At 34.9% G+C, this 288,358-nt stretch overlaps 9 protein-coding genes across 13 annotated transcripts; 5 read left to right on the top strand and 4 right to left on the bottom strand.

Moving 5' to 3' along the window:
• Positions 1-64,731: 64,731 nt before the first annotated feature.
• Positions 64,732-67,279, bottom strand: LOC123542663 (cysteine-rich motor neuron 1 protein-like). The gene is made up of 3 exons (XM_045328607.2): positions 67,021-67,279; positions 65,991-66,128; positions 64,732-64,888 (listed from the first exon to the last, which is right to left on the bottom strand). The coding sequence occupies exons 1-3, from the start codon at positions 67,241-67,243 to the stop codon at positions 64,776-64,778; spliced, it is 474 nt and encodes a 157-aa protein (XP_045184542.2). The 5' UTR covers positions 67,244-67,279; the 3' UTR covers positions 64,732-64,775.
• An 8,939-nt stretch (positions 67,280-76,218) lies between these two features.
• LOC123543098 (uncharacterized) lies at positions 76,219-83,402 on the top strand. Its single transcript, XM_045329162.2, has 2 exons — positions 76,219-76,752; positions 80,587-83,402. Exons 1-2 carry the CDS (start codon positions 76,295-76,297, stop codon positions 81,494-81,496), a joined length of 1,368 nt encoding a protein of 455 aa, XP_045185097.2. The 5' UTR covers positions 76,219-76,294; the 3' UTR covers positions 81,497-83,402.
• A 27,921-nt stretch (positions 83,403-111,323) lies between these two features.
• On the bottom strand, positions 111,324-187,516 carry LOC123542929 (U4/U6 small nuclear ribonucleoprotein Prp3-like). Of its 3 annotated transcripts, XM_053531138.1 has the most exons (21): positions 187,502-187,516; positions 186,999-187,071; positions 147,523-147,682; positions 144,791-144,906; positions 143,490-143,597; positions 142,800-142,904; positions 134,862-135,019; positions 134,280-134,300; positions 133,613-133,706; positions 132,726-132,823; positions 132,097-132,184; positions 130,922-131,023; positions 129,761-129,822; positions 128,664-128,755; positions 128,316-128,459; positions 126,004-126,103; positions 125,171-125,284; positions 124,227-124,345; positions 123,562-123,699; positions 117,366-117,421; positions 111,324-114,201 (listed from the first exon to the last, which is right to left on the bottom strand). In XM_053531138.1, the coding sequence occupies exons 3-21, from the start codon at positions 147,665-147,667 to the stop codon at positions 114,046-114,048; spliced, it is 2,016 nt and encodes a 671-aa protein (XP_053387113.1). In that variant the 5' UTR covers positions 147,668-147,682; positions 186,999-187,071; positions 187,502-187,516; the 3' UTR covers positions 111,324-114,045. The 3 variants fall into 3 exon arrangements, with proteins under 3 accessions (XP_053387113.1, XP_053387112.1, XP_053387114.1); XM_053531137.1 differs by lacking the exons at positions 186,999-187,071; positions 187,502-187,516 and adding an exon at positions 186,192-186,329; XM_053531139.1 differs by lacking the exons at positions 186,999-187,071; positions 187,502-187,516 and adding an exon at positions 186,192-186,329 and having other exon boundaries at positions 123,562-123,645.
• LOC123542931 (uncharacterized) lies at positions 152,467-156,706 on the top strand. The gene is made up of 2 exons (XM_045328982.2): positions 152,467-152,595; positions 154,802-156,706. Exon 2 carries the CDS (start codon positions 154,809-154,811, stop codon positions 156,579-156,581), a length of 1,773 nt encoding a protein of 590 aa, XP_045184917.2. The 5' UTR covers positions 152,467-152,595; positions 154,802-154,808; the 3' UTR covers positions 156,582-156,706.
• LOC128551012 (transcription intermediary factor 1-alpha-like) lies at positions 170,277-173,759 on the top strand. The gene is made up of 2 exons (XM_053531257.1): positions 170,277-170,385; positions 172,964-173,759. The coding sequence occupies exon 2, from the start codon at positions 172,971-172,973 to the stop codon at positions 173,757-173,759; it is 789 nt and encodes a 262-aa protein (XP_053387232.1). The 5' UTR covers positions 170,277-170,385; positions 172,964-172,970.
• Positions 174,010-174,950, top strand: LOC123542930 (uncharacterized). The gene has a single exon (XM_045328981.2). It carries the CDS (start codon positions 174,012-174,014, stop codon positions 174,741-174,743), a length of 732 nt encoding a protein of 243 aa, XP_045184916.2. The 5' UTR covers positions 174,010-174,011; the 3' UTR covers positions 174,744-174,950.
• A 4,381-nt stretch (positions 187,517-191,897) lies between the features above and the next one.
• LOC123542644 (trichohyalin-like) lies at positions 191,898-259,363 on the top strand. Of its 3 annotated transcripts, none has more exons than XM_053531120.1 (33): positions 191,898-191,987; positions 198,590-199,033; positions 201,382-201,536; positions 201,933-203,191; positions 203,581-203,736; positions 208,434-208,573; positions 209,281-209,481; positions 210,184-210,331; positions 210,713-210,804; positions 211,467-211,660; positions 212,242-212,428; positions 213,443-213,568; positions 217,774-217,904; positions 218,617-218,745; positions 219,802-219,937; positions 220,624-221,928; positions 228,485-228,632; positions 229,304-229,429; positions 230,020-230,255; positions 232,394-232,615; positions 233,392-233,580; positions 233,846-233,926; positions 236,003-236,905; positions 239,577-239,684; positions 240,845-241,081; positions 243,294-243,392; positions 244,457-244,807; positions 245,387-245,599; positions 245,883-246,052; positions 246,589-246,793; positions 247,313-247,388; positions 247,754-247,904; positions 257,008-259,363. In XM_053531120.1, the coding sequence occupies exons 2-33, from the start codon at positions 198,917-198,919 to the stop codon at positions 258,458-258,460; spliced, it is 9,444 nt and encodes a 3,147-aa protein (XP_053387095.1). In that variant the 5' UTR covers positions 191,898-191,987; positions 198,590-198,916; the 3' UTR covers positions 258,461-259,363. The 3 variants fall into 3 exon arrangements, with proteins under 3 accessions (XP_053387095.1, XP_053387096.1, XP_045184514.2); XM_045328579.2 differs by lacking the exon at positions 191,898-191,987 and adding an exon at positions 192,150-192,272; XM_053531121.1 differs by lacking the exons at positions 191,898-191,987; positions 236,003-236,905 and adding an exon at positions 192,148-192,272.
• LOC123530938 (uncharacterized) lies at positions 194,096-196,213 on the bottom strand. Its single transcript, XM_045311716.2, has one exon. The coding sequence runs from the start codon at positions 196,211-196,213 to the stop codon at positions 194,096-194,098; it is 2,118 nt and encodes a 705-aa protein (XP_045167651.2).
• An 8,825-nt stretch (positions 259,364-268,188) lies between the features above and the next one.
• LOC123541776 (uncharacterized) lies at positions 268,189-285,464 on the bottom strand. Its single transcript, XM_045327369.2, has 3 exons — positions 285,424-285,464; positions 278,260-278,341; positions 268,189-276,242 (listed from the first exon to the last, which is right to left on the bottom strand). Exon 3 carries the CDS (start codon positions 275,674-275,676, stop codon positions 271,804-271,806), a length of 3,873 nt encoding a protein of 1,290 aa, XP_045183304.2. The 5' UTR covers positions 275,677-276,242; positions 278,260-278,341; positions 285,424-285,464; the 3' UTR covers positions 268,189-271,803.
• Between the last annotated feature and the right edge of the window lie 2,894 nt (positions 285,465-288,358).

Raw genomic sequence — 288,358 nt, 5'->3', positions numbered from 1 at the left:
TACCAACATGACTATATTAAAAAGATTAGATCAGTGAATAATAATTTCTGGATAAATGAGCCGCAACATGAGAAAACCAACATAGTGGGTTTGCGACCGACTGGATCCAGACCAGCCTGCGCCTCCCAACAAGTTAATCTTATACTTTCAAAATTTCGTAATGATAAATGATATGATATGACTGAAAAGGTATAGCTGTTGATATAGTTATTTTTATGAAAATAAGCAATGTAGGATTAGTATCAAATGTATCTATGCCTTTCCTTATTCTAAACATAAAACTGTTTATGTAATGACTTCATTTACTAGTGACTGCTTATCTATATAAATTGAAAATAATTCAAGCTTTAAAGTTATGTTGCTTAATTTTTTATTAAAATTGTATGGTTGTTTAAAGGCAATATTAGCTTATGCGCATATGTTAAAATCCGCATTTATAAATCAAATTCCTTTCAATATAAGATAGATAGAATAATCTAGTTGGTTCTAGCACTTATTACGTTTCCTTTCTGCAAATTTGTATTACTGGTACTATTTAACGAATATATTAGCAAAGAAAGGCATTTATTATTTCTATTAAGAGTAGTGTTCAAATGGGCCAAATCTGATGATTTTTTATGTGTTTTGTTTGCTGAAGTCATGCTGTTTTGTTAATGCATTGTTTAGATTGCATTACTTTGACGTTATTTTGCGTTCTTTAAAACTATATATTTGTTTGTATTCAGCAGAATGTGAAGAATTATTTATAAATTAAATGCAAATTCCTATCGCATGTAATGTGAAAATCAGGACTTTGATGAATATGTAACCCCTCATACAAATCATTTTAATTATTTGATCATACCATTGGCACTAAATACTATTTCTTTGTTTTACGACAACAAACCAATGAATGTTATATCTACCAGGTAGGTCTATATTTTAATACTTTGCAATAACGCAATTTATCGGTATAGACCTTGTATCCGATCAGTTAAAACAGGAAGGAATGATATCCCTGTAGACTATCAAGTCGCATACTTAAATGGGATGGTTGAAAGGCAGGTGCTGGAGAAAGAGTTTATAAAAATAGAGCTGAGGATACTGAAAGCCACCGAAAGCAAATTCAATGAGCTCAGTGCCATAGAAATTCTTAATTTGATAAGTGAACAATAAGAAATAAAATCTGTAAAAAGGTCCTTTGGAAGCAAAGATCGCATCCGAGAAGAATAATAGCAGACTCGGTTTGACTGTGTCTGTTCATGAGAGGTAATGACATGTGCAACAGCTCTCACGCCCCCTAGAACCGGTTTAAGCGGAATTCTATTACACATGTTGAATAGACTCAATGATTTCAAAGGACCAGAAAATATAACAACACTAAATCCAAATTCAGTTAATAAGTACATCACACTGTATGTATTATTTGATATATGATTTTCAGTTTGTTTGTTTTTTTTTTCCTATGTTTTATGCAAAATATTGATGTACAATTTAATTTCGAAAAGTGCTGCCATCTCTTTCTGCATCTGCTATGTGTTCATTTTTCAGGCCTATAGTTTCATCCTAGTTCCAGTCAGCAAGTTCAGGCTCACTCAACAATATTGATATGTTGAAGAGTACAACACAGGCACATACAACTCGACAAATGGTGTCAGTCTTATCTGAAAAGAGAGAAATTAAACATCTGTTTTAAATAAGAAGCAACACCCAATTATGCATACGCAGAACAAATATTGCAGAAAATAAGAACATGTATATATATTACTTGATAATTGCAAGTTGTGTATCCGTCTAGAATCAAATCTTCCTAATAATTGAAAAAAACGACATAACTTTTGATATGCTGTCCGCGTGATTCAATGTTTTAAATATCTCGGTTAAGACATGGAATATATATTTATCTGTACTTTGTTTCAATATAATTATGTTCGTCGTTAACTTTTACCCTGCTATATTTCCAAAATGGACTGGTCCATCGTTCAATTTGGGCAATACCATTTATTATTCAAAGGGGTGTTCACTGAAAATGTACTGACTGAACAGCGAACAGTGCAGACCATGATCAGCCTACACGGATGTGCAGGCTGATCTTGGTCTGCACTGGTCGCAAAGGCAGATAACTCGCCGCCAACAGGCTTAAGCTTAGATATAAATGAAACATTAGCAAAGACCTAAAAATGTTTCTACAAACGGTGGCAACACATAGTCTTGCATTGGTATGAAATTTAGTTACCAATACACACGTAAATGTTTAAATGTATATTTCAGAATGAAGGACATAAAATCAACGTTTCAACCGTCCAAATGCTCTTTCTATTAGTTTTACAAACACAAATAAATAAGAAACTGGGTCGGGCCACAAATTCCTACAACATCAGATGACGACCCTCCCCAAGGCTAAACGGATAAATGAAGCCCAGAATTTGTTTTTTAAAAATATTTTTATGACCATGTAAGAATGAAAAGAATGAAAACAATCAAGGTTTCCTTGTGGTTTGTCGTCGAATTTTCTACATGCTAAGACTTTTAACCAATCGGGCTAAAGCCCTCGGGGTTCAATTCCTACACATCTGAACTCTGAAGCGTGATAAAACTGGCGGCAAACCATTCGAAGAACTCAGTTATTTGTTAAATAATAGATAAGCTATTACAGAAAAAATTCAGTGTCGCTCGAGTTTTTTCAACTGTATAGATACATGTTATTTCAAGCATTTGGTTAAACATTATAAATGTATTTGTAAAATATGTACGTGAATGTACACGTATATATGTATATTTGCAATTACAAGTCCTCTTCCAGTAGATGCAGAGACAGATGCATTGTGCATGTCTGATATTGTAAGAGGATCGGCTTATCTTTTACCTCGGGAAAACTTAAGTTACATGTGCCTACCCACGTCATAATTTTATGACATTCTATGACGTCATATTTTACGACATTCTATGACGTCTTAGTTTATGAACGATGTTTACTTTACAATATCTTTTAAATTATGGAATAATATTAACAGTAGACAAGAAAAGTTATCTAATATGTCTGCCTGAGCAGGCAGTGTTTTCACAACCGTCGGGCCAGCGTGGATAAAAAAATATATCGATAGCGCTCGGATTTCCATTCCACGCTGTCCCTCAGGTTTGGATGAATGCGTTATATTTTGCTTTCATCTACATTGTTCATACGAACGTAATATTATATACTTACCGCTAAACAATTATCAGTTTTGAGCGGGCTTACAATCCAAACTCGGATGACCGCCTGTCTTAAAATGAGCCACACCATGAGAAAACCAACATAGTGCGTTTGCGACCATCATGGATCCAGACCAGCCTGCGCATCCGCGCAGTTTGCTCAGGATCCATGCTGTTCGCTTTCAAAGCCTATTGCAATTAGAGAAAACGTTAGCGAACAGCATGGATCCTGACCCGAGTGCGCGGATGCGCAGGCTGGTCTGGATCCATGCAGGTCGCAAATGCACTATGTTGGTTTTCTCATGGTGCGGCTCAAATAAAGATAAAATAGCAAGCCAGTGCCAAGTTAAAATGTATAAAAAAGACAGGTCAAAATGTACCCAACTGCCGATTGCTTATGTTTATTATTGCATTATGATGTAACACTCGTCAAATCTGTAGTCAGCAAAATATATTTAAGCTGACGAAATTTTGTGAATTGTATTTTTGTACTATTAACATAAGTAAATGTGTAGTTCTACTCAACCCAGGGCTGGGTGGCAAGGATGCTTTTTCACTAAGGTCTATGAATAGGCTCAGTCAAACAGAGTATGCAATATTTTCTTTTCTTTTTTTTTTTTTTTTTTTTTTTTTTTTGGTCGACCTATATTGGTTCTTTTCTTTACCTTTATTGCTAATGGTAATTAACATGTGTTACCAAATTCAATGCAACATTCATGAATGTTTTCAATTTTGAGCTTTGTGATTATGAAATAGCTTTAGTTTCTGAATAATATGAAAATTACAACCGATAAGTAGGTATCATTACAGGAAGTGTCTATCCACACAACGGTCGTGCCGACCATTTTTTCATATTCGCACGACGGGTGTCTCGGTAGCGTTTCCATTTTTGGCGTAAGGTATATAGTAGTTAAAGACAATTAGTATCTCCACAAGACTGTTGAGTATGGTGACTACGTTCATGACTACTCACAACTCTCTAGAGCCAATGACACGTAATGATCATTCTAGATTATCCAAGAAGAATTAAAGAACTTTTAAAATAACAGTTCATTCTCTTTTCTTAGACGTTACACGTTTCTCAAGGGGTAACACTATCGTGATATTAAAAATTATTGTTACCTGGCGAACGGTTCTACGTTGTACTTTCTCCTTTCTCCATTTTATCAATATTATACTCAGAGTGTAACAGGGACAGACAAAACAATACTGCAGTGTGTGTTTAATAAGAAGAGTATTCCAACTGGCATATCAAAAAACTCCGATATGAAAGTTGATCTTTTTCATTTTCCTGATGATGTTCCTATGTTTCAATATATATTTCTATGCTATAATCAATGACATGTTTGTTTTAGAAGATGTCATCAAAGATATCCAGGCTTAGGTATTGCACATGATGAACTGCAAGGAAATATTTCCTTACTTCTAGATGTAATTAAACCATTGCGCGTTTATCTCTTACTTTCTCACCTGCTTAGCTAAGTAAGGACAGCGTGATCGTGTGGTTATAAGTTGATCTCCGGGCGAGGCGTATGTTATCCGGGACATTTCGATGAAAGACATTATGTCCGAAATCATTTGTAGTCCACCTCTGACTGATATGCGAAAGATGGCAGTTATTTGTAGAAAACAGGTCAGCACTGATATAGATTCCAGAAAACTGGTAAGGTTAACGTACGCCCTGCCGTTATACAACTAAAAGACTGTTGAAAACAAAGAAAAAGGTTTTTCTCTTCCCATTCATTATATTACATTTTCAATCTGAATGAATACTTTCGTTCAAGTCTTACTGTTTGTGACAATATTTGTTGTCATTTCCATCATATCAATCACAGTTTTTATAGATTTCCATTAACAAACTAATGTTTCCGACGTGAACTTAGTCATGCCTATATCACTCCCGGGAGGGTTATGCAGATATACATGGTATGTTTTGAGAAGGGAGGAGTTAAACTCTATTATTATACCTCATGTAAAACAGTTAATGCAAAGTCCCTATCTCTCAAAATGTACTAATTTTATGCCGATTCGCTTTTTCGAATAATCCCCGGGTAATAATCTTAATAACACCTGCGCCGAGGTGTCCTTTGCGCAGGTGTTATTAAAATTTCAAGAACTGTTGCTATTAATAATTTTCTTGTTTTGGTTGCTTCGGAAGAATAAAATAAATAATACATGTCAGCGAGGGTGTTAATACATTTTTCGGGTTGACAATATCAATAACACTCTCACTGGCATGTGTTATCTATATATTGCCCACATAGAGGTACAGCTACTTGGTCCCACATTTACGGGTTCATTTTATAAATGTTTGGTCAATATACTCAAGTGAGCATGTGCATTATTGCCAGTTGGTATTGGTGGCTTCTTTTGTTTGTATTTTTCGTCACTTCGTTTCGAGGGTCAAATTGTTAGTCAACCAGTGGTCGGGACCGTATTAGAAGCCAGTATGTTGTCATTTAGCGGTTTTAACCTAGGTCAACAAATGATTTACCTTGGTCGTCACAAACCGCTTAAACAGAAATACTGTAACAGCCTTTTCTATTCACGCACGATGCCTCATCAGCTACATGTGCCCAAGTTCCGACATGCGTGCCGTCGATGCAGCCTATAACGTCCGGAAAATCTGCAAGCTGGTAAAAACCTGTAGAAATTTTTATCCTTTCATCTGGATAGGTCATTTTACAAAGTCTTTCCTGTGACCAATTAATGCATATGTGACAACATCAACAGCCGGACTAACGGTCCCTTTCTCATGATAGCCCATGTTATCGCCAATGACTTGGTACATGGCACGTCATTTAACAGCAAAATTCCCAAGATTCTCAATACCACCATTGATCATGGGAAACTAGTACCTCTCCAGCATTTCATTGTCGTTTTGGTTTTGTGCCTATATTCGCGTTGCTTTCTCACGTTGACAAACAGAGCGAAACCATCTTGGAAAGCTATGTTAAAATTTGTTGGAGCTCCTCGCGTTGATTAGTTTAACAGGAGAATCGTCTGTTAAAGCTATCGTTAAAATTGAGCAATAGAATTTAAAGACCCGGTATTAGATATAACGGACCGTTGAGTGTACAGGCCTTTCGAGCATATAGGCCCAGCTCTATAAATATGAGAAAGGTATCTTTACTTTTTTCAAGAGATGCAATGCTTATTTGTACGATACCGAACACATTAGAAACTAGACGGCAAGAGGGTACTGAAAGCAATATTATACAATTATCGACTTTTTCATAGGTTGATATCAGGATTTATCAACCCGAAAAGAGTTATATTCACCGAGCCGAAGGCTATGAAAAAGTCAATAATTGTTTTATTACATGAATAAATGTAAAGTCAGTCTTGTTATTGCAATTGAAACTTTATTAAAGGAATAAATTTAGACCAAATCAGGTTGATATTGGTTTTCCAAGCACCTGCTTCGATCTATTTTTATTTTCGTACTATTTATAACCCAAGATAAGTAGATATGATATGTACTCATTACTTTTAAACCGTTTTCATCCAGTCAGAGAAACAATAGAATACAGTCATGTAATAAAACGTTTTACTACATAAATTCTGTTAAAAATCGGCTTGTATTTCACAATTAAATATGAACAGACAGGCACAAACTCCGTATTGTACCTCTAAAATTCCGTATTGTACCTTCCGTATTGTATGCTGCCGGACAATTTTCATTAATATGCATGACCTGACACATTTCTATAAATAGCACACATAAAAATTTCACAAAGTTCAATTAAATGTCGATAAACATTGAAGATTTCGTTCAATAACAAAACAAGAATAAAAATGGTGAAGATATATAATAAAACTGTAGCTAGATCTGGGACTTTGTATTCGGCTCTCGTGGATTTTGCAAGGTCGAATCACACTCGGCGCTTGCGCGCCTCGTGAGATCCGATCTGGCAAAATCCACTCGAGCCGAATACTGCATCCCAGATCAAGCTACTGTTATAATAACCCTATTGTCCTTAATGGCATGTATATCAACATTCTCATCCAATTCAATCAATTCTACTGAAAATTATGACATTTATGTGGTAAGAACCACAATAGGAAGGAGCCAAAGTTACGTTAACGCTACTTAGTGTTAACGTGCCGCTTGTTTGACGACATCCACGTGTAGTCAGGGAGAACGTTCTTTAGATGATGACTTAGCTGTTCTGTCGAGAAAAGAAGAATGACCGGAAAGCTGATTATAATGTTTAGTACAACACAATATGTGCAATTGAAAAACAACCTTGTTAACAAATGGAAGAAAACTATAATGTAAATAAAAGATATAATTTATTTCTTCAGTGTTAATGCGAAACTAACGCCTGAATAAGATCGTTAAAATAGACATGAATCGCTGGATTTGCCGATCTTATTTTGTCGTTCATTTCGCATGAACACCGGAAACAAATATTATTTTTAGATATACAGTCCCTTCGTTCTTGCTTTTTATGTACACAGCCTAACAAGTAATTTCAAAATCTTCCAGCTGCAAAAAAATTAAATTGTTCGTCAAAAACACAGCGACTACTTTACTTTATTTATGTTTTTGTTGAAAGAATGTTTTTGTAAAACACACTTTTTATGCGTGGCAGGAGTGTTTGCTTAGTGCATGGGTTTATTTTCTAATGTTTTTATTTTAGATTCGTAGCAAATATTGCATTACTTAAAGAACGAAAACGCTCATGAAGGAATTGTCAATATTTACTTTCTTTTAAATTTCATTAAATTTCATTTTATATAGCATGGGACAATGGTCTGGAACATTCGAGTCATTATTCAGAGACAAGTGCTATTATAAGGTAAATATTTGATTTCGTAATTAGTCTGTTATAAGACCTGTTCAATTAAATTAGTATCGAAATTTATGTCAGACTTGTCAAAATGTTTCTTTCTGTTGTTACTATTAGCAGTAGGATTGCCAAACATTTTGAATCTTCGGTTTTAGACATGTCAACCAGTTTTAGTTCCTTCCAAGCAAACTTAAATGTTATAGAACACTGGCCTTTTTTTACAAGTTAGTTATGACGCCTAATGATTTTTTTCCGCAAAGATCTTAGATAAGTTTGTGTCTTTCTGCTATATCTAGAACGCTATAAACCAAGACCTTACCTTTTTAGAAAATTCTTATTGGCTTATATCTTTTTGCTGGAATACTTTCTATGAACAGTTCGGTTTTATCTGTCAAGAGATTTAAGTTTTAGAACTATATATTCAACACGCAGAAATATTTTATAAACGAACAACATCATACCAAAAAATCTACCTGACAAGTACATGTTCTGTCGTACTATCACGTACAATGGAAACGTAAAAATATTCTCAAAAAGTTGCCCCCCCCCCCCCCCCCCCACCCACCACCACTAACCTTTATAAAATCTGTAAAAAAATCCTTTGAAAAAAAATCCATTTGTAAAGAAATTAAACAAAACAAGTGCTGAAGCTATGTTCACCCTAGTTATGTGAAATTTAAGCACCGGGACATTATTGCAAATGCCTCGAAACGAAGATATGTAACATATCTTTGAAAATGGTGAGTTTTTAAAGGTGCCTAACTGTCCGAAAGTGTGGACTGTATATGCAGCCCTTTTCTGTAATTCAGCTTTACACTACGTTTCGGTAAATTGTCAGTTGTTGGATGGAGTAATATATATGTTTTATATGCTGTTAGATTTTCATGTGAAACAACATTTTCTTTCTATGTTTTGGTATTGTTGTTTGTTTGTTTGTTTGTTTCTTGTCCTCACAATGTAAGGCTTCGTCTTAAAACATCTTTGAAATATATAGGTTTATACATTTTTATTTTATCTAATAACAAGTTTTATACGCCAATATGAAAAATTAAAGATTTCCCCGTGCTTGAAATAAATGTTGTTATATGTACCAGTGATTAGGGGATCATGATGTCAACTCCGCTTAAGCCGGTGCTGAGGGGAAAATTGTTGCACATTTCGTTACCCTACATGAACCAAGTCTGCAATAACATTCGATTTTAAGGTAGCTCTGGACGTCTGAAAACGGGAATGATTGCGTAACCTCATTTATATTCCAGAAAACCAGAAAAAACCTTGAACGTCGGTGTCAGCAGTGAAGGATATTTTTATGTATAAATTGCAACAGGAGTAAATATATTACAAAGGCCCGGCTACTACCTGTACTTACGCTTGAAAATATGATATCAAATGTCTGATGTGTGAAATGAAACCACAATATGTCCTTGAATATGAGCCCGAAATAATAATCCTTTAAATTATGGGCAAATATTTCGGAACAAAGCACACGACATTAACAGCATTTCATCCTACCAATTTATAGGCAACTCTTTTTAACGGCTTAGAAAGACGTTTCTTGGAATCTACATCGCTAAAAAATTCATTCATGAAAATTGACAACATTGTGATTTTTCCCCATAGCTCCCAATGTGAAAACTTTCGTAGGTCCAATTCAGGCCTGAACGCAATACAGTAGTAAACTCCTATTAGAATAAAAAAAGAACATACGGACAGTAATTGAGTGCAAACCTCGAATTGTTCAAATTAATCCATCAAAAAATTGAGCACACGACCCTTATCTTTTTTTTTTTTAATTCCAGTTTTCTAGGAACAATTCTGAAATTTTGAATAATGAGGGTTTATTCAAATTCTACATTGTAGAAAAAAAAATATCCGAATGTGCAGAACTACCTTAAGCCAGTTCTACGAAGCATGGTGGTGCCGCACATTTCATTTCCTCACATGAATAGATTCAGTGAAACTCATGTCTGGTAACAGTTTGTTTGGCTGGGTCCTAGGATTTTTTATAGATTTTATTAAATGATAATTAGAATAGTACTTAATTCTTTCTCCTATACAAATGCGTCACTCCTGTTGGTTACCGAAAGTGCTTCACTTCTCAAGTGGTGAATTTCATTGACCAGTATTGGTTGCAACCGGTGGTTGTCGATTTTAAACGCACTTGTCGTATCGTGGAGACAAACAATAATATAACTGCTGACGACTAATCGGCCTTTAGGCAATATATTTCATGTTACTGGTTGTTATGTCGAATCGTATCTTTACTTAAATATCTGATCTTAAGATATTTACTTCAAATGTAGAAAATCGTCTTCATTTATTTTTGATACATAATATTATATGTATTATCTGAGTATTTTGAACTACATCCAAGTTAAATGTAATGTATTAATAGGCGTTTGGTAAAACACGTCCAAGTTTCTAGGGTGGTACGCTTTGTGTTCTATTTCAAACCTTATGCATAGTGCTGTTAAAGGCTGTTAATGCTTTTGGTTAAAATTTGGCTCCCACAATTTTCCTGTATGAGCACAAAACATTTTAATTTCTTGATAATACCTATGGTACATAATTGATGTCTCTAATATTTGTCAAAGGTTTAAATATTGATTAACATTGTAGAAAGTAAAAACTGTTGTATTGAATAAATTATTCATGATTATCTCTCCTTTAAACTGTGCAGTATTAAAACTAGCGCATTTCTCACCATGTAATTATGCATAATGATTCTCACCATGGAATTCTGCATAATCACTATTTGCAATCTACTTGATCTCTTACAAACATAAAAGTTTTAGCCTAATAGATCTTTAATAAACATAAGCATGTTTATGTTATATGTACATAAACTTATACGTAGATAAGTATGTTATTTTCATCAAACAGTTATGGCAATGGATAATCCCCTTAATCACTATCCTCTAACAAGTTAAGTAAAATGTGTTTGAACCAATATATAAATACAATACTGAAACATTAAATTAAAATAGACCTATATTCACGACAACGACCAATGTAGAACTTTCTATGTTCTATGGTCAAAATCTAGGGGGTTTTCCTCAAAACAAAAACGAAAAACATAACCGGAGATATGCGTTTTATTTTTCTAAGACAACCAAAGTCCAATGCTTTTGGCCTAATTATCAAGACATAACATATTTTTATAATTCGTGACAGTGTTATACTCTGCTGTGAATAATATTTTGTCTGTGTAAGGAAATCACAGACGAACGCGAATAACCTACATCTTACAAAATTACCAGGTTCAGTTTAAATAAAACGTCTTTTCCTTTAATGTTTACTTTTTGTCTGATTAGTTAGATACATGGGGTTTTTTAAGCATTTTAACCTCTCCCCCTGACCTTTTGACAACATTCTAAAAACTGACGCAATGCCGCAATTTAAAATCCACAGGTTTTTAAACCCAATTAAGAAAACCAACTATAAAAAAAAAAAAAAATAAATTTTAAACATATAAAATATAAAAAAGTTTACAAAAATAAGTATATATTGATTGAAAGAAAGAAAATTTACTGATATATAAACCCCCATTATATTATAACAAAAAAATGGGAGAAAAACGATAAAAGCAAAATGTAAATCTATGCGAAAAACGAAATCAAAATTCGTTAAAACAAAACAGGAGGTAAATTAGATATCCTTAAAGCAATGTTACCTTTGTTACCTAAAAAAGGTTTAACACTTCCAGATAAAACTAATGTGGACCAGGAAATCCTTTAGATAAAGACCTCCTGTCAACGAACTGGATGCAGTAATGTATGAAATCAAGATTATTGTTATGATAGTGTGTAAAAAAGGTACATGTGATAAGCAAATGCTTTTTCCATTTAAATAAAACTAAATCAAAAACATTTGGAGAAAAAGATTGCAAAACATTTAGTTGTAAAAAACCAGCCTTCAAAACGAAATACAAATTGGGTTGGACAGGAAACAACAGTTCCCTATGGGCTTAAACTCCCAGACCAAAAAACAAAAGTCAAAAAAACGGGAAAAGGGGATAGTAACCCCGAATCACATGGAGCGATGAATTAGCAGAAGAAATACCCAAAACCAATTAAAAGAAAATTTAGGCAACGAAGATGATTGTTAATGAAACGGGATGATACTTGGTCACTGATTTAGTTTACATGCAAAGCTTTTTCAAAATACATAAAGGAGTAAGTACTATTTTAACCGTTTTTGCTATAATTTAGTACCAAATAATGCATGGGTTTATTTCCATTAAAGAATAAAACTGTAGAATCTGTTACTGAAGCATTTGAAAAAAAATTTTGGAAGGACGATTACCAATAAATTTATGGGTAATGAAGTAAAGAATTTTATAATAAAAAGTTTGAAACAGTTTTTTGAATAAAAATAAGATTAATAATAATCATACATTTAATGAAGGAAAAGCTGTAATTAATAGAAAGAATTATAGAATTTTAAAAAGACAATGTGGAAATATTTACCAAATAATACCTTATACTTATTTGATAATTTACAGGATATGGTTGATAAATAATAACAAAAAAAACAAAACATTTCTAGTATAAAAAGCACCACCGAAGCTAGTAAAAACTTAAATAAAGGTACTTTTTTATCTTAATTTATATGGTGGATTTAAAGATAACCAAAGAGTAAAGCAAAATTTAAAATTGTAGATCCGATTCCGCTTAAGTAAACTTAAAAGAACATTTTGAAAAAGATATCCACCAAATGGACAGAGGAAATATTTAAAATTTATAAAATTTAATAATACAAATCCCAGAACATACACTATTAAAGATTTAAAATGATGAGAATAAGAGAATTCAAGGTTCATTTTATGAACAAGAACTTTTACTACTACACAAATGTTTTTAGAATAAAATAGTTATTAGAAGAGACTATAAAAAAAAACAAGCTTTAGGTTACAAATGAAATGTTACAAATGAAAAATTTAATAGCTGTTACCAATTTAGTGAATTGAAAGAAAATTTAATTTAGAAATAAAAGTTTAAATTATATAAATGAGTAATAAATATCTTATTTCTAATAATCATTGAATAAAACAATAGATCCAATTAATTATTCACTTAACTAAATCCGAGCAGCTGCTTACCAGAAAAAGTTATAAATATTGTGGAGAGTAAGTACTCTTTGGGGTTTAATATATTACAGCAGTAGTCTTTGGTTGCTCCAAGCTCATAAGCACTTGTTCCAGCTATTCCTGTATTTGTAGCAGTTGCTGGTGCTGTTCCATCAGTAAATTACCATATTTACTAACAGACTAAAACTTGACGGAACAAGAAATTTATTTTTAAAAACACATCATCACAAAATAAAACAACTTTCTAACAAAAGCACGGATTGGAAAAGTAAATAAAAAGAATCCAAATAAAGTTATTCAGGATAGTTACCAATACCTATTAGAAATGCAGAAGAAAAAAATTATCGAACACCTCTTGCAATGCACATGAAGGAATTTAAACTTAAACGGATATTAAAAGTAAAAAAGAAGAAGAGTTGTATTAACTGTTAATTAAAGATTTTTTCATAAGATTTATATAAATGAGAAAAATTATATCTTTGAAGGTAATATTGCATCAGAAAAAGTACGTTTTTAGATATTATAAAGAATATAATCCTAATTTATAATAAATTCCAGAACCAATTCACGAATGGCAAGATGTTAGAACTCTGATTATAATTCATATAACCTTATTGAAGCTTGCCTGCTCAATAACCTTCCAATTTTATTTTCCTTTTCAGTTAAACAAACTTTAAACGACAGATAAAAAGTTATCTTCCTGCTTAACATTTGATGGAGTTTCTGTCCCTGAACTTGTTATTTACCTAACATAACGTTTTTACGAAAACAACATCACGACAACGGTGGTATATACATGCCCCGAGTGGGCAGTATACAAAGCTTTTCTTAAACTCATCATATTATAAAACCATGCGGCAAAAATCCAATTGAGGATTTTGTTTATGTTAAAAACCGACCCATAAATATGTTTTAAAAAGACTTCAAAAAAGAAACAGAACGAAGAACACAAGATGGTTTAGATTATTTAGAAAAACGACCACATTACACGAAGAATGGTTACACAGAATGTTTCAAGAAGGTATTAAAATTTTAACATTGATAAAAATTTAGAAAAATGACTTATAAAATCTTATTCAAAAAGATATAGATAATATAAACAAATTTCTCAAATCAAATATATTTTCATTAGGTGCCGTTTGTATTTAAAGAATTTTTTTCTATCAGTATATTATATATAGATTGGTTAATAGAAAGGAAGCTAGAATGATTATGTCAAAATTATCATACACTTTAGAAAATAAGGAATCCAGAGCAAAAATTCATATAAGAAAGTTCTTAAAAGAAGAAATGTTATTAAAATCAAAACTTGATCAAATAGTTAGCGATGAATATAAAAATCATGTTATTGATAAATTACAAAAATGTTATAGATCCCTTCTATCTTCGTAAAAGAACTTTATTTGAATGGGACTGTGGATGTCTATTACTGAAGTAAGAAAATTATGAAGATTATGTGATTGTTCCCAGACTCAAATAATTACCGAAAACAATCCTAAAAGATGGTTATTAGTAACCGCATGTGATACTAAGGAAGAAAAAATAAATAGGAAGCTTTTTACAAAGCATCTAAAAGAACCGATAAAATGTGGAAATATCAAAACTAATGGAAAAAAGATATAAATTTAAATATTTTAATTCTTCTTAAAGATAAATTTAAAACTTTATTTTTTATTATTTTTTAATTATTTTTTTTACTTCTTCAGTAGACGTCTTTTGCCTGAGATTTTTTTCTAGAATATAAATATATATGATGGAAAACGAGAGATCTACAAACAAATATTATAAGAAATTTGAAATTAAAATTAAACATATAGAAAAATCCAAAGAATCAATTAAATTTAACTATAAACGACTCTTATGAAATACTTAAAACCTGAACTTAAAAAACTTTAAAAGGTATAAAAATAAACGTGTTTTAAAAAATAACTTTTGCAAAAATGGATAAAACTGATACAATATATAAATCACTTATTTTCACAACCAGAACGCTTTAGAAATAATTAATACAAATGAATAAAAAAAACATTACATCAACCTATTTGATGGAAATATAAATAATTGTATATAGGAATTTCTGAAGGAAGTGGCCTGGGAATAGATTCAGTTGAGGCCTCATTATATAAATAGATATAAGAATAGTCCATTTGGCGCTTCGAGTTATTTAGAATTACCGAAAACCATTACAACATACCAATGAAAGGAATAATAACTAATAAAGAATGATAAAAGATTGTTTTAGATGGTGTCATTTAGCTTACAAATTTCTCTGTTGAAAAAAAAAAATCCTCAAAAAAATTTCAAAATATAAACAAACATATGAACGATCCTTGATTATACTGGAATAAGATTATTCCTGTTACATTAAATCAAATACCCTAAAATAGAATTTTAAATGAAATATCATTTAATATATTGGATATGAAGAACCTATGGGAATTTACGCATTTGTACATATCCAAATATCAATACGAAGAACACTGTGACATGTTGCAAATTAACTTATGATAAAATAAATGAGTCAAAATAACTGATGATGAATGTAAGCCCATCAAGAACTTTAGGACGCAACATTATGTTTTGGATAAAAGACTTTAAATAAATTTAATGTTATACACAAAACCAAACAAAAAGAAAAAAAAATATTTCTGTAAAAGTTGCTTCCAACATTTACTCAAGAAAGAATATTAAATGAACACAGATACCCAAACTGAATAGCTAATAAATGTTACTCAAGGTGTAAAAATGCCAAAAGGAGGGAAAGTAAAGTACAATTTAAAAATTATCATAAAGGTTTTCGCAATACCTTTGTAATTTAGCTGATTTTGAATCAATAACTAAAAAAGTTTTAACTGCTTTAACCAACAACAGAATCATCATTTAGAGCTGAACCAAATCAAAATCATATAGATTTGTGGTTACGGCTATAAAGTTGTTTGTTGTTATGATAAGCAGTTATCTAAACCAACCCAGATTTAAGAGGTCCTAATGCAGTTTAAAATTAATAGAAAAAATGCTTGAAGGAAGAGGAATATTGTAAAGAAATATTTTAAAGAACATTTAACAAAGAACTAAGAATGTCCTAAAAAAAGATTAAAGTGAATTTAAAAAACAAAAGTTTTGTCATATCAGAGGAAAAAAGAATATATAGAAGGGGTGAAGAGCCAGTACGTGATCATTGTCATATAAAACAGGAAAATTCAGAGGAAGAGCTCACTCAGAATGTAATATTAATTTTAAACAACACATAAAATTCCTGTTTATTTTTCATAATTTAAGAGGTATATGAAACGTCATTTATTATGCAACAAATAGTGGGAAATTTAATAAAGAAATTCATGTTATTCCTAACAATGATGGAAAGAAATAATATGGCATTTATGATTTCTGAGTTCTGACTTGGTCTTTATTGATCATTCCAAATTTATGTCACTTAATCATTGGATAACTTAGTAAAAAAATATTCCAGAATTTAAATACCCATCAACAGAAATTTAATTGTGAAAAAATGTTGCGAGCGTGGAACCGTTTCGGATGCACTTGAATTATTAAAAGACAAAGGTGTTAACCATATGATTACATGGATTTCATTTAAAAAATACAAAAAACAGAATAACCGTTCTAAAGAAGAGTTTTATTCCAAATTTTAAATGACACACATATATCAGACAACGAATATGAACTGCTCAAAAATGTTTGGAATAATTTAAAATAAAACATGGGAGAATATCTGAACTAGATTTAAAAACTGACCGTATTACTTTTAGCTGATTTATCTTCGAAAATTTTAGAAACTCTGTTTGGAGTACTACAATTAGAGTCCTTGTCATTATTTTAGTAGTCCTGGGTTATAGCTTGGGATGCCAATGAAAAAATGACTGAATAAGTGTAGATTGTCATAACTGATATTGATATGTATCTTTTTATTGAAAAGGACTGTGGAGACGTGCGCTTTTTCATGGGAGGAATAAGTAAATATTTTCAAACAGATACAGTAAAGCCAAACAATAAATAATGAAGATTATAATCAAAAGAAGAAAGCAAATACATTATGTACCTCGACGCCAAATAACCTTTACGGTGGGCTATGTGTCCAACCTTTACCCTCCGGAAACTTTAATATTTAATATCCGAAAAACAATTTAAGAATTACATGCAAAAGGTAAAAGTAACTTTATAGTTGGAATGGTGATCTTGAATATCCAAAAAATTAGCAGTAAAACCCACAATGAGTTAGCCTTTACTCCTGAAAAAAATAAAATACCAGATCAATGGCTTTCTGAATTAATAAAAATATTAAAACAGCAATTGAAATAGGAAAAAGTATGTAAAAAAAATTAGTTCCAACCTTAATGAAAAAACAAAATTATGTAGTTTCATTTTAAAAATCATGAACTATAAACACAAAGATTTAGGGTTAAAAGTAACCAAAATACATAAAAATATTAACTTCTGACGAAAGTCCTTGGTTAAAAAAGTATATTGAATTTAATACTCAAAAAGAGATCTAAAGCAAAAAATCATTGAAACAGACTTTTTAAGTAATGAACAATTCTGTAATGTCGGTTAAGACGATGGAGAATTTACGCAAGAGGTTAAAAATAAATTAACTCATGATGAAAAAATTTTATTAAAATACATAGCCAAACCATCAATTGTTAGTTTACAACGATGTTTTAAAACTCTTAACCTTTTTGGTATTCCATAGAATAAAGAAAGTTTGTAATTAAACAGATACCATGGTATGTTTGGAATAGTGCATTCTAGATTTACAAGAATATTTAATGCATGATTTTCATTAAAAATTAACATTAAAGAAAATACGAGGGTAATTGTAAATTACTATTCACAGACATACTTTGGATTCATATGTTATGAAATAAAACCACAGATGAAAATGAGGAATTTATATAAGGACAAAAGATTATTTGATAAAAGAGATTACATAAAGTAATCAAAATTTTATTTTGGAGATAATTAATAAAAAGTAATTGGAAAATTTAAAAGATGAAGCTGCCGCAATTCCCATGTTGAATTTGGGTCGGATAAGAGTCAAATTTAATACTTATTTATTAGAAAAAAAACGAAAGTTAATTTAAAAAAATGTAAAGGAAAATTAAAAAACCTTGTTTGTAAGAAACACAATAGAACATAAAAATTATAAAGAAACTTTGTTTAATTCCCCCCAAGTAATCCACCTTTAAAGTTATTCGTTCTGAAAAACACAATCTTTTCCAGTTATGGTTCTAAATAGGGAAAACAACTTTTATCATGTTATGACGATAAAAGATAAATTCTTGATAATGTCTTGATACGGCTTAGCTTTACACTTAAAATAAAAAACTCTTAAATTATAGAAACCATAAATTGTTAACAGAATACTCGTAACGTTTAAAAATTAATATAAAAAGCATCAACCCATTTAAATTCAATTGCAATAAGAAATAGAATAAATTCATTATTTCAATATTTTTTACTGATAACTTTGAAAGCATTACACTTTTCTTTATTTTTTAATTTGAAATTTAGCTTCCCTTTATCTAATTTACAATTGCATCAACAAGAATAATTAAGATGCAATTTTTGTTTAATTGCCAACAATATTCCCACCTGAACCAAACCAGGACTAGCATTTACAGTTTGCCATTGAAATTAATCCACCATCGGTATCTTGGGTAAATACATGTTAAAAACAATAGGAGATTTTACTTATTAATTGTCTTTCTATATGTTTTTCTATTTTATATATACTATTTTCATTATAATTATTGAATATTCCCATTATAATAATTATTCCAGTTTAAATAAATGTCCTTTTTTTATTAAAATAATTTATAAAAGTTTTTTCATTTACTATTTGATTATGAATTTTTAGTAATTTTAAACGAAAAAAAAGTCATACAAACGGTACTTTATCTTGTAACATTTTTAATGAAAAATAACAATAAATAGCCGCAAAGCATACTGTTTTGTCTTGATATTGAACATTGTGTATTTTAAAATTTGGATAATACTTAATTCACTTCTTTTGGTGGAGGAAGTCCCAAACGGATCGAAATACACAAGGTAATACAGTACCAAACCCAATGTGTTCCAGGACCAATAGAGTCGGCCAAATTTATAATACCACAATCAACCTTTTCTTTAAATTTTTAGTAAATTATTTCTACTAAATACACCCCCTAAAGTTTTTAATTTTTAATTGGTTTTACCCATTTGTTTCAATTTCAAAGTTAGAAAATAGGTTTTTTTATAAAATTTTATTTTTTTTCTTTTACTAAAAGGAAGTCGTCTGTAAGGTACTCTCCCGTTGTGAATCAATCAGTATACCCCGACCCAAGTCCTTTTCCACTCAACAAAGATGTAAATCAGAATTATCCCTAGACATAGCAGCCACAACAAACCAAAAACCCACCGTTCTTGTTTTTGTTTTGTGTTAATTAATCACTCCAGATCCTACTAGTTGCTTTCTTTGATTAGGTGTAAGAAATGTTGATATCAAATTTCACTTATCATTACACTTGAACACATAAACCATTTTTCCAAGTATTTTACACTAACACCAGTACTCTTGGCAAGCCAGACAAAGCGCCAATGCCTAGAGGGTCAAATATTTTATAGGAGCTATATAAGCCTGCCATTGGAGAGAATTGTTTATAGCTAACAAACCATCTAAAGAGCTCCTAAAAATACCAACCACGCATTATGACCTTGACTGACATTTGTTTTTTTTTGAAATTGGTGATTTCCTAATCCCTAACGATATTTGCAAACAAACAGCTTGTTTTAATTTGATTAATTTGTGTTTTTGTTAAAAGTAAAGTAAAGTATACCATGTAAATGTTCAGTTATAAATCTAAAGTAATGTGGAATTTTATTATAATAAGCTTGAGCTAAATATATTCTTTATGTCCATCAGTAAGTTTATTTATATATTCAATATAAAATAGATGTGTGGTTGTTTACGAACACCCAGTGTTCTTTAATACTCTCATTATATATAAATTAATGCTTTAATTATTAATTAACAATAACAAGATACCTGTTCCAATAGTATTTTATTTCAACTGATTCTTCATACAATACAATTTGCGTAAATACGATATTTTTGCAGCGGGAAGTGTAGTTCACAAATTGTTAATGTAATCTGCTAGGATCTTCTGTTAGTAACTTCCTTTTAATATTCCAAGTTAAAATGAACAAATTCCATCAAACTATAACCGATTGCACTATTAGTTATCAGGTCAGGAGCTTTCCGAGTCGACATAATCATTTGTTTTATAATAAAAATTTACTTACATCAACAATAAATTCTTGATATCTTGTGTTATTCGGTTTCTGGAATAAAAAACACCATTACCAACTTCAAGAACGACAAGAACTCAAAGTACAAGCATCACCCTGCTGCATTAACTTTAAATGTAACTAATAATTGGGATTCATTTTCTTCTATTATTACTTTATCAGTTCGTAGCAAATAAACAAATACATGTTGTGGTTTTTGTTACAACCAGCCGTTATTCTAAAAGTTGTAATTAATCTGTTTTGTATCAGTTGATTGCTCATCATTTTTCCCTAAGGTGACCAGTCTTGATTTTGTAAACATTCAGAAAATAGGATTTAAAGTCAAATACATTAAAAAACCAAACCGTGGAACCCATAGAATTAAATTAGTTACAATTAACACTACCTGGATCAGCAGCATGGTAAGCTCTAAAAAATTAATTCATCATCTCTGTCAGCGGGCAGTGTTTATTTGAATTTGACTTGGAGGTAAAATATAGTTTCTAAAACCCTGAAAAAAATGAAAAAATATATAATGGAATTTTAGCATTTATCCCTCATTAATTTTCTTGATTAAATCCTTTCAAATAGCAAACCCCCGAATTATCAGTCACAGCAGCAGTAGCAGTAGTATCTAATAGATAAATTCATTTGATCCAGTAGATTTTGTTGCATAAACTCAGAAAGTTCAACTCAAAAACTCTTTACATAATTACTTTGTATAAATAATTACCATACATAAAGCAATTTCTTCCCTTTTGTATTAATCACTATCTGATCAATTAATGAAGCTGCAGTATTAATTAGAGCAATTTGAGCTCCATCATACCCAGCACCATCCGGCAAGTTTATTAACTTAAAACATACTACATATCAAAAAAACCCACACCCCATCAAAATATTAAACTACTAACATTACCTTAACAGTGACTATATCCTTTTTATGTTGTTTAACCTTAATTCCCAGGACCGATATTATAGCTGTAACTCAATGAAAAGTAGTTAATTCATAACTTTCAGCAATATAGTTTTTTGTTCTAAACAGTAAAATAATATATAAATTTATTATTTTATTCAATATTTTAATTTAGATTTATTATACATAAATCAGTAAATACTTTTTTTATGACTGAAGTTCCACCCGCGCTACAAGCTCCAGATCCTGATAATAATCTATTATATTCTCATAGACAATCCTCCCTCCTTACTATATTTTTACTATTATTCTTTCTGTAATCCTTGGCAATTAAATTACCGACTGCTGGAGCAGTTACTTATAAAGTTATTCAACAATTTTAGCTACAGCTAAATTTCCCAACTTCTGTTCCACAACCACTTTCGTTCCACTTCAAGTGCTGCTTTTTCCCTGCTGTTTCCAAAGCTTTATTTCCAGCTGTGCAAATTGAAGAAGCATCTTTGACACCGCTTGAAAACAATTTTCGTTAAAGTTTCCAAAGATACCTGTTTCCGTGTATGAATTTTCATTATCCCGTGTGAGCATCAACATAAATAATATTCCTTTATTTTTTGTCAACAACTTTTTTGTACATTATATAAAACTAAAATTTATAATTTCATAATTAATTTTAAATTCTTTCAAAATTATGTAAAAACTTGTTTCAACCTCACATAAAATTAATTATTCTACCAAATACATCTTAATAAATATTCTAATTGACTTATAAAATATTTATTAATTTTCAGAATATCCAACACTTTGTGGTTCTTTTGTACAAGGATAAGCTCTTGTTAAATCTGCAGTACTCAAAGCATAGATAATATCACTGAAAATACAAACAACAAGTAATTATCAATAGGACGCAATGAATGTAAATTGTAATTCACAAGTTTAGTAATATTAGGTGTTTTAGTTCCCCATTCCAGTATTTCTTTTAAGCATTCTTCTCAAACCAAGCATGTATGAAAATTGACATCTAAAATCCAACATAAAATTATCTGAATGAAATCAAAATCTTAAAATCTACTTAAATCAAATGCCAAACTTATTGAGCAATTTTGATTTATCAGATTTATAATCGGCCATACTTATTAATGTTTCCCTAATAAAATTATATATATCATGTGTAACTGTAAGAACCTTAGTAAATATAATATCTCTTTCCAAATCCTTAACCATTATTATAAGCGAATTCTTTTATTGTCATATTCATCACTAATATTATGCAAGAATAGGTCATAGTGTTAATATACTATCCAAAGCCAACAACATAAGTTTTGATTTTTATCTAAAAATACAGAACGACTAAATCTGATTGTAAAATCACTCGGAGTATTTTTATTAATCTTTAAACTTTTCAGAACTTAATACTATTTTTTGTTCCATTTATATAATTATCAACATATCTTTTTATAAAAGTGTAAATTCAAGAGAAAGAAATATTTTTTTTATATAAACATTTACATGTTTGTTCTGGTAAACGAGAATTCTTTTTAATATTCATCAATATTCTAATACCTTCATAATTTAGTTCTTCATTATTATTTCCATCATCAATATGAACCACAAATTAACACCCAAGTCATCAACCAATTCTATTTGGATTACATGGACAAACGTCATAACCTTGTCCCTAATTACTTTTTTAAATTTCATAGATCTTTTATTGATAGGTAATCCTGGATTTTAGCTGTTAATTCTTGAATATAATATTCTTGAATGAATTAATGTTTTTTAATTATGTTATATCTTTTATTAATCAAATCAAATAAAATCAACATCAACAATAGTGTTAATTACATCTTTTCCAGTTATTATCCTAGTCCTTAGCAAATCATTTTGTTTGACCATAAAGTTTATTTAAGTTTAATAAATAAGATTACCCTATAGTCCATTTGACGAAAACTTTATAGGATTAGATGTTTTATTCCTTTTTCAATATGTAGGAGCCATACCAAAAATATTATATAAGCCGGTCTTTGTACCTTATGAGTTCATCTCGATCATGTTTTTAATTCTTTTAACTTTTGCTTGATTATTTGGATCTTTTGAATTATGATATTCCAGATATTGAACATTTAAAATTTTCTAATATCTTCAGTAAACCTTAACTATTGTATAGCTTCAAGATCGCCTTTACTTTATATATATCTGGAATTAGATTCATCTTATATTAAAAAAATTTAAATAATTCAGACGTTTTGTATATCCATAATCTTCTAAAAACATCATTATCCAGAAAAGCATCTAATCAACTGTAGGATTTTCCTTTTCTTTCGGTCTTGTCTCAACAAATTCAGGTAAATTCTTCTATCTTCAGTATTCCCCTCATTTTCTCTTCCGTAATCTTCTATTCTTTTTAAGTTCATCATGTGAACCCATCCAGCGGTTCAACTCCCCAATCTATTGATGTATAAGAGTCGGTTTTAAAAGCTTGATTTGTTTTTTAGATTCATCTTGCTCATTCCTATTAAGTTAATTCATAATACCTTGTGTCAAATCTTCTGATACACTTTTTGGGAAGTAACTCGCTAATTGTTGTTTTATTCCAGGTACATGCTTTTTAACTAACATGATAATTGTTCTTTTTGACTTTCTATTTTTTGATTAAATTGGTTTTTAAAATTTCAAAGTAAACATATCCCATTGTAGCTTTCTTTATTTTTTCCCTCTCATTATTTCTTCTCAAAGATCTCTCATCTTTTGCCCGACTAAGTTTTCTTATTCTTATTCTTTTTCATTAATTTTGATTGCATTTAGATAATACATAAGATAATTTAAAATAATGTAAAATTAAGTAAAAATAATGAAGATATTTGTAAAATAATGTAGAAATAATGTAATATTATATAAATGGAAATTCCAAATTATGATACAAAAAGTGATAAATCCAATAACATTAAACAATTTTATCCTTTTATGGCCAGATTCAATGTTTTAGAATGTTAATACGTGGATCCTTCTGGATCCTGGAAAAAGCAAATACATTAAGGCATATACTTCGAAAACCTCTTATATATTATGATAAATTAAACTGTATGCTAAAAACTTAAGAACAATCTAAATATCAAGATTAAATTAACAACTAAAGTCAAATTGCAAAAAAAATTAAAGTAGATCCAAATGAAATTACTTGAATATTCAGCGATCCCAACCAAATTTGAACCTTGTGATAATCTTGAATCAGAAAAACAAAAAGTAGTAATATTTTATGATTTTGTATTGAGATAAAAAAAGTTCAAAATGAAAAAACAAAATACTTTATATTTCCAAGGACGACACAAAAACTGTTGAGTTATTTATTTAAGGTCAGTCTTACTATAAACACCAAAATATATTCGAATTCACTGTTCACATTATATATTTTTGAAAGACCAGGTAAAATGGAAAATATAGGATTTGTGATGGACAAAATATAGATCGTGATCTTTGTTGCTACAGCAACAAATCAAAAATATGATTTCTTAATATGACAAACCAAGGAAGTTTTTTAAGAAAAAACTTTAACAGGTAATATATAATGGAGTATTTAATGAAGTAAAACAAATAAGTGAACCTGAAAAGTATAAGTAAAATTAAATTTTGATATGATATAAAGTGATTATGCTACTAAAAACAATACAAAAAGCTTAGAAAGGATCATGGAATCATATCTTCCATAGGCAGAAATAAGGAACTTGAGACACAATGAACAGAGCATTAGATATGGGAGGTTAAAAAAATAATCAACCTAGAGAAATCCAGAAAAAATCCAAACCGATGAAGATATCCAAGACGATTATGGTTTTAAAAAAGTCAAAGTGTAATAGATGACTATAATCTTGAAGACACCAAATCAATAAACCAGACATTAGAAGAAGAAGTAAGAATATGAGATATCAAAAGATTTAAAAAGAAATTCATTTTAATTAATCAGTTACAAGGTAAAAAATGTGAAGAAGAAATGAAAAGCGATGGTTGATTCTATTAAATAACATGAAGAGAAATCTGATTTAACAGATGATAACATAAAAGAGTATTTCGAGTTAATTTAAAAACATTTTATCACTCAAATTCAAGAATTAAAAGATAGTAAGATAAACCATGAAGCACTAAAAGACAAGATTATTGAAGGCGCTGAGAAAAAGTTACCAAATATGTATCAGTTAGAAATCAGAACAGAATAAATAAACTAAAACTGAAACATGAAAAATAAGCATAAAGATTATAGAATAAATTTCAAATAAACTTGCAGAATATAAATCTGAATTGGAAAAGGCGCTTCACAAAGTGGTGATGATCATGATACAGCATTAGAGGATTTAAAAAAGAGCTCAATTCTAAAATAGATGACTTTAAAAAACAAATTCGAAATTGGATTAGTATAGTTGACAAACCGTCAAAAGTTAAAGTAAGCAGACAAAGTAATATAGAAAAAAAAATTACAAGATGATATTAATGAATTTAATGCTACAGTTGAAGAACAAAAAAATGAAACTGACCTTTGGTAGTTGAAACAAACATTAAACACGGAGAGTAATTAATGCTAATGACTGCAGCAATTAACATAATTAATAACCAAGCTAGAAAATTTTGAGAAAACAACTAGTAAACAACATGATTATAAAATGTTGCTGCAGTCACAATATACGTACGAAGAGTTAAGTAAATTTAGGGTAAAGGTTTATTACAAAAAGATATTAATGAATTTAAAGATACAATTAATGATAAGTTTGATGATAAAATAAAAAAAATAAAAACAGATATTGAACCTCTGTAGTATGAAATAATCAGCTATACATGGGAAAATTCAATCACCTGCTAAAACCCACTTAATTACTGCTCAAACTAGAAGCGCAAATAACTGCCTCAAGACCGCAGAAATTAACCACTAATGCTTAAGAAATTACAAAAGTAAAAAATGTATCCTTAAAACAAGAAACACATTAGCTATAACAAAGAAAAACTGTTGACAATCTATCTGCTTCTGAAGTTGCCAACACCAAAACTCCAGATGATTTAGCTGAAAAAAAATCTACAACTTAAAAAGAAAGACAGGAAAATAGAAAAAAATGGTTAGAAGGAAAGTGAGACATGAAGAGTTATCTCATTGAATAACTAAATATAAACATCCTTTAGAATACATACAAAAGAAAAAGTAATTATAGACCGACGTGGGTGCCTGGAATACATTCAACAAATTAAAATATGGCAGGTTTGAACTATTAACATTATATATTGAAATAAGACCTTGAATTATCGTAGAATAAAACAGAATAAATAACTCAAAGACCAAAAAAAAAAAATGATTGTCCTAGAAATGCATAAGCGTAGTGTGTTAAAGTTAGAAACACCGGAACTTAAATAAAAAGATAAAAAGAAAATAATAAAAGGGAGTGAGCATCATTAGGTGCACCTAAAAAACCGATTAAAAGACCAAAATCACATATTATAAATTATGTGGCGGAAAAATATACCGCTCACAGGCTGGAATATAAACCAAAGAGAAGCATCCAACTTAGGGCAACACATACTCCACACCCATCAGTCGCCCTGTCTGAGTACAAAGACCCCAATCACTGAACCACACACATACACCTCCCCCCCAACCCCAAACACAGACCCCCCTGTCCCCAGAAAAGTCACTACCTTACCAAGCAGGGGGGAGGCCGCAACCTGCACACCCTCCGTACCCCAAAATATGCTTATGAAGACAGTTACAACCGACAACACAACTCGATGAACCCCCCTTCCCGAGGCTAGCTCACAGTATACCAGTGGAACCTGACAACCACCCCCACCTAACACCCTACCACACACCACCAAATAGTGGTACTAAAAGAAAGGATTAGACAATTAAAAAATAACCAAATGGGTCAAAAACATAATGAATTATTGAAAATAACACAGAGAGTAAAACAATGACCACAAATAAATAATACATTCCAGAAGTATGCCAAATGCAAACCAAACGTTGATTGCTTTATCAAAACTAAAGAACTAAAGATATTCAATCCTTCAATACCAATAGCCTACTCCAACGGTTGAGGTGATTTACATTAGTTTATTGTAACTATAACTGCTTGTAATACTTGTAAAAAAGTTGTTAAAAAAAATGCCAAAGCCGTGTTACTGAACATTTATTTTAACCCCGACGGAGCCAGGATAGAAATTTATTACGTGCCACACCCGACGGCCGGGGTGAACCTTAGTCTTCTAAGAGACCTCATCCTGCAGGCTCACTCATACAGCTGGTTATATCCTAAATCAACAAAACCTGTCCGGTATTGCAAGCCAAATCACCTTCCATCAAACCCATTGTTCTTGCCTCCCAAAACCTTCTAAACTGAGAGAACAATAACGAAGTAAGGCAATCAGTTCTATTACAAAAAAAGACAATGACGAAGAATTCTTTATGTGCACAACCAGTCACTAGACATAACAGCAGCATGTAACCGTAAACAGACAAGGCGATCCAGTACACAAACCATACTAACTGCAAGCTACCTTTAAAAACAGACAAGGAAACGTCAGATTGACTTGCCGGAAACTAAGCTAACAGAACTCGGACACATGATATAAAACTTGAAACCCGGTATATATAGTGTATAATCTTTATTATAAAATTGTTTATGGTTTTTGAAATTATCCATAATTTTATTTTTATGTGTTATATTTATTCACATATTACTTTTTGTTTCTAAAAAAAAACGACTCCTAAAGTAATTTTTAATTCATTTCCACTATTAATTGAAAATAATTTGTAAAATTTCAATTATCTAAGGGAGAATAAAACTAAATTTTTATAAAAAGAGGGATAGATTTGTAAATAACCGACCTTATTAAAATTAGTTATATTTGCATTTGGTTTCCGTTCTGAGTTAATTTTAAGTTGTTTATTTAGCATTTGGTTTCCCGGTCTGTGTTATTTTTAGTTGAAATTTTCTTGTTTCATGGATAATTATTAATGTATTTATTGTATTGTGTACATTTGTGTCATTTCTAATGTCTTTAACAGTTTTTTATCTATTAGAAGGATTACAAAACAAGGAAGTAAAAGAGTTATTTAAACAGAAAATAAATGTGGTCTAAATTCAACCACATTATATTTTACTTCCTGTATGTTATATTAGGCCAAAGTTATTCTACATTTTGTCTCTCGGTGTAGTGTTTAAAGTTTTTAAGTGGAAACTATTTTTAAATAAAGACATATGTTTTCTTCATTTTAAATCATCTTTAATTAAATCATCTTTAGTTAAATCAGAGGTTTTTATTGGGTTTAAAACCTGTGGATTTTAAATTGTCCGGCATTGGTCAGTTTTTTAGAAGTGGTCAAAAGGTCAGGGGGAGAGGTTAAAATGCTAAAAACCCCATGTATCTAACTACTGTCTGCCATTTGATAAAATATTCTTTCAGATCTTGTTTTGTAAATTTACGGCATTTAATTTGTCAGTGTGACAACAATCAACCCAATCAGTAAAACAAATTTTGAACGGTTGATCTTTTTCATCTTAGCGGCCGAAAATACGTTCTTAATGTGCGTCCTGATATACATTAGCAATACACCAAGTTTGGTGACAATATGTCTCAATCAGAACTAAATTCATTTACCGGTAGCTGTTCTTTTTTTGTTTGTTTAGGTACAATAAATCCGACCTCAATTCAAATAGCCCGCAGCTATGCCTCTACATATAATAACCAAGTTTGGACAAATTAGGCCAATCAAATTAGTATAGTAATTCGGAGAACAATGTTTATCTTTTAGAAACAGAAACCTTGACCTAAGCAACCTGAAATGAATCTTAAGCTGGAGTTTTATAAGCATGTAATATCCAAAGTTTAACGCCAATCCTATGTCTCTATTTTAAGTATCAAATAAGTTTAAATTAGCAGCAGCTGCCAATATATAAGAGATAGACCCTAATATTTTCAATGATAGTAATACATTAAATAAAGTCTAGAAATTGATTTCCAAGTCCTTGAAATAACCAAAAATGATTTCACAAATGTGAAGTTTATGATAGTTTTGTTAATATCAATAACAGAAGTTTTAATTTTTAGTTTAAAGTTGTGATCCACAAAGAATGACAACTCTTGCCTTGGGCAAGTACGTATAAGCAGGGATATCTATTAGTTTACTCTCCTTGCAATTACACAATTGAGTGGAAAATGAAAACTGTTTTAGACACAATATCATCCTTTTTTGCACAACAAAAAACATTTAGGATTTATTTATAAGTGTTTGATTTACCCCTCAAAACATGGTTCCTATGATTCTGTCAACTTACATATGGTAAAAAATTAACTTTTAACAAGCCAGTAATAAAATGAAGTACCAGTAAGTAATTAATAGTGCAGATAATACAGTTTTGCTTGTATCAAAATGTCACAATAGAAGCACTTTAGTAATACAGAACACCTGGTAGGATTAGTAAAGGTGCAATTGACATTGGCATCTCAAAATGTATATAGGCAAATGAAAACAATACAATCAGTAAACTACATAATAATAAAGTATCTTTCCTCCTTCCCAAAGTATTTCGGTACTATTTCAACTTTCGTTTAAGTTAAACAGTAATCTCTGCAAATCGCGCTACATATATGTAAGTTATAAACTAAAATCATTTATGATTGGAACCAATTGCCCGTTTAACAGAAATACTGTCCATATTGTTACAAAAAGCAGACTTTTTTACAACTTAACTCCACCTCGGAAGTATCATCAGCTCTTTCTTCCACTCACCTCATTTGCCACCAAAAGCAGGTGGAGCCAGTGTTTACAGACCGTGTTACAGCTCATTTTGTTTCTTAGTATTTATTTTTCGTCCAACACACTGATCGATACACACTGATCACCAAAACATGAGACATCTGAATAAATGTTGTTTTTTTTTATTCTTCCGAACACCTAGACCCAAAACCCCTCACCCTACCCCAGTCTCCCATCCCCGATAGACTTCTACACCGATCCTCAGTTATTCATTGTGATTTCTATTCATATTCCTTTCTTTTTCAATTCTTGGTGTTTCATTTTTATTGTTTCAGTACAGCCTACCCTTTCCCACACAATAACAAATAGGTGAAAGATCTGTATTTTCTCTACCAGATTGATTTCTTTCTGTAGGCCTTTAAAATATGCTATTTAACTGGGCTAAACCTTTATCTTACTATGCGCTTTTATTTGTTACCATACCTATTCTTAATACAACAAGTTCCTAAAACATGCTTGAGAAAACCCCCTAGATTTGGACAGAGCACAGAGTATGTTTACATTTACATTTCCATGTCCGTGTCCGTGATAAAGGTCTAATAGGACGACGATACCATTTTAGTCAGTTCAACCCTAAGAATTGTTTCTACGTCCCAGAAAGATCCAGAAGTCATTATGTTTTGTCTTGATACCATGTCTTTAAATAAACTTCATTTTTTCGTTTATTTTGAGATGTAAAAAGATAATAAATTCGTATCATTTTGAAGGGTGCCTTTAAACTATTTATTTACTTTTTATGAATTATTGTAATTTCCTCCCTTTTATATAAAAGTATTGAAAACATTGTCTATTTCTTCTGATTTTAAAATAATGTTTAACTTTATATTTGCATTTGTTGAATATTTGGATGTTTCCACTGCCTTAAACATAAAAACAGCGTGTAGCTTTGAAATTTATCTATTCTCAGTCTATTTTGGTTGCGCAACCGATATAGATAAAAGGAGGTAATAATGATTTTAAATAATGAATTTATAAACTTGCATTTCTATTCCATGTTTGCAAAATAGGTACTTCTCAATGCAAATATTTGACAAATTGCAATACAATAGTGCTTATATTCTTACTGGTCCTTAAGCAAAATATGTTTAATCGATTCATATTTCTGCTAAAATAACGCTTTCTTGGTTGGGCAACTAGGATAAGAAAATAAAATTTTAGAAAGTGAAACTTTACTGATTACTCGTGAATACAAATACTGTAAATATCAGCGGGGTTAAAAGTTTAAAAATTCCATCATGACCAAAATCTTTTAAACCCTTTAACCTGATCTGATTAAAATTGAAACAAAATTTTTTTCACAAACGAAAAAACAAAAAATTCCTCTAGATATTCAAGCTTTTAAATTCAAATTTTTCCCGAAAACAAAATCTTATTTATACGAGGCTTTTAAAAAATAACAAGAATTTTTTCTCTAGCTTTTATTTTTTTTTAAAACTGAAGCAAACAAAAATATATCATATGATTGCAATTTTTCCCCTCAAATTCACTGCAAATTTGACTGATTGTGATTCGGAGTTATGCCCCTCAAAACTACTTACACGGACCCGGCCCGGCGACAATTTTAAAACAGTTAACGAAGTCGTCCTTCATTGTAAGCTTCAAAAAGTTGCATTAATTCATATTTGTAGATTTATTTTATAAATTTTCAAGACATAGCAAGTTGTTTGGTTAGAATATTAAAATGTATGAACACTTATGACACGCATCTCGGACGGGGGTACTCAACGTAGACTTGGTTTACTACGGCGTCAAAATTTGGCGTTAACTCCTTTGTTTTCCCCCTTTCCCCCTTTTTAAGAAATTTCTGGACCATCTGAGAATCTTTTTGTACTATTTGAAGATAGGACACAATGATGAACATTGTTGTGGCGTTGCTTCATTAAATATGATTTTCATTTGCGTTCCCCATAATTTAACAATGTCGATATCTATGCTAGTCGTGACGAAATTACTGCATTAAAAACAGTAATACTCATTTGTTCAAAAGTTGTTTTCTTTGCCCCTTTCGTCAAATGACGCCTTACTCTAGGTACATGTGCCGCGACGTGTTCTGCATTTTGGGGGGGGATATTTTTGGGGGGGAAACAAGTTTTTACTTTTAGTGTAACATTAGGATTGAATTTAAATGCGACAGATCAAAAAAGGGCTGCGCCCTTAACTAGCTATGGGGAAAAAAAACGTTCCACACGCTTCGCCTGTCAGCAAAAATGTTACAAAAAATATATGACCAAATTACAAAAGCATTCCGAGTTACAACGATATATTTCGCATTATTATTTACACAATAAGCAACATTTGACAGCAAAAGTCTACGTTATTTTTGAACAACCCTCGTATGTCCCTCCGCCAGCAGTGTCTTCCACAGCATCTACCATTAATGTGGTTGCTTGTTGTATATATTATTCCAGCTAGTCTGGTACTTATCGTTCACCTATTTCGAAGTTTGTGGATGTGTCTGGCTATATTTTTGGCGTTTCTATCTTTTAGTGAACTCCTGTGATTTCCATTTTACCTGTGTTCTTCTCTTTTAGTCTTTTATCAGAAATCAAGCTTTTAAATTAGCTTTTCCGTCTGCTTTTCAACGTAGTCAGTCTGAATTTTTTTCGTTCCCTAATTTCTTAAAAAGGGCCCTTTAAAGACAATCGTCAAAATTCCCCGCGATAACGTATTATTACACGTGTGCAATTTTGGTATCCTTCGGTCATAACAGAATATAACAGAGAATGACCGAAATCAAATATGGAGAATGACGTAATCAGACGGAAAATACCGATTGACATTACGACTATACACCAAAAAAAGAAATTGTTCTTTTTTTCAAAAAAATTTGCACTTCAGAACTTTTCATACGTTTCAGTTTCCCCGCGTAGACCTATCAGCTTCAAAAAAAGAAAAAAGGGAAAAAAAAAGGGGGGGTTGAATGTAGCAGTGAAAGCAAGCCAAAAGAAGAGGTCCCCCATAACCCCCCTGGGGGGGGCAAAGGGGGGCCATTTTGTTTTTTTAAGAAAAAAGGGCCCCCTTCCCTGCAAAAAAAAAAAAACAAAACCCCTAAAAAAATTTTCCCTTTCCAAAAAGGGTTTAAATTTTAAAAAAAAATTTTTTAAAAAAAAAACAGATATTTAAAGCTGGGGGATTTTACTATTTCACCAAAACTTGGCGTGTCCAGATCTCGTTCTTAAAATGTTCCTTCAAATTGTATTTGATATATTCTTACTGTTTGAACTTACAAGTGGGGAATTTAATCAATATTATTTTGAAAAGGATTTAGGGAAAACTATTATAGTAGCTAATTACAGCGTTAAAACCTTGAGCGCAAATGACTGTTTGGTACGGTGTTTTGGCGCTTCGTGTACACTAGCAGAGTATAATAAAAGTTCAAGTTTATGTCGCCTGGGAGACGGAGGTGAATCCAATATAATTCATACGTCTGATTTGGATGTTGTTGTCTTCCAAGTTTTGAATAGTAAGATCAATATTTTCCTATTTAGATATTAAGTATTATTGGATTATCACAAATTTCGCGGTTATTGCATAGATATTACAAGTCTTTCTACGATTTTAAGCTCATACAATTGCTTAACCCTTAACACTAATTCATAAAACAAACGTAAGAAAACACTCTTAACCCTAATTGTGAATTCTTTTCCGGAAATCATTAATTTTAATTATTTAGCATATCTGGAGATTTTGTCAAATCTTTAATTGAGCCGCGTCATGAGAAAACCAACATAGTGGGTATGCGACCAGCATGGATCCAGACCAGCCTGCGCATCCGCGCAGTCTGGTCAGGCTCCATGCTGTTCGCTTTTAAAGCCTATTGGAATTGGAGAAACTATTAGCGAACAGCATGGATCCTGACCAGACTGCGCGGATGCGCAAGCTATTCTGGATCCAAGCTGGTCGCATACCCACTATGTTGGTTTTCCCATTGCGCGGCTCAATTTTTTTTTTTTTTCATCACTTGATCATCTCTGAACAAAATTAGATTTGTCAACGAACATAAAGGTAAGTACCCCAATTGGGATTAATTGTGAACCAATTACTTTGACTGTTATTAATGCATCCACTTGTAGGGTATTTCAAATTAGGACAACACATTCTGATGGCATTCATGTTGAAAAATAAAAATAAATGATGGACAAGAATAAATAAAAGTATACAAAGCTATTACCATGAATTAAGATTTTTTACATTAATTTCAAGGTGTTTAATTGTAATTGACATTTAGAAACATTAAGAAATATGTCAAGAGAAAAGATTCCAGTTGTCATTAATTGTTATAACTACATTTAGATATTAGCTTAGAACATCATTCTATGAGTCTATATTTTAAAAATGTTACTCGTTTTTGTAAGCGATTAGCACAAAATAGCATTTTATTGTGCCCTTTTGATCCACATGTTCCAGAACAGGATTTTTTATCCATAAATCACCCTTAAATATAAACAATACCATCGATATTATGCACCAATCTTAAATCACCAAGGGAGGTAATAAGAGCATTAGATAATTTTGAAATATCTTTATTAGCTTTGAACAATTTTGATAGGATATTTTTCATTGTAACTTTCGACCTTTTTTGCACAACATTTGTAATTCCGCTAATGGATTGTTTAGAGTTTCTTAGCATAAAACTTACTTTACTTACGTACGTAGCCGCTTTCACAGACTACGAAGGAATTTCACTAAATTTTATTACGGGTTGTCCTGATCTTTTAAAGCAATTGACGCTTCTTACACATTAATTCAATATTTGAAATGCGGAAATCATACGAACGATATATTTGAATCAAACAATTTAGAAAAAATGGTCTACAAAATAGGATACAATGTCGATTACACAACTACGCATTATGATCTGATGTTGAAATGCCGACTCCTGACGACAATGTGCACTTTACCCACATAGAACCGCGTACAAAAGGATGAATGGTGTATATCTGGTCGCGCACCTAGCATTTAAAAGGCCATTTTGTTTCCGTGAATGGTCAGGAAAGTAAAGTATCATTTTACACCACCGGATAATAGTACACTTGTTTTAGATCACTCGTGTTTTATTTACACTCATTGGCAACTTCTGTTGTCTTTGTTGCTGGTGTGATCGCCAAAGTTTCTCGATATGTGGCGGAAGAACGAATAGAGAATAGTAAACAGTTTTTCAATTAAAATCACTTTAGGTCAGAAAATTCTAAATCTGTAGAGCAAACAAATTTGTCATACTTTTTTGACCATAAATATGTGATATCTCTAAAATATTAGCCAGATCATGCTGCCTCATAGTGTGAATTAAGCTGTCACATTACATATCAAATAACATCATAAGATCATCATTTCTTGCATACCAGACGGGGATTTCCGGTATCTTTACCGGTGCTGGAAAAATCCATCTTACACCCCGGGGTGTAAGATGACTCCCGTGCTGTAAATGAGATAACGAACTACATATATATAAAAGATTTATGTAGTAATTTATGTTTTATTTAAAAAACGGAAAAAAATTTCAATAACTTGACAGTACCTTTTGGGTTTTCCTGATAGTATATTTCTCGATTCAAATCACGTTATTTTATCAAAAATTCATAACGTTACGCTGCAACTGATAAAAAAACCGGAACTAAACATTATTGTTTGTTTTGAAACTTTCATGACGTTTTTCCCTGTTTACGGACGTTTTTTTCCCCGCTCGCTTTGTTTAAATACACTGCCATAAGAAATAGTTCTAAAAAGAAAGCTGTTCGTTTTTTATTTAATTTTTTTTATTATTTTTTTGGAAATGGGTATGCAAGAAAAAGATTCTTTCACGGTCATAGGTTGCAGATGGAAAATAATCCGGCTCTCGGGTAACTGTTTAGGCGGTAACTCGGCGGTACCCTCGTTCCGCCTAAACAGTTACCCTCGAGGCCAGATAATCCTATCTGCACCTACAGCCAGGGGAAAGAATTTTTATATTAAACAACTTCTCAGCGATAGGGAAATGACCCCTCTACGAAAGCATGCGATATACCGAATGAGATATATACTATCGAATTAAAAAATGTGTCCTTCTAGTACGTGCACAGAGCGTCTAACTTCAATTTGTTTTGGAAGAATACACTTTTTCCTTGTGCCTTATCAGCGGCCACGTTATTTGTCCGAACCACAACGTCTTGCACATCAGTACAAATATTGGCAGTCGGGTCGTTTCCCGATTGAGGCAGTGCCTTATTTCATATTATTAGACTATAATAGTAGGTAATCGATCCTACTGAAAATCGTGATCGACCACTCTACGGTAACTTGCGATATACCCAATGAGAATATACTATCAAAATTAAAGGTGTATTTCCGGCCTGTGCACAGAATAAGGTCGAACTAGTATATGTACAACAAATACGAGCAGTGTTGTTTTTATTCCAAAACCTACCTTTAAAATTGATAAGGAACGATCTAGGGTTTAGCGGCGAAAATCGGGATCGACATGGGATATACCAAATGAGATATTTACTGCGACCACCCCCGTGCTGTCATTAGACAGTATTTTTTTCAAATGTTATGGGATGAGCTGAAGTCGGATCGTTTCCCCGATGAGGCAGTCCCTTATTTCATATTAGTTCAAGAGTAGACTCTTGACTCAAGATGTTCACGTTAACATGTTCGCTTTATAATGAAGGTATATATTATTTCTAAATGCCATGCGTTTCAACAATTTTTTGATTATCTTTTTTATATAAGTCACCTTTTTTTGTAACACATAGATAGTTCAGTCCTGACAGGAATCGAATCTGGGACCTCTTAGAGTTAAGGATGACACTAAACTCACTATAAAAGCTAGCTCATATAGCAAAACCAATATAGGTTCATCATTTACTCTACCCAAACTATTGTTAATAGATAATATATACCTTTCAGTCATAGATGAATGCACGAGTTTTCCCAGTCAAAATGCAGGGACATGTATGACACAGTGAACGGATATTCATGTATCTGTCCTGAAGGGTCTACTGGTTTAAACTGTGAGAAGGTTAGTTTTTCTTTGTATCTTAAAAACGCTTTGAACATAAGGTATGTGGCTAGTTTTGATCGATAGTTTACCGTACCATAGTGAGTTCGAACCCCTCTCCTTCAAAAAAAAAATTTACATTCAGCCACCCCATGAGGAAACCAACATAGTGCATTTGCGACCAGCATAGATCTATGCTGTCCGCTAACGGTTAGGCTTTGAAAACCCAAACAGCATGGATCGACCAAAACTCCGCGGATGCGCAGGCTGGTCTGGATCCATGAAGGTCGCAAAGCACTAAATTGGTTTTCTCAGGGTGCGGTCTATTTCGATTAGGGACTCATGCACTTCTGGAATGCTTAACAGCTATAGATTATTTCATTATCTTCATGCTGAAATTAATGACGTCTTCTGGAGGAGTTGCCGTGTGGGTTACCAATAGCGACAACAAATAAGCTTTAATACATATACACACGGACATTACGAGGACTAGGTTTCAAAATTAATTTTTTATATATTCCTTTGAGAATAGTACAGTTGTCAGTTTTCACGACTGATAAAACGATTAATCTGGTGGGGACGAGGAAATGATGGGGTCGTAGCTTTTGTGTACTTTTGTTATACCGAATCACGTTTTATTCTGAATTGTCTGTCGTGTCCTCCTTAATATTATAAATCTGAATTACATTAAAGCAATATAGGTTGTGCTTTTCAAATTCCTCAAAAGGTATTAAATATTTTACATATACAACTTACAGATTTTGACGAATGTCAAAGTTCACCGTGCTTGAATAATGGCAGCTGTGTTGATATGTTAAACGGGTACACGTGTACTTGTGTACCTGGATACAGCGGGATACATTGCGAACAAGGTAGGATATTTCACGTTGTTGTTGTTGTTGTTGTTGTTGTGTTCTCCTTTCATGCGATAATAGATATTTTGACCATGTTATATCAAGTCTAGGATTTCTGCAGATTTCTATTTCATTGGTAACACTGTTTATTTCATTTTAGTTAAGTTGGTCTGCAGTTTGCAGTTCGCAGTTCGCGTTTCGAATTGCGAACTGCAAACTGGTCTGCAGTTCGCGTTCGCAGTTCGCGAATTCGAATTGCGACGCAAACTGGTCTGCAGTTCGCGATTCGAATTGCGAACTAAAAAACTGGTCTGCACTTTACGATTCAAAGGTCAACGTGCAGTCTGATCAACAATGTCCTGCACATTGCAGACAAGAATGCATTTCACAGGGGGTCGCAGTTCTGGTTTCGAACTGCGAACTGCAAACTGGTCTGCAGTTTGCGATTCGTGTGCGAACTGCAAACTAGTCTGCAGTTACGATTAAAATTTTCAAAGTGGCAGTCTGATCAGCACTGCCCGGCAAATTGTAGACAAGAATGCCATTTCACATTTGGTCTGATTTAGCAGTTCGCGTTTCGAATTGCGAACTGCAAAACTGGTCTGCTGTTCGCGATTCGAATTGCCAAAACTGTAAACTGGTCTGCGCTGTACGATTCAAATGTCAACGTGCAGTCTGATCAACACTGTCCTGCGCATTGAGACAGAATGCATTTCCAGTTGGCCCTGCAGTTCCCCGTTTCGAATTGCGAACTGCAAATGGTTGCAGTTCGCGATTCAAATTCGAACTGCAAACTGGTATGCAGTTCGCGATTCGAATTGCAAACTGTAAACTGGTCTGCGCTTTACGATTCAAATTTTCAACGTGCAGTCTGATCAACACTGTCCTGCGCATTGCAGACAAGAATGGATTTTCACAGTTGGTCTGCAGTTCGCGTTTCGAATTGCAAACTGCAAACTGGTCTGCAATTTGCGTTTTCGATTCGAACTGCAAACTGGTTGCAGTTTGAGATTTATATTGCGAACTGAAAAACTGGCTGCAGTTTACAATTCAAATTTCAAAGTGCAGTCTGATCAGCACTGTCAACGCATTGCGGACAAGAATGCATTTCATAATTAGTCTGCAGTTTGCATTTCGCGTTTCCAACTGCGATCTGCAAACTGATCCGCAGTTCGCGTTCCGAATTGCAAACTGCAATTTTGTCTGTGATTACAATAAAATTTCAAAGTGCAGTTGACAGCACTTTCTTGCGCATTGCAGACAAGAATGCATTTCACAGTTGGTCTATAGTTCGCAGGTTGTGTTTCCAATTGCGAACTGCAAACTGGTCTGCAGTTCGCAGTTCGCGTTTCAAATTGCGAACTGCAAACTGGTCTGCAGTTCGCAGTTCGCGATTCGAATTGCGAACTGCAAACTGGTCTGCAGTTCGCGTTTCGAATTGCGAACTGCAAACTGGTCTGCAATTTGCGATTCGAATTCGAACTGCAAACTGGTCTGCAGTTTGAGATTTATATTGCGAACTGTAAACTGGGCTGCAGTTTACAATTCAAATTTCAAAGTGCAGTCTGATCAGCACTGTCAACGCATTGCGGACAAGAATGCATTTCATAATTAGTCTGCAGTTTGCATTTCGCGTTTCCAACTGCGATCTGCAAACTGATCCGCAGTTCGCTTTCCCGAATTGCAAACTGCAATCTTGTCTGTGATTACAATAAAAATTTCAAAGTGCAGTCTGATCAGCACTTTCTTGCGCATTGCAGACAAGAAGCATTTACAGTTGGTCTATAGTTCGCAGGTTGTGTTTCCAATTGGCGACTGCAAACTGGTCTGCAGTTCGCAGTTCGCGTTTCGAATTGCAAAACTGCAAACTGGTCTGCAGTTCGCAGTTCGCGATTCAAATTGCGAACTGCAAACTGGTCTGCAGTTCGCGATTTGAATTCGAAACTGCAAATGGTCTGCAGTTCGGGATTCGTATTGCAAACTGTAAACTGGGCTACAATTACGATTCAAATTTCAAAGTGCAGTCTGATCAGCACTGTCCAGCGCATTGCGGACAAGAATGCTTACCCTAAGTTACCTTAAACGGTGTTATATTATGCTAAAATCTTTAGATAACGTAGGTAGAATCACCTGGGCTACTCAGGTCAAACACTTGTTATTTTGTATGTTTTGGTTATGTTTGGGTTTCACATGATGTTGGAAATATTGATACTTCGTTAGTATTTTCGTCAAAGACTCAAAATTTTCATAAACAAAACTGGAAAGAGTCTATCGAAGAATCAAGTAGAGTCCCATTTAACATTTAAACTTTATTAATACAGACGTTACCTTACATAAATTGCCATTAAATACAGATGCATGTCAAAATTTCGTTGTTCAAGCCATAAGCTGCATGTTGAAACTGGTAGGCACAACAATAACCTTTTTGAATTCTGGTTCTTCGTATTGCCAATTTGTTATAATTGAAGTAAACTAGTATTGTTTGAATGTGAATATCATGTTTCTTCAATGTGAGAATTTATGAGACCGTAATCATATACAAAGTTTTTATAACATATTAGCTCTGATAATGAAATGGTGTTATATCTAACAGCATTTTATCTTAAGAAACTCTTAATAATGTTTTACCTGTTAAATTGATATTCAGCAGCCTAGTTTAAAAGTCGACTGTGTCTGAACCTATGAATATGTATTTTAACTTATCCGATTGTATTTTGTATACATTTTGTGGGATCACAATTGTTTATATATTTACTTACTATATATTATGTAGTGTATTTTGGGCCGGAGCCTTTGTTACATTTCATAAACTTTTGACTTGATTTGACTTGACTGTCCCGCGCATTGCGGACAAGAATGCATTTCATAATTTGTCTGTAGTCGGGATTTGCGTTTCCAACTGCGAACTGCAACTGGTCCGCAGTTCGCGTTCCGAAATTTCAAACTGCCAATCTTGTCGGTGATTACAATAAAATTTCAAAGTGCGTTGATCGCACTTTCTTGCGCATTTCACAGTTTGGGCCTATAGTTCGCAGTTTGTGTTTCGAATTGCGAACTGCCAAACTGGTCTGCCAGTTCGCAGTTCCGATTCGAATTGCGAACTGCAAACTGGTCTGCAGTTCGCGATTCGAATTCGAACTGCAAACTGGTCTGCAGTTCGGGATTCGTATTGCAACTGTAAACTGGGCTACAATTTACGATTCAAATTTCAAAGTGCAGTCTGATCAGCACTGTCCAGCGCATTGCGGACAAGAATTTTTTTCATAATTTGTCTTTCAGTTCGCATTCGCGTTTCCAACTGCGAACTGCAAACTGGTCCGCAGTTCGCGTTCAAAATTGCAAACTGCAATCTTGTCTGCTGAAAACAATAAAAATTTAAAGTGCAGTCTGATCAGCACTTTTCTTGCGCATTGAAAACAAGAATGCATTCACAGTTGGTCTATAGTTCTCAAATTTGTGTTTCAAATTGCGAACTGCAAACTGGTCGCAGTCCGCGTTTCGAATTGCGAACTGCCCAAACTGGTCTGCCGTTCGCAGTTCGTGATTCGAATTGCCCAACTGCAAACTGGTCTGCGGTTCGATTCAAAATAAAAATATAAATTTTAACGTTACTCTTATACTTTTAAGTTATATGTCAGTATTTGCTAAATATAAAATTTTGGCCGTGCCATGAGAAAAACAACATAGTGGGGTTTGCGACCACATGGACCAAACCAGCTTTCGCATCCGCTCAGTCTGGTCAGGATCCATGCTGTTCGCTAAAGGTTTCTCTAACTGCAGTAGGCTTTAAAAGTGAACAGCCTGGATCCTGACCAGACTGCGCGGATGCGCAAGCTGGTCTGGATCCATGCTGGTCGCAAACCCACTATGTTGATTTTCTCATGGCCGGCTCATTAATGTTAATGGTCTGACACTTCCCTTTCCCCTTTTAGTTTTGAACTGCAAAATGCCGGCAAGTTGCGGCTCCTAGTTTTCGATTCGAATACGAACTGCAAAAATTTGTCTGCAGTTCTCAGTTCGCAGTTCGCAATTCGTAGTTCATAATTCGAATTGCGAACTGCAAACTGGTCTGCAGTTCGCAGTTAACGATTCGAATTGCGAACTGCAAAATGGTCTGCAGTTCAAGATTCAAAATGAAAATGAATTTGAAGGTTACTTTTACTTTAAAGTAATAGGCAAGTGTTTGCTAAACATAAATGAGGAAAGTCTGCACTTCTCCCTCTCCATTAGAACTGCAGACAAGAATGCATTTCACAGTTGGGGCTACAGTTCGCAGTTGCGTTTCGAATTGTGAACTGCAAACTGGTCCGCAGTTCGCAGTTCGCCTTTCGAATTGCAAACTGCAAACTGGCCTGCAGTTCGCGATTTCGAATTGCGAACTGCACTGGTCCGCTGTTCGCGTTCGCCTTTTCGAATTGCGAACTGCAAACTGGCCTGCAGTTCGCAGTTCGCGATTCGAATTGCGAACTGCAAAATGGTCTGCGTTCGCGATTCAAATTCGAACTGAAACTGGTCTGCAGTTCGAGATTCGTATTGAGAGCGTACACTTTTGCTGCAGTATACGATTCAAATTTCAAGTGCAGTTGGTCGCACTATCCAGCAAAATGTAGACAAGAAGCATTCACAGTTGGTCTGCAGTTTGCAGTCTCAGTTCACGTTTTCAAATGCGGATCTGCAAACTGGAAAAGTAAGGGAAGAAATGAAAAATCTTGAATGGAGGTCTCTATCTTGCAGGATTTTTTCCAATGAATTTAGTAACATTTTTATGGAGGAGCCGCCCTATCAAATTTCCGGTGACGAATACGATATAAACTTAAATATAACAATGAAAACATGTAGAAGTTACAGCATGTTGGTCCGGGATGTAACATTTCATGTTTCTTTAAAATTAATAGTGACGTGCGCCGCGCATAGCGGGGGGAAACTAATACTTCTCCCTGGCGGTATCGTCTGCGTTTAATTGAACTGGATATCCTCGGCAAGAACGTGTTATTACGAATATTAACGGAGATGTCCGAGGCACTTCATCCGGCCCCTACAGTGTCATGTAGGTTACATTCTACCAATTCAATTCCTTATTTATTTCATAAATTTAAAAACAAAACATTCAGACCTCATTTTCAGCACTTTAGAGCATTTCAATGATATGAACACTATATAATGTCATTTAGTATAACATGTCTTGTTATCAAAAATAGAAAAATATTGACCCTGTTTTATGTTGTATATAAGAAAAATAATCTGTTCTGAGAAACATCCCCTCTAAAAATTCCCCATGAAACAGCCGTTTAGCAATTACGCGTAGGTAGACATTTTTCGCAAAGAATAAAACTTATTCCCGGAAATTTACAATGAAAATGGTCTAGATCTATTCTCAATACAATAAGCAATAAACATAAGCCAAAACTTTAACTGTCACTCATTATACCAGACTTCATCCATAGCATGGAACTACATTTTGGACTACTTCACATGTAACACTGAGTAGTCACTTCCGGTTTGGTGTAATCCATCCTGTATGACCAATCTTCTTGGTTTGTTTTATGAGTATAAAGGAGAGCTAGAATGAGAGAAAGAAATTCACTGGTGTTCTCTTAGTACCTTTTACTGCCAAATTCCTTCTACGCTCAGAGTAGTTAATGTACTGTACGAGCAATACAGTAAAAATTCATAGAAAAACTGAATTAAAATCATTTAGAATTCTTATGATTACTTCAAAATTAAAACACCAGTCGGTGTGGCAAGGAATTTTTTTAATATCTTTAATATTTGGGGTTTGTATTTCTTTACAGAGCGCGTGAATTTTTCTTTTTTTGTGAAAACTTTGTAATTATTTTATCTTATTTTATCGTTGATGTATATTGTGACATTTTCAATGTTAAGACATTTACACCCATTTTAAGGATCGTCTACAGCCAAGTATGGCCTAATGTAACTCTTGAATAGCTTAAAGCCCAAATCGTTTACTGTCATGATGTTATAACATTTTTCTTATGGAATGTTTTTAAAATCAAATACATTTCTACTGTATTTAGGACTTATTAAAAGGTCATAAAACACATGAAACTGACATATAAAAAATAAAATAAAAAATCTTGTGCAGCTTTTGCAGTAGTGCCCTTGTTCCCGTAAATAATTCAGCTTTACATTGTGTGATTTCTATTACAGTAATGTTTTGTATATCATTTTTAATTTTAAACAAAAAATTTTATTGCCCTTTGTAAATAAAATCAACGAAAGATTAAAGTAAAATTAATCAAAGAAATGTTCATTTGCCGTTTGCCCGGATATGAATTAACTAGCCGGAATGTTCAAGTCACTGTCAGCCCACTCAAAATGCTCACCTCACGTCTGACTATAGTCACCTGACTTTGGATTATTTCTGACATAAAAAATATTCAGATTGTAACTTACAAGGTCAAGGGAAGCTTGATATATCTGCGTTTGAGCCTGTATTGATTGTCTAATCAGAAAGAGAGGCTAATTTTTGCGATGAACTGCACCTGAGACGGGCTAATTTTGACATGAACTTTACCTATTTCTAACTTTCTGAAACAGAACAATTTGATAAATAGTAACGAATATTAACGAAAGTAGTCCACACCCAAGCAAAGTACGATCGTATTTTGACAGTGTTTAAAGCGAAATATACTGGGCTTATTGTACAAAATACATAGATATGTCATATAAAGAAGAAAGTCCGTTTTAATCTCGTCCTGGGAAACCAGCATATTACATACTCTGCTAAATAAAATACCAACATTTAACACCATTCTTGCGCCGCCTTCGGATATGTCCAAAGGTAGCACAGGAATGGCTCATCGACAGACCGTTTTATTGTCTTGGTATTATAATGAAATATGACATAAGAAATCTGCAAACGGTCAGTACTAGAGCCTGGGCTTTGAATTGGCTTAGAAAAATTACTTTATAAAACTTTTTTGGTTTAATGTAAGTGGGGCTTTGATATGGGGCAGGGTCTAATACTTTTAGAGATTTTATCTATTTGTGCCATTGATAAGTTATTTGAATTAAATTGTCCATAACTAATTTGGAACGACGACATTTTTGTCGCAGTCGTTAAATTTTGCACTCGGCACTAAGACCTGCATGATTGGTCAACATACCTTAAATGGGCGTAAGAAGAGAGTTGTGTTTTTGTCTGTGCAAAATGTAACCAATCAAAGTGTTTAAAAAGATCCAATGGGGCTAAAGTGATTGAATATATTTCTCGCAATTTTCTTAAAAAATATATGGACATTAAACAATAAATGTCAAATAATTTAGTTGTTCCTTTATTTGTTTTAAAGTCAATTTTTACCAGTTCCAAATGATCGCCCAATCAAAGTTCAATGCATTTTTCACAATTTTAATTTTAAACCGCATATACTAGTACATTATGACAGAGAATGTTAAAAGTCCAGTGATTAATCCTTTTTGTATTGTATTAAAACCCTAACTTCAGGCCGTCTTTACGTATCTTTAGAGAACATCAATTTTTCCTACAACTACTTTTCAGAAAAGCCCCTGTTACAAATGATAATAACAAGAAAATGGGGGTTGGATATTCCTATTTAAAATGCCTGCCAGTTGTGGTCTGCTACCCTTAAAATAGCCCTTATTTGCTTCTAGTCCGCACAATAAACATTTATTCCAGTTTCGATCTGCAAAACTTGCCATGTTGGGTGTATGAAAATGTAAACTGTCTCATTCCATGTAGAAGTTTTTCCAGTAGTGCAAAAGTGTGATTTATTAAAGCACCGTTCTACACGAATGTGCCCAAATAAAATGGGTAAATTAGGTACCTTTATTATGGACTGATTTCGAATATACCCCGAAAAATTTTTTTACGGTTTTTGACCCCATTCCGAAAGGACAAAACTATAATGTATATGACTCTGATTAGAGTAATTTGAAATTATTATTATTATACCATGTTTATATAGTCCTTTTTATGATAAGCCCGTTTAAAGGCGTTTTACATAGCACAAAAGCAGCCACTCTGGTTCGCGAAAGTAATCGGACACCCAACGATCTCACCAGATGAAGAGCGAGATCCCTCAGAGCCGATGGAGAGGGAAAAGTGTATTTAGATACAGACTCTTTGTGGAAAGACAGACTGGTGCTTTGATATACCCTTTTGATAGCAATGACACTTTAGAAGCCTTCTTTTAGAGAAGAACCGGTACAGTCGCTTTGTCAGACCAGCTTTCAGTTTCAATTTCGATTCGGATAAAGTGACTGCAGCTGAGGGACCATAACCTCTTTTAAGCAAAAATTTATAAGTACGAAATTCTAGGCCTAAGAGTAATGTTCCCAAAATACTTTCATTTTAAATATTAAACTGCAGACCAGTTTGCAGTTCGCAATTCGAAACGCGAACTGCGAACTACAGACCAGTTTGCAGTTCACAATTGGAAACACAAACTGCAAACTATAGACCAACTGTGAAATGCATTCTTGTCTGCAATGCGCAAGAAAGTGCACTTTGAAATTTTTATTGTAATCAGCAGACAAGATTGCAGTTTGCAATTTGGAACGCGAACCGCGGACCAGTTCGCAGTTGGAAACGCGAAATGAGAACTGCAGACTAATTATTAAATGCATTCTGGGCCGCAATGCGCTGGACAGTGCTGATCAGACTGCACTTTGAAATTTGAATCGTAAACTGCAGATTAGTTTGCAGTTCGCAACACGAATCGCGAACTGCAGACCAGTTTGCAGTTCGCAGTTCGAAACGCGAACTGCAGACCAACTGTGAAATGCATTCTTGTCTGCAATGCGCAGGACAGTGTTGATCAGACTGCACGTTGAAATTTGAATCGTAAACTGCAGACTAGTTTGCAGTTCGCAACACGAATCGCGAACTGCAGACCAGTTTGCAGTTCGCAATTCGAAACGCGAACTGCAGACCAACCGTGAAATGCATTCTTGTCTGCAATGCGCAGGACAGTGTAGATCAGACTGCACGTTGACATTTGAATCGTAAAGTGCAGACCAGTTTACAGTTTGCAATTCGAATCGCGAACTGCAGACCAGTTTGCAGTTCGCAATTCGAATCGCGAACTGCGAACTGCGAACTGCAGACCAGTTTGCAGTTCGCAATTCGAATCGCGAACTGCGAACTGCGAACTGCAGACCAACTTAACTGATATGTTTATTTCCAGTTGTTTAAGCTATTTATAGTCATTGATATTGTTTGGAGCGTGCGAAGTGGTCTGACTATAAAAGTGAGTTAAATATCTTACATTGGACAAAACGAAACAAAACATGAGACAAGTATAAGAGCAGCTCAGTCTCTGTGGACTTTGCTAACTGCCTCCTAAGAAACATCAAAAACACAATCAAAGAGGGACGCTTAGTGCCGACTGTTGTAGGGATAATATCAAACATGCATTGTGGCTTAAGAATAATTAGATCATAACTTATCTGGATAAAACCTTTAACAATTTCACTATTTGAAAACTGTCATTACCCAGAATATAATAACAGCCCCATATACATTTTTAAAGTTAATTTATAAACATTTTCTTTTGATATAAAGTTTATATAGTTTTCAAGTTGTTTATAGAATATGATGACGTTAGGTAACAACAGAAAACAAAGGTCTTTATTTCTATGTTATCACATGTTTGACGTCGCGGGAGTGTAATAAAGCCATTACTTTATGTACAACAGTGTAATAAAGCTTTGACGTCGACGTCGGTTATAGAATAAGGGGCGTTGGTCAAATTGGCTTGTTTATAATAGTTAAAGGAAGTAGAATTTTTGATGTTTCGATAGGAAAAGCTAACATGTGATAAAAAGAATATTACTTTTGTGACTTTCCACATTGAATTTACTATACTCTATAGAAGTATTTTTACCCTTTACCCTGCTAAATTTCTAAAATGGACCGGTCCATCATTCAATTTGGGAAATACCATTTATCAATCGAAGGAGTGTTTACTGAAAATTTACTGACTGAATAGTGTACAGTGCAGACTGTGATCAGCCTGCAGGCTGATCTTGGTCTGCTCTGGTCGCAAAGGCAGAATCACTTGTTTACAGCAGGCTAAAGATTAAAATATTCCTGATTATTTTGCAGAACAGCTTAATTGGATACCTATTTGAAAATTCTACTCAGTTAAAGATGCGTTCGTTGATTTCAACACCAACCATTTACACACATTATTCATCATTCCTGTGCATGTATTGCTGGATTTAACGGAGCAAACTGTGAACAAGGTTTGGAGCTTTTCAGTAATGATCAGTTAAAGACAATTTTATTAGATACCTTTATAAATTCTGATATTCACGAATGAATACGAACAGGCATGTTTCCGGACCCAGTTCTGTAAACAGTGTACATTTAACTGTAGATATTGAAAATAAACTTCTTATCATTTTATGTTACCATTCTGTTAAAAATATTATTGTTTGAAACTGTAATAGAAAAGCAAAATTTATTTTTCAATTTTGCTGAAAAAATCTACTAGAACCGTAGATATACGAAGACTTAAACAGACGCTACACACGGCTATTGGCGACCCTTAGTATGTAGGAGTAGCGATGATATGTTTTGGATAGTTTGCAATACGACATCGTTGAGACTTGGCTTACTTTGGAACCCCTCTCCCAGAGTGAACCCTATCACATAATCACAATAAATTGGCGGTGATTTTATACTAGTATACACATTATTGAGCGGGTCTATATTGACTGGTGAGTAATTTTCTCTCAATTGCGCGCCAGGTTATCTCAATAGGGAGCGCGCAGATCTATGGATCACGGGGTCGTGAATTCTATCCTTGGGCGACGCGTATGTTCTCCGAGGCGATTAAATAATTCACATTGTGTCCCAAGTTATCTCGTCCGCCACTTTTGATTCATATGGAGAATTTAACAAAATTGGATTGGCTGGTTTCCTTCATAGTTGGAACCGAAGTTACTGTAACTGTCTAATTTTAAGACTGGGATGTATTTCAATGTGCGCACGTTAGATAAATCCTTGGTCGTTGATATAACTTAATCTTCTTTCAGACATCGATGAATGCACGAGTCACCCATGTCAGAATGGAGGCACGTGTGTCAATGGAGTAAATCTCTACACTTGTGCATGTACTGCTGGATTTTACGGAATAAACTGTGAAGGTTTGAAGCTATCCATTTAGCCTACTTTTACATTAAAATGTTTTGGAGAATAGTATTCTAATATCTGTGTTAATTACAATATAAGCTTCTTTCAAGAAAGTACTAATTCCGAAACATACAACGTGACAGAACGTAACATAGCAAAATGCACTGTATAAGCCACCAAACCTATTTGTACATTTTACAATATACAATCACTCATAACATTTCACCACTATCAGCTTTAAAGATTCTAGATAATTACTTCTCTTAAAAAGATGTAAAACTCAATGCTTTATAACATATCTTTGTTTTGTAGAAATCAACGAATGCTCGAGCTCACCGTGTCAGAATGGAGCTATGTGCGTTGATATGATCAACAGCTACACGTGCACGTGCCTGCCAGAATATACGGGGATACACTGTGAACAAGGTTTGCATTCCAATTTATTGAATTATAGCTTAGGACCACTTAAGGGAATAAAATGTATTGATTTTTTTAAACTAGACTTATATTTCGATCTTCTCAGATCGTTCAGCACGACTTTTATGTCCTGTTATTGGTACTATTTAGTTTCTCAACATGACCATTTCGGCCTGGGTGGTTCCAATACTCCCGCTTTCATAGCCTTGGATATTGTATAATCACCCCTTGGATATGGTGCCTGCTTTTTAATTTTGTCTTTTGACAGTTCCTGTGATACGCAGGCTCCATAACCTGAGATCCCCTTTCTAAATTCCAGTTTGTTTAGTTCTGCCCATTGTTTTCTCGTTTGGGGCAAACCTATTATTTTATCTGGGGACCAAACGCCGCTCTTCATAGAATTACACGCCTCATAACGTGTATCGTTGAAGGTTCCATGTTCACCGCCGTTTGAATACATCAGTGGATGTCTCTAAATTGCTTTTTGTACTTTTAGCATGTGTAAATGTTGAGTTCTGCTCAACCCGGGGCTAGAAGGCGTGGACGGTAGCATGCATTTCCACTACCGTCCATGAACAGGCTCAATCAAACCGAGCCTGCAACATTTTCGTTTTTGTCGTGTTGAGCTACCTGTGAAGTTTCCACTTTTTTCTATTTTGCAACAAGGGGTAACCTCCCATACACAAGAGTTTAACTACATCTCATACACTAGTCCACGCTTAAGCAAACTGAATCACAGGTGATTTGGTAAAAAGTATTTGTTTCGATTTTATTAGCTTTTTCTACGACTAAGGGAGTACACCCCCTGTCAGTCCACGAATAAGAGCATAACTTGATCATAAAGCCAGATATCACATTTCTGTAGCACGGTTTTGTCAAGCAGTTAATTGTTTATAAAGTACAGTAAACATTAAGTGAACAGAGTATAACCCATTGCAGTATACCTTGTTATGATGGATAGTTCATTCAGCAACTAATATCTTTTTTGTAGCCATTAGCTGTATGAATAGTTTTCTTTAATCCGTTTAGAGATGTAGAAGACCTTTCCAAAATATTTAGGTTCATATCCTTTCTAAATATATTTTTAAAAAAAGAAAAACATTGAAGATTTTAGTGTATAAATATATATAAATTCTTAATCTCCACTTCAATATATTTTGTAAATTATTCCATCTTTATTTCTTAGACTGCTTTTCCGGAACACCATGGGAGTACACTGGGACAAGAAATTGGACAGAAACGGGACGACAGTGTCAGAGGTGGGACTCCCAAACCCCTCATTCGCACTCGTCTACAGACTTACAGTACTTTCCGGAAACCGCTCTTGCTGATGCCCACAATTACTGCAGAAACCCGGAAAGTACCGAAAGCAACCCCTGGTGTTATACAACTGATCAAACTAAGAGATGGGAATACTGTAGCATTGAACCATGCTGATACTATAACTAGAGTCAAGTGCTTTATTACTTATTAAATAAGTCTTTTTAGATGAACGGGGTTTTTTCTTGATTTTTTTTGTGCAAGTATGATATATGACTATCCCGTTAATAATTCACATTAAATTAAAGAGGCCTAAGAGAGGTAATAAAAACTCTTTCATCACATGTTTGACGTCGCGGGAGTGTAATAAAGCCATTAAATAAAAACGATAATACACTAGTGTAATAAAGCTTTGACGTCGACGTCGTTTATAGTATTGGAAACGTTGGTCAAGTTGGCTTGTTTATATAGTAAAAGAAAGTAGAATTTTTGATGTTTCGGCAGGAAAGACTAACATGTGATAAAAAGAATATTACATTTGTGACTTTCCATATTGAATTTATTAAACGAGTTGAATAAAATTGATAAAATGCTCGGCAGAGCCTCGCATTTTATCGTTTTGTTCAACTCGTTTAATAAATTCAATATGAAAAGACACTCATGTAATAACCTCTATTTTGTTTGTTTTTGTTTTCAAAATAATTATGTTTCCTACTTTTCAATATGTAGTCTATTTTTTCCATACTTGTAAATTGCAGACACTCTGAATATGTCTCAGAGTTAAAAACCACTTTCAGAATATATCATTTAGTCTACAATCAACATCTCTCTTTAAAACTTTAAAAGAATTTTGCCAAAAAAAAAACAGTTATAGAATATTTTCACGGGGAAGAACTCTACATAAAGAAACTATATTTTTGGCCATAAAATTGACATTGTTACAATATCGTTCAAACATGATAACTGTCTTAAATTGTTAAAGTCAATGAAATGCTTACGTTTGACCATTTAAGTCAGTCACATCACACATGCTTTATGTAAAACTCATTGTTAATACATGAAATAAAAACATACTTTATGTAAGGGGTTTGTCATACCTTAGAAACAGTCTTTACTCCAAAGCTCCATTTTGTCTTTAGTACAGTAAAGACTGCCTTAACGGCCCCTTGTATTCATCGACTTTCTGTCTACAACGACCTTTTTGTTTCCTCCCGATGCATTTCACATTACAATTGGCTTGTTTCTAGTGACTCCCTGTCTGATGCGTACAGCGACCATGATTTCTTTGCCCCGAACCACGACTTTGAATATTTATAACGACTTTTTGACCTACCCTCCTGAAGGGAGAAACCTTCTCCAGTACAAATCACGGAGTGTAGTTCCCGATCTTTATAACTGCGTCACTGTCCTATTGATGAAGTTAAAGTGAAGCAGACTGAAAGGTCATTTAAAATATTCCATGTATTATCAGGGTTTAAAGGTCCTGAATAAAATGCTAACTAGAACATGTGTTATTTGCCTTAAACCAAGACCTCTCCTAGTCAGATTGTACATAGAGACTCCCTGTATACAATGACCGTTTTGAAGTTCTCCAAAAGCTGGTCCCTGTAGATAGTCTACTGTAATAAAATATTTTGACAGGAGTTTTCGAAAATGCCCAAAGCCATAAAAATAAAATAGCCTAAGAAACGACAACTATTTATATCGCCCACATGATACATTGTTGAAAGGGTATTTAAATCGTGAGTAATATGTATATGTTAAAATGTGTGATGAAATATGTCAGGCATTGTCACAATGAAATGCTGTATAACATTGACATGATATCATTTTAACCCTTAAATTTCTATATTTCTATAATGAACTTGTCCATCTTTCAATTTGGACAGTACCATTAACTATTAGAAGGGGTGCTTACCAAAAATATACTGGCTGAAAAGCGAACATTGCATGTCCAGACTAAAATGAACTTGTCCATCTTCCAATTTGAACAATACCATTAACTGTTAAAAGGGGTGCTTACCAAAACAGATACTGGCTGAATAGCGAACAATGCAGATCATAATCAGACTATAATGAACTTGTCCATCTTCCAATTTGGACAGAACCGTTAACTGTTAGAAGGGGTGGGTCTTACCAAAAAGATACTGGCTGAAAGCGAACCGTAGAGATCATGATCAGACTGCATGGATGTGCAGGCTGATCATGATCTACACTGGTCGCAAAGGAAAAACCAAACGTGTTCAGCATTTTAAGGGTTAAGTTGTGGAGACAGTACCTAGAGTGGATGAAACGGTGATAGCGATCATTTGAAATGCTAAAATATAGTACAAGTGTTGGTTGTTAATGCAAAATCTATTCTATGTAACTGCCGAAAAACGCCACTGGATTGAATCACAGTAACATGTACAAGGGAGGTAATTTGTAGTAACGCACGTTAGAGTTAAGTGCGGCTTTTATACGCAATGAAACGATACATGCCTTTCCGGCTAACATAGCATGGCTCCTTGCGAATTGACAGTCTGATTCTTTAACGTACCCCGCCTTTCCTGGGAAGAACCAATACTGGCTTCTTAGTAAAGGGAGACACTCAAGAGCATCTCAGTATTTCCCAGTGCCTTGACTGGGATTCGAACCCCGTTATTCTAGATTGACAGTGAAGCGTGTTACCACTAGACTATCGTGTCACCTAAAAGGTGAAGGGACCTAGGTAATCTCAATCAGTATCTTGTCGTAAGGGCTTGATCCAAGCCCATAAATATTTGGTATTAGGATGAAAGAGGCAGCTTTAAGTGGCATAAGAATGACGTAATACTGATTTTAAATCATTGTAAAGTAGTACTTTGAAATCCATCGTGTGAAATTATGTTTTACATGATATAGTTTGTTATATGAGCCTGTTCATTTTAGGATAAATTCTGTTACTATGGGAACTTATGAATAAGATTGACAATATATATGATTCTATCGCGTTAAAGCTATTTGCTTCTTAGGGTAAAACTTTAAATAAATTCATAATATTTTTTCATTCTCTCTCGTCACTTCACGTGTTGTATTGTAAAGGGTCAAGGACCACAAAATAGGTCCGTTTCTTAAACAGGCTGTATGGTCATTTTTCGTTGTGTTTCCGATATATAACAATTGGTTTTTCGCTTGGTCAAAATTTCGCGAATTTGAAATTTTGAGTATGTTCGTGATGTTTAATATTTGCGAAATTGTAAAAATGGTATCCTACTTTAATTTGAATTATACTAATGGTGAATATTTACGCAAGGATTAATTTTTGCTAGATATAGGGCCTCACAAATATAGCGAAAATTAAACCCTCGCAAAAATTTCTGCTTTTACAGTATTCATTTTATGTACGTCAGATATTTTCCCAAATAATAAATACATTTTAAGGTTTAGGAGTATATCACCAAAACACAGAAATATTTTATAAACGAATAACATCGTTACCAATATTTTACTTAACCTTTACATGTTCTGCCGTACTGTCCCGTACTGAAAATATTCTGAAAAAGTTGTTTCCCTTTGAAAATGAAAGCCATTTGTAAAGAAATAAAAATAAACAATTGCTGAAAACTGTTTTCCACTAAATTATGTGAAATTTCAACACTCGCATGCGATTGCAAATGAATCAAAACCAACATGTGTAACAGTTCTTTGAAAATGGTGAGTTTTTGAAGGCGTTTGACTGCCCGGAAGTGGGTCCCATTTAGGCAGTCCTGTTTTCGGAATTCAATGTTTATATTAGTATACTGACAATTGTTTTGTTGTTTCTGTAATGATAGCGTGTATATTACTTATATTACTCTACAAAACAAGTGTCAGTATACTGATATAAGCATTGAATTCCGAAAAAAGAACTGCTTAAACAGGCCCCACTTCCAGACAGTTCGATAACACCAAAGTGATTTTAAGCCTTTTAAAGGCAAAGTTGAACCTTCTACTTCCTTTCCTTTACGTTTTAGTCAATGGCCTCATCAGCAGGTAGGCCCGCTCGCTTAGCTCAGTAGGGAGAGCGTTGGACTACGGATCGCGGGATTGCGAGTTCGATCCCCGGGCTGGGCGTATGTTCGCCGTGACGATAAAAGACATTGTGTCTGAAATCATTCGTCCTCCACTTCTGCTAATTCATGTGGGGAAGTTGGCAGTTACTTGCGGAGAACAGGTTTGTACTAGTACAGAATCCAGGAACACTGGTTAGGTTAACTACCCGCTGTTACATGACTGAAAAACGGCGTTAAACCCAAAACAGACAAACAAATCATCAACATGTCCATTGCTTTTTCTTATATATATTTTTAATATATCGACCTCTTTCCTACGAACATGATCAAATTGTTGTTTGAAAACTCGTTTCCAAATGATGCGTATACATAAGCAAAACATACTGCACTGAAGTTGGTGGTTTGAAATCATAAAAGCGTTGTTTCAATAACCTTAAAACACACCCCTGAGCAAACTTCATCTGACACAAAAATGTTTTGACCTATCAGCAGTGATTAAAAGGTGGCCAATCACATGTGAGTAACATATTATGACATATTTTCAGTTTTCATAAATACTTTTAGAGATTTATCTTGAGAGAAAAAACGACCCATTACTTAGAGTTACATCTCTATTGGGAATGTATACTTTTTATGAAAAATTGTAATTTCCTCCCTTTTATATAAAAGTATTGGAAACGTGGTCTGTTTCTTCTGATGTCAAAATAATTTCTAGCTTTCCATTTTCATTTGATGAATATTAGGATGTTTCAACTGCCTTAAAAATACGACGACTTTAAAAACAGCGAGTAGCTTCGAAATTAATCTATTTTCAGTCTATCTTGGTTGCGCAACCGATACAGAAAATGAAATTTTGGGCGTTTGAATTTGTGAATTAGACAAAAATTTATTTCCCTTTGTTCATAAATCTCCGATAGGTGTCGTATATATACATCAGCACGAGTTTTCGTGCTTGACCGAACAGCGCTTTGTATCCATTCAGCCTTGGAAACACCGACGATACAGACGTTTATTTTATTGTGTAGTTTACGGACATTGTGTAATGGAAGAAACGTCGGGCGTGGCAAGTCGGAGTTGTGCAGAACCGGTTCCTTCGGGTATAAACGATAGTTTAAAAGAAATTTTGGAGGAGTTACGTGGACAAAAACGTGAGCTAAATTCTTTACAACAAGAGGTTCGTGGTAATTCTTTGACAGTTTCGGAAGTCAAAAAACTTAAAAGTGAAAAGGACTTACGTTGGCGGTTTGAGGGAAATAGGCAACAATACGAATTCAATTCAGAAATAGACGATTCCTTGAAACAACAAGAGTGGGCCATCAAAAATGGAAAAATGGACTATGCTCTTGAATTGCTTTCAGAAACACACGATAAATTGCGTAAAAGGAATAAACACATCCGTATCGCTGACAGCACAGAAGGGGGATGGGAGACGGTCAGGCAATATGAAACGAATCCGCTCGCAAGTGACTCCGATGACGAGTCGCGTATCAACAGGGCTGAGTCACGAGCTGTCAGAAAGAAGAAGAACAGCCAGAAATCCAAGCCTAAGGCAAAGTCTGCTGCTTTTTGCTATTCAGATAGCGTTGGTGCTGGTCGTTTGTTCAGCCCGCAATTTCCAGCTGCAAACAGTTCATTACAACAGTTTGGAGGGAAAAATAGTTCCTTTCGAAGCTACTCAGGCTTTCCAGCAGTCCAACGAGGATCATTTCCACTTGGACCATGTTTTGCCTGCGGAGAATTTAACCACATACGACGATCATGTCCCTATACCAGAAGCCAACAACCTGAACTACCCATTAAGAAATGAGACGTTCCAAAAAGTGGAAAACCCAGATATGAACTTTATACAAGATGAGTATTCTATTTTTAGAACTGTCAAATTTGATACTTCTTTGTCTATGAGCAAGGCCAGAAGGAAATAATAGTTAAAGATAGACTAAGAAATCATATAGAATTCTGGAAGAAAATTGGTGCTAGTCAGTTTATTTTAGATACAATCATGTATGGGTACAAAATACCATTTTATTCTTTACCTGAAAAATCTGTAATGAAAAATAACAGGTCTGCTTTAAAAGAAAGTTGTTTTGTTATTGAAGCAGTACAAAATTTGTTAGATAGAGGTTTAATTGAAAAATGTTCACAAGTACCTGTTGTTGTCAATCCTCTGTCAGTATCTGTTCAAAGTAATGGCAAGAAACGTTTCATCTTAGACTTAAGAATGGTAAATAAACATGTCTGGAAGCAGTCTGTAAAGTATGAAGACCTTAGACTAGCACTTATGTATCTAGAAAAAGGTAATTGGATGATAAAATTTGATATACATTCAGCTTATCATTTTTTGGACGTTTTCTATAAAGATACAGACTATTTAGGCTTTTCTTTTGTTGACGAAGACGATTGTCTTTGTTATTACAAATTTTTAGTGCTCCCATTTGGATTAGGGGTAGCCCCTTATATGTCACAAAATTCACTCGCCCTTTAATTGCAAAATGGCGAGGTGAAGGAAAAAAGGTGATAATGTTTTTAGATGATGGTTTTGGAACGGCATGCTCGTATTTAAACACTAAACAATTAGCTAGTGAAGTTAAGCAAGATTTACTTGATTCGGGACTTATACCGAAAGCTGACAAATCTTTGTGGGAGCCGGTTCAGATATTAGAATGGCTGGGGGCTATTTTGAATACTGCCGAATACATCATAAGTATTCCACAGCGAAGAATTGATAAAACAATACTTACATTGTTAGAAATGAAGTTCAAACCCAGGGTTCCTGTGAAGAGTGTAGCTAGCTTTGTAGGTCAGATTATCTCAATGAATATTGTCATTGGACCAGTTTCCCAAATTATGACTCGGTATCTAAGTATAGATATACTTAAAGCTCAAACTTGGAACTCTTATATCAAATTGTCCGCAGACAGTTTATTTCAATTGTCATTTTGGGAAAAAACGTTAAGTTCGCTTAATGTTAAGTATCTCAGTTCTTCTGGGGAATGTTCTAAGATAGTGTACAGTGATGCATCTGGCTCGGCGTATGCCGGTTATGAAGTTGGGACCATAAATGGGGTATCTCATGGAATTTGGTCACCGGATGAATGTGTTAAATCCTCAACATGGAGGGAGTTATGTGCCGTGTATAGAGTTCTGAGATCGTAAGTCCACATACTTAAAAATCACAGGGTTAAATGGTTTACAGATAATACAGGTGTTTGCAGTATTGTTCAGAAAGGGTCAATGAAAGCAGATTTGCAAGATCTAGCTATGCAGATTTTCAATCTTACAGCAATAAACTCAATTCATTTAGAAATATAGTGGATTCCTCGTTCTGAAAATGCCAGGGCCGATTATTTGTCAAAGGTGATTGAAGTAGATGACTGGGGAATTGGATTCGGCATTTTGGATATTTTACAGTCTAGATGGGGAAAATTGAATATTGATTATTTTGCATCTGAACATAATGCAAAACTACCAAAATTTTATTCAAAATTTTGGTGTTACAGGTCATCAGGTGTGGATGCTTTCACACACGATTGGGGGAAATCCTTTGGTTTATATGTGCCCCCAATAATTATTGTTACTAGAGTACTGAGAAAAATGGAACACTGCAACGCTTGTGGTGTCCTTGTAGTTCCGGAGTGGAAATCTGCAAATTACTGGCCTGTGCTATGTAAAGCAAATAACCAGTTTAGACAATTTGTTCAGGATTTGATATATTTACCAAATGATAAGAGTTCGTACGTGCCATGTAAAAATGGCGCAGGCATGTTCGGTAATGAGAACCTGAAATTCAATATGTTGGCCTTGTATATTAATTTTAAATCAGTGCAGTCACGTGTGTGATTTACAGGGGTGTACACCTGTTGACAACGTGCTGGTATCGGCATGTTGGGTACTATGTGTGGGTATCTGCATATAGGGTCATTTTGAATAGATTTAGTAATTAAAATGTTTAATTACATTGTGACTGATTGGATATATTAAAGATAGGAGCTTTTAGAAACATATATATATATATATATATATATATATATATATATATATGTTTCTATATATATATATATATGTTTATATATATATATATATATATATATATATATATATATATATATATATATATATATATATATATATATATATATATATATATACCTGAAGGATAAATTTTCTAAAAATATGAGGCAATAGACATTTGTTTTTATAAACTATTTTTTTTATACATGTTTTTTTCCAGTGCTATGCTGAGGATATTGAAGAGTTACCGGACGTCTTGGTGGACAAGATCTCCTTGCTGCCGGAAATACTCAAAGAATCAAGAGCAGACAACACGTGTTTGAGTTATAAACGCAGTTTCAAACGTTGGAGAAGCTGGGCTTTGAGTAACGGACTTAACAGTAAGGATACCTTGCCTGCCAAGGCGTTTCACGTAGCTTTATATATGGCTTCATTAATTCAGTCTTCAAATACACCTAGTCCTATCATAAGTGCTTTTTACAGTATAAAATGGTTTCATGAAATGTTTGATTTCAATTCACCAACAAACTCTAATTTGGTTAAAAATATTTTAGAAGCTGCGAAACGTAGACTTGCAAAACCTGTTGTTAAGAAAGAACCAATGAATATTGACTTGTTGGGAAAAATGTATAGTGATTTATTTGTTGAAGGAAACATCAAGAATCAAAGGACGATTTGTGCATGTTTACTAGCTTATTCTGGTTTTCTTAGAAGTGAAGAACTTTTAAAATTACGCAGATGTGATATTTTGTTTAATTCAGTATATATGAGTTTGTTTATTGAATCCACTAGTAAGACAGACAAATATAGAGATGGTGCATGGATTCTAATTGCTAGAACAGGCACACTGTTATGTCCAGTTCTGAATCTTGAAAGGTATTTTTCTTGGGCTAACATAGACTGCGATTCCGATACTTACATATTTTGTCATTTGACTGGTACCAAGAATGGTTATAAAGTTAGGAAAGATGGTAAACATTTGGCATATAGCAATCTTAGAACTTTATTCTTGGGGTCTTTAAAGCCACATGTTAAAGATGTAAGCCGTTACTGCTTACATTCTCTGAGATCTGGTGGTGCTACCTCAGCTGCAAATAAGGGTATCCCAGACAGGCTATTTAAACGCCACGGAAGGTGGCGGAGTGAATCAGCCAAGGATGGCTACGTAAAAGATTCAGTAGACGAGAGGTTAAAGGTGTCTCTGTCCTTGGGACTTTAAGATAAAAGTATTATGTTTAAACAGAACTATTGTTTATGATAAGTTTGTAATTATTTATTCACATATATTAATGAAATATATGTACATGACTTTTGTAGCCCGTTCTTTTAATTCAGTCTGTCGTTCGGTTCCCAACGGCTTGTACCAAAAAATATAGTGTGTTTTTTGCTTTTGTTCTTGATAAGGCTATCGGAGGTGGTTGTCCGTAAGGGAAACGGAGGTACTAGTACTAATGATTTTAAATAATGATTTTATAAGCTTTAATTTCTATTCCATGTTTGCAAAATATGTACTTCTCACAGCAAATATTTGACAATTGCAATACAATATATATTCTTATTGGTCTTTCAGCAAAATATGTTTAATTAATTCATATTTATACTAAAATAACGCTTTCTTGGTTGGGCAACCAGGATAGGAAAATAAAATTTTAGAAATACGTCCAGTAAAAATTTTACATGTATTACTCGGTGAATACAAATACGTGTAAATGATCAGCTGGTTAATGTTTTAACAATTCCATCAGTTGACCAAAATCTGATTAACCAGCTTTAACCTGATCTGATTAAGAATTGAAACAAATTCTTTTTCACAAACTGTATAATAAACAAAATTTTTCTAGACATTCAAGCTTTATAAATTCAAAGTCTTCCGTTAATAGAAATCTTAATATATATGTCTCTCCGCCAGCAGTGCCTTCCAAAGTATCTATCATATTGTGGTTGCTTGTTGTATATATTAATCCAGCTGGTCTGGTACTTAACGTTCACCTATTTCAAAGTTTGTTCCAACCTGTATCGGACAAACGTATTTCGTGGATGTGTCTGGCTATAATTTTGGCAAGTTTGGCGTTTCTATCTTTCATTGAACTCCTATGATTTCCATTCAAGCTGTGCTCTACCGAGGCTCTTGAAGTCTTTCATCGGAAACTAAGAAACATAGATAAACATTCCCATACCAGAAAGCAAGCTTTTCAATTTGTCAAAGTTACTTTTTTCCAAATTGGTGCGCACTTCAACGCGACAAAATGAAGCTATCAACGCGCGACAACGAAACATTTTATTGTGAGCCGGTGCGTGTGCCATTAACAAGAATTTCATGTTTGCATGCAAGAATGCGCGCCAAGACAAAATAGCGGTCTCATGATTGTGCATGCTCTAGGACGACATACTGAAAATATTTGTTATTGGTGCGTACAAATGTACGGTTACGAAAACACTGAAACATTTGATTTCATCTTGGCATGCCGTGCGTCATCGCACCAACATGATTTTGTTGATGTCGCGTGCTAGTTCAAAATAAAATGTTACGTTCTGTCACGTTGTATGTTTGGCTGTTGAATGTTAATAATTATTTTTGTCGCTATGGCGCACATGCCAAGACAACACATCGAATATTTCGAAATTTTGTTATGGCCAGAACGACACGACAAAATGTGTAACATAAGCCGCTCACAGGCCAACGCGACTAAACAAAATGCCCTGTAAAGTCACAAAACATATTTGTACATTTTACAATATACAATCAATATGTTTTATAACAGTCATATATTTGTTTTGTAGAAATCAACGAATGCTCGAGCTCACCGTGTCAGAATGGAGCTACGTGCACCGATATGATCAACAGCTACACTTGTACGTGTCTGTCAGAATATACGGGGATACACTGTGAACAAGGTTTGCATTCCAATTAATTGAAAAAAGGGAATTTGATTGGTCAGCTTCAAGTTTTAAACAAAACTTCTCCCTAACTCCGTACCCCCACTCCGCAGACCCCATATCTTGGCATTATTCATTATGCGACCTCTGAATATTTTTTTAGGCCCAAAAGTGTACAGCAGAAGTTTTGTTTTTATCAAAAGGGCAAATATTTTATAACATTTTAACTTTTAAATAGTTCAATTGATAAATCCTTCAGGTAGCATAGATCTATCAAGTTTTATGAAATTTTGTTCGATAAAATCTTCTAGAGTTTATATCATTCATATTATAATCAGAAAGTATACAAACATGTTAATTTTTATATGTTATTCAAATCTTTAAATAGATAAAAAAAAAGCCTGATTACAGAACTTAAAGCTGCATAAGGATATAGGTCACTAAAAGATCTCAAGATTTCAAGATTTATTTAGATCATGGGTTATTACAACCACGTGATCAGAACAATAACACCTTAACAAACATGTAACTAAACATGTTTATAACAAAAACAGACATATATTTCATACACTTACCTGTAATAGAAATTACTAAGCCAAAAATGTTGAATATTTTTAAAGGAGAATGGCTATTTGACATTAGATAAAAGAGTCTTAAAAATATAACCAATTTAACAAGTTCTTTTTTGCATTTACTTAAGAAATAATTTATAGCAATTAATTCTAATAATTTTATAATGTTTGTTTCTGTTAAAACACGCTTCCGCTAAAATGACGTCAGGTTAACGTGCGATGACGTCAATAATTTTGTTGCGACCAAGAAAGAGTGCTTCTATATTTTATCTTCTGTTTAGATTAAGGGCATATTATGCTCGAAATAATGTATAGCAAAATCGTGTTTTACCTAAATTGATATACTCAAAATCGGTTATACGTCGCCAGATTAATTCACTCGGGCTACGACCTCTTGAACTTATTCCGCCGACGTATAACCTCTTTCTATGTATAAATAACGCTAAAACACGGGTTTTCTCTACATTATTTCTTAATTAATTGAACAATAGGAATTAAATATTTTACAATATTAAATTTTCAACAAGGCCGACAACTTGGGGTACCCCTACACCAAAATGTTACTGCATTCTGTTCCAGTTTCTCGCTCCGAGAAACTGTGGTACACATTTTTATGATAAATTTAACAACAGTCTTACAGCCACAATTTTGACCTTTTTTTTTTTCTTGAACCAGGCGGGGTACAAATCTTTTTTAACTCTACCTTAAGATACATTGAATAGTGCTTTTTTTCTTAGAGTGTTTTCCCGGGACACCATGGGAGTACACTGGGACAAGAAACTGGACAGCAACGGGACGACAATGTCAGAGATGGGACTCCCAAACCCCTCAACCGCACACGTGTACAGACTTACAGTACTTTCCGGAAACCGTTCTTGCTGATGTCCACAATTACTGCAGAAACCCGGAAAGTAGCGAAAACAACCCCTGGTGTTATACAACAGATCCCTCTGAGAGATGGGAATACTGTGACATTGAACCATGCTGATATTATAACCAGTGTAACTTTCAAAACTTTAAGTGCTTAATTACTTAAGTCTTTTTGATGAACAAGGTTTTTTCTTGATTTTGTGTGTGTGTGTGTGTGTGTGTGTGTGTGTGTGTGTGTGTGCGTGTGTGTGTGCATTGGAAAGTTTGGTATATATGACAATCCCATTAAAATTACATCGTTGTCTAAAGAAGTCTAAGAGTGGTAACAGAAACTTTTGTTAGATTGTTTGTTGTTGTGCGTGTGTGCGTGTTTTCAAAATATGTTTCCTACTTTATAGTATATCGTCATTTTTCATAATTGTAATTTGAAGACACCCTGTACGTATCTAAGAGTTAAAACACTTTCATGATATATCATTTAACCGCTCTCTTTAAAATTTTAGCAGAATTTTACATAACAAATGTTTTAGAATATTTTCACGGGGAAGAACTCTTCGTAGAGAAATTATAGTTTTGGCCATAAAATTAATTTTGTTAAAAATATCGATCAAACATGACAACAGTCTTAAATTGTTAAAGTCAATGGAATCCTTGCGCCAGTCACATCACACATCCTTTATGTAAAATTTATTGTCAACAAATTTAAAAAAGTTTATATTTTGTCATACCTAAGAAACAGTCTTTACTCGAAAGCTCCATTTTGTCTTTAGTAGTTGGATATTTTGACAGGAGTTTTCAAAACTGTTCAAAACCGTAAAAATAGTTAAACAGCGACACATATTTATATCGCTCGCATGATACGTTGTCGAAAGTCTATTTAAAATCGTGTGTAGTATGTAAATGTTAAAATGTGCAAACATGTAAAGTGTTGAAAAATGTCAGACATTGACGCAATGAAATGCTATAGAACATCGACATGATACCATTTTAACCCTTTTTCTATAATGAACTTGTCCATCTTCCAACTTGGACAGTACAATTAACTATTAAAAAGGGGTGCTTACCAAAAAGATACTGGTTGAATAGCGGACAGTGCAGATCATGATCAGACTGCACGGATGTCAATGCCTTACACTTGCATGGTCGGAGGAGATGTTTACTTAGCTTTGATGTATCTCTGTGATGTCAGTAGATATAAAAACTTAGACTCTAAGGCGTAAAAGAAAATTGTTTGTTTCCGGTATCCCGACCTACCCTAAATTTTTGGCCCGACCCTAAAAGTTTTGGAGAATATTTTTTTCAACTTTTTAACAAAATGATGCAAAACTGTACTTTTTATGAGTTAAACATGGCCAGTGATGTTAGAAATCAACTTACTGATGCTCTAAAGGCATATCCCCCTTATTTGGAATCATTTTTTGGCAAAAAAAATAATTTCCGAAAAGTCTCCCTTAATAAAAAAAAATTCCAAAAAAAAAAAAAAAAATTCCGACCTACCAACCCTAATTTTTTTGAGCATGTTACCGGAAACAAAGAATTTTTTTTAGGCCTAAACCTTATTTTCCTATTTAGATAGAAACGGGAAACCAAAATTTATAGCCCTGTGTGTCGTCGTACGTCATTCACTGTTTTGGTGCGCCGTAAAACCCAAATCAAATCAAAGTCAAATTTGGAATGTTCTATGGCACAAAAAAAAACAAACAAATATAACAAAATGTCAGTAAAATTTATAATTCCAATAAGACGCCCAGTTTTGTTGTTAAACGCATGTCGTATTTGTTAGAGGCAGCTCGCATGTGCAATTTTTCCCATCAATAATTTCCCAGTGATGGTAGGCGACCACGTGACCATCAGGTGCAGGACAGTTTGGTCCTAAATGAGATAAAACATACTTTTTTTTAATATTTAATTAAATACCAGTCATTACGGTACAATTGCCAATAGTCACATATGAAAATACAGTGCAACCTCTGCAGAGCAACACCCTTTGGGAGATGCAGGTATTGGCCTCTGTTGAGAGTTTGTTGCTCTATAAAGGTTAAATTGATAGTAACTTTCAACTATGGGAAATTTTGATGACGCTGTTGGGGAGAGGTTTCTGCTATAGAGAGGACCGCTCTGGAGAGGTTGCACTGTATCACCAAAACGCGAAAGCAAAATATTTCTATGTTTCACACTTAAAACAATGGCACGTACGATAGTGAAAGGTCAAATCTGTTATGGTGAATAGTATTTTCACCATCGTACTTTCGACATTTCATCATCGTGATTTTGTTGTTTCATTTTTTTTTTACTACAGTGTCCTCGACATTTCATCATCGTAGTTTCGACTTATTATGTATCTTTATATTCTTTATAACGTATATGGTACTTAAGCTATAAATAGGTTGAATTTTGGGCATTAAACTTGAGTTAAATTTTAATTTGGCTTCTTTTCTTTGTTATTAAAGGATAATGTAACAACATATCCTTTTAAAAGATCACTAGACAGCATTTTACTGCGAAAGGGAAAATTAGACATTCAGCCATAACATGTTCATTTATAAAGATACAGTAGGTGAAACCAAAATACAAATTTCAAGTAGGCTCTATCTATTTTAGATATATGTGATATCATTTTTGGTCACATTAAATAAATTAAAATCGTACAATAACACTATTGTGTATGAATTATTGATATCCATGAATGAATTTAGGATATTTTAAAATCAGTCAAATTTTTGTGATATCCTTAAACTTTAAATCTATCAGTAAATCGAATATAGGATATTAAAAAGTGTTCATATTTTAATTAGTGATTTCCAATACTCTATTTTGTGATATTCTAAAATCATTATAGGGTGATACAAAATACATTTAATTATATCATAAAATGATCAAAGATATCTCAAAATAAATTGAAGATACCACAAAATGGTGATAAATAGCGGCACCCAAATAAACAAAATAGACTGTAGTTAGTGTTCAACTGTACCGTTAGGGCAGGAGGGACAGCATATTCCTTTCTTCTGCACAGCGTCAACACACGGTGGCAATGGGCACGGTATGGGGTGACAGTAGTGGACTCCACCTTGGGTGCAAGGGTTGGGGCAGTCTTTCAAAGGATCGTCGGCTTAAAAGAAGAACAAACAAATACAAACACAAATAAACTCATTTTATTCTGATCAAAAGTGTGTTGATTCTTTCACGTATCCTCTGCTGACTTAATTAAGAAAGCACAATTGATTTATAAACCTTTTTTCTTAACAAATTGTCATATTCGCTTCAACCGGAGATCGAACTCGCCAAACCTAGATAATCATGGCTGTTACCGAAAATCGTTACTCAAATACTAAATTTGAATTTAATATTTACAGTATAAAATGGCATGTACACTAACTACAATGGTTAACATTAATAATAAAATCACTAAGCTTTAAGAAAAACAAATTAAATGCTTTTGAATTTTTAGAAATATATTTTCTCACATTTACTATCTCAGCAAAATTCCTCTTAGCTCCTATGTTTTGAAAAGAAAAGCATGTCAGCTTTTAATCTATGAAAAAATATTTGAGCTCTGGATAAACAGAAATCCCACAGGGGTCCATAACGGACCAAGGGTACATTGATAATTTTGGAACTTCATCAAATCGCTCAAAATGTCATTTTTGATGTTGTCTGAGAGTGTCAGTATATGCCTCAGATGTAAGATATAACCGTATTTGAGAGCTGCAGACCTAGACATTTCAGAAATATTTTCAAAATAAGTTTCGTGTAATAAACGTTGTTTCTACGGAAGCGTGAAAGGGCCATCAGACGCTAATACGTTTTAGTACGTTAAGGCAGCGGAAAGGATATACAGTGCCCATGTCTCTGTATTAACTTAATTCTCAATGAGCCAATAGCGATGTTAGTCGACACGATATTGTTTTGTTTGGTTATAAAGTTTTAAACATTTTTTAAACACCTCTTTTATGGTATAATGTAAGCCGCAGGATTCATTTGAAACAAAGTGTTATATTTACCTTGTTGCACTGTAGGGCAGTGATCGCAGCAATCCCCCGGGGTCAGGACAAGCGGCTGATTACAGGGCTGTCGTGGACACGGTATATGGCCACAGAACACATGCCCATTATACGTGCACGTGCTTGTTAAACACTCATCTATCAAAGAATCCGCGTGACTGCAACAAAATGCGATTAAAATAATATATATTATTGAAGAATCCGCCATAACAACTTTCCTCATAGAACAAATCGGTTGTACATGTAAAAGTTCAGGTCTCCTGATAAGACGAGTCCAACTCTTATCTTTTATGTACGAAGTATAAAAGGGAAGTGTAGTATGTCCGCTAGTAAAAAAAATGTTAACTGCGGTATTGCAAAACAAATCGTCTCCCTTGAGGTATGAAAAAATGTCTAAGGATCGTGTTACCGCCTGAGTGTATAAATCGTGTTAAAGTGTACGGTTTTTGGTATAAATTATTTCGATTCTAATATGCCCTTAATCTAAAACAGCAGATAAAATATAGCTGCGCCTCGTGAAATTATTGAGCCCGACGTATAACCGCCCATCGTGCATGATTAGTGTTAAAACACCCTTTTGCTATAAATTATTTCTTAACCATAAACCTTTTGTCTGTCTTCTGAAATAAAGTTTTTAAAGCAATTTAAGAATCGTGTTTTAGTCGATATCCATACTTCTTTAAAATATAAAAGACATTTGCGAATAATGCTGATGTCACATTTGAGATCCATCTCGTCATTTTAGGGTGCATCTCAGTTATTTTATTTAGAAAACGAAATCTCGCTATGAGCACGTATTATTGCAATAATAAAACAGTTCATGTATATCCGGAGAGGGCTCCGCAAAGCGGCGTCTCCGCCCGGAGAATTTTTCTGATACTGCAGTCACAGCATAAACAGGATATTCAGTGTGTGGGTGGGTGGGGGGGGGGGGGGGGCGGGAGAAAGAGTTTCATTATCAATATGCACGTTTGGCGAAGTTAAACGGTAATTTTAAGTATTTAGATAATGGACTCTTAATAACACTCGACAACAACCCTATAATTGATGGAAATCTTAGCGCGCAACATGGAATAAACTTAACGAATCGTGCGTTACATTTAAACCAGAGTCTCAAGACCAGAATTCCTGGTATTTTTGTTGTTGTTTTTTGTTGTTTTTGTTGTTGTTGTTGTTTTTTATTTCTGAGTTTCTATTCTTTTTCTACTTTACAACGCTTTACGAACATAAATTATTCTCACTTATTTAGATACCTTTTCAGGTTTGGTCACAAGAAAGGACTTAACTTGTACATTTAAAGGTGCATTCTGATTTAGACGCTGAGTTTGGTAAAATATAGATTATCTAGAGCTAATCAGCACAAACTATTATGCAAACCAAACTGATGACCTTTCTAAACATTAGAGCCGTGCCATGAGAAAACCAACATAATGGGTTTGCGACCAGCATCCGCGCAGTCTGGTCAGGATCCATGCTGTTCGCTTTTAAAGCCTACTGCAATTAGAGAAACCGTTAGCGAACAGCATGGATCCTGACCAGACTGCGCGGATGCGCAGGCTGGTCTGGATCCATGCTGGTCGCAAAGCCACTATGTTGGTTTTCTCATGGCGCGGCTCAATTTACATTATTTGGATGATTTGAGATAGTCCTTGGAATATACAGGAAGTTCTTTAACTATTTTCATATTAGCATTATAGTTGATTTCTCCTTTAGAAGAAAATTTTGAAATAACTTTGTTTTCACTTCGTTTACGTGGCATTTGCAAGATAACGAGGAGTACGCTCAAACGTCATGTACTCAAGAAATATAACACAGTTTTTTGTTTGTTTGTTTGTTGTTGTTGTTTTTTTTTAACGTAACATAACATAACATATATTTTATTGGCATAAAACTGCGATTGCACATTTATAGCCACAATATTCATATTCATACATGTAATGTGTAAATACATAATCAAGTTTCACAATTTCTATAACCGTTTTACAGAGAAATTCATATTAATACACAGACTATTATGTCATCGAGACTTTATGAACAACAAACATAATAGGAATACTCAGTAAAAGGTGGTATATCGTATATGATGTTAATATAAGTATATCAAAATCAATAGAGAATTTCACATTATTACACAATATTAATATGATGTAACCCACTGTAGTCATATCTCAATGTATTACGACATTCAAACATGACGCTCTTTAAACGCAAAATATAGATATTTCGCAACACTATTTAAAATTCTTTGATTTTTGGAAGACATCAATAATTCAAATTTTGTTAATGTTGGCCATCTACAAAAATAGGGTTTGAAGAATTGTTTACGTATGTTGTAATACTTTGGACATACAAGCAAAAAATGGAATTCATTTTCTATTACATTCATATTACACTGTATACATTTTCTATTTTCTCTGGGAATGTTTTCATATCTACCCTTTTCAACAGCTAGATTGTGCGATGAAAGTCTGAATTTTGTTAGAATTATCCTATATTTATTTATATTTACATGTTTCATATATTCCTCTAACTCAAAATCATGCTTATATATACTATATGAAGATAACCTGTTTGAATTGTTGATATTTGAATACCATGTTTGTTTGTAAATATCTAATATTCTTAATTTGATTAACCGGAAATTAAGGTTAGAAATATCTTGGTTTAACCACAAATTGGACATTCCGATATCATTCAATATAGTTTTTATTTGATAAGCCCAGTTATTACCGTTATATGTAACATTATTATCTGCATCTCGTTTTAGTAAATGATACATTTGTTTAAGTAGACAGTTATCGTCTGTTTTTAGTATTTTTAACCAGTATTTAATCATGATAAGTTTTCGTTGAATTTTCATTGGATGTCGTCCTAACTCCCCGTATAATCCATCAAGATTAGTTGATTTTTTTACGCAGAGAACTTTCCTTAGAAATTTACAATGTATAAGTTCTATATCTTTACCCTCATTATATCCGAACACTTCTGCACTGTAATTTAAAATAGATCCAACTAAGCTATCAAACAATTTAATCTTGTCCTGAACAGATAATTCTAGTTGATGAAAGACTATAAATAAGTCATGCAGAGCAAAAAGTGAATGTTTGGCAAGTTTCTTCTGAGTGCGATGCCAGTGACCATTTTTAAACAAGTTGACCCCTAGGTATTTAAACGATTTTACATTTTCTAATACAATATTATTGAAAGTGAAATCATGTGATGTATGTCGACCTAACTCAGATACCATTATTTTAGTTTTATTGGTGTTTACTTTTAAACCCCAAGTTGTACAGTAATTATACAGGTCATTGAGCATTGACTGAAGACTTTCCGGTTCATGCGCGAAGAGTACCGCATCGTCTGCAAATAACAATATGTAGAGTTTGATATCATCTATGGTGAAAAGACCTTCTATATTGTTGTTTATGCTATCTAAAAGGTCATTTACGAAAAACAGAAACAACAAACTGGAACTAGGATCACCTTGTTTTGCACCTATATTTGAATCGAAAAAAGGTGAAATGTTATTATTGTACCGTACAGCTGCTTTGACCACACTATACATACTTTGTATAGCTTTTACAAATTTAGAGCTTATCTGTTCTGTTAATAATTTATGAAAAATGAAAGATCTTTCTAATTTATCAAAGCATTTTTCGAAGTCAATAAAAGCACAGTAAACTTTTTTATGTATTGAGAGTGATTTGGCAATGATGGAATGTAACAAAAACAAACAATCAACAGTAGATTTTCCTTTTTGGAAACCAAACTGGTTGTCTATGATCTTTTTATTTTTGATGGACCATTTTGTTAAGCGGTTGAGTAGAACTTGCGAGTATATTTTTGCTATAATGTTAATTAAAGTAATACCTCTATAATTTTTTTCATCTTCGATGTCCCCCCCCCCCCCCCCCTTTAAACACCGGAACTATGATACCAGTTCCCCAGGCTTTCGGATATTGTCCGCTATCGAATATCCTATTAAAAAGAACTGTTAGAAATTGGGAAATTACATCAAATGAATGTTTATATACTTCTGCGATTATAGAATCTATTCCACTGCTTTTATTATTATTTTGAGATAAAACAGCCTCTTTAATTTCTGTCATGGTAATATTTCCATCGAGGTCATCGTCATATATAACTCTGTCGTTTGCATTTAAATTTTCGGTCGTTTGGTTTGTACTATATAGGGTTTTAAAATGATTATATAACTGCGTAATATTTAGATTTTCCGCTCTTGCCGATGGTTTAGAATATTGGCTTCGAACTTTCTTCCAGAATTTACGCGGCTGAGACTTACTAAGATTTCTTAGATTATCTCTTTCTTTAGATTTATATTTATTCTTTTGAACACGTTTTACTCGATTATAGCAAGACTTTGCATTTATATATTGTTGCTTTAATTGAATGTTTTCTTTATTTTTTAAAAATGCGTTCCTAGCTTTTTTGAACTTTGATCTTTCCTCATAACACTCAGCATTAAACCAAGGTTTCTTATTCTCTCTATTGCCAGTATGTTCTATATTTATTTTACGCTGATGTCCGAAGACTGACTGAGCACAACTATTTAGGACATTTATGAATTGGTCTGCCACGATATCGATATCATCATTATTGTTTAATTTCGCTGTGAGATCAGAAAACATATTTTGTTCAGCGAGCAGACATTGCTGAAAATGATTTATTTTGGATTCATCCCATTTGAGTACAGTTTCTACTCTCGGAGGATTACAACATGAATGCGATTGAAACTGTTTCTTTAAAATGTTGAAAGAAATGCCCGAATGGTCCGAAAACTCATTCGGCTGTGTTACACAAAAATCTGTTACACAATGAAAATCATTAATATTCAATAGAAGATAATCCACAACACTTGACCCATTCAATGAATGGTAGGTAAATTCACCAATATCTAAGTCGTTGTATAAACGCCCATTGCCTATAACAAACGAAGTTGACTGACACAGTTCAATCAAGCGTTTCCCATGGCTATCAATCACGTGATCCTTAGAAACACGTGGGGGTATATTTATGTTATTTGACAGATCAACATCAATGTATTTGTCATACTCTAAAATATCTTGTAAATTAGATGTGCGACTATTTAAATCTCCTGTGACAAAGCATTTTCCTTGCAATTTATATTTTTCTAAACCAGATTCTATTTCTTCAAAAAAATCAAAATCATCGGTGTTAATTACCGTTGAAGCGTTTGGGGTAATATAAGTATTACAGATATAAACATTTTCATGAAAATCAAAAAGATCTTTACCTATTTCTATCCATATTATTCCATTTTGATTAGTTTCAACAATTTTAACATTTTTATTTAACGACTGCTTATAATATACACTTATTCCGCCGCTGTATCTACCTCTACGGGTATTGCATGATTTGTTACCAAATAAATGTTCACAATTGTATCCGTTTATACCTAAATTAATATGAGTCTTATTAGATAGCCACGTTTCTTGCAAAAATATTAGATCATACTTTCTAATAAAATCAACAAAGTCAAGGTCATTTATCTTTCTTGCTAGTCCGTGCACATTCCAGGAAAGTATTTTGATGTCTTTCTCATGACTTTCCTATTTTGCACTGTGTGTTTGGTCATAGATCTTACCGTCCACATATTTCTTTGTAATTCTATTGTTTACGTATAGTTTATTTCCGACAATCCGTGTCCTATTTCCGTTTTCTTGTTCGCTTTTGGCGTGTTCGCTCAAGGCCTTTCTGGCGTCCCTGTATTGTTGCGGCATTTGGACCCCTACACCCTGATTTAATCTCTTAAGGTTGTTTTTGATTGTTTCATCGTACGATTTTTGACGTACTTTCTCACGGTCTGTGAATCGGTGAAAATTAACCACGATAGGACGCGGCTTTTTCGCGCGATCTCCACCTAGTCTGTGCACTCTGTTAAAGTCCATGTTTGATGTATCAATTTCCAATATATCAGAAATAAGTGTCTTAACTAAGAGTTCACAATTATCTGGCTCCGCAACCTCCCCGTCTGTAGTTTTTGCGGGTTCTAGTAGTCCGTAAAATATGAGATTATCTCTCATTGATCTCGCTTCAACATCTAACAGTTTATCATTCAACGTTTCTTCTCGTTTCTGAAAATCTTCTACGGTATTTTGCATATCGGCGCACAACTTTTGCATTTTGTTAAGTTCATGCTTAGATTTTTGTATATCCGACTTTTGTGTTTCGAATTTATCATTTATGAACGAGACGGAGTTTTCAATATCATGAACCTTAGTTTCCAAAGTCGTGACCTTGGTTTCCATTTTTGACACTTTTATGCTCATAGATTTCACAGTCTGTTCTATTTCATCTTTTTTTTAGATTTACTGCTTTTATAGATTTAATGTCTTCCATCATTGGTATAGCCCAGCTCGGCGAAGCTGTCATCATGGGCGGTGCCGATGTAAATACATTTGGTGAAACAGGAGTATTCTGCATATTCTGCATAACGTATGGAAGATGTTGTCCAAAATTTAAAACAGGAGAGGTATTTGGATTCATAACCGATTCACTGGCACCAGATCAGAAAGAAAATGCCTCCGTACGTGTTATACGCTACCCCTAGGTATTCTATAAGAACCATGGTCATGAACGGAAAAATATACTAACCCGTTTCAATCGCGCATTTCATACCTTAAACACGCAGTGGGGTAAATGTGTACTATGGATATCAAACAAGTGGTAATTTATCTTCCATTGTGTACCGGTCACATTTTTTCAATACATTTTATCTTAGAAAAACAACGCGTAGTTTATAGTAATTTCAACATTACACAAAAAACCTGCTTGAACTTCCCTGGTGAAGTTCCGTTCTAGATTATAAAACGATTCTGATTGGCTGTTGTAAAAATGTATGTCAATCGTCATTTTACTACACGTGTTCGCTAAAATGTGAAAATGCAGCAAAATGTGCAAAATGAATAAAATATACAGAACAGATGCAGACCAATGTACGATTTCAAATTAAAGATCATATACAAGATGAATTTCATTCATCATTTCGAGTTTTAGTGTAAAATTGTAATTTTTGAAAAATCTGTTTTTGTTTGTTTACGTTTCGCCAAACATGTGCGCACTGCCGTGACCTCTAGACCGGATGTTCATTAGGGAAGTTCAAGCAAGTTTTTTCTGTAACGTTGACGAAAGCATAAAATATGTTTATAATCTCAGCAATATGGAATATTGAGACAATGTGACTGGTGCACGATGGAAGATAAATTATCGCTTGTTCAATATACTAGGTACCCATTCACCGAACTGCGCGTTTAAATTGAGAAATGTACGATTGAAACGGGTTAGTGCACTTTCCCGTTCATGACCATGGTTCTTATAGAATACCTAGGGGTAGGGTATAACACGTACGAAGGCATTTTCTTTCTGATCTGGTGCCAGTGAACCGATTGAACATAATCACTACTTATCTGGTATAAATCAGTGTGCGTCACGCTCGGTGCACTCGAGCTATGTCCAGGTATGTTATGTCCACTATTGTCCAATACAGGTGATGAACTAGCTTTTCTTTTTTCGGCTTTTGTCTGCCTTTTCCTAGCACTTTTAGTTAATTTCTGTTGATCAGACATGAAGGTACGAACATATAATCCCCATTGCACTTAAAATTATCCAAGACAATCCTTTTATTAAATAATAAAGTCTAAAAAACCAGGAGAAAAAAATCCATGTCTTACACATTACATGTCACGTGATATATCTGCTTTTTTTTGTTGTTTTTTTTTTTTTTTTTTTTTTTTTTTTTTTTTGTTTTGTTTTTTGTTAAAAAATATGTTCATGACAAAAAATATGATATCGTTTTGAATGGATTTAAAACCAGCAGATCAACAATCTTCGAGGTCGGAAAGGTATTGTACTATTTATAATGGAACGGTCTGTTACTTAGGAGATGTTTACAAATCGGTATGATTCAATACATTTTATTTTAAATAATGATTAATTTTAGTAGCATAAAAACCCATACCTTTATCGCCGGTATAGTACAGGTAAATAAAAACAGTGTAATATTTGTATTATGTGTAAATATAAGCATTGAAATATTTGTATGCAGTCGGCCGGCAGAGTAATTCTGTAAATAAATACATTCTATCATGAAATCTTTACCTTTAACTTAGTGTGTTATGTGAACTCTTATGATTTTATGAGAGATATAATTAAGATAAACTGAAAAAACATCGAAGACTGTTGCGTATAATCTTATATTTTTCAGGTAAGTATGAATTATTTTATAGAATTCTCAATTTCGCACATACTCTTTTATATGCACGTGCAAATAAAATGAGTTATAACTGTATTAAATGCCTGCCGGGCTAGAAAAATTTGTGTTCGTTATTGTCACTGTGAACTCAACCGCTAGGAATCCATTGACACATTCGCCTACACTACAGATACCGATGGTGGTATTTCATATTGAAATGAAATACCTACATATGACATGAAAAAAATAACAAAATACCTACATATGACTTGAAAAAATAACAAAATACCTACATATGACATGAAAAAAATAACAAAATACCTACATATGACATGAAAAAAATAACAAAATACCTACATATGACATGAAAAAAATAACTAAATAGCTACATATGACATGAAAAAAATAACAAAATAGCTACATATGACATGAAAAAAAAATAACAAAATAGCAGTCAAATTGTGAAATGAATATACATTGTAATTACACTTCAAACATTTTCAGTGAAACAAAAACTTATTTTAGTTGTTTTAACGCGGTTTTTCAACAGTATTTTAGTTGTGTAACGGCGGACAGTTAACCTAATCAGTACAAACCTGTAATTTCCAACTTCTCCACATGAATCAGAGGTGGAGGATGAATGATTTCAGACACAATATTTTAATCAAATTATGACGGAGGATCGAACTCGCGACCACGCGATCCGTAGATCTGCTCTCCGTGTTAAGCTAAGCGGGCGAGCTAAAACAAGACTGCCTTCGGCGTATGGAACACGAATCAAGTGTGACTCTCGATGATATTTTGAGTAGTTTTAATCGGTAACGATTTTAAAGCAGGTCAAACTGACCTCCCAAACTGAAAGACGAGTCTATAAATTTAACCATAGTGTACATTCAAAACTGAATAAACAGTGACAAAGATTATTTGACAAATGTTGTATATTTATTGGTTTTGTATTAAAGTGCGGGTGTTTCTTCGCGGTGTAACAGCTTGCTATCATTCACTTCCTAGCAGCTCATATGTTACTTTACAATATTTACAATGATAAAGCGTGCACACATTAAATGTCTTATTGTTGTGATAAAGTGTTTATTCTGGATTTCTCTGATATACGGTGCAATTCTTTTAACAACTTTACCTGGCACAGACAATGTATTGGAACAATCCATCAACGCTACAAGTAAGACATTGCCACCGGAAATAAAACTTAACCACGACACCGCCGGAAGCTCCTCAACTAAACTGTGCGGCGGTATGTTATTTCCTTCGTCAATAGTCGCAAAGGAAAGCTGGCAGCCCGTTGATAAGTCTAAGAGTATGTATACATTCTCTGCGTATTTTGTTGAAGGCAGCAGTACAATTTTCATAATTGGTGTCAGACCAAGAAATCAAGTTTCCGTTATTTGTCAGTTCTGGCAACAAAAAAAAGGAAGCACGGCCGAAATCGTGGAAGAAACGGAAGCGGAAGTACGTGCTCTCCTAGACGATTCCGGATACAGGTATGAATTTCTCTCTTACAAATAGACTCATTAAAACACGCGTATATGAGTATTAAATCTACAAAAGAAACTTTAATTATAAGCATGAGAACCGTGATGGTCCAATATCGCTTACCTAAATAACATTGCTCTAAATTGCTGGAAAAGACAACTTGAGGTTTTGGTAATTGGGACCGAGCATTTGCGCACACTCAGACATTCACATATGAATTCACCGTTTCTCCATTGACTGGTTCGTTTTGGGTTATTGTCCAACAAAAGTGGCGCCTTTGTTATTTTGTAATTATACATTTCATTATCATTCTCATATACAAGTCAATTAGATTTCTGATCAAAATACTATTCATAACGCTTCATTAGTAGCATTAATTGTTTCACCAGCTGTGTCAGTGGTTTCTTGAAGTCGGAGCTATCGGCCACAATAAAATACACAGCTTTACAAGTACAGGCGTTAAATACAAGTTTCCCCTTTTCTATCAGCACATGTATACAACGCATTGGTTTTGTATTCTGTGGGGAAAACAAGATATTAAAATACGCAACAAGCTTTCATATCATTTCACTCGTATTGATGTATAACATCAAATTGCGCTATGTTTAAAACGAAAATTTATAGAATAAAAAATAAAAAATTATAGCTTCACTGTCGGAAACTACACCAAGCCCCGCAAAATATAAATGAGCCGCGCCATGAGAAAACCAACATAGTGCATTTGCGACCAGCATGGATCCAGACCAGTCTGCGCATCCGCGCAGTCTGGTCAGGATCCATGCTGTTCGCTTTCAAAACCTATTGCAATTAGAGAAACCATTAGCGAACAGCATGGATCCTGACCAGACTGCGCGGATGCGCAGGCTGGTCTGGATCCATGCTGGTCGCAAACGCACTATGTTGGTTTTCTCACTGCACGGCTCAAATATTGCAATGATTGTACTATCACGGCTATTAAAGCGATACATTATTGTGTTGCAGAAATTAATCCTTTTCCAATATAAATTGTATTGAATCATGGTAAGTCAACATTACTTAAATAACAGACCATTCTACTATTGTAAGTACAAAAACATCGTTGATTTTGACATTAATATATACATGTAGTGTTAAAATAGTAAAGAAATCAAGTGTAAATAACTCTGAACATTCTTGTTACAAACTTGATCGAGACCTTCGAGTCGTACACATTCTATCAGAATAAAAATAAAAATCGTCTATGAATTTGTACTTGAGTATATATGAGCCGCGCCCTGAGAAAACCAACATAGTGGCTTTGCGACCAGCATGGATCCAGACCAGCCTGCGCATCCGCGCAGTCTGGTCAGGATCCATGTTGTTCGCTAACTGTTTCTCTAATTGCAATAGACTTTGAAAGCGAACAGCATGGATCCTGACCAGACTGCGCGGATGCGCAGGCTGGTTTGGATCCATGCTGGTCGCAAAGCCAGTATGTTGATTTTCCCTTGGCGCGGCTCATATGTAAAACTTTATATTAATCAAGGGTCATATACGTTGCTTCAAATTTAAAGACGACTGCTGCGGTTGCTAGGGACTTACCAAAGCAGATATAAACGGCTGGGAGACGCTAGTTATTTAAAAATCTTAAAGTTCGTGCAAGCCACGTTGTGCTCTTGTGAACTTAATCTTTTCTCTACACATACAGACACATAATCATACGAATGGGAATGATAGAGCAGCGAAGACCACTTGTACAAGTTTAATATTATGCCGCGTAAATTATCTGAAAGCCTTGTGGTTTTTTTTTTCTTTCTTTTTTTTTCTTTCTTTTTGTTCTTAATTTTTTCTTTATTTTTTTCTGTATTTAATGATTCCAGCATTTCCAGCATTTCAGCTTGTTCAAATTCAAACAAGACAAACACTGATCAAAGGGTTCCTTTTCATAGATAAAATAAATTGTTTAACATATTTTATTGAACGAAAGTAACAGATAGATCGAACAGATGTCACAGGATAAATATTACTTAGACAAAATTCAGGCTGATGAAAACATCTCAATATAAATATCTAATGCGCTTAATATAAATGCCATGCTTGAATTAAGTGTGGCTAACATATATCATATATATCTCATCACAAAGCTGTAAAATCTATCTGAATGTTTTATTAATAATTTGTGAACATGTTACAGCCAATTTTCAGTGAAATATGTTTTTTTTTTTTTTTTTTTTTTTTTTTTTTTTTGTTGGTTTGTTTTGGCTTTAACGCCGTTTTTCAAAAGTATTATAGATTTTTTAACGGCATGCAGTTAACCTAACCAGGGCTCCTGGATTCTGTGCAAGTACAAACCAGCTCTCTGCAGGTTATTGCCAACTTCCCTATATGAATAAGAGGTGGGCGACGAATGATTTCAGACACAGTGTCTTTTATCAATTCGTCACAGAAAACATACGCCCCGCCCGAGGATCGAACATACAACCCCGCGATCCATAGATCTGCGCTTTCCCATTGAGCTAAGCGGTCGGGCGAATGTTTTTGTACAGAAAACAAAACAAACCAATGGATATCAAAATTAAAATACCATACATTTAAAAGAGTAAAATGTGTTTTCGCAAATATATTTTTCCTATATATTGATCGAACTGGCACAAAAGTAATTTTGATGCGTTTCTCTTCTTACTTATTCAAGAACCATATGAGCCGTGCCATGAGAAAACCAACATAGTGCATTTGCGACCAGCATTCGCATCCGCGCAGTCTGGTCAGGATCCATGCTGTTCGCTAACGGTTTATCTAATTGCAATAGGCTTTGAAAGCGAATAGCATGGATCCTGACCAGACTGCACGGATGCACTATGTTGGTTTTCTCATGGTGCAGCTCAATTATAAGAAAGTATGCATTATTCTCAAGGTCGCTGTCGGTAAAAGAAGGAAGTTTTTCAATGTTACAGATTACATTTCGAAACTTATTTATGAAGTCTTTGATTTTCAAAGGTTGGTGTATTCAAACCTCTCAACGCACAAGGTTGTTACTTTTCATGCCTATTACCTGCTAACTGTCCATTCTTTAAGAATAACTTATATAAGCCGTGCCATGGGAAAACCAACATAGTGGGTGTGCGACCAGCATGGATCCAGACCAGCCTGCGCATCCGCGCAGTCTGGTCAGGCTCCATGCTGTTCGCTTTTAAAGCCTATTGGAATTGGAGAAACTGTAAGCGAACAGCATGGATCCTGACCAGACTGCGCGGATGCGCAGGCTGGTCTGGATCCATGCTGGTCGCACACCCACTATGTTGGTTTTCCCATGGCACGGCTCAATTATAATGGGCGAAACTAACAAAGGATTACTTCGCAGCTGTGTTCCAATAATAGAAATTTTAAAACAAGATATTTCTGATAGATATACCACAAACCCTGGTTTAGTGGCACAACATCAATATAAACTAAAAGGTGATAAATTGAAGTTATTCGCCTACTAAAAAAAACACAAGGAAATCAAACATTGAATATTCTGTGATAAACAACGGTTGGCGCGCGGACGTGTTGAGAGAATATTATGACGTCAAATAGCCACATGACGTCCAAATAGGTGACGTTCAGCATAAACAATCTTGATTTAAAGAGTGTTTGAATGAAAAACAAACAAGGTCTTTTAGTGGTTTATAGTTTGATTTTCCGTTGTTTGTAGTTAGGGTGCTTGGATATTTCACTAGTAGGGCTAACTTCTTTTTAGCTTTATTCCTGCACATCCGAACACTGAATCGTGGTAAATAAAACAATAAACAATGTTTAGGCCTTGTTTATTTGATAGATAAAAAACGAGGTAACAGATAGTAAGCAAGCAAGAGTCATGTGTTAAAAATCATTTTCTTTTTCAGATTTGCATCAACGATATTTGAATGTTTTGTCGACTGGCCGACTCCGCCTGTTTATGTATCACTCGTAACGAGACACTGCGACAGTCCAACCAACATTTTACAAGTTCAGAGTGCTACAAAAGAAACATCGTACGAACGGCATTTAACAGTCTGCCTACCACCCTTAGTATTGCACTATGATAAAACTACCGACTTTATAAAATGGTTAGAGATCAATAGGCAGTTTGGAGTTGATAAATTTGTTGTTTATAAATACTCATCTGGGTCTAATATTGACCGCGTGCTAGAACATTACTCAGAACGAGGCTTAACGGAAGTAGTACAATGGCGGCCGCCAATGGTTGATGAAAATTTCCCACGAGAAATTCAGCCTGTTGAAATAGAAAATTACGCCCAAACCGTGGCTCTTAATGACTGCTTGTATAGAAACAAGAAAACGTCAGAATTCATCACAAATATGGGCCTCAATGAATACATTATATCTCCTTTTAACAATGAATCCACGATATATAATATGATCAACAGCTTAGGCATAAACGCCGCAGTGTACCATGTGACCAAGTCTATTTTGCAAAAGAGGCTCGACAAACCAAAATTGAAACCAAAAAGTAAAGTCATTAGAGAAAAACAAAAAGAGAAACAAAAACTAAACTTACAAGCAGTAAATGACAAACCCAAGTTGATAATTCGTACAGCAGAGGTTGAATTTTCATCAATGCATCATGTGCCAGGTGTAGACAGTTACATGGTTCCGTCCGAAAAAGCACTGATGCATAAAAACTCAGGTTTTGGACGAAATCAGACATTAGTCCCAAAATTTGACAGTGTGCTGTCATGGAAGGTTATAAATAGAGCTAACAAAAATGTTGAAAACGTTTGGAATAGTCTGAAAAATGTGCGTATCAAATGAAAACGAGGTGAATATATTAAACTGCTGGTTCTGTTCTTCGCAACGGCATTATACAGTATGCACGTGAATAAATATTTTCCTTATAATGCATGAGGTGAAGGAATATAATACCCGTGACGTTTTCAGATCAAAGACTTATAGACATTATACAGGACGCTACAGCTTGCCTGGGTACATAATCATAACAATGTTAGCATTGAACACAAATAAGCAAACTTAGAAAGAGGTCGAAGCCATTATATTCACATCTTTATAGTTTGTACATACATGTAATGTTTTTTTATAAATTTTGCCATATAATGTATGTGTTCTGTATAATAATACACCCTTACAGAATGACTTGCCAGTCAATAGTCAAAACTATTACTCGAGGTCAAAAGGACAACAGACAGATCAATAGCACCAAGTGTGGACCGGCGACTTCCTGGTGTTTAAGGAGTCGTGTAACAAAGGCATTGTGTATATTTAGTTTGCTGAGGAATTTTAATTAGGAAACTGAAACAAAGAGGCCTATATGCCTCTTTGTTATCATGGCACGTGCAATAACGACACGAAGGTTCAACCGGACGACACGCAATTGTATTTTTTTTTTGTTGTGGTTGTTTTTATTGCATTTATTTCTGCTTTAATATACGAAGTCTACGTAACAACGCACAGACGTTCCGCTACTAGTACCGAAGTGTGTCAATAGTGTAATAGTTTGGCAGACTGTGCAAATATCAAACATTTCAGTCTCACGGAGAACCCGAAATACTTTGTTTCGTCAGTGAGTCACGATGATCTGTTATATCTAATTTCAAATATGTAGCTTCTATAATTACTTGGCTAAATATATAAACTAAGTCTGCATATAGAGATTCTGTCAAAATTATGCGATAACCTAGTAACAGCCACTTGTTTGCAAACACTATCAGTGTTTAATGGCATTGAGCATGTTCACACTTTGCTTTATATTTGTAATATGGTTAGTGTTTTAAGGCAGTGGAGCCGTGATGACAATCTGCAAATTAAATATTCTCCATGTATACAATTTCGGCAGTCTCCGTTTCTTGTAGGCGGATTACTACCAAATGAAATGTAAGCCTCCGCAGGTCTTGTCACAAGTAGAATGTAAAAAGTTCTAATCCTTTTTCCCTTCCTAGTGCCTTTTCTCAAAAGCAACATGTATTATTTTACTCTACCGCGTTTCAGTATTTTTGTGTAGCTTTCTACTGAAACTAGCATGTTCCTATCGCATTCTTGGTAGAAATGGCGGCGTAAGAATTTTATGTCTCAAAGAAGCGAAAAGGAGTAGTTTTAGTTTAATCATATTTTATTGTACATATATACAAAAAACACAAACAACAATCACATACATCAAATATGTCATATATACAAATGGGTTGGGCCAAAAGTTATGACAACGGAGTAAATCCAGTGGACTGTATTTAACGAACTGTAGTTTTCTTATATAAAAAGTTAACACCCCTTTTTCATTTTGTTTTTCTATAGTAGCGATATAGTTCTTTATGAGAATATATGTCTCTGAAAATCTGATATTCTAGAAAAGGTCGAAAACAGTTATAAAAGAAGTGTATTTTATATGAACTAAAGAAAACAGCCGGATTAAGTGGTGTTCAGTCTGTACACGCTCAGCTTCAGTTATAACCGAAGAATGCCAAATTGCCAACTGATAATTTGCGAAAGTACGGAAATTGCCGAACGCCATTATGATTACGGGTCTATTACCTTATACTGTTTATAAAAATAAACCTGTTTATTATTTGTTCTTAATAAAGCCAGGTATAACTGTCTCATGGAGTTTATAACATTGTTTAGTTTTTAAGCTTACATGTATCGTAAAACATTCATTTTTAACAGCTGTCAAAATTTTCATTCTAATTAAATGCCAAGATTACAAGATTACATCTTTGCCGCCGTCTTTGATGTTCTTTTTTTACCAATTTGTATTCTTGATCAATCCAGTTGTTAAATATGTTCGTTGAACTGCGTGCACAACATCTGTTTGTAACATCAAAGAAGATCAAAGGAAATATCACAATGGTATTTGTTTTTAAAGTATGGCCAGTGCGGATAGATAAATGCTCAAGATAGCTTAAGTATATTGTTTTACCATAGCAGGCCTAAAAAAAAATCTTTGTTTCCGGTAACATGCTCAAACAAGAGGGCCATGAAGGCCCTGTATCGCTCACCTGACCTATTGACATAAAGATCATCGAGATAAACAGTCTGACCAAGTTTCATTAAGATATGCGCATAAATGTGGCCTCTAAAGTGTTAAATAGCCTTTCCTTTGATTTGACCCTGTGACCTAGTTCTTGGCCTGACATGACCCAGATTCGAACTTGACCTAAAGATCACCAAGATTAACATTCGGAGTAAGTTTCAAGAAGCTACATTCATAAATGTGACTTCTAGAATGTTAAAAAGCTTTTCCTTTGATTTGACCCGGTAACCTAGTTTTTGACTCGACATAACCCAGATTCAAACATGACCTAAAGATCACCAAGATTAACATTCTGACTCAGTTTCATGAAGATACAGTCATAAATGTGGCCTCTAGAGTGTTAACAAGCTTTTCCTTTGATTTGACGCGGTGACCTAGTTTTTGACCAGATTTGAGCTTGATCTATAGATCATCAAGATAAATAATCTGACTAAGTTTCATTAAGATATGGTCATAAATGTGACCTCTACAGTGTAAACTAGTTTTTCCTTTGATTTAACCTGGTGACCTAGTTTTTTATTCTACATAACCCAGATTCAAACTGGACCTTGAAATCATCAAGATTAACATTCAGACCATTTTTCATGAAGATACAGTCATAAATTTAGCCTCTACTGTATTAACAAGCGTTTCCTTAGATCTGACCTGGTGACCTGGTTTTTGACCCTGGATGACCCAATATCAAACTCCTCTAAGACTTTATTAGACCAAGTTTTATTAAGATTTGGCAAACATTGTGACCTCTAGAGTGTTAACAAGATTTTCCTTTGATCTGGCCTGGTTACCTGGTTTTTGAGCCCAGATTACCCAATATCAAACTCGTTCAAGATTTTATTAAGGGTAAAAATCTGACCAAGTTTCATTAAGATATGGTCATAAATGCGACCTCTACAGTGTAAACTAGTTTTTCCTTTGATTTAACCTGGTGACCTAGTTTTTTATTCTACATAACCCAGATTCAAACTGGACCTTGAAATCATCAAGATTAACATTCAGACCATTTTTCATGAAGATACAGTCATAAATTTAGCCTCTTCTGTATTAACAAGCGTTTCCTTAGATCTGACCTGGTGACCTGGTTTTTGACCCTGGATGACCCAATATCAAACTCCTCTAAGACTTTATTAGACCAAGTTTTATTAAGATTTGGCAAACATTGTGACCTCTAGAGTGTTAACAAGATTTTCCTTTGATCTGACCTGGTTACCTGGTTTTTGAGCCCAGATTACCCAATATCAAACTCGTTCAAGATTTTATTAAGGGTAACAATCTGACCAAGTTTCATTAAGATTGGGCCAAAATTGTGGCCTCTCTAAAGTGTTAACAAGCTTTTCCTTTATTAGACCAAGTTTTATTAAGCTTTGGCCAAAATTGTGACCTCTAGAGTGTTAACAAGATTTTCCTTTGATTTGACCTGGTGACCTGGGTTTTGACCCTGGATGACCCAATATCAAGCTCCTCCAAGATTTTATTAAGAGTAACATTCTGACCAAGTTTCATTAAGATTGGGCCAAAATTGTGGCCTCTCTAAAGTGTTAACAAGCTTTTCCTTTGATTTAATCTGGTGACCTAGTTTTTGATCCCAGATGACCCAATATCTAACTCGTCCAAGATTTTATTGAGGGAAACATTCTGACCAAGTTTCAAAACGTTCGGGCCAAAATTGTGACCTCTAGAGAGTTAACAGTCAAATTGTTGACGACGGACGACTGACGGACCATGGACGACTGACGGACGACGACGGACACAAGGCGATCACAAAAGCTCCCCTTTGAGCACTTCGTGCTCAGGTGAGCCAAAAATTAGTGGGGGCGGGATTATTTTTTAATTAAGTGAGACATTTCGGAAATTATTTTTAGTCAATAAATGAATACAAATAAGGAGGTTACGCCTTCAAAGCATCAGCAAGTTGATTTCTGACATCACTTACCATGTTTAAAGCATAGAAAGTGCAGTTTCGCAACTTTTTGCTAAAAAGTTGAAAAAAAATTCTCCAAGGCCATAAAACATTTAGGGTCGGGTCAAAAATTTAGGGTAGGTCGGGATCAGGGATATAAACTAGCTATTTTTATTTAGGGGCCCGGACTGTCAAAAATAAATGACATTAGGTAACATTAGGTATATGGGCATTTTCTCCAACAATTTAGGGGCCCAGCCCAAAATCTAGGGGCCATGGGCTACTGGGTCGCTGCTAATTGATGTCCCTGGGGATACCGGAAACAAACAGTTTTTTACGCCTCATAACTAAACATAAAACTCATACTTTTTCTCTGGTGTAACAAAGCATAAGCATATTATATTTAAATGTAAGCAAAGTTTCGAAAGGACAGTATCATGGCTTTGTTTATGAGGCTACATCGGTGAGGGACAGGTGATTCGAAGTCAGGGACCTTAACAACCCGGCAATGGAGGCCCCTCAGGCAAGTCTGACTACAAAAATAAGATTCCTGCTAGCATTTACTTCTGTTACACATTTCAGCTAGCTATCAAAAAACAAAGACATGACCAGGTTAAACCTGAAATAACTTCAATTCCAGAAGCGTATAATGAAACTGAGTGTAACATAAAAACAAGACTGATCCTTCCACATATTCGTAAAATTTATGAGAACAAAGAAACCCAGTTTACTTGCTGAAAAAACCCATCGCAGCCGGATGTGAGTTTATTTTTCCATTAACCTCCTATTTGTCATTTATAAAACAATTTCGTTAACTTGAAGTAGAACTGTAGCCATTTTACACTAGCATTTGAGAATACATATCATCTATACAATTATGTATACAAGTATATTCATCGAATTGACTTCCATGCGCACTGGCACCTGACCAGATAGAATATGCCTTTGTACATGTTATACCCTACCCCTAGGTATTCTTTAAGAACAAGTCAAATGGTTTATCGCGGCCAGAAATTTTTAGAAACCGGACAGAAGTTGCGAAATTGTCATTTGTGGGAAATTTTGAAATTTAGCACTTCATTTTTTGCATTCTGGGACAGTTTTTATGGACTAACCTGTTAAATTTGGGAAAATGATAAAATCAAGCTTTCTTGAAGGTAAAATTCTTAGTTTCTTTTAGATAAATAATATGAATTATGTCGGGGTCGTATGTAGCAGCAGCCGCATATACTTTACATGCAGTCCTAATGTTGCCTTTTTCGAAAAACATTTTCTTTCCTTCTTGTCTTCTTTCCTTTTTTAAATATTTTCCAGAGGGGGTCCGGACCCCCGGTCCCCCCCCACCCCCCCCCCCCCCCTTCTGATCCGCGCATGGTGACATATCATGCTTTCTGTTTATGCAGGTAAACTGTGTTTGGTTAAATTTCAACAGAGCACAATTGTTTGAACAGTGTACAAACTCATTACTGTTTTTTCAGGCAAGGGTGGAAAAAAAGTGGTAGACAATGAAAGCAGTAACAGTTTTATTAAAAAATTAATCAATGAGACAAGCATTTCCAACATCTTTGGACGGTTCAAAAATCCCATGTTAAACATATGATAAAGCCCGAAACGCGTGAAAATGTTCCGAATGTAAATCGGGTGAAGTACGCGCTCTATGTATAAAATTAGATTGTGCGTCTAGATTGATTAAACTGGGCGAGTCTACTTACTTATTACTTGAGGATGAAAAAAAAAACGTGTTTTTTAAATGTTGCTCTTTAACAAGGGTGGCGGTTGAACTACTAAAAGTACAAGAACAGTTAATTCACAACAAATCGTACGGTATGTTTTATAATCAGTAGAAGCTAGTCGTATTTACGCTTATGAGACCTGTTTCACCCATAAGTACAGAATTCACAGGTCCATCATGAAATATTTTCCCCAGCGCGTATATACTTGTCCTATTCAAAATGATCGCGGCCTCATCGGCCGCGATCAACAAGTGTCGTGAACGGAAAAGTGCACTTACCCATTTCAATCGTACATTTCTCACCTAAAACGCGCAGTTCGGTGAATGGGTACCTAGCCTATGAACAAGCGGTAATTTATCTTCCATCGTGCACCAGTCACATTGTCTCTGTATTTCATATTGCAGAGATATCCCATATATTTTATGCTTTCGTCAACGTTACAGGAAAGACTTGCATGAACTCCCTTAATGAATATCCGGTCTTGACATCACAGCAGTGCGCACATGTTTGGTAAACAAAAAATGCAGAATAAAACATATTCACAGTTTTACAATAAAACTCGATCTAATGTATGAAATTCATATTGTTTTTTTTTTATTTTGAATTTGAAATCATTCATATTGTATACTTATGCTGCATATATACACATTTTAGCATATATACACATTTTATACGTTTTCACGTGTAGCCAATCAGAATGGTTTTGTAATCTAAACCGGAACTTCACCAGGGAAGTTCAACCAAGTTTTTTGTGTAACGTTGAAAAAACTATAAACTACGCGTCGTTTCTCTAACATAAGAAATATTGAAGAAATGTGAACGGTACGCAATAGAACATAAATTACCACTTGTTCAATATCCATATTACACATTTACCGACCTGCGCGTATTAGGTATAATGCGCGATTGAATTGGGTAAGTATACTCAGCTTCCCTGAAAAGTTACCACCCTAATGGCCCTTACATTTTAAAAATCAAATTGGACTGTGTTAAATGCATAACACGACTACATTTTTGACGCAGCTGAGACGTCACTGGTGTAAAGATTTGTCAAATTCGATTAACTCCATTTGAGGCACGGGCTGCACGTGCAAAATGACTTTTTCCAGCAATGTCGACATGTACGAATTTTCTATCGCAAATCATTCATCGCACTTGAAAGTTAGTCGACAGACTAAAAGGAATGCGTTAAAAAAAAACCCAGAATATCCTTACTAAGAATGCCACGTTTAAGCCACGATCAACACCATCAGGCCTTTAGCATGGTCGACGCCGAACTTTCATGTCGCGAAATTGCACGTCGTATGTGCTGTTCTCACCTGACAGTCATGAAATGGGTTAGGAGACATGATCAGACAGGGTCTATGAGTAATAGAGCGCGCACAGGCCATTAACAAGAAGCTGCATTCAATAAACGCTTGATGCCCCCGGTGGCATCCTTGCCGATACATAGCAACATAAGTTCAAAACGAGGTCAAGTTCAAGGTCAAACTGAGGTCAGGTGACGTCTGAAGATGAGGAATGGTCACAGGTTACATCTGCATTAGTATCAAGTCATTGTAGTTAGGGGTATAGATGCTAGACGAAACGGTCCCATTTGGTTAACCAAGAGATGGCCCATATAAAGCAACCTAAGTCCAAAATGAGGTTAAGGTCAAGGTCAAACTGAGGTCAGGTGATGTCTGAAGATGAGGAATGGTCACAGGTTACATCTGCATTAGTATCAAGTCATTCTAGTTAGGGGTATTGATTCTAGACGAAACGGTCTCATTTGGTTAACCTCATACGGACGGACGGAACGGACGGAAGGACGGACGGTCGGACAGGTCAATCACTATATGCCTCCCGCATCAGTAGATGCCGTGGGCATAAAAAGTGACGTCGATATTGTATAAAATAGTAGAGTTATATATTAGGTGGTAACTTTTCAGTGACGCCGAGTATATATTTTCCCGTTTATGACCATGGTTCTTATGTATTTTTTTCTGGTCTGGTACCAGTGCCCACGCGCCCCTAATTACTTGCCATTCAGATGGCACCAAAAATTGCTAAAAAACACTTTACTCCATTTTCGAGCGCATGAGCGCATATACAATAGGCTTGTTATGTAAATATATACCTTAAGTGAAACTGATTAAAAAAGTTTTTTTCAGAAGCATCAAAATAAATAGTTCAACTATAACAGTTTTTTAACAATCAAAACATGAAAAAGGAAAATATTTACTTTAAATATTTAGGTTTTTACTTCCAAATGTAAGAAAAATATTTATTTGAATTACCTCCCTTTACATTTACTTAAAATCTGATCTAGTTTAGATTTTTTCGTTTGTCCGTCTGTTTGAATTTTAACTCGCATATATCTCAAAAGAAAATTTGACTTATAGTCGTCAAGTTACTATCTGGCATCCGCTCAGTCTGGTCAGGATCCATGCTATTCTCTAATGGTTTCTCTAATAGCAATAGGCTTTGAAAACGAACAGTATGGATCCTGACCAGACTGCGCGGGCTGGTCGTGATCCATGATGGTGGCAAATGCACTATGTTGGTTTTCTCATGGTGCGGTTCAATTATTTTATATGAATCAATAGCCAATGGCTTAAGGAGATAATATAAGCATTAATGAGCTTTTTAATAAGCAATTCTTAAATGAAGAATAAAAACAGTCAGACCTAGGGTAAATGACATTCCTTTAAGCAAATGAATAAAGACATATACTAGCTAAAAAGATTTAATCAGCTAATATGTCAAGCATATTAAGATAATGTTGGTCGACAATCTTTGTTGCAGCTGCCCAAATTTTAGACCAGGACAGGGTCGTAATTGGGCCAACACCCCAAGGATCTGTTGCTATAATGTTTTTTCGTACTTTCGTGCTAGACGAAACGGTCCCATTTGGTTAACCTCGTACGGACGGACGGACGGACGAACGAACGGACAGGTCAATCACTATATGCCTCCCGCATCAGTAGATGCCGGGGGGCATAAAACACACCCTGGTACCGGCGCTCCCAAGTACAGGTGGCACTCGCACATACAGCGCTCGATAAGCGATTTTGGAGGAGCGGTGGTTTAAGTATTTCTTATTGTATCTCCGGTAATTAAAAACTTTTCTTAAAATGAAATATATCTGCGCCCTGATGAATAATTGGTGACTAAGTTCTGTGAGTGTCACAACATTTCATCTTGAAATAAACAAAATACGGCGAGTTAAACGTGAACGTTTGACTCAAAAATGTCAAATGTCAAAAAAAACACGTAAAATACTCAGTAAATACTCAAAATGTATTCATTTTTGATACAGTATCGTATAGTCATGTCTTCCTACAATAACCAGTTCAAATTCCAAGACTTAATTTGTTATATTTAAAGAATGACTCGTGTTTAAAGATGGTATGGGGTTTCAAAACGGCACTCACATGGCAGAGGTGTTAATTCTTTTGGCGCTCAACAAGTACAGCTAGAGAAAAGTCTTCAGAAATGTAGACCTTGTTGTTGTTTACTCTCAGTGTGGTGCCTATCTTTATACCGTTAAAAAACTGACTCTAGAAGTCGACTTTTTATGTTAAAACTTACGGCGACAATATTTTAACATTATTTTTTATTAAAAAGCTTCTTGAAAACTGATAAATGCTAAAATTTGATATGTCCTAGGATTTCGTTGAAAAATGAAAAACGTGCTTCAAAACATTCATAGGACTCAGTGGGATCAGTGGACGGTAAAGTTTGCAAGAAGGTATGTGTGTGCTTGCGTGCGTTTGTGCGTGCGTATGCGTTTGGTTAAACACCGTTACTAAACAATATTTCAGGTCAATCTCAACGTTTTTAAGTACCAGTATAATCCTATGAGCATCCGTATGAAATATATATATATAGAGAGAGAGAGAGCCAGGTCGATACTTTTTTGTTGGGGTGTGGAATAAATGTTTGATTATAGAGTTAGTAAAACTCATTTATAACGGACTGACAAGTTTTCTATTCTTTTCTTTATTTTAATTTTAACAACTTACCATACGCCTACATTGAATGTATAATAAATGTTGAACTTCTTACGAACAATATTTTACTTGTTTTATTAGATTTAAGATTCAGTAAACACTCATAACAGAGAAATGGAAGATTTTTACGGTGGCTGATTTATACCATTTCATCAATTCGCCACGCGACCCCGTCGAGCGAAAACACGAGAATTAAAAAATGTTAAACGCGGAGTGGTTAGCGAGCAAAAATTCGATAACATGTGGCGACGCGGAGCGAAACCACGATTATGGGGATGGGGTGGGGGTGCTGGCGTTGAGTGAGATTCAAGATGTAAAGCGGCTGGGTGCCCGGGTGCCCACCATTGTTATGCCTTTCAAACCTCAACTTCTTGCTCGGAGCCCGCTGATCAGCCAGTTTTCGCTCGACTCCCCCCGACGATTTACATATTAAATCTAAACTTTTGGTCTGCGATTCTCCATAGAGAAAATACTAGGAATAAGAAAGGGCGGGAGTGTGGATTGAAAACATGATAATTAGTGGGGGCGCTGAGCGAAAAGTCGATATTAACGTTATAAATCGGCGCCCAAAATTAGCGGAAAGACGGAATGGCATATATCAGCCACAAAAGAATTTTGTTAAAATGTCTGTTAGGTTCAAAAGACGCTCATATTTCAATATCTTATTAATTCAAGGAATTTATCAATTAATGAGTTCTTGTTTGGTTCTCTCAGGAATTGATGTGAGTCATTCCGAATTAATAGCAGACACGAGACGTAATGACTAGTTCCATTAACTACTGTTTAATCCAACATCAGACTGTTCTTGGTGGTGTTATTTCTACCACACATAACTAACCAGTCCGATTCATCTCTTTTCCGCTGTAGTTGCCTTAGAGCTGACGATTTCTCCACATTTCTGAAGACCTTTCTCTAGCTGTACTTGGTGAGCGTCAAAAAAATACACACCTGTGCGATGTGAGTGCCGTTTTGAAACCCCTTACCATCTTTAAACACGAGTAATTCTTTAAATATAACAAATTAAGTCTTGGAATTTGAACTGGTTATTGTAGGAAGATATGACTATACGATACTTATCAAAAATGAATACATTTTGAGTATTTACTGATTATTTTACGGTTTTTTTTTTTTTTGTTTTTGTTTTTTTTTTTTTTTTTTTTTTGACATTTGACATTTTTGAGTCAAACGTTCACGTTTATCTCGCCGTATTTTGTTTATTTCAAGATGAAATGTTGTGACACTCACAGAACATAGTCATCAATTATTCACCAGGGCGCAGATATCTTTCATTTTACAAAAAAATTTGAATTACCGGAGATACAATAAGAAATACTTACACCACCGCTCCTCCAAAATTGCTAATCGAGCGCTGTATGTGTAAGTGCCACCTGTACTTGGGAGCGCCGGTACCAGGGTGTGTAAAAAGTGACGTCGATATTGTATAATATAGTAAAGAGTTATAATATTAGGTGGTAACTTTTCAGTGACGCTGAGTACATATTTTCCCGTTTATGACCATGGTTCTTACAGAATACCTAGGAGTAGGGTATAATTTGTATTTTTTCTGGTCTGGTACAAGTGCCCCTAATTACTTGCCATTAAGATGGCACCAAAAATTGCTAAAAAACACTTTACTCCATTTTCGAGCGCATGAGCGCATATACAATATGCTAGTTATGTAAATATATACCTTAAGTGAAACTGATTAAAAAAGTTTTTTTCAGAAGCATCAAAATAAATACTTCAACTATAACAGTTTTTTTAACAATCAAAACATGAAAAGGAAAATATTTACTTTAAATATTAGGGTTTTTACTTCCAAATGTAAGAAAAATATTTATTTGAATTACCTCCCTTTACATTTACTTTAAAATCTGATCTAGTTTAGATTTTTTCGTTTGTCCGTCTGTTTGAATTTTAACTCGCACATATCTCAAAAGAAAATTTGACTTATAGTCGTCAAGTTACTATCTCGCATCCGCGCAGTCTGGTCAGGATCCATGCTATTCTCTAATGGTTTCTCTAATAGCAATAGGCTTTGAAAGCGAACAGTATGGATCCTGACCAGACTGCGCAGCCCGGTCGTGATCCATGCTGGTGGCAAATGCACTATGTTGGTTTTCTCATGGTGCGGTTTGAATTATTTTATATGAATCAACAGCCAAGGGCTTAAGAAGATAATATAAGCATTAATGAGCTTTTCAATAAGCAATTCTTAAATGAAGACTAAAAACAGTCAGATTTAGGGTGCATGACATTCCTTTAAAGCAAATGAATACAGACATAATTATACTAGCTAAAAAGATTTAAGCAGCACATATGTCAAAAACATTAAGATAATACTATAAGGTGCGAAAGAACATTATAGCAACAGATCCCCGGGGTGTTGGACCAGTTACGACACTGTCCTGGTCTAAAATTTGGGCAGCTGCAACGAAGATTGTCGACCAACATTACAACAGCTCCCAAAATCATAATTTAATCGGAATCAATTCACTCTTTACAAAAACATAGAAATACTACTGATCTCTATCATCGTGACTAGTCCAAACCCAAATATCTTTGATTATAACTACAACTTTTAAAGCATCATAAACAGTTGCAGCATGTGAGCAGTTCAACTCAACTAATCTATGGCAGTTAATCGATCTAAATCTTAATGACATCCCACCCATTGTTTCTTTTTGTTGGGCTAGAAAGGCAGAAAATGGGTCGGGGTGGGGCGGGAGAAAGCGCTTGAACGTGAAAATCTAGCCAGTTAAGTTTGGCGACAAAAATTAATTTTATAAAAATTACATGCAATTCACAGTACCCAATTAAATTTAAAAAAAAAAACTTTGCAAAGTGGCAATACTGTGCAAATAATCAATTATAATCAATCTTTTTATTTTTTGTTTCTTACATATTAAAATATTAACAATTAGTCGTACAAGAATTACATTTTTTTATTTTAGATATTAATGTGTTCCGGCTAAAGAAGATAAAATGAGCCATGCCATGAGAAAACCAACACAGTGGGTTTGCGACCAGCATGGATCCAGACCAGCCTGCGCATCCGCGCAGTCTGGTCAGGATCCATGCTGTTCGCTAACAGTTTCTCCAATTCCAATAGGCTTTAAAAGCGAAAACAGCATGAATCCTGACCAGACTGCGCGGATGCGCAGGCTGGTCTGGATTCGTGCTGGTCGCAAACCTACTATGTTGGTTTTCTCATGGCACAGCTCAATTATAAGCTTTAATGCGCTTTGTAATAAGCAATTTTAGATGAAGAATAAAAACAGTCAGATTAAAGGTACATGACCTTCCTTTAAAGCCCTGCTCCCGTCCTACCTTTCAACGTTGAATTGTCACTGAAAAAGCATGAAAAATCTTACTATGAACAGTGACACCTGTCAAAATAGAGTCTAATTTATATAAAATTCTATATAAAATACCTGTGATTTTGCGTGCTAAACTCTGGCACGTGGCCGTTAACTGTTACCTATTGTAATAATGGGTTGCATACACACAAAAGAATTTGAATAGGCGCGGAGCAGGGCAAATGAATACAGACATATACTAGCTAAAAAGATTTAATCAGCGCATATATAAAGAACATAAAGATAACACTTTAAGGTACGAAATCAGATTGTAAAAACACATAATTGGGGTGTTTGGACCAGCTACGACCCTGCCCTGGTCTAAAATTTAGACAAAAGCAACGAAGATTGTCGGCCAACTTTATACAACAGCTCCTAAAATCATAATTTAATCAAAATTCATAAATTTACTCTCTATAAAATCATAGAAATGCTACTGATCTCTATCATCGTGGCTTGTTGAAACCCAAATGTCTTTGATTGTAACTATAACTAAATCATCATAAACAGTAACAGCATGTGAGCAGTTCAACTCCACTAATCTATAGGTGTTGCAGTAAATCGATCCAAACCATAGAGTTTTCCACTGTTTGTGTTTTATTGTTTGGCTAGAAATGCAGAATTCGGCCTAGGCGTCGCTTGGACGTGAATTTCTTGCCAGATACGAATGGCATCAAAATTAAATATCATAAATATTACAAATTAAGTTTACAACATGTTTTATGGATAATATATCTATTTTATTAGTTATTACAAGAAATGAAACAAGAGTCGATTAAGCATAAAAAGCAAATGATATTTTTTAAGGTACAATATAATCATATTAAGAAAACAGCTATATACAATTTTTCTTCCACACACTTTAAAAAGAAGAACAAATTATTTCCATGAATTACATCCCTTTTTTATAAAATGTAAACATTATTATCAGATAGAGAGTGTTTTTAGGTACATGGCATGCATCTAGCGAACCAATTTTCCGTGCATTCAAAGAAAATGTACTTAATATTTTTTTCCTGTATTTAAGACGGAAAGTGTCAATTCTTTTCAAAAAATTAAGCTTTTTATAAACATTTATGTGCTCGTTTATTCGTCGCCTTAGTTTATATTTGCGCCGGGGTAGCTTTTTTAATACTCGAACTTGCATAATAAAACAGAATTTGTGTTTAAGCACAATGTAGTCCATTAAACATTAATATAATTCCCATAATTGCTGCTTCTGTATTGCTTTAGAAGCTTATGTACAGGCCTATTTGATTACAAAAGTAAAACTCCCGGCTGATATTTACTTTTGAGCCGCGCCATGAGAAAACCGCGCAATCTGGTCAAGATCCATGTTGTTCTCTTTCAGAGCCTTTTGAAAATAAAGAAACTGTTAGCGAACAGCATGGATTTAGACCAGCCAGCGCATCCCATGGATCCAGACCAGACTGCGCCGGTGCGCAGGCTTGTCTGGATCCATGCTTGCCGCAAAGCCACTATTTTGATTTTCACATGGCACGACTCATTTGTACATCTTTCACCTGTCAAAATATAGACCTTACCATTTTAAGGCTTATAACTTCGCCGAGTGGTTTAGGTCGCCGACTTCAAATCACTTGGCACTCAATATGGGTTCGAGCCTCACTTGGGGCGTTGAACACTTCATGTTAGGAAGCCATCCAGCTGGCTTATGGGTCGGTTGTTCTGTCCAGGTGCCCGCTCGTAATGAAATAATGCACGGAGGGGCATAGGTTCCTTTTAATACTGAGATAAATCGCTGGAACTGTTTTCTTATGTAATTTATTTATTTGGGTTTTACGGCGCACCAACACAGTATAGGTTATATGGCGCCAAACAGGACTACAAATTTTGGTTTCACATCTCATTTACATCGAAATAAAAACATAAGGTATGGATTTTTTTTCTTATGTAACATTGATCCAGAATCTATAGACGTTACATTTTACACGAACTCATGTTGCGTTAGACGGGATCATTTTTTATACACCGCTCTTTACTACACAAAGCGGTCTCAATATGCATAAGACATGTTTTCTTGTGTGATTTCATATTACGGTACATCGCAACAAGTTTTTCAATGCATCGTTCCATGTTTCAATGGATGGAACTTGAAGTTTTGTATAAATTACAATGCGTTGAATGAAAATATATAGGACGGGATGGAATTTTAGACAAGACGGCCTTGACATGCACTGCACTGACTGACTTTTTTATGAATTGATTATACATTTACTAATATTTTTGGCGGTAACCGCCGCCCATACACTTAAATACGTCTTTTTATAAAGACTTACAACATTTAATTGCTTAAGGCCTGCATCTAGGTGTTAACGCTGTCCCTTGCATTTTGAGAAGATAAAAAACAACAACAAAAAATAGTATCATAGAAAGGAAGAGTTGTTTCACATTAGAATTAAACAGCACATAAAATATGTAGATCCATTACTCTGCAAAACAACTGTCAGTAGTCTGATATATACATTGAATTCCGGAAACGGACAGCATAAAGTGGCTACACTTTCGGACAGTAAAACACACCATTTTCACAGATCTGTTATTACCTTTTAATGGCATTTTCACAGACCTGATATCATTTTTAGTGGCATTTTCACAGACCTGTTATCATCTTTTACTGGATTTTTCACAGACCTGTTATCATCTTTTAGTGGCATTTTCACAGACCTGTTATAATCTTTTAATTGCATTTTCACAATCTAAATCTAGATATTTATTATCGAGACAGTTTACCTGTTACAAACGCATAGAAAGTAGATCTAGAAAAAACAGACAATTATCATGTGTTTCCGTAACATATAGTTTGTCAATAATTAAGTTTTAAAACCTTCTTAAGAAATATAGCATTATTTCCAGATATCTAAAAAATAATTGTTGTTGAACGATCTTGTGGCCAGTCCCTTTATGCTCACCAGATCTGTGTAAGCTATAAGTATAGTTAGATGACCCAGCGTCAAATGCCCATTGTCCTGCGTCAACATTTTACTTAAACATCTTCTCCTCTGAAACTACTGGTCACAGTTATACCAAACTTGGTCAGTAGCATTCTGGCATAGACCTCTGTCAAGTTTGATCAAATAGTTCACCTTTTAGGGGCCGCAACAGCTACAGTTAAGGTTCTCTCCCAATTTTGGACCACACTATCGGTCAGTTCAGCGCCTTTTAAGACAACATTTTCAAAGAACTTTTAAATATCTTCTTTTAGAGGCATTTGCAATAATATCCCAGAGCTGAAATGGTCAGGTAGATGGTTGGTGAAGATGATGTTCGTTTATCACGTATTTCTGTGTTATATTCCTTAACTTTAAACAATGCTTAGTATTATTAAGGTATATAAAATACATTTTTCACCAAAAGAATTTGATTTTAACTCGACAGATCAGTTGCCAGAAATCCATTTAACACACACTTGACTAAGAAAACTTAATCTACCGTACTTGCATGTTATATATTATATATCTCCAACTAAACTGATTCGAAAAGAGTTCTTGGAAAGCAGCAAAACAGATGATTTAACTAAAATTACATTTTATAACAATTAAAATCAGTAAACTGAAGTTTTTAATTATAATCTCAAGTGTTCACCTCAGACTTTAAGATTATTTTATTTGAATTACTTCCCTTTATATTTACTTTGAAATTGAGCCACGCAAAGGGGGTGCATTTAATGATTTAAGTCCTGATAGTTTTGCACAATTTGGCTCAATGGTCGCTAAATGAAACGGGAACAAACACACTATGTACCCGGATAATCTTGACTCAGTTCAGCAACCCTGACTCAGTGCCAACAAAGCGAATGTAGTTAATATTCTTTTTTTTTTTTTCTTTTTTTTTCATGTTTTTTATTGTGTGCAATATTAGTCTAGCGTGAAACTTTTAATAGCCAGAATTCATATCTTGTACTAAATATTTTGTCCGAAAAATCACTTTATGTTGCTGGAATTCATTATAAAGGCACTCGAAAAAAAGTCTTCAAAATGACCATTTTTATGTTTCCGACGATTTAAAGGTACCTGAAATTGCCTACCTTACTTATTATCAATTGTATTAGTTCAATAAACATCCCTATGACAATGTATAGCAGTATCAAAGATTATAATTCCTTTTTATAGGTTAAAAACCTTGATTATAAATGAAGTAGATTTGGATTTGCGGATAATTCCTGACTGATATAGGAAACAGTGCTGGATAAATACGAACTGTACATGGATAAATACCTAACAAAACGAAAACTCAGCTGGTAGTCCATGCTTCATGTATAAACCATAGCTGCTCGAAGTTGAAGATGCTGTGACCTACACCCCCGCCCCCCCCCCCCCCCCCCACAAACACCCAGCCCCACCCCGACCTTTCTGTCAGTCTACTCGGCGATATATGACAAAGTTGTAAAACCCAACTCACTCACTCACTCACTCTGTCAGTCCATGCACCCCCAACCCCCACTTTTCTCCCCTACTAGCTGTCTGAAAAATATTATATAATCATGGTTAATAACTGTCGCATTTAAACAATATCAAAATATTCCATTAGCACAAATCTGAATACAAAATGGCTGCCAATGCATAATGGAAAAAGGATGACATTGAAAAGTTAATTGATTTGTATTATGTGGAGACGGATTCATAGGACGCGGATGCGCAGGCTGGTCTGGAACCATGCTGGTCGCAAACCCACTATGTTGGTTTTCTCATGGCGTGGCTCAATTATTAATACACCTATCTGGCGTATTATTTATTTCGATACAATAGGATTAGATATCATAACAGTAGCTCGATCTGGGATGCTGTATTCGGCTCGAGTGCATTTTTGCCAGATCGGATCTCACGAGGCGCACAAGCGCCGTGTGATCCGACCTGGCAAAATCTACGTGTGCCGAATACAGCATCCCAGATCGAGCTACTGTTATAATGACCCTTTTGTCAGCTGTCAAAATATAGACATGACCATGTTAAAGCTTATATAACTTTACCTATACTGTATTTAGAATCATGAAAATGAACTGAGCGTAGCACAAAAATGACACTCTTCCTTACCAATATTCGTAATTTAAAAGAACAAAGAAACTCAGTTACATCTACTTGATGAAAAAAATAAAAAGAGGGGAAAAAAAAGCAACAACAACAACGCAGCCACAGATGAGTTTATTTTCAAATATCTGCCGATTTGTCAGGTATGCAACTATTTTGCTAACTCGAAGTAAGACTGTAACCACCTCATGCCTTTCCCGACATGAGGTACATCACAGCGCGATCCAGCGAGAACCCAATACATATGAATTACCGTCACAGACATATCTGACGAGCATGAACAAGTTTGCTAAGTATCTGGTGGCATTTTATAAATACCCTATAAATATACCATCAGGCCTATTTATAAACTATAAAGTTCGAAAGCACATTATAACAACAGATACTTGGGGTTTGGACCAGCTACGACCCTGTCCTGGTCTAAAATTTGGGCAAATGCAACAAAGACCGTCGAACAACATTATAACAGCTCCCAATAGGCATACAGACACTAAATAGAAAAATGGCGCGAAAAAAAGTGGTAGCATAATGGCGGATACAAATAGTCCTCAGTTTTTTTGTTTTTTGTTTTGCTCTGTAGAGCTATTTTCCTTATTTTCTTTGCAATTTCTTTGCTAAAATCACATGACAGATCTATGCTTGACATGTAGGTAACATTTTCATAATGAAATAACAACATGACAAAATTTTTCATGGAAACTTAGATCATACACCACCAGTCAATTTGGGGTCTCATTTTTTAGCTGATTTTGCAGTTTGTGTGTTTGACTGAAATTATTTTTCTTGCATCAAACATGACCCCCACTTTTCTTTTGATTTTTAGTTAGCACTGACAATATTCTTAAAGAAAATGTAAGTTACAGAAATTTAAAATGGGTCCTGATGTGTGCTGCGGTCATTGGAAATAGGTCAATTTTATATAGAATAAAGAACAACAACTATTTAGTGTGTTACAACCAATATCATTTAATTAAAATCAATCTACTCTTTCCAAAATCATACAATACTACTGACCAGGATCGTGGCTGGTTCAAACCCAGTTATCTGTGATCTTCAGCATTTACATGACAATGATGACATGCCATCCAGTGTGGCTGGTTCAAACCCAGTTATCTGTGATCTTCAGCATTTACATGACAATGATGACATGCCATCCAGTGTGGCTGGTTCAAACCCAGTTATCTGTGATCTTCAGCATTTACATGACAATGATGACATGCCATCCAGTGTGCCTGGTTCAAACCCAGTTATCTGTGATCTTCAGCATTTGCATGACAATGATGACATGCCATCCAGTGCTACTTAATACTGAGCGCGTGACATCTTTGCCAGTTAATGATGGCGCCAAAATTACACTTAGACACTGGTACTTCAGCAATTTATCTAATTATCTCATTACAAACATAAAAAAACAGTAGTCAATTTTAGCATAAAGAGCAGCAAAATTGTTGTTTTTCGAGTGCATTACCAATTTAATCGTAGTTTACTTATAAACAATATTTTGTTTCATTACTTTTAAAATAATGAACAAATAATTTACATTAATTACTTCCCTTTATTATAAAAAAAAATAGCTAACCTATTTTCGGTGCATTCAAAGAAAATGTATTTAGTATTTTGTCCTATATTTAAGAAGGGAAGAATCCATTCTTTTCAGAACATTCAGTTTTCAATAAAAGTTTGTGTTCATTGCCATGATTTAAAAAATCAATCCACACTTCTTAAAATCATAGAAATGCCACTGATCTCTTTATCATCCAGGATAACATACATATGCGGTTACAAATTACAACATGTGAGCAGGTATGGAACGGTTCATCGGTCCAGATTTTTATGAAATCCCATCTGTTGTTAAATTACTTACCTCCGAGATGAGAGAATAGGATTGGGCGTAAGAATGTAGCCACATTGGAATGGCGTCAAAATTTGAACTTAGAAAATTTTTCGTAATGTACCGTCTATGTACTTTTGCGATTAATGTATCTATCACAGTACAACCATAAAAATGGTAGTCAATTGAAAATAAAGAGCAAGTAAATTGTATTGTTTCAAGTACAGTACAAATATGATATCTTAAAAATTAAAAACAATAATTTCTTCTTTCCATTACTTTTAAAAATGAAAATAAATCTTCATGAATTAATTCCCTTTATATATAATTACATGAGTGTCTCTTTATAAATTTATCGAACGGGTTGATTAAAAGGCTCTGTTGAGCATTTTATCAATTTTATTCAACAATTTTAAGAAATTCAATGTGGAAGTCACAAATGTAATATTCTTTTTATCACATGTTAGCCTTTCCTGTCGAAACATCAACAATTCTACTTTCTTGTACTATATAAACAAGTCAATTTGACCAACAAATAAGTTCCCTAGTGTGGTTTATCGTAGAATAACCCGTGTTTTGAGTTCTTGGGCGTAAAAACATATCACGAAGCCTTCGTGATATATTGTTTCGCATAAGAACGAAAAAATAGGGTTATTCTACGATAAATATCACTTGAGAACTTGTTATTTCGATTCTAATACGACATAATTATATCAACAGTGTTAGAAAAAAATGGTAACTTCTTTTTTCGACCGTGCTACGCACCTGGATCGGATGGCGTCATTGCACGCGGGTGGTTTATTGCAAAATAACCCGAAAAGATTTTGCTCTACATGTATGTAAGTTATTCGCTGGTCGTGTTAGAATAAACTATAAACGACGTCGACGTCAAAGCTTTATTACACTAATTATGTATTATCGTTTTTATCTAACATGGCTTTATTACACTTCCGCGACGTCAAACATGTGATAAAAATGTTTAAACATTTTTGTCATGACATGGGATAGCAGACCAATTTTCGTTGCATTCAAATTCAAAGAAAATGCATTTAGTATTTTTCCTGTATTCTATTAAAAACATTCAGCTTTAAAAAAAAATGCACGTGTTTGCTCTTTCATTGCCATAGTGCGTTGATTTAGTGTGTAAGGGATATCTTTGGTTATTTTTCAAGCTTTTAACACAGTAGGCCTACTGATAATGCTTTAAACTAAGTTGCCATTAAAGATGGCGTCAAAATTATATATAGCGGAATTCCCGTTAACTCATATGAATGTTCAAATTAAGATATATCTAATTTCTTCTTGCCACGAAAAAGGTACTCAGAACCCAATGAAATTATAAAAGTTGTCTTTTTTAATGCAAAATTACCATAGAAATACGTAAAAAAAACATTATTTACTTTTTTTTGTATTTTACATTTAAAAATTTAACAATTATTCCAACAAGAATTACTTCCCTTTGTTATAAATTTATTTTTAGTCGGATGAAGTAGATGCAAAGATACTTAAAGTGTGGACCAGGTACAACCCTACCCTGATCCACAATTCGGCCATATGCAACAAAATCCATCACTTTACATCATAACGGCCTAAAATGTAAGAATTTTAATTAGGCTAACAACATTTATGACATTTTCCCCTTTTCGCATATTTATTACTTAATTATTAGATCTACTAGATCTAGTATTGAAATTTCTTAAAATGCCATTTCAGTAGATAACATGATATTTATAATTATGTGAACCATGTGAACCAAAAGGAAAGGTTGAAAACTGTAGGTAAATTGACAGACAAAGAAAGGTAATAAAAATTAAAAAAAAAGGAAACTTGCATTAAATTTCGGCAAACGTATAATTAATTAATTAATTATAATCATATCATTCTATGGGCTAAAAAAGGTAAAGGTTAAGTTTTTTTTTTTTTGTCTTACGTGGGTAGTCGACGGAAGTCCCCACCTGGAATGGATGAAACAATTTATTTCCAGCCGAGTCCACGGCAGGCGACCGGGAATCGAACCCGGATCGCTGGTGTTGTAGTCCATCCTGCTAACCACTGCGTCACTGATTCCCTAAATATTAAATCTATATTAATGCTGAAATAATTTTGAAGGGGCCTCCGTAGCCGCTGACATTAAATCACTTGCTCCTCGTCGATGTGGGTTCGGGCCTCACTCGCGGCTTTGAATTCTACATGTGCGTGTTAACTTGCGAAACAATACCAGACCAATGGAAAACAAGTATCATCGTTCCATTATACAAGGGTAATGGTAAAAACAAAGAGGATGCGAACAGTTACAGGCCTATATCACTGCTAACATGTTTTAACAAACTATTTGAAAAGGTTGTCTTACGACGATTGAACGCATTCCTAAGAATAAAATCCCCTTCTTTTCCTTGTCCACAGCAGCAAGGCTTCCAAAAGGACCTTAGTTGCATTATGACATCTTTTAACTTGCAGGAGACAATATTATATCAAATAGAACGCCATTCTGATGTTTACACAGCCTTCTTAGATATTCAAGGTGCTTTTGATGTAGTATGGCACACGGGGTTGTTTTTCAAACTAGGAGAGCTAGGTGTTACAGGAAAAACCCTGCGCCTGTTAATTAATTCCTACGAAGACCTTAACTGTGTAATTAGACTTCAAGGAATGACGTCACTTCCAGTGCCCGTTGAAAGCGGGGTACGTCAGGGAGGGGTCTTGTCAACGCTTTTCTATTTGGTCTACGTGGCCGAGTTACTTAACCTCCTCCATAATAGTCCAGCAGGTGCATGCGTTCCATCAACTAAATCCGGGAATCCATCTTTTGCAGACGACATTTCGCTTATTGCTGTCTCCCCTTCCAGTTTGCAAACACTTGTGGACATGACTTACCAATATGCCAAGAAATGGTATTTCAGCATAAGTTTCTCCAAATCATGTACAATGACATATACATGTACTAAGAAACGTACTCATGCGCCCATTTGCATATTCTATGGTGATATGCGTTTAAATGAGGTTAAATATACTACCCACCTAGGAATTAGACAGGATGCAAATATGAAGGTCAATATCCGAATAGAAGAACGCAACTCCTTTTTCGCAATGGCTAGCCTCGGGCTACATCCACAAGGATTAAACCCCAAAACAGCAACCAGTCTGTACAAAAAGGTCATCGCACCAATTACCATGTATGGCTCTGAGTAATGGAATGGTTTGACAATAGCCGATGTCGATAGAATAAACCGACTACAACATTTTATTGTTAAAAAGATTCAAGGTTTTCACGTCTCAACACGCTCGGATATGTGTGAAGCAATGCTAGGACTAAATAGACTCTCGTCCGAAGTCGAAAAAAGAAAACTTCTGTTTTTACACAGAATATTAACCCTTCGGTGCGACTCTGTTACTAACAGTTTATTCGTACGCAAATACATTATGCATGTAGCAGACGAAATATCGGTAATAAGCGATGCAAATTGTTACAAAAATATCAACTACAACACATCAGTAATGCCTACTTCTCCGGACACGACATACCGACTAAACCATCATTGAAATCAAACGTTAAGGATGCTATATACTGTTGCAGGAACGTTTAAATGAAGATCCCGAGTTTGATTATTTCAAAATACTACAGACTGACATCAAACCCGCCATAGTCAGCTTTTGAAGGTGAACAAGTTTTGCAAGTTTTAAAGCAATAGCTGAAAAGCTGACCTAAGCATGAAAACGCTACCGTACTGTAGCAGTGCAACAAAACAAGCATACTTCAGAAATCATTACAATTACCTTGCTCACATATTTATAAATTCCCTGATGTGAACAGTGTTGTTTAATGTATGTGGTACGCCACCTGTTATGGCACCAAAATTTACATGAAATCAATTTTATCAATTTATTGACGAATTTCGGCTACAATGTAAATATATATGAGAGTTCTTATTGACACGAGAAGAGTACCCAGTACCCAATGAATTTGTTAGAATTTCCTGTTATACAGCACAATAAGTATCAAACATATTAAAAAAAATGAAGCTTTGATTTATATTCTCTTTATAATTATAAATAGTTACAATTACTTTTATACAATTTACTTCCCTTTATCGTAATGTATTTTATCAACGTAAAATTGACCGGTGGTAGTTTTCACCAGTCAATTAAGTTAATGTTTTCCTTCGCAGATTGTTCGTTATTAAAACTTTGTTATTTGGAATTAGCCCAGGATGACCTACAATGAACACGCTTTTATGGGGATGTATCGAAATTTTCGTATCATTTGTATTTTTTTCTAACATTCAAGAAATATTCACGGAAAAACACGTATTTGCCTACCGCCCCTTTATTTTTGTTGTTGTAAATGTATAAATTAGTGTTAAAATGTCTCGAATTTTCGTCATACAGGTACGAAATACTCACTTTAACAGACCGGTCACCTTTGTATGCAGTTTCAAAAATACTTAGTCCGGCAAAACCCGGCCGTCGGCCGTCGGCGAAGGTTTTGTCTTACGTTCGAGTCGCTGGTTCACAAAAATAAAAATGCGTAAGTACGAATAATAAGAAAATAAGAAAAAAAAACTTGCATTTTGTCAATATCAGAAGAAATCTGACACATCATACTCATAATAATTTATCACAGTTACTTGGGGCTTTGACAAGCTTATATCAGTATTGGTCGGCAATTTTCTATATATTACCATCACACAGACATATCTGACGAACATGAACAAGTTTCCTAAGTTTCTTGTGGCATTTTATAAATACCCTAATATACCATCAGGCCTATTTATAAACTATAAAGTTCGAAAGCACATTATAACAACAGATACTTGGGGTTTGGACCAGCTACGACCCTGTCCTGGTCTAAAATTTGGGCAAATGCAACAAAGACCGTCGTACAATATTATAACCGCTCCCAATATCATAATCGAATCAAAATTAATCTACTCTTTCCAAAATCATAGAAATGCCACTGAGCAGTGTCGTGGCTGGTCCAAACCCAATCATCTGTGATCTTCAGCACTTACATGACAATGATGATATCCCATCCGATGCTACTTAATGCTGAGCGCGTGACAGTTTTGCCAGGTTTTTTTTTTTTTGTTTGTTTTTCATAATTTATTATATATAAATAAATATATACGTATGTGTGTGGTACAATACATTGTATAACAATATACTACAACATTTAACAAACTAGATGTTGAAATTCTTTTAACTGTAATCAAGACATGAAAAGGCTGTAACATTGTAAAATTTTCATCAAAAAATGGTAACATATTGTTTTGCCAGTTAGTGATGGCGTCAAAATTATAGAACGGAATATCCGCCAAAACTTTATCTATATGACAATTGCATACCATTACGGTTACTTTAGCTGTTTATGTAATAATCTCATTACAAACATAATAACGGTAGTCAATTTTAGCATAAAGAGCAAAAAAAATAATTGTTTTTCGAGTACATTACCCAAATTACTCTAATTTAGTTATAAACATTTTTTCCCTCATTACTTTTAAAAGAATGAACAATTAATTTACCTTTAATTACTCCCCTTTATTACATAAAAAATGTGATTGCTAACCTTTTTTCGGTGCATTCAAAGAAAATGTATTTAGTATTTTGTCCTGTATTTAAGAAGGAAGGAATCCATTCTTTTCAGAACATTCAGCTTTTACTAAAAATTCATGTGTTCGTTGCCATGGTTTAAAAAATCAATCCACTCTTTTTAAAATCATAGAAATGCCACTGATCTCATCATCCAGGATCGTAACGACATAAGCGGTTACAAATTACAGCATGTGAGCAGGTATGGAACGGTTCATCGGTCCAAATTTTTATGAAATCCCATCCGTTGTTTAATTACTTAGCCCGAGAGGGAGAAGATGAGAGAATGGGCAGTTCTGTGTGCTTGGGCGTGAGAATGTAGCCACATAGAAATGGCGTCAAAATTTGAACTTAGAAAATTTTTCGTAATGACAAGATAATGTAATTACATTTACACGCACACGTGTCGACGACACCAAAAAAAAATCACTATATACCAGTGATGTTGTGTCTCTGCACTTAACATATATAAGAAATATCACTAAACATAATGTCCCGTGCCGTCGATGTTTCTCTCACACCGTGTGGTTCCAAGAAAAGTAAATTCTCTGAAATAATGTCTTGAACAAAAGTCTGAACCACAACGAACTCTCACATTCTATCGCTCTGTAAAGACAACAGAAAATTGTCTAAATCTGAAATAGATAATCAAAAGATAATTATCTCGTCAAAGAAACACATTGTATGTAATATTCTTAAATAATGCGACGAAAACATACATAAGTTTTACAAAATACATTAAACCCTTTAGTGAGTAGGTTATAGTAAAAAGATGTTTCCTTTTGTGGAAAGCATCAAACTTTGTATGCAACTATTTTGAAGTATGCTGAATCCAAAAAAAAGGAGGAGACACGCAGTTCGCTAATATGAGCCGTTTTTTACCTTGTTTATTTATGGAAACTGTTAAAGGGTTTATAATATGCGGAGTGAACGGTGTCTCGACTATACAGCGATTTTCTAACAGTTCTGCTACAGCCAATTCAACAAAATATTGTCTATAGCCGATTTATTGTTTAATGAAAATGAACGCTCTGGTATAGTTAAAAATGGTAACTTGTATCCATTTTTCAGGACATCAATGATAGAATCATTAGCGCCTATGCTCTCCCAAAATTGTACATGTCTCTTTAAACGACATTTAATTAACCTTATCATTTTTGACCTTGCTTTGCATAAAATCTGACTCCTGTATCTAAAAAAAAAATCTTTAGAGTAAAAATACATGTCAAAATACTTATCATTGACTGATGACTGGTCCTGTGACTGTTTCTGTCTTGCCAACTCCGACCCCACCGGTTACTCGTTTGCTTGAGAAGAATCTTTGACAATGATATCGGAAGTGTCCTCTGTATCCGCACGCAAAGCAGATGTCGTCTGGTGAAGCTTGCCTGGAGCCTCGAAAAAGCTGACTGTAGCCATAACGTTGAGGTACGTAGTCGTCTGCAACACCTCTCCCCGAGGTAGATTGTTTGGTAGACATGAAAGAAGAATTAGACTGATAAGGGTTATAGCGGTGCTGTTTTGAAGAAGCTGTCAACCTTTTTAATGGCCCTTGACTCGGCCTGTCTGAGTTTGCGTTCATCGTCGCTATCGCTAGCGAGGATGGGCTTCTCATATTCACGTACTGTAGACCAGCCCCCGGGGGAACTATCAGCTATTTGAATTAACTTATTCCGATGGTTAACCCTGCTAATTAATTCTTTCAGCTCTTTTTTCACAGTTTTAGACAGCTGCTTCAATACCAATTCAAGTCCTTCTAAAATTTCAGTATTAAAATCATACTGGATCCTGTGTGACTCTTTATTCAAAGTAACTTTTTTTCACTTTTGTCTGTTTTGTGTTACATGAAATATCTTCCCTCAACTGACTTAACTGAGCTTCAAAATAAGTTCGGAAAATATTGAAAGTTGCAAAATTATCGTCCTCTTTATCCCCCCGGGACCTACCTTGTGAGTTGTGCGCAAAAACCCTCGAAGGCGAAGCTGAAGCTCCTTTCTGCAGGTGGCTTGTTCTTTGAGGAGAATTCTCCTTCTCTACAGGTGTAGGGGAGCACTTCCTCCTGGGGTTTCTAGAATCAATATGTCTGCCACGTCTATCGTCTTCCATGACAGATTAATATACATGTATAGATCTAATTCAAGTAGCTGTGTAAGTGAATCCTGTTGTAACCTTGAATACCGAAAGTCCAATGAAAAGGCTTTAAATACCTTACTAAACGCACTGGCGCCAGATCAGAAAGAAAATGCCTCTGTACATATTATACCCTACCCCTAGGTATTCTATAAGAACCATGGTCGTGAACGGGAAAATATACTAACCCATTTCAATCGTGTACTTCATACCTAAAACACGCAGTTCAGTAAATGTGTACTACTGATATTAAACAAGCGATAATTTATCTTCCATCGGTCAAAACTATTAATTACAAATGAACGATGATAAATACAGTTCAAAAATCATTTCATTTATGAAAAACGTTATTTTCACCAGTTTTCAGGATCCGACAGGGGACAAGTCATTTTTATCAATATGTAGACTAACATTTTATGTTTCTTTATTGTGCACAGTCATTTAAAAATATTTAGGTTCGTACTTGAAGCCTATTCTATGAATTACAATAGGGGCGCAGTAGCTGTACTAAGAATTAATTGTATGCTTTTATGTATACATTACGGCATTAATACATTGTCACACTATGATACGTCATTTTGATAATGACGCCAGCATCTTAAAGCATTATTATTGATAGAGATATCTGAATTAAATTTATCAATGTTTGAATTTCAGTCATTTGTAAAACCATCAAACTAAACGTGGCTGTGTCATCCATACTGGTCACGGCATAAGTAGAAACAATATACATTTTGACTGCAGCCATATGGCGCCAAAAATGACTTAAGAAGTTTAATTAACTTCATATTTTGTTAGCTTGTTTTTTTATCCCACGTTTGCGACATATATAACTATCTTATTATAACCAAGGACATAGCTTTCAATTAAGCAATTAGAGCAAAAAATTGTTATTTTTACAGCAGAATACAACAAAAATAATATAAAAAGATATAAAACAATAATTTCTTTTCTAAGTATATTCATAATATGAACGATTAATCATCAATGAATTGCTTCCCTTTATTATAAAATTTATATAGGCGGTTAATAATACAATGCAAGGATTTTCAGTGGTAATATTTTCAAAATTTGATTCCTCTACCAAACTTTATTTCAGCATAAATATAAATTTACGCACTTTGTTTAATTTGCCTTGGGAATAAAGTTCATTAGAAATGCAACTTGCCAAGTAGAAATCAAATTCTTAAAATTTCTTTATAAAGAACTGGGACTTCACAAAAATCCAGCCTCTGACAGAATATATGAAACTGAAAATTGTCCATTGTGAAAGTACATGTTAAACAGTTTTGCGCTTAATACATTTGTATAATTTTACAGTATTAATTTCTTGTTGTTGTTGGGTTTAACGTCGCACCGACACAATTAAAGGTCATATGGCGACTTTCCAGCTTTGATGGTGGAGGAAGACCCCAGGTGCCCCTCCATGCATTATTTCATCACGAGCAGGCACCTGGGTAGACCTGCTGGGTAGAACCACCGACCTTCCCTAAGCCAGCTGGATACCTTCCTCGCATGAAGAATTCAACGCCCTGAGTCAGGCTCGAACCCACATCGATGAGGGGCAACTAATTCTAAGTCAGAGACCTTAACCACTCGGCCACGGAAGCCCAACATTTTCATTTGATCTATCAACATAATAATGTCAACTACACAAGTGGTATGAACATGTGACAGCTCTTCTTCCAACAATATTTCAGTTATGTCTCATCGGCCAGTGAACTAATGAGTAACAAGTGTTCTTGGAATTTTCTGCAAGTAGACCTACTAACCCGTTTCTCCACAAGAAGCTGCTAACTTCTCCACATGAGAAGAGGAGGAAGACTGATTTCTGACACAATGTCTTTCATCAAAATTTTCACTGAGAACATATACATGTACCTTAACCGAAGATCAAACTCAAGATCCTACAATCAAGAGATTGTGTGCACTTCCTTTTGAGATAATAAGTCGGGCTTTTAACATACTAGTACATGTATAAAGAACTAATGCAACAAAATAAAAGACAAGCCAAAAGTGTATGTATTTTCACATTTTAATGCAAGGTAACATACATGCATTTTCATATTCATAACAGTTATTAGTATCAAGGTGTAATTGGTACTGTTCATATAAATCATTGACACTCAATAAAGATGTTGACATTCATGTAAACCTCCAACATTCATATAAAATTTTGTATCCGCATTTATAAACACTGACAATCATTTATAAACACTGATAATCGTATAATCCTCAACATTCATATAAAATTCTACAGCCATATCATCCTGACATTTGTAAAAATCTTGACATTCATGTAAATCTCAACATTCTATTACTTGTAAACCTCGATTTTTTGTACAAACCTTAACAATTGTAACTTTGACATCTACATGTATATAAACACATCCATAACTTTACAATCATATAACTAACTAGAAGTTCATATAACAAGAACTGTCTGTGGACAGCGTGCTTGACTTTTCTCAGTGCTTGACTCTGAATTAGAGCTTTGCCAGTAAAAAAATTCCAAGTTAAAAAGGGACATAACTCTGTCAAAATTCAATTCAGAGTTATGGGAATTGTGTCTCCTGGTGTAGATTTTGATAGTAAATAACTATTTTGAGTTTCAAGTCATAAGCTTTAATAGTGACAGAGATATTTGACTTTATCAAAAAAGTTAAAAAGAGGCATAATTCTGTCAAAATTCAAATGAGAGTTATGAGGATTGTTTCTCCTGGTGTAGACTTTAATAGTTAATAACTGGATATTTGATTTTATAAAAAACTTTAACCAACAGCGATGCCGGCACCCGGGTGAGTGCAAAAGCTCTACTTTTTCTTCAAAAAGTCGAGCTTAAAATCGATGCCAACTTTCATATGAAACTTGATATTAGTATAAACCTTATTAGTATCATTCAGTTAACGATCAGCAGAATTTTGCGTTTGGTTAATTAATTAACCCTGCAATTCATAAAAACCTAAAAATTCTTAATCTTATCACATTTTTGTGTATCTAGTAACAGCAATACTGAAATCCCTCTTTTGACAGAAAAGTTCACATTTTTTAATCCCGAGATGAAAATTCTCCTGCCTTAATAAAACTTGAAAAATTTCTGCTTTTTTGAACAGATCGATTAAAATTCAATATCTATTTCCGAAGATCACTCTGAAAGCTACTGCAAATCTAGTGGACACATATTAAATTTCTTTATCAGTTTTCATGGCCAGACCTATTAACTTTAGACCTTGAATGTGCTAATGCTCTTTTTTTTTCATCAAAAAGTTCAGTCTATAAATTCTTCCAATTAAAAAAACACATTTTTAATTTTTTTACTTACCTGTTACAGTTGATACAAAGTTCATTTTAATATGTATGTCAATGCCTTACTTTCTTTTATCAGCAGTCAATAAAATACTCCATTTCTTGCAATCTGTCAACATGTGCCAATAAATTTTTCCAACATACAAAGAAAATTGCCATCAATCATTGCCCTTTGATAAGGGTAAATTACTTCATATATAAACACATAATACACCTGGTAACAATAAATCACAGCTGTTTCAAACTGCTCAGGTATACTAGATATCACTGGACTGGTTATGAAAGCGTCTCTTTCTCTCTTTTTCTGTTTTTTTCTCTGTCTCAAAAATCCATAAAATTATGGTACTGTAAAAATGTCCAGTTATACAAACTTATCGATGTTTTTTTTATGCAAGGTATCTGAATAAATTACCAAACATACTGTGCGCCTAAGCAAATAAAATGCCGGCAATGGTTTTTAAATTAAATAGAGAAAATTGACATTTTTCATGTTGTTTTTTTTAATCAATATAATAACACTTATTTCCACTCATTTTACTAATTTTTAGTGTCACATATACATTCTATGCCAAACTTGGGGGATATGAATGTTACAAAACATCTCACTAACTGCAAGCAAGTTACTTTAAATGATGGTGTATACCTGGTATTCTAGCAGGTTTTAGATTTGGGTCCTAAGGCAGAAGGCCCAAGGTGTCCCAACAAGTTGATACTGTGTAATATTATTTACATTCTGCAAGCCAGCCGGATTATCTCCTTACACCAACTGAGCCTTGCTCATAAGACAGCAGTGACATACAAAAGATTAGTGACATGGACAATTAAGTTGCTTAGGTACCCTCACATACTTTTCATTTTTTCTTGGCTTAACAATGCACTCACACAATTATAGGTCATATGACGACTTTCCAGCCTTTTCAGAGTAAAGGAAGACTCCAGGAGCTCCTCCAAGCATAGCATCATTATGGTTGAGCACCTTGGCAGAATCACCACCCTTCCCTAAACCAGATGGACAACTTCCTATGATGAAGAAGCCTAAATCATAAATGATGTTTTGAACCCACAATGGTGAGAGGCAAGTGACTTAAGTCGGTGACCTTCACCACTTGGACACGGACGACCATTCCATACATACCTTGACATTAAAACTGTGTACTCAAATAATGAAGGGATCTACAGTGGATCCGGGAGCTTACTGAGACTAACATCAAACTTGTTTGTTTATTTCCTCAAACACAATACATGTAAATTGGGACCACCCTACTATGGGTGTACACAGTATTTCATCATCACATTACTCAGCTGGTCAAGAATCATTGACTTCTATAGAACTTTTTTAACAGTTTGTGTACATCAATGCCTTATATCACCAGCTGATTCAATGACCCAGTAACTTTAAATTCCACAGGATTTTCAATATAAAACTATACATCAAGATCACACTTCTTCCCCTGCTGTCTCTAATACAGCTCCGCTGAAAGACAAGTCCCAGTATGATTCAACACTGTGTTTCCTAAACTGTTCTCTAGCAAATGCCTCAGTAGGACACACTTTAAACTTCATCTCTCCGAATGCTCGGTTCTTTGTAGTACCCTGTTAATGTAAGAAATTATTTAAGTTTTTTTCCTATTCATTCTTCATCAATGATACACTTACAACTTATGTTAACTATGTATGCAAAATGCTTAATGAGCCAATATTGATTAACATATAATGCTGGAAACTTGGGCTTAAGACTTAAAAACTTCAAACATTAAAGTGGCAATAATTTAATTTTTGGCAAATCTACATCCACTTAACTTTTCAGAGTTGTTTGCAGTGGCAGAATGAACTAGAGCTATCACTAAAGGTGATGAATGTACCCCCCGCATGCACTGACACAGTACATTGCAATTTGATGCACACAAGATTGCATAATTATGTGGACTGTATGTATATAGACTGTATGTATACAGTATAGTAACAAAAATCAAAGTCCCATAACTATGCAGAATATTTATCTAAAAGAATGTAACATACACCATGCACAACTAGGGTTGGTACTGATCACTTGTGTGAAGTTTCATTAAATGGTTATAAGGGTTTGGTAGATTAGGCACGCACAAGACTGCATATGCAGACTGTATGTACATAGTATGTTAACAAGAAACAAAGTCCCATAACTCTGCAATTTTTGTCACTGAAAGAACCTAACATGCCCCATGCACAACTACTGTTGTTACTGATCACTTGTGTGAAGTTTCATTAAATTGTGTCAAGGGGATGAGGAGAGATGGTGCGCACAAGATTGTGTCTATGTATATAGTATAGTAACAAAAAAATAAAGTCCCATAACTCTGCAAATTTTTTTTCTAAAAGAACCTAACATGCCCCATGCACAACTACTGTTGTTACTGATCACTTGTGTGAAGTTTCATTAAATTGTGTCAAGGGGATGAGGAGAGATGGTGCGCACAAGATTGTGTCTATGTATATAGTATAGTAACAAAAAAACAAAGTCCCATAACTCTGCAAAATTTTTTTCTAAAAGAACCTAACATGCCCCATGCACAACTACTGTTGGTACTGATCACTTGTGTGAAGTTTCATTAAATTGTGTCAAGGGGATGAGGAGAGATGGTGCGCACAAGATTGTGTCTATGTATATAGTATAGTAACAAAAAAACAAAGTCCCATAACTCTGCAAATTTTTTTTCTAAAAGAACCTAACATGCCCCATGCACAACTACTGTTGGTACTGATCACTTGTGTGAAGTTTCATTAAATTCTATCAAGGGGATATGGAGAGATGGTGCGCACAAGATTGCGTCTACGGACAGACGGACAGACAGACAGACAGACGGACAGACGGACAGACAGACAACCTGAAACCAGTATACCCCCCCTTACAACTTTGTTGTCGGGGGGTACAACAATCATGCAAAGTTTGGTTTAACACTATCTGTTTGCAGTGGCAGAATGAACAATCATGCAAAGTTTGGTCTAACACTATCTGTTTGCAGTGGCAGAATGAACAATCATGCAAAGTTTGGTCTAACACTATCTGTTTGCAGTGGCAGAATGAACAATCATGCAAAGTTTGGTCTAACACTATCTGTTTGCAGTGGCAGAATGAACAATCATGCAAAGTTTGGTCTAACACTATCTGTTTGCAGTGGCAGAATGAACAATCATGCAAAGTTTGGTCTAACACTATCTGTTTGCAGTGGCAGAATGAACAATCATGCAAAGTTTGGTTTAACACTATCTGCGCTAATTTAACAATGACAGAAGGAAAGAAATTTTAAGTATTAGTTTCCGACTTTAAACACTGAGTTTCTTAGTTCATGTTTCGTTGTTTTTCACAGGCGCAGTGTTCAGCTCAGCCAGGATATTTCAGACAAAACTGGAAGAAAGAACTTTTAACTTTATCAGTTTCTTAGTTAATTTTTTGTCGTTTTCACAGGCGCAGAGTTGGAGCCCCTTTTTTGGGGGGCTGCCCGGGGAGACAAAGAAGAGGGTTACGGGTACATCAGCCTGGCTCTTTCTCCTGGCCTGACTTGCTTGAAGGCATGCAGGTTCATTGTGTGTATTAGTTTTGTGTGTTATGGTGGGGTGCACTCCAGGGTAACATTGGCACCCCCCACCTCCATGTATGGAGGGGAGGCCCAGGGCAGGGGTACGTCCGGGACCGCAGTAACTCAGGAGTCAGATGTAATCCGGGCTGCCCGCTAACAACTGTCCTCATCAGGGTGTGCAACTGCTGGGACTGACACCAAGGTTTCCAACTTGGGTCACTGACTTGCCAGTGTACCATTAAGGGAAGGCAGTTAGTTGTCCCAATGGGACTGTATAAAATCTAGGGGTTTAGAGTCAGAGTATTGAGTTTGTTCCCAAGAACCATGTATGTGTATTCTCCCTTTGTCTGGTAGAGAAATCTATGTATAGTGATCTCTCTTTGTCCGTCTCATAGTTTTTGGTTTTAATACTAGAAGTATGGGATTTAAATACAGCAATGTTGTACAAGCAACTATGAACTGTGGAAACTTAGCCAACAGTTCTCTTCAGAATACGGATCTGCAATCCTGATCAGGAGCCTGACACTGTACCCACCCACCAACACACCCTAAGCACATCAGTGAAATTGTGTAAGTACAAATTAATACATCGTAACATATCTTAGCTCTTTTTTTTCCATCAAAATTTCCCTTTACAGAAATTTATTCACATTTTATTTACATGGAAATTTTCGCAAATGAAAAACCCTTCAATTTTCAAACTCAAGCCATCTCAAAGAAATAAGGTTACATCTGAAAGGTTCTTCTCAAACTGAATGACAAACAACTTAGTTTTGAAATACATTACTAGGCAATCATAGAAATACAGTGTCACTAAAAGCCACAGATGACAGCAAGGACTTAAATCAAGGAAACATTTTGTTTGTTTGTTTTGGGTTTAACGCCGTTTTTCAACAGTATTTCAGTCATGTAACGGCGGACAGTTAACCTAACCAGTATTCCTGGATTCTGTACCAGTACAAACCTGTTCTCCGCAAGTAACCGCCAACTTCCCCACATGAATTATCAGAGATGGAGGACGAATGATGTCAGACCCAATGTCTGTTATCAAATAGTCACGGAGAACATACGCCCCACCTGGGGATCGAACCAGCAACCCTGCGATCCGAAGACCAACGCTCTCCCTACTGAGCTAAGCGGGCGGGCTAGAAAAGATTTTGCAACACACTAAGTTCCACAAAATAAATTATGATCACTGACCTCCCAAACAAGAACACATCTATTCCTACTTTCTGTTTCATCAGTTTCCCCATCAGCTGAAATAAACACAGGTTTATAAACTCAGTTAGCATTTCTGGCTTTTGAAGTTAATCCATGCATAGAATATTAATGGTGGTTATCTGCCAAGTTGCTTAACATACAGACCAACAAAACTTCCTATGAAGAATTTGCAACTGGGCAGGAGTGTATTCTCAGAAATGGCTGACTGAACACTTTATGTGATTTCTTTTAATCTAACATTTCTGCTAATATGATACAAAAAAATCCCCAGAAGGATCACAAGTTATTGACTAAATGCAAAATGGACAAAAAACAGACTCTGTTAATACTAAATGCCATCCTTCCGGGGGTATAACAACAAGAAGCGTTTATTAAACACATATGCCCCCCAATTGTAACTTATCAGAGATGGTATGTACTTTTGAATGAGGTAACCTTGTCCTTTGACAAAATGACCTAAAACATGAGTGATCATCCTTCATCCTTTGAAGAATGACTAAACTTTAATTATGCTGCAGAAACTGTTTTCAGACTAGAGAGCACTGAAACCTTCACCTTTGACCTACTAATCCCTAAAAAAATAGGGGTCATGTGTAAATCAGAAGCAATTATCCTATGACATTTGATGAAAAGTAGGCCTAAGAGTTCTTCAGTTTGTTTTAATCTTAAAATCACTAGGACCTCGACCTTTGACTTGCTGGCTACCAAAACAGCAGAGGTCATCGACTGACCACAGACAATCATCCTATGAAGTTTGACAACTTATCACCAAAACTTTCTTCACTTATTAAGCAGTCTAAAAGTCACTGTAACTTTGACTTTTGACTACCAAAAGGCCTCTGTGGCCAAGTAGTTAAGGTCGCTGACTTCAAATCACTTGCCCCTCATTAATATGGGTTTTAGCTCCACTCCAGGCGTTGAATTCTTCATGTGAGGAAGCCATCAAGCTGGATTGCAGAAGGTCGGTGGTTCTATTCATAATGGTCATCTACTGAACATAAGCAATCATGTTTTGACATCTGACAATTGTGAGACCAACATTCTCTAGTTACTGATCAGAAACCAAATAGTCTACTGATCGACTTAAAGATCATAAGCAAACAAATGATCAAGGATTGCAGTGGCAATACAGAAGTGCTCTACCAATGGAAAACTTTTTTAGTGTTCGTCCCTTGTTGTTGTTGGCAATAGTGTTAAGAATGAAAATGCTAAGGCATTTAGGTGCTAAGAAACAATCAAAGGCCTGCAGGGCCTGGGAGTCGGCTAATGATTGATGTACTGGTAGTATAGTCTATCAGTTTCAGTTTGATTTTAGTTTTTTTCCCCCAACGAAACAGAGATTTTGTTACAATAAATGAAATGAACATTCAGTCGATGCCTAGTAAAACTTGATTGACATTATACAAGTATTTAAACCCAATATATTTCTCTAAAATTGAAGAGTGGTTCGCAGAAGTAAAAATGTTGAAAGTACAAACTACAATTTGACAGCTGACACTAAGATACTGCCCATGACTATATATATTTTTCCAGTAAATATTTGCCTCCGGCACTGCCAAAAGAGGCAATTATCGGCTGGTATATATTCGCACATGATAAAATTTGAATATGACAATTTATATATTAAAATTTTACAGCGCGGATTGCCACATACAATTTGTAACGAATGGTCGAAAGAACTGTTCAGATATTTTGCAGATAATGGGTCTGGCGATAACCGTGTCATATATTAGGTATTGTTCAATCATATTATAAGTGATGTCAATTTAAATTATACTTACTTTTGCGTTTAGAGATACATGTATGTAAATGTTGCTGAGTGTCAATATATAGTGTAACTGATATTAATAAATACAGTTCTTTTTTAGTTAAAACCATCATTTATTCTATTTCAGACCTGTTAACCCCTTCAAAATCATGTCTGCAATCCCGAAGTCCATGCACTTTCAATTGTCCATTTTGATTCATGTAGACAGACAGGCCCAGACTGGGCTGAAAAAATGTTTGAGCCATTTTTACGCGGTCGGTAGCAGGGTGGGTGTGGGGAGGAATGTTTCTTCCCGCTTTAAATTGCAGTCAGATTTTGAAATGGGCATTGTGGTAGGTGGTAAAAGGGCAAATGTATCAAACTTTAAAGTGGCAATATGGGGGAAGGGTGTGGGAGGATACCCCCTCCTGCAAGTAGTGTTTGGGGTATCACCACAAGAAATTTTAGAATATGTTGACCCTTGATACAGCCTTTGGTGCGATTTCTAACTGAGAATTTTATGTTTCAATTTCTAATATTACCTAGATTCTTTTTAGTATTACAATATCCAAAGTATGAATGACTGTCATTTCATCATTTTACTTTCAGATCATGCCTCAGAACTAGAATATGAGTCCGATATAGATTCTATGTACGTGTTATAAAAATAAATTCTAGAATCATTTCTGTTACAATAATATCTATCATGTCTGTTACTTGAATGTTAAAATTTCATAACAGCTCGATATTTACCCAAAATATTATATCCGGATACGATTACACTTTTCTAAATCTCCAGTTTCAACAATATGTTTTACAAATTGTGATGATACGAAGACATTTAGCAGCAATTGGCAGTATCTGACATTGAAGTTTACGGTTAAATTATCTCTTATTTTAATCTTTTCATAAAAAAGTTGTTTCGTTTCGTCAAAGCAGCCAAACATAGACGATCTACTTTCGATTTCAAAAACTACAAGAAAATACAATTTAATGTTTCGCCGATTTGTTTATTTCTCGAAAAATAAGAAATAAAATCATTTTTAATATCAGTAGTAATTAAACAAACCAGTAAGAGCTTCTTCTTCCGATAATATATCCGCTTACTGACTGCAAAATTCAACCCACGCGAAGTCGTAGAAGCGTTGTTATAAACAGGTCACGCGATTTCGCCATCAAGTGTCCAGAAATGTAGTTAGGATTCATCCGCGAAGTCTCGCGGAAGAATTAACTTACTGCACATATCTTATTCAGGTCATTTAAAATGAAGCTATCATAATTTAATTTCATGGATGTGGTAAACTCTTTGATAAGAGACATATCAAAGAGACATTCCAATGCTTTCAGAGGTACCCGACTCAATAAAATACTAGCAGTATGTTCTGGAACTATATTTTGTCTTTCGCTGGATGTTACGCAAGCTTGGTAAGCCTGTGCAATTCATAAAATGCACAGCGCGATAAATTTGTTATTTGCGCAATGATTTTAAAGATTATTTTTTGAAACGGACAGGGTAACAAATGGATAATTTGGCTAATAAGGTAATATGCAGTTTTTATTTGAATTTGTGAACATCATAGTTGCTATTTTGTGACAAAAGGGCATAAAATTCGTCACTATAATCATATGCGCAAATGTATTACCAAATCCTGCAGAATCGTTATGCGTGTTTATGCTTAATGAGTTACCGCGGAAGAAAATACGTGGCTTTATTCGAGTATTGCACAATTACAAGTCAGATCTGACAGATTACATCGTATATTGATCATAGCAAATACGATTGACATAACTGAACTTCATTCGATCAATGAACTCTTTGAAATTAGAGACAATCTAATGGAACTACATCACTTCGCTGTGTTGTGAGGCCATTTAATAAGAATGACTAATCAGGCAATAGCAAGTACTCGTCAAACGCTTGAAAGCGTTTAGCCGACTCAACAAGAGCTGTCACAGGAGACAGCACCCTCGACTATTTCGATGCTGGATAGTGAAACTGGGCACATCTGAGGAAACTAGAGCTGTCACTGGAGTGTTTAATGACTCCAATTGTGGATGAAGATATTGCACAATAGCCTGAGTCTATGTCAAAAATATCAACTTAAAGTAATAAGAGAGGTAAAGATAAAATGTATCAAAACACTATATAAGTATACCCTAAGCAAAAAGGGGCATAATTCATTAAATATTGGTGCCAGAGTTATGCAGCTTGTGTCATATAGTGTGGGTGATGATGTCGAACAACTATTTTAAGTTTGAATCAAATCCATTCAGTAATAACAGAGACAGAGTGAAAGTGCATCAAAACTTTAACCTAAAATTCTAAGTAAAAAGGGGGAATAATTAATGAAAAATTGGTGCCAGAGTTATGCACCTTGTGTCATATGGTGTGGGTGATGATGTTGAACAACTATTTTAAGTTTGAATCAAATCCATTCAGTAATAACAGAGACAGAGTGAAAGTGCATCAAAACTTTAACCTAAAATTCTAAGTAAAAAGGGGAAATAATTCCTGAAAAATTGGTCCCAGAGTTATGCACCTCGTGTCATATGATAAGGGTAATGATGTTGAACAACTGTTTAAGTTTGAATCAGATCCATTCAGTAATAACAGAGATAGAGTGAAAGTGCATAAAACTTTAACCTGAAATTCTAAGTAAAAAGGGGAATAATTCATGAAAAATTGTGCCAGAGTTATGCATCTTGTGTCATATGATGTGGGTGATGATGCTGAACAACTATTTTAAGTTTGAATCAAATCCATTCAGTAATAACAGAGGTAGAGTGAAAGTGCACCAAAACTTTAACCTGAAAATCTAAGTAAAAAGGGGGAATAATTCATGAAAAAATGGTGCCAGAGTTATGCACTTTGTGTCATATGATGTGGGTGATGATGTTGAACAACTATTTTAAGTTTGAATCAAATCCATTCAGTAATAACAGAGATAGAGTGAAAGTGCATCAAAACTTTAACCTGAAAATCTAAGTGAAAAGGGGGGATAATTCATGAAATATTGGTTATGGCCCTTATGTCAGATGATGTGGATGATGATGAGGAATAAGTATTTCAAGTTTGAATCAAATCCACCAAGTAATTACAGAGATAAGTTGAAACAAGAAACGCGGCAATGCCACGAAACCAGGTTTTCAACACTTTTCATAAGAATAAAAAAGTATACTGAATCACAGTGCACCACTTTAAAGCACAACCCTAACCCTAACCCTAAACCCTAACCCTAACCCTAACCCTATTTTTAGTAACAATGACCTTGACCTTGATCCCAGAAACCCCAAAATCAATCCCAAGCTACAACTTTATATAAGTGTTCTATACACCAAGTTTCATCATGATAGCTCATTCCTAAGTTAAGTTATTGACCGGAAACCCTTTTTCTATTTTAAGTAACAGTGACCTTGACCTTGACCCCAGAAACCCCAAAATCAATCCCAGCCTTTGTCTTGATATAAGCTACATACATACCAAGTTTTATTCAAATATCTTTACCGAAACAAAAGTTATTGACCGGAAACACCAGTTTGACGCCGCCGCCCATCCGCCCGCCCGACCAACGACATACCCCAGTCTAATAACTCAGGTTTTCGTTGAAAACCTGGAAATCGAAAACCTGGCTAAAAAGAGAAAGTGCACCAAAACTTTAACCAAGGTGGGGACGCGGAAAGACGCCGATGCCGACGCCGGGGCGAGTAGGATAGCTCTCCTTATACTTCGTATAGTCGAGCTAAAAACTATTTTTACTGTAATTTCAATAGTGACCTTGACCTACTCTCATATATCATGTACGCAACACAGTCTCATTATGTGGAACATTTGTGTGCAATACTAAGATTTATAATTAAATCCATCAATGCACATAGAACTTATGTGGCGGAAACAATTTTACTAGACCTTCAATAGTAACCTTGTCCTTTGACCACCAAGCAGGGGTCATGCATATCACATATTGTCTGGTCGTAAGGAACTATTGTTTGTAGTGGTAAGAAAATCCTTCAATGCAACTAAATGTTATGGAGTGGAAATAAATTACTTAGCGACTTTAATCTTTAACCGAAAAGAAAAGATCATATGTTGACACACTGTCTCAACATGGGGAGCGTTTGTGTGTAGCGCTAAGATATCCATCAATGCATATAAAAGTTATGGAGTGGAAACAAATTTTACATGACCTTCGATAGTGACCTTGACCTATGACCTTCAAGCATAAGCAATGTATGTGCATAATCAAAATATTGCCCTCTATTCAAGTACCAAGTTTCATAAACCTAGCTTGAAACTGAAAACTTTTTGAGTAATTGCAGAATCCAGATTTGCGGACGAACAGACGGATGGATGGAGGGCATTCCTATAGTTCATTCCGGAGTTCCATAGGTATGGAAGGGGATTAATTAAGCAATAATACAAAAACTTACCATCTTTTTTCTTCCTCTGCTTATCCTCCTCCCATTTTATTCTATGCATCATTAACCTTTTAAACTTTCTCTGCTGTTTTGGTCCTGAAAATATGCAATGCATCATTAACCTTTTAAACTTTCTCTGCTGTTTTGGTCCTGAAAATATGCAATGCATCAATTATCTTTTAAACCTTCCTGCAGTTTAGGTCCAAAAATAATTAAGTTCCTCTATGAAGCCTGGCAATCAATGTCTGATTTTGTGATGTAACCTGGCAACAAAGTGGTAATTTTATGTAACCTGGTAATAATGTCATGATTATGTGGTATAATTACATGTATTATCTTGTGATATTACTCAGCAAACAATGTATGTAAACATGCAACAACATTTATTTATGAATAACCTGGATACAATGCTGTAAAAAAGTGACGTAATATAACAACAATGTTGGCAGTGCTCAGGCAACTTTGTCAGAAGTATGTGACACAACCTGGCAACAATGTTATGATTTTTATGTTACCCTGTATCACTATCAGAACCCAACAAAAACACTAATTATTCTGTAATGTAGCCTGTCAAAGTTCTAATTAAATGGCTTATCCTAGCATCCATATTATAACTAGTTATGTAACCAGGCAACCAGTCATTATTTTGGGTTGGCAACAAAGTGACAAGTACTTACCACCTTCTACAACAACAATATTACAGTCTTTAAACAGCACCACTATCCCTGTCATATAGAGCTGTTTGGCGTTTGTTTCTACTTTGAATTTCTTAGATGGATTACTGAGATCATTCACTCTGAAAAAAAAAAAGAGACAACACTCTGAAAACACTTGAAAAACACACCCACAATATTTTCAAAAGATATATATTGCATAAAGAATATTTGTTAAGAATATTTGTTTGCATGTACGCTCAAAATATCTTTTACCAAAAGAACATCGCATGAAATATTTTCATGAGTGGGGCAACTGGGGGTGAAAATGTAAAATGTGGTATTCACTAGTGAAAGATTTTTCAATCTTTATTATATATAAATGGAAAATAAAAATTTCTTTTTTTTGTATATATGTTTGAAATGACTTCAATCAAATTATTACTATGGTTGTGCAATGTGAAATGAAACGGGCGAAGTCATGAGGTCATGATGTGTATGTTGTACAAACATCAAGTTACTCTATGAGATTTCTTTTACATTTAAATATGATATAGAGTGTATACCTATTTTTCATAAATCAGCATTTTTATCAGTTATGTATATTTAATATATGGAAAGTAATTCCCATCATTTATGATTCATATTTTTTCACTTTGAAATAAAAATATCATATCTGCCATAGGGATAATGAAAATCAAGTACTGATAGACTGCAACAAGAAGGCCACACCTTATGGATAGAGAAAATATAACACATTAACCATGTTAACAATTTAACAATTGAGGACCTGCCATAGTGATAAGAGAAACACAGGAACCTATAAACTATTATACTTTAACAACTTAACAAAAGAGGACCTGCCTTATGGATAGAGAAAATATTCAACAATAGAAGATCCAGTCTTACACAATGGGAAAATAGGCAGCCTCTGAGGCTCAGCCTTATGAACAGAGCAAATCAGGTACCTGTAGACTGAAACATGAACTCCTAACGAAGTATCTTCTTTTATCTTCTCTATTTTCTTATCTCTTCTCTGTTCTTTTGTTAATTTTCTTGCTGCATTGGCCTCTTCATGAGCTCTGAAAATTGTCATTTTAAATATCACAACAGGTTAAATCATGACAGGAACCTTGTTAATAAAATGAAGTTATGTCATAAATATTCAGTCTCCTCTGCAATACTGCTGATCTCAGTTCAGTTTTAAAAGCGACAATTTTTCTGGTTAAACTGAATGTCTTCTATATAATCTGATCTTGTCTATATTAAAGTGGATATAGTTTCAAAATTTATCAACATATGAAATTTTATCATGAATTCCACCAATGTTTTAAGACCGAGACCAACTGTATCATGTTGATTGTTTGGTTGTGGAATAAGCACACTTGCCAGTATCGCCAGAAGTTCTGCCATAACATGTCTGGTACTGTAAAATCATTTAATTTCGTGGGCATGAAATTTAATGGTTTTGGTCAAAATGGCTATTTCGTGGGGATATGAATTTGTGGATTCCAACTTTTGAATATGAAATGAATGGGAATTTTACTTGTTCGTTGGGATTAAATTTCGTGGATTGACTCAACCACGAAATCGACGAAAATTAGTCCCCCACAAATATTAATGATTAATTTCACAGTACATTGTGATGGTGATTTGTTCACATAAATTCTCTCTCATCCTTAATTTACATTCCCCTTGATAGTGCATGGGGTAAATATAGTTCATGATGATGGTAGACATTTAAACATTTAATACACTAAAACAAGCAAACACTGTCCATATAATACACTTCAAATCTTACTTTTGTCTTTTGGCCATCTGTGCTCTGACATGGGCTTCAACTTTTGTTGGGTCTTGAACGGCTTCGGAACCAAGAACTCGCATCAAGTTGGCCATTCGTACTGAAAAAAATCCAACATCAGTCATTCAGTAAACATTTATACAAAGAGATATTCCAATGACAGCAGACTTCATTACAAAAAGCTTCTACAGCGGAAACAGAAATATGAATAGCTTTGTTTCAAGTGACTATAACTTTTATTTCATGCAGTTATTTAGTTTTCTTAATGGATATATGCAAGTATCTACAATGCAAAGGCCATTACAAATCTGCAGAAATTTAAGGTATTAGATCACTAATAGAGAACCTCCTTTTTGAAGAGTATTCAATTCCTACCATAAACCTATTTTTACTGCAATTCTCAGTGGGGCGTAGGTTTACGCCCTACTGGGACCAAATTTTTTTCCCTTATTTTCCTTTTTTACTAGTAAGTTTTTACTTCTTTCAAGACTTATTATTGATGTTTTGTACAAAAATGGAAAACGATGAATCTTATAAGCAATTTCTTGGTGTTCAAAGAGAATTTACTACTTAAAACAGAACGGGTAGAGTTATAAATCTTTAAAAATATTGAGTTACGCACGGTGAAAGTTCTCTGTTTTGCTTTCACTCTTAGATTATATATTGTGGAAGAAATTTAGGTAGGTTTTACGTCTTCCCTAAGGTTATTTTTAAATGGAGTAACAAAATTCAAAACAGAAACACATCATTCGACCTTATTTTTTCAATGTTGAAGTATGAATTCTGCCTCATTAAATCCATTTACTTGAGGCACCATAGAAAAAATGATACTGACATTTTTATATTGTTTTATAATTGTTTACCAATAGTTTGATGTTTCTTCTATTGAAATTAATGGTAAAATGAATTCTCTGCAAATGTTTTGGATAGTGGCTATCACTTTGAAATTTGTCTCTACTTGAGCTTGAGGAGATACCACAAGTTATTCAAAAGTTTTTAAAAACGGCACGGTAAAAGTTGTTTAAAATTTGCAAAATAGTGCAAAACACGGTTACCTTTCAGAATATATCAAGCAAAAGCCATTTTGTAAACATTACTATTAGTGACCTAATACCTTAATTCATTTTCAAAAGAACTTTTTAAAAAAAAACTTTGGTGCTAGTGAGCTAGTTTCTACATAGGATAAACCTCATAAAGGGTCAACTAGAGAACATTAAAATTTGCGAAAAAATATTCTCAAATCAATCCAGCAGTTTCTAACATTTTTTTGACAAACTTTTAAGGTTCCACCATATAAAGATAGAAGGAAAAGTGACCAAGCATTTCAGTGGGCATTTGATCAATCAAAATGATTTAAAATAGAGATAGTAACACCCTAAGACACTGAAGTGGTACATAAAATGAAAATCCTCCCAGCAATTGGATTGAGTGGATACTAATATACTGTAATGCTATTTGACTTAACAACTCCAAATATGACCTGAACCTTGCACATCATCTTGAAATCATAAACAGTGAAAGCTTCGCTTGTACTGATATCTGGGAGTATCAAAATCTTGGAAAAAGGTCGTCCAAAGAAAATTTTGTGTGAATTTCAAAATCAGGCCCGACAGCAGTCTCTCACAAAACAATTTCTGAGTTTCCAGAATATACATTTTGGAAAAGTGACCACATCTCTAGCATCCATTTGCGTTGAATCAAAATAAACTGAATGATGTTGCCAGACGGTGACTGGAAAAGCTTATGCGAAAATATTTCTTAACTGGGTCTTCAGTTTTGAATGAAAAGATTTTTGCTTCCACAGTAAAATTCAATCTGTAAAACAGTAACAGGAATGTCCACACCTCCTGGTGGCAATGTATTTATGAAATGGTAGAGGGTCATCCAAAGCAATGTTTCCATATAATTATTTCAAACTCACACAAATGATATAGGAGAAGATTGCATTCATAGATTTTTCTCACTCCAGCTTAAGAACAAGAAGCTGTGTTCAATAAACGCTTGATGCCCCTGGTGGCATCCTTGTCGATACAAAGTAACCTAAGACCAAAACGAGGTCAAGGTCAAACTGAGGTCAGGTGATGTTTGAAGATGAGGAATGGTCACAGGTTACATCTGTATTAGTATCAAAATATTCTTGTAAGCTAGACAAAACGGTCCCATTTGGTTAACCTTGTACAGACGGACAGACGAATGGACAGAACAATCACTATATGCCTCCTGATCAGTAGATGCCGGGGGCATAAAAATACAGGAATACACAAATTTTTAACAGTCTTTTAATCTTGATAAAGACTGATATCTAATATTACCTTTAGGTTCCATAGGCGGGGCTAAACCAAGACGTATTTTCTCCTGCAGCTCTTTCTGGGCCTCTGTCCTATTTTGTCGCCGTAACTTTTTACGTTCTGCGGCTGTTAGATAAACAGGCACGGCAGGTGGCTTGTCCGGTTCAGCTGAAAAATAATGTCTAGTGAACAGCTATATGGATAAATTGTTTATGATTCAATTTCTTTCAAATAAGTTTTAAACAAAGGCTACTTTTAAGCTAACTACAATTTTTTAGAATAATTCTGAAATAACCTCAACTGTACCCCAAAAAGTGAACAAGAAGGTTTGGAAATAGAATTAAACACTTTTGATCAATAACTGCATTTTACCTGGTGGTTTCATCTGTATTGGATGTTCTACCAGGTGTGTGACTCCTTCCAGCCTTGATCGTAGTTCCTCCTTGTCTGGCACACCCTCATACCTGCAAAATACAAAGATACATTACCATTATCTAGGTTCATAAAATATTTAACCCTTATAATGCTGAACACGACTGATTCTGCCTTTGCCACCAGTGTAGATCATGATCAGCCTGCACATCCGTGCAGTCTGATCATGATCTGCACTGTTTGCCATCCAGTCAGTTTCTTTTTTGGCAAGCAACCCATGTAACAGTTAACGGTACTATCCAAACTGAAAGATGGACAGGTTCATTATAGAAATTTAGCAGGGTAAGGGTTAACAAATTACATTTATATCATATAGCAAACATCACCTTTCCTCATATTTCTTTCCTTAATTAGATAGAAATTCTGAAGTTAGTACTAGCACAGTGCTATGTTACGATTATTAAAATCCATTCATTAAAGTAAGAGTATAAAATTTGCATTAATGCCACCATTTGTATAAAATGCAGCATCCTTGGCGAGTTGATGCAAGACTATACAATACGTTCAAGAGATCATGAATGAATGCAACAAAACACATACTTGAGCCGCGCCATGAGAAAATCAACATAGTGACTTTGCGACCAGCATGGATCCAGACCAGCCTCTGCATCCGTGCAGTCTGGTCAGGATCCATGCTGTTTACTAATGGTTTCTCTAATTCCAAAAGGCTTTGAAAGCAAACAGCATGGATCCTGACCAAACTGCGCGGATGCGCAGGCTGGTTTTGATCCATGCTGGTCGCAAAGCCACTATGTTGGTTTTCTCATGGCGCGACTCATATTTTTATCACTAAGCATCGTCAATTCATAAAACTACCTTTAATTAATAATCCTGTATAAATTGTTCTCAATTATCATGCTGAGGTTTTCTAGGCATGAATATTCATTCTCAAGTAATTCATTAACTGGTGAACATCCAACAGCTATAGATAATGTATCTGACAACCTGTAAACAACTGATGTATCCACCAACAACAGCTAATGTATCAAAGAATCAGAGACAACGAAGAAAAACAAAAAACAAAAAAAGCAACTTACGAATCTACTTGTCTTAAAACATAGGCGTCCCACCACTCTATATCTGGTATTTCACCTTCAACCTAAAATATATCAACACTCCAGTATGATAATAATGTATTATTTATTATTATATATTATATAATTGTAATTAACACAATATCACACACAGTATAATAAAGATCAGCTAAAATGAAATTTACACACTGCTGACAGTTAAAATTGATTACCTGAATGTAATTGACACAATTAAACAAGAATGTCATCAATTAGACAATAATCCTGATGAAAGTACTCACTGGACTAAAATCAGTAGTTAAACTTTCAACAGTGTATGAGGTTTTATTCCTCTTTATTCTACCCTTTAGTGTAATTCTGATTAAGAAATATATCAGTATTCAGCACTATTCACTAGTTTCCATTTAGACATAAAATACATTGCTGTGTTTAATATTAGGACTTAATGATGATTTAGTTGCCTACAATTTTCATTAATTAAGAATAAAAAGCACACATGTTTACATTAAAATGTTGAAATTCACATAAGTTGTAACTATTCTTCTTGTTCTGATATAAATAATATGGAAACTTGACAAAAATAATAAGATTTTTTCTCTCTAATTTTGATAAACTCTTATCGCTACTGAATACCAAACATTACATTTTCAGTAATACTTATACAACTTGTGACTTCCATTATTTAAACTGTTTGAAATATCTTAAGTCTGATCTGGGATGTTTACTTTAAACAATGTATCATTTAAACCAAAGAGCTATAAAAATATATAGATAGGCAACTTGAAAGGCATATAGTGCAAATCTCGCCAACATCCCGTGACAACTGAATGACATCTTGTTTACGGGAAGTGACGCGTTCTCCACGCGCCATTTTGTATGCGAAAGCAATTATTCATCGGTAAATTAATTATCACCATATGACCACGCTTCTTTCCATGGTAAGAATGTGTACTCTGTGTCTTAACACTATTTCACATTAAACTAATGTTGTTTTAAAAGCTAACGTGTATTCTGAATGTAGTTTTAAAGGTACAAATTTTAACTCCATGCTCGCCGATGTTTGTTTTTACTAAGATAACGCCGATTCACACTCTGACACGAGATCCTGCGACATTACAGCCAGTTGCCATTCTGTGTATTTTATACTTCTTTGTTTAAACCTACCAATTCTTTCTTTGGAGTAATTGTTGCAAGTTTAGCAGCTGATGCAATTCCTGTTTTCTTTGCTGCATGACTGATCTCACTCTGTAACCTGTCTAGCTGGGCCTGTAACACAAATTATTTACTGTAAAATCAGAAATATTCGCGGAAGACTATAATGAGAATTTGTTGTGGTGTCAATCATCAAATAAATTCCTACTGTAACAAACAATTACAAGTCCCATTTATTTTCTATGCAACAATTGAAAACCACCAATTATTAATTTATCCCTATTAATTAACTGTTTCGGTCAAAACTGCAAAATTTATTTTACAGTATACTAACTACCTGCAGACAGTCCAAGTAAACTGTCTATTTACACAGGCTTACAATTTGATAACTGACATATACAATGAAATAACAAAATATCAAATATTTCCTCAACTTCTATAGAATGTTCTAACTACATGACTTTCAGAATTTTCTGAATTTTAGATATTTATACAAGAGTGTTGATAATTATGACCAAAAAGTCTGAAAATTTTATAAAGGCATTTTCATTACTCTATAAATGTGAACTAGCACAAGCTGTGGTCTAGGAATTTATCCTTCTTGAGTCATACTGACACAATTTAGGATATATGGTTACTTTTCCAGCTTTTGATGGTGGAGGAAGACCCAAGGTATCCATCCTGGCAATATTTGTCACAGGTGGGCACCTGGGTAGAACAGGCCTCCTGTAAGCTAGCTGGATGGCTTCAGACTGGTCTTCTTCTACAGCTCAATAACTCAAGCTCAGAAGATATAAAACTGAATTTGAAAACCAGTCACAGAATGCAGTAATGTGATTGGTCAAATTTAAAATTCTACTAAAACACAACCAATCAGATGCTGTAGATTTTTGACTGGTCTTAAAACTCAAATTTATATCTTAAGAGCCTGTGTGGCTTCATCTTGCAAATAGCTTGACACAAATCTGAATTCCAGAGGTCTAACTTTTGTTTTGGGTTTACACAGAATTCAGTAATGTAATTGCGGGCAGTTGAACCAGTTGTTCCTGGATTATGTACCAGAACAAACCTGTTCTTTTTCAATACTTGTGACCTCCGACTTTTATTGCATATTTCTGTTTCTTAGAAGATTGTCCATCTCATATACAGGAATTCTAGCGTACACCTTTAAGTGGAACAAAGGTTACCTTGGTCCTCAACCTCTGGGCAAGCTGCTCAAACTTTCCTTTCTCGTGAAATCTGAAGCCTCGTTTCTGTCTCTGTGCACCTAGTAAACTGAAATATTATTTAAAACAGTTTGTGATTGGCTTAAAAATGTCACATGACACATTATATACTGGTATGAAAAAAAATCTTGGAATGGTTTCATAAAAAATAGTTCTTTTCTTTTTAATTTCAAGAAAAATGTTTAGGTAAATATTGCTATGTGAAGATTTCCTTAAAATTTCATAAAAATCATTTTTGAATTAAGTCAAAATTTAAAATAAATAAGAGCTGTCACTAATGGTGACAAATGCCCCCGCAGCACCTTGACCTTTGACCTGGTGACCACAAAGTCAGTAGGGGTCGTGTTCTCAATAAGTACTATCAGCATGTGAAGTTTGAAGGTCCTGGGTGCAGTGGTTCGTGAGTAAAGTGCCTTCATGCAAAAAGTTAACGTTGTGACGAACGAACGAACAAACTAACTAACGGATGGACAGTTGAAAACTAATATGCCTCTCTTCGGGGGCATAAAAATGGCTGTCTAAATAAAAGTTTTGATGGATAAGTTGAAACTGTATCAAATAGGTAGGTAAAAGAAAGAAAAGTAACCTACGTAACTCGGGGATCAAAGTATTTGGAAGCACTGATCTCTTCTGGTGGAGCATCTATCAATCCTTTAAACTGTTCTCGTCTTTTTGCTCTGATGTTTGCCTGCAGAAGAAAGTGATAACTAAATACTATGAATACCGACTAAGATCTGTCTGTGGAGTTTATAGTTTAAACTGATACAAAGTTGGATAAACTGCATCTTCCTAGCTTAACCTTTAGCCTGCTAGCGGAAAGTGATTTTGCCTTTGCGACCAGTGCAGACCAAGACGAACCAGCACATCCATGCAAGCTGATCATGGTCTGCACTGTTCCCCATTCAGTCAGTAAATTTTCAGTGAACACCCTTTTGAATATTAAGTGGTACTGCCCAAACTGGTTGATGGAACAGTTCATTTAGGAAATTTAGCAAGGTTAAATATTGGATGAGAACTAAGAAGGCATCTGTGCAGATACAACAACATTCTGCAAGCAACACTGATAACAGAAGATCTAAACATATCCAATCTGTTTTAATGAATTTTAGTGATCGATGCTAGGAATGCAACAATCTTAATTATCTGCCAAAGATCACCATCTTTTTATGTGAAGTTTAATATTAAGATATATGCATGAGGTAGGCATGGCCAGTGACAAGTCTTAGCATTTACAGTTTGACCTGTAATTCAGACATACCCTCAATCCCCACCCCAAACCTCAACTTACCATTAATATATGAGCCACTCCCCTGACCCACAGCATAAGTCCCCACACCAAACATTAAGATATTTCTAATATATAAGAGCATGATGAGTCAATGTGACAAACCTACTCATCTCAGTACCTATAGTTTGACCTTTGAACTAGATATTCTCCTTTCTCCTCATACCCTTTCCTATATGAAATTATATTTACCTTCAATGTAGGAGCATGGTGTGTCAGTGTGATGGCCTGGCCTGTCTTGGCATCTATAGTTCTACCTTCACTGTCCAAAATCAATGGCGTTGGACTGAAATAAAACAACATTAAATACTTCAAATAAATCACAGAAAATGTTGCTATTTGATCATCGACTTCTAAGTCTGACCTTATCTAAGTGTTCTGCACCCTGCCTTGATGTGATAAATAATTAATCTCTTGTTTTATGACAATGATACCTGCAGTTAAGAAGATATGGAGAACACAAAGTTAAGCCCCTTGAACTTTGACCTCAAAGTGTAATTCTGACCTTGGATCTACAGACACATATTGTACCCTCTAAGCATGTAACTATGAGGTAAACCACTGATTCTAATTTTACGACAGTAATATCGCAAGGGGACACAAATCAAGGAGTATATATCTGGAAGGTTATTAACCCTTATGCTGGACACTATTGATTCTGCTTTTGCGACCAGTGTAGATCATGATCAGCCTGCACATCCATGCATCCTGATCATAATCTGCACTGTTCGCTATTCAGCCAATATCTTTTTGGTAAGCATCCCTTTTAATAGCTAATGGTACTGTCCAAATTGAAAGATGGCCAAGTTCATAATAGAAATTTAGCAGGGTCAGGGCTAATGAAATAAACCATACTTACTTTGAAACTGGAGCAGCTTTCCTAAAACAGAGACAGAAATTGAATGAAACAGCAATTAATTTAGAGTATATGAGACATAAACAATTTTAATTGACAATGTATTTACTATTAAAAAGACCAGCACAGTTTATATTGTTTAACATGTCTTGGTGTAGTCCAAATAATAGGATGTTTAAGGACAGCTTGATAACTTTTGACTGTCGCTGTCCCTTTACGTCCAAGCTTATTCTGCATATTTCTGTTAGGAAATCCCCAATGATATCCATTGGGAACATTTTCTGGTACATGTACAATGTATTTGCACTTATTACATCTATGATAATGAATTTATGTTGATATTTTAAAGCGTAAGATTGCCTAGCTGACATTTTTTTAATGTAGCACCCGTAAACTAGGTTAAAGTGACTCTTTCACACTTTTTAGGCAAAACATTTCTTCTCGAAAGTCGATAAAATATGGGTATGGTGAAAGTGACCAGTGGAAAAACCTTATTGACATTGTCATGATTTTTGCATGTAAATGAGTAAAAATAGTGTGTTTTAAAATCACAAAAAGAAACAAAAATGTAAGTATGCAACATACGTTTGACCTTCATTGGCCTTATCCATAGCTTTAACCGGTGGCATTCCTTTCATCGGAGCGGGGAGACCAGCAAGGCTCGCCATACGTGCCTGTATCTGCGCCTGAAGTTCATTCGCTCTCTTTGCCTTCTCCTTTGCATCATTCATAAACTTCTGAGCCTGTCAATCAAAAAATGATTTTTTTAAACATCATAAGAAAATACATGTACACATGGGCCCCAGGTAATAACAACTTTGTCTGCACTGGTCGCACTGGTAAGATCACTTGCCACCAGCAGGGTATGAGTTGATAATCTCAGACCCAGGTCTTTCTCTGGAAAACTTTGTCAAGGCTAACATATTAGGAAGAACAGTGTTCAATAGAGTACCTATTATGCTTATTGCAGTATGTATTGAAACACAAATCCTCTGCACCAACAATACCACAATTATCCGAACTAAGAAACTTTATTTTCTGGCTTTATTTCAATAATAACTTGATTAACCCTTATCATGCTGGACACAATTGATTCTTCCTTTGTGACCAGTGTAGATCATGATCTGGACTGTTTGCTATTCTCTCGGTAAAGTTTCAGTGAACACCCCTTCAAATAATAAATGGTATTGCCCAAACTGAATGACAGACCAGTCCATTTTAGAAATTAGCAAGCTAAAAGTTAAATAGGATTTTAGCCTGCTGTAGAAAAAATAATTATTAGCTGAGTTGACATCATTTCCCTTAAAAATTTTCAACATATCTTTTTTCTAATAAAATCATTAGGGCAAACCTTTTGAAAGATGGCTACATTTCTGTTCAAGTATGCTGAAATTCTACAAGTTATTTATTTGTTTATTTTGTTGGGTTTAACATCAAACCGACACAATTACAGGTCATATGGCGACTTTCCAGCATTGATGGTGGAGGAAGAGCCCAGGTGCCCCTCTGTGAATTATTAAAGACCTTTCATAAGCCAGCTGGATGGCTTCCTCATGTGAACAATTCAACGCCCCGATTGAGGCTCGAACCCACATCGATGAGGGGCATCTACAAGTTAAAATCATAACATACTTGAGAAATAGATTTTGTTTTGCGTGCTTTGTTAGCAAATAAAACATGGTTTTGAGTTCAGATGCGTAGTAATCTTATCACAAAGGCCAAAGACCTGAGTGATTAATTACAACATATCTGAATGAAAAATGTGTTTTATTTGCCAACAAAGTTCACAAAACTAAAATCTGTTTCCATTCTAACACGTTCGAATTACATCAGGAATGAAAACTAATCTAGAATCCTTTTTTAGACGTAAATGGACACATTTCTTCCCTTTGCGCTAAGCAATCGGTTCTTTTGACTGTTCCTTTTCACCCCCTTATAATTACAAATTTACTAATATACACATCAATGCAGACGACGTAACTTACTAAAGTATTTATATCATGTGATTTCATTGATAAAATGCTGTTTTAAATATCAGGGAGTACACCGTAATAGCCAAAAGAAGGTCATTTTGTGAAAGGTGTTCTAATCAACATGACAATACATGGTAAAATCCTTCTTTGTTTAAAAAAAGAAAATGTTAAAAGTGTTAGAATGCATTTGGAATGCATGTTGGGGGTCCAAACCGCAGTTGATCTGGCCTAGTGACCTAGTTTTTGATTCCACATGACCCAGATTCAAACTTGACCTAGAGACCATCAAGACAAACATTCTGACCATGTTTCATAATGATTGGATCACAACTGTTGCCTCTAGAGTGCTAAAAAGCTTTTCCTTTGATTTGACCGGGTGACCTAGTTTTTGACCCCACATAACCCTGAATCAAACTTGACTTAGAAGTCATAAAAACAAACATTCAGACCAATTCTCATCAGTTTCAAACGTAAACTGTGGACTCGAGAGTGTTAACAAGATTTTCATTTGATCTGACCTACTTACCTAGTTTCTGACCCCAAATGACCCAGTTTGGAACTTGACCTAGAGATCATCAAGACAAACATTCTGTCCAAGTTTCATAAAGATTGGGTCACAACTGTGTCCTCTAGAGTCTCAACAAGACAAATGTTGACCACATGCACAAAAATGCCAGTCACGGTGGGTAAGTTTACATCGGAGCTCTAGGTAAGGGTAGTGTGTTGTGTAAATGATACTTACTCCCATCAGTAAAGTAACAACCAATCAATAATTGGGCCCTGGAAATATGTAAAACATTTTTCCTTTCACGTTGAGCGCTGTGATGCAGAGCAAGGAACCAGTAAACCCTACCTCCCAGTGGAGTTTGCAGAGTTCAGTTCTTCAACAGGGAAGGTACAACTGGTGTACTAACTTATACCGTGTGTGGGTTATTGAGTCGGGTCTCTGCACTACCCTAGAGCTTCAATGTAAACTTACACAGTAGCTACCTTGTGCATAGTGCTCTGATGTGCTAAATATTACAGTAAAGGGTCCACAAGCCTAGTTATTTAGCCCCAAAGGGCACCAAAATTCCTCTATCTACAACATATGAAAGATTTAAATACCACATCACAGTTCCATTATATACCAAATGTATAATAACAGCACACTTACCTTTTCAGATGTAAAACAATTTTAATAATTTGCAAAAAAAAGGGAATGAAACACATTAATTTATGTCTAAACAATCTTATCATATTTGTTTTCACAACTGGTATGCAAGAAAAATTTGATCTAATAATGATCTATTACCTCCCTTTATGCTTCAAAATATAAAATGTCATTTTTACCTCCCTTTTTATCTAATTTTTTTTTTAGATTTGCTTTACCTGAAATCAAAATGACTGGCCAAAATAATCATAAAAATACAAAACTTAGATGTTATCATTTATGGTTAGTGTGTCTCACAAGCAATATTGGCATACTAGTAAAATACTATAAAATGCACCAATTTTCAGTTCGCCTTCCAAGAATATCAGATACTGACAATATTATAAAATGGGCAATCTGCAGCAATCCACCAATCTTTTCAAGAGTTATCACAGGTGCAAAAACTCAGCCAGAAAGGCAAAAAAGCTTTTACAATGTAAAACTGATTCCCCATTTCTATCCCTATATAAATTATCTTTTAAAGGTGGTCAATTGCATTTGAGGAATATTTTAAGGGTTTTTCTTTAATTTTTCATATAATTCTGTAAAGAGATTTTTTAAGGAATAGAAAGACCTGTTACACAGAGTTAGATCCCTCTTGGAAATGTATATTTTCTAACTTTTAATGAAATTTTGTAATTATCTCCCTTTTATATAAAAGTATATACAAAATGTGATCTATTTCTTTTGATTTCAATATAGTTCTAGTTCTACATTTGCATTTGATAATTATTGGGCTATTTCAACTACCTGAAACTAAAGAAAAGTTATAAAATTGCATGAAGCTTGGGAATTACTTAGCTTCAATCTATCTTAGAACCGAGATAGACAAAGGGAGGTAATAATAATTTTTCAAACTTGCAGTTCTGATTAAGATTGGCAAAATATGTACCAGTTAATGCAAATATTTGATGAATTTAATACAATTGTTCTTATATTCATATGATTCCTTATGCAAAATATGTTTTATTTAATTTAAACTAATGCTAAAATAGCACTAACATGATTAGGCAACCAGGATAAGAAAATCAGATTTTAAAAATACTTCCAGTGCAAATGTGACTCGGTAAACATAAATACGTGAAAATGGTCACCTCCTAAAGTTTTTAAAAATCTATTAGTTGACCAAAATCTTATTAAACTGATAACCACCTTGAAGATGTAAATTAATTTCGATAATTTGCAAAACAGTCCCAAGTACTTGAATTAGGTGGATTTCATACAGCCAGTCTGATTTTAGGGTGCTGTTGCCAGTGCAAATCCTGCACTCCTCTAAAATGTATTTTTGGGGCCAAGGTGGCCTAAACTGTTTGTGACCTTGAACTGTTTGTAAGTTATGCCCCAGACGCTAATATGGCAGACAGATTAGATCTTTAAGCTCAATTTGTAACCTTGACATTTGACCTACAGACCGTAACATCACCACCCACCTACATGCCAAGTTTAATGTAAATACCTTGTATGGTTATTAAGTTATGCTTCGGACATAAAAATGTGGACAGTTTTGACCTTTCAGCTCAATTTTTGACCATGACCTCAAACCTACAGAGCCAATTCAATCACTTTGCACTTTGTCACATCGCTGTGCACCTATGTGCCAAGTTTCAATCAAAACCTTCGATGGTTACAAAGTTCCATACATCTATTCCATTTTATTAACTCAGGATCAGCTGTATTTCCATGTATGTGTATGTCACAAAATAATACCTAATTCTGTAATCCATGCTTTTTTTCCATTGTTTACCTTTGTTTGTGCATGTAAGACAGGAAGACGAAAACACGACAGCGATAACACCATTGTGATGACACAACAGTATAACAGCATGATGATGGAGGGAAGGCATGTTGATGCAAAGTAATATCAAATCTTTGTCATTGTGCTGCTTTAGCATAACTCCATCACCAGCCTCCGCCAGGAAGGCGATAGCATAACTGCAATGACACAATCGTGATTATACAACAGTACAATGATGATGGAGCGAAGGCACAAAGCAATATCTTCATCATCATACCTTCGCATCTTTGTCATCATGCCCTCGATCTATCACAATCATGCTATCATACTGTCATGTCATTCTGTCTGGAATCACCTGTTCATGAAGCAACAGCCCTAGCAGATGCTACCTGTTCAATATAAAGCAAGTGTGGAACTACTCCTACATGTGTATTAGTGAAACCACTCTTACATTTGGGTTGCACATATTATGAAGATATCAGCCACAAAGGGCACCAAAATTATTTATAGAACACCACGGGAGGTATTCCAAACAACAACATACTTAATTCAAAATCGTGTAGTCCTCTTTTATAACACCTGCCTATTAAAACAATCAGTCTATCTACTTTGAGGTTAAAATTTGAAATATATTATCACAGAGCGATTTAGAATACTTATTTTTGTTCAAAATAAGTATAACTTCATTTATTCAAAAAGTCTGCATTTAAGCAAAATTAAATTTGAAGAGAAATTATTACCTCCCTTTATAATTTATCATTTTATTCTAACACTTATTATCTCCCTTATACTCATGACTTACCGGCCAAAATTGGTCTGAACAGCTAATTTTATGAATTCTGGACAATAGAAAAATAGACAATGGATAATACTATATAAAAAGGAATTGCACTTTAACTATAAAAACATCAAAGAAAAAAAAACAAAACGTTAGCAGTTGACTGAACAGGTCAAATATTTAGTTTTCCAAGCTTAAAGCCCCAACTTTTACTACCCTGGCAGTAAGTTTTGTAGGAGGAGCCTATCAAATAACAAAGCTACTCTAGGCTGTCTGTTAGCTAAAAATAGCTCACTTTAAATGATTCACAGGCAAATGTAAACAATGGTCAGTTGAAGAAGAAATTTGAACTAGTTTGCATGTTTTGATGGTTAAAAACTATTATTATCCATATTGTGCATCCATATCAGTATCAGTCCTATGAAAAATTGAGTCAAGACTAGCATTCCTGATTTTTATACGCCCGTTTGAAAAACGGGACGTATTATGGGAACGCCCCTGGCGGGCGGGCGGGCGGCGTCCACAGACTTTGGCACAGTTGTCACCATCATGAGACGGAGTGTCATGCGCAAAAACCAGGTCCCTAGGTCTAAGGTCAAGGTCACACTTAGAGGTCAAAGGTCAAATTCAAGAATGACTTTGTCCGGAGCATATCTTCTTCATGCATGGAGGGATTTTGATGAAAGTTGGCACAATTGTTCATCATCATGAGACGGAGTGTCATGCGCAAGAACCAGGTCCCTAGGTCTAAGGTCAAGGTCACACTTAGAGGTCAAAGGATACAAGAAAGAAAACTTTGTCCGGAGCATATCTTCTTCATGCATGGAGGGATTTTGATATAACTTGGCACAAATGTTCACCACCACGAGGCGGAGTGTCATGCGCAAGAACCAGGTCCCTAGGTCAAAGGTCAAGGTCACACTTAGAGGCCAAAGGTCAGATACAAGAATGACTTTGTCCGAAGCATTTCTTCTTCATGCATGGAGGGATTTTGATGTAACTTGGCACAATTATACACCATCATGAGAGGAAGTGTCATGCACAGTTCCTTTCTTTAGAATTACTTCCCTTTGTTGTTACTATAAATAGCTTATATTGTAACTTCTTCATTACTAGTCGTAGGGAAAAATCGAGACCACTTTTCTGTAGTACAACATGCATGCTACATCCAATTTTGAGGTGTATTTTGACCAATCTCTACCTGGTGAAGATTTTTGTGTGGACTTCCATTTTTTTTTTTTTTAAGATTAACTTCCCTTAGTTGTTACTATAAATAACTTATATTGTAACTTTTTTATAATTGACCATAGGGAAAAACCAAGACCACTTTTCTGTGGTACAACATAGATGTTACTTTCAAATTTTAGGTGTATTTTAAGGTCTCTCTACCTGGTAAGGATCTTTTTTTGTGGACTTAGGAAAACAAAAGACTTACAATGATTACTAAACAACCACAAAATTAAACTTCATTTGCAATACAACAGCTAGAGTAAAGAAATTTGCTGTGGCGGGCGTATATTGTGACATTCTGGCACTCTTGTTAATCTTGTTTATGTAAATTTAACAATGAAACTCAAAATCAAACATTCATTTAACTAAAATTCTGTCATTGCTGGCTGGTCCATTAATTGAGATAACCTAGCAATAAATGTAGAAATAATAAACTATTTAAGTCTTGGATGCAGAACAATACACACAAATTAGCAAGTTCTGCTGTGATAAGGACTAATAAAAATGATAAGCTATTGAAATAATATTTATCACTGTATGTCTGTAATTAGTTCCCTATTTCTTTAAAACATTTTTTATGAAAATATAACTGTAGAAATGACTATGATATTCTATTTGGTTTAAAAATTCAAAATTACTTTCTGAGAAGTTTTGCAATGCACTTATGTGTTAATTCCATTGATACATATGAAGCCTTCTGACGATCAGGTTTGTTGATAAAATTAACCACGTGGGAATTGTTAACATTCTCTGTTCCTCTAGGGTTCATGACCTCATTAGCTCCTCCGGGCAAATTCAAATTTTTGGCAGTTAGGTTTAAATGATTTTTTGAAACTATACCTCAACATTTTTTGTTTTAAAAAATAAAAACACCAGTTGATAAAGAATTTTTCAATGTGTATTTATGCAATTTTTCATAACTTTTTATTCAGTGGTTTATTTAAAATTTTGAAAAAGGGCTGTCTGATGTGAAACATGCATAATTTATATAAAAACCTGCCCTAGCACCATCTTGTGGCTTTTATATGGCAGTTGGGGGTTTAACTTCTATTTACAACTAAAATACTTTAATATAATACTACAGAGTAGAAATTACATATTTCAAAGTTAGAAGAATAAAAATGTTGCACACTTTTAGTATTTTGCAATAAAACCTTATCATTGTATTTCAAAAAGAACAATCAAATGCTGAGTGAATTTTGTTGGAGATAAGGAATGACAGTGAACAGCCTCTATATAATTATTATCACCTAGGATCCGGCTTCCCCAAGGTGGAAGAAGTTCATCCCAAATAAAACACCACTGAAGTAATTTCAAATGCTGAAAAACATACATTCAAGACTTCTGGTCAACATTTATTTATACCTTTTAAGCATATTTTTTCACTAATCCAAGGGCTGTAACTCTGGTCTTGCTAAGTAAACTCAATTTAACATTAAAATAATATTCCTACAAAGCCTAATTTGCACCAAAATTAGGGGAAAAAAGGAATACTTAGATCATTTTTTTACCAACAAATTTAGTGATTTTGAAGAATAACTAATTATATTACTTCCCTTTATCAAAAATCTATTATGCTCTTAATAATTTGACAATTTATCGAAATTAACCATACCTGTGTATTTTGTGATGGGGCAGGAGGGGCAGAGGGCATCTGAACAGCCATCTGAGCTTTCCGCTCCTGGATCAACTTCTGTGCCGTCTGCATCATTTCCTTGATCTGTGAAGGAAGAAGACGGAAATACTGTAAAAATATTGATAATAAACACATGACGTTTTTAGTTTTGGTAATTCAAAGCTTTTTGTGCCACCAGTCACTGCTGTTTTATCCAAACTAGCAGTTTAGGAGATTGGCAGCTGATAATAAAATCATTAAAGGGCTATTAATCCAGGAATAAGAGCCATTTACAACAAGTGCTGTCTAATGACAGCGTGCTCTACTATTTATACTTGTACAACAGATTTTCTGTACAAGCAAGTAAAAATGTTCCATTAAAATTCTGAATAACTTGTGATTACGCATGCAGTGTGCATAGCACCCATTTCTAAGCATGACTGCATTTATCATACTATAACTTTTCAAACAGGATACAATTACAAATTATCTGAACATCATGAACAAGGATCTAGTCTCACAGAGCCATTCGAATAGTAAAATTTAAATACTTCAAAAAGTTTAGAAATATGAAAGTCAATTTCAGCCATATCAAACATTGTAAACTCAGGTTTAACCTAATGAAAAACAAAAGAACATAAATAACCACTGTCGGGGTTAAGCGACAATTTGCTTGATTTATAATCCTACTTTTTCCTCTGTAAGTTGCCCAGGACTCGGTCCTTCCGGTGTCTCGGGGATCTCTTCAAACTTTGCTTTCTTTCGACCTTCATCTCTGTCATCCCGATCATCCTGAAACTGCAAAAACTTTCCAAATACATCGAAGAAACAATACACAGCATAATCATTACATCAACGGCTGTATACCGACTGTACACTCAACTATATGATTTTGAAACTCTTATACATTTCACAATTTTTCAACCAAAGGACAATTTCGCAATGTTATGAATTCACAAGCAGATCAGGGGTGGCAAAATCTGATTTTGTCTGTTTTTGTAAATTGCTGTTTTGTACTTGTCCATATGCAAATTCTGGTCAAATTTCACTCGTCCGTACAAGTTTTCGGACAACCTGAGCAATAATTGAATTTGCCACCCCTGTTAGATGACTGTGAAAATGGCCCGAATTTCCAATGATATCCATGAACTTCAGGTGACCCATTGTTTTTTATTGTTGTTTTTTTAAACGAAAAAAATATTGGAAGAATCTTGTTCTCAGGTAATAAAAGACAACTCAACATTTATTTTGATCTTAAGCTTTCAGCTGTGAAAGCAATTCATGTAAACTGGATTGAAAAAAACATAGAACAAACTGATCTCATAAAAAGGATCAGTCTCTAATGTGTTGGAATTGGCAGGAATTAATACTCATTGACTTTATTCAGGGTGCTTATGAATTAATTATATCTAATAGGTGATCTGTAGAGTAGATCTATTATGCAAATTGTTGTGTCATCAGTTGAATAAAATCACTGTTTAGAACCTGTAGATTAGAAAGAAAACTAGATTTAAGTTCTTTGTTATAAAATCTATAGCCTCAAATAAATTTACACAAATTATGAGGGCAAGTCGAGAAAACTTGAGTGGAAGATAATATATAACTTCTGATGGACACTGTACTTCATGGTATGCAAAAATGGCCGATGACGGAAAACGAAGGTCAATATTTACAATTTTTTGAATTTGTGTATGAAATGAATATGCAAAAATAAGCAGAAATGAAAACATTTCCAACATTTCCCAACTTAAAGTTATCAAGATACTTTCGAAATTTATTCCTAGATTTTGTACATCCATCCCCCGAATTCTTTATATTAAACTAACATATTGCGGGGTTAACTCAAAAAGTTACCATATCTTCTTTAATTATCAGTTCTTTGTACCATTTTACATTAACCCCACAATATATCGATGGTATTGTCTTATATTAGAGAAATCAAGGAAAAACTTTGCTATGGAATCGGTGGATCAAAAATATTTTTTTGGTACCTTTCTACGTTTACTCCTTTGTGACTTGCTACTGGACCGGTAATTCTCCCATACATCAAACAACTTCTCGGCAAACATTGGCGCTTGTCTCTCATCCAGTATCGCCTGTAGCTTATCTGAAAATTATTGAGAATTATTTTACAATGTAAGTTCTTGGACAAATAAAATCTACCACTGATAAATAAATCACACCCTTTATGATTTGCTCAACAAGATACAGATGTTTTGCTACTAATACAAAATATGTGTGTAAGTGGGGGGGAAAGAAGAAGGGGTGTGACAGATAATCTAATATAATATATAAGATATACACTGCTGCGAGAAGTGTGCAAATCATTAATTTTCTTTGTTTTCTGTTTGTTTTTTTGTTTTTTCTAGGTTTTGCTTTTGTAATAATTTTTTGTAGAAGTGAGTGTCTGGGGGAGTATGAGGAATAATCAAAAGCAATGATATATGAAACATAAATGAGCCATGCCATGGGAAAACCAACATAGTGGTTTTGCGACCAGGCTGGTCTGGATCCATGCTGTTCGCTATTAGTTTCTCTAATTCCATTAGGTTTGAAAGCGAACAGCATGGATCCTGACCAGAGTGCGCGGATGCGCAGGCTGGTCTGGATCCATGCTGGTCCCAGACCCACTATGTTGGTTTTCTCATGGCACGGCTCAAATTACTGTGACAATTGTAAATCAGTCTAGGTTCAGGGAGGGGTGTATTGGATGTGTTTGGGTATGGGGTAGGGGGTGGATATGTGGGTATGAAAGTTGTTGAGAGACTATAAACAGTATTGCTTCTAAATTGTGTGTACAAACAGGTACAGGGGGAGGTGATTGTTGGTGTGATTTTAAAACTTAATCAGGTTATCAATGTGGGCTAAAGGCAATCTGGTTCATATATACGACCAAAAAACAGGCAGTTTAATTGCTATTTGCTTGGGGGCATAAAAAGACAATGAGTCATATTAAGGTACATTGATAATCATACAATCAAACATGTTTATTGCAAACAATGAAACAATCTGACATGGATAACAATTGTTTTGCAATGACTGTATGTAAATGGTAGAGAAAACAGTCACATTTGAAGGCAGTTCATTTAGTAGAGATGGTACCTGAAAAATTCAAATTCATCTTTATAGGGTTTTTTTAGAGTGAAATGATAGCTAAGTGCACCAATTTTCTAAATATATTGATGGTTTTCCTCTTCTCTATGTCAAAAATAGAAATATTTGATATCTAAAAAATGACTTTCTCAAAATATCTGAAGCAAAATGGACAACTCCTCTATCGACCGTTTTTCAAAGATTTTAGGACTTCCCCAATTATAGTCTATATCAAAAGCTCCTGCAGCTAAATAAATTCAATAGAGTATAAGGTAAGTTTACTCTACTTTCAACAATTTGAAAGAGCCTATACTGAACTTCCTTTTGTCTTTTAATAAAGTCAAATTCCAAGACTAGCCAAGAGTCTAAAACGCTTGAAATAAATTCTGAGTGAAAGAGAATGACATGCTCTTTATTATAAGCTTACCAAAACCATACCAAAAATGTACCTTAAAGAAGTTATTAACGATTTTATATTGTAAACAAACCCCTACACCATTTTACCATCAATATTTTCCACTCATGAATGCACTCAATTTAGGTGATAATTGTTGATATATTTGTAAATGAGAGGCCCCAACAAAAACCTTTTTTCAAGTTGTGTAAACAGTATAAGTTTTAAATTAATGTTGATATCTGAAATTATCCGATTACTTTGTTTTCAACAATAAATAAAACACCGCTTAGTTTGTTTAGGGTAGTCGACCTGTAACGAAAATCATCAAATAGAGTAATCTCCATATGCTTTTTCAGCATTTATTCGTTTTTCAAGGAAAGCAAATGATCGTGCTAGTTCCCTCCAGAGAATGTTTAAATTGAGAATTGCTTAAAATACATTACATAGAGTCATTACCTGTCAGCTACCTTAACATGTAGTAATTACAACCACTACCTTAAAACATTGTAATTATATTTGATGACAATGAATTATTGTGTTACCAGTTTAACTTTTTTGTTATTTCTCATTGTTGGATATATACATTTCACATTTTGATATATAAATGTTGTGTAAACCAATGTATCACCATTGAGAACAATAAATAAACAACTTTGGCTAAAAGATCAAAACTTAATAATGTTTCTTAATGTCGTTAATTTTCTTCAAAGGAATGTATGCATTATTCTATATAATCTTCATGCATTACTAATCTTTCTATCAGGGCCTTACTACAACTTACAAAATAATTGTCAGTGTAAGTCATGAGAAAAGCGTGCATATTGTATATTGAATACAAAGGGATTTAAACAAATGTAGGTCATATTTTGTCTGCCTGATAAGTTGTTTGAAAAAGGACCTATCTGATTTTTCTTTCACTTTTGATCAATGTTTAATGTTGGCTTCAATTTATTGATCAATTCTGAGTTGTCCCCCTTTGATTTATTTGGGTAGGTACCATCTCTACATTTAGCAATGGTTCTGAGGTTACTGGTCATACTGACTTAGAAGGTTTATGTTTAAGGTCCAGTGCAAAGTAAATGTCGTAATTTTACAAAATAGCTGAATCTTATCAGCCACATGAAGAATGTTATGATCATTGTAATAGTAGCAAATAATTCAGGCAATGAAGTGGTTCTGGGAACCCTTGAAGTGGCCCTTAATTATTTGACTGTATTTTCAATAGTGACATACCTGCAGTTTTTCTCTCATCGTATCCTTTATCTATACAGTTAAGAGCAGCTGTCACCAGGGATGGCTCACTAAATCCTAGAAACTTGTTGACCGCCTTGTCAAGCAATGCCTTCAGATCGTCCCATTCTCTGTCTGTCAGAGACATCACCACATTCAGTTACTGAAGAAAATTACAAAAATAAATGCAAGTTTAATTTTTTTTCCAGGAATACTGCAGTAACTCTGAGAACAAAAGTATTGTGTAATATTATGTACTTCTGTTAAAGGTATTTAAAGGGATACACTGGTAAAACTATGCAAGAAAAAATAAAATCTTAAAACCATTGCAAAAACAACAGTTCTCACATTTCTATGACATGCTTAGCTGAATTACAATTTTTCTTACTTTGACAAAGTGAGTGCGCAATTTCTTTTGCTTACCTAAACTATATATGCCAAGTTAGGACACAATACCTAAAAATTGCTATTAAAATGTAACATTCCACTTTTCTTTCTTGATGTCTGATGATCAGATTTTGACAGGAAGACTTATTGTATGTTTTTGTGTCTTCATATAAAGACCTACTGCAACTACACACCCTGGTACCGGCGCTCCCAAGTACAGGTGGCACTCACACATACAGCGCTCGATAAGCGATTTTGGAGGAGCGGTGGTTTAAGTATTTCTTATTGTATCTCCGGTAATTCAAAACTTTTTGTAAAATGAAAGATATCTGCGCCCTGATGAATAATTGGTGACTATGTTTAGTGAGTGTCACAACATTCCATCTTGAAATAAACAAAATACGGCGAGGTAAACGTGAACGTTTGACTCAAAAATGTCAAATGTCAAAAAAACACGTAAAATACTCAGTAAATACACCAAATGTATTCATTTTTGATACAGTATCGTATAGTCATGTCTTCCTACAATAACCAGTTCAAATTTCAAGACTTAATTTGTTATATTTAAAGAATGACTCGTGTTTAAAGATGGTATGGGGTTTCAAAACGGCACTCACATGGCACAGGTGTTAATTTTTTTGGCGCTCAACAAGTACAGCTAGAGAAAAGTCTTCAGAAATGTAGACCTTGTTGTTGTTTACTCTCAGTGTTGTGTCTGTATATATGACCATAAATCTTTATACCGTTAAAAAAGCTGACTCTAGAAGTCGACCTTTTTATGTTAAAACTTACGGCGACAATATTTTAACATTATTTTTTATGAAAAACCTTGTTGAAAACTGATAAATGCTGAAATTTGATATGTCCTAGGATTTCGTTGAAGAATGAAAAATGTGCTTCAAAACATTCTCAGTGGGATCAGTGGACGGTAAGGTTTGCAAGAAGATATGTGTGTGCTTGCGTGCGTTTGTGCGTGCGTATGCGTTTGGTTAAACGCCGTTACTAAACAATATTTCAGGTCAATCTCAACGTTTTTGAGTACCAGTATAATGCTATGAGCATCCGTATGATATATATATATATATATATATATATATATATATATATATGTAGAGAGAGAGAGAGAGAGAGAGAGAGAGAGAGAGAGACTTTTTGTTGGGGTGTGGAATAAATGTTTGATTACAGAGTTAGTAAAGCTCATTTATAACGGACTGACAAGTTTTCTATTCTTTTCTTTATTTTAACCATACGCCTACATTGAATGTATAATAAATGTTGAACTTCTTACGAACAATATTTTACTTGTATTATTAGATTTAAGATTCAGTAAACACTCATAACAGAGAAATGGAAGATTTTTACGGTGGCTGATTTATACCATTTCATCAATTCGCCACGCGACCCCGTCGAGCGAAAACACGAGAATTAAAAAAAGTTAAACGCGGAGTGTTTAGCGAGCAAAAATTCGATAACATGTGCGGAGCAAAAACACGATTATGGGGATGGGTTGGGGGGGGGGTGGGGGTGCTGGCGTTGAGTGAGATTCAAGATGTAAAGCGGCTGGGTGCCCGGGTGCCCACCAATGTTATGCCTTTCAACCCTCAGCTCCTTGCTCGGAGCCCGCTGATCAGCCAGTTTTCGCTCGACTCCCCCCAACGATTTTACATATTAAATCTAAACTTTTGGTCTGCGATTCTCCATAGAGAGAATACTAGGAATAAGAAAGGGCGGGAGCGTGGATTGAAAACATGATAATTAGTGGGGGCGCTGAGCGAAAAGTCGATATTTATGTTATAAATCGGCGCCCAAAATTAGCGGAAAGACGGAATGGCATATATCAGCCATTAATGAATTTTGTTAAAATGTCTGTTAGGTTCAAAAGACGCTCATATTTTACTATCTTACTAATTCAAGGAATTTATCAATTAATGAGTTCTTGTTTGGCTCTCTCATGAATTGATGTGAGTCATTCCGATTTAATAGCAGACATGAGACGTGATGACTAGTTCCATTAACTACTGTTTAATCCAACATCAGACTGTTCTTGGTGGTGTTATCTCTACCACACATAACTAACCAGTCCGATTCATCTCTTTTCCGTTGTAGTTGCCTTAGAGCTGACGATTTCTCCACATTTCTGAAGACCTTTCTCTAGCTGTACTTGGTGAGCGTCAAAAAAATACACACCTGTGCCATGTGAGTGCCGTTTTGAAACCCCATACCATCTTTAAACACGAGTCATTCTTTAAATATAACAAATTAAGTCTTGGAATTGGAACTGGTTATTGTAGGAAGATATGACTATACGATACTTTATCAAAAATGAATACATTTGGTGTATTTACTGAGTATTTTACGTGTTTTTTTGACATTTGACATTTTTGAGTCAAACGTTCACGTTTAACTCGCCGTAGTTTGTTTATTTCAAGATGAAATGTTGTGACACTCACAGAACATAGTCATCAATTATTCACCAGGGCGCAGATATCTTTCATTTTACAAAAAGTTTTGAATTACCGGAGATACAATAAGAAATACTTACACCACCGCTCCTCCAAAAACGCTTATCGAGCGCTGTATGTGTGAGTGCCACCTGTACTTGGGAGCGCCGGTACCAGGGTGTGAACTACTAAGATTCAATTCAACAATACAACCTTTTTCTGTTATTATCTTTAATTAATTGAGTAAAACAATACTAGTGTGCTCAGATGCACTCATAAAATCTGTAAGAAGATCCGTAGAATGCATAGAATGCAACCAAGCAGAATAATAGCACTCAGTTTTATCAAATCTGTTCAATGGTAATGGAAGTGCAACACCCCTCATGCCCACTAGCACCAGCTTAAGCCAAACTCTATTACATATGCATTGAATGTAATCCATGATCCTAAATGACCAAAAAAAATAACAACACTGAATCCAAGAATGGGGAGACTTTTTACAGCGGACATACAGCACCTTAAGATTGTTGTTGTGATAGTAAATAGAACCTGTAAGATCCTTTGGATGCATAGAATGCAACAACGCAAAATAATAGCAGACTTGAGATCTTTTTTATTGAATCTGTTCATGTGAGGTAATAGAAAGTATAACACCCTTCATGACCGGTAGCACCGTTTTAAGCGGAACTTTAAAATTACACATGGATCAGAAAACATAACAACACAAAATCCAAGTATGGGGAGACTTTTTGCAGCCACCACAAATTGGCACTTAAACCACAAACAATATAGTTACGAAAACCACACTTACTCAGAAGAAAATATATATCAAACAGTATACAGTAAAATAATGATCACTTGAGATCACAAGGGTATGAGAGAAATGCTCAAGTTATCCAGTGATCCAAGCTTATGAAATAAATGGAAAATAGCCTGGGATCACATTAACTGAGGGAGACTGGTAATTCATAGAGACAGAGACAATGCTCAAGCGAGCAGTATTTCTCTGTACTTCATGTGTGTAAAACATAAGTAATCAAGATCTTTCTTGCAAGTTTGAGCATTGTGCTCAGTTCTTATCTAGAAACAACAGCAAAACACTTCAAAAAAACTTCAGCACCAATGGTCCTGTATTGACTATAACAATTTATGTATTCCCTGCAGCTATATTAATCAAGTGACTGACATTTTTCCCTTATAATTTTTGTTTTGATAGCTCTTGAATATATGTCATAAAACAGGAGCTGTTTAAGAAGGTTATTGTAGTTTTAGCTCTGCCTGTCCCTTAACCTTTAGCCTGCTAAATTACTAAAATGGACTGGTCCATCATTCAATTTGGGCAGTACCACTTATCATTCAAAGGGGTGTTCACTGAAAATGTACTGACTGAATAGCGAACAGTGCAGACCAAGGTCAGCCTGATCCTAGTCTGCACTTAAGCCTCAAAGGCAGAATCAGTTGCTAAAGGTTAAAGAGGTCAAGAAAAAAATATTTTTTTTGTACAATCTATAATAAAGGGTCTTATGAGGATGCTAAAAGCCAAGTTTGGTAAAACTACAGCCAGAGGTTCACGAAATATTGTTTAAAGGTTTTTCCGTCTTTAGTTCTGATGACCTGTAAAAGGATACAAGCAGAACCATCTGAACAAATAGAACATTTTTACAGTTTAAGAATGTTAGTTCAAGAACAATGCAAGAACAGTTCAAAACAAAATGTTAAACAAGTGTTTATAAACAGGTCAAGAAGAAATTTAAAGATCAAGAAGATTTAATGAACTATCTGTTCTTAAACTTTGTTTCATTTAGCATTTTCTTTAATTGTGCTTGGATGGATTGACAGGAGGGCAAACTCTAAGTTACATGTACCTCTTGTGAAACTTGAGCAGCCCCCCAGCTAAAATCTATCAATTCCTAAGAAAACAAGGTTTAACCTATTTATATAGGGAAAAATCCACTGCAAATGATACTACTTTAAACCTGTTAAGTCTGCCTAAACACAAACTGAGATATTGAACATAATCTTCAAATTCAATACATTCAAAGTATTGTACTATTAAGTTTATCCGTTAAAACATGTTTCTAGCTTTGGCGTAAACAGAATATAATGAAAGCAGGGAACAAGCTTTGACAGGTCAAATCAATTGCACAATATAATGAGGAAGTAAATTAGGATATATACACCGCCATATTTTTATTGACAAATTTTGTTCTTCAAGTTTTAAAAAGAACTTTTCCAGCGGATAAAAAAGGTAAGATATTTTCACATTAGCAATTTTAAAATTACTTTTCCTACATTCTTGTTATAATTTATGTCTCTGTTAAAAAGTTAATGAGTCTAAATTTTTATTCAGACCAATGTTTAAATTTTGACCTTGTTTGTAACCTTGGATTTGTGTTATAAATTCACAAGTTTTTTCTTTCCAAAAGGGGTTAACTTTGCAATAGTCAGATGGAACAAATATGAATAAAATAACAAAAAATGTATATTGAAATTAAAGGATGTTTCACATAGCACATATCTCAATAAATATCTTAACAAAACATGACTTTATTATTACCTATTGCCAAAAGTAAACAAACAATAATGTTCAAATCTACCGAGAAAGGTGATATCTGAGTCTTTGAAATTCCTTCAAAGTGTAAACTTAAAACAACTAAATGCACATTTAAATATTAACATTTGCAACAACATTTAAGATTTTCCTCACTCACATCATTAAGAGTTGTACGAGCAGTAAGGTGGGGGTGGGGGTTGGGGTGGGGTAGGGTTGGGGAGCCCCAACATCTTTATTTTTAAACATTCAATGAAGTAAAAAAATAAAAGTCCTTTGTTTCTTTTGGATGTCCAAAATTTTGCTGGAAAAACATTGATAGTCCTACAAAGTTGACCCCCACCCCCCACCATCTTCTATTCAACTTTGCTGTGAATACAAGAGACTGTTTAAACTGCATAAGTTACTTATATCCCTATCCTTCCTTAAGCAATCAGTGGAGAAGCAAATTTCCTTCTTCTAAATGTTGTATGTACTTCAAACTTTTAGAATTTCTTATATAAAGTGAACCTACCACATCCTTGATTTATTTATGGATAAGGAAATCCCAACAGACATTGAGATTTTCCTCAAAAAACAAGGTTCTACCAAGTTTTTGGAAATATGCCTCAAACCAAGTGGGATTTTTTTTTCCCCCAACACAACATAACTGGCATGGCAGATTTATTTTCTCATCATTTAGAGACAGATTTTCCCATTTTCTGCCAGTACTAGAAAAACTTTTATTATATACCGGTACCTATTTAAATTCTGTCAAAAAAACAGCTTGCACAAACAAGCTGGAAAAAATCCTGTATTGTACCTTCCAAAAATCCTGTATTGTACCTCCGTACTGTATGTTGCCGGACTACTTTCATTGAGCTAACACAGTTTTATAAATACCGCACACAAAAACATTACTTATTTCATTTTAACATCAACAATCATTTATGATTTTGTTCGATTACGAATAAACAAACAAAAAAGTAGAGGTGTATGATAAAAGTATATAAATAACGGTAGCTAGATCTATGATTTTGTATTCATCTCTCATTGACTTTGCAAGGATGGATAACTCTGCACATGCGCGTCTCATGAGATTCGATCTGGCAAAATCCACATGAGCACAATACAGCATCCCAGATCGAGCTACTGTTAAAATAACCCTATTGTCTTACATCCCGGGGTGTAAGATGACCAACGTACTGTAATTCATGAATGATTGCTTAAATTCAAAAGCTACCTCGACAAATAGTGCTTAGAGGAAAGCATTTGTTTTGTCTCATTTCTTCTATTTTATATGGTATGCAAGGGAAAGAAACTCGGCACAGCCTTTTCAAAGCCTAAACAGTTACCCTTGAGCCAGATATTTCCATCTGCACCTTCAACCACTCAATTAAAGATTCTGATAATCTAACTAATAAGTTTATAGTTATAAGACTGTATTATTCAAGACTACTATGATTATGAAAAAGAAACATAGATGTCATAAAATGGAAATGGTTAATTTTCTTCACATCACAACTATCTGAATGCACTTAAGCATTAATAAACTCAAATAATGAAATCAAACTAGAAAGACAGAGAAAAAAAGAAGACGTTTGTGACCGTTGTGAGACAAGCAATATGACTTTGTATAACAACCACAGTGGTAATTTATTTGTAATACAATATAACTCTGCCTCATAGGTGAGAAAAATATATTCTCCATGCCATGGCCATGTTTTCAACTTGGAAGTAACTAAACTGTGTTGATCAGCATGGCATAAGCACCAACAAAAAATGACTGTGTATATTTCTTGAAGCGTTGTAAGTATTTGAACAGTAAAAGAAACTCAGTCAGTATAAAAATACGAAGTTCATTTAGTAACATGTATCTTTTCAAATTGCTGTTTCAAAAGGTAGTCTTCCATGTATATTTCAGGTTTAAAATGGCAGTATCTGGCAGAAAGGCACCGCAGAAGTTTGCTTCCTCTATGTCTAGAGGTTCCGGTGAGGACTTTGAAATATTCTGTCAGCCATGCGACAGGGATGATATCAGACTTCCTGCCTTCGGTTTCTGTGTAGATTGTGAAGAGCATCTATGTGAATCTTGTTTTAACCACCACAAGAGAGCTAAACCTTTAAGGCATCACACCCTCCTTGATAAGCACAACATGCCACAAAGTCTACAAGTTTCTTCACAACCAGATCCCCATGCTTTGCCTGGTGATCTTACAAAACCATGCTCTACACACAAGAAGGAAATGATCAAGTTCTACTGCCATTCCCATAATGCACTTCTCTGTAGTGTATGTGTAACCCTAAAACATCAAAGCACTGCCTGCCATGTGGACTACATACCTGATATATCTGGCAATATTGTCAACAGTAAGGAGTACAGAAAGATCATTAAAGAGATAGACGACATGATTGGAATATTTCAAGATACAGCTGGAGACCTTAAGAAAATGACAGAAAAATCTAATGCTTCTTTGACGAAAGTTCTTGCAGAAATTAAAAAGTTCAGGAAAGAGATCAACCAAAGGCTGGATGCTATGGAAAATGAAGTTGAAAATGCAGCTAGCTCTCTGAAAAAAGGCAATGACCAAAGACTTAAGACAGCACAAGCAACATGTGAAGATGTTATAAAAGACCTTCAAGAATCATCAGACTCCATCAAACAACTTAACACATCAAACAAAGAAGACACACTGTTCATGGAATTGAAAACTGCTGAGCAGCTAATTAAAGAGAATGAGAACAAGATCTCACAGCTAACAACTCATCAAGATGTGAAAGAATATCACTTTCAGCCAAATCTGGATATATCTACCCTGCTTGAAAATGAGAAATCCCTTGGAACATTAACTACAAAACCATTAAAACCACCAGTAAATGTCTCAGTCAAGATAAAATCCAAACAGTTTTCACACCAAGGAGAATTTACTGTGAGAACATCACAAGATGAAGAAGAGTGCTGGATCACAGGGATGATTCTTCTTACATCTGACATACTTATTGCTGCAGATTATGCAAACAAATCAATCAAAATGATCAACATCAACAGTTGCTCCATCATTGATCAACTAAAACTAGATACGAGTCCCTGGGATGTCACAACAGTCTCAAATGACAAACTAGCAGTCACACAACCATATCAAAATGAAATTCAGTTTGTATCACTTACATCAAACAGACTAAAAAGAAAAAACACTATAAAAGTTGAGGGAAAGTGCTATGGTATATACTGTTACAAAGGACAACTCATAGTGGTATTCAACGCACCAGCAAAACTCCAAATCATTGATCTGAAAGGCAAAGTACTAAAATCAGTCACTAAAAATACAAATAGGGAAGATATTTTCAGTGATCCAGAGTATGTTACAGCCAGCAGCAGCTCTATCTATGTATCTGACAGTGGAAAGCATGCTGTTATACAGTTAAACTGGCAAGGTGAAGTGACAGGTACTTATAGTGTATTAGGTGATGCTGCAGGTCTTGCTATGTTAGCAGATGGATCATTTTTTCTGAGTAATTATGTAGATGGAATCTGTAACATACAAAATATATCTAGTGACTGTACTAGAGGAGAAGTTGTGTTGAAGGATTTGAAGAAACCCTTTGCCATCTGCTGGTGTGAGACCAACAAAACCTTGTATATCAGCAGCATTACACTTGATGCATCTGTAGACAACTTTGTTCAGGTTTACAAGCTGTCATGATAACTTCAGCAGGAAATATCTGCCCCTTTGCTAACATTCCACACAGTATATTTAAATAATGATCAGTGCTTTTGTAAAACAACCAATGTCACTGTCTGTACAGTGCTAATAAAGCCTTTTAAAAAGACTAGTAAGGCAATGCTGACATAAATCTTCTTCGTGACATTATCTTTAATAGTTCTAGAAATAAAACATTTTATACACAAATTATGCCTTAAAATTTATTCAAGACTGACATCTTGAGGATCTATCCAACAAAATGGCTGGTGTTCAGTCTTCAGCAAATATTCTTGATTCCTGAACCCTTCAGTTTTGTGCTTGGAACTAATGTGGGTTATTGATAAGGTTTCTGGTAAAAATATAATTATACAAGATTTTATCTAAAGCTATGAACTTGTGCTGTAATTCATAACTTAGGTCATGTGACTGTCTGTTACCAGTACCAGTGACTGCCCCTAACATTTTCCAAACTCCCACCCACAATTATCTCCCCTACAGCTACATTAATCTCTGCTGTCATTAATTCCAAATTATCATGAAAATTACATAACCATAGAAAAGAAATTCATATACTAGTATTACTTTCTTATTTTCAGTTTCATATTTTCATTTCATCATCCGCATAAGCAGTAAATCTCTTCACATATTCAAAACAATTTCATTATGTTGTTAAAGATATTGTGCAAGTTTGTCTCAAATCAAACCATAATGACTTCTCTCTATGGCTGCAAAAGCAAAAATAGCAAATTTTGGCCCTTTAAGGGGCCATAAATCTGGAACCCATGATGGGATCTGGCCAGTTTTCTATGGGAATCGAGGTATCACGCCAATACAAGTTGTGTGTAAGTTTTATTAAAATCAATTGTAAAATGTGGTCTTTATCATGTTCGCATTCCAAAAATAGCAAATTTTGTCCCTTCAAGGGGCAATAACTCTGGAACTCATGATGGGATCCGGCCAGTTTTTAAAAGTAACTTAGATATTATGCCAATACAAGTTGTTGTGTGCAAGTTTGATAAAAATCAATCACAAAATTTATGTGGTCTCTATCGTGTTCACAAGCCCAAAACAGCAAATTTTGGCCCTTTAAGAGGCCGTATCTCTAGAACCCATGACGGGATCTGGCCAGTTTTCAAAATTATGCAAATTCAAGTTATGTGCAAGTTTGATTAAAATCAATTGCAAAATGTGGTCTCTATGGTGTTCATAAGAAATTGTTGACAGATGTGTTGCATTGATTGTCGTGTGTCGCCCCCAATAAATTACCTCGCCATGCAACAATTCAGCAACAGTGTTGATGCTTGTTGTCGTGTGTCACATTGAATGTCGCAACATTTGCATAATATAACGTCGAGTGTCGTACATTGTCATGTGTCGCGTTGAAAGTTTTGTGTCGCATTCTAAGTGTGACACACGAACCCTCAACGCGACACACGACATTCAATGCGACACGACATTCAACGCGACACACGACATAACACTTGGCAATGAACAATGACACTCTATTTTTACTGCATTTTTTTTTCTTCCAAAACCTAGCAGGACAATGAGACATTCAAATGTTACAATGTCATGTGTCATTGTACATTGACATCCGTCGCATTACAATGTCATGCGTAGTATCGTGTGTCGTGTTGATTGTCGTTGACATTCAATGTGGAACTAACCGGATTCCATAAAAAATTCCTGTTCTGGGGAGTAAAATTTGTTTTTCACACCACTCGCCCTGCAGGACTAGTAGCCTGTAAAATCTACTTGTCCTTAGTGAGTAGTCACTTGCTCTAATAAAATTGCAACTATCTTAATGACATTTTTAATGCTGTCACTTTTATAAATGAAGTTATACGTACAACAAACAAATTTCAAATATAACACACAGTAGACAAATAATATTCTCTTGTAAACTAAATTTCCATTTTAATTAATCATATTCGTTCTGCTTAAATTTTCTTTATACAGCAGATATTTGTCATCTCCACCACCTGGTCGCTCTTCAAATAAACTAGGGATGTTGGTTTGCCATGCTTTGACAAAGTAAGGGAAAATAAACTGTGACGATAATAACATTAACTCGGATAAATAAGTTTATCCTGACTGGCTTACAGTACATGGTTTTCTTGTAATAATTGCATTCATAATAATAATAATCACAGTCTAGCGCGCAATCATTATCAGTAAGCAATTGAATTTTAAAGCGTCTACCAAGTTTGTTATTATTTTTAGCTCGACTTTTCGAAGAAAATGTAGAGCTATTGCACTCGCCCCGGCGTCGGTTAAAGTTTTTGATAAAGTCAAATATCTCTGTTACTATCAAAGCTATTGACTTGAAACTTAAAATAGTTATTTACTATCAAAGTCTACTACAGGAGAAACAATCCCCATAACTCTGATTTGAATTTTGACAGAATTATGCCCCTTTTTAACTTAGAATTTTTGGTTAAAGTTTTTGATAAAGTCAAATATCTCTGTTACTATCAAAGCTATTGACTTGAAATTTAAATACTTATTTACCATCAAAGTCTACACCAGGAGAAACAATCCCCATAACTCTGATTTGAATTTTGACAGAATTATGCCCCTTTTAACTTAGATTTTTTTGTTAAAATTTTTGATAAAGTCAAATATCTCTGTTACTATTAAAGCTTTTGACTTGAAACTCAAAACAGTTATTTACTATCAAAGTCTACACCAGGAGACACAATTCTCATAACTATAATTTGAATTTTAACAGAGTTTTGCCCCTTTTTAACTTGGATTTTTTTTACTGGCAAAGCTCAAATTCAGTCAAGCACTGAGAAAAGTTGAGCGCGCTGTCTTACGGACCGAAAGTAGTCAAACCCACTGAATGACTGCATGTGGTCAATAACTAACACCTAGGCTATTGTTTTGGGAATCTTACGGACAGCTCTTGTTATCGATGTAATTCAAAACATTTTTGCTCAATTTTGATTGTTACGACGCAAAATGCACTCGCCCGATCGGCCGAGTATACAGCGAGGTCTGCTCTTCCTATCCAGACTTTTACTCACCGATGCAAGCAGGCGAGTGGAATTTTACGCATCTGACTCTTTTCATCCTAATTCACTCCAAAAAGCAAAATATGTATAGATGTATATATCATTTCGTGGCCTCAACGCGAAACTAGTCTATCTGCTTCTATTTCTATATACACATAGACTAGTTTTGCGTTGAGGCGGCGATTTAAAAGATGCTCATGTTCCAACACATATTTTTCATTTTGGACTGATTTAGGATAAAAACAGGTTTTTATCTGTCTAGTCATATTTTTTTCGTCTTAGGACCATTGAATACCAGTGCCTGTGGTCAACAACTGTGGTGAAACATTGTTATATTTTGTCTAGCCATCTGATAATCAGACTTCCGTACAAGTGAAACTTTAACACTCGGATATGTCAAACATTAATCTATTCCTAAAGTGAAAACTAGTTTTAGAGAATTACCACATTTTTTTGCAAACAATTTGACCTACTGATTTCCAAAACAATAGCCTAGGTGTTAGTTATTAAATAGCCTGGCTCCCTGGCTGCATGGTTATTTTTATATAAATACTAGAAACATTTTATAAGAAAACTTTACGCCTCTAAAATAGCACAATTTTACATGATGGCTGAACCATACCTATGTTCGGAGCCAGGGGCAATAAAAAATCTCAATGTAAAAACAACCTTCTGGAGTTACTTCCCTCTTAATGAAGAAAACTGATTATGTACATAAGAAAAAACATAGGGACGGGAGCCAGTCTAGTTATTGACCACACTGCAGTCATTCAGTGGGTTTGACTACTTTCGGTCCAAGTTGTGCTGAGGTCATGAGGTTCAGCATCATGTTGTGCCAGCTTCTGAAAATTATAAAATAAAAGAAACTTCACAAACAAAAGGTCAATACTTTTGGGGTTGGAGACAAGTTTACTGTGAAGATGTAATCATCCAGGTGTGAAGCTCAGAGCTGTGGAGGTATGGAAGGGGTATACCCCTAAAGTAACAGTGGGAAGGGGATTTCCCACCAAGATATTTCTTTTTAAATACAGATATTGTAAATGGTGACCTCTGGTGTACCTCTGGAACATGTCTTTGTCAGTTGAAGTCGCTGTGAGCACTATAAACATTTTAAAACATTACTAAATACTGAATGATAACTGCATCTTAATATACCTTTAAAATATAAAATTACTTATTCGAAATTTAGATGTTCAATCCATAAGTTTAGAATTGAAACAGGTGAATATCCCTCGAGATGCAAGGCTCTGTCAGAATTGTGTAGAAAACAATCATAATTATCAATTTTGTGGAATGTGAATTTCCTATATGTACATAACGCCCACAAGATTTGTTGCAATTCGTAATCAATATCTATACAACTGGTATACATTGGGTACTACAGTAAAACGACTTTTATGAATTGTTTTATGAATTGTTAAATTAAAAAGTGACAATTCTGAAAAAATTAAGAGAATAGCTGTGTTTGTTCAACATTTGCTTAATTATAACATAGACACTCAAAAAATAAAATGTAACATTCCACTTTTCTTTTTTGATGTCTGTTTGACAGGATGATTTATTGTATGTTTTTGTGACTTCATATAAAGACCTACTGTAACGCCTACAGCAAGATTGAATTCAACAATACAACCTTTTTCTGTCACCTTTAAGTAATTGAGTAAAACAAGAGGGCCATGATGGCCCTGTATCGCTCACCTGAGTAAAGTTGCTTGCTTGAACCGTTAAAAGTTTCTACTTAATATATACAGGCTGGTACTGTGTATGTGCATGTTGTGGTAGAAGGAGGGGTAAAGATATTGGGTTAAACATATGGGGAATGATATGACATGACAATATCAAACATGAAGATTTTTTTATTTTCTACTACATAAATAAAGAGTAAGGTGGCAACACCTCCTTGTGGCAATGCTTTCTGATGAAACAGAACAATTTGTACAATCTTCACAAAGGGTCACTCAAGAAACACGTGTAAAATTATTTAAAAATTGGACCGCTGTTTCTGTTAAGTTTCCAATATATACATGTAGGGACCACACCCTCTGGTGGCCAGAATCAAACGAATCAAAATAATTTGAACAATCCTGGTACAGGGTCGCACAAGGACCATTTGTGTGAAATAATTTTGAAATCGGGCTGATAGCTTCATACAAGAAGATTTTTTTTCAATGTTTTCACTAAAAACAAATAGGGAAAACTGACCACACCCTCTGACAGTCAGTATGTTTTTTGACGAATCAAAATAATTTGATGAATCTTGGTAGAGAGTCACACAAAGACCATTAATTTTGTGTAAAATTATTTCAAAATATGGCCAGCAGTTTCGCTTCCATGACTATTCGTCGAAAGACATTTGGTCGAAAAGACATTAGACAGAAAGGACAATTAGTCGAGTATACAATTGGTCTCATAGGACTTTATGTCGAATGTATATTTAACAGAATTTTCGTCGAATTTGGTCGAATTTAGTCGAATTTAACTTACCCACTTTGCCGATATGTTTTCAGTTTTCAACTTGATTAAAGTAGACTCAGCTTGATTCATCATCAAATATTTATTCATCATAACTTAACCTCAACTCTAATCGAACAGTACACAATATACTGTTAAAAAAATCACATGTTACATTACAATTGACGACAGCAGCACTTGAAATTCCATTTAAATAACATTGTCTAGATACACCATAAAGTCAATATTTGATGTTAAAGCTTATTCCCTTCAGAAAATCCAAGACCGGATTATGATTTCTCGTTTGTGAACATAATTCATCTAATATTCTTTCTTATCAAAAGGACTTTAGGGAATCAACAACAAACAACACCTTTAGGCGTTTACTGATCGTTTAATTTGAGTAATTATCAATAATAATGATTTATTTTCGACCAAGTGTCGTGGCCTGTTAATTTTATCGACTAATTGTCGCATTCGTGCACCCAGCAGTTTCATTCAAGAAGTTTGCACTAAATAGTTAGGGAAAACTGACCATGTCCTAGCTCTATGTAATAATTTGAACAATTTTGGCAGGTGGTTACACAAGGACCATTTGTGTGAAATAATTTTAAAATCAGGCTAGAAGCTAAGATCATACAAGAACATTTCCTCTATATATATATATGGAAGTGGCCATGCCCCCAAGAGGCCATGTTTTTTGGGGTTTTTTTTGACGAATCAGAGTAGTTTGAAGGAATCTGATAGAGAATCAAACAAGGACAATTTGTGTAAAATAATTTCAAAATCAGACCAGTGGTTTAAGAGGAGATGCTTTTTAAAGATTTTTCTATTTCTAGCCCTAATGGCAATTTGTGCAACCAAGCAAAACCATTTGAACAACTTTGGAAGAAGACCACCATCGGAACATCCAGGCCAAGTTTCATCAACTTCTACCAGATGGTTTCAGAGGAGATGTTGTTTAAAGGAAAGTGTGGACGGATGGACAGACCCCAGACCGTGAGCGATCACAACAGCTAATCCTGAGCACTTCATGCTCAAATGAGCTACTGGTAATAAAATCGGTAAGAAGATCCATAGGAAGCATAGAATGCAACCAAGCAAAATAACAGCAGACACAGTTTTATTAAATCTGTTCAATGGTAATGGAAAGTGCACCAGCCTAAGTGGAACTCTATTACACATTTATTGAATGGAATCCATGATTCCAAAGGACCTGAAAAAAAAGTCCTGAATCCAAGTATGAGGAGACTTTTTACAGCCGCCACACAGCACCTTAAGATTGTTGTTGTGATAGTTAATAAAATCTGTAAGATCCTTTGGAAGCATAGAAGCTTGCAACAATTAAAGCAAAATAATAGCAGACTGTACAACACCCTTCATAGCGAACTCTATTACACATGACTATGACTCAATGCAGACTTGGAGCGCCGGTATAAATTACAGACTCCGGTATATACCGGATTAACTAAATTTGAACGAAAAATATCTTAACCCTTTCCCCCATACATACTCATTTTAACACATCTATCCATTACCCCACGGATACTCGTTTTAACAAATCTATCCATTACCTCATATATACTGTTTTAACACACTTAAATACACTGATAGTTTAAATGCAAAATACAAATAAAATATATCAGCAATGAAGCTAACAAAAGTATATTTGTGATGTTTAAACTATTAATAAAAGTTAAATTTCAGAAAAACTTGTGGTTATAATTAAATTTTATTGGTAATTTTCAGTTTAAATTCAGGTGGCATTTTTGAAAATCACATTGACTTTATATAATAATAAGAGGGCTATAATTGGTGAATGGAAAAGGACACAGGTGACCCAAAAGCATGTTATTGTTTGCATTGAGTGTATATCAAAATCCCCTTGATCAAAATCCCCTCCACTGAAAAATGACTGGGTGTTACAAAATCCCCTTCACACATTTGCAGGGGGTATCATAATCCCCTCTGTGATTAACATTATAGATATGTAGATATCAGTGCTCCAAATTATATTATGTTTGCTAAAGGCATTGTATTTACGTGCTTTATGCAATAGACTTTTAAGTTGTATATAGTTGTATTTGAACTTGATGAAATAAGTAAAAATCACAGAGGGGATTATGATACCCCCTGCAAAAGTATGAAGGGGATTTTGTAACACCCTGTCATTTTTCAGTGAAGGGGATTTTGATCAAGGGGATTTTGATTGTCTCCCGTTTGCATTTAAACATTCAATTATGGCAAATTATAAAATGTAAAAAAAGAGACATTAGATTGGAGTTTTGGTCAGTGTAATAAAAGGTGTGGTTACCATAACAACCATAGGTCACTTGTGGAATTTATGCTAATTGACCTGGACCTGTAGGAAGTCTGTTTATTGGGCACAGCTGTCAAAACAAAGCAATTAAAGTGTTGATTACATCATTTTTGAATATATGGACCAAGGAAGTTTTATAGAAAGTGTCTTTGATCAATGCTTCTTATCAAAACATTATGTAATTAATTAATTTTATGATCTATGACCTATGAAGTTCTGTAAGTGTAGATTTTAATGACTGATTAGCGTTTGCTGATTTTGAAAATCACTTAATATAATCCTTTCTAGACTTACATTTACCTTCAATTAATAAAATTGTGCATTTGTAACAGTAAAAATATTTTTTTTCTGTAGTATCACAATTGCTGAAAACAGCTAAATTATAGTAATTTTCTAAGGTCTTAGGTTTGCAGCTTTCTATCTTGAAAACTATTTATCACAAAAGTAAGAAAAATATACCATCAGAAAGAATATTATATCAAAATCCCCTTGATCAAAATCCCCACCACTGAAAAATGACTTGGTGTTACAAAATCCCCTTCACACATTTGCAGGGGTTATCATAATCCCCTCTGTGATTAACATTATAGATATATAGATATCAGTGCTCCAAATTATATTATGTTTGCTAAAGGCATTGTATTTACGTGCTTTATACAATAGACTTTTAAGTTGTATATAGTTGTATTTGAACTTGATGAAATAAGTAAAAATCACAGAGGGGCTTATGATACCCCTTGCAAAAGAATGAAGGGGATTTTGTAACACCCTGTCATTTTTCAGTGAAGGGGATTTTGATCAAGGGGATTTTGATTGTCTCCCATATAGATAATGCTATAGAGTGTACTGGTTATCAATAATCAATACTGTTGTATCTATATGGGCTAAAGGGTTAAAAATGTATATATTTTGTAACCATGGTGATACTAACCCTAACCTTTAGTCAGTATATTATGCATATTGTACACAAAATGCGTGCGGACATGCAAAAACATGCATATTTTTGCCGTGCGCTACAACTGATAATCATTTTCGGGCATGAGCAGAAGACCGCTCCTACTCTGTAATGAGTTACATCGATTACACATGACATGCATTGAATGGATTCTATGATCCCAAAGGACCAGAAAATATAACCAAGTACCGGTATAAGGAGACTTTTCACAGCCGCCACGTTGCACTTAAACCATAAACAATATAATTATGAAAACCACACTTACTCAGAAGAAAATATATATCAAACATTATACAGTAAAATACATGTAATGATCACTCGAGATCACACGGGTATGAGAGAAATGCTCAAGTTATCCAGTGATCCAAGCATATGAAATAAATGGAAAATGGCCTGGGGGTCACTTTAACTGAGGGAGACCGGTAATTCATACAGACAATGCTCAAGTGAGCAGTATTTCTCTGTACTTCATGTATGTAAAACATAAGTAATCAAGACCTTTCTTGCAAGTTTGAGCATTGTGCTCAGTTCTTATCTAGAAACAACAGCAAAACACTGACTTCAGCACTGATGGCTCAAGCTCCTGGACTGACTATAACAATTTATGTATTCCCTAGCAGCTATATTTGTCAAGTGTCTGACCTTTTTCCTTATAAATTTGTTTTGATAACTCTTGAATACATGTCATAAAACACTCAAAAGCTGTTTAAGAATGTTATTGTAGTTTTAGCTCTGCCTGTCCCTTAACCTTCAGCCTGCTAAACTAGAGCTGCTTTTGAGAAAAGCGAATGTCTCCCACAACTGCCTAATCATCTAAATAGCAAGTCAACCTTTATATACTGTTTACTCACTACAATTCAAGGGCCAGAACTCCAAAATGCCTGGACCAATTTGGCTCATTATCGAACTTGTCCCAGGTCTTATGATCAAACACATTATGTTCAAATTTGGTGAAGATCGGATGAGAAATGTTCGACTTAGAGTGCGGACAAGAGCAAGAAGGCCGATTTTTCAGTAATTCAAGGGCCGTAACTCTAACATGCCTGAACCGATTTGGCTAGTTATCGAACTTGGCCAATGTCTTATGGTCAAACACATTTTGATCAAGTCTGGTGAAGATCGGATGAGAAATGTTCGACTTAAGAGTGCAGACAAGAGTAACAAGAGGACCATGATGGTCCTGAATCGCTAACCTGTCCCAACATGACCCAGTTTTGAAACTGAACTGAGTATGACGTCGTTTTTTCTATTATTTGACATAGTGACCTAGTTTTTGAGCTCATGTGACCCAGTTTTGAACCTGACCTAGATATCATCAAGATACAAATTCTGACCAATTTTCATGAAGATCAATTGAAAAATATGGCCTCTAGAGAGGTCACAAGGTTTTTTATTGTTTGACCTAATGACCTAGTTATTGACGGCACGTGACCCAGTTTTGAACCTGACCTAGATATCATCAAGGTGAACGTTCTGACCAGTATTCATGAAGATCCATTCAAAAGTATGGCCTCAAGAGAGGTCACAAGGTTTTTCTATTTTTAGACCTACTGACATAGTTTGTGACCGCAGTTGACCCAGTTTCAAAACTGACCTAGATATCATCAAGATGAACATTCAGACCAACTTTCATACAGATCCCATGAAATATATGGCATCTAGAGAGGTCACAAGGTTTTTTTATTATTTGACCTACTGACTTAGATATTGATGGCACATGACCCAATTAGCGAACTTGACCTAGATATCATCAAGGTGAACATTTTGACCAATTTTCATGAAGATCCAATCAAAAGTATGGCCTCTAGAGAGGTCACAAGGTTTTTCTATTTTTAGACCTACTGACCTAGTTTTTGACAGCACGTGACCCAGTTTCGAACTTGATCTAGATATCATCAAAATGGATACTCAGACCAACTTTCATACAGATCCCGTGAAAAATATCGCCTTTAGAGAGGTCACAAGGTTTTTTTTATTATTTGACCTACTGGCCTAGTTTTTGACCTCACGTAACCCAGTTTCAAACTTGACCTAGATATCATCAAGGTAAACATTCTGACTAACTTTCATGAAGATCCATTGAAAAGTATGGCCTCTAGAGAGGTCACAAGGTTTGTCTATTTTAAAAAACCTACTGACCTAGTTTTGGACCGCACATGACCCAGTTTCGAACTTGACCTAGATATCATCAAGATGAACATTCAGACCAACTTTCATAAAGATCCCATGAAAAATGTGACCTCTAGAGTGGTCACAAGCAAAAGTTTATGCACGGACGCACGCACGACGGACGCTGCACGATCACAAAAGCTCACCTTGTCACTTTGTGACATGTGAGCTAAAAAGGCCAATTTTTCGGTAATTCAAGGGCCGTAACTCCAATATGCCTGGACCGATTTGGCTAGTTATCGAACTTGGCCGAGGTCTTATGGTCAAACACATTTTGTTCAAGTTTGGTGAAGATCGGATGAGAAATGTTTGACTTAGAGTGCGGACAAGCTTTGTGACAGACAGACAGACACACACACAGACTGGAGTAAATCAATATGTCTCCCACACCATTGTGTGGTGGGAGACATAATTACTACAAGAGGGTCATGATGACCCTGAATCGCTCACCTGAGTATATTGAACCACATGTTTCAAATGGCAAACTGATGCTAAAATATTAGAAAGTAGAGCAGTAGGTCAAACTTATGGTCATTTAAAGACAGTTTAAAGATTGTTGTGCAAAACTGTACACGTCATCCAAATTTCAAGGCTGGATCTTAAACTAGAGTGGTCACAAGCTAAAGTTTACATGGACACACGGACGACATAGACCTACTGACCTAGTTTTTGACCGCAGTTGACCCAGTTTCGAACTTGACCTAGATATCATCAAGATGAATATTCAGACCAACTTGCATACAGATCCCATGAAAAATATCGCCTCTAGAGAGGTCACAAGGTTTTTCTATTATTTGAGCTACTGGCCTAGTTTTTGAAGGCAGATGACCCAGTTTCAAACTTGAACTAGGTATTATCAAAGTGAACATTTTGACCAATTTTCATGAAGATCCATTGAAAAGTATGGACTCTAGAGAGGTTACAAGGTCTTCTATTTTTAAACCTACTGACCTAGTTTTTGACCGAACGTGACCCAGTTTCAAACTTGACCTAAATATCATCAAGGTGAACATTCTGACCAATTTTCACGAAGATCCATTGAAAAGTATGAACTCTAGAGAGGTCACATGGTTTTTCTATTTTTAGACCTACTGACCTAGTTTTTGAACGCATGTGACCCAGGTTCGAACTTGACCTAGATATCATCAAGATGAACATAATGACCATTTTTCATGAAGATCCATTGAAAAATATGGCCTCTAGGGAGGTCACAAGGTTTTTCTATTATTTGACCTACTGACCTAGTTTTTGCCCACACATGACCCAGTTTTGAACCTGACCTAAATATCATCAAATTGAACATTCTGACCAATTTTCACGAAGATCCACTGAAAAGTATGAACTCTAGAGAGGTCACATGGTTTTTCTATTTTTAGACCTACCGACCTAGTTTTTGAAGGCAGCTGACCCAGTTTCAAACTTGAACTAGGTATCATCAAGGTGAACATTATGACCAATTTTCATGAAGATCCACTGAAAAGTATGGACTCTAGAGAGGTCACAAGGTTTTTTTCTATTTTTAGACCTACTGACCTAGTTTTTGACCGCACGTGACCCAGTTTCGAATCTAACCTAGATATCATCAAGGTGAACATTATAACCAATTTTCATGAAGATCCATTGAAAAATATGGCCTCTAGGGAGGTCACAACGTTTTTCTTTTATTTGACCTACTGACCTAGTTTTTGATCGCACATGACCCAGTTTCAAACTTGACCTAAATATCATCAAGGTGAACATTCTGACCAATTTTCATGAAGATCCATTGAAAAATATGGCCTCTAGTGAGGTCACAAGGTTTTTCTATTATTTGACCTACTGACCTAGTTTTTGACCGCATATGACCCAGTTTCGAACTTGATTTAGATATCATCAAGGTGAACATTCTGACCAACTTTCATAAAGATCCCATGAAAAATGTGACCTCTAGAGTAGTCACAAGCAAAAGTTTACGGACGGATGCACGCACGGACAACGGACACCGCACGACCACAAAAGCTCACCTTGTCACTTTGTGACTGGTGAGCTAAAAATGGACTGGTCCATCATTCAATTTGGGCAGCACCACTTATCATTCAAAAGGGTGTTCACTGAAAATTTACTGAATGAATAGCGAACAGTGCAGACCAGGGTCAGTCTGATCCTAGTCTGCACTTAAGTCGCAAACGCAGAATCAGTTGCTGCCAGCAGCTAAAGGTTAAAGAGGTCAAGAAAAAACTATTAATTTTGAACAATCTACAATAAAAGGTCTTACGAGGATGCTACAGGCCAAGTTTGGTAAAATCCAGCCATCATGAGATGTTGTTTAAAAGGTTTTTCCATTTTTAGTTCTGATGACCTGTAAAAGGATACATGCAGAACCATCTGAACAAATAGAACATTTTTAACAGTTTAAGAATGTTAGTTCAAGAACAATGCAAGAACAGTTCAGATCAAAATGTTAAACAAGTGTTCATAAACAGCTCGAGCTCAAGAAAAGTTCTTGAACTGTTGTCTTTAATAGCTATTAAAGGTCAAGAACATTTAACAAACTTTTTGTTTTTATACTTTGTCTCATTTAACATTTCTTAAATTGTGTTTGGATGGATTGATATGAGGGCAAACTCTTAAGTTTCCTCTGGTGAAACTTGAGCAGCCCCAAACCTACCCCCCCCCCCCCCCCTGATATGCAGCTAAAATCTATCAATTTGTAAGATAACAGGGTTTAACCTATTTAGATAGTGAAAAATACCTGCAAATGATACTACTTTAAACCAAACATAGACTGAGATATTGAACATTATCTTTAATACAAAGTACAACGAGTAAGTAAATAACAATACCCCGCCATATTCTTTTTGACAAATTTTGTTCTTCAAGTTTTAAAAGGAATTTCTCCAGTGGATAAAAAGGGTAAGATATTTTCACATTTGTAACTAATTACATTTCCTACATTCTTGTTATGATTTATGTCTCTGCTAAAAAAAAGTTAACGTGTCTAAATTTTTATTCAGACCAATGTTTAAATTTTGACCTTGTTTGTAACCTTGGATTTGCATCATAAATTCACAAGTCTTTTTCTTTCCAAATGCGGTTAACTTGATAATAATCAGATGGTACAAATATGAATAAAATAACAAAAAAAGTATAATTAGAATAAAGGATGTTTCACATAGTACATATCTCAATAAATACCTTAACAAAACATGACTTTATATTTACCTGTTGCCAAAAGTAAACACTGCAAACAATAATGTTCAAATATACCAAGAATAGTGATTATATCTGAGACTTTCATTCAAAGTGTAAACTTTAAACAACTAAATGCACATTTAAACATTAACATTTGCAACAACATTTAAGATTTTCTTCATTCAGGCATGTCATTAAGAGTTGTATGAGCAGTAAGTCGGGGTGGGGGTTGGGGTTTGGTGGGGGAGCCCCAACATTTTTATTTCTAAACATTCAATAAGATAAAAAGAGTCCTTATTCTTTTGGATGTCCAAAATTTTGCTGGAAAAACATTGATAAACCCATAGACCTACAAAGTTGCCCCCCCCCCCCCCCACCCCCCAATCTTCTTCCCAATTTTGAGCTGCTCCAACATTAATACAAGAGACAGTTTAAACTGCAAAACTTACTTATATCCCTATCTTTCCTTAAACAAGAAGAGTAGAAAATTTCCTAATCTAAGACTTTAGTGTTGTATGTACTTTCAAAATTTCTTATAAAGTGAATCTTCCACATCCTTGAATTATTTATGGATAAGGAAATCCCAACATACATTGAGATTTTCCTCAAAAACGAGGTTCTACCAATTTTTTGGAAATATGTCTCAAACCAAGTATGGAATTCTTTTTTCCAACACAACTTAACTGGCATGGCAGATTTATTTTCTCATCTTCTTGCAAACCAGACAGATTTTCCCATGTTTGCCAGGACTAGAAAAACTTGTCTTTACATACTGGAGTATAAGATGACCAACATGACCCAGATTCAACCTTGACCTAAAGATCATCAAGATTAACATTCCTACTAAGTTTCAGGAAGATACAGTCATAAATGTGGCCTCTAGAGTGTTAACAAGCTTTTCCTTTGATTTGACCCGGTGACCTAGTTTTTGACCCCACCTGACCCAGATTTGAACTTTCCTATAGATCATCAAGATTAACATTTTGACCAAGTTTCATTAAGATATGGTCATAAATGTGGCCTATAGAGTGTTATCTAGCTTTTCCTTTGATTTGACCTGGTGACCTAGATTTTGATCCTACATGACCCAGATTCAAACTGGACTTTGAGGTCATCATGATTAACACTCTGAACAAGTTTCATGAAGATATAGTCATGAATGTGGTCTCTACAGTGTTAACAAGCTTTTCCTTTGATTGACCTGGTGATCTAGTTTTTGACCCCAGATGACCAAATATCGAATTAGTCCAAGATTTTATTGAGGGTAAGATTCTGACCAAGTATCATTAAGGTTGGGTCAAAATTGTGACCTCTAGAGTGTTAACAAGCTTTTCTTTTGACTTGACCTGGTGACCTCGTTTTTGATCCCAGATGACCCAGTATCAAAATCATGCAAGATTTTATGGAGGGTAACATTCTGACCAAGTTTCATAAAGATTAGGTCAAAATTGTAACCTCTAGAGTGTTAACAAGCTTTTCCTCCAATTTGACCTCCAGAGTGTTAACAAGCTTTTCCTTTGATTTGACCTGGTGACCTAATTTTTGACCCCAGATGACCCAATATCGAACTTGTCCAAGATTTTATTGGGGGTAACATTCTGACCACCAAGTTTCATTAAGATTGGGTCAAAATTGTGACCTCTAGAGTGTTAACAAGCTTTTCCTTTGACTTGACCCGGTGACCTAGTTTTTGACCCCAGATGACCCAAATTTCAAAATCGTCCAAGATTTTATTGAGGGTAACATTCTGACCAAGTTTCATTAAGATTAGGTCAAAATTGTGACCTCTAGAGTGTTAACAGTCAAATTGTTGACGACGAGACGGACGACGACAGACACAGGGTGATCACAAAAGCTCACCTTGAGCACTCTGTGCTCAGGTGAGCTAAAAAGAAACATTGATGACATAAAATGGAAATGGCTGATTTTCTTCATATCACAACTATCTGAATGCGCTTAAGCATTAATAAAGTCAAATAATGAAATCAAACTAGTCTCACACCAGTCACAAACGTCTTTATTTTTGTCGGAATACAATATAACCCTGCCTCATAGGTGAGAAAAATATATTCTCCATTCCACGGCCATGATTTCAAGCTGGAAGTGACCATGTTACTTTAACTGTCAGTGTGTTGATCAGCATGGCATAAGCACCAACAAAAAATGACTCTATAAATTTCTTGAAGCATTAAATATCTGAACAGTATTAGAAAATCAATCAGTATAAAAAGATAAAAGTTCATTTACATGTATCTTTCAAATTGATGTTTCAAAAGGTAGTCTTCCATGTATATTTCAGGTTTAAAATGGCAGTATCTGGCAGAAAGGCACTGCAGAAGTTTGCTTCATCTATGTCTAGAGGTTCTGGTGAGGACTATGAAATTTTCTGTCAGCCATGCGACAGGGATGATATCAGACTTCCTGCCTTCGGTTTCTGTGTAGATTGTCAAGAACACTTGTGTGAATCTTGTTTTAACCACCACAAAAGAGCTAAACCTTTAAGGCACCACACCCTCCTTGATAAGCACAACATGCCACAAAGTCTACAAGTTTCTTCACAACCAGATCCCCATGCTTTGCCTGGTGATCTTACAAAACCATGCTCTACACACAAGAAGGAAATTATCAAGTTCTACTGCCATTCCCATAATGCACTTCTCTGTAGTGTATGTGTAACCCTAAAGCACCAAAGCACTGCCTGTCGTGTGGACTACATACCTGATATATCTGGCAATATTGTCAACAACAAGAAGTACAGAAAGATCATTAAAGAGATAGACACCATGATTGGAATATTTCAAGATACAGCTGGAGACCTTAAGAAAATGACAGAAAAATCTAATGCTTCTTTGACGAAAGTTCTTGCAGAAATTAAAAAGTTCAGGAAAGAGATCAACCAAAGGCTGGATGCTATGGAAAATGAAGTTGAAAATGCAGCTAGCTCTCTGAAAAAAGACAATGACCAAAGACTTAAGACCACGCAAGCAACATGTGATGATGTTATAAAAGACCTTCAAGAATCATCAGACTCCATCAAACAACTTAACACATCAAACAAAGAAGACACACTGTTCATGGAAATTGAAAACTGCTGAGCAGCTAATTAAAGAGAATGAGAACAAGATCTCACAGCTAACAACTCATCAAGATGTGAAAGAATATCACTTTCAAGCCAAATCGGATATATCTACCTGCTTGAAAATGAGAAATCCTTGGAAACATTAACTACAAAACCATTAAAACCACCAGTAAATGTCTCAGTCAAGATAAAAATCAAACAGTTTTCACACCAAGGAGAATTTACTGTGAGAACATCACAAGATGAGAAGAGTGCTGAGATCACAGGGATGATTCTTCTTACATCTGACATACTTATTGCTGCAGATCATGACAACAATTCAATCAAAATGATCGAAATCAACAGCTTCTCCATCATTGATCAACTAAAACTAGACATGAAACCCTGGGATGTCACAACAGTCTCAAATGACAAACTAGCAGTCACACAACCATATCGAAATGAAATTCAGTTTGTATCATTTACATCAAACAGACTAAAAAGAAAAAACACTATAAAAGTTGAGGGAGAGTGCTATGGTATATATTGTTACAAAGGACAACTCATAGTGTTATTTAAGTCACCCGTAAAACTCCAAATCATTGATCTGAAAGGCAAAGTACTAAAATCAGTCACTAAGAATACAAATAGAGAAGATATTTTCAGTGATCCAAACTATGTTACAGCCAACAGCAGCTCTATCTATGTATCTGACAGTGGAAAGTATGCTGTTATACAGTTAAACTGGCAAGGTGAAGTGACAGGTACTTATAGTGTATTAGGTGCTCCTACAGGTCTTGCTATGTTAGCAGATGGATCATTTTTTCTGAGTGATTTTCAAGATGGAATCTGTAACATACAAAATATATCTAGTGACTGTACTAGAGGAGAAGTTGTGTTGAAGGATTTGAAGAAACCCTTTGCCATCTGCTGGTGTGAGACCAACAAAACCTTGTATATCAGCAGCTGTGCACTTGATGCATCAGCAGCCAACTTTGTTCAGGTTTACAAGCTGCCATGAACACTTCAGCAGGAAAAATATGCCCCTTTGCTAACATTCCACAAAGTATATCTAAATAATGATCAGTGCTTTTGTAAAACCACCAATGCCACCGTCTGTACAGTGCTAATAAAGCCTTTTAAAAAGACCAGTAATATAATGCTGACATAAATCTTCTTCATTACATTATTTTTAATAGTTCTAGAAATAAAACATTTTATACACAAATTATGCCTTAGAATTTATTCAAGACTGACATCGTGACATCTATACGACAAAGTGGCTGGTGTTCAGCCTTCAGCAAATATTCTTGATTCCTGAACCCTTCAGTTTTGTGCTTGGAACTAATGTGGGTTAATTGATAAGGTTTCTGGTAAAAATATAATTATACAAGATTTTAACTAAAGCTATGAACTTGTGCTGTAATTCATAACTTAGGTCATGTGACTGTATGTGACCAGCGCCAGTGACTGCCCCTCCCTCACATTTTCCAAACTCACACCCACGATTATCTCCCCTACAGCTACATTAATCACTGCTGTCATTAATTCCAAATGATCATGAAAATTACATAATTCATATATTACTTTCTTTTTTTCAGTTTCATATTTTCGTTTCATCATCCACTTAAGCAGTAAATCTCTTCACATATTCAAAACAATTTCATTATGTTGTTAAAGATATTGTGCAAGTTTGTATCAAATCAAACCATAAATGACTTCTCTATAATTGGCTGCAAAAGCAAAAATAGCAAATTTTGGCCCTTTAATGGGCCATAAATCTGGAAACCATGATGGGATCTGGCCAGTTTTCTATGGGAATCGAGGTATCACGCCAATACAAGTTGTGTGTAAGTTTTATTAGAAGTCAATTGCAAAATGTGGTCTCTATCATGTTCACAATCCAAAAATAGCAAATTTTGGCCCTTCAAGGGGCCATAACTCTGGAACCCTTTGATGGGATCTGGCCAGCTTTTGAAAGTAACTTAGATATTATGCCAATACAAGTTGTTGTGTGCAAGTTTGATAAAAATCAATCACAAAATTTATGTGGTCTCTATCGTGTTCACAAGCCCAAAACAGCAACGTTTGGCCCTTTAAGAGGCCATATCTCTAGAACTCATGACGGGATCTGGCCAGTTTTCGAAAGGAGCTGAGACATTATGCAAATTCAAGTTATGTGCAAGTTTGATTAAAATCAATTGCAAAATGTGGTCTCTATGGTGTTCATAAGAAATTGTTGACAGATGTGTTGCATTGATTGTCGTGTGTCGCCCTCAATTAATTACCTCGCCATGCAACAATTCGGCAACAGTGTTGATGCTTGTTGTCGTGTGTCACATTGAATGTCACGACATTTTCATAATATAATGTCGAGTGTCGTTGTACATTGTCATGTGTCGCGTTGAATGTTTTGTGTCACGTTCTAAGTGTGACACACGAACCCTCAATGCAACACATGACATTCAATGCGACACGACACATGACATTCAACGTGACACACGACATAACACTCGGCAATGAACAATGACACTCTATTTTTACTGCATTTTTTTCTTCCAAAACCTAGCGGGACAATGAGACATTCAAATGTTAAAATGTCATGTGTCATTGTACATTGTCATCCGTCGCATTACAATGTCATGCGTAGTATCGTGTGTCGTGTTGCCTGTCACGACATTCAATGTGGAACTAACCGGATTCCGTAAAGAATTCCTGTTCTGGGGAGTAAAATTTGTTTTTCACACCACTCGCTCTGCAGGACTAGTAGCCTGTAAAATCTACTTGTTCTTAGTGAGTAGTCACTTGCTCTAATAAAACTGTAACTATCTTAATGACATTTTTAATGCTGTCACTTTTATAAACGAAGTTATATGTACAACAAACAAATTTCAAATATAACACACAGTAGACAAATAATATTCTCTTGTAAACTAAATTTCCATTTTAATTTATCATATTCATTCTGCTTAAATTTTCTTTATACAGCAGATATTTTTATTTTTCTTTCACTGTATTTTTGTCATCTCCACCACCTGGTCGCTCTCCAAATAAACTAGGGATTTTGGTTTGCCATGCTTTGACAAAGTAAGGGAAAATAAACTGTGACGATAATAACATTAACTTGGATAAATAAGTTTATCCTGACTGGCTTACAGTACATGGTTTTCTTGTAATAATTGCATTGATAATAATAATAATCACAGTCTAGCGCGCAATCATTATCAGTAAGCGATTGAATTTTAAAGCGTCTACCAGGTTTGTTATCATTTTCATCGATGTTATTCAAAACATTTTTGCTCAGTTTTGGTTGTTATGACGCAAAATGCACTCGCCCAATCGGCCGAGTATACAGCGAGGTCTGCTCTTCCTATCCAGACTTTTACTCACCGATGCGAGCAGGCGAGTGGAATTTTACATCTCTGACTCTTTTCATCCTAAATCACTCCAAAAAGAAAAATATGTATAGATGTATATATCATTTAAAAGATGCTCATGTTCCAACATATATTTTTCATCTTGGACAGATTTAGGATAAAAACAGGTTTTTATCTGTCTAGTCATATTTTTTTCATCTTAGGACCATTGAATACCCGTGCCTGTGGTCAACGACTGTGGTGAAACATTGTTATATTTTGTCTAGCCATCTGATAATCAGACTTACGTGCAAGTGAAACTTTAACACTCTGACATGTCAAACATTAATCTATTCCTAAAGTGAAAACTAGTTTTAGAGAATTACAACATTTTTTTTGCAAACAATTTGACCTACTGATTCCCAAAACGATAGCCTATGTGTTAGTTATTGAATAGCCTGGCTCCCTGGCTGCAGTGTTATTTTTATATAAATACTGGAAACATTTTATAAGAAAATTTTACGCCTCTAAAATAGCACAATTTTATTTGATGGCTGAACCATACCTATGTTCGGAGCCAGGGGCAATAAAAAATCTCAATGTAGAAACAACCTTCTGGAGATACTTCTCTCTTAATGAAGAAAACTGATTATGTACATAAGAAAAAACATAGGGACGGCAGCCAGTCTAGTTATTGACCACATTGCAGTCATTCAGTGGGTTTGACTACTTTCGGTCAAAGTTGTGCTGAGGTCATGAGGTTCAGCATCATGTTGTGCCAGCTTCTGAAAATTATAAAATAAAAGAAACTTCACAAACAAAAGGTCAATACTTTTGGGGTTGGAGACAAGTTTACTGTGAAGATGTAATCATCCAGGTGTGAAGCTCAGAGCTGTGGAGGTATGGAAGGGGTATACCCCTAAAGTAACAGTGGGAAGGGGATTTCCCACACAGATATTTCTTTTTAAATACAGGTATTATAAATGGTGACCTCTGGTGTACTTCTGGAACATGTCTTAGTCAGTTCAAGTCGCTGTGAGCACTATATACTGTGATTTTAAAACATTACTAAATACTGAATGGTAACTGCATCTTGATATACCTTTAAAATATAAAATTACTTATTCAAAAATTAGATGTTCAAGCCATAAGTTTAGAACTGAAATAGGTGAATATCCCTCGAGATGCAAGGCTCTGTCAGAATTGTGTAGAAAACGATCATACGAATTTAATTTGTGGAATGTGAATTTTGTATGTGTGCATGTTGTTTTTTTTGCAACGTCCACATGATTTGTTGCAATTCGTAATCAACATCTATACAACTGGTATACATTGGGTACTACGGTAAACAACTTTTATGAATTGTTTTATGAATTGTTAAAAAGTGACAATTCTGAAAATAAATTAAGAGAATAGCTCATTAGCTGTGTTTGTTCAACATTTTGGCACTCATTTACTTATAATATAGATGTGAATGATAAAAGGGAGAATACTCACTTTGTTCCAGTAATGTATCAGGGATTTAAACCAAAAGAGTTGTCTTTCTTTAAAATGCTGGGTACACATTTTTGTATGTATGTGTATTTAGGGCAGGTGGCCTTTAATTGCAAAATAAAATTGTTCAGTTGAGTTGAGTTGTAAATTTTGAGCAACCAAGTAGAACTATCATTAAACTCATTAGGGCATAAACATTGTTTTGGTTCTACAAAGACAAAACTGGAAAAAAAATTATGTGCATATCAGATCTAGTTTGAAAAAAGCCTCTATTCCTAATTCTGTTACTGCACAAAAACAGCTTTGTAGCTCATATTGTCTGTTCACTCTGTTGATTACATGTACTTTACTTTTACCTTTGGCTTTTAACTTTGTCGAATTAATCAGGTTTTTTTTTTAACAAGAGACTTGTGATTAGGGGGAAAAACAGCTAAGTGTGAACTAAATGTGATTTAGTTCAATTTTGTGATTTTTAGTCCAACTATTCAGACATGAAAAGTGCTGTCATTTGACATTCAATATTCTAACATTTTACATTTTTACTACCAAAGCTTTTTTGAGGTTGGAACGGATGCTATCAAAGCAGTGTAACACATATTTGATTTACCAGACATTTTAAGTTCTTAAACTTTGTACCTAGATGTAAAGTCTGCAAGACTTCATTTCTCTTACACCAAATTTTAACATTTGCCAAGCCATGGGCTACCTTGTTCCGAAATTGAAAGTACATGACTGTACCAATTAAATATGATCTGCAGTAGCTAAAAATTATTTCCAGCTAAATACATTCATTTTTGTTATGATCTGACTTCTTAATCGATGTGAACGTTTCAGTCATGCCCTTAAAGCTACTGATCAAAATTTACATCTGTAGCCAATTTTATGTTATACCTACAATGTAGTTAAGGATGATGTAAAGTGTTTGAAACCACACCTTCAGTAAATTTTCATTTTGGAAGTTATAACTGACTATCCGCGCAGTCTGATCAGGATCCATGCTGTTCGCTTTCAAAGCATATTGCACTTAGAGAAACTGTTAGCAAACAGCATGGATCCTGACCAGACTGGTCGCAAAGCCACTATGTTGGTTTTCTCACGGCATGGCTCATATATGGCATTGTTCAGAAGAAGTAGAAAATACTTTCTTCAAAGATCATCACCTTGTTCAGTAATATTTATTTTGTCTTACAACTCGTGGAGTTTTTGTCCAAAGTCTATTTTGTAGAAAATATCAAACTATTTTTCAAACAATTTTTTATACCTCTTTTTTGTTGTGTGCATAAATATATTGGTACTACAGGAAATGAAAAATAGTTTACTTTTATATTTTTTTTGGAAAAATTGCAATTTTTTTGTCATTTTGACAGCTCTACCTTCACTTTTTTTTCTTCAAATTTTGTAGTTATTTTGAGTATTTGTAGTATATGGTTTGTAATACTTTCAAGTCCCGGAGTACCTGGAGAAATATGTTAGATACACAATTATACTAATAATAAAAGTAAAGATAAAATACTACCGAAAAAGAAGCTTGTTATCTACTAAACAATAGCATGTGGACAGCCAAAGTATGTGAGTTATAGCACTAAACGTGTCATGAACTTATTCAATAGTGAATAACCTGTAGGCCATACCAAATTGATTAATAGTTCTTCGGAAAATTTTCAAAAAAAATAGGAGCGAGCGAGCGAAATTTTTTTTTTTTTTTTCTCAATTTTGATTTTTTCAGAGGCGGGTAGATTTTACATGGAGCGAGCGGGTAATTTTTTTTTTTTCTCAATTTTGATTTTTTCAGAGGCGGGTAGATTTTACATGGAGCAAGCGGGTAATTTTTTTTTTTTCCCAGCTTGGACCCTAAAAAGAGGCATAACCAGTTATGATTATACATGAAGTTAACATTTCTTTAAGAATAACACAGAAATCAAACATTTACAGTGTGACTAACACAGTAGATAGCTTTTCTATATGTTTTAAAGACTACATGAATGGTTTTGCAAATAAATTCTTGCCAAAACTCACTGAATCAGTTTGTTTTTATTTTGTATTTATAATTACTAAGGGATGAGTGTCTTATTTTTAATTTTGATTCATTCTTCTACATTAATCTGAAGGCGTGCCCATTTATCGGCAGAGGATGGTGAGGAATATTTAAAACAAAACGGGCACCCAAGCGGAATAACATATCTTCTGAAACCCATTTAGATGGCTTCGACACATGAGCAACTTTGTGCCCCTAGTGAATCTCCAAACGGTAGAGGTGAGGGGAAAGTAATAAATCACTTGACCAATGAGACCAAACGGAGTTGGGCACACAAATACTTCAACATTGCTCGAATCCCATTGGAGTAATTTCTTAACAGATCAGGATAGCTTAAGTTTTTGTGGTAGAGGTTCATTTCAGTCAAAAATGATAACAGACGGACAAAAAATGATCCCAATATGGCCACTCTTAAAAGTGTTATTTGTTGTGCTTTGATTGACCAAGAAATTTTGAGTTGGGAAGGTCTGTTTTTTCAGTTTCTTTCTTTCAATCAATTCACAGCCAATTAATATACAAACAGGGAAAATTGGGGTTACAATACGACAGAAATTATCTTTATATCTACACTACTTATTTGAAAAGCTAAACATTTTTTTAAATTGAATATATGTATTTTGACAGAATATCTGACTGCCGTACTAAAGAAGTTACGTTCAAATCAAAATGATTTGGGCCCGAGACAATTAAATTTAATGTGATGGATCAGTCAGGATCTGTGAACAAACTTTTTTTTAAAAGAAAACACTTTGCTTTGGCTCTAGATCTAACATATTGAACTAAACAACTGATAACAAATAGTTTGAAAAGTTTATCTGAACAATATTTCTATGTTTAATCCAAATATTTTTAATTGAATCCCCGTGCACGTCTTACAAGTCGGGCTCTGTTCTTTTCATTGTATTCTGTATTGAACAATCATAGAACGTGCCTACTTCATCACCTACCGGCACATCGAAGGCCAAGTGTGGCATTAGCACAGACACTCCAGATTTAAAACAAATGATGAACATCATCATAATTCCTGACTTTTTGAGTTTGAGTCATCAGCTACATGTATTACGAACGCATGAATTCCGATCAATATCACTTTGACGCATTAAAACAGTGATATAACCTGTTTTGTCGTTATCATTCCGGACCGCGTAATAAAAAAAATAAATTTTTTTCGGAGATTTTTACGTCCGTGCGGGTGTATTTTTTTTTCTTTTTCTCGGGAATGAAATCATTGATGCGGTAGTTCCGACGAACGACAAATCAATTTGGTATGGCCGTATTGAAGGTTTTAGCCTTACTCATTTGGCTTTTAAAAATATCGGGATGACAGGGGTTTTTTTCGGCCATTTTTATAGCTGTTTTTCGGTTAATTCCCAATGCCAAAAAGTGTTTTTTTCCCAAAATGAGTGCAAAAAATCCCAATCTATATCCTGAAAATAAATCATCAAAATTGCACAAACATTGACCAAACTAGAGCTATCACTAAAGGTGATGAATGTACCCCCCGCATGCACTGACACAGTACATTGCAATTTGATGCACACAAGATTGCACAGTTATGTGGACTGTATGTATACAGTATAGTAACAAAAAACAAATTCCCATAACTATGCAGAATACATGTATTTATCTAAAAGAACTTAACATGCACCATGCACAACTAGGGTTGGTACTGATCACTTGTGTGAAGCTTTATTAAATTGTGTGCAAGGCTTCGGAAGATTAGGGGCGCACAAGATTGCATATGCAGACTGTATGTACATAGAATGTTAAGAAGAAACAAAGTCCCATAACTCTGCAATTTTTGTCGCCGAAAGAACCTAACATGCCTCATGCGCAACTACTGCTGTTACTGATCACTTTTGTGAAGTTTCATTAAATTGTGTCAAGGGGATGAGGAGAGATGGTGCGCACAAGATAGTGTCTATGTATATAGTATAGTAACAAAAAACAAAGTCCCATAACTCTGCAATTTTTTTTTCTGAAAGAACCTAACATGTCCCATGCACAACTACTGTTGTTACTGATCACTTGTGTGAAGTTTCATTAAATTGTGTCAAGGGGATGAGGAGAGATGGTGCGCACAGGTTGTGTTTATGTATATAGTATAGTAACAAAAAACAAAGTCCCGTAACTCTGCAATTTCTTTTTCCGAAAGAACCCAGCATGTCCCATGCACAACTACTGATGTTACTGATCACTTGTGTGAAGTTTCATTAAATTGTGTCAAGGGGATGAGGAGAGATGGTGCGCACAAGACTGTGTCTATGGACGGACAGACAGACAGACAACCTGAAACCAGTATACCTCCCCTTACAACTTTGTTGTCGGGGGGTACAATTATGGACAAATTTGTAATGGAAGTATGTTAAAGAGGTTGTACAATGTGAAACAAGTGTATAAGAAAGTGCTTAAACACATCCTTACTATATCCTATGGGACTAAATATTTCCCAATTTGGAACATTTACGCGTCAAAATTCCCAATTCTGTGGGTATAGGCTATGTTCCCATAATAGCTAGAAAAAACCCTGGATGACTCATTTCATGATCTGAATCTGACATTTATAGTTGTCATCCCATTAAGCCTTTAACCTTTAGCCCGCTGGCGGCGAGTTATTCTGCCTTTGCGACCAGTGCAGACCAAGATTCGACGGCTAATCATGGTCTGCACTGTTCGCTATTCAGTTAGTAAATTTTCAGTGAACACCCCTTTAAATAATAAATGGTATTGCCCAAACTGAATGACAGACCAGTCCATTTTAGAAATTTAGCAGGTTAAGGTTTAATTACCCATATCTGCATTTTGTTGTTAGGATAACAAAGACATAAAACAAGAGGGCCAAGATGGCCCTAGGTCGCTCACCTGAGAAACACACCATAACACAACATTTTAAACAGAGTAAACATGTTTGACCTAGTGATTTCATGGAAAAAAATATTAGTAAGTATTTTCTTTGATTTGACCTAGTGACCTAGTTTTTGACCCCAGATGACCCATAATCGAACTTGACCTAGATTTCATCAAGGCTATCATTCTGACCAAATTTCATGAAGATCAATTGAAAAATACAGCCTCTATCGCATACACAAGGTTTTTCTTTGATTTGACCTAGTGACCTATTTTTTGACCCAAGATGACCCATTTTCAAATTCAGCCTAGACTTCATTAAGATTATCATTTTGACTTAATTTCAGGAAGATCAATTGAAAAATACAGCCTCTATCGCATATTCAAGCTTTTCCTTTGATTTGACCTAGTGACTAGTTTTTGACCCCAGATGACCCATATTCGAACTTGACCTAAATTTCATCAAGGCAATCATTCTGACCAAAATTCATGAAGATTAATTGAAAAATACAGCCTCTATCGCATACACAAGGTTTTTCTTTGATTTGACCTAGTGACCTAGTTTTTCACCCAAGATGACCCATTTTCAAACTCAGCCTAGATTTCATCAAGGTAATCATTCTGGCTAAAATTCATGAAGATTGATTGAAAAATACAGCCTCTATCGCATACACAAGGTTTTTCTTTGATTTGACCTTGTGACCTACTTTTTGACCCCAGATGACCTATATTTGAACTTGGCCTAGATTTCATCAAGGTAATCATTCTGACCAAAATTCATGAAGATTAATTGAAAAATACCGCCTCTATCGCATACACAAGGTTAATCTTTGATTTGACCTAGCGACCTAGTTTTTGACCCCAGTTGACCCATATTTGAACACGGCCTAGATTTCATCAAGGTTATCATTCTGACCAAAATTCATGAAGATTAATTGAAAAATACAGCCTCTATCGCATACACAAGGTTTTTCTTTGATTTGACCTAATGACCTAGTTTTTGACCCCAGATGACCCATTTTCGAACTCGGCCTAGATTTCATCAAGGTTATCATTCTGACCAAATTTCATGAAGATTAATTGAAAAAAACAGTCTCTATTGCATACACAAGGTTTTTCTTTGATTTGACCTAGTGACCTAGTTTTTGACCCCAGATGACCCATTTTTGAACTCTGCCTAGATTTCATCAAGGTAATCATTCTGACCAATTTTCATGAAGATCAGTTGAAAAATACAGCAAGCTAAATGTTGACAGATGACAGACAGACGCCGGACATTGAGCGATCACAAAAACTCACCTGAGCATTGCTCAGGTGAGCTAAAAATATAAAAAAGTAATTTATGTAGTTCTGGCTGCCATAACTTAACTGATGCTGTACTTATTTTCTGATGGTCGCGTTCATTAAGTTATGGCGAAACCCCATTTGGTTATCTATCCAGTATCAAACCACAACATCTCACACAGTCTCTCGTGAGAATCTGATGACGTCATGTAACATTTCAGAGCACGTGGTTATTTTTGAAAATCAGGATCAAAATTTTACCTACATATGAATTTAATTTAATCATAAACATAACCATTTTTGATAAAATCAATAAAAAACATATCTTTGAATGTTTAAGTCCGCAGGAAAGGTCAATTTAAATAAAGATTCTATACCGTCTATTGGTTTTCAAAATGAAGAGTACCCTGATCATGTGACAACTGCAATGGCGCACAAGATACTGCAAACAGGGGTACCAATTTGAAACTGGAGTGTATAACTTGTTGGGCATTATACCAGAATAATTATTGTATTATCAACTCCTACAGTTTTCATTCAGCTAAAATGAGAATTGGTATACATCATCAATACAAAATGGACATGTGCATTTTATCAGGATTTTCATGTCTGATTATTTTTTTCTTGAGTTGTAGCCCTTTTTGGTCTTTGATGTATGGAGAATATGTGTGACAACTTGTCATTCAGCAGCTGTTACTTCTGATGTTGTCACCTGCGGTCTATTTCACTATTCTTACGGGAGAGCCGTAGGAATAGCCTGTGAGGCTATTCTTACGGGACCGTAGGAATAGCCACTTCCTTGTTATTTTACACCAGATCAAAAGAAAAATGGATTAGAAATATTTTAAAGTAAAAGGTGAGTCCATTGCATTTCATTTGATGAAATTATAGCGTGAAAGACTTCTGGCACCATTCCTGGTTAGGTTTCAGTATGGGATTCGTTTCAGCGCAGAGATCCTAACAGCATATAAACATCTATGAGCTGAATTTTTTTAGCTATAAATGTTATGTTATCTTTGTTTACTTTTAAGAGAAAATTGCATGGACTTGGACACGTGGGGCAGCAGCACAAGCGTAATTTTGAAAGCCACAGAATAAACGAGAAACCACGGAATATTGAGAATAAGGTATATGTTGATAAGCAGTGTTGGGATTGTTGGTCGAGGGAAGGTTTCAAAAAGGCGTTGCAAGAATATTAACTGTTCAGATTTGATACAAGAACAAATTGTTGAATACAGTATCAATTAAAATAAGTAAATAAAGCGATGCGACCAATTGCAAGTCTTATATAAGGGGATTGTATGATTTTCGACCACGGTGATGAATCTTGCGATCGCGGATATACATGACAAGACGAAATACGTGAAAATTTTGCAACCACAAACATTTGGGTCCACATTTAACGAACCAGTATTTGCTCATGAACTGAAATATTGAAGTAAAATTTCATTACCTGGCAAAAAAGGTGATTTATTTGCATTTAATGTAAATTTCCGACGGCTTGTTTTCGTCGAATTCTTCTTTGACAAAGTATTTCTGGTTGGTTTAAAGGTAAATGTTGATCCAATCAAATCGGTTGTTACATTCCGAAACATAAGCATTAAATAATAACTTCATGAGATTAAGTTACTTTCTTCAGGTCTGATACTACTATATTTTAGATTAGCCATTGCTATTTGGCTGAATACCACTAAATTCGACTGTTCTTTATTTCAAATAAAATCCACTTACTTTAAAACGGTTTTTCAACATTTTCTAGCATAGCAGATTTTCAAAGACTTATATTCCCATACAGAACTATATCGCTACTTTCGAAAAACAAAAAGAAAAGAGTGCGTTAGCTTTTATATAAGAAATCTACAGTTTCAAATACAACCTACAGAATTTACTCCTTTTCGCTTTTTTTTAATTTCTCTTTTCAAGACATTAAATTCTTACGCCGCCATTTTACCTAGCATGCAATAGAACCATGCCGATTTTGATAGAATGCAATGTGATACATACTGAAACGCGGTAAAGTAAAAGTAAACACGTTGTTATTGAGAAAATGCACTAGGAAAGAAAAATGGATTAGCACTATTTATATTTGGACTTCTTGTGACTAGACTTAAGGAAACTTACATTTGTTTTTATTATGATCAGCCTTTATTTTAGTTTCTCAGTTCTCAATGAATAAACTTAAAGCATGGATATTCCCTAGGGAAGTAGTCTAGATATTTTTTTCTCAAAACAATAAGTGGTAAAACTAATAAAAAATTGCCTGTATGGGTAGATATCCCGGAGGCGCAGAGCAGCACAAACACAGCCATAATATCATGCATCGCAAAGAAGGCCTGCAACAAAAAAGAGACTATAACAGAAAACATAAGCCAAAATATAACTGCTATATCCTTATATGACAATATATATCATGAGAACTTAGAAGAACAGTTTGGACTATTCACTTGAAACACTGAGTAGTCACTTTTCCTATTTGGTGTAAACAGTCCCTGTGTGAAACGGACCAAATTCTCTGTCGAGAGATTGCTTATGACATTGACATTTTTTTTATTGAACGATATCAGACACATTTAAAAATGATCTTCTTATTGGGTAATTGCCCCAATCTGAAGAAATTTTGGTCCAAAGACCTCAACCCTAACTCTTATGTTGTTTTTTTTTTACACGGAAAAATATATCGTGAATGGCTGTTATTTTACACAAAAGTTGTACAGATAAATTATCAGATAATGAAAATTCAGTTTTACGATAAATGATGTTTACCTAACAATGCTGGATACGATATTTTCACAGGTTAGCTGTTGTCTAATTCACCCTTATGAGTTCCCCGCATTTTTTCAGTCAATCAAATTGCAAAATGTCAATAGCATCACTTGATCTAAGACTACATAACCTCATCTTGTCAGACTTCAAAACTGTCGGCAGAATAAACGCACCTATTTCATTTACAAGTAAGCAACTCAAAAACATGCGAATATAAACATGTAAAATGTCTTATTTCTGGTAAAATATATTGCATGGTGAAACAATATCCCCTTTGACCACTTTTACACGTAACAATCGGAGCTATTTATTTATTAGAGGTGTTTTTCGACTTCACCACGGAAATACATTTCTGGCGGAATTACTATGATTAAAGAACACCGCTTTAATATCTTAATGATAGAGTGTCCACGTGTGCGGTAAGTATATCCATAGGCTTGTCATACCAAAGACGTGAAGAAAAAAAACAATACTTGTTGTCTGTTGATCACTTGTTGAATGTGAAGTCATTATGTATGGAAGTTTCGATATATATCTAAAAAATAAAATTTTATTCTTGGTTGCACAGATGAAAAATATCATTAACTAGTCAAACTATATTTTACCTACAATAGTGAGTTCAATGTTTTAGTGAAATATGTCGACTAATTGCAGAATAGCTAAATATATCTGTGTGTCGCTAATAATTAGATGTATGCAAGACTATGGCTACATGCAGGTCAATTTCCGGTCAATTAATTACTGTATTTATTTGATCTAATGTTGTTACTGGGTAGAAAATTCAATAGTTCTTAGAAATACAAATCATTTTGTTATTATATGACTCAATTACTACACAGAAGTATAACAAAATTAACTGAAACATACAAAAACTTACCAGTTATCACAACTAGATGAGGAAACTATTGCAAAAAGTCATACAATTCATTGTATAAATTTTAATGTCGCACTTGACGACAGTCAAATGAAGCTCCCTACTCTTTATTGGATCCCTAAACTTCACAAAACTCCATATAAAGTTGATTCATTGCAAATTCAACCTTATGCACTACAAAAAACATTTCTGTACTTTTGACTTCTTGTCTTACTACAATTAAAGACCACGTACAGAAGTAATGCTCCAAGGTTTATGAGAACTCTGGTGTTAATCTGTTTTGGCCCATCAAGAACACTGGAGATGTTATCAAAAAGCTAAAAAACAAACAATTCAAATGTTCGAAGATAAGTACTTATGATTTTTCTAGTCTTTATACTAATTTATCACATAATCTTATTAAAGACAAACTAGTAGCTTTAATTGCGAAAACATTTGCAAGAGAAAACGTTAATTATCTGACTTGCAATGAAACTAGAGCATTCTTTTCGAACAGTGCATTTAAGAGATACAACCTATGGAGTTGCGATCAGATTTGTGAAGCTCTAAAGTTTCTACTAGATAATATATTTATCAAATCTGGCAATAAAACTTACCAGTACAGTTTTCTTAGTCGTGCCCTTAAAAGTTAGGCTCTTGTTGCTCTGACTTCAGACAAGTTGCTGAGTACATTGGTGTAATTGTACCTTAAATTTACCTTAATTTTATGTTTATCTTTATTTATCTGTTACTTTTGTATTAATGTTAGAGCCTTTCTCAGCGTGGATTTAATTTACATTGTGTTGTTAAATCAATATGTACTTGTTGCATGTTTGAAGCAACCCGTCTGCAATATTTTTCCATTACAGCTTCTTTTTGTTGTGGGCGTACTATACAAATGCGTGGCTCTGGGGCTGTGTTTTCGGTGCTCTGTGCTTCCGAGAAATCTACCCTTACCTATTATCTTTCATTGTCTTGATCGATTTAGCTTAGATTTCCGTTGCAAAGATTCCGTCGAGTTAGTGGTGATTCTGCACCAATTCCCACAAAAACTTCGTGAAAATCATTCTTAAATACAGGTAATATACAGCTATACTACAAGTTTTCAGGTGGACAATTTAGGCCTTTCTTGAATAAATGTGTTTTGACAACTTCATCTGTAAACTTAATCAGTCAATCTCTTTTCAGCATAGTTTCAAAAATATAGATGAATAACTATCTTACACTGTAGAAACAAATTTTGATTGAAATTTAACTAAATACACGGATTTCTGTACATATGGCTACAGTAATTCAATAAAATGTTAAGAAATTGCACAAAATGTCTTGGCCTAAAATATTTCACAGTCTGTTTATAGCTAGATACTTGTTATTTCTCATATTCTTCATGCAAAGCATGTATAATTACCATCATGGAAACACCAAAGAATACAGTTATTTTGTGGTGCCTCTTTAAGTTTCCCTTATTACCCTAAATTCAGGGTACCATTTATAGGATTATGGTCAGGAAAGTAACAGATAATTTCATAAATACCCCAACAACCTATTAGAAAAAAAGAAGATTTCAAATCTCAAATAACAAATTATTTCATAATGTCAGTATATTAAAAACTGGGGTAGGAATGTCTAGGGTTTGTAAAATTGTGGGTGAAAAGTCTTGGGAAGAAAAGTCTTGGTGGTAAAATGTCTAGGGGAGGAAAAATCTTGGGGGTGAAACGTCTGGGATTCGGCTGGTATCACAAGTAGTGCTCAAAATATGTTATCTACTTAAACTGGTACAGTTTGCAGAAGCACTGTCGTAGACTTGATGCTGGGGAGGTACTTGTCATGGGCTCGACTGGACATAAGTTGTTTCATCCATTCCATACGGGACTTTCAGCGACTACCCAGCTTAAAGAGAGCCGTTTACCTTTATTCGCCGCTCGCGAAGGCTACATACTACTTTAAGACTACCCTCTCAATAGCTTAGTGGTAGAGTGTCAATTTTGAGTGTGGGAGGTCTTTGGTTTGATCCCCAGTCGCGACATACCACAGGCGTGAAAAATGGTACTGGTAGCTCGTGTTGTATGTTAGATTATATATGCGACATTAAATAATGCTTACCTTTACCTTTTAGGGTCGTATGGAATAGTCTGCCATCTGATATTTCCTTCCTCCTGACCCTTGAACAGTTTAGTTCCCTTCTAGTCCTACCCACTGTAAAGTTGTAAAACTGTAAATCTTATTTGTCTGAACTTACTTTGATATTTTGTCTTATTTCATATTAAAAGCACATTTGGAATGCGAGTTCCATACATTTTTAATCTAGGTCAGCATTTATCAGTAATTCGGCTGAAAATGTGCTTCCGTGGTATCAATAGAATAAAAAGTCCCTAATAAATAGATCGTTTTTTTTTTCAATTTTAGCGCATATTTGCATAAACCGGATGCCAAAGTGTCTTTCTTTCACTCGTGGTATGTATTTTACATTAATAAAGACACTTTTCATGCTTATATTCACATGTTTTAGAGTTGTATACTTGAAAACGAAAGTGGGTGTTTGTTCCGCAGACCACTTTCTGAAATGTGGCAATATGACAGTACCTGATTTCCCATGACTTGCATTGCCCAGCATATTAAAAATTGAAATATTTAACAATTAATCAAAACCCCATTTTCTTTTTGGTTTCTGAAACAAATGAATGGATGTCTTGCAAAAAATAGGTCTTCAACGAGCGAATGTCTAGAACTTTATCAAAATGGCCGAAACCTCAATAAAAAGTGATTTTAATAGTTAATAATGCTTTAATAGGGGATTTATCCGCGGCGCAAAGCGCCGCGGATGAAAATCCCCGAGACGGTAACATCCATATATAGTTATTCGTTTTTGTTGTCCGCATATACTGAGGCAATTTTTTCGATGTTTTCCGGTTCCGGTTTATATACACACCGCAGACTGGTTGTCTGCATGAACATCCAAGCAACGAATCAGTCACAGAAATTCGTAAACCGCGCTAACATGATTATTTTACATCTTTTTCGTAATGAAAACTGTACATGCAACTGAAAAACACTTTTAAAACAGTAAGGAAGTGTAAAGGCCGTCAAGTTTCTGCGTGGAGTGCAAACAAACAAAATAATCCTAAAGCCAGTGCGAGAAAGCTGAATGACGTCACCGTCACGGCTTCCCGTAAAGTTTGCAAAGTATGATATTCGCTGTAAGAGGTATGATGACACTAAATGTAAACTACAGTTTAGAGCGAAGTTTCACTTTCTTGAGGGTTGAATATTTCTTTCTAAGCAGATATATAAAAGATAAATCCCCATGCTAGGCGGTGCCTTAATTCATATTACAACTACTTCTCTGTGGAAGATGTTTGAATTAATTTATCAAAATGGATCTGAAGTGGCTGAATTTACATGAAAGAAAGAAAAAAAATCTTTTATTTGTATTTAACAATCAAGATGGAATTTGCTGGCTGCCAATTTGATTTAGTTTGTATATACCTTACAGATTTTTAGTAACTTCTACCCTAAAGTATTTGTAATTTTTCACGTTTTCTAGTATACCTGCACCGGCTTATTTCATCCGGAAATGAATTGCATTATGGGTATGATGCTAATGGCGGAAATTACGAAGAGAACAAGAAATTGGTAATGAATTAAACCTGTTTTCCTTAAAATGAAGTACTGCAGCGAAGTTAAGATGTCACGAATTGATAAAGCAAAATTTAGTTAACATTTTCCGTTCTTGAATATTTTCTGTCCTCTTACTTATTCCAAGAAAAATGTTGTTATTTATGTTTACAGTGATGTTCCAAAAGTTTGACAAGTTTCAACACGAACGAATGTAAACACGTTTCGTGTTTCATGACTGTTTACGATAAGCTTACGGATCATATTTCGATTTCATGGCATTTATATTTGAATTATGTATTTGTAAGTATTTCATAAGTGTTTTTTTTTTAATTTTGTTTGACAAACATAGTTTTCTAAAATGGAATAATAGAATCCTGCTTTAAAAAAACAAAAAACAAGTCAAGCCGCAAACTGAGTGTTGTTTTGAAATTATATGTTTAAACATGTGTAGTTTTGGACGAATGCAGTGCACTTTAAATCTGAAAATGTCAAAATTGTTAAGAATTGCAATAATTGTTAATTGAAACAGTAAAAAGTATCTTTGAGATACCAGTTTCAGTGACCCTAATATGAAAAAGGCAAAGCCTCTGAGCGAGCGTAGCTTAAACGACAAAGAAACTATTCACTGCTTAAAACAGTTCCGAGAACCTATTCACTTGAAAAAGAAACAAAAATTTAGTGTCATTATACCTGTGACAGGGTGATGTTTATGATGTAATTTTTTATATCATATATAATGTTTAAAATAAATATTCAAGATACATTTAACATTTAGACAATGAGATTTATGTAAAGGTAATTAGTTATAAAGCATGAGCTTCAGGCTGATAGTAATTGATAAGTCTTTGAATGTGGGTTCCATACAGGTGTTACAAATTGATGCATATAATCTATGTCTACAATACTGGACCAACTATTGAGGATAGTTATGCCTGATTAAGGTTCAAACAAAGTAACACCTACTTATCAAGTTCTTTGAGTCTGGGAGTTCTAGGTAGCAGAAACCAGATTGGGATGAGAATAATTAATTATGATTGATATGGGAATCTACATATCGATTGGCTAATATTTGTAAAAGGGTGTGTTCATACATGAAAATCTTAGGGGCTGAGGAATGAATGAAAGAAGGGAGTTGAAGTTAGTTAGAAAAAAGAGGTAATGATAGAAGGAAGTAGAGTTTGAAGGTTGACGGAAGAATATTAGTAAATAAATGCAAAGTTACAAGTGATGGACATGGATATTGGAATTAAATATTGAAAATAAATATAGTAGAACACAGAAAGCGAGTTGTATGTGTTAATTCCCCAAATGAGTAAGAACAGTCATAATATTAAAGAAACAAATCTGAGCCGGTTACATACCCGTAACAGTGAATATCATACGTTGCAAAATTTATGGAAAGCCGGTGTCATGGTGACGTCATTACCTGTTTGCGGCGTTCTTATGGCTTTATGCTTATAAATGACATTTTATCCCATTTTCTGGCCAATGCTTGATCTTTTAAAAGAAAATCTTATTTTTTCTACCAACTGGAAATCTTTCTTGCATTATTTTTGAGTGATGGATAATATTCAGCAATCAAATGAAGTTCTGTATTCACTGCCAACAAAGCATTTCCTGCGAGCACCTGTCCTCTAGGGACACACACTTCGTAAAATAAAAGCAAAATTGAAATTATTTCCATAACATAATTTTTTAAAAATAAAGACACCTAATGAACATAGAGATTGTAACTCAAATATAAAATTAAAAAAAAAAAGAAAAAAAAAATTCCCGACTTTGACGGAAGTAGAACAAAATGGCGGCGCCCAGGCGCGAGGAAAATTTTTCAGCTGCATCACTTTGCCCCATTCGGCACACCTTTGTTATATTCGCCTTAACATTGCCGTAAGACGAGCTAAGCGCTCGCAGTTGCTCGCGAGCTATGCTCGCTAAGAATACCACTGGGAGAATTAGATAAATTCTTGGAGAAGAACTAGTCTCATTTATGGATTATTAGATAGTGTAGAAACAGTTGCTAGAACTGCTAGTCGCAGACTGATCAGTCGAGAACCGTCTATCAACAAGTGTTTCGCCCCGTTACTCTCGATACACTCTCCTGACGGTGGGGCCAGCAGTGTTGATCAGGCACTGCTTGTCTGCGATGGCTGCCATTCCTTATCATTTCGGCGTAACCAGAGCCAACTGGACGCTCTCTCGGCAGCTTTTCCTACTGCATGGGCTGTGGCTTTCCTTACTTTCCCTTTGATGCCCAATGCGCCAAGCATTCTCCATAGTGATTGGGCTGGGAATCCTCTGCTGCCGACTTCTACCGGGAATAGATGTGTTTTCCATCCCGCTACGTTGCAGGCATCTGCCAGGTCTTGGTACTTGGCTGACTTGCGTTCATACGCTTCTGCTGTTCTCTCCTCCCAGGGCACAGTCAGTTCCACCAGTATCACCTTCTTTGGAGACTGTGACCACAGCACAATGTCTGGACGTAGGTTTGTTTGTATGATGTTTGGAAACACCAGCTTCCTTCCCAGATCCACACGCATTTCCCAACTTCTGGCCTCATCTAGCAAGCCAGATGTGCTAGTGGTTGTGGTCTTCTTCCCTCCTTCCTTAACAAATGGGATGAACTGGGGTCCTTTCTTGGGAGTTCGTGGTTTCTTTCTCTCCCTTTCCAAGGTATGTGCCAGCTCGCGCAAGACTTGGTCATGGCGCCAGCGGTAACGTCCCTGTGTCAACGCAGTTTTACAAGATGAGAGAGTGTGCTGGAGGCTGCCCCTTCCATTGCACAGTGGGCAGTTTTGGTCATCTGCAAGCTTCCACCTGTGGAGATTTGCTGGTGTTGGAAGTAGGTCATACACTGACCGAAGAAAGAAGCTGAGTTGAAGTGGTTCATACTTCCACAACTCCTGCCAGGTAAGTGTTCTTTCTGGAACGGTCCATTTTGTCCATGCACACTGCACTGGCATCTGCACGGATCTTGCAGACCTGGCTTGATCCTCACTTCTCCGAATCTCTTTCTGAACCATGGACCTTTTTTCCAGCCTGTTTGCCTGTTCCCAGCGTTGCTGATGTCTTTGTCCAAACCCTTCTGTCCCGATGTTCGTTGTACCAACTGTGTCCCTGTGCCTTAGATTAGCTTCAGCCTGGTCAACTGCTTGCTGTACGGACCACTTTCTTCCTGTTCTGACATCTATGTCCGCTTTACTGATCTTCTCATCTGCGGAATCCCTCAGGGTGAGCAGGAGTCTTGCTTTTGTCACCTTGTACTCCTCTGTTAGCGCAGTTAATGGCAACTGGAGTTTTGTCCACTTGCCATACAACCCAATGTTGGTAAAAGATGGTGGTAAGCCGAGCCATCTTTTGAGATACTTGCTAACAGTTTGCTCTAGCGTCTCGATTAGGCTGATTGGTACTTCATACACCATGAGTGGCCATACAAGTCTTGGAAGCAGACCATGCTGGAACATCCAGGCTTTGAATTTCCCAGGAAGCTCAGTCTTGCTTATCTTCTGGAGACCATCGTGTACCTGCTCCCTCAGTCTCTCTTGACTACCCTTGTCGGTGAGTGTAGAATCAAACCACTTGCCAAGGCACTTGATAGGGTTGTTGACCAGGGATGGGATTTCTTCCCCCTGTATTTCGAGTTTGAATCTATCAGTGACTTTCCCCTTCCTTATCACTAAGCATCTGGATTTCTTTGGTTTGAAAGTCATATGGGCCCATGTGGCAGTCTCATCCAGAGCTCTCAGAATCCACCTTGCTTGGACATGTGTCTCAGTGGTGACTGTCATGTCATCCATAAATCCCCTGTTTGAAGGTAGACGAATTCCAGAGCTTGTTTTGGGACCCCTAGACTCCCTTTCTGCTGCCTTTATGATCATATTCATGCCCATCACAAATAAGACAACAGAGATTGTGCAGCCTGTGACTATACCCTTTTCCAACTGGATCCATGAAGTTGTAAAGCTGTCACAGGAGAACCTCATCTGTATGTTGCTGAGATAATTGGTGACTAGCTTGCGAACATGTTCCGGGATGTGGTAGTGTGTCAGTGCCGCATCAGTAAGACGGTGGGGTATAGATCCATATGCATTAGCCAAGTCCAGCCATATTACTGTTAAGTCTCTCTGGTTGATTCTTGCCTCGTGCAGCAGCTGGGTCAGAGCGCTTGTGTGTTCGACACACCCAGAAAAACCAGGTATGCCTCCCTTTTGCACTGAGGTGCCAACGTAGTTGTTGGCCAGCATGTAATTGGTCAATCTCTTGGCTAGGATGGAAAAGAATATCTTTCCCTCAACACTCAGTAGTGAGATAGTTCGGAACTGTTTGATGTCTGTTGCGTCCTTCTCCTTTGGTGCAAAGCAACCCTCTGTAGTGTAGCCTTTTCCCAATTCAGATGATGTAAAATAGAGTAGAAAATCTTTCAGCAAAAATATTTGGTACTGTTTATCATGACCAACCCTGATCTGCCTTGCAGATTTTCTGTGGGACCTTCCTTATTTCTGAACTAGTCAGCCAGTACTTTGCCTTTTGTCAATGTTAACTTACACAAACTGAACAACAAACCAAGTAAAAACAAAGTTAGGCCTTGTTCATAATAAAGTACAGAGCAAAACCGTTATTCTGGTTATGCGGCATAAAATTCTATAAATTATAAGGGGCTGGGGTTGGAAGACTGGGCATTATATGCTCATTTGTTGGTAATATTCACACTGACTGTGTTGTTTTATTCAACAAGATGCTGTTTATCTCATTTGATAAAATATGAAAACACTGGCCACCTCATGTCAACAGTATCAGCAGCGAAAGTTAGTTGTCATTTTTCAGAATGGCTATAATTACTGGTTGAAAGATATAAGCCAATCATGGATTTCAAAGCTGTATATTTCCTAAAAGTAGTTGTTGGACTATTCTATCTGCATAAAAAACAGACACAAAATCAAAATGTTCCTTATAACCAAAGAGCTTGATCAGAATTTGAGAGCATAAAAAGTAATAAGAAAAATGTCTCATAATTGGAGTTACCATGGAAATAACAATTCCACTAAACTGTCATTGTCAGCACAACATTTTCTTTGAGCGTATTGAAAGCTGAAATGTTGCTGTAGACAACCCAACTATAAAATATAATTGCTCTTTGAAATGGCAGCAGATTTTCAGATGGTCACTGAAACAGGTCAGTCACTGAAACCTATCCTCCTATTTTATATTGGCATGATGGTAATGCGATTTTTTTATGCCCCCGGCATCTACTTCCATTCCCTCAGTAACAAGATGTACATAGCATCTACAGATTATTTAAAATATTCTTTCTTCCCCAGAACATTCTATCACTGGAATTATCTCCCTCCAGTTGTTGTCCACCTACCAACCCCTGAGCAGTTCAATACAGCCATTTGCTGCATTGATCACATCTGAGACCCTAATCTGTCTGATTGCTGCTTTTAAACTTTTACTGCTAACCAAGCTATTTTTCCTTGCTTTTAACTATCTTTTTAAAGTTCAGTCATTTAACATTCTTCGTGGTTTGACGCGCCAAATGTCTACATCTACGCGAGAGGTTTGACATTTAATGGAAGATAGATAGATTTTCTTTCAAAAACGTAAATAACCGAGGAATTTCAAATAAATCACGAGGATTCGAATTGGCAGAAAAAGATTAAACAAAAGAACGTTAAATTATATGGTGAAAAAAAAAGAAGAAAACACTATTTTTAAATGATAATTAACCCTGAGGGTATATATGTTTTCCATATATTTGGTAGCCATTACGAGATACAAAGGATGTTTTCACAAACAGTTTCTTTTACTAATATCGATAAATAGATTATTAAACAATTAGGTCCGTGCCGATATTACAATTCATAAACTAATCGTCAAGGAACAGTGTATTCATTTAGAGTTCCGTGGTTAGTTAGATTTTGAAAGAAAAGGTAAACAATCGGGTGAACGCTGGTATCTGTAAACCATTTAGATCAGTGTTTTAAGTGAATACTGTATGGTTAAGTCTTATTTTTTATTTCATTTTCAACAAAATTTAAGATGTAAATAACCCTAAATCTTTATAAAAAGGAAGTCCATACCCCTAGAAAACCCCTAACAGGCTTGTCTAGAGGTACGGATCTTACCTCAAGAATCAAATTCTAGAGGTATGGATCCGTACCCTTTGACACTTCCTTAAGATATTAAATCAATATACTTAGAAATAGATATCTTAAACAGCATCACAACAAATAGCATTATAAATAAATATAAAAAAACTGTTACTTCAAGTCTCTGGTAGTAATATATTAGCAAACTGTTATTACCAGTCTATTAATTGTTGTGAACCTGTAATAGCAGTCCGCAAATTTACGCAGTCTCCATATGCTATTTAAATTTTGGTATTCCCGATTTATACAGAAAAGTGACTTACAGGTTCCAGAATATTTCAAATGATGCCCAAGATAAACAAAGAAGTGAAATGACAAGAAATAGAGAAAAAGAAAGTATTAAATTATGATAAAAGAATGCTGAATTTACAATGTGGAGATTTCAGATTCACAACCTGAAGTGGACCACTAAAAAAACTAGATTCTTCTAAATTTATGTAAATTTTAACATTTTTGTCTTTATATTTTCAGAGAGGTATTCAGTGAGACACTCACAATTTAAACAGCCTAGACAAGAATTGGAAACGTGTACATACAGTGTAAATTATTTGTAGATACAGGATTATTTATTCGGAAAGCTGAATAATTGTAAATAACTTGTCACTTGCGAACAAAATTTCATCATCAGTGGCGAAGCAGAAGCATTAAGGATTATGTGAAGATTATTTTCCATCACTGATCAGCATTAGTGTTTAGTTACTCTTATAAAATAGAGACTTATATGCATGATTAGTGCAGACATACTTGTCTAGAAAGTCGGAGACGTTCTAATATTAAGTACGCATGTACTTGTAGAAGATGAGTAACGTGAGTATAGGAGGAAATACAGGAAACAGCATAAACTTTGATGCGGCCGCGTTACAGAACCAGCAAGAGGACGAGTACCGGAAAGAGGAGGAGCAACAACAAAATGAGGTATGTTTAGTTTTTGTTGCTACTCAGTCAAAATACATGTATCTCGTAAATTTGAAAAGGTGCTAAGAAAGAAACAAAGGATACATTATTAACTCAAAAGCAGGTTAATCTAAGAGATAAAAGCTTGCAGGATGTTGAAGTCTTAACTGTGAAAGGCTAACAAGGTGCCAAAATGACGCTGCACTCCCGGTTCTACAATAGTTAGTCTACATCTACGGCTGACAATACAGTGGAGGGGTGGAGAGGGGGGCAAACAAATTTAAATTCTTTAATTAAACTGAAACATTATTTTATGCCTGTATCAGTTGAAGTGTCTTCACAAACCACTTAATCATTCTACTGGCAGTTTCAAGTGTTCAGTCAATACTCAATAAATGAGAAATCTGTCATTATCAATTTTTTTGGTTAAGAACATTATTCTTTGTTCATGTTAAATATTTAACACTATTAAAGATGTAATTTGTCAGTTTTGTTTGTTTTACCTATTCATTGAATGGATATTTTCTAATTGGCATTTTAAATTCTGTTTGAACTATTTTGCTTGTCTTTCTCCATACTTAAGGCCATCAGTAAATATTCTTCTTTTCCTATTTTGTATGAGCTAAATGTATCCTACTCTTACACTTCCTTGAATGAATAATATGAGAAAACATTACGTGAAACAGGGATATAAATTAGAAGCGGCCCTGTAGCCCATGGCCCCTAGACTTCGGGCTGGGCCCCTAAATTGTTGGAGAAAATGCCCATATACCTAATGTTAAACATTTATTTTTTTTTTCGACGTACGACGTACCTTGTATTTAATTAAAATTTGTTAAGGTATAGATAATTTTTTAGGAATTCTTTAATTGTCATAACAGAAAGTTCTTTGGTTAAGTGTTAGAATTTTAATCTAAATTACTCATACAGTGCTATTTTCTAACAATTTTGAATCTCAGTGTTTTCAGTCATTTTTGTTTGAGTAAAGTCTGAGAAACACTTTAAAGACAGTTTGTGTAGGACCAAGAAACTAGGTGTTTTTTTTTGTCCTGTATTTGAAGAAGGTAATAAAAATTTGAAGACTCTCCAACAATGTTTAGCCCATTACTGAATTATATTCCATCTTTAAACAAATTAAAACAGTGTTGTTGCAGGTTTCTCTAAGTTAAATGTTTGTATAAATAGAACATGGATACACGACAGATTGTGCTTTGGATCATTTAAATATATTTATTAAATCGTTTAACATGGCAATGTCTGAGCTGGAGTACCATGTGTTGTTTTATGGAATTACTCATAAAATATCTGAAGATGAAAGAAAGTTAAGTATTCTTTTAACTGTTCTGTTGCTAAAATGAATGAGAATAACTGGAAGACATCCATGTTGTTATGTGAGAAATGGTAGAACATGTAGAATGGTATGATAGTGGGGTACAATACGTTGTACAATGCTAGCCTTTTGTCAGTCAGGGGTGTAACTGTTTCAAGTTATAATAATTTATAACCCATTTGAGTTATTGCATTTACTTTCATAACTTGTTTCAGTTATCATAAAATATTACAAAGCCCTCCTGTGTCAATTCCTCATTTTGAATGTGACCAATGCAATAATTTCCTGAATCCTTGCCCTTTTATCTTTCCAGCTATGCAGTAATTCTTTTTACGCAAGGCTGATAAAGTCTTACGCAAATGGTTTTTAAGCTATAAAACTCTTAACATCCCATTATGCTCATCAGGTCATGATCAGACTAAACGAGAAATTGATTAGCCACAATTTGCTACTAATTACACTTTGATGGTCACTTTGTGAGAACAGTAAAAAGGCTTTTTTTGAATAACTTACCTGGGTTATCCTTATTTTATAACTAATACAGGTTATAGAATACTTGAAAAAGTAACTGAAATAGGTTACATAACTTAAAACAGTTACACCCCTGACTGTTTGTGATGTGTTTGTACATGTACTTATGATGCAGTGGTAGTCAATTGCAGAACTGATGGTCTTTACTCAGAGGTTGATAATATACTGCAAAATTTGCTAGTACAGTAATAGATTGAAACTGACAATATTTCGACCCGATTTACAAATATAACTGTTTTTAAAAGTACCTCAGATTAAAAATTATTTGTGCAAGTTAATCTAAAAGACATGTATTTAAGAAGCACCCCTGACTGGTACATCTAGAATAAAATTATGTAAAAAAACATCCTGGAGCAGCTTATCGACATGATCACAGCAGATTTTGCTGAAAATATTGAGATTTGAAAAAAAAATGATATTATGTACAAGTCATGTACATTATTGAAGGTAGAGCTGTTGTTGAGTTGATCAGTGAAGTATTAATAAGACTTATGATTTGTATTTTCAGTTACGTGCATTACTGACGAATGCTTTCGACGATCTCATAGATGATGATGATATTCTCTCAATAACGTCTGACGATGGAACTGACTCGCGTAACGTCAGTTTGGTGCGTCGGCATAGCAATGATAGTCTTGGACGAATGATTTCAGAGGAAAATAAGTGAGTTCTTTTATAGGTGATACAGTACTTAGGATTTGCTGTTTTCTGTTATCTTTGGAATTAATTAAAGCTTGGATGGAACTTTTTTCCCTGGTAAAGGCTTGGAGGGAATTTATGTTCCTGGTACTTCAGTTTGGCAAGTATTGTACATGATTCCCTGAGTAAGTAAGTTGTAATGAAAGTCACTTTAGATCCCAGTAGTTTTGAAGTTTGCATTCTTTCAGTACGTGTAATACATGTTTTATGACTTTCCATTGTGATTTGAGTTCTGTATTGTGCTAGAATAATTCATTAGCCTTTTAAAATGAGTAAAAGTCAGTTGTGAAATCACTTAAACCAGTGGTAAGAATACGAAAAGTTAATACTGAGAATGCATTTTTCGTTGATGAATTTCAGGATAACTGAGCAGCCTGAAGAAACAGCAGAATGGAGAAAGTTTAACCACAATGCTGGTCCTCAGTTCAGACAGGGTAACCCAAATCATGTCCCCCAGCCAAGGTACGCACAGTTCGAACCAATGTCAAGGACTCAGGAAATACCCAGAGGTCAGTTTGACCTTTTACGGGCAAGTGTTGAAAGCTTGCCAAATTTTCCAACCAATCAAAACGGATTAGATCGGGATATTAATAGTAACGCTAGTGTACATGGCAGTCGCGATCATCTGGATAGTGATTATCATAGTAATGCCGAGGATAACCAAAATGCTGATTTTCACGGAAATGTTTATCCGCTTCCATCAGGTCAAGGTCATCAAGGTGCAGCTCAAGGTCATCAAGATGCAGCTCAAGGTCATGGGTTAATAGAAGATCATCAAACACATCATCATAATAATACGACCGAAAGGGAAAATATTCTTAGACAAAGTGTTGAAGATTTCGCAAAGTTTAAAGAGGTATACCAATCCCAGGAACATTTGTTTACCCATCATGCACCTGTCGGTCATGATTCAAATATTCAGGGTCATCAAGGTCATCAACATTATCATGCAGCAGAACATCCATATGACCAAGGTCATGGAGGTCAAGGTCATTATTATCATCATGATCAAGGTCAGCCAGTGTATCACCATGGTTACGAAGGACATTATCCTCCGGCTCATCATCATTTTAGAAACATTTATCGGGATCGACCATATCATACTATAGGTGAACGCGAGGAAACAGAAGGGGGCAACGCTCACCAAGGAGGTAATATGCACTATTATCACCACGGATACAATGGGGGTCATGTAGATCATGGTTTCCAAGGTAACCAAATGTTGCCTCAAGGTCAAGGACATGAATATAATGTTCAGGGAGCTAGTCAGGATCATGGATTCCATTCACATGTAACAGATAAAAATGAACATGTTAAAAATCATCATTCAAAAACTGGGAATACAAGTACGCAGTCTAGTTCTAGCAATGGAAGAAAATTACCCCAAGTGACTTACAGGTTCCAAAATATTTCTAATGATGCCCAAGATAAACAAAAAAGTGAAATGACAAGAAATAGAGAAAAAGAAAATATTCCACAGAAAGAGAATACAGAAGCATATGCTGATAATTACAAAGTTAGGTATGAAAAAGAGCATGAACGAAAAAGAGAAGAAATTTCACAAAGGGAGAAAGAAGGGAAAGCTGACAAAAATATGGAGGCGGAATTTATGGAGCAAGGTATGTTTTCACAAATTATACTTTCCAGAAAAGCTCAAACAGAGAAAAATGTTTGGTTTTAAGATAATTCACAAAATAATGTGTCCAATATTTGTTATGACGAAAGCCTCAATACCAATTGACTTGATAGACAAAAAAAATGGTAACTTTGATTGGCTGTTTGGTAAATTTCGTTATTGCATATATTATTACAGCATTTCTTTTGTGACATTATATTATTGTTTCAGTGCTGTCTAAACTTTTAATTACCTGCCCCTCACTGTTGTGGGTCCAGGTCTGTAGTAGGTGCTGCCCCATGCTTGAATTAATGCCCAGAGGAAGTGTTGCACCTGTTTCACTTAAAACAAAAATGATAAAATTAATACAAAACAAAAATGATTGTTTTACAGTTGGCAGTGGGGAGAATCAACAACTAGCACAGCTCCAGATATTGTATAAGGCCCGGGGGAGGAGGATAGAAGAACTTACAAATGAAATTGAGGTGGTAAAGAGCGAATCTGGCCGAGAAATCCGAATTCTCAAACATCAACTGTCAGTTTCAAAAGGTAAAGAGAAAAATTACAAAGAAGTTTTCAGAATATTAAAACATTGAATCAAAAACAAATTCATTGTTTGAAACTTTGCTTACAGTTAATCGTTTCGGAAGAAAATGTTTGAAATTTTAGTGTTTCTATATGCTGTAAAAATTCGAATATTGATGAATGCTGGTTGAAAGTTGTTATTTTAGGAGTGCTGAAAAGAAAATGAGAATAAGTGATAACTTGTAAGTGTTAATAAATTTGAGTGTATCCGTCCACGTAACTCAAAAGGGAGGGTGCAGATTCCTTGATGAGGCCTGTGTTCTCGGTTGAAATTGATAAAAAGACTTTGTCCTTCACCTCTGATTGATGTGGGGAAGTTGGCAGTTATTTGCAGAGAACAGGTTAGTACTGGAACAGAATTGAGGAACTTCTCACCCTTACTTATTATATATAATAAGTGAAATACTATTGAAAAATGGCAATAAGTCCAAAACAAGCAAACAAACAAACAAACAAACTTCTAGGTTGATTATTTAGAATGAAAACATGAGTGGCGAAAGATGTTGAAAAAAAATTCATAGATACGATGTAAGTGGAAGTGTTTTAAATTGGTAGTAGAAAAAGAACAAATTTAATCTCTTAAAAAAGAAAAGCTTTTAAAAAGTTATGAATTCATGCATTTCTCAAAATTGTATCATAAAGTAGCTCTTTGAAGTAAAGTTAAGTAATTTAATTCTTACAAAGAAAGGGTATGGAAGGGTGGTCTAAGATTTTTCTTACTTTCCATGAATTTAGATTTAAATAAGAATTAAGTGCATTACCCATTAAAATTTGTTTCAGACTGGGAATGTTTCGGTCAATTTTACAGGCAATTAACAAAATCTCTAATTATGTCTGTCACTTTTACTGTATTAAAAGGATTATTTTAATGTATATAAGTTATTTTAATCTCTTTTATTGATTTAAACAGGTTGGGTAAATATTTGCTTAAGAGGATTTAAGATCAGGTAGACCTGTACAAAAATGTAAGGTCAGCTCATTTTATTGATCTAACAAATTAGGAGCAAAAAGAATTGGGTATGCACACTTTTTAGGAGATTTTTTGCATACCTTTTCATTGGTTTTAACAAATATTTACATATTTTTTTCTGCGAAACATCACGAACAATACGAAAGTCCCCACATGAAAATGACGGAACAACTTATTTCCAACCTAGCTTACAGCAGGTGTTATATATTATATTAACCTCCCTAGCATCCAGTCCTGACTGATACTGTTCGGAATAGTACCAAATTAAGTACATTACCCAGCACTGAATTATGTCTTATCCCAACTGGGGGAGGCATATTGTTTTTGCCCTGTCCATCCATCCGTCCTTCCGTACATCACACTTCATTTCCGATCAATAACTGGAGAACCATTTGACCGAGAATCTTCAAACTTCATAGGGTGGCAGGGCTTATGGAGTAGAAGACCCCTATTGCTTTTGGGGTAACTCCATCAAAGGTTAAGGTAGCTGGGACCTGAACATGGAAAACCATTTCCGATCAGTAACTTGTCAACCACTTAACCCAGAATGATAAAACTTCATAGGATGATTGATCATGCAGACTAGATGACCCCTATTGATTTTGGGGTCACTGCGTTAAAGGTCAAGGTCACAGGGGCCTGAACATGGAAAACCATTTCCAGTCAGTAACTTGAGAACTGCTATAATTGGTTATGCAGAGTAGATGACCCCTTTTAATCTTGGGGTCACTCTGTGAAAGGTCTAGGTCATAGGGCCTGAACATGAAAAATTCCTATCAGTAACTTGAGAATGACTTGACCAAGAATGTTGAAATTTCATAGGATGATTGGACAGGCTGAGTAGATGACCCCTATTGAATTTTGGGTCATTCTGTTAAAGGCCTGAACATGGAAAACAGTTTGTAACTTGAGAACCACATGACCCAGAATGTTGAAACTTCATAGGATGATTGATCATGCAGAGGAGATGACTCCTATCGATTTTAGGGTCACTCTATTAAAGGTCAAGGTCACAGGGGCCTGAACATTGTAGCTAAATCTGCTAACCACTGCACCACTGACTATTAGTTTTGATAGGTTATAAGCATGAAATATACAGTAATTAAAAAAATTTTGTATGTAATTTAAGAAAATAAAATATAGAAGAATTTCAAGAGATACATATATATTAAATATATCAGTCCTTAAATCTGATCTATTTTTATATCTTTGGTTATGTTGATTTGATTAAGGCATAAACCTTTTTAGTATACAAGCAGCTTCTAAGATTACATGCTTATTGTATGTTTGAAGTCTGCCTATGGATTATTTGTTGAAATTTTTTAATTGATTATCTGATAACCTATATTAACTCAGTCATATAGATCATTGTTATATTTTTGCTTTGTGTTGAGTGATGGTATATTATCGGTCAGATATCGGAAATTTGTGAATATTGAGATATAGGTTAATAATGTAAAAAAAAAAAAAATCTTATTTTGTTTTCAGCATTTGTTTGTTCCATAGTTCATTTTGTTGGTTTGATATCAGAGTTTTGCTCCATTTTTTGTAGGGGCACTTAGGTTTGTTCTTCTCTACTGGTCTGAATTCGTGTAATGCATACCTCAAATAATATTTGACCTAGAGTCATCAAACCTCATAAGATTATTATTCAGCATGTGAAGTTGGGCGCTTGGTGTTATAGGTCTGGGATTTCACACAGCCAATCCAGAGTTATGGCCCTTGACTTAATCAAAAATATGCATACAGTGACAGGAGTGGGGGCACCAGTGTCCTATGAACACACATCTAATTCAACACAAAAGAGGCACAGATCCACTATACTTTGAAACATTTAATCTCATGGGTGTGAAATTTGTTGGTTTTGGTTAAGACAGCTCTTCCACGGGGACATTGATCATTGATTTCAACTTTTGAAGAAAGCATACTATTAAATGGGCAGTTGATTCATTTGTTATTATATCATTTCGTGGATTAACTCTTAACATGCTAGAATCGATTGACTCTGCCTTTGCGACCAGTGTAGATCAAGATCAGTCTGATCATGGTCGGCACTGTTCGCCATTCAGTTAGTATTTATTTTTGGTATGCACCCCATTTACAAGTTAATGGTACTGTCCAAATTGAAAGATAGAAAACAAGTTCATCATAGAAATTTAGCGTAGTAATGGTTAACACAACCACGAATTCCATGAAAATTAGTCCCTACAAATGTTAATGATGTGACAGTACTAATTTGTATGCAAATAAATGACAACTTCCCCACATGAATCTGAGGCAGAGGATGAATGATTTCTGACATACTGTGTGGGGTGTGGGGGTGGGGGGTGAGTGATGTGCGTGTCTAATCTATGTTTAATTACTTTCTGAAATTGAATGTGAATGAAAATTGAATAATGTGCCAAGCATAAATAATTTTAGTATGAAAAGCAATTATTGATCACAGTGCTTGAACATAGTATTGGCATCAAAACATCATTTCATATTTAATGAAATATTTAATGGTTCCAAATAATGATTTTGTAAACAAATTATAGAATGGACTATGATGAATAAAGTATTGATGACTTTGAATTCAATATGTTAGTAACACTGATTGTTTACAAAAGAATACCATATATTTGTAACAAATAAAATCATTTGTAGGACAAATTATAATTTAAATTTGAGCTATTTTTATGAATGTTTATGGCATAGAGTTAAATGAAGTAGAAATTTGTTGAATACTAAAATTCATGGAAAGGTTCAGACACAGAAAGCTAGGTATGCATTTCATGAAATAATATGAAATTTAGTAATTAGACTAAAGTCTTCCTATTGCAACACAGTTTCTAATAATTTGATTAAATTTCATGGAATAGACTTCTTTAAATATCTGTTTCGGCGTGATATTCCAGTGAGGCAGCACTATAAAGTTGGGCATTGTGCTCACTGCTACAAGTAGACACCGTCGTTTATATGACTGAAAAATTGTTGAAAAAGACGTTAAACCCAAACACACACACATGTGGGTTTCAAATTATATATATATGTAGTCTTTTGTTTACATATACTTTTGTTGATTGATGAAGTTTCATGAATATTAACAATTTCACATTCCATGAATATTAATGATTTTACATTCCATGAAAATTTAATGATTTCACATTTCCATGTACATGTATATATTTACATGCCAAGAAAATTAACAAGTTCACATTGTAGTGAAGAAGGGTATTCAGCAATAACAAGACTGATAGATTTATTTAGACAAAACTATGAGTGTTTTTCAAGTGACTCATTTTCACATTTTAGGACAAAAAAAAACAAATTCTCTCAAAATTCCATAAAATGTAATATCACTGTGAAAGTTATCTGTTATACAATTTACTGAAATAATAATTTTGCAAGGTATCTAAATAGATAATCTTAGCATTGTGCCGAAGGGAGTGGACCGTTTGAATGCGTTTGAAATAAGGGAGAAATTCAACTATCTTATTGGCAATGCCTTTTAACCAATAGCTAACACTTACTTTCACTTCATCATTTTTCAGTGCCATGAAACATTCTGTGCACAATTCGATTGAAATGAACATTTTGAAAATGTGGTCGGTCCAAAGTCTTTGAACAGACTAGGTAAAGGTCTGGTTTCCATACATGACAGTTTGAGTCTTTATTATATTGACACAGTAACTTCATTTACCTTTCACAGGAGAGAAAGAGGGCTCTACCAAAAGTTTAGACAGTGTACAGTCACTGTTACAAGAGTCGAAAAATGAGAACGCCCAGTTGGTTGGCCGAGTTCATGCCTCTGAATCACAGATTGAAGGTTTGAAGAAAGCAAAAGAAGAGGTAAATTATTTATTCATTTGTAATGTTGCATATTCTGTTTGAAGAATAATAAGTTAACAGCATGCCTTTGTGGCCAAACGGTCAGACCTTCTGACTTCAGATTACTTGGCCTTGCGCCAGTTTGGGTTCAAAAACCTTAGAAGGTGTGTGGAATTCTATCTTGTGAGGTTAGGAAGTCATTTGACTGGATTGTGAAAGGCATTTGGTTGCACTCAGGTGTAGGCCTTTGTCAAAATAATGTCTGAAGAGCACCAGGGGTCTTCCTCTATCATTTATAGCTTGGAAATTGCCATTTGACCCCTATATTTTGTGTGACTTAAAAGTCTGAGAAACAAGATAGTGAATTGAAAGAGTTCCATCTCTTTGGCATTTAAGAATTAATTTCAAAATAATGTTTTTTTCCAGATATAGAAATAGCAAAACGTTTAACAAGCACTTTGAGATGATAATGTCACTTTGTGCTTTGCCAGTCTGATAGATTCAAAGATGATTACCTACTCATGGGTTTAGCAATCTTGTCCATGCAATTTGACCAAAGGAATTCTGATTTTACCTTATGCCACTTTCATTAAATGCAAACACATTTAAATAGTATCTGTTAAGGTATTGAAAATAACCCTGTGATTAAACTGATATGAGTAAATTTATGTCTGTATGTTATTTAAGAAAGAAAGAATGCTTAATTTTGCCCTTTTTGTGAATTTCAGTTGATAAAGAAACTGCAGACGGCAGAGTCCACCATTGAAACATTACATCAGCATTTAGAAGAACTTGGGTCCTCTGATACTCTGACAAGGGCTCGACACGATCATGAGGCAGTGGTTGGAGGGTTACAGAAGAAATACGAGACTGAAATTAAACACCTGCAGGAAAACAACGAAAAACTGAAACAAACTGTCGTTGACAAGGTGGGGCTTCATTATTTGTTATTTAAATGACATATTTTATGGTGTTTGGTGACCATCATGTTTGAAATTGTTCTTTCATTAGAAAAAAGCATGCCCACTAAGTGGTGTATTGTCGATTTCTACCAGACTTGGCAAATAAGGTATACCATATGGCTAATGCTTACTATTTGTACAGAATATGTTTATTTATTTTCATTTTTTGGTAGTTTATCTAGACATCATAACCATGTTGTTAAGGTCACTGACTTCCAGTCACTTGATGTCATCCAACATCGCTATGGTTTCAAGTAGAATTATAGAATGTCATCCAACTGGCCTACTAAGTGTTCATGAATCGTCTCGGGTGCTAACCTGTGCTTGGAAAAAAGCCCAGAGAAGTTTCTTTACCAGTAGAAGTGTGAAAGTCACCTGTGACCTAGGTTGTGTCAGTGGGACTTAACTCTTACCTTGCTAAATTTCTATAATGAACTTGTCCATCTTTCAATTTGGACAGTACCATTAACTGTTAAAAGGTGTGCTTACCAAAAAGATACTGACTGAATGGCGAACAGTGCAGGCCATGATCAGACTGCACGGATGTGCAGGCTGATCTTTGTTTGCACTGGTCGCAAATGCAGAATCACTTGACTCCGGCAGTCTAAGAGTTAAAATCCATCACAACAAACAGAAACTTTATCAGTTTGATACTTCTTTTATGAACAGAATGAAGAGATCTCGATATTGAAGCAGAAATTGACAGACAGTATAAAGATGTCGGAGACAGCACAGATTTCACGTGCAGAGACTATAAATAGACTGACACAGAGTCTCGAGGAAAGTCAGAAACGGTGTAGGAACCTTCTTGAGGCTTGTAAGTTTATACTGTCAAGAGAGTATGGTTTAGAATGTTATACTAAACATTCTTTATTTGTAATTTTCACGATCATGTTTCATGGTGTACAAGGTCTAGTACCTACAGTAAGAAGACTAGAAATATTTTCAAATGTAGAAATTACAATGAAAACTTCAGTTGATTTATATGGTGTCATGGTTTAGATTTAAAATGGCACAATTTAATCTAACTTTGCACAGATTTACTAATTCTAACATCTAATCTAGAGATGAAGAGTTTGATTGTAAAGACCTAAAGTCTATACATGTACATTTATTATGTCCTCCTTCCCTAATAAAGACTTAATTTACATCTTTATGAATTTGTCTCTAATGTAATAAAGTAAACATTTATTTGCAGCATCGTCACAGGAGATGAGTCAGATGAAAATTCATCTACAGCAAGCACTCGCCTCTAGGTCTATCTCTGATGAAATGTGCTCAAGTTTACAGGTAAGTTAGTTTAATGGGCTTAATGTTGTTTTTCATCAGCATTTCAGGAATGCTGTGGCAGTCAGTTAGCCTAAATATTGTTACTGAATTCTGTACAATACAGGTTCTCTAAAAGTAACAGACAACTACTCCAAATGACTTGATGGTTGTGGATGTATGACCAGGCATTACTGTCTTCTTCCAAGTTGCCACAGTATACATGTACTTCAAGATCTTAAATTGCTACCTGTTTATTTATAGTCTTACTCTACCTACTGAGCTAACTTTGCATGCCTTTATAGATATGCCAGCTAAGTGTTTGACATTGTCACTTGTTAACAATCTTTTAAATAAATAATATTAACCTTTAGCCTGCTTGCGTCAAGTGATTCTTTCTTTGCGACTAGACTGCAGACCAAGATTAGCCTGTACATCCATACAGGCTGATCATTGTCTGCACTGTTTGCTATTCAGTCAGTAAATTTTCAGTGAACTCCACTTCGAATAATAAAATGGCATTGCCCAAATTAAATGATGGACCAGTTCATTTTAGCAATTTAGCAGACTAAAGGTTAAAAACATCACATTTGTATTGGGATCCCATTACAAGCTTGTTAAGCCCTCACCCAACCCTCATGGGTGTTGAAATGGCCTTATATATATTTGTTGTATTATTTGATCAGGAAGAGATTCAGGATCTGAAGGAACAGGTACAGATGCTTGAATCAGCCTCACATCTCGGAGTGTCGTCTGTAGCAGGACAGTCTTCCTCGGCATCCAACTTTGTCGACCAGAATGATTCCATGGTAGATCTGGGAATACGTAAAACACTGGATTACGATACCCCACAAGGCACACCTACTGTTGGAAGATCTCAGTAAGTTGTAGCTGAAATTGTGAACAACTCATTGACTTAAAATTACTTCATAGGCTTGCTATATACTTAACAGAAGAGAAGCATGAGGTGTATTCTTATATATTCTGTATTGCAGCATCTTGGGAGAGCTATATTTTAATATATTATGCACTTATGAGTCTCTGTTTACCACTTATCAGACTGGTGGCATTGATGTAAATCCATTTGTATGAAAAAGGTCTTCAGTTCCATGTGGAGAAGTATGCGTTAATTCTTACATTGAGTTATTGCATACTCTATACAGGGCACCCGCATAATTCTTGTAAATGCATTTGATTGGGTATAAATGTTGCTTAAGTTAGAATTTTCAGCCTTAAGGTAGTTGAGTTGAAATGACACTCGGCAATCTCCGTTTGATTATGTAGTCTTGTTCGGAAATACTGCATTCTTTCGGATGAAGCGTAACATGCATGGCTTTCCCTAAAAGCTGGAAAATGCCGAAATAACATACAGATAAAATCGTTAAATGGAATCAAACGGCAGTTAAACAATGCACGATATGGGACCAGTACATTAAGTAATTTCTATTTCTGTTATTTCAGAAGTGCAGTGTCATCCAGTGATATTGTTACAAGTTTGAAGGTGGAACTGGAGAGATGTCTGGTCAGTAACAAACAGAAGAGAGGGGAGGTCTCTGAACTGAAGGAAGAAATGAGAAAAGTAAAGAAAGATATGATGGAGTTCCGACAGCGATGTGAACGTGCCGAGTTACTCACTCAGGAACAAAAGGTAAATAGTATTTTTATTTTTTTTCAAGCGAGGTAATGAAATGCATAACACTCATCAAATACCCTAGCACCAATTCCTTAGAAACATTGAATGGACAACATGATCCCAGTGGGTGAAAAATCTGGATATTTCTTGCAGTTATCACATGCCGCTTAAAGTCAGTCATGCCTAACTAGTATTCCATATATATTTAATACAAAAGTGACAATTTTTACAGAGCTGCGACACAAAACTAGACAAATTTCAGAGAACAAATCCTTACCTCATTTTAAAGAAATGCGATAATACTAACAAAATGAAGAGAAAAGTAGGGGTCATTTATCTTTTGCCATATTTGCTTACTGTAAAATCACATCAAAATCACTGCTGTGACCTGATAGTATTTCTCAACTGTCTCTTCAAATTTTTCTACCATTATTTCAGAAATACATCCCCAATGAAATTTAAACAAACCACAGCTTAAATTTAGATCCCTGTGGGCCAAGTGAAAAATTAGTGTACAGTAACTTGTCTACCATTACACGTAAGGTAGACAACAGTTTAACTATATTGTGAATGAATATGCTTTATTGGTGTCCTCTTATATAATTTCAGTGGTGTGGGAGACATATTGATTTACTCCAGTCTGTTTGTGTGTGTGTCTGTCACAAAGCTTGTCCGCACCCTGAGTCGAACATTTCTCATCTGATCTTCACCAAACTTGAGCAAAATGTGTCTGCCAGTAAGTGCTCGGCCAAGCTTGATAACTAGCCAAATTGGCCTAGGCACTTTGGAATTATGGCCCTTGATTTACCAAAAACACTCAGATTTCTTGCGCAGTTTTACCTCTAAACCGGCGCCTATACATTTTGGTGACAAGAAAACGCATGCACATGTGCTCTATGTAAACAGTATCTAAAGACTGACTTACTATTTAGATGATTAGGCAGTTGTGGGAGACATGCACTTTTCTCAAAAGCATCTCTAGTTTTTACTTGAAATGATATCTAAAACATCTAATACATCTGATTGCAGAAACGAATTGCTGACCTAGAGTCCTGTATGAGTCCAGGGGAGAAATCTAATGCCATTGAGAACAGACTGAAAAAGGACATTGATAATTTGAAGAGAGAGAAAAAAGTTTTATTAGAAGATACCGAGGTAAAATAAGTTATACCATTAATTGTACATGTATGTCTATGCAAAGTCAGCATTGGCAAGAAAAATGTAGTACCTTATTTAATTTTCTACTTGTAATATGAGTTATAAATAGAAAATATAAATGAAAAACATTGTTGTGTCACTTCTTAACTTGAAAAAACTGTAATGGAAAACTCCAATTTGATGTAAAAATTTAGATGAAAATAAAGTTAACATTTTACAATCATGTTTTTTCAGTACAGTACAGCTAGCGCGGCACCTTCAAAAACCCTTCGACCCTCGCGCGTAAATTTTTTTTCGGGTGTTCAGTTGCGATGGCCGGACACCCGTCGGCCCTCGCGGTCATGAACACAGCGGTTCGCGGTGGACGGCCGCGAGGATTCGCAGTGTTCACGCGCGAGGGACCATCGCGGTCAACGTTTTATTTTAACATTAATTTTTTAACAGTATATAGAAGCATTTAATTGTTAAATTTATCATCTATAATGTATTTATTATAAATACACAATGTATATCATTTATTCAATTTACTCGTCTATCTTTATCAGGCCTTGTTATCTACGCCCGATAATTTTAATGTTTTGATTTTAGTTTATTGCCATTGACGATTATATCTTTTTCAATAAATTATATCCAAATTGTAAACAATTGTGTGAAGGGATGTTTTACACACACATTGTATCAAATTGTGACATGTTGATTACATTCACAAGATTTTTTCATATAATTGTCTGAACACATGTCAAATTTTGACACGTTATCGGCGTATTTTAAATAGAAAGAGCTCGCACATAATCGTAAGTGTTAAAAACAAAATAACATAGCCGATAGAAGTTTTTTTTTCCTGAGTGAATATAATTTTGTTTTCTGTTTTCTCAACTGTTAACTAAAATCTAGAGGCAGCAAGACCATCATATGCATGTAAGAAATAATTAATCCGCCGATCCGACGGTACCAAGTAAGATGTACTATCTCAAAAGCGAATCTCAGAGAACTTTAGAACTCCTATGTTATGAACATGTTTTTATTTTTTAACTTATATTAGCTTCGGGATTTGAGCAATTGTTTCAGTATTATTACATACTGATTTTATTTATTTTGCAGGTACAGCCGTTGTCAAGAAACGTATACTTTTGTACTTTGTTATATTTATTTTCGTTCCAATCTAGTGTTTTTATACTAACAATACCTAACAGTTATATTGTTTAGCACTTAATGGCTTATCTTTGTTATGAATTTGGCATAAAATTAAAAGATTATAATAGAGGTAAGTTGCTAGGTTTCTTTTTCTAATGAAATTATTTGCATTAACGACTAAAAGTTATTTTACAATTAAAAAACATTCTGTTTCGTAACGAATTTTTATTGCTTTTTATTGCCAGTAACAACGTTCTGTTTGGTTCGAAAACGTCTGCATGATAGTTTTTAAAAGTGCACAACTTTTCCAAGTGAATCTGAACAGAAACAGTGTACATAGGTTCTCTTTGAATGTTTTTACAACTAAAGGTCCAGTGCTTAAGATTCAGTGATCAATAATCATTTTAATATATTTGTGTGACTTACAAGCTGATAAAATTTCAGTAATTTATTTTATTACGGAATTAATGTAAAATGCTATGTTTGGTGAAAAGTATAGTGGTCTTCGAAAGTACTGAGCACACATTCTGAATGTTGTTTTTTTTTTTGTCTATTTCAGGCGAAGACTATGCAAGATTAGTGTCTTATTAGTTTTCCTGCAATATTTTGCACAAGGAGTTTTTAACATTTTTCTTTTAATACACATTTACCTAACGTGTTCCCGTCATTGTTCTGTCCTTACCATATTTGGCACATTTTTATTACGCAGTATTAGTACTACAAGTATGTGGGCCTCTGACGAACTGGGAGATGAGACACAAATGACGAACTGAGAAAAAAACGGAGACATCTGGACACAGAATTAATTTTGTTACCATTAAAATTATGAGCTATATATGGCAAGGCCAGAACAAGTAATGACCGACGGAACGACAACAGGATGCACCACGATTAGCAACAGCGCCGACAGGACATAATTGCGTCGAAAAAGCATAACGTCGAAGATACATTATTACGTCGGAGATATATAGCATCAGAGACAAATAACGTCGGATACATATAACGTCAGAGATAAGAAACGTCAAAGATATACAACTACGATTTAGAAATATTGCCTAATGCAGCTACATATACTACTAGCTTGTACCGGTCTTCCTTTGAAATTGGTGCTTACGTGACATCCAAAAGACTTCTCATTCAGATTGATATTTATGTTTCATCAGATTGATATTTATGTTTCATCAAGTAGCAAAGGTCATTTGTAATGATATGAATGTATGAATATTAATTATCATCAATTTATTAGTATCGTTAGTTTTTTATGTTTTGTTTTTATATAATGGATATTTTACAGATGTTTGAATCTTTTTACAGTGTAACTACTCATGTTAAATGTTATTAAATGACAGGTTTTTGTAATAGTTAATAATGATAATAGGTATGAGTAGATTTCTTGGAAGCACCGAGCACAAAAAGCAGATTCAGAGCCCGCATTTGCAAAGTAGAACCATAGCAAAAATAAAACCTTTTACGTACACTGAACTAATAAACTAATTAGTAAAAAATAAGTAAACTAATAAAAACTCGAGGGGTAATGAAATGTGCAGCATCCTCCACCAACCATCACCACCCCATCAAAACCTACCATATGACGGAACTTCACTTCACAGTACAGTATGTATAGACAAGTGGATCTACTCGAGAATCCCGAAAGATCAGAGAAAAAAATAAACACAACAGAGATGACTCCAGCAACCCGAAGGTCCAGAGAAAAACAAACCACACTGAGACCACATAAAGAGAGTCTTTTTTCGGTCACCATATGGAATTTATGACTGTTTAGTTAATAAATGAGCAAGAGGGTGTAAAATAACAGACTATGTCTATTTGTATTTGAACAAAAAATTCATATTCGTCTTCTTCTCAAACACCAAATTCGCCGCCCGCTTACGTTTACCTGTAATTAGAAAAAAATGCAAATGTTTCTATTGTTTACAGAAAAAGTACATGTAAATATTACAACAATATGCGGAATTCTGAAAACGAAAGGTATGTACCTAAGTCTCATATATCATAAAAGTGTGTATTAAATATTCATCTAATAAGTAATAAAAATAATAAATCAAAGACTTGAGTAAAAAGTTTTGAAATACTATTAAATATATTCATCTTATCACAGATTGTCAGCAAATAAATTGTCAACAAATATGATAGTAATTATATTATTAAACATATTGCGAACAAATAACAATAATTATTTGATGAGCAGCAATCATAGAACAGTGTAAACAAACTTACCAATAATTTCTAAACAACTGAAAAATGACAAACAAGCGAAACAAAAGAGCGTATTAGGTACTGTAATAAATAAAACAGAGTAAGAAACAGCTGTAAGTAAAACATAATTTGTAAGGTATTTGTTAGATGAGGTGCGAATAGCATAAAATTAACTCAACAATCGATTTAGAAATGAACAATAGGATCAAAGATTTATACGCTTGCAGTGACCTGAAAATAGAAATAAAACTGTTAGAACAAAACAAAGAATATGCAACTCTATTTAGATTTTACAGAAAATACAAAACAGTGTGATAATTACTATTACATGTCATAACATCGCGACTGATTACGAGTATACGGACGAGGTATACATTCTAAATAATTAGTTTGTATATGCATAGACAATTTAAGCATTTATATTTATAAATTATGAGATGAATAATTCTTTCAAAAAGTATTGAATGAACACCAGGTTTCCTCGCGGCCGACCACCACGGACCATCGCGTCCGTCCATTGCAACGCGCGGCGTTCGCTGCCTCCGGCAATGACCATTCCTGAACACCCGAAATATCCGATATGACACCCGTCGCGGCGGACAGTAAAAACGAACACGCGAATTGGAATTGCGGCGACGGGTGTTTGAATGAAGGTTCCGCGCTAGCTGTACTGTAATTTTCAGAAATATACTGGCATACTAATTAACTCTGAGGTTTTAGGACGTTAGATTATCAGCACCATTTCATGGCATGTCAATATGAATAAACTTATCAGGTGTTCACAAGAAATATATTTTGACAAATTGTTTTGTGTGAGTTTTTGTCCTGTTTCTGAACTTTCATTATTGTAGGAACTACAGCGGAGATTAGAGGAAATTTCAAAGAGTGAGGAAAGATTAACAGAATTGAATAGAGAACTGAGTACACAAATCTCTGACATGGTGAAAGAATATGATCAGGATAAAAGAGAGGCTGTTGAAAGGTAAGGTGTTAAAATTTGCAATATGAGCCATGCCATGGGAAAACCAACATAGTGGGTTTGCGACCAGCATGGATCCAGACCAGCCTGCGCATCCACGCAGTCTGGTCAGGATCCATGCTGTTCGCTTTCAAAGCCTATTGCAATTAGAGAACCAGTTAGCGAACAGCATGGATCCTGGCCAGACTGCCCGGATGCGCAGGCTGGTCTGGATCCATGCTGGTCGCAAACCCACTATGTTGATTTTCTCATGGCACGGCTCATATATGAATCGTAGTATACCTAGGTTTTCTCTTTGGACTGGCCAGGTTTGATTGTTAGAGAGAGGTTAGTGTCAGAAGTTATAAATCATAGCTTGTAGACCAGTCTAAAATCTCTAGCATCTGATTAGTTGATACAGAGTTCAAACTACAGATTGACCAATGGCAGGGCAGAATTGTCAGACTGGTCTCAAGAATTTGTTTAGTAACTTTATGTCCGGGACTACCAGTCTAGAGGCCTGTGATTATGTCTAACAGTTTTATAGAAAACAGTACATCTGAAGTCATTTGTTCTCAATATTTTTAGTTCAAATGGAGAGATTGGTTGCCAGTTACAATGTAGAGAACATTTAGTTTGGTTAAAAAAACGATTTATAAGTGGTCAAAAAATATTTTAGAAAAAGTGAAGCGAAGAAAAAAATCATTTTTGAAAATCAATGCCTTTCTATCTGCAGAGCTCACAGAGCAAGTGAACAAGTTGCTGAGACAACACGAAACAAACTGCGACAAGAGCTTACTCTGCTGTTTGATGCTGAACGCTCAGATATAATTGCAAAGTATGAAAAGGAGTGCAGTAATCTCAGGTATTTAATGAAATGTGATATTCTTATTATTAATCTGGAGGTCTCCTTGACAGAGTGATTACAGTTACTGGCGTTGAATCACTTGCCCTCAGTGCTATGGATTTTAAACTTAGCTTGAGGTATAGAATGTTTTCATTGAGGAAACCATCCAACTGGCTTCTGTAAGATTGGTGGTTCTACACGAAAAAGTGGCCTGTGCCTGAAATAATTCTATGAGGGACACATAGGGTATACTATTCTTCCACCATGGAAAGCTGGGTTGTGTAATTATTCATATTGAACAATAGTTGGCTAAAAAACATCTTATTGTTGAGTTTGACAGATCTCCATATGAACAAATAGTTTTGAAGAGAGCCGTATTTAAAACACTGAATTGCTCTTCTGCTTTAAAATGTAGTATTATTCAGAAATTTATTTGCAGAAAAAAAGAAGTGTCATTGCTTTCGCACTGGCATTGGAGTTAGTGTCTAGGTTGGTTCAAGTTCACTTAAGATTTGCTGTACTTGCTCATAGTGATAATGTTCATTAATGTGACAAGTTGTGTAACTGTCCTTGCAGTATTCCCAGAATTAAGCCCCTTTTTAATTTAAAAATCCATTTTACTGACAAGCCTCCCAGTAGTCAGGCATACTGTCATTAGACAACTGTTATTTAATCTTTGTTTCCCTATAGAATTATGATGTAGAAATGCTCTAACTGTTTAGTATGATATGGTTGTCATATTGTTTTAATATGTAGATATATGTGTATAGTTCATATATTGACAGTAACAAACTCAAAATAACCAAGACAAGACATACATGTATGTTCAGAATATGTCAACCCTTATCATGCTGGACACAAGAGGTTCTGCCTTTGAGACCAGTGTAGATCAAGATCAGCCTGCATATCCATGCTGTCTGATCAAGATCTGCACTGTTCGCAATTCAGTCAGTATCTTTTGGGTAAGCACCCCTTTTAACAGTTCTTCCAGATTGAAAGATGAAAAAATACATTATAAAAATTTAGCAGGGTAAGAGTTAACAGATTTTACATTTACTTTATCATCTTCTGCAGAGAAGAATTACAGGCAGCACAAGAAGAGATAGACAAAGTGAAGGATGAGTATGTCAAACTGTGTGAGGAGAAAGAAAATATGAAGGCAGAGATCAACAAAGAATGGCAGGAGAAACTGGAATCTTCTGTTCAACAGGTTGGTTGAAATTGCTGTAATACAATGTACATTGAAATATTCCTTACATGGTAGGAAATCTTTCTAAAGTTTATGTACAAGGTGAATTATTCCAGTCTGTCCTATTTCCAGGGCCAATATGCATTGATCAGTGTTTTAAGTCTGCAGTTTAGACCTTTGCTCTGCCATTGCCAATAAGCTTAAATTGTAAGACTGTGTAATGGAACTCAGCTCATAGTATGTAATGAATTTCTAAATGTTTGTATTGGACTTAAGTCTTAGTTTTATGTTTTGTACATATAGTAAAACACCACCCAACAGCATTTGCTAAGGGAGGAGTTATCCAGAGGCATTGAGTGATCCAAATTAGAAAATGTAAGAAAATTGATAGGGGACCACATAAATTGCACAAGCCCACCAATGTGTTAGAGTAATCAATACACATGGGAGTGGTGTTCCTCTGTAGATGACAAGCACCCATTTGTTTTACTAATGTTTTTACTGCAGGTGAAACTCAGTATCTTTGAATCCTAAGGAATCAAGCGATAATACTTTCAAGATAACTAAAATGTGACTGTAAGTGATATTTTCTGCATGTATTTTAGAGACAGGACTTGAAAATGTCTTCAAGTTAGCCGGAATCTGGAGATAAGTGAGTATGAGATAATGGAGTTTCTCCGTCTTTAAATAGTTTTCTTTTCTTCTAGGTAAAAGATACAATGAAAAAGGAAACAGAATTGTCAGTTTTGAGAGCTGAAGAGAACTGGGCGAAACAGAAGGAAGCTGAGATCTCTCATCTAAAGGAAGAACTAGTGAAAGAATTCACAGAGGAAAAAGATAAACTAAAAGACACTATACAATCTGACTGTGATAATGAACAGAAAATTGTTGTAGAAAGGCTACAGGTAGAACATTCTGCAGAAATGAAAGCATCAAAAGAAAGGTTTGAGGCTGAATTGAAAACTATGAGAGATATTTTAGAAATGGAAAAATCAAATGATCTTGAAAAACTGGATAAGGAAAAAGTTAATGAGATAGAGAAATTAAAGAAATTGATAATTGATAAAGAGTTGTTTATAAGTGAAAAAGAACAGGTGTATATTGAGAAGGAAAATTTGTTAACTGAAAGGGAACAGGTTATTGAAAGTTTAAAATCTGAGTACAAAGCAAATATGGATAGTTTCCAGACAGAGATTAAAGTATATACTGAACGGACAGAGATGTTAGAAAAGGAGTTAAATGAAAATAAAAGTAAACTTGAAGAAATACAAAAGGAACTCAGTGAAAAATCAAATCAGTTTGAACAGTTACTGACAAGTTTAGAAGAAAAAGATGACTTGGTTGAGAGTTTGAAATCTGAAATTGAAATATTGAAGTCAGAAGTAAAGGTGCTTGAACAGTCTAGGAAAGAGTATAAGGAAAAATTGGAATGGTTGCAAAAAGATTATCATGAAAAAGTGAAAGAAATAGAATCTCAAAAGAAAGAGACAGATTCAAGTGTTGAAAACATTTTAAAAGCTAAAACTGATGAGATAAATAGGTTAAAGAAAGAATTGGAAAAGATCGAATCCGAAAAAGATTCTGAAATTGATAAGTGGCGAAAAGAGGAAGTGGAAAGACAAGAAGTTGAAAATTTAAGAAAAGAAATTGGCAAAAATATACAGAAAGATAGACAAGTTGAAATGGAAAGTTTGAAAAAAGAAGTGATTAGATTAAAATTGGAAATCGATCGAATGGATAGTAATAAACAAATGGAGGTTGATAAAGTCTGTAGGGTAAAACAAGCTGAAATCGACAATATCGAAAAACGTAAAAAGATGGAGATTGAAAGATTGAAAAAAGAAAAACAGATTGAGATAGAGAGATTGATAAAGGAAAAAGATGAGGAAATTTCAAAATGGAAGAGCTCTCAGCAGGAAAGGTCTGCTGAAGAAATGGATATAACAGAGAAAGTTAGAGAAAGGCTGAATCAAGAAATGGAAGAAGATCTGAACAAAACTGTAGAAACAAAGGTGAGAAAGAAAAATTATTTTAGATTTTTACCATTACAATGAGAGTTGTGGTAGTAAGGAAGCCATCAAGTTGGCTGACATAAGGTTGATGGTTCTACCAGGTGCCCAGCCATGCTTAAAGACCTGCTCCAGTCCTACCTTTTAACCTTAAATTGTCACTAAAAAGCATGTCAATCCTGACTATAAACAGTGACGCCTGTCAAAATAGTCTATTTTATGTAAAATTCTATATTATAAAATACCTGTGGTTTTGCATGCTAAAATGTGGCGTGGCTGTTAACTGTTACCTATTGTAATCGTGGGTTGCATACACTCAACAGAATTTGAAGGGCTGCGGAGCAGGGCTTTAAAATAATGTTAGAACATGTAGAAGGGACACATCATGTCTCCTTTTACCAGCAAATCTGGAAAGTTGCATTCAACTGATAACTTTGTTGGTTTGACTTTAAACTTAACAGAAAGAAATAGTTGTAGTAGCTTAGAACATTGTGTAGAATAAACAAGTATATTTTAAACAGAAGTCTGGGTGTTACAAGATTTCTGTATGATAATGCTACTGAGCACCTGAACATTGTCTCTGATGAAAGACAGGGTTTTTTTTCGGCCGTTTTTATAGCCGTTATTCGGCTATATTCCCAATGCCAAAAAGTATGTTTTTTTCCCAAAATGAGTGCAAAAATTCCCAATCCACATTCTGAAAAAAATGTCATCAAAATTGCACAAAAATTGACCAAATTATGGACAATTTTATAATGGAAGTATGTTAAAGATGTTCTAAAATGTGAAACAAGTGTATGAGAAAGTGTTTAAACACATCCTTACTTTATCCTATGGGACTAAATATTTTCCAATTTGGAACATTTATGCATCAAAATTCCCAATTTTGGGGGTATAGGCTATGTTCCCAAATTAGCTAGAAAAAACCCTGAAAGATTTGGATGTGAAGGAAACTGTAAGGTGGAAAGATGGTTAGAAGTTTCATATGGGCAAAAATTGGAAGTGTTAATTCAAGTGTGAAGAGGTGAATAATGTTAAAGAAAAAAATAAGTTCTGCGAAATACAAAATTTTTATTTAAAATCCAAAATGAACAGATAATTCAGTGGTCTGCTGCGTGCCTCTGAGAACTTTTTTGTACTGGCCATGTTTAGATTTTATATTTGTAGGAATCATTGCTCTTATCCTGATTTGATCAGTCATGAAGAAAGAAAGATGTTGATCAGAGTTCATTGTAAAGATATCATAAAAAAGATCGTACATATTTTGGTATCTTTTTGGAGATCAAAGCTCTAAACAAGTATTGGATAATACCTCATGTATTAAATTTGATAAGTGTAATTAGAGGCATACGAGGTATTGTTTAATGCCACTTAATCTTGTAAACATGTTTTGACTTAACGTAATCCTTAATAGGATTTTGATGGAATTTGAAAATGATTACTGTTGAAAACTGTTAATCTTGTTTGGCATTTAGGATAGGAGTACTGTATAGTTTTAAATGTATGTACTTTACTTAAGGATGGAATGTGATTTTAAGGAGACAGTGTGAAGTGAAAGTACTGGTACATTGATATGGGATCCATTCATGTGTATAAATTTGTTAAATTGTTCCTTTAAACTAAAATTGAAATGAGTTAAGTTCGATATAGAGGTGCAGTATTTTTTTAGGGCTGTGATGAATTAAATGTATGACAAGACAAAGAAAATTTCCAGTACAAATGTGATGCTACAATCAGAAATGGATAATTTGCTGCTTCATGAATGATGGAATTAGTTATCTTCCATAATGTATAAATTAAAAAGAAACTTGGCGAAGTATAAATGAGCCGTGCCATGGGAAAACCAGCATAGTGGGTATGCGACCAGCAAGGATCCAGACCAGCCTGCGCATCCGCGCAGTCTGGTCAGGATCCATGCTGTTCGCTTTCAAAGCCTATTACAATTAGAGAAACCGTTAGTGAACAGCATGGATCCTGACCAGACTGCGCGGATGCGCAGGCTGGTCTGGATCCTTGCTGGTCGCATACCCACTATGTTGGTTTTTTCATGGTGCGGCTCAAATGTGTATTTGCTGAAACCACTGATGTTGATCTGTGTGTTAAGAGATAGGGAACCTGCAAGTACCAGGTATAAGTAATTTAAAGTTGAGAGCACTCTGTTGACCTCTTTGACAAAATGGATGACAGTTACTCGGATGATGAATCTCTTTATGAGGTAATGTTTTCAAATTTATATTTGAGATAGTTTGTTCAAATGTATGAGATAGTGTGTTTTAAATGTATGAGATAGTTTGTGTTTAAATGTATGAGATAGTGTGTTTAAATGTATGAGATAATTGAGAGTGTGTTCAAATGAATGAGATAGTGTGTTCAAATGTATGTATGAGATAGTGTGAACAGATAATATTTTAAAATGCATAAGATACTGAGTTCCAATGTATGAGATAGTGTGTACAAATGTAAAAGATGGCATGTTTAAATATATGAGTATGTCCAAATGCCCAAATATATGGGATAATGTCACTGTGTTCAAATGTTTGAGATAGTGTGCAGGGTTCTAGCCAGGATTTTTTCTGAAGGCATGTTGCAGAAGGATATTTTTTGACGAGCAGAGGGTGGGTGCGGGAGGGGTGTCCCCTCCTGCATGGGGGGTATGGGGGTCACCCCAGAAAATTTTGTGTTACTGCAACTCATTTTGGTGCATTCTGGTGCATTTCAGAGTGAAAAACATAGTGGTATTTTCAGTGATTATACAACAAGAAAAGATATTAGGTCATAAAAATCCTATGGAGTTTATTTGCTGAATGACAAAAAAGTTCATCAATTATAAGTTGCTAAAAATGTTCATTTACTATTTATTGTACATAAAACAACACAATTTTAGCACTGCACACAGATCTATTTGTATTTTAAAGTTTATGTCTTCTATTCCTGCGGAGTTTATTTGCTGAAAACATATCCATTTTAAGTTTTTGAAAATGTCAACTGTTTGTTGTACATACATGTAAAACAACACAATCTGAGACTGTCATCCTGGGAACCGCTGGTTTCCATTTTGGATCAATGCCCGATTTCCTTTGGCCATTTGGCGTGGCTGGGAGGGATTCTGAAATTGTGACCGTGGCCGAGTGGTTAAGGTCGCTGGCTTCAAATCACTTGTCCCTCATCGATGTGGGTTCGAGCCTCACTCGGGGCGTTGAATTCTTCATGTGAGGTTCTTCATGTGAGGAAGCCATCCAGCTGGCTTACGGAAGGTCGGTGGTTCTACCAAAGTGTCCGTTCGTGATGAAATAATGCACGGAGGGTATTTCAAACTTTTCTCTACAAGTTCTATTTTGAAAGTGACGACAGAAAACATTAATTCTTGCATTTTCTTTTTGATATTCCGCCCGAGAAAACACATTTCATACATGTGAAAAACAATAATATTACGGCGATAATTGTTCAAAAGCATTTTACCGTGTTGCACAATTTTTGACTTAATTCCTTACATTGTCTTTCCTTGATTGCGAAAAACATTTTGACCATAATTGTTGAATCATCTGTCATTATATCTAATGACATGTATAATCTTAAAACTTGCGAAAACAGTCACTTTCATGTACACATCACAAGATACCGCCTGTCAAAGGATTTAAAGGCGGAGCTACGATGAAATTTACGTCACACGTTCCACATATAGGAAGCTGTCATTGGTTTATCGGTTATCTTAACTGGCATCGCTTTACCTAAACTATCTGGTAGCACGTGGAAGCTTTTCGAATACACTATCGAATTAATCGGGGTGTTTATTGGGATGATTTTATGACATGTCGCTTCGGCAATTAAGTTTGTTTGTTTTGGGTTTAACGCCGTTTTTCAACAGTATTTCAGTCATGTAACGGCGGGTCGGCAATTAAGGGATGACGGGGGAAATAAGGGATGTCGAATATACAACTCAAAGTCTGAAGGCATGTCGCACGCGACAGGCGATAATAGCCTGGCGAGAACCCTGGTGTGTATAAAGATATATAAAGATGGTGTGTTCAAATATATGCGGGAATGTTTTCATATGTATGAGATACTGTGTTCATATGTGTGAGATAGTTTGTTTACAGTGTTCACAGCTTTCATTAGTTAGTAATTGCAAGAGAAAGAAATCCTAAAATGATACTGTGTCTTTTAAGTTTTTGTCTGATGTCACTGTTTGTTTCTTATGCTGTTCTCAGGGCATGCCTCTTTAGGGGAGAAAATATCCTCATTGTACAAATAAAAGATTAGTTTCAGAAACTTTCATGAAATTGTAGTTAATGATCAGGCATATTAAGACTTTTCTACTCATTAAGATGAATTATTAGAGGACACCTAGATTAAGAGGTTTGGTTTTGCTACAAAATGTTTGTGTTAAACCTTTTGGAAATCCAGTGTTGTAAAATCATTAAGCCGTGCCATGAGAAAACCAACATAGTGGCTTTGCGACCAGCATGGATCCAGACCAGCCTGCGCATCTGCGCAGTCTGGTCAGGATCCATGCTGTTCGCTTTCAAAGACTATTGTAATTAGAGAAACCATTAGCGAACAGCATGGATCCTGACTAGACTGCGCGGATGTGCAGGCTGGTCTGAATCCATCTGGTCGCAAACCTACTATGTTGGTTTTCCCATGGCATGGCTCATTTGTGCAATTTGAAATGGACTTAATCCAAAGTCTTTACGCCTTTAAAGTCACCTAATATTGACTAATTAATGGCTTTTATCTAATGGTATCAACTTATTTCTTTATTAAAGAATATCATCAGATATTATAAATTTGAAACCTCTAACCTTTCATGAAAAAATTTATTGTGTTTAGCATTCCGCTGTATTGTTCTGACGATGGTTTTATGGGAAATCAAGTATCTAGATTTTACGATCATTTAAGATTTTGTGTTATTGTTATAATTTATTTCTTCAAATGAGGTTGAAACTTAAGAAAGGCTGTGTTGTTTTTTTTACGTAGGTAAATAAAACTTATCTAAAAGGTAAATAGTGTATTTGATGAAATGAAGGCTTTGATAATTATCAGTGCTACGAATTTATTGGATTGAGTAAATCAGTTTTCTTTCTTAATGATTGAACCACATAAACAATAGGAATAGATATAGATCTGATAGGTAAGGGTTGGTGCAAAAGTGATGTAAGTTCTTTCAGTTTATAATTTTTGATAGACTGCTATAGTGCTGGTCTTGTGTTAATTTGGCTTTAATTGATTTTGGTATGTAGTTAATGTTACTTGTTAGAGTGGAACTTTTTTTATGGGCTGTACGCATAGTGATATGGAGAGAAGCTGTGGGAACTTGCTTTTAAAAAAATCAAGAATGCTTGTAATTTAGATTAAACTGATGATGAGTGTCAGGGAATTTTGTTTAAACTGAAGAGTGCTGAAAATTTGGATAAACTAAGAGTGCTGGAGAGATTTGATAAACTGAAGACTGCTGGGAAATTTAATTAAACTCGAGAGTACTGGGAATTCTAATAAACCCAGGAGTGGTGTGAATTTTGATAAACTCAACTTGGAGAAATTGGGAATTTTGATTTAAGTCAGAAAGTCCAGAAAATTTTGATAAACTTGCAAGAGTGATGGGGATTATAAGCACACTTAAGATTACAGAGAATGTTGATAGTATTGAGCATCGGGAATTTTGATTAAATGAAAGAAGTGTTGAAAATTTTGATAAACTCGAAGAGTGCTGGGTATTTTTTTTTAAACTTAAGAGTGATTGGAACTTTGATTAAACTCAAGTTAGCTGGAGATTTTGATAGATATCTCACTGTTGAAAGATTTTATAAAACTCGCTGGTGCTGAAAATTATTGGAAATTCCTAAGTGCTGATGAGTGCAGAAAGTTTTGATAGAACTCACAGTGCTGGACATTTTGATAAACCTAAGAATGCCTCAACCAGTGGAAATGAAAGCTTGAGAGATTTTTTGGATCATTTTCTTGTATGTTCTATATCTGTCTGCATATGAAGGGTTTGTTGAAGTTATAGTACTGGGGCCAGTTTAATTGCAAGTCTGTTGAAAGTAATTAAATGATTTTACCAGGGTTTTTATTACATTTGAAGTAGACAATGGAAGTTGCAAAGTAGAGGGGTCTGATGGTCCTCTCTTTTAGAACTTTACTTGCCATCTAGTAAAAGAAGAAGGGGCTTCAGACCACTATAGCAGGGGAAAATCCCCACCCTTGGGCCCTTAATAAAACCTGCAGGGCCTCCACTGGGCGTCAGAAAGTTGTAGCCACTTTTTGAGAGAAACTGCCAAATTGGAACTGGCCAGATTTTAATAAAATTCTTGTAGCCACTTTCAAAAACCTGTAGCCAGTTCTTTGACTTTGTACCATTTGGCCACATGGCAAATGGCAGACGAGGCCCTGAACTTGGAATCACTAATTTAAATAGAGTATGAGGTAATATTTTGCAAACAGGATAAACGAGGTCTAAACTAACAATACTTTGCAAGGTTTTCTTTTTGATCAACAAGGTTAATTGAACAATATATGTTTATTTTTTGGAGCAGTTTTCAAATGGTTTTACATTTTTCAGGTGGCCATGTCTAAAGTTGTGTGGTTAGAGGAACACCGAGCAACCAGACAAGCGGCTATAGATAATGCAGTACGATTGGCAGAGACTGAACTTAGGTTGAAAATGGAAGATGAGCTGGAATCAAAACTGGAAGCTAGGCTTGAAGAAGGTGAGTTTTGATTGGTTGATTATTTGAAACAGTGAATTTGATTGGTCAAAACATAATTTGAAGATGGAGGAATCAAAACTAAAGGCTAAACTTGAAGCTCAGTTTTGATTGGTTGGTTTCTTGAAACATTAAATTTGTTTGGTTAAATTGTTTGAATTTAACAACAATATATAACATTTAGTGAAATTGTGATGAAGGAGGAGCTTCAATGTTAATGTGAGAACTAGACAAGAAAATGTTGACTTTTGATTGGTTGTGCTATTGTAACACTGAAGCTTATTGGAATACTGCCTCTCTGATCTGTAATCTCATCTTATGACCTTGATTTTGAACTGACGTAACTGAAACAAGATTCTGCTAAATTGTCACATGTCCATCATTTATGCAAAGTTATTTGAAAATCTTTCAAGGGGTTTGAAATACACATGTGTAGTGGACACAAAATTCTGATTTCCTGATCTTTGATCTCAACAACAACATTTGTGCCAAAAGTTATTTGCCAAGTTTAAGGGTTTAAATTATTGGTTTGGTAGAATATAGAAATAGAGGAGATCTTGCTTGGCTTTTAGGTGTGTTTCTGTTGGCTGATTTTAACAGAGAATTTGATTTATTTGGTAGGCCTGGTTGATATTCTGTGATAGGGTGATAATTGCTAAATTATTTCATTGTAGCTAAGATATTGTGGCAGAGTGACAGTCTGACCCAACTTGATGATGAAAGGAGGAACTGGGAGACATTGAAGGAAGAAGAAATTGGTGTCCGGCTTGACCAGGAGAAATCCAAGTGGCGACAGACAGGTTGGTTCCCTATTTCTATCTTGACTTTGCAAAGAAAAGTGAGTTATTTTCATGTATTAGATTTAAACTTGATGCAGGACTTCTGAAATATTAAATCAAGTTATATAACTTAATTGAATTTTATACAAATTATGGCCCTTCTTTCAATTTAGAAAAATTGGTGCATGCAAGTTGTTATAATAAATAAGGGAAGAAAGTTATAATATGTAAAATAGTTCAGTTACAAAAGTCAGGTAAAGTTATGGCTGTTGTTTGACATAGAAGTTTAGATTCTTCGTAATATTGGGTTTTCTATCATGAACTTTGACATAGGTTGTTATCAGAAAATTGAATATCTCAGGCAATTATCAAGATATTTTAAGCTTTCATGTGGTTGAAGCATTAGAACAGCCAGAACATGGTATATATTTGTGTGTGGTTTTACGATTCAATGTGAACGATTAAATCAGAAATAAAAGTATAGCTAAGCAGTATCTGTTTTTAGGTGTTCTTCTAAGCACCTGTTTGACTGTTCTTGGAAATGCTGTTGCTAGATTTTGAGATGAATTTGGAAGAAAATGTTATATACAACATAATGTTTCATTAAACAGAACTATTGGCAGAGCTTGAAGCAGAGAGACAAAAATGGAGTAAAGAAATGGAACAACGACTTGTGGAAGAAAAGGAAAGCTGGCGAGAGTTCGAGCTGGAAACTGAGAAACTGAAATGGGCATCAGACTGGGAACGTAAGCTAGTGGAAGAAAGGGACTCCTGGGTAAAAAATACACTAGAACCAGCCAAACGAAAATTGAAAATGGAGGCTGAGGAGAGATTAAGATTGGAAAAGGTAACATAATATCAGTAGCTTCCTAGTGTCAACAATGCAAAACTAAATTTGGATGCCTGTCTCAAAATGCAGTGTTGCCATTGGTCTGTTGGAAATAGCTCTCAGAGGCGACCAATCAGATGCTTGCATTTTGAGACTGGTCTACAATCTCGATTCTGTAATCTCGTACATGGGGGAACTATGAAGACAGTGACCTTTTTGGATTTGTCATCAGACTTAAAATAAGAAAGATATTAAATTTAATTTAAGTACTGTAAAATCATTAATTTTCTGGTGGACTATTTTTCTTTGGATTTGTGGCTTAACCAGTCCAGTAAATCCCAAGAAAGCAGTAAAATGGGTTTAACACCATTTTTCATCAGTATTTCAGTTATGTAACGGTGGGCAGTTAACCCAACCAGTATTCCTTGATTCTGTACTAGGACGAATGATTTCAGATGCAATGTCAATTATCAAATTGTCACAGAGACCAAATGCCTTACACAGGGCTCAAACTCACAACCCTGTGATCCATAGATCTGCACTCTCATTATTGAGCTAAGTGGGCAGGCTCCTATTCATTTTTAGCTTGACTATTCAAAGAATAGTCTAGCTATTCTACTCACCCTGGCGTCGGCGTCGGCGTCAGCGTCACACCTTGGTTAAGTTTTTGCATGCAAGTACATACAACTATCATTTAAAGGCATATAGCTTTGAAACTTATTTATTCTTTTTCTAGGTCAATTACCAACCTCACTGGGTCAAGTTCCAAAACTCTAACATGTATTTTGAGCAAATTATGCCCCCTTTTGGACTTAGAAAATTCTGGTTAAAGTTTTACATGCAAGTTACTATCTCCAAAACTAATGCAGATATTGAATTGAAACTTCACGTGTCTTCGGGGTTATAAAACTAGTTGATAGCACCAAGTCCCATAACTCTGACCTTCATTTTGGCCAAATTATGCCCCCTTTCGGACTTAGAAAATTCTGGTTAAAGTTTTGCGTGCAAGTACATACAGCTATTACTAAAAGGCATATAGATTTGAAACTTATTTTTTCTTTTTCTAGATCAATTACCTACCTCACTGGGTCAAGTCCCATAACTCTGACATGTCTTTTGGGCAAATTATGCCCCCTTTTGGACTTAGAAAATCCTGGTTAATGTTTTACATGCAAGTAACTATCTCCAAAACTACTACAGATATTAAATTGAAACTTCACATGGGGTTATAAAACTAGTTGATAGCACCAAGTCCCATAACTCTGACATGTATTTTGGGCAAATTATGCCCCCTTTTGGACTTAGAAAATCCTGGTTAAAGTTTTGCGTGCAAGTACATACAGCAATTACCAAAAGGCATATAGCTTTGAAACTTATTTATTCTTTTTCTAGGTCAATTACCAACCTCACTGGGTCAAGTTCCATAACTCTTAACATGTATTTTGAGCAAATTATGCCCCCTTTTGGACTTAGAAAATGCTGGTTAAAGTTTTACCTGCAAGTTACTATCCCCAAAACTAATGCAGATATTGAATTGAAACTTAACATGTTTCTTCGGGGTTATAAAACTAGTTGATAACATCAAGTCCCATAACTCTGATATATATTTTGGTCAAATTATGTCCCCTTTCGAACTTATAACTCTTTTGATATTTAACATTTTGGGTAATAATTTCCTGCTTCTGTGACAATATTTTGAATAGTCGAGCTTGGCTGTCTTACGGACAGCTCTTGTTTGTTCAAAGGTCATAATACATTATTTCATATGCTAACGAAGTAACAGTTATGGCAAAAAACCACACAGATTTCGTGATTATACAGTATTTAAAGCTAAAAAGCAGAAAAGCTTCAAAGTCTAACTATACTCATATATTTTCAGAATAGAAAATACAGACATATTACTGTGAAATCATTAATATTCGTGGGGGACTAATTTTCGTGGATTTCGTGGTAGAGTCAATCCACGAAATTTAATCCCAACGAACAAGTAAAATTCCCATTCATTTTATGTTCAAAGTTGAAATCCACGAATTCATACCCCCACGAAATTGCCGTTTTGACCAAAACCACGAAATTTCATGCCCACGAAATTAAATGATTTTACAGTATGCCTTTTGCATATTTACGATAATCACAAAGTTGATTTTTTTTTTCAGGAAAATTGGCGATGTATGGAACTCGAGACTGAGAAATTGAAACTGATGAGAGAGTATGAAGAAAGAATAGCTCAGGAAAAACAAACATTCACCAATAAGACACTGCCAGAAGTTTTGGATAGAGAGAAGAATAAATGGAAGAATGAGGAAGAAAATAGACTGAGAAAAGAGAAAGAACTTTGGAGAGATGTTGAACTGCCAAAAGAACTGGAGAGAGAAAAGGTAATTTTCAGATACTGATATTAACATTAGGGATCCTATTTCTCTTGATCAAGATTGGCCCCTACTCAGTGTCGGGCAAAGAAAATTATCCTTTTGAGACCTTTCTCCCTACCAGGTCAACTCACTGCTAATGTTTGTATAACAGATCTTCAGCCTATCATATTTGCCCTTGACAACAGTTCTTCCTTACTCTCCCTGTTAGCACATTACATTAGATTCTCTAAATGGCTACTGCCTAAATTACAGTAAATAGAACTGTAAAAGTTGCATGCAGTAAAATATTTTAAAAAGCTATGATAACTCAGAGCAATAAAGGTCTGTTCCGTGGTCTCAGGTCTTTTCTGTGGGTTCAAACCTCTTATTGAGTCGTCATGCAAAATAGCCATTTAGCTGGATTGTGTAAGGGCAGTGGTTGACACAAGTGATCACCTTATCTAGATCATTCAGGCCAGGGATTTTTCAGGACTGCTCCATGTTTCTGGCCTCTGATTACCAGAATTTTCTTATGTAGCTATTTAAAAATGATATTTCAGGCTCAAGAAAGTAGACTTTCAGGCTTTTAGTTTTTGACTCAATCATTGGCCTATTAATATATTGCCTGAAGGGGCACCTTGGGGTCCTCCTTTACCAATAAAACTACAAAGTTGCCATGTGATCTGTACTTTGTAAATGTGTAACACAACAAAAAATATAATACCAAACAGATGTATTGTAAAAAGACTTTTTGCCTGTAAGAAATGAAAGCTTAAGATTATTTTGCCGATTGTCCGTTACAGGAGAAGTGGTATGATGAAGTAGAAGGGAAGATGAGAGAGGAACGAAACAACTGGAAGAATTCCGACCTGCCGGAGGAAATCGAGAAAGAACGCAGGAAGTGGATGAAGCTTATGGAACAAACGTTGATCAAGGAAAAGGAAAACTGGAAAAATCGAGATCTTCCAGCGGAAGTACAGAAGGTGAAAGAGGTACAATTATTATTTCTGATGTTATTATTATATGTTACAGTTATGTTGTTTTACGAAAAGACCAAAAACTTAAGTACCCACTTCTGTTAAATCATTGTTTTAACTTAACATTTATTGAACCCAGAAAGGCTCAATTAATGTCTGGAGGGGTGCCCCAGTTTTACCTCCATTGTTGAAGTCGGAAAGTCACCATATGACCCTAAATGTTTCTAAATGACTTCAGATCCATCAAAACAGACATAAAAAATGAAGATATGTTTTTCAGACCCTTAAACAGAGTGCAGAAAGTGAACTAGAAAGCAGACTGGTTCAAAAACTGGAAGTTGAAAAAGAAAAACTGCAAAAGGTAAATCAGACTCAATGCATACATGTAGTTATTTCTCTGCTGTATCACAGGGTAGAGCAAATAAGGTACATGAGGACCCCTGTATTGAAAGTCTTAATTATGAATGCACTGTTTATGTGTGACAGGAGTCTATCGTACTGTATATGAGTTTATGGCCATTTTCTTGGCCTCTTTCTTTAAAACGGTATGTTAGAAATGAGTACACTTTTGCGAAAGCAGAGATACTTTTTCTACTGAGATTTCATAGCCATTCATTAATTATTACCTAATTAGCTTTGTCACATACCATAGCCCAGAGGTCATATGAAGTGTCTATAGAACTATTTAAACAGTTCAGAATATTAAATATTAACAGGTTGAACAGATTGCATGCATCATTAAGTTCTAACACTATGCTCTTCATAGTTTATGATAGATGAGAAAATACTCGGAAACGTTGGAATGAATTATTAGTCACCGGAGCCAATAGTTTATTGAACAGTGTAGATAGGAAAATTAATCTAGAATGTCTTTTGTTATAAATAAATTATATTCTACTGATTTTGGATGTTCATTATTCAGACTTTAAAAGGATATTTATAGTTATTTGTGTATAAACAGACTTGGATATTACATTCTGCCGGTTGACTGTAATAGCCAAATTAAATTTTCTTAGCCAGAGTTGCATTTACGTTAGTTAGGCTGTTAAAGCAATGATATAGTGTATTATTGGTGATACTGTTATATGAAATAGTCTGCTTTGTATATTGTATTTGTAGATCAAAATAAGCGAGTATTATTTGAAATGATTTTTACCAACTTTGCAATTAATTCTAGTTGAATTGAATTCAATAGGAGGTGCTGACCTTTTGATACAAAAAGGAAAATTCAAGTTCCTTTAAATTGGGTAATATCTGTGATGATTTAGTTTTCGCTGAATAGGGCTGTAGTAATCTTTGGTCCTTTCGAAAGCATTGAGTCTTCAACTTTCATTCAAGCAGGTATTACAATAGTCAGTGCACTGTAATCAGTATACATATATAAAAACAGGTATATTTTGAATAAAAAAAAGGTCTCAAAAGTTTTACTCACACAGTATAAAATTCATGCAGTAAAGCAGGAATTTAACTTTACTTTGTATCAAACTAATCAAATATTGACTGGAAATTATTGATCAATGATTCTTAATACTGGCCAGACTTTTGTTCATAGGTTTTGAAAATTAATATATTGTATGGTTTATCTTGATAGAAGACCCTTGGAAATCTAAAAGAAATATTTTGTTATTTTAAAGTGTTTTTTTTTTGTACCCCTTATTCAAACAGCACTGATGACGTGTTTGTGTTTTAATGCAATGGTGTAAGGAGTGCACATTTACAATATTCCACTGTCAAATGTTCATGGATCTCAATGTCCTGTCCTGCCTTTGTAGTAGGTTTCGTGTTTTAGGCCAATTTTTATCTTGTGTGTTAATTCATTTATTTACTGAAAAAAGAGCAAATTATTATTTTGAGTGCTAAAATTGATCACTGCTGTTGAATGTACATGTATCTTCTTTAAAAATCTGTGCATTGCTCTCTAGTTTTACATTAAGTTAGGTCGGCCCATATACCGTGAAATCATATAATATTCATGGGGGACTAATTTTCATCGTTGAGTGAATGTAGAAAATTCAGTCCCAGTGAACAAGTATTTTTATTCAGAATTTGAAATCCACAAATCCATATTCCCATGAAAGAGAGTTTTGAATTCGTAGTAGCTCAGTAGGTAGAGTTCAAGACTATATCAGAGGTTGTAAGTTTGATTCCAGGGAAAGACAATTTGTTTTCCATGACAGTTTGACAAAAGACAGAATGTTGTTTGCCCTCTAACTCATTTTGGTGAGGAAGTTGTAAGTTACTTGTAGAACTAAGTTAGTACTCGCACAGATTCTAGGAACTCTTTGTTAGCGTAACTGACAATCATTGTATAACTGAATTTTCTATAATACTGTATAAAGATGGTCTTACCTCATATCAGACAAATAAAGTGACCTGTGTCACTTAATGAATGTAAGAAGAGTTCATGAGTTTCTTATTGCACTCACTTATTGCACAGGAAAGTGAAGCTAAAGTGTTAGAAGCAATTGAAGAACACCAAGAAGCATGTAAACAGGAGTTAACTGTAACAATTAACAAAGAAAAGGAGAGACTTAAACAGAAATTTGAGGCAGAGTTACAGGAAAGATTTCAAGCAGAGAAAAAGATATGGCGGACTATGGTTGATCAGGAACTTAGTGAAAAGTTAGAAGTAGAAAGAGAAAAGTGGAAAAGAAAAGCTGAAAGTGACTTGAATAAAAAGCTGGAATCTGAGAAAGAGAGGTTAAGATCATGGTTGAGAGCAGATATGGAGAAAAGATTGGAAAGCGAAAGAAAAGAATTAAGAGAAACCATGGAGGAAGAGTTTGACAATCAAATGAAAATTGAAATTGATAAACTTAGAGAAAAGTTTGAAAGAGAGGCTAGAGAAGATTTTGAACATTTAAAAGGAAAGTTTGATATGGAGAGGGAGCAAGAGTATGAAAGAATAAAGCTACAGCTGGAGAGTGAGAGCCAGATGAATCTGGATAAAGAGAAGGAATTATTACAAATGAAGACAGACCGAGAACTAAGTCGGAAATTGGACTCTGAACAGGAGACATGGAGATTGGAATTTGAGAAGGAATTGGGTGAGAAATTGCAGAAAGAAGAGCAGAAATGGAAACAAATGATTGAAAATGATATTGAAGAAAGGCTTAAGAAAGAGAAAGAAATTTGGGAATCTGCAAAAGAAAAGGAAATTGATAACAAATTGACTGAAGAAAAAAATAAATGGAGAAATATCTGGAATGAAGAGAAAGAAACTGAAATGAAGGCACTTACTGAGAAAGTTGAAGACAGAATGAGAGCAGATCTTGATGAGGAGATGGAGAAGGTTAAACTTGATGTGGAGCATGAGTTTCAACTGAGAGTTGAACATGAGGTTGGTAGGGTGTGGTCTAACTTGCTACCCTTAACCTTGCTAGATGAGCTTTATCTTCACTTATCATCATCATCATCATGATCAGTGTCATCATCAGTATTGACATTAGTATCATAACCATTATTTCATCTTTATGATGTAGATCTCAGCCATCATCATCACTATCAACATCAACAGCATCATCATCATCATAACCTTTAAAAGCTATTAGTACATACTAGATAATAATTATGTTTTCTTTCAGCTTCTTAATATATTTGAAATTGTTCATTTTGAATTTCTGGTTTTGCTTAGGGGAAATCTTTGGATTTGGATTAGATTGGATTTTTTTTGCCTTTGATTTAAGAATTTTATTGCAACAGTTTGACATGTTCTAATTTTGTTAATACACTAGCTGAGTATGTTTCTTCTTAACAAGTACTGGTTTTGATAGATATTGTGTCTTAGAATTAAAATGTATTTTTAAAGCTGCTCACCCACAGTTCGAGTGTAATTTTTCAACATGTTCATTTTCACCAAGTTTGGCTAATAATGTACATTTAACACAGAAAAATGATTAAGTAGGTCAAAATAACATTAGATATTGGTAAAAATAGAAGAATTTTTGCATTATTCCAAAAGCATAGCAATGTGTACTTTTGGTATCTACTTTTGGTATCTTGCAAAAATCTCGATCAAAAAGTCAATAAGTTTGTACCACTAGTCACTTTCAGCTTGCTTCAGAAGCACTGTCTGTTAACACTACACTGTGGTTATCCGGTCTGGTGTGGTACCCGCCCGCTTAGCTCAGTAGGTAAGAGTGTTGATCTATGGATCTCGGGGTCGCGAGTTCGATCCTCACGTGGGGGCGTATGTTCTCCGTGACTATTTGATAAACGACATTGTGTCTGATATCATTAGTCCTCCACCTCTGATTCATGTGGGGAAGTTGGCAGTTACTTGCGGAGAACAGGTTTGTACTGGTACAGAATCCAGGAACACTGGTTAGGTTAACTGCCCGCCGTTACATGACTGACATACTGTTGAAAAATAGCGTTAAACCCAAAACAAACAAACAAACAAGAACAATTCTTTATTACTAGGTTGTATACAGCTGTACATCAGAATATCGGCTATGTTGTATGGCTGGACTACACATCTAGAGGCTTTCAAATATTGCTTTGTTGCACTTTTATCTTTGTCATCTTGATAACATCATTTTTGTCATCTTCATCATCAGTATCATCTTTGTTGTCAAAATAATCATCATCTCCATCATTGCGTGTGAACATAATTATCACGCTCTCCTAGATCTTAAAATGTATAACGTTTCGATTTTTTTGCATGGTGATGTGTTTTTGATGTAACACGACTGTAAACAATTTGGAGTGTGTAGACTTCTTCAGCATATCTTGTAGTCATAAAGTTTGAATATTTCATGTTTCACGGTGTGCTTAATCTTTTTAGACTTACATAGTTCTGGTATTAAATGATACTGCAAATCATAGTGATTTTGCCTCAAGTATTTTGTGGATTAAATTAAGGTCACTGAATTAGAATCTTGCCATTCAAAGCTGAGAGTTTGTGACTTGACATGGGTGGGATTCCGCAAGTCAGTATTCATGCCTAAGCCTGTTTATGAAAATTGAGTCTTCTACAACCATTAAAAGTAAAATTTAATACAAGGTATGCTGAAGTAATGCTTGTGTGCTAGTTTGCTGTGTAGTATGAAGAAATGCTGACAATGTGTTTTGTATGTGTAGTGTAACCATTGAAAAATATTTGAATCAATATGTAGTGGTTTTGACATGAGCCACATCATGAGAAAACCAACATAGTGCATTTGAGACCAGCATGGATCCAGACCAGCTTGCACATCTACCCAGTCAGGATCCATGCTGTTTGCTAACAATTTCTCTAATTGAAATAGGCTTTGAAAGTGAACAGCATGAATCCTGATGCTGGTTGCAAATGAACTATGTTGGTTTTCTCATGGTGCGGCTCAATTACGGTTGTAGCTGTCATTTAGGTCAGGTGTTCTTTTCTAAAGATTTAGATCGAATATTTAGCTAGTTTTCATGATATTTTTTAAGTTGGATACAGGTAATATTACCAAATGGATAGCTTTAGATTCTACATCTAACATTTTTTATGGATCAACTCTGAACAATAATATAGATGTTAAATTTTTCATACATGTGTTGTTTTTTATCTGCTTAAATAACACATCCTTGTATAGTGATATATTATATTAAACATTTATTTATCAGGATACCTTGCAAAAATTTATGTCAGTAAGTTTTTACAACTGGTCACTTTCACAGTACCCACATTATATTGATTTTTGAGAGGAAAAAAAGAGTCCAATATGCATGTGTGAATGAGTAACATGTAGTTTAAGCCAAACGTAGGTAATGTCCTTTATCAACAAAAGGGATGTTATCACATTAAATTTTGTCAATCACATATTTACCTTGTAATGCACCCAATATATTTTTATGGGATGACGAAGTACCAATATATTAGAAATTGTTTTTCAAATGTGAAGAAAATAACTACTAAGATTTGAATAAATTGTTCAGAAAATACAAATTGCACAAGATTTGAAGGGGAGTAAAAGCAAGCGGCAAACACAAGACAGGAAAGAGGATGGTCTCATCTTGTATTATATTTTTGATTGTGTATATTTCAGGTAAATCTGGCGGTGCAGGAGGCAAAAGATGACTGGAACAGAGAATACATGATGGAGATGTCCATCAATACAACCAGTGCCGAGGCTTCACAGGGACTCCTGAAGGAGGTACAATACTGTATTATCATTTTAAAAGTCTATTTAGACAGATTAATAGTTTGTTGATAACGCTGAGCTGTCAATCTGTGTCTGTTCATCCATAGGTAGTACTGAATTTAACTATAAATCAAGACTTTTGTGCCTCCACCCCTTCGAAGAACAGACAACATGTTGGTTTTTTGGTTGGTAGACCGTTTGGTTTCCAATTAATAACTACCGTATAACCCCGTATTAACGCCCCCCCGCCCCACCCCTGTTTTTTGGGGAAAATAAAAAAATCTTACCTTCAAAAATTGGTCCTAGATCCAACACAAAATAATATCCAGATAATAACAATTCCATAACAATACAAATGAATTTAAAAAAAAAACACACTTCATTAACACAAATTTTTAAACATGTAAACAGGCATGGCAGAAATAAATCTACTGTGTGTAAGTACTGAATATGCCACACTATAAACGCTACAGTATTGATCGAATTTAACTCGGATGACGTCACTCAGCGCACGACTTTACACAGATTCCCAGTACGATTACATATCGGGTTATGTCAGTGCATGAATTGGGATGAATAGGGGGGGGGGGGGGGGGGGTTTATACGAGTTACTGACATTGTTTGGATAAAAATTTTCGTAAAATGCATCGCCCCAGGGGGCGTTTAAACGGGGTTATACGGTAGATAATGCATGGTTTCACAGAGGTCAGATTTCATAGGCTGATTGCCTTTGACCAGTAGATGAATACTTTTATTTTGATGGATAGCAAGTCAAACGTCAAAAAATTACTTTGTCAAAGGCAAAGGTCACAATGTACAAATTACATACACACTTGCTTCTGACAGGTCATCAAGGTGGCATATATGTGTTTCATATATAGCTCTTGTTAAATATTTCAGCACCAGTCAAACTTTACCAATCAAACATCCCTGATCTTGGAATAACATTTTATAAATCTTTTCAGCTTGGTTCAAAATAATGCATGAATTTCAAAGTCTTTGTTTATCTATACTATTTATTAGCATGAAGCAAAGGCATGTAAAGCAAAAATAAATTTCCGAAAACGATTCATTTAATTTCTAAAAAAAAAAAATTAAATCTCAAATTACCAATATTGTTTAAACCATTATCACCAGCAGACTTGTGGAATTTGATTGTTTTACCTTTCAAGGAAATACAAAGCCTGAAACATCAGCTAGGCAGTGTTCAGACAGAGCTAATAGAGAAGGAAGCAGCCTGGCTGAAAGAAAAAGAGGATATTTTACTGCAAAAAGACTTAGAGAGAAGGGGCGCCCTTGACTCACTCCAAGAACAAACTGAAAATGAATACAAGCAGTTCCTAGATGAACATAAAGACATGCTGGACAAAGCACTGAAAGCTGCAAGGGAACAGCATAACAAAGATAAGGTAAATGCTGCAAAATCATTTAAAAATGGTTATTTCATGGCATCAGGCATTGGCAGATACAAAATTTCAAAGACAAAACGAACTTTGATTAGTTTCAAACAAAATCTTTGAAAGAATTAATCCTGCTTGAATAGTATCGATTCACAGTTAAAGGTTATATTTATGGATATAGATAAGTGTAAGGACTTGCTAGATGGAAGGACAGAATATTTTTGGGGAACAGTGTAATAAAGATAAGGTAAAATACTTATTTAATATCTACGGAAATACAAGCATTTTCTTAGCTGGACAAATATGGTGTTACTGATGATTTGTCTTGATTTACTTGATATAATATGAAACTGATATTCAGTGGGAAAAATATGTCTTTTCTAACTTTATTTTTGGCGTTGAATTCCCCTGTGAACAGTGGGGATTTATTAATCCCGCAAGTGTGGGGGGTTTAAAGGAATCGTCTCGTCCGTCTCGTCTGTCATCTTTGTCTTCCGTAAATTTTGTGGTCTGCTTGTTCACTAACCTTGAGGTTTCATGAATGGTCAATGTCCTATCAATGACAGTGCAGACCAGATCCCATGTCCGTGTCAAGGTCAAGGTCACAACTCAGAGTCAAAGGCTTTTTGAGCTTCCATTCGTGTCCGCTCTTATCTCCTAACCCTTGAGGATAATTCAGAATACTTTGATTGAAATGTTACCACATCAAGACGACTGTGCGAAACCATAGTCAGCCAGGTCGTGCTCAAGGTCAAGGTCACAACTTAGAGTTCAAAGGTCTATTTCATTCATGTGGGCGTTGTCGGTCCAACTCTGTGTCTCTAACCTTGATGGATTTTCACAAATTTGGGTCAAATGATCACCTCATCAAGACGATGTGCAGCATTGAGAGTCAGCCTGCCAGCTCAGGTCAAGGTCCAAACTTAGAGTCCATAAGTTTTAAAGCCTGCATTTTGTGTCATCTTGATTCTTCTAACCTTGATAGGATTTAAATTAAGCTTGGTCAAATGATCACTCATCCCCAGACACATGGGTCAGGGGTGGTTAAGCTCAATGGTCAGGTCATCCTACATCTTCATGTTCAAATTTGTGTTGCTCTGTATCTCCTAAACCCTTTGTAGGATTTTCATACAACTTGGGTCAAATGATCACCTATCTAAGACGAATGTGCAGAATTCCATGAGTCAGCCATGTCGTTCAAGGTCAAGGTCACAGCTCAAGGTCAAAGGTTTACCTTCCATCTACCAGTGTCCGTCTGGTATTTAAACTCTTTCAGATACATGTTTCAACTTGATTTGTATACCACAATAAGAGTAATGAGCTAAACCATGATCGAGCAAGTGGCAAGGTTCAGGTACAACTCAAGGTCAAAAAGGGTGAGGCTACCATTTCTTGTCCATTCAGTATCTCTTAAACCTCTTGAAGGATAATTATGAAACTTTGATTAAATGATCACCTCATCAAGACGATGTGCAGAACTCATAAGTCAGCCATGTCGGCTCAAGGTCAAGGTCACAACTCAAGGTCAAAGGTTTGAGCCTTCCGTTTTGTGTCCGCTCTGTTTCTCCTAAACCCGTTGACGGATTTTCATCAAACTTGGGTCAAATGATCACCTCATCAAGACGATGTGCAGAATTGATGAGTCAGCCATGCCAGCTCAAGGTCAAGGTCACAACTTAGAGTCAAAGGTTTGAGCCTTCCATTTAGTGTTCATTCTGTATCTCCTAAACCCCTTGAAGGATTTACATTAAGCTTGGGTCAAATGATCACCTCATCAAGAACTCATGAGTCAGCCATGTCAACTCAAGGTCAAGGTCACAACTCAAGGTCAAAGGTTTGAGCTCTGTATCTCCTAAACCCCTTTTAGGATTTTCATGAAACTTGGGTCAAATGATCACCTCATCTAGACGATGTGCAGAATTCATGGGTCAGCCATGTCAGTTCAAGGTCAAGGTCACAGCTCAAGGTCAAAGGTTTACCCTTTCACTATCCATACCAGTGATGGGGGATTTAGCTGTCTTTCAGACTGCCATGTTTTTCAACTGGCATTTGTATACCACAAATAGAGAAGTAATGAGCTAATATCATATTCGGAAATGGGAAGACAGTTCATTGGTAAAGCATAAAGAAAAGGTGAAAACAATTTGCATTAGACCAAATTGTGTCAGTTGATTTCAAGACTTCAACAATTCTTATAAAAAAAACTTACTATAAATTACAGGCAGAGTTAGAAGAGCGATATACAACACAGTTGAAGATTTTGCAGGCGAGAGAAAAATCTTTGCAGGAGCAACTACAGCAATCAGTACAGGGAACTCAGGTAAGATGATTGTCAGGGAACTTAGGTGAGAGAATTGTCAGGAAACTAAATATGAGATAATTGTCAGGGAAGTCGGGTAAGACAATTGTCAGGGAACTAAGGTGAGATAATTGTCAGGGAACTAATGTGAGAGAATTGTTGGGGAACTCAAGTGAGGTCATTGTCAGGGAACTCAGGTTAGATCATTGCCAGGAAACTAAATATGAGATAATTGTCAGGGAAGTCGGGTAAGACAATTGCCAGGGAACTAAGGTGAGATAATTGTCAGGGAACTAATGTAAGAGAATTGTTGGGGAACTTGAGTGAGGTCATTGTCAGGGAACTCAGGTTAGATCATTGCCAGGAAATAAATATGAGATAATTGTCAGGGAAGTTGGGTAAGACAATTTTCAGGGAACTGAGACAAGTTAATTGTCAGGGAACTACTGTGAGATAATTGTCATGGAACTCTGGTTAGAACATTGCCGGGAAACTCAAGAAAGATCATTGCTATGAAATTTGAGTTAGCCCATTTTCAGGGAACTCTTGACTAGATCATTGTTAGGGAACTCAGATTAGATTATTGTCAGGAAATTTGTGTATGACCATTGTCAGGAAATTCTGGTTAGGCCATTGACAGGGAAGTTGAATTAGATAATTTTTAGGGAACTTTGGCTAGATTATTGTCTGGAAATATGCGGGTTAGATCATTGACAGGAAATCTTGGTCTTACCTGTCTTTGTAAAGACAAATCTTTGTTTTGTGTTACAGAAATGTTCTTTTTATGCCCCCGAAGGGAGGCATAGTAGTTTTCAACTGTCCGTCCGTTAGTTTGTTCGTTCGTCACAACGTTAATTTTTTGCATGGAGGCACTTTACTCGCGAACCACTGCACCCAGGACCTTCAAACTTCACATGCTGATAGTACTTATTGAGTACACGACCCCTACTGACTTTGGGGTCACCAGGTCATAGGTCAAGATCACCAGGTCAAAGGTCAAGGTGCTGCGGGGGCATTTGTCACCATTAGTGACAGCTCTTGTTACCATGTGATTTTAATCCTTTGTATATTTATGCTTCCTTCAGTACCAGCACAACACACTAGCTGATCTGGAGAAAGAACAAGTTCTCTGGTATGAGGAACGTGAGCGACTTCTGCAAGAAATCTCCGATCGTGATTCGCTTCTTGGCAAGGCAGATGTTCATTTATCCAAGGAGGTTGACAAACTGCGATCGGAACTTCAAGCGGCATACCAGCGCAGATTAGAGGGAGAGATGAACTCATGGCGACAGAAGCTTGAAGCTGAGTTCACCAGAGCGAATAACTCTGAACAGAAAGAAAAACTTCAGTTGGAGAAACAGTTGAGTGAGGTGAACACAGAGCTGAATAAATTGAAGACACAGCTGAAAGAGGAGAGAGGAAAACATGCAGAAGAGGTACTGTGAAACATACACACTTTCATGTTAGATTTTCGGAATTTCGAAAATGCTTGTTAGTTAATGACTACAGATAAGAAAGTAAAAAACAGAACTCTTCAAGAAGTTTCTTGGCAATATTTTGTATAGTCTAAATTGTTTAAAATTTTCTACTGTTAAAAGTGATATAAGACGGAATGAAATTGTTGCAATTTATATCAATTATAATGCATTTGAGAAGCTTGCCATTGCTGAAAAGGTACAGTCAGACGGTCATAAGTTCCAGTGATGTATAGTTGCCATTTTGACTGGAGATATTCTTCATTCTCCTCTGATTTGTGTGGAAAAGTTGTTAGTTACTAACAGAAAGCAGGTTTATACTGATAAAGAATACAGGAACACTAGTCAGATTAATATTTGGAATAATTAACTGTAATACTCAAGTCTGGTGGAAAAAAATGTGCTAAAAAAGAGAGCAGATTTATACTGGTACACTTGTCAGGTTAATATTTGGAAGACTGGTGGAAAAATGTGCTAAAACAACTTACAAACCTTTGTAACTTATCATGGAATAATTACATGAATATAAAAATATTTCAGGTTAAGAAAATCACAGACAAGTTAAATGAGATAGAGAAGAGCCTAGATGACAAGGACAGATTGGAGGGAGAGTTGAAGAAAGCTAAGGAACTTCTGAAGGGCTATAAAGATGAACTGACAGATAATCAGGAAAAATGTGAGAAATATAAGGCTGAGGTGGAGGAGGTTACAGCAAAGTTGAACAAATCATTACAGAATCAGGAGAAGTTACAGGTCAGCCACCATTACCCAAAAAAAGTCTAAACATCTCTTACAGCACTGTTATTGTAGATTTTGGTTTAAGTTAGAGTATTGTCTTAATATATAATATTTAGGTATTTCTTAGAAAAGATCACAAGTATACGCAAACAGAAATGTCATGTACACTATGTTAAATCTTAAACATGATTGGATAGGTACATTTTGATAAGTGTTTAACACCTCTGGATGATGCATTATGTTGAATGTTAAACAGGATTGGATAAGTGCATTATGGTAAATGCTTTACGTATTTCAGACTGAGGTTCAGAAATACAGGGAGGAGAAGTCCACTAACATCGAGACAGTTCAGTCGATTGAGGCCTCCTACAGGAAAGATGTGTCCTTGTATAAACAAAAACTAGAGGAGTCTAATTCTAGAATTGCTAAAACAGAAAAAGTACTACATGATATGAAACATAAATACAGGTAAAGATTACTAGTTAATGGAAAGTGACAAATTTTAACATAAATGCAGTTTCTGAATATTTCTTTGAAGTGTTAACTCTCAAAGTACTCATTTATCAATTTAAGTGACCATGTGGTAGTTTCATTCAAGTATCTTGGGTCTTTGAGTCCTAAGAATTTACTTGAAGGGCTGCCATAACTAAATATAGGACAGACATGTAAAATAAAACTTCTTATCATGAACCACTGGAAGGGTGTTCACCAAACTTGCTCAAAAGCAACCTTAAACAGACCATTATGTATACATTCATGCATGTTAAATGATTTTGCTAGACTTTCGAAGGTCCGCCAGAGCAGAGAATATAAAAAAAACAGCTTTAAATGATCTCTTGAGATGCTGGACTGTTGTACGGCTAACTTGGTCAGAAGCAGGGTCAAACTGTCTAGGTCAGGTGAGCTGTGTATGAGGCCCTTTTGTTAATGTGTATGAAACTGTAACTCCTTTGATTAGTTCTTAACAAGGAAATTATCCAAGTGTTTTTCTGTTGCCATCACAGGGCAGAGTTAGAGAGTCTGAGGAAGGCTTTGGAAGCTGAGAATGATGTTGCTATGAATGCCATGAAGAACAAAATGATTGAAATCCAGAAGAAACACGTGGCCATCGTTGATGAAATGAAGCGTAAACACCAGCAGGAGAGGGAGGAGTTTGCTAAACACGGCCAGTCAGCAGTCGGCAGGGGAGTAACACCAACTCCAAACACAGTAAGCTATAATTTAGAGCAGATAAGAAGTCTGTTGGGTATGGAGCCCGAGTACAATTAGAGCTCACAAGTTTGATGTCCTACTCCTCAAATTTAAGATAAGTAACATTATTTCGGGTGAAAGTCCAGGGGTTTTACTTCTTTGCACCTAGCACGCTGAAAACCTATGAAGCTCCTGGAATTGGAGCAACTTGAACTTGTTTATCTAGCACTATTCTCTTATTAAAATCATAAGCATTTATCTGGAGGACTCCAGGGTAACCATTGGTAATATAAATAGAGGAAGTGTAAATACATGTACACAGTCATATGTTATTTTCTTTTACTTTTAAAAAAAAGAACACACTGTGGTATCATCATCATTATCAAGCCTCAATAGAAATGAAAATGATGACAGCTGCCTGTTTTCAATCCATGTCTAGGCTAAATAGATGTTTTGGTATAGACTAAGTATTTTATGCAAAAGATATTAAATGATTTTATCATATTTTGTACAGAACCTCTCAACATTGTCTTGTAGGCTGAAGTTGAAGAGATAGACCTGACGGTGAAGGAACTGAGATCCCAGTACCTTGATACTGTGGCCAAGATCAAAGGTATTTGAAAACAAACTGTAATTATTGTAGGCACATAAATAAAAACTTTTTTTTAGAAGAGATATCAGAGCAGAATTTGTGACCACTCAAAATGCAGTGTCTAGCAACATCCCCCATAATTTTTCTAACAAATTCCTTATGATTCTCATTATGGTGTTTCTTTCAAATGGTTGCTGCATAGAGGAGCTGCAAGAGCTTTAATGAGAACCTTAGTAGAATACCATGTAAGCCACTGGTCCAGTATTTAAAATAACTTCACAGAAATGTTGCTTGGGCAGCCTTGAAACAACTTATTTCAGGTAATTCAAATTTGTCAAAAAACCCAAAACAAATGCCTTTGCATTAATACCTGTATATTTTTGTAGGTGATGTATTGCGTCACATCACACAAACGAATGTACGAGCTGCAGAGACGGTGAAACTTGAGATGGATAAAGAGAGAATGACGACGTTCCAGCAAATCAAGGATTTCTACCGACAAAACGTGAAACAGATCCTCGATACAGAGATTGTCGGGTACGCTGTTTGTTTTATTAATTTTTGTCAAGGGCTTTTGAGAACTGTAATATCGATGGGTCAGTGCAACACGGTCGTAACTCATTTTTTGAAAACTTTACAGGAGAAGCAAAAAACATTTTTATATTCAAATGATGTCATGAAAAACAATACAATCTATATTATTTTTATCAAATAACAATAATAACTACAATACTATGGGAAAAAATGTCAAAAAAATGTTCACTGAGGAGTTATTTGAAAGTTTTCCAGTTACGACCATGTTGCGCTGAAATGTGTGGAAATTTTGTCAAAAACTTAGTGCAACAAGGTCGTAACTAAATGATAACAAATAATTTATTGGAGATAATTCATAACAGAGATGTTTATTCAAAAGACCATTAATTCAATATTTTTAAGCATATCCATTTATCTTTTTCTGTACTTTCATTGACTTGTACTCGCAAAAATGTCAAAAAAAATCATATAATATGTAGAAATAAAAATGTACTACTACAAAAACACATTTTAAATTATTAAAACTATTTTACAGTAAAAAGACAATAAGAGCTTGACTTGGTCCAAGATATTTGCATATTTTACTGAATGTAGGCACTGAGAGTTTTAATATTCAAAGTTATTTCAGTATTTTACAGTAAATGGACATAATATAAGAGCTTGACTGATCAAAGGTACTTGAATATTTTACTGAATATAGGCACTGGGAGCCTTTATGGTCAAACTTATTTCATTATTTTACAGTAAATGGACAATAGAAGCTTGACTGGTCCAAAATATTTACATATTTTACTGAATATAGGCTCTGAGAGCTTTTATGGTCAAAGTTATTTCAGTATTTTACAGTAAATGGACAATAAGTGCTTGACTGGTCCAAGGTACTTGAATATTTTACAGTATGTAGACACTGAGTGTCTTTAAAATACAAGATATTTGCATATTTTATAGAATATAGGCATTATGAGCCTTTAAGGTCTAAGGTATTTGAATATGTCTGTGTTTAGTTATTAGATTTTCAACAAGAAATATGCACCGGTTCTGCAGCATGAATAACGCATGCCCCAGGAGCAAAATACTATTCTGCAAAAAAACATGTGCATGCTTCTTGATACAAGTCTAAATGTCTTTTTATTACATAAAAATCTACACTTAAACAATTATCAATGGTATAAATTTGTTCTTTAGCTTGAGTAAAACTGAAAATGTTATAATTAAAGAACATGATAAACACAACAACACAGTCACATGAAACTAACATCAAAAATGATGCCATACACCTGATGTAAAATTTGGAAGTCAGTATGGTCTGTTCCTGGAAAATTTTTGTAAAATATGTATGAAGTGGCAGCCTCTGATGCATATTTTTTGTCTAAATTTTCAGGTATTAAGAGGGTCCCCACTTCCTATTAGGTTGGTCAGGGGGGTCTCCCTCTGGAATATAGGTATAAAATGGAAGCCTCTAGTGCCTTTTTGGGTCACAACTTGGTACATGATGGGATACCTCCCTCCTGTTAAGGGGGTCAGGTGGTTCTCTCCCTGGATTTTCTTTTTTAATATAGGTATGAAATGGTGGCCTCAGGTGCAATTGGGTTTAAATGTAAAGGTATAGAAGGGGTTCAGAGGGTTTCCCCCTAGAAATATTTTAAACATAGTTATGAAATACTGGCTTCTTGTGCATTTTTGGGTCTGAATTTTGAGGTACAAGAGGTTAGCCCTCCCTACTGTTAGTAAGACTCAAGTGAGGAGAGAGGGGAAGGGCTCTCCCCTGGAAATTTCTGTAATTTAGGTATGAAATGGTTGCCTCTTGTGCATTTCTGGGCGTAAATTTTAAGGTACAGGAGGGGATAACGCCTTCCTGTTTGGTATAATACCTCCTTCCTATTTGGGGAGGGGGAATGTGTCTCCTCTGGAAGTTTTTGAAAATTAGGTATGAAACTAGAGCTGCTTTTGAGAAAAGCACATGTCTCCCACAGCTGCCAAGTCATCAGAATAGTAGTATGAGATCGGACGAGAAATGTTCAAGCGTAAACCCTTCTCCCTATATATTCTTAATTCCCAATCAGACTTCCAGTTCTTTGATTATCAAAAACAACCCAATCAGACTTTCAGAGCTTTGATACAACCTAATAGACTTCCAGAACTTTGATTATCAAATACAATCCAATCAGACTTTCAGTGCTTTGTTTATCAAAAACCAATGTTTCAAGGGCCATACTTCCAAAGTGCCTGGGTCGATTTGGGTAGTTATCAAACTTGGATGAGGATCGACTTATTGGCAAACACATGTTTTCAAGTTTGGAGAAAATTGGATGAGAACTGTTCGACTTAAGAGTGTGGACAAGATCTGTGATAGACGGATGGATGGACAGACAGTAGTTAATCAATATGTATCCCACCACACAGTGGTGTGGGAGACATAATAATGGCCTCTAGTGCATTTGCATCGGTCTATATGTTGAGGTATAGAGGGGATACTTCCCTCCTGTTATGGGCTAGGGAGCATCTCCCCTCCTGGAAATTTTGAAATGCAGGCATGAAATGGTGGCCTCTGGTGCAGTTTTGGGTCTATATATTGAGAAAATATTATTTTGTTTGCATGCAACTTCGATGAGTTTAAGTCACTGTGGGGTGGGGGATATAGGGGGAGCATGGGCTCTCTTGGCTCTCTTGGTGTTTTGCAACATAAAAATCAAGTAAATCATTCATTAAATTTAAATGTAAAATTATTAATGCTGATCATTTATGTTTTAGTGGTTTAACAACTTATACAAATATTCGATATACCTAAAAAAATCTTCTGTATATCCAAATAAAACTTATCGGAATACGAGCTTTACAAGCAGAAGTCATGCTTCACTTATAGCACAGAAAAATTTCCACCTTTAATAATACCATTTTGTATTTTGCACAATTCATAGAAATATGCATACAAAAGGAAAAATGTTCATTGTTATCCTTTCACAGTTTTACATGAAACTTGCATAAAGGAAAGTTTATTTAATAATTACAAGTATAACAAGAGCTATCACAGGAGACAGCGCGCTCGACTATTTCGATGCTGGATAGTGAAACTGGGCACATCTGAGGAAACTAGAGCTGTCATTGGAGTGTTTAATGACTCCAGTTGTGGATGAAGATATTGCACAATAGCCTGAGTCGCGGAAAGACGCCGACGCCGGGGCGAGTAGGATAGCTCTACTTATACTTCGTATAGTCGAGCTAAAAAGCATAGCTGTCAAGGCTCCACAAAGGCCACGAGTGTGATCGGGGTTCAAAGGGAAGGTTTTCCCTCGTGGGGGTCTAGAGGGCGATGATCCCTAAAAGCTGGAAACGCCCTCACACGGAAAATATAGATTTTTAACACAAAATATATCTGGTTTTGAATAGTCTCCCTCCGTGTTTACTTTTTGTGACATTTATTCATGCGGTAGAAATAACACGTTGCACCGGTGAATGTAAAAGATGTATTATACGGTATAGAAACACCGTGTCAATGTCACCTCGCATGTTTGATTCAGTATTATTATAAATTTTCTACGAAAAAAAAAAACGATTGATTTCTTTATTTCTTTAAAATGCGTGTGGCCTTGAATAGAAGGCGTGTGAGCGTGATCTAGGGCCAAAATGCGTGTGTCTTGACAGGTTTGAAAAAGGTGCATTTTCTCCTCTTAAAATTAAGTCAAGACATTATGAATAGGGCTTCTGATGCTAAAAACTACTGAATTTGGAAGAGGTTTTGCTGAGAAATAGTTAACAGAGTATTTTTTTAACAGAGTAAGACTTTTTAATGTTTTGGTAAAATCCTAAACATGTTGGTCAATAAATTCTTAACATCACTTAACAAAATATGAAATATGGTAATAATATTAATTTTGTAGTATAAATACCATTTCAAAGTTGTTTAAAAACAAAAATCATCCTTATTTATCATTTAACTATTGTAATATGTTACTCTTTGTGAGTTACAACCATGTTGCACAGAAATTTCAAAGTGAAATAGCATACTAACTCTGTGCAAGAAAGACGTATGTTGAGTTACGACCATGTTGCACTGACTGAAAGTGTCTTCCTGAGATACAACCTTTTGACAATTTTACTTTTTTCACTTTAATTTTAAGAATGTGATTTAGATATTTTAACAAGTGATGTATTTCTGTTAAATAAGGCAAATTATGTAAAAAAGTGTATTTGGTAAAAAAATCAAGTTACGACCATGTTGCACTGACCCATCGGTATATGTGGTTAAATTTGCAATTCAGAAATTCTTTTGCACTTTTTGCAAATTTGAGATAATCACGAAATTAACAGGATACTTATGTTTGTGCTATTTTAAAAGTTTGGTAATTACTACTTATATTCTCAAACTTAAAAGTTAGTAGGTGTGTGTTAAAATGAAAGAAGTAACTATATATACCTGTGTGGTGTAACAGGGTCTAAAGTTCACTATTCTAACTACAACAACAACAACTGTTCACTATAATAACTACTATTTAATATTGTACTAAGTTCTAAGATAATATATACATCAATGTCTTTCTTCATAATTCACTAACATAGTTCACTAACATTTCCTCAGTTATTAACAGAACTTCTATTCTTCGACATAATTACTTCAACGTTAATTGCCTCAGTTCTAATCTAACTAATTCATTTTGCGAGTATCGAACATACGCATCTAACCTAACTGAGTACCAAAATGATACTTAAGTTTTGTCTCAAAACTTCTGCTTATGAAAGAAATTATTCGTGACTTGAGTCATGCGGCGTGATCAAAAGACCGGGTGTCTATAATTACCCTGTCATTTATCCAGTTAGTCAGTTGTCAAAACAATATAGTAATTTTGAAACATGCATTGCTGGACAATGCATTAACTGGGCGATATAATGTAACCTGTCATTTTTAATGCACATGACTAATTTCTAGACCGTAAAGCTAAGTGTGAAAAGGAATGCGAAATATATTCCTAAAGTACATGACTTATTATTGACCGAAAAGCTATCTGAAAAGAATGCCTAAGAAGTATTTGGTATAATGGATTCTTTAAACCATTATATCACACTCGCCCCTTTCTTGTGAGTTTTTCTTTTAATTATCTATAAGAGAATAAAAATAAAAACAAAAACAAAAATTTACATGAGGCAAGCAACAAATTAAACATGAGGCAATACATAAAACCGGCTGATAATTAATACGTAATTTCATTTTTAAAGTTTTAGCCGTAATACTGAAGATTAATGCCTTTAAGTAGAATAGAACACAATTGAATACACAAAATCAAGAATATATAAGATCAATGCATCATTATATACGCAATCAATGAATAAGATAAACACAAGGTATTCGTGGATATCATTTTTCACAATTTCACAGAATTTTGATTCAGTCCTAGAATATTCAATTTCTTTTCTTTTTTTTTGTTTCAGTCCTAGATTGTTTTTCTTGCGTTTTGAAGTCAAAACCCCATTTGATTTAAATAAAACACTGCATTACTAGCGAGACACAATTTCACAATATTTTTCACAATACTTAACAATGCTTTTTCCTCCCTTGCCCACAGGGGTTTTGCCTTCAAGATTGTAACTGAAATAGAAGGTAATAATTGTTTATACACAATATAACTGTCATGAATATACCTGTCAAAAGGAATATTATCATTAAGAAATACTTCGTGTAATTCTTAGACCTGTGTAAAATGTTAATTACTGATATAAAGAAATATATAAGGTCACAAATCTCTAGAAAATACGATTAAATACGCAAAAGTAATATTAATATGAAATATCCCGTAACCTGTTGTATATTATAATGAAATGATAAAAATCTACAACTTAGTATATACTAAAAATGAAACAATGTTCTGGAATCATATTTAACAATCGGAACGATACTTGTTTTTTACGTGAAAAGTGACATCATTCATTCCCGTTCCATGGTTGACATCTCTACACCGCAGTTGCTATAGTCGAATTAGTAAGAGTGGTGACCCATCAACTTGTCAGGTTTCTCCAAACGGCCATGAAATATCTTCGTATGTCGCCTCACATTATTATAGCCTTATTTGTTGAGTAATAGTTTGCCCGTCTTCAGGAAGGTCCTTTTGATAGAAGGTTTGAATTGTAGCTCCAGGAAGTCTTGTTGTTGAGCATTCCCTCGGTTTAATGAAGATACAAGCAATCATTTAACATTGACAAAAGATTTGTTTGTCTATATATGAACGTTACATAAGGATGCCTTCTTAGAATCTCTAAATAGAATGTTTATAAATTTGTCTTTTGTATGCCAATCTGATTTTCTGTTTTCTGTTTTTCAATCTTTTATAGTTTTTATTTCATTTTAGTAACAAAGCGTCGTCGTCTTAAGTCAGGACTGTTAAAAACTCCGTAAACCTCTAATAACTATTCGGGATACATTTATTGTAAAATGCAAAATGTTAGTTTCTTCATAAATGTTCAAAAACAATTCTAATAACAGTTATCTCTACGCTGAAAAAATATGTATTTATCATGCATAAAAATTGTCCTTAAATCTTACACTTAGACTCATAAAAACAGGTTTTATTCTCTCTCTTTACGGAATCCCGCCTTAAATAGCAGTAATGTAATGAAATATTTTACTAATGCATTTCCAGCTAATTAACAAGTACTATTAATTCATATTGAAACATAACCGCAACTACTCAGACTCATACATAAGAAGCAATCTCTAGGTCTGATTGCCAGGGTCGCATGTCTAACGACATTATTCTCAAAGACTCAATAATCACTTCATGTTCCATATCAATACATGGTCGCTTTCCTAGCGACATAATTCCCCTAAGACTCATAAAATAAGAAACTTCTTGTTTCATCAACGGTCGCATTTCTTGCGACATTCTACTATGTATAAGCATTACACATGCTCTATGATGGTCCTTGACACATCATACAACGATACATTTTAATAATACATATAGCGTTACACACACATCATAGACGTTATCAACGTCATCTCAAAATCTCATGGAGTTCAGAGCATTTGGGTTATGATTCATACAATGTTATCTTGTCATTTTACTAATTGAGAGCAATTAAACTACTTTACTTTCCTAAGGGTATTCCTCACTTAATATAACAAAAAACGAAGCTAGACTATGTACATATGCTTGTCAATTTTATGTTCTAATGAGTAACCTGTATGAAATTTATCTTTACAACAACAATGCATTTTCCTTATGAAATATACCATTTTCGAAACAAAATCTATATGATATTCTTGTAAAAAATCTTAATTATTGACTTAAAGGTACGAAAATTCGTAAAATTTTAAGAATAAAGTTTCTTTAGGGTCGCCTGTAAAATTGTAAAAAATGTTAAAGAGAGCTGAACATCTCTTCAAGTCAAAAATGTATCTTAAGAGTTCCCGAATAGCATCGTTGGTATACGAGTTAAAATGAACAGTCACTAACCTGATGAAGTATCGATTTCTTTTTCTATCCACCATGGATGTTCTCTTTCCTTGCCGAGCCTTAAACTGCATCTTGTCCGTACGTTTCTTCTGTTCATGGGGATTCTAACAGCTGTCTTAAGAGGTTTATCGGTCGTCAGTTCCATTTCCAGTCGTCTGCCAAATCGCAAGTGTTGTTATTCCATTTTATTCGTCATAGTGGCCTCGTGGTAGTTGGTAGTACTTCTTTCGTGTTGTGTCCGCGACGTTTTGATGATTCGTTTAAATCCTGGTCACGGCACCAAATTAGTCCCGTGTGGTGTAACAGGGTCTAAAGTTCACTATTCTAACTACAACAACAACAACTGTTCACTATAATAACTACTATTTAATATTGTACTAAGTTCTAAGATAATATATACATCAATGTCTTTCTTCATAATTCACTAACATAGTTCACTAACATTTCCTCAGTTATTAACAGAACTTCTATTCTTCGACATAATTACTTCAACGTTAATTGCCTCAGTTCTAATCTAACTAATTCATTTTGCGAGTATCGAACATACGCATCTAACCTAACTGAGTACCAAAATGATACTTAAGTTTTGTCTCAAAACTTCTGCTTATGAAAGAAATTATTCGTGACTTGAGTCATGCGGCGTGATCAAAAGACCGGGTGTTTATAATTACCCTGTCATTTATCCAGTTAGTCAGTTGTCAAAACAATATAGTAATTTTGAAACATGCATTGCTGGACAATGCATTAACTGGGCGATATAATGTAACCTGTCATTTTTAATGCACATGACTAATTTCTAGACCGTAAAGCTAAGTGTGAAAAGGAATGCGAAATATATTCCTAAAGTACATGACTTATTATTGACCGAAAAGCTATCTGAAAAGAATGCCTAAGAAGTATTTGGTATAATGGATTCTTTAAACCATTATATCACACCTGATGAGAATGTGTCATCTCAACTGATCATTTATTGATAGTTATTCTAACAGTGGTTGCTAAAAATGATATTTGGCAAACAGTATAAAATTTACAAATATTTCTACTCACAGAATATATAGGATACTTTTGGTGTTATGCATTGTTTTGTTAAGCAAAAGCCCATACATTAATTCATATGAACTGTTCAAAAAGTTTTCGTTTAAATCATAATCAGTACCAGGAGCAATTTATCAAGTTCCTACAGTGTCAAAATAGATTAAACTTGTGATATTATAAATAATTTCATTTCTTGGGTATGAAATTTCATGGTTTGGGCTGAAATGTCTATTCATGGGCATATGAATTCATGAATTCAGCTTTTGAAGATAAAATAAATGTCAGTTTTATTTGTTCATTTGGATATATTTTGATGAATTTACACAACCATGAAATCCACAAAAATTAGACATTCATGAAATTTTAATGATTATACAATACCGTAAAAGCAAAAATTTTCGTGAGGGTTTAATTTTAGCCATATTCGCGAGGACCTTCTTGTGAAAAATTAATCCTGGCATAAATTTTCACCATTAGTATAATTCAAATTCAAGCAGGGTACCATTTGTACAATTTCACGAATATTAATCTTCACGAACATACTAAAAAAAAAAATGTCCTGAAACACTGGTTATCCCATTACTTTTATTTTCTGTTTAAAAACCAACTATCTATTTTACTTTTAGTGCCACTCTTGAAAGCAAACTTCTTGCTGTTGAAGAAGCATTGGAAAATCTTTCGAGCAATCCAAGTTCAAGATCAGCAACACCGAAATCCGATGAGTTCATATTGGACGAACGTCAGTTACACTCTAGGTCAAGGTCCGCCTCTAGGGATGCTGGGATATCACCAAAAGGTCAAAGGTCAGTTTCATTCACGAGTGGGACTAAAGGTGATAGGTCAAGGACACCAGTAAATTCTGGCAATGATTTGTCGATGTCGGGTCAGTTTGAAGATCCTAGAAGTCCCAAAAATAGACTCTTTACAAAGTCACCTAGAGACATGAACGTAACTGTTAGAGGTGATAGAAACACTGAAGTGCCACCACTCAAGTCAGATTTACGGTCGTCATATGATTGGAAGTACGATGATGAAAGTTTCGATACAAGACGTTCTGAAAATAGGCCAACTTCAGCTAGAACTGTCAGAGAAATGAGAGAAAACGACACTCGAGCAAGTGAAAACCGTCCTCTCTCTGCCAAATCACCGAGAGAGTTGCATTTATCATTAAGGCAACGAAGTGCTGAGACAGATCATGAGGAAAGTCAAGGTCGGGAAAGAAACAGAAGTGGTGATAAAAGGCGGTCACGTACATTGATATCAACAAGAGATATTCATGCTGGACGATATTCACGCACTGCCGATGGTGGTGACAGTAATGAAGGTTCTGGTTACTATAACGATCATCGTGCGAAGAGCGTAACTCCAATGCACAGTACAATGTCAAGGTCATCTCCGTCATTATACAGACCTATCTCTGTTCCAGATCTTAGTAACGAAGACAAAGAATTGAAAATTTGGACAGAAACAAATAATGACACATACAGATATACGCCTTTACGAGAAACATTAAGACTCGGGACAAACTTACATAGAAGTAATAGTAAATCTGAATCGGATTTAAGTATAGTAGAGAAAAATTTTGGTCCAATGAAACCGGAGTATGACTCTAACCTTGACCTTTCAAGTGGAAGTTTGACATCCGATTCATTATTCACGCCAAGGAAACGGGATGCTGGGGAGACCCCAACCAGTACCCCTCGTCGTCATTCCCATCGTAAGCATTACACACTTCATAGCTTTCCAACAAGGGACCAAATTTCTAGTGACTTACGGAATAAGGAACAAGTACGGAATGATTATCGTAAGCAGACGCAGAATGTTTCAAGAAATGATGATGTTGGTGTAAATTCACCAGTGTCGTCTGCTCGTACTTCGAAGAAAAACCTGCCACTTATTCAGTTCCGACAAGGAAAAGTGCAGGCGTTGGCACGTGGCCAGGGAACAAGTAGCAAGTCGCCCCACCCAGAAGATGGAATCATTATTCGGGACACGCCCCCAACAAGAGATACCTCGGGTACACCAGAAAAGCATTATCGACCTTTGTCTGTGTCAACGAATGCACATATGGATTTTTAAAACACAGTGTGTGTAGATTATTAGAAACATGACATGTTAAAGGCATCTTATCGGCATTATTTATTTTATGTTCTTTCTTGATGTCTTTTACTGGTTTTAGTTTAGAATTTGTAGCACTAAACATTGCAGAAACTTATTTAGTCAATTTGAATATTTTTTGTCAATTTCAAAAGGTTTCTGGCACTGAAAAGCTAGTTGTGAAATCATTAGATGTAAAATTTGTTTGCTTTTTCACACCGAGTCTCGTACTTTCTGATTGGTGAAAGCTCAGTACAATTCACATTTCCAGCCAATCAGATCAGCCATTTGAGGGCAGGCAGAATGTAATAGTGATCAAGGTGCATTTAAAGATGTTGACCATCTAAGGACTTGATTTGAGTAAATTTTGTGAATGACTAAAAAATAAATTTGAAGCAGGTGTGCCATTTTCATCACTGACACCTATATACACCTACACAAGACTGCCAGAAACCATTAAGGTAGCTGTTATTACAATCGGCAAATTACTTTTCTTCACATGCAATATAGGCATTTTCTGTTGTTATTTATTTTTTAGCTCATCTGATTTTTTGAAAAAAAATGATGAGTTATTGTCATCACTTGAGCGGTTGTCGGCGTCGGCGTCGGCGTTGCCTGGTTAAGTTTTATGTTTAGGTCAGCTTTTCTCCTAAACTATCAAAGCTATTGCTTTGAAACTTGGAAGACTTGTTCACCATCATAAGCTGACCCTGTATAGCAAGAAACATAACTCCATCTTGCTTTTTGCAAGATTTATGGCCCCTTTTGTACTTAGAAAATATCAGATTTCTTGGTTAAGTTTTATGTTTAGGTCAACTTTTCTCCTAAACTATCAAAGCTATTGCTTTGAAACTTGGAATACTTGTTCACCATCATTAGCAGACCCTGTACATTCAAGAAACATAACTCCATCTTGCTTTTTGCAAGATTATTGCCCCTTTGGACTTAGAAAATCAGTTTTCTTGGTTAAGTTTTATGTTTAGGTCAGCTTTTATCCTAAACTATCAAAGCTATTGCTTTAAAACTTGCAACACTTGTTCACCATCATAAGCTGACCCTGTACAGCAAGAAACATAACTCCATCTTGCTTTTTGCAAGATTTATGGCCCATTTTGGACTTAGAAAATATCAGATTTCTTGGTTAAGTTTTATGTTTAGGTCAACTTTTTCTCTTAAACTATCAAAGCTATTGCTTTGAAACTTGCAACACTTGTTCACCATCATAAGCTGACCCTGTACAGCAAGCAACATAACTCCATCCTGCTTTTTGCAATAATTATTGCCCCTTTTGGACTTAGAAAATCATTTTCTTGGTTGAGTATTATGTTTAAGGCAACTTTTCTCATAAACTATCAAAGCTATTGCTTTAAAACTTGCAACAGTTTTTCACAATCATAAGTGGACACTGTACATCAAGAAACATAACTCTATCCTGCTTTTTGCAAGAATGATGGCCCTTTTTAGACTTAGAAAATCATGGGTAGGACAATATTTCTATTATACAAAAAAAATCAGATGAGCGTCAGCACCCGCAAGGCGGTGCTCTTGTTTTAAAATTATGTGTGCATTGATCTACTTTACATCCAAAGACTGCCAAATTGCCTACCTAGAAAATGTATTCCCAGGAATTACTAATTATCCGTTACCTTAAATGAAATTTTCGTGTTCTATTTGAAATAAGTGTGTTATAATAAGATATCTGTTGTGAAACATTTTCATAAATTACAGTATTCAAAAAATCACATTATAGAAAATGTCATTGCTGGTGGAAGTTTCACATAGAAATAGCAGATTTCTTAGAATATAGAAAGTGTAGATGTTACTCTATATTCTCAGTTATAAGTCTGTCTCGTTCATAGGTCGAGATACATTAGCTGCTCAGTAGACTTACATTGTTATCAATGAATTTATATAATATTATTCAGATTTTGTTTGTTCAAAACTGACCCTGTCCAATTCAAGGTGTGAGGGCCAGAATTTCCTTAAAAAACAATTGGAAAATATTATTTCAGGGCTTTTGAGGTTGATTTTCAGGCTTTTGACAAAAGCAGATTTTGGCCGAATAAAAAACTTACAAATATGCTGCTTTTAAAAAAGGAAAAAATGGCAGACTTATGACTGAGGCGTTACATTGTGTGCATAGTTGATAAAACAGAAATTTCTTGAGGATACAAATTGTATTATGAACTGAAAATTTTTCGCAAGTAATTTATCATTTGATGTAAATTAAAGCTGTAAATATGAAGAAAAAAGAAATGCATAAGAAAGTGTTTGTAGAAAATAGCTTAGTTCATACTTGGATAAATTTCCTGTTAGGGCATTTTTAGAAAGAATGTTTTGACTTTTTTACAGCCTACCTGATCTATTGAAGAAGATGCAGAAAGCCAAAGTAGTGAAGAAATCTCAAAATAAAGCTAGCTAGACTTTTTTTGATTATTTTGGTTTAGTTTCTTAGTTTACTTTGTATTCACCTTTTGTTTGCACCCTGGTCCATGATTTTAGTTTCTTCGAGAGACATATATAAAATTTATACATCTGATCTGTGAAATAGTTACCTATGAATTAAAATATTTTTAGAACATGATGAACTGATTAAGCTTACAGGTACATTGTAATTTTAGATATTACCCTGTGGTGTATGGAAGCCTGAAGGTGACATTTTGTAAATATTTTTGTAAGTCAAAATGCACACTCTTTTTTCATGTGTCCAGTGCATATGTATCTTTTATCACGTTCGACGTCGCGGGAGTGAAATTAAGCCATGACATAAAATTGATAATACACTAGTGTAATAAAGCCTTGACGGCATCGTTTTAAGTACTGTGTAATGAAATACTATTTTGTATGCACAACCAAGCAAAACCATTTTCGCATGTCACCTTCAGGTTTTCATAGTTTTTTTGCTTTACCAAAGTAATACTTTATGCCAGTCTAAACATATGTGATATTTTTTATCATTCCGTCCATTTTTGTACATAGTGTAATATATTTTACATAACGAGCAACGTCGTGACAAAACTTCCCATTTTGAAAAAAAAGGATGTAATTTTCGGAAAGACTTTTCATTTGCTGCAAAAAGTAATGACAGCGGTTGTTTTCCATAGTTTATTTCTATCTTTCTTATAATGCATTAATAATTGCAGATTTTTGCTTTGCTGTAAAGATTATAATTATGTTAGAACAGAATAATTTTTATGATTTTTCTTGAAACGGTTTTTAAAGCCATCCTTAAGGCTTGTGATTATCTTAATCTCTCCACATTTATTTCCATACTCGATATTTACCAGCTGGAAGAAAGATCTACGCATTTTGGGTGGTGTATGAAAGACTTATGTTTCTGAATCTGAAAGTGAAATTCTGTAAGATGCATACATAATTTTATTTCAGAATATTTAGTCATCTTGAGTAAGCATTAGATTCACATGGTTATCAAATACATATTAATCATAAGTCATTTAATTGCATTTCATTGGGAGAATGAAATTTTAGTATCTGATTGGATAAATTTTGAAATGTGCAGTCTTTTTCATCCAATCAAAATGTTTTGAACATTTGAGGCCTTGGTTACACTTCAATTTCGAAATCTTAGCAGAATATTTATATTTATATTAAGAGTAGAAACAGTAAATTTCTTCATCAAAGGTTCTATTTCTTAGCAATAATGGCTATTGAGGTATTGGAAAGAGTTTGGCTAAGAAGACATCAAAGCAAATCCTTGTACTAGAGGAGTGCTGTGAAAAAAAATGACAGGAGCTAACTGTCCAACAAAGCAGCCTTGTAACTGAGGCGGATATAAACATACTGTACCCTTGGCCTATATTAATGTACAGTGAAACACTAATCACATGAGATTGCAAAGGGAGAAGAAAAATTATTGTGTTATCCTGTTACAAGGGATTCAAAAATATAAGAATGGCCAGGGACCATATGGCCCGAGTGAGCCCAGGTGCTCAACCAGTGAATGCTCTTGTGAGCATGTTTAGTGGTAATAAAGTTTAAAACTTAAGTGGCTGAGGCAAAAGATTGTAGTGCATTAAAAGGTGGAGGGGAGTGGGAGAGGGGGGAGGCGTGAAATGAATGTGTAATATTACTTGACATGAAGTGAGTATTTCCCCATTATTTGACACCATTTTAGGTAATTTTAAAGTGCAATGTGGTTATTCTTCTAAGAGTAGAAAAACTTAGAATAGAAAACGCTGATCCTGGTTGTTTCTTGATGTTGAGAAGGTAACGGAGATATTGCATTATTTGGGAAACAGGGATGAGAACATAATCTAAAGATACCCAGGAGGGTAACAGAAGGAGGTTATATTGTTCTTTAAGATAGTTTTGCACATTTGAAATAAATTTTATTCTACAGTCATATAGAATTTTATTAAAACATTATGGTATCTGAAAGAAATTCAACCAGTCAAAAAATGAGTGTTGTTTGCTTGATTTTTGTTCTGACCAGTGAAACAATATTAAACCTCCAATCAAGTTCTTAGATTGCAGCTTATTTTAGGTCATTGTTTTGAATTATTTTACATGAAATCAAAATTAACCTTAGGAAAGATGGTAGCTCTGACTGTTGAACACTTAATACACAGGAAATGATAAATTCTTACCAACATTTTCACTACCCACAAAACGGTTTCTGGGTATAAGAATTATAAGATTTTTGGATATTACATTTGCTGTTTCTGCCGGTTGATCAGATGTGAAGAACTACCTTAGTAGAACACCAAAGATTTGATCTCCTGATCTTTTATGTTCATTTTCGATATTTTCGATCTTACTTTTCTAAGTAAGGTGTTAACATGGGGTTATGTTTATCCAAGAGGTGTTATATCTTGCTGTATGGTAAGGTATAATCTCTATACTGAAGGTATGACCTCTTGACTGAGAGGTGGTCACTCACTCAGGCTGAGACTTTAAATCAATTGCCCTTCTGTTTGGGGTCAGTTCTTGTTTCCAGTTGAGTATTTTGTCCCGTTGTTTGCTGAATTACTACTATTTTTAGCTCACCTGTCACAAAGTGACAAGGTGAGCTTTTGTGATCATGCGGCGTCCGTCGTCCGTTGTGCGTCCGTGCGTGCGTCCGTCCGTAAACTTTTTGCTTGTGACCACTCTAGAGGTCACATTTTTCATGGGATCTTTATGAAAGTTGGTCAGAATGTTCATCTTGATGATATCTAGGTCAAGTTCGAAACTGGGTCACGTGCCATCAAAAACTAGGTCAGTAGGTCTAAAAATAGAAAAACCTTGTGACCTCTCTAGAGGCCATATATTTCATGAGATCTTCATGAAAATTGGTCAGAATGTTCACCTTGATGATATCTAGGTCAAGTTCGAAACTGGGTCACGTGCCATCAAAAACTAGGTCAGTAGGTCTAAAAATAGAAAAACCTTGTGACCTCTCTAGAGGCCATATATTTCATAAGATCTTCATGAAAGTTGGTCAGAACGTTCACCTTGATGATATCTAGGTCAAGTTCGAAACTGGGTCACGTGCCTTCAAAAACTAGGTCAGTAGGTCAAATAATAGAAAAACCTTGTGACCTCTCTAAAGGCCATATTTTCCATGGGATCTGTATGAAAGTTGGTCTGAATGTTCATCTTGATGATATCTAGATAAAGTTCGAAACTGGGTCACTTATGGTCAAAAACTAGGTCAGTAGGTCTAAAAATAGAAAAACCTTGTGACCTCTCTAGAGGCCTTATATTTCATGAGATCTTCATGAAAATTGGTCAGAATGTTCACCTTGATGATATCTAGGTCAAGTTCGAAAGTGGATCACGTGCCTTCAAAAACTAGGTCAGTAGGTCAAATAATAGAAAAACCTTGTGACCTCTCTAGAGGCCATATTTTGCATGGGATCTGTATGAAAGTTGGTCTGAGTGTTCATCTTGATGATATCTAGGTCAAGTTTGAAAGTGGATCATGTGCCTTCAAAAAGTAGGTCAGTAGGTCAAATAATGAAAAAACGTTGTGACCTCTCTAGAGGCCATATTTTTCATGGGATCTGTATGAAAGTTGGTCTGAATGTTTTTCTTGATGATATATAGGTCAAGTTTGAAACTGGGTCACGTGCCTTAAAAAACTAGGTCAGTAGGTCAAATTATAAAAAAAACCTTGTGACCTCTCTAGAGACCATATTTTTCAATGGATCTTCATGAAAATTGGTCAGAATTTTTATCTTGATAATATCTAGGTCAAGTTCAAAACTGGGTCACATGAGCTGAAAAACTAGGTCACTATGTCAAATAATAGAAAAAACGACGTCATACTCAAAACTGGGTCATGTGGGAAGAGGTGAGCGATTCAGGACCATCATGGTCCTCTTGTTTGGCAAAAGTTGGGAGCTCCCCATTATTTGATGGGTGTAGTTGCTACTGTAAAGTAACACAAAATGTGCAATTTAAACTTTTCGTGAAGTGTAACCAATATGGCTGAAAATGGAAGAAGAAACATGCTATTGTCAGTTTTCTTTCAAACTGGTGTTATATTCACAAACAAGCCTGTGGCAGACATGGCTATATATGAACAATTGTACAACTGTTTTTATTTTTGATGAGTATGAAATTGGATTTTATGCATTCATTTTTTTTTGGTCATGTTTTTCGTTAAAACAAGATGCTAGCTTTGCTCATTTTTTTCATGGAGAACAAGGTTAACAGTGAATATTTTCTACCCTTATTTATAGCTGTTGATATAGAAAATACATAATTCACTTGCCAGGTCTAACTTACTGATTCTAGTTAGTATGAAGACGGGTATTAGGAAGTTTTTCATTTAATTTTTGCAGAGGAAAATTTTATGCTTTTATTTAAGGTGGTGGGCCCATAAAGGCAGTCGGTAATTTCTGCACAATAACGTTTTCTTGCATGGTATTTTGGGACATACATGCAGCTCATACAAGCTTACCGTTCATAGCAGAGAATGCTGAAATCACATACCGTATAAGTATTTTTCTGCGGGAACTTTATTTCTGCGTTTTGTGCGGAAGACAAGACCGCAGATTTAAAATCCGCTGAAAATTTTGTCCTAACAAGCCGCCATCATAATCCGGTTAAGTATAAGACAATGTCCGATAGCGTTATCGTCTTTTGTCCCACATGTAGCCGAAGGCCGACGAAGCAAATTTGAAAAATTTAGTAGTAACAGTTATATAATAGAATCGCAGAAATAAGGTAAGCAGAAATTTAATACCACCTCATTTTTTGAAAAAATCGCAAAATATTAAGCCCACAGAAATAAGTACTTATACGGTACATTGAGAATAAATAAACAAACAGAAATTTCCCATTGTCAGTCTGGTCCGCTACCATAAATATATGAATTTGTACTATATTTTTTGTCTATGAAGAAATCAGAAAGGAGGATTTTGGGAAAATACCAATTTTGAATGACATGTATCAGATGAAAAATTTATGCTCTTAATAACATTTTAGGATTTGACATTACTGCAATCTCCACATGTGCTTTTTCTGATTTTCATATGAAAATTCCAACTTACGTACATGATTTTAATAAAAAAAATTGATCTTGCCACATTAACTTACTGATTGTATATAAATTTCGGCCTTGTAAATAGTCTGTGTTTGTTTGTAAATATGTATAATGTAATTTATTTATACTTTATAAGTTATGGTAATATGTATAAAAAAAATAAATCAAAATAAATTTTTAAACATACTTTTTAAGTCTGTGTTGTAGTAATTTCTTTCATTATTTTCTCATGAGAATATGAACTGCATGAAGGTAACTTGTAGTGATCATTTATCAAGTGTTCATTTGATTGTCTAGGGTCAACAAAAGTATATTTTATTTTGTGATTATGAAATTTTGTGGTTTTGGCTAATCAGTCTATTACAGAAATATGAGTTCTAGGATTTCAACTGGAGAACATAAATTGAACGGAAATTTATTCTTTGGAATTCAGTTTAGCCGACAACCACTAAAGGCATTATTTATTGAGTGGAAGTGTGATCTGCCAATCTGTTCTCAAGACACAACCTTGACACAATTTAAAGTTTCAGTCAGTAGGACATAATTTCGCCAAATATGTCGAGTAGTAAAAAATCCTTCGGAAGTAAAAATATATAGAGTAGACAGGAAATACTGCCTATCTGACTTTAAATCTCTTTGTCAACCTTGAATTTGAGCTGATACATACAACAGAAAGTTATCTCCTGAACAAAATTTGTTCAAAGTAATTTGAAATCCTTTAATGAGGTAATAAGACAGAGAGTGGACACGAAAGAAAATTACCTTTTGACCTTTTGCTTGAACTTGTAACCATGAACTTCAATCTAGATGACAGTCTTTTGTTCGCATATGACAAAAGTTTATGCCAATCCTCACAGATAAAAAGAAACGGACGGACAAAAATACTGTTAAACTGACATTTAATCACATTGTATGACCTTGACCTTAAAACTTTCAATGCAGAAAGATTGTGTGGCAATAAGACACCTGCAGACAGATGACCAGACCAAAACAAGGAGCTGCGTTCAATAAATGCTTGATGCCCCCGGTGGCATCTTTGTCTATACAAAGCAACCTAAGTCCAAAACGAGGTCAAGGTCAGCTGAGGTCAGGTGATGTTTGAAGATAAGGAATGGTCACAGGTTACACATGTATTAGTATCAATTCATTCTTGTAAGCGGTACTGATGCTAGACGAAATGGTCCCATTTGGTTAACCAAGAGATGGCCCATAAAAAGCAACCAAAGTCCAAAATGAGGTCAAGGTCAAACTGAGGTCAGGTGATGTCTGAAGATGAGGAATGGTCACAGGTTACATCTGCATTAGTATCAAGTCATTCTAGTAAGGGGTACTGATGCAAGACGAAACTGTCCCATTTGGTTAACCTCGTATGGACGGATGAACAAACGGACAGACAGGACAACCACTATATGCCTCCCGCATCAGTAGATGCCAGGGGCATAAAAAACTAGAACTGTCCCCTTTCAGGAGACTAAACAATACCAGATAACATCAACTCTTTGTATGAAACAAAGACCAGTTTTACAATTAAAAGGGGACAAAAAACTAACAGTTGTCACTATTGGTGACACATGCCCCACAAAGCAGGTCCAGACACAACAGACCCTGTTAACCTTTGACCTTGGAGCTAGGGGTCTGGGTCTTGCGCAGGACATGTCGTCTCATTATGGTGAACATTTATGCTAACTCATTTCAAAATCCCTTAGTTTATGGATGGCAGAGTTACAGCCTGGACAAGAATTTACTTGGACACACAGACGGACGGGCAGTGCGATTTTAAGATGCCCACCTTCAGGGATTAAAAATCAGTGTATCTAACTGAAATTGAACTAGACTCTATTTCATAATCATACACATGTGTAACAAAGATATATAACATGTATAATTCTGTCAAAATTTGGTAGATATGTAACTTTTATAAATTCAATCCATACATCCTTTCAAGAGTTATTAAACAGACAGCAAAGGGCAATAACTTTTCAAAAATTGCTGGATTTGTGGAGACTGTAACCAAAATCGAACTTTACTTGTGTTTCATAATCATATACCAGTGTAACAAAATTACAATAACATTTTATTTTGAACATTTTTATTAATTGCACACAATAATAACTAATCTTTCAGTTGTAACTGAATTGCAAGTAGAGCTATGATGTAATTTAATTCTGAAAAAGGATAAAAAAAATCTATGTAAACAATATATAACCTACTGATCAGCTATTTATCACTGTTTTTTTATTAATAAATTTAATTAAAGCACTAAAATTTATAAGCTTGGGCCAATATGACCACTATCTTAACGCCAATAAGACCGACTTCAGACCAGTAGCTAAACCAATATAAAATTCTAATACAACTCAATCTTAATTGTTTCCAAAATCAACAAAAATGCTGCTCAAGTCACCATTACATACTGTACAAGCACTTAAGAAAAGGTTTTACAGTTAAAGAATTAATTTTATTATAAATGACTTGGCAGCAATTTCCAACATACATAAAAGCATTGTAAAAGATCTATATTGTAGTAAAGAATAGTTCACAAACTTGCAAAAAAAATGCTGAACATGACAACAATAATTAATATGTACAACCACACAAGTAATAAAAAGTATTTCAAACAATTTGCAGACCTTTGCTTTGTATGGAGATTCAAATACATGGAATGTATAAAATTATAATCAATTGGTCAAACATTTTATCATATTGCTCATATTAGCATACATGTCTACATCTAGCATCAAAACATGGATTTACTGATAAATCAGTCAGAAGCTAGACTGTGCAAGCTAAACATGAGGGAAGTATTTCAAGAAAATTCCATTTTTATTCTGAAAAACCAGAGGGATAAATGGAAAACTTGGAACATCAATATGCACCAAACCATAACAAATATGGTATATGAACAAATCTAGATTTTCATTTTAACACTTTTTCAAATCCCTCTGATGGTTCAAGAACACAACACAATAATAATAGCATTGACAATGAACAACAAAATATGAAATCAAAGGCATGAAAAGATATCCAATTCTCAATGCCCACAAATATTATGTTTGCAGACGGCATGACACTGTGTTTAAGAGATTGCTTTTTTGCATATTTTCATAAAATTATTTTTTTATTTAAAATATTTTTTGTACCGGTAAATCTGTCATTTGCATGCCGGATTAATTAAAGTAGAATGACTTTTCAACAGCATTACTTATATGTATATTCAGTAAAACAATGCTTACTGAAGCACCGATGGATCAAGCACCAGGACCGACACAAGCAATTTATTTTGCCCCTTGTCTTTTCCTTTTAATTATGTATTATATATTTGTACTGATTTAAACCACAGATAACTGGAGATTATTGCTCATCCCCTTTCAACTTCCAGCCATCAGTTTTCTACTGTAACTACAACTTTATGTTGTACAATATTAAAGCCCTGCTCCCGTCCTACCTTTTAACCTTGAATTGTCACTGAAAAAGCATGGAAATCCTGACTATGAACAGTGACGCCTGTCAAAATAGGGTCTATTTCATATAAAATTCTATATGAAATACCTGTGGTTTTGCGTGCTAAAGTGTTGCACGTGGCCGTTAACTGTTACCTATTGTAATCATGGATTGCATACACACAAAAGAATTTGAATACCTGCGGAGCAGGGCTTTAAGCAAACACATTACTGAAGACTACATCAAAAGCTTTGACATTGAAACAAACATCTACATGTGTATAATTCAAAACACGTAACCCTTATCATGCGTGACACGATTGATTCTGGCTTTGCGACCTGCGCAGATCTTAGTCAGCCTGCACATCCGTGCAGTCTGATCATGATCGGCATTGTTCGCCATTCAGTATCTTTTTGGTATGCACCCCTTTTAACAGTTAATGGTACTGTCCAAATTGAAAAGATGAACAAGTCCATTTTAGAAATTTAGTAGTGTAAAGGTTAGATATGAAGTTTTAAACTGTGTATTTATAAAGCTTTTTTTTCACGAGCATGTCATTCAGTGGCATACAGTCAAACCTATGCCGAACATCACCTCCCCATAAAGACCAATGATATAAAACCTCCCTATAAACTCACTGTTTAAGTAGTGTAATCAACCTGTGTATAGAGGTCTACCTCACAACAAACACCATGCTAGTACTTCTCATTTCCCAAAGCATCTGAAATTTAGACTAAACCTCAAGATACTAGAAATATTCAATTTACCAATAACTTTGTCTATAGTAGTTAAACCAGTATTAAGTTGCCAGTCAAGGAAATGAGACAATGTAGCTACATAAGTCAACAAGGCTGCTTAAGTTGGGTGAAAATTGGAACAAGCATAAATTTAGCAAAGCTAGCTGAATGGCTGCTCAACACAGGTAATCACAAAGACATGTTTAACCTGTTTACTAAACAGCACTTACATTGCTAAGCCGTGTGTAGCTGAAGAAGATTGTATCAAAATATGCGTAAAATGAACAATGAAAGAGCATAAAGAAAACAAAATGCACTTTCAAAATCAAAATCTCAAAATTCAAACAAGGAATATTGTCTCTTGAGTTGCTAGCACTTAATGGATTTTAAGTTATTTGGTATGGTTTTATCAAAACTTCCCAGACTTTGCTTCCAACTCACATAGAATATTTTTATTAAGTTTGCAATTTTTGCCTGAAATTTAAATGTTTGCCCAAATAGTTCTTGTTGACAAAAAAATTAATTTCAATTTTTCAAAACTGGTGTAAAATCCTGTCAAAATTCTCTGAAATTGCAATAAATTATTTCATAATAAAAAAAATATTTAAACTATTTATTTATCTCAACCATTAAAGCATGTGATCATACATGTATGATATTACCGGGTATTATCATCAAAGTACGTGTCAAAAAAATATATCACTATATAAAAATTGCACACAAAATACAACAATATTCAAACTGTACCTAAACATAAAATTAAGTTAATGCTCTCATGTCACGATAGTAAATGTGATTTTCTCTAGAATCTAACTCCAGAAAATTAAGTGAGTAAACACTTCCGCAAAAAAATATATAATTATACAGGAACAAAACATTTAACTTGGCCTCTGCTATAAATTCCTGAAGCCGTAAAATGGCCTTGTCACTTAAGAAAGTTAAATGTATGTATACAAGTTGAAAGAGTGGCATAATTTACCTATACAGTGAATTCCGATCAGATTACCACAGTGAATAAATGTGTGAAGTTTCAATCCATTTACCTTAAGTTACTGGTTACTGAGACAAAAACTTAATTTTTCATAAATTATGTGAAAAAAATCCCAGCCTTAACATTTTTACTAAAAAATTTGTGAGAAATAAAATGCTATTATGGACTAAACATAATAAACCTTGTAATGCCTGCTTGTAACAGACTTTTAAAATAATGCTCGTGTTTGTATGATAATGAAAGGGGTGGAGCCTATTAATTGTAATAATTGCTTTTTAGTTCAACTGTTCAAACACTTCTAAATAAGCTATTGTAGTCACCCACTTGTCAGCAAAGTCGTCCTTGATTTGTAAGATTTTGCCTCTGAACCACTTGCGAGAATGGACTGAAGCTTCACACACTTATTCACTGTGTCGATCTAACATGCACTGTACAGGTTCCATAAACCTGTTTTGTATTTTTTTTTCCGAAGTTATGCCATTTTTTTAACTTCCTAGAAATGTTACAGTGATCATTTAATAAAACTGTGATTTCATTATGACTCTAGTAAATCCTTGATCTTACATAATTATTATGACAAGATTTCGAATATATTGTATTACATGGCTATTATGAAAATGTGTGTCTACTAAATTAGCATTATATCATACACCATGACAAGGTTTTATCCAATAGGAATACCCATCTTCTTGTAAGCTGCAGTCAGATATTGTTCAGCCATTAACTTGGCCTCTTTTTCAAAATCATCACTGGCTGACTGTGACTCAAATTCTTCTGGCTCTGTTTTAATAGACTGGTTCTCTGTATCTTGCACATCAGAAATATTCCCTTTATCATGAAAATTCACTGACTGGTTATCATTATAAATTTTACGTTGACTGGTTATCGGTTGTTTACTATCATTTTCTGTGTCATCGGAATGTCCTTCGGAAACAGTCCCATTTGTATATGATGGTGAGGAAAATAATTCTGATGACGAATATGTGGATGATACTGGTAATGCTGATGAAGGCATACCTTGAAGCTGCGGAAACAAATTTAACCCTACTCCTTGCCCACCCGGTATAAAACCAGGCATTTGTGGCCATGCTGGATTTGAACTCAATCCTCCCTGAAACCCTGCATTCCTTCCCACTATATTTGGACTATGCACACCTATGTGTGGAATTTGAGATGAACCATCAGACAAACTTCCTGCAGTTTCTTGGTCCACATCAACATGATAAGCTGGATGTAGCAACTTGCTGTATTTTGAAATCCATCCAGACAATGTTCCAATTGGAATACCGAAAACTCTCGCTGTTGGCCTGATTCCCACAAGCTTTGAACATTTTACAAACTCTATTTTCTCATCTGTAGTTATATTCTTAAATTTCACCTGTTTGGCAATTTCAATCTTTTGCAACAAAGTTGGAAAGCGATCTTTAAAAAGCAACTTCACAGCTGTGACTTCAGACTTTTGATTATTATCCATTAGAGCACCTGGTGTCATTGGAACCTTTTCGATTTCTTTGTCAGGAGATAAATATGATACAAGCAGATCATTTTTATTAGACATATCTAGACTAGGATCAGTGAGTCCAAGACTTGACTGATATTTTGTGTTCCATCCAGATAATGTACCTGTTGCCAAACCCATTATTTTTGCAACACGTCTCACCCCTATGCGTTTTGCGTATCTAACAACTTCTAGCTTTTCACTAGGTTTTAATGTTTTGTACTTGTCAGCCCTACATTCTATTACGCGATCAAACAATGAACGAAAGAAATTATCACCCTCCAACTGAGAATCTTTAATCATTTCTTTTATATCTTCAAAACATTTTTCAGCATCTGGTTTCTGCCAGGTCTCAGCGATCATTTTATCAAGTTCGTCTTTCTGTTCCACACTACAGTCCAGATCACTTTCTGTAGCACTAGCTTCTACTGATTCCTCATTGTCCTTCAGATCTCCTTCAACATTTTCTATTTTAGCATCAACAGGTAAAATATACATTGTGTTATCTTTCTGAATAGTTTTGTATGAATCTGTATCAAGTGCCACTGTTTCTGAGTTTCTTCGTTTCTTAATGCGATCTGAATTTTGCTCCGACTTCCTTCTCTTTACACTTTTTTCATTCTGTGCTTTCACTTCTGTGGTTTCACCTTTTTCAATATTATCTTTTGTTTTATTACTATTATTTGGTTTAGAATCATCTGGTGACTCGGTCTCGACTTTATATGGAAACTGCCTCATCCAGCCCGACACTGTTCCTAACGCAACCCCTAAACAACGTGACATTTCTCTTACACCAACCAACTTTGCATATCTGGATACTTCAAACTTATCTTGTTTCGACATTCCCTTAAATTTATTCTCCCTTTCACTTTTCACTTTCCGGCATAGAGCTTCAAATTTTTCATTTCCAGACATGCAATTTTTCCTCTTTACCCCAGAATCTTCATCTGCGTTACTGAAATCTAATTTTGTCCACATGGAAACTGCTGACTTGGAAACATTATAATATGTTGCTGCCTGGCTTACTCCATGTGCGCTAGCATAAGCTGAAATTTCACGTTTTTCTGCGATACTTATTTTACGGTACCTATTACACCTAATTTCACGTAATTGACGAATGACCTCTAGATTTTCTGGACCATTTTCATCTAAAGCAAATCCACCAGGAGAAGAACTACCTTGCAGCATTCCTGGGGTCAGACTTGATATCAAATTTAAATCGGGAGAAAAACCATAATAAAATGGATTAGAACTCAACGATGTGAAGTGATTTATATTGCCTCTATCTGGTGTATTCTGCAATGAACATACAGCATTTTCTGTAGTTTCACCTTCATTTTCTTTTATAGAACTTTTACAACTCTCATCCAAACTTTCAGATGATCTGTCAAGGTCATTGTATCTTGTATTTTCATTTACTTCACTAACATATTCATTACTTTGTTTGTTTTCTATTATTTCGCTTTCATCCTTCTGTATTTTTTGGAATTCATTTTCTTTCATGTAACTGAATTTTTTTTCTGTACCATCATTGCTGTTACTCACAATTCCAACAGTTTCAGTTTCTTCATTTTCATTATCATGAACTGAAGTCTTTTCATTTATATTTGGAAACTGATCAATTCTTCGTGGTTTACATTGTTTTCTGGATTTCTCAGATTTTTTCTGTTCCACTTCTTCATATGGAGTTACTTCATGGTTTTCTTTCACAATACCTTCATCAACAGCTTCCTGAACATTGCCAGGAGCTTCTTTCAGTTTTAACAAGTTTCTTTCAATTACCTCATTACTTTCACTATATTGAATAACTTCTGCACTGCCATCACTTCCATTTGCTATGGATGTTTCAATTTTCTTTACTCTCTTTGGGACATACTGCTTCCTTGACTTCTTTACAATGGACTTTTCAACCATTTCTTTCTTAGCGTCTTCTTTGTCATTAATTCTTATATCATTATTATCTGACCTATCCTCAAGTGCAAATTCGATTTCAGCTTCTTTGAAGTTTATGTCAGTCATTTTCTTTTCATCTAGACCTGTGTCTGTCTCTTTATAGTTATTTTCTTTTTCTTTGTCTATGCCAAACACTGCAGATATTTTGTTTCCAGACTTATCTCTGGTGATTTTATTGTCTATAACAAAATCTTGAGATCCATTTTCAGTGTCAGATCCTTCAGAGTGTAAAACTGATTTTAAAATATCACATTGTTGAGATTCGCTTAATTTCAATACTGGTGAGTTTTCAAATTTTGAAATAGAATTATCAGATCTTGGTTTCTTAATCTGTTTTACAGATTCAAAGTTATCAACATATGTAACTGTGTCCTTATCATTTTGATATAGACAATGTGAAGAACTTTGGGAGCTACTATCATAATAATTTTCTGAACTCTTCCATCCAAATTCTTGAGAATTTTCTGTGCTAGATTTATCATAATCTTCCGTTTCCATACCATTTGCAGTTTTGTTTTCAGCACTTGTTTCTGGAACATATGCATTATTGCTCGCATTTAAACTTTGGAAACTTGATAAAATAAAAGGGTTATTACTACTGTTGGAATCAGATTCATCATACATTTGAATACGAGGTTCTGCTGTATCTCTGAAGTCTTCATTTGTCAACACATATTCATATTCTCCATGACCATGATCCAGATCTTTCTCAGTTGTGGCATGGTTCTGTCTGACACGATTAACATCAAAGTCTGCAGCTTCTGCATTTCTATCTGCAATACTTTTATCATACTCCACATCTTTACAATTCCCATTTTCAATTTCGTTTTCGGTAAACCCATCTACTTCATCAATGTCAGTTAAACCTTCATGATGTTCAGATTTTGAAAAACTGGCCATAGTAGATCCATTATTTGGATATTTACTGGAAGATAAACAGTTCTGGCTGTCTAAGTGTGTATAAGATCCTTTATCTGTAGACAAGGTATGTTGTTTTACTGGTGATGTTTCACAGCTGCTAGTTCCACCCCCTAATCGTCGGTTCATTACTTTACTCATCAAATCATTATCATTAAACTTATCCATTTTCAAAATGTCTTTATCTGGGAAAACAGTTCTAGATTTTTTTGTTTCTGTGCTTCTGGAAGTCTCCACTAGGCAAAATTAATCAAGGTAATTATCACATGGCATTTCAAACCTGCGACAACTCAATATCTAGAGTTTTATCACAATGCAGATTTACCTCAGTTATTTTTCAGATCACATAGGAGAATTTTCAGATCAAGAATGAGATTCATTTATAAAGGTAAACCTTCTATATTATATATTTCAAGGATTTTATGCGAATATACATGTACCTTCTGTGTATGAAGCAAGGTTCAGCTCTATGAACCCATTTATATACAACATTTGTCTACTACTCAAAACTTCTAATCTTATCTTTTTCATCTATCTGCGCAATGTTTATCATTCTTATCAATGTAATTTCAACTGTCCTCTCCCATTATGCGAACTTGTATTTCCATCTTGAGGATTTATCCTTTTCTTTGCTCCAAATGTCAATAATTCTGTTCCTGAGGCAGTTAAAGGGGGACAACTTCAATCCAAGTACTGTAACTCTTGTTGTATTCACTCAGATCATACCTTCCGTTCTGTGTAAAGAAAGATAACAGCATTAATTAACTAGTATTATGGTAAAAACTGATTATTCACAATCAAATTAAATAATTGTGCTAACCTATTCCAGTTTACATGCTAAAACAAATACACATTGTGTATAAGATATATACACATGTACAATGTAATATTGTAATGCAGTACTGGTGATCCAAAAGCATTGTGTCCTCTTAGGTCTAAAAGGCATTCATTTTGCATGGTCTTAGGTTGTAAGTGCAAATATTAATAGTAAGAGTAAATAGCCCTATTTTCGGTAATTCAAGGGTCAGAATACCAAAGTGCCTGGGCTGATTTTAGCTACTTATCGAACTTGGCCCAGGCCTTATGGTCAAACACATTTTGTTCAAGTTTGGTGAAGATCGGATGAGAACTGTTCAACTAACAGCGGGGGCAGGAGTAAAAAGGCCAATTTTTGTAAATTTAAGGGCCATAATTCCGAAGTGCCTGGGCTAATTTGGCTAGTTATTTAACTTGGCCAAGGACTTATGGTTAAACACATTTTGTTTAAGCCTGGTGAAGATTGGATGGGAAATGTTCGACTTAAGGCACGGACAAGAGTAGAAAGGCCGATCTCTGGTAATTCAAGGGCCATAATTCTGAAGTGCCTGGGCTGATTTGGCTAGTTATCAAACTTGGCCGGGGTCTTATAGTCAAACATATTTTGTTCAAGTTCAGTGAAGTTCGGATGAGAAATGTTCGCCTTAAGAGTGAGGACAAGATTTGTGACAGACAGACACACAGAGACAAATACGCAGACAGGAGTAAATCAATATGTCTCCCGCACCACTGTGTGGTGGGAGACATAATTCTTAGATAAAAGGGGCCTTAATTCACAAAATATTTATGCCAGAGTTATGGACCTTGTGTCATATGATCAGGACAATGTTGTGCAAGAACTATTTTAAGTTTGAATCAATTTCATTGAATAATAACAAAGATACAGTGGAAGTGCGCAAACATTAATCTGAAATTCTAAGTAAAAATGGGGCATAATTCATGAAATATTGGTGCAAAGTTATGGCCCTTGTGTCATATGATGTGACTGATGATATGGTTTAACTATTTTAAGTTTGAATAAAATCTGTTTGGTAAAAACAGTAATAGAGTAATATAGCATCAAGACTTTAACACACAAGTTTACGTAAAAAGGGGGCATAATTCATGAAATAATGGTGCCAGAGTTATTACATAGCCCTTTAGTAAAATGTGGATGCTGATGAGGAACAATTATTTTAAAATCCCTTCTGCAATAGGATCTATGTAGTGAAAATACATCAAAATTAACCTAAAATTCTAAGTAAAAAGGGGGCATAATTCATGAAAAATTGGTACCAGAGTTATGGACCTTGTGTCATATGATGTGAGTGATGATGTGGAATAACTATTTCAAGTTTGAATTAAATCCATTAATAGATAATTGAGATAGTGTGGAAGTGCACAAAAACTCTAACCTGAAATTCTAAGTATAAAGGGGGATAATTCATGAAATATTGCTGCAAGAGTTATGGCCCATATGATGTGGGTTTGAAACAAATCCATCCAGTAATTACAGAGATAAAGAGAAAAAAGACGAAGTGCATCAAAACTTTAACAAAGGTGTGGACGCGAAAGGACGCAGATGCCAATGCCAGGGCGAGTAGGATAGCTCTCATATACTTCATATAATAGAGCTACTTCATATAATAGAGCTAAAACTTAGAACATTGACAGGCAAAATAGTTCTCCTCAAATTAAAGCCAGTAGATCCACTTGTATCTAAACGCAACACATTCAATCTTGTTAGTATCATGGCTTGGTCAACAGTGAAATCTTTGGAGGTCAGTAACAAAGAAAATATTTAAAGCTTTAAAAGTTTGATGACTTTATATTTGTAACTGCAAACACCAATTTGAAAGAGTATCGTAAATATAACAAAAAGTTCTGACATTTGAAATAATTAACTGAAAATTGATTGGAAACACTTGTATGCCTTATGCCCTAAAGCATATTTACCTCTTTGCCATGCTTTTAGTATCTAACTAGCAGCCATTGTAACTCTCAGTTGCCAACACTGTTTAATATGGTCCATTCAAAACTGAAAAAGAAGACAAATTATTTTACATCTATATCTATTGAATGTATACTCCCTTTCTCAAACTTTATATTCCATTCAGTTTTAATACTGTGGAACCTTAACCCTTAGCCTGCTGCAGGCGAATTTAACAGCCTTTGCAAACAGCTTGGAACCAGATCAGACGCCGATTCAATCGGCGTCTGATCAGGTTCCAAGCTGTTTGCTACTCTGACAATATTTCTTCCAATTTTGGAGCAAATTGAATGAACTTTACAATTTTAGCAGACGACATTTCCAGCAGACAACAATTTATCTAGCATGCTAAAGGTTAAAGTATGTTCCATAAGGCTTCAAATTTTATGTTAACCTTTAGCCTGTTGGCCGCAAGACTTAGTGATTCTGCCTTTGCGACAGCTAGTGCAGACCATGCAAGATCAGCATGCACGTCCATGCAGTCTGATCATGGTCTGCACTTATCGCAATTCAGTCAGTATCTTTTTGGTAAGCATCCCTTTTAACAGTTAATGGCACTGTCCAAATTGCAAGATGGACAAGTTCTTTATAGAAATTTAGCAGGGTAAAGGTTAAAAACAAATAAAACAACTTATAATCTACATAGGCGGCAGCCATAATTTTAAACAAAGGCATTAAGAGCCTTTAAACACCTAATTTTCCCATACTGAAGCCTTCATTTCATATCCGTAGTATCATTTAAATGTGTATCTTTAAATCAAAAAGTTCATGCATAAAACAATGATATTTTCACTTTTACTCATTTTCTATTTTACTCATGACCCAATCTGAACATAAAGCATAATGTATAGTATTTCTGTGAAAACATATTGAATTCTCCTTAAAGGGGCATGGCATCAGCCAGACACAATACCATTCTCTTTAAAGGGGCATGGTTCCAGGCAGACATCACAATACCATTGTCCTTAAAGGGGCATGATTTTAGACAGAGATCCAGACTCTCTTCTCTACATTGATTCTCCACTAAACATGCAAATTAGTGAAAATCCAGTCCCACGTGTGCATTTGCTAATACAACTGTAACAATGTATGTTTAAACTTTTATACATGTCAAACTACTGTACAGTAAGTAGAATCATATCAAATTATAATGTGTTTGACACATTTGAGCGAACTACAACTTCATAATGAGCTTCATATGGACGATTTTGCCTTGTCCCCCGCTCGGATGCATACATTTGTGCTGAAATAATGTCACTTTACTCTTGTGTATGACAAGCAATAAGCTCAATTTTCCTACCTATTTGTTTCAAAAATTGAGTGGAAAGACATTTTACCTGTATAAAAAGGCTTTTGCATAAAGTGTGGCTGCTAAACTTTTGTCCCTTGAAAATCGGATAGATATGTTACCAAACTTTGGAGAAGCCAGAGAACCACATGCATGCACATGATATGCTTTAATATTATGTTTTAAAAACCATAAGTTGTTATGTTTCTCCATGTAATAATCAAACTTTTACCATGCAGTTGCAAAAGCAATGATATTGTCTAACAGGCAACATTATGTGAATAATCATTTAAATCGGAATAGATACGTTACTACTCTTTCCAACCAAGTATCATTTACCATTACAAGTCCATTAGAAATATTGATACACATTAAACATTCACACATTTTCCACGTGACTGAAGGTCTTTTTTGTAAATGTGACAACAAAAATGGATCTATAAATTAATTTTTCTTTTTTGCACAATAGATACGTTACCAATAGATACGTTACCGATTTTTATTGATCCAGTCTTTGGTTGACTTTTTCACGTGTTTTAATAATGTTGTGTGATTATTTTTCTGTCACAGCACGAGAGGGAAGCTACATATTGTTTTGAAATCCATTTTTATGATTATTTTACTTAAAACTTGGATATTGAACTGATACGAACCTGGATAACATGGTAAGTATAATTTTTCTAAAGCTTTGTATACAATAATGAAAAAAAAGAAAATTGTATTTACCTGGTAATATTATGATATAAATATATGTATATATTCGAACTTGGTTACCATGATTTACAGTCAAATAAAAAAAACTGTGCCAATGTCACTATTGGTAACGTATCTATCATTTATTGTAAAGTATCTGTTTCATATTAAGTAGTGTGTTTTACTACAGGATACGACTAGATATTCTTTTATATGTTTGTATAGATTATAAAACTTTAACAGTAGATAAATTTCTAATATCAGTTATATCTTTGATTCAGAAACAGGGACGTGTTAGGGGCAATAATTAGAAAATACATAACCATTCTATGCGTCATAATGTTATAATTTGCAAATAAAAAAAATAAACCAAATCTAATTTCAAAAATTTTCATAAAAATGGCGAACTCTGAGTCGAAATGCATTGGCCTTGCCATGAGAAAAAGAAACAATTAAACGTCACAAATCTACATCAACTAATGGTTTATAGGAGAAGTCATGAAATGTGAAATTTGCCTCATTTCTTTAGCTGATATGGTCATCAAACATGATGTGAAGTATAAGTAGCAAAAACTTGCTGACGACTTGTGGGTTACATTAACTAACGTCATTTGTAATATAGCATCTCTACATTTATTGGCAGATCACAAAGGACCATGCACTTGAATTAATTGGAGCTAAGTTAAAATCTATGCGACAATAGATACGTTACCACCACTTGAAACATTAAACTTAAAAGTATGTGTCCGTTTTTTAATCTAAAACTACTTTTAAACACTTACATTGAATATTCTTATAGTGTTAGCAAGTAAATTTGTTTTCATTGTTCATGGTTTTAATATTTCACATCTTTCTAAAAGAATATTATTATTTGAATAGATACGTTACCATTTTAATGACCTTTGATTACAAATAGTGATTTGAAGATATGTTAACAATTTTGTTCAGGCTAAATTATGTCAGCATCAAGACATTAAATGTTGGTTGTATTATTGTATCTTACAGCTTTCATTTGTATATATTAAAACAGCAAAGAAGGCACTGATTAATTTGAAAACTAAATCTTAAACATTGTTTGGTATACAAAGATAAACTGAAAATATTTCTTCGAAAATGTACACAAGTTCGTCGATTTAGCAATTCCTTAAGCAGAATAGTTGTGTGAATGTAAATCACAAGCTAAATAAGACATGCATACGCTCATGTTATAAAACAGGTGCTTTTAGTTAAACAATAGATTAGTAACATATCTATTTAAAATGAAATAAGTATTTAGGATGACCTGATTTCAGCCTAAATTTCGACTTTGTCTAAGAAAGCTAAGAAAATGTAGTGTTCATTCACTGTTATTCAAACATTAAACCTCAAAATAATGTACTTAAAAGTTATTTTGGCCAAAGTTCATTTTTGAGTTTTCTGACATTTTAATTTACATGTTTAGTGGAGAATCAATGTCTAACTGATAGCAAGCAAACCTTTAACCTGAAAATATATTTATAAAAAATCACTTTTTAAAAGTTCGTGGCATCATCTACATGCATGGGTTCAGTAGCCTTATTCATTTGGGTTACTGAAATGTCATGAATATTATTATTCTGGTATTTTATAGATGTCACAGTCCTAATTTAACTTCCTACACTATTTATGAATTTATTTATGTTCACCTGTCACATAGTGACAAGGTGAGCTTTTGTGATCACGCTTCGTCCGTCGTCAGTCTATGCGTGCGTCCATCCGTCTGAAAGGTGCAGAATTAGCTATTTTGACCTTGTCTGCACAATAGCAGCTTCATTTATGTTTTGATTTTAACAAGACTTGCACACTACTTGTATCACCATAATATCGCGATTCCATTTTATACGCCGTCTCAAAGGGACATTTATGTTATCGCCTCGGTGTCCGTCTGTATGTCTGTTGGTTAGCAATTTCCCTTCCGCTCTGTAACTCCTGAACCCCTTGAAGGATTTCAAAGAAACCTGACACAAATGTTCACCTCATCGAATCAATGTACAGAGCGCACGTTTCGGATGGCTCACTTCAAGGTCAAGGTCATCCTTGGAGGTCATATGACTTTGTTTTGTGTGTATATTGCTCTGCATTTGCGTTGCATTGCAGTGCTCTTGTTTTTATTTGGCAGATCCTTCTTTTGTTCGCTTACAATAATTTTTATCTGTACCTTGTAAGATTTTTTTTTCTTTTTGGTTAAATTTCTTCCCTTTGTTGTTCCTGTCCTTTGGACTTTATCAGTCAAAATTTGGACTTAATTATTTTTTCTGAGGATTTTTCAGTTTCTTCCCTTTGTTGTTCCTGTCCTTTGGGCTTCATCAGTCAAAATTTTGCATGATACTCAGGTGAGCAATATAGGGCCATCATGGCCCTCTTGTTTACTATTAGGGATTGAAGATGTTGTGCAAGAAAACGATTCTTTCACTGGCTGTAGATGCAGATGGGAATATCCGGCTCTCGGGTAACTGTTTATGCCGAAACTCGGCAGGAGCCTTGTTACTGCTTAAACCGTTACCCTTGAGACTGGAAATTTCCATCTGCACCTACGACCAGTGAAAGTATTTTATAATATTGTCCCTCAACGTGATGAAATGTGTGGTAAAGTCTATGTTGTTTTTTCATGTTAACGTCATTTCCTTTTGAATTGTCCTTTTTAGGGCCGTAATACGTTTATGTTTTGCCACGGAACGCACGTATATATAAAAAGGTTGCGCGATAATCTCTCTGTTAATATACGTTTTCTCTCTTGTTAAAACATCCCCCAAAAAGTGACAATAACAGCAGTTTTATGCTAGAATCTATTTAAATGTCTTTCAAATCTTTGTCATTTGTAAAATTATGTTACATTGTTATACAATATAATGTGTGCTATTTGCAAAATAAATAGAAATGATAATAAAAGGCTATAACTCTTGCACCAATATTTCATTAATTATCCCCCTTTATCTAAAATTTTAGTCTGATGTTTTAGTGTTGTTTAACTCTATCTCAGTTATTATGTCTCCACCCCCCTCCCTCTAGGGGAGACATATGATATTGTTTTTGTCCTGTCCGTCAGTCCGTCCGTACAACACTCTTCATTTCTGATCAATAACTGGAGAACCATTTGACCTAGAGCCTTCAAACTTAATAGGGTGGTAGGGCTGCTTGAGCAGACGACCCCTATTGCTTTTTTGGTTACTTAATCAAAGGTCAAGGTCACAGGGGTCTGAACATTGAAAACCATTTCCGATCAATAAGGTGATTGTACAGGCAGAGTACCGGTAGATGACTCCTAATGATTTTGGGGTCACTGTGTTAACGGTCAAAGTCACAGGGGTCAAAGGTTAACTGGGTCTGTTTAATGTCCGGTGCATAACTTTGCCATTCACCAGGGGATTTTCAAATTACTTTAAGTTAATAGCATAATTGTTTCCCATAATGAGACTACGTGTCAAGCTCAAGACCCAGAACCCTAGCTCAAGGGTCAAGGTCACACTTGGAAGTCAAAATTAACATTGTCTGTTTATTGTCCAGTCCAAAATTCTGCCATTCATCAAGGGATGTCAAAATTACTTACAGCAAAAATGCTCATTTAGATACATTTACAACAGAAAATGTTTTCCAGTGCATTTTTCCACTGATTGAGGAATTGTGTTGAGCAATTAACAATTTGGGGAAAATGAGTCGCGAAATGCCAAGGTCTGGAATTGTTGAAAAATGGATATTTTTCATTAAAATGTTACATTTAAGAAAAGATTGGTCATAAATGAATTATTGCCTTATGTTTCAAATATTAAAAAGAGTTTCGTAGGTACATACTTCGCTGAATTTTTTTATATATATATTTGAAGAAAAAGAGAATCATTGTACTATCTGCCATCTGGAATGTGACTGAATAGACCCCAAAAATGGACTTTAAAAATAAAACTCTCTGAAAACAACAACAACAACAGTTTCTGATTAATAATTAGTTTAGTCCATTTTTGGATTAACAACATTTATGATCTACAATAATTTTTGTCGTTCAAAGTTGTCTCCCTTTCTTTTTCAAAAGTTGTCAATATTTTTATCCAAAATAATATCAACTATTGAAGATACTTTCAACTTTGGTCAATAAACTATCTTATTCTTAATAACTACGTGCTGTTTTGACAGGACAGTTAAACATCTGGTTCCATTCTTAACATTTTACAGAAGAAACTATATTCTTTTCAAGATATGCAAAAAAACAGCATTTCATGTATCATTTCGAAAAGTGTATTACACACCCTTGGATGGTTATACATGCATTAATTTACAACAGAATTGCTCACTATGAGTATTTCTTCTACCTTTTTAGTGAAAATGATACTGAAAATTCTGCCTTTAACCAAATTGCCAGCAGTAAGTAACATAGATTAAAATGTCAGAAAAAAAAATATTTTCAAATTATTCAAGGGGAGATAACTCTTGATTTTGTAGATATATTTGAAAAAAAGTAACATCATTGTGTTTGTATTGAAAATACCTTTCCAATGATATATAACACTTAATGTTTTAAAATATTTTAATTTTTGGCCTGTGATTGCTACCTACAGTACAACAGCTAGGATACATATTAATATTGTAATTAATATGGTAATGTGATGTCATGCCCCTTTAACAATAGACTCAAAATTTATAAATGGTCATTTTAATGTATCTGCTTGCTTACATTAGATGTATAAACCATCCGACTTAAAAAAAATGTTCAATTAAATTAAACAATAACAATTTGTATTCCAATCCCTTGGTGCACCTCCCGCATAAAATTATGCGAACACACTAGCGAACGGACATGTTTAACTGGAAAACATTTGGACAAATTGTGTCTCAGTCCCTCACAAGGACAACAAAATAACGTAATACAACGTAGAACAAAGTGTGTACAAGTTTCAAATGACAAAATTACTGTCTCGCTGCCAATAATTTCATTCGTACGCACGCACAAACACTGGCTGTGTGACAATGCGACATACGGACAAAAGATCTCGGAACTGAAGCAATATTTCTCCTGAACTAGACAATTTAGAGTAAAATAAGTGCACACGGTTATAAACTGAGAATCGTGCCGCGTGTTTACATGTATATTTAGAAGGTTTTGTTTACAAACAAATCAGAAAATGTGGAAATTACAACTTACCGGTGTGGCGTGAAATGAGGTCAAGCCACTGTACGATATGCAACGACAATTTTGATTGGTCGGCGTTTCGTAGAGGCGAGGCACTCCTAGGGGTTTTCTGACGTAAAAAACTACAGTATCGTTCATTCAGGAGTACTGTATGGTAAAATGGAATATTTTATTGGTATTACTGAATTGCCTCATAAAACGTTTTCAAGAAATACAATATTCTAATACTTTAACTTTCTTTTATGTTCTGAATTTATTTAGCGGTGTGAAAATCTGGCTTAAGTTAATTTTTAGATAGTAGCCTCTAATTAAGCCGAAAAATAATTATAATTTAGCGCTCGAGTAGGCCTAATAATAATTATAAAAATATCTTTACTTAAAAATTAGGCCGAATAATAATTATAATTTAGCGCTCGAGTAACATCAACAAGATCACCAGTTACATGACAGACTCATTCATACATTTTACGACAGACCCTCGTATTTAAAAAAAAACAAAAAAAAACACACACACACACACACACACACACACACAAAAACAACAAAAAAACAACATAACATAGATAAGGCGTTCTAACACGACCCAATAATATTATTAAAGATCTATGTGATGAAAAGAATAATAGATATTAATTTAAAACAGAACAAATCCATCACTATTTCTGTAACTTGATTATCCAAAGAAGTCGGTCCATATATCTTAATTGAGGTTTCTGTAGAATAAAGCAATAAGCAACCATAGTGCATGTAATAGGAATGCAATATACATGCATAATAAAACATTTATTTAGTATCAAAGTTCAGATAGTATCATTATTTTGATCAGCCACGTTACATTAATTTATTGTAGACCTGTATACAGTGAAAAAAATCTCGATTTTTAGCTCAAATGATCACAGAGTACCTAGGATACAGTATCCATGGGTCCATGAGCCATATACACTTAAATATATAACAATTATTATGTTTTCTAATGACTCATTGTCACAGGGGCAAAAAAAATTCAAAATGACTGGCATTTTTTTTCCCGTAGTTAACATGTCAAAGGTCGACTTCACCAAGGTCTTTGAGGTGAAATAAAGTCAAATATCAAAAGAAACATATACGTACTGTCCAATTTTAAAGCTCTCGTCAAATGTCAGCTAATATTATTCCACGTATGAAACACCAACTACATTAAGGCTGTTAATGGGGTGGCCATCCCGCGTGAATTTTTGGTATTGTACACCCGGGGAAAATCACTCGATTCGGATACATTTTTGCTTACAATTTCCTTATTACTTGACCGACTTAAAAATCAAGATCGTGACGCGTCGAAGACAAGAATATGGATGCTTTCCTCACAACGATTTTGATACTTTTCCCAAACGTATATCACCCAACTGTTGTTTTTTTTTCACGGACTATAATGTATGGGTAAGGTACCCCGTGGCGCTAGAATTCGGTCGGAGCGTTTGAAGACAGTAGATTGATTAGAATGGCAAGCTTCTTGTGCCGAGGAAAGCACTCGTTCTTGTGTCTTCAACGCTTTTTATGTTACCAAAATTCATCAAGTAACAGGGGAATTACAAAAAAATATGTTACAGGTATCGAGAGATTTTCCCCGTGACACCAATAAGTCACGTTGTTTGGCCATCTTTGATCACGTGTCAGTCGTTATCCGTGTACACCAAGATTATTAGAGCAACATGTCAAAGATCAACTACTCCCAGGCCATTCTTCATTTATGTCAACCCAGGTCATAAGCTACATCAGAGGTCAACTACACTCAGGCAATTGAAATCAAGTGTCTGCCCTTACCTGTGTAAACCCAGATCATTACAGCTACATCTTAAAAAACTAACCAATTGTAAGCCACTGAGACCACGTGTCTAACGCCAACTTAACCCATATCTTCGAATGTCAGTAACACTCAGGCCATTAATGCTACCCAGGTATAGTCAGATACCAAACACCAACTACACATAGGTAAAGTCACATAACCAAACGCCAATTACACCCAGGAAAAGTCAGATACCAAACACCAAATACACCCAGGTAAAGTCACATACCCCAAAAAACTATACCCAGGTAATGTCACGTGTAAAACACCAACTACACCCAGGTAAAGTCACAAACCAAACATCAACTACACCCAGGTAAAGTTACGTACCAAACACAACATATACTCAGGTTAAGTCACATGTGAAACACGAACTACACCCAGGTAAAGTCACATGTCTCAAACACGAACTACACCCAGGTAAACTCGCATACCAAACACAAACTACACCTAGGTAAAGTCACATGTGAAACACAAACTATACCCAGGTAAGATCACATGCTAAACAACAGCTATACTCGGGTAAAGTCACATGTTAAACACCAACTATACCCAGGTAAGGTCACATGTCAAGTACCAACTACACCCAGGTAAAGTCACTGGTCAAAATCCACTCCTGCCAGGTAAAGTCACATGTCAGACACCAACTACACCCAGGTAAAGTCACATGTCTAACAACAACCATACTCAGGTAAAGTCACTGGTCAAAAACGAACTACTACCAGGTAAAGTCACATGTCAGACACCAACTACACCCAGGTAAAGTCACATGTCAAACACCAACTTTATCCAGGTAAAGTAGCGTGTCAAACACCAACTACAACCAGGTAAAGTCACATGTCAAACACTAACTACACCCAGGTAAAGTCACATGTCAAACAACAACCATACTCAGGTAAAGTCACATATAAAACAACAATTATACTCAGGTAATGTCACATGTCAAAATCCAATTACATCCAGGTAAAGTAACATGCCAAACACTAACTACAATCAGGTAAAGTCACAAGTCAAAATCCAACTACAACCAGGTAAAGTAACATGTCAAACACCAACTACAACCAGATGAAGTCACAAGTCAGAATTCAACTACAACCAGGTAAAGTCACATGTCAAACACAAACT

The sequence above is a fragment of the Mercenaria mercenaria genome, chromosome 19 (genome assembly GCF_021730395.1).
Source record: "Mercenaria mercenaria strain notata chromosome 19, MADL_Memer_1, whole genome shotgun sequence".
Lineage (NCBI taxonomy): Eukaryota > Metazoa > Mollusca > Bivalvia > Venerida > Veneridae > Mercenaria > Mercenaria mercenaria.
The sequence above is the reverse complement of the archived record's forward strand: the minus strand, read 5'-3'. Positions and strand labels throughout refer to the sequence as shown.

What these genes read in the sequence shown, in the direction of transcription:
- LOC123542930 (XM_045328981.2), top strand. Translation starts at nt 174,012, where the DNA reads ATGATTCTTCTTACATCTGACATACTTATTGCTGCAGATCATGACAAC.
- LOC123543098 (XM_045329162.2), top strand. Translation starts at nt 76,295, where the DNA reads ATGATAAAGCGTGCACACATTAAATGTCTTATTGTTGTGATAAAGTGT. An exon ending in CTAGACGATTCCGGATACAG is followed by an intron (nt 76,753 to 80,586) that starts GTATGAATTTCT and finishes TTTCTTTTTCAG; the next exon opens with ATTTGCATCAACGATATTTG.
- LOC128551012 (XM_053531257.1), top strand. Translation starts at nt 172,971, where the DNA reads ATGGCAGTATCTGGCAGAAAGGCACTGCAGAAGTTTGCTTCATCTATG.
- LOC123542931 (XM_045328982.2), top strand. Translation starts at nt 154,809, where the DNA reads ATGGCAGTATCTGGCAGAAAGGCACCGCAGAAGTTTGCTTCCTCTATG.
- LOC123542644 (XM_053531120.1), top strand. Translation starts at nt 198,917, where the DNA reads ATGAGTAACGTGAGTATAGGAGGAAATACAGGAAACAGCATAAACTTT. An exon ending in AGGAGCAACAACAAAATGAG is followed by an intron (nt 199,034 to 201,381) that starts GTATGTTTAGTT and finishes TTGTATTTTCAG; the next exon opens with TTACGTGCATTACTGACGAA. An exon ending in AGAGATTAAGATTGGAAAAG is followed by an intron (nt 230,256 to 232,393) that starts GTAACATAATAT and finishes TTTTTTTTTCAG; the next exon opens with GAAAATTGGCGATGTATGGA.
- LOC123541776 (XM_045327369.2), bottom strand. Translation starts at nt 275,676, where the DNA reads ATGGATAAGTTTAATGATAATGATTTGATGAGTAAAGTAATGAACCGA.
- LOC123542929 (XM_053531138.1), bottom strand. Translation starts at nt 147,667, where the DNA reads ATGTCTCTGACAGACAGAGAATGGGACGATCTGAAGGCATTGCTTGAC. An exon ending in AAAGCTGCTCCAGTTTCAAA is followed by an intron (nt 133,707 to 134,279) that starts GTAAGTATGGTT and finishes GTTTTATTTCAG; the next exon opens with TCCAACGCCATTGATTTTGG. An exon ending in CCCGCCTATGGAACCTAAAG is followed by an intron (nt 126,104 to 128,315) that starts GTAATATTAGAT and finishes GATTTTTTTCAG; the next exon opens with TACGAATGGCCAACTTGATG.
- LOC123542663 (XM_045328607.2), bottom strand. Translation starts at nt 67,243, where the DNA reads ATGAGGAAAGTTGTTATGGCGGATTCTTCAATAATATATATTATTTTA. An exon ending in CTGCCCTACAGTGCAACAAG is followed by an intron (nt 66,129 to 67,020) that starts GTAAATATAACA and finishes TCTTCTTTTAAG; the next exon opens with CCGACGATCCTTTGAAAGAC. An exon ending in CTGTCCCTCCTGCCCTAACG is followed by an intron (nt 64,889 to 65,990) that starts GTACAGTTGAAC and finishes TATCTCATTTAG; the next exon opens with GACCAAACTGTCCTGCACCT.
- LOC123530938 (XM_045311716.2), bottom strand. Translation starts at nt 196,213, where the DNA reads ATGCTGGCCAACAACTACGTTGGCACCTCAGTGCAAAAGGGAGGCATA.